The sequence below is a fragment of the Ammospiza caudacuta genome, chromosome 4 (genome assembly GCF_027887145.1).
Source record: "Ammospiza caudacuta isolate bAmmCau1 chromosome 4, bAmmCau1.pri, whole genome shotgun sequence".
NCBI lineage: Eukaryota > Metazoa > Chordata > Aves > Passeriformes > Passerellidae > Ammospiza > Ammospiza caudacuta.
The window spans coordinates 22,673,917-22,962,274 of NC_080596.1; the positions used below are offsets into that span (position 1 = coordinate 22,673,917).

At 41.1% G+C, this 288,358-nt stretch overlaps 2 protein-coding genes across 4 annotated transcripts; one reads left to right on the plus strand and one right to left on the minus strand.

The window, feature by feature from the left end:
- Window positions 1-234: 234 nt before the first annotated feature.
- NR3C2 (nuclear receptor subfamily 3 group C member 2) lies at window positions 235-190,247 on the minus strand. Of its 3 annotated transcripts, XM_058802915.1 has the most exons (9): window positions 190,167-190,247; window positions 183,595-185,362; window positions 80,186-80,325; window positions 50,624-50,740; window positions 32,250-32,588; window positions 31,693-31,837; window positions 15,986-16,116; window positions 12,261-12,418; window positions 235-3,984 (listed from the first exon to the last, which is right to left on the minus strand). In XM_058802915.1, exons 2-9 carry the CDS (start codon window positions 185,358-185,360, stop codon window positions 3,829-3,831), a joined length of 2,952 nt encoding a protein of 983 aa, XP_058658898.1. In that variant the 5' UTR covers window positions 185,361-185,362; window positions 190,167-190,247; the 3' UTR covers window positions 235-3,828. The 3 variants fall into 3 exon arrangements, with proteins under 3 accessions (XP_058658898.1, XP_058658897.1, XP_058658899.1); XM_058802914.1 differs by lacking the exon at window positions 190,167-190,247 and having other exon boundaries at window positions 183,595-185,375; XM_058802916.1 differs by lacking the exons at window positions 183,595-185,362; window positions 190,167-190,247 and adding an exon at window positions 152,566-152,755.
- On the plus strand, window positions 188,399-191,348 carry LOC131557244 (nascent polypeptide-associated complex subunit alpha, muscle-specific form-like). The gene is made up of 3 exons (XM_058804313.1): window positions 188,399-188,932; window positions 189,653-190,421; window positions 190,639-191,348. The coding sequence occupies exons 1-3, from the start codon at window positions 188,399-188,401 to the stop codon at window positions 191,346-191,348; spliced, it is 2,013 nt and encodes a 670-aa protein (XP_058660296.1).
- The last annotated feature ends 97,010 nt before the right edge of the window (window positions 191,349-288,358 follow it).

A 288,358-nucleotide genomic window follows, 5' to 3' on the forward strand; every position in this document is an offset into this window, starting at 1 on the left:
GGGCTCTGGGCACCTGGTCTAGGGGAAGGTGTCCCTGCCCAAGGCTGGAGGTTGGAACTGGATGATCTTTAAGGTCCCTTCCAACCCAACCCACTCTTTGGTTGTGCACTGTTCCTGCACGAGCAGAAGGCTTGCCTCTAGGGATATCACTGCACCAGCAGCTAGCTGAGATTAAAATGCAAGAAATACTTGCAATCAAACCAGTTTAATTCATGTATATTTGTACAATTTGTATAAAAAAAAGGAAAAAAAAAGAAAAATAGGTACTTGCAGACATTAACATAAAGACCAAACAATATTTTCTATTTATTTAAAAAGCTTTAAACATACAGAAGCAAACCCCTAATTATAAATGCATCATTATGCATAGATTTTACTGTTTACACCATACTGCTGGCTGCTTTTTTCATCCAGGAATCTATTTAAACTCCAAGAATTCTTAAACATTCCTCTGAGCTTCCTGGCCTCAGAACTGCTGTCTGTCTTATCAAGTCATTGACCTCCAGCTGAAAACATTGCTCTAAAAAAAGTCAAATCTTTAATAAACAATTAAAAGTGCATTAACTGTAGAATTTTTTAATTTCATAAATGTTTAAACAAGTCAGTGAAAAACACCACCCTGTGAATTAGCTTTTTGCATGATTGATTGTAAAGTATCTTTTTAATAAGATTTTGATATTGCAAACTTAAGTCTTTTCTATTTTAGTCCGTGAAACTGCTCAGTGGCACGATGTGTAGTATTCCTGAAATACCCACTGCAGTACATTACACTATTTTACATTTTAACCGTGTATACAATGCTCTTGCTGCATATCCCTGTTCCTTCTTACAACAAAATAATTTAGCTCGATGAACAAAAGCCCACTTTCTAAAAGCTGTTATAGTTTGTCTTGTATTTTGCAGGAGACAAATGCCTATTTCATTCTAAACAAATTCAAAAGAACTTCCCGGTAGCTAAAAACTAGGGCTGGGTTTTGTGGTTTCTTTTTCTTTTTTCTGTACACAGGTTTAGATAAAAAAAGTGATGGCTATTCTGCTTAAGTGTCCTTGATAAGAGAATACTGCCTCTTACAACATCTATATCCAATTGTATCTATTACTTCAATGATGTCTAGCAAAAAAATAATAATCAATGAATGGTTTCATAAACAACAGGTGATTAAAGTAAAGGATTTATTATAATCTGCTTACAGTTGTTTGCAAAGACAGACATACGTTTTTGCATAAAGATATAAATTGCTTTTTAAAACTAATTTAGTGTGTTTAATTATATGAAGTTTCTGTGAATTATGAATTGTACCAAACCAAGATTAAAAGTAATAAGGTACAAAAATAGGAGCAAACAGACAACAATTTGGACTGGGACAGGCATTTAACAGTGAAGTGTAGAATATGGCTTTGCTATTTTAGTCAAGCAAAGTTACTCTGAGACAGAAAAGGAGGCAGTAACTTTGTTAATATAAAAAGCTGCTGCAGACTGTATTCACCCAGAACCTGGCTTTGAAATCTTCTATTTTAGACTTTAAAAAAAAAACTAAATGAATAGATGGATGTATGACTGTGTCTTTACTGTAAACAACCAGTCTGCATGCTGTATATCTCATGTTGGAAGTTTGGCTTTCATATTGCTGTGCAGGTCAGTATTTAAAGATCTGCCTATGAATTAGACTTCCAAAATGCAAATAATATATGTATGTATATATTTATATATAAAAAACCTCTCTGAATACAGTCTTTACAGATTTACCATTGCATAAGGCAGGTGTCATTTAAAAAGACAAGTAGCGTTGACTGTCTTCAGTGCACCACAGTGCACCTCCAAATTTGAGTTCAGAAAGGGTGTAGAATTCTTAATTCGACCACCATTGACAAGAAATGCTACATTCCAACCGGCCAAGGGACACACTATAGCTCAAAAATACCAGTGGCACCCAGAGAGAACACTACAGATTAGGACTCTGAAAAACTATTCTATTTAAACATGAGCATATGGTAGCAACAGTTGAGCCTCAGAAAAGTTCACCTGTCCTCTATTCTACTCCAAAATCTTGTAGTTGCTTATAAATTGTGAAATAGTGAAAATCACCTCAAAAATTCTCTTCTTTGCAGTCTTATTCTAGAGAAAACATTTTTGAGACAAAATCAGACCAACTGAGTTGAACTTGTAGTGTGAACATTTGTCTTCTTGGATGTATCCCGATTATTACAAAAATGCTTACAAAATTACAGACACTTTTAGTTTATCACTAAAAATTCTACTCAGCTTATCTGCCCTTATCATCCCTCACCATCCCTCTCACCAGTACAAATCTCCTTGATATACTTACTGTAATGATCTGCATGTTCCCTTCAGCATAACCAGAGATCAATCTCCCCCATCTGAAATAATAATCTGACCTTTTAAGATGTTTTATAGATCCAGTATTCAAAGGAAAAAAACAAAACCAAACAATCTGGGAAACCTTAGTAAAAAAAGAAAAATCATTCAACGTGTTGCTTGCCCCTGTTCCCCTGAGAGAGAAAGGGAATAGAGGGCAAGAACTCACTAGATCATTAGGCTGGCAAAAGCTTTGGAGAGAGACCATAATTTGTCTTGTTAAATGAAACCTTGGTAAAGTGGCAAAACAAACTGTGTAGTTTCCTACAGATATATGAAGCAGGAGTTCTAAGATGTGCTCAAGTCACATATGCTTGCAAGAGAGACAAAAGGGGAGGAAAATAGAGAGAGAAATAGAAAGGCTTAAAACACAACTGAAAAGGTTAAGCGTGGTTATTTACAACAGATACTGTAGGATGGTAAATTAGATATGATGCTAAAAAAGGCACAGCTTTCCCTTTCTTAAATACACTGTAAACGGTTCATTATGCATGCAGAACATTTCACTTTACAAAAAAATTACCTTGTTTGTTTAGACAAAGATAGTACTTAAATAGTCTCCAGCAAAATAGAGTTCTTTCAAAAATACTTTCCCATTCATCCTATTAACCATTAAAGATTTTTTTTGTCTCATTTACAAAAGTTCCTTACACCTTATTTCAGGTCCTTCACAATTTATACATACAGCAATGTACAGTACAGCAAAAGACTGCAAAAAATTATTTGTAAAGCCAGCACAATAGATACTATAAATTGATACCAGGGCATTTGTTTTTCACATCTTATCCTTTTGAATTAAATAGTAAATGGACACTTAACACAGTGTATATCATCTATGATGGGATAACATGGGATAACAAATGCCACAGGTGGGGATAACAGTATTCCACACCAAATGTTCTGTTATTACTTTACACGTTAGGGTTTGTGTTTGTGTATATATGTGTGTGTATATATATAGCTTTTGTTTGTAATTTTTTTTGGGTTTTTTTTGTTTTTTTTTTTTTTTACAAGAAAAGAATATTAATGCCCCATATTGACTTTACGTTTTATGTGCAAACCAAGGGTAAGCTTTAAAAAGTTCTCATTAGTTCTCGAACCCTTTTAAAACAAGCAAACAATACCAGAAACTACATGGCATATTTAAAACTCCATCTGTTAAAATATCAAAATCAAAGAGTTATTGACTAGATATGGCTTTTCATCCAGAGGAACAGGAACATTTTCTAAGTGTTTTAGGGTTATGGGGTAATTTCCAAACATCTAGGTCTTGCCAAATCCGAGTCAACTGCTTTCCATTCCCCCAAACCCTTCGTATGATTTTAGACTATTCAGAGACTGTTGAACAAGTGTAAAGAGCATGTTTAAAATATGGTTTCTTGGGTCCTTCATGGGTGTGGAATAACACAGGGAAACTTAAGGCAAAGTTCTTCCATTTAAGACATTTTCTATCACTTCCTGTGAAAGTACAGGGGCTTGGCATTCCCAGATTCCACCTTTGGTAGCTGGTCACTGATGATTTCCACCAGCATGGCTGGAAACTCTACTTTCAGTGCCTGAGACTCTCGGAAGGTGTAGAAGCAGAATTCCAATAAGTCACTAACAAGCTGAAATACAGAAAGAAACACTTTTTAGGAAAAACACCAATATTTTTGCACACAACAACAGCTTACTGATAATTGATTATTTCCAAGAAATACCATCTTACTCTGACCTGTCAGTCCATTTACAGGGGTTATAAAGCAAACAAAAGAACCCAAATGCCAAAGGGCTACTTGACTCATTAAAAATCAGCAAACTAGGGAAACCCAAGAGACCACAGATTTGATTTTTCAGCCTAGCTGCACTTTTCCTTTCACTAACAGCAACTGGCCACCACGAAAACTCCAGGTCTACAGAAATAAAGGCTTCTGCCCAGGGGGAAAAAATCAGCCATAAACTATTGTATCTCTCAGCTTCAGCCGGATACACATTCATTAAATCAGATTATTTGGTTAACTTCAGTGCATTCTCCAGGGCCCACAGCCTACAACTGCCAGAGCAGCTGATGTTTGCAGCTCAACAACACAACTGCTGCGTGACACGGTGGCATTTCAGGTTTTGCAGAGACACAGTCTACAGGTTTTTGGTGGCTGTGACCTAAACGCATCTCCTAAAGCCTTACAGTATGTTGGACCTTCCCAATCTTTAAGACATGTGAAGGAATGAAGTACATCCAGGTTTCAGTGAGTGTGTGAACTTCCAGTGCAGTTCACACACTGTTTTGTGATTGAAGGAAAGAGCCTCTGCTATTTGAAAATCTAAGTGTTAAATTAATTGTGATGCTTCATGTCCTTGCAGAGGACTTGAAACACTTCTGCTTGTGTAGTTTATCAAACATAAGTTTGTCATTTCAATTCTTACCATGCAGAATTGCAGTTTGCCATAAAGCCCCTGTTAAAGATAGAGCAAATAAAGGTGGACTTCTGGAAGGCAGAAAAGGAAATGAATAAAAAAATATGGGCAGCAACATTTCCATCCTGGAACACCATATCTTATTGCTCATTTTCAGGACTTTGACAGCTGCTCTTGCAAACATGTAAGCAGTTTATGAACAGCCCAGAGAAGTGCTGAGATCACTCAAACACATGACTTGCTGCTATTGAGCCCTACATGAGTCTGCTTGCTGGGGCTTAGGTCACTGCTGATGATCTGGCATGTCACGAAGCAACACTAATTAATTAAACAGATGCATGCTAAATAAGTAGCATAGACATAATCTGGTTTTCAAGGAAAAAATGCTGATGTTCAACGGTTCACTTTACCCATGAGGAGGAGGTTGTTACTGCATATCTCCTGTCCCAAAAATACTCTAAACAGCACAAAATCAAAGTGAAGGAAACTGTGTCTTGGTGTGATTGGCACTCCATCCTCCCTGCCTCTGGCATCAAACACCAGCCCTAAGCAAAGTAAGCCTTGACAATGACCCTGTGAATGTGCTCCTTTTCCTAAACTTTGTTCACATCACTGAATGTGAGAGGGGGTTGGGATCACTTCTGTCCCACTGCCTTCTGTGCAGCTTGAATTCCTACCTCATCACGTCTGTGTGGAGCCTCTGGATTCAGTGAGACAGGTCACAGGAAATCCTACCTAGAAACTACTAATGCTGACTTCTTTGCAACCTTTTAGTAGTACCGAGTACACATTTATGTCTGGTGAATATGCAGACAGGGAAAATGAAAAATAACACTAATGAAGGAAGCGTAATCGACTCTATTCCATAAAAAAGTCAGCAGTCCAGTGGGTGAAAACCAGCATGTGATCACAGGTACAATCGTAGCACAGCACTCTAAGAATCTCACCACAGAGGAGAATGGTTAAGTTTGCACAACAGTTTAAAAGAAAATCCCTAGAACCCTCCCCTCATGTCATACTTGGGTTGAAGCCCTAAGGATAATATATTTTCTATACCTAAGGATAATATATATTCTACACCTAAGGATAATGTATTTTCTACACCTATTTAGTCTGCTAAAAGTTTTGTTCCACTTTCTTAAGCTATCAGCTTTAACACACTTGACAAGAATCATCCACGTAAAGAAAAAGGGAGGACAGGGAAGCACGTGTGTCACACCTGTGACCCCACGTGTCACCAGGACCACGGGATTGCAGTCAGCATTCTTTTAAACTCCAGCCTTGAAAGCTGCGTGGCTTTTTGGCACTGGGAAAGCATTAATTTAAACTAAAGAGGAAAAATGTGGCAGAATTGAAAGCCAGCTCAGAAGTACGAAAATATAAACACTGTGCTAAGGTCAGACAGATAAAGCTGTGAGACCAAGAGCTGAGCCATGAGCAGGTTATTTTCTGCAGGTATGTTCCTGTGCATTTTCAAAAGCACCAGCCCCCTGCCAGCTCAGCAGCCTTGGCATGTGGATGCACTGAAAGGATGAAAAGCTCAAGTCCCACAGGCAATGTTAATTTTGAAATGTAAGTACTTGCTTCTGCATCCCAAACAACATTTATCTGATGGAGTTTTGATTTGTAACAGGTAAATAATTTAGATGGTCTTCTCCTTTAAAAGAGAATTTCCCTCTTCAGTAAGGATATCAAAAAGTTTGTTTTCTCTTGGAACACACAAGCTCTGTCTTTGCAGTGACTGTCACTGCAGGTGACAAGCAAGGTAACACGAGCTATCCAGGACCTCTGAACGTGCCTTATGAATTTCCTAGATCAAATATACTCCTGGTTGTTCTTTAAAGCCTTGTAAAATCCCTGCGCTCTCAGAACTCCTGACTACACTTTAGCTGACCACTCCTACCCTCCACTTCTGGTGGTTTATAGTGGAAAAGCTGGTGGAAAAGCTGGGAGCTCCCCCACTCCAGCAGTGTGACAGACAACTCCAATTTAGCAGTGAGAGTGAAAGCTCTGCTGTTTGCACAAGCAGTACAATGGTGACTAGAAACATCCTGGCTTCTACAATCTCAATTATTTCAGCTACTGAAGCACACTTCTGAAGACTTACAGCTTGGCAGTGCAGTTAAGGTCACAACTAAAACAATTCCCAATTCTCTCATCACCACCCCTGCAGTGCGCTGCGCTTCAAACATTTCCAGGGCTACAGCAGTCTTAGCAATTCTGATATTCTTACCTAATCAATTTTTGCATTTGCATGCTGTATTGAGCACCTCTGAGAAATAGGAGTATTAATCAAATGTAATTTTCTGTTATTAGGGTGGGGTGTGTATAAAATGGACTTTTTCATGCATACTGTTCTTCATAATTAAAAAAAATGAATCCTTTAATGAAGTCCCTGAAGTTAATACAGTTAAAGTGACCTTTGAGCACTTGCCCCATTTTTACAGCAAAAAGAATTTATTTTAGTTTGGAAATCTCACCATGATGCCTTTGCATTTCCAGAAATGGTAAGAACATTGGATTTGCAAGGGTGCACATTCCTGTGCTTCTTTTTCTCCAAATTCTCTCAGAATCTCTGAGTGTGGTATGAAAGCCCTCAGTCACTTCTCTATCAGGAGCATCTCTGTGATTAAGCCTACTGAGACAGCAATTAAGACAGCAGTAGGGTAACAACACAATGCTGAGTAATTTCTTCCTATTATTAGCTACAGCTATTACTGTCAGAAACTTCAATGTTCTCCTATATTAAAAAAAAAAAAAAAAGAAAAAAAAAAAGAAGACACTCCAAATTGCCTGTTTCTGTCCCTTTCACAAATGGGTCTCTGCCCACCTAGCTCCTTCCTCACCCAGCAGAGCCCTCGGTGAATTTAGGACTACTGTCCCTTCCTGCTTTTTCCACTTCATGCAGTGGATACAAAACTCCTGCTCCAACAACCAGGAAGGCTAAGGAAAACCACTGCCAAGCAGGTCTTGATTATTCCATTGCCACTACACTTGTTTTTACTCCCAGTCCTATGAAAATCCCATGATGTAAAATAATTATTACTCCAAGGGCTCAGGAAGGAAGTTATTCCCTCTGGGATGGCTTACAGGCTGATTCTTGGAGATCCATATGTCCTTTGGTTACTCACAGTGGCCAGTTCCTAGCTGCCTAGGAAATCCTGAACTCTGACCCAAGAGTAAAGCCTTGTAAAGCCTTCCACCATCACAAGGAGTACAAGGGAAGACCACGGGACAAAGCCTCTGGTTATACTTATGCAGAGAATTTGCCTCATGCTAGAAAGGAGTAAAAGGTGGATAAAATACATATGGATTAGGCACTAACAGTATCTGACAGAGCAAACATGGACCCTGGTTCTGCCTATTTATCTGACTGAAGAACTGCACTCACTTCTTCACGTTTCCTTTATAACCATGTGCACACACAAACCGCAGCACCTGACACCTGGACGTGCCACAGAAGAGCCTGAGTTCAACTCGTGTTCTGTGCCTGGAGGATGCACCCACAGCATCACACAGCAATGAAACATCCTCATCCCTTGGCCAGCACAAACTTTGAGCCAAGTGTCCCTTGCTCTTCAACAGTAGCGGGGTTCTTCCCCAACAAACACCAACAAATGTGAAGGAAGAGGGATCCAACCATCACCAACTGAGCAAGACAACTCTCAGAGTAGCTTCTGTCTACATTAGGGAGCTGGGAATCAATTTCTCACTTGACAGATGCATATTAGCTGCCACAACACACACCTGGCACACTCCCACATGGCTGCTGCTCTGGGAGTAGAGGCTGGATCTATCCTCTCACTAAAGAGAGAAAATGCTCACCCAGAGAATTCAGGCACTGGGACTGGAACGAGGCTCCAAACTGCTCATCATCTGTGGGACACAACTTGGGCACATCAGTAGCAGAAATAAGTGTACCCAAAGGTGTTGGTGACAGCTTTGTATCTGTGGGGTTAGGAACCTGCAGAGGCACATCTGCATCCAGCACACCATCCCGTGCAGCCCTGCCCCCGGAGGATCCGTGCCCTTATTCTCACTGTCAGCTCTTTCAGCGAGTGAAATCCTGGCGCTCTCAGCCTATGGAAAGATCCACCTCAGCTATAAAGTATTCCCTTCAGGAACCATAAAAAATTAATTATTCAGCAGCATGAGCCTTAAAGAATTTATTTTTCTTTGGCAGAAAATGTCAACAAGCAAATGACAGCGCAGGGCGCTGCCTTGCCAAGGGGAAGGTTCACATTAGGGTTTAATGTCATGGCATCGAAACAAAAGCCCTCTTCACTCAAAGCCTGTTTAGTATCAGCCAGATTGAAACCAAATTCAGCTTTTGTTCTACAAACTGCCTAACCATACACTACACAGTCTCTATATGAAACGAGGCCTGCCATGCAAGACACAGCCCTTCCTGCCAAAGCCAACAGGAGATGCTGAGGAGGATCCAGATGAAGTTTTTGATACCATGTGCAGGACATCTGTTTCTAATGTTCCTGAGGGTGTTTGTCAGGCACTTCACCTCCATCCAAGTGCTGCATGTGCATCTCTCCCTGAAATGCCCACGGCCATTCACAGGCACAAGACCAAAACTTTTGGAGTCTAGGTAGAGAGGAGCGCTGTCCTTGCTACACTGTGGTTCTTCAGGACATGATGCACATGAGACCCCCAAAATAAGAGAAATACAATCTCTACAAGAAGGAAATACAGGATCATAGGATCATTAAGTTTGGAAAAGACCTCTGAGATCACAGAGTCCAGCTGTTATCCCAGCACTGCCATGTTCACCACTAACCCACGGCTTCCCCACGGCACCATGCAGACAGAGCGTGGCAGGCAGGCTCCAGAGCCCAGCACAGGTGTGCACATGCACAAAACCCTCTTCATCTTGTCTGCCCGGGATGGCTTTCCATCTCTTATTTTTAAGGTGCTTTGAGGCTTTATGGATCATTAAATAAAGTTGCTGATGTTTTCAAATACTTAAGTGCCTGCCTGGCCTTCTTGAAAATTTCTTATTTCCTCAGCTTGGCACTTTTCTACCTGCACATATGTTTGCTGTGTGGATGAATGATTTAGCATACTGAGCAATGTAAAACCATCTTGTTTGGGTTTTCTTTTTCTTCCTCATATTATATAAGCCAAGCATACTGTAATTTGATATTTCCACACACTGTATTTCATATATTCCTCAGATAGATGTCTTTATAAATGAGGTTGATAAAAGCAAGTCTGGAGGTGCAAAGGAGCAGGGTTCTTTATTGCTTGCCCCCACACTCAGGTAAAGTGAATTCCATGAGTGATGAGATGCTGCTCTGCTCAGATGGACAAGCTGGATGCAGCAGGAGGGCTGAACAAGCATGGATTGTGCACCAGCCCCTTCAGGCTTGCACTGACAATGCCAATGCTGAGACTACAGCAGCATGTAAACATGGGGCCTCAGTTCCAGTTAGACTGCCCAGCACCAAATACATTCTGACCCTCTGAAATTATAATGGAATAAGTTAAAAATACACAGGTGACAGGTGAGGAAGCGTTCCTCCTAGACTAAGGAACCAAGCAGAAAATTTGCATTCACGTCGTTTGAACAGAGAAATTCTGCACTAACAGGCAGTGGGGAGAGAATATTAATTCTCACTTCTCATTAATATTATCACCAGTCTAAATTTATTCTGATGGATTTCAATAACCAAAAAGCAAAAAAAACCCCAAAAAAACGTTTTAAAGAGAAAAAATAAACAAGTGCCCTTGTTGAACAAGTCTCCAGCATCATCTCTGAAAGGAAGCACTGTTTGGAGACAATCGGCCTTTCTAACAGAGACTGCTGACAATGGGATTTTCTTTAAAAAGTCCTTTGACTATTAAAACAAAAGTAATGCAAAAATAGCTTAATTAAAAATTAAATAAAATGCAAGAGCAGCCTGCTTCCTCTGGTTAGTTCAGCTCCCAATGGTTAATGCTGTGTTTTGGAAAATGTCTGTAGGACATGGGAGTGCTCTCAGTAAGCACGAGCCTGTCATCCAGTCACCTTAACCACACAAACACTCCAATTTCAGCAACAAATCACATACTGCCTATCCTGAAGAGGATTGGAAAACTTCATAAATGCAGGGGTTTGTTATGCTGCCTCGAGGTTCAGATGTGAATTCTTGCAAATGATTTTATCACCCATCCCTTTTTTTTTTTTCCACTAAAACACTACAACTTCCTTTGCTGGCACTGAGCAAGTGAAACCTGATCTCTGAAAAATGAGCTATTACTGCAGTACTAATAATACTCCCCCTGCCTCCCACTAAGGTTTGCAATGTTTTAATGAACAACAGAACAATATTTGAAAAATAATTCCATATGTACATTCTGTAAACAGACCTGAGGTTCTTACACCGATATGACCTGAAGTGCACTGTACTGTACTGTCTCTGCAAAATGAAATTTGAGCACAAAGATGTGCATTTGTATGCAGGCTCTGAAAGCAAGCGCTGTAGCTTCTTCATGCAGCAAAGATCCTTCCCTAACCCCATCCCAGCCAGGATGGAGCAGGGCAGTTTTCTCCTTTGCCGCAGTTTGCCAGATTTTACTGGGAGGGTGGATGAACATGCTGAGAGCTCTCGTCTCATGCACCCAAACACAGCTAAAGGTCACTCTCACTGTCCCCAGGAGTCTCCCATCACTTGCTGCTCCATGGCACAGCTCTGGAGAGGATGGGTGCCAGCCTTGCTGGCCCAGGCAATGGGCTGGTCCCCAGGGAAATCTCAGGGGGCACTAGGAAAACCCTCAGCTTGAGGAGACCTTACCAGCTGGGTCACTTGTTTCCTCTGTAGAGGCTGCAGGCTCCCTCAGAGCAAGTTAAAGGAGATACAGCCCTGCTGCTGCAGAGGTAAATTTGGCACTTACCATTTACACTGGCTAGAACCAGGTCACTCTCAGCTAAATAGCTCAACATTATGGACACCCCCTCTGGAATCTACCACACCTACCACAAGCACTCTGTCACTGTGGGCAGAGGATCAGCAGCCCAGGTGCTTTGAGACCAAACCTTTAGTTTCCTGTGTCATTCATCACCCCTCACACCTGAGACATGTAAAACACCTTGTGCTGGAATAAGGCAGGGTGGCAGAAATAACCCAACAAGGAATCTTCCACTTGAAATTTCAAATAAAGCTTCAAACACCCAGGATGGTGTCAAGGACTCTGCATCTTTTAAAGTCATGATTACAAACCCAGCTGTACAAGATCAGCACATGAATTCCGTGTTTATTGGCACGTCAGGCACGTTGGATGTGTAACACACTAAACCTGAACCCTTCACCTTTATGACTTCTACTTTCTTATTTTAACTTCTTAAGTTCGTCTAACAACTTCTCTCAAATGTCCCTTTAAAAAGAATATGGCTGTTTTTTGTCTCCCTGTCAGTTAACACAATTAAAGACTATTTTTTTACCTTAAAGGAGAGATTTTTTGCTTAACTTTTCTGCGCTCCCTGAGGAGTTATACTTACATCATGCATGGAGTCAAGAAGTTTAGTCAGTTGGTAGAATCTCTGCCAGCTTTGCCCAGAGTTACTTGGACATTTAGTTACCATCTTCTTTAGTTCTTTAATGTAATTTGCCCTCATTTCTTCAAATGCAGCTTGGCTTTTGAGACCATCCTTGGGAACTGTCATTGAAAAGACAGTCTTAAATTAGTATTAACTGCATTGCTTATTCTTTTGATGTGCATACTTAAACAGTTACAGCAGTCAGCGGATGAAGGAATGAAACCTTTAAGCAAAGTCCGTAATTTTACAGACATTGGTGAGGGATCAACAACATCACACAGATTCTCAAGCGATTCAGGCATCCTCTCCAGATGTGTGATTGCAGGAGCTGTGGCAGAGGACAAGATAACATCTCAGAAATAGACACATGCTAGCCTCATGTCCAAACTGCTTTCAATACAATCCAACCACATAAAAACCAAGCAGATGGATCAAGGGTATTTTGTTAGAAGCTGAAAACGTGATTTATCATTCTTGAATGATTCCCCACACTTGGCAGAGGAGGAGAAGGTACAGAATCACAGCTGTTATCTGCAGAAATGCTAGACCAAGTGACACATTTTTATGCCATCAAGTAAGATCTAAAATTTCTTTGAATGTTAGCAAGCATCTGCATAGCATCTAGAACAAAACAGAGCCATTTTTCTGCACAGAACAGAAGTCTGTTTTCCAAACAGGCATCCTGACCCAGTGCTTGACCATGACAGACACTTGCAAGAATTTCTAGTGTCCTGTTGAAGTTTCTATCTGCCAAACAGAGACAGAATCATGATCATGGAATCATCATTTTATAAATGGGTCAGAAGTACAGTTTTCTGATACTTTTTATTGTGACCAATATCAGCAGGGCTGATTACAAAAGCAATACCCCGTTTCTTAATGGATTGCAAACACTCCTGCAGGTTCTGCCCCAAACAGGAATGGCTTATTAGGATCAGATGATGAAAACTCCAAAGGGATTATTAACAACATTACTCAAAATATTCTGAGGTTTAATATCCAAATTCATGAACACTGTTTAACCATCAAATGCGATTTTTTTCCTCTGTATCTCTTAGGCATAGTCCATAGAAGGAAAATAAAATATGGTCAGTACATGAGCGACTTTATTTCCTAGGTAAGTCAATAAACTATGTCAGATTAAGCTAAATGGGAAGTTACCTACTAAAATGAGAAAGGAGAAAATCATGATCTTCCCATTCAGCTTACCCTGACTTAACCTCTTGACAGAAACTCTTGTTCATACACTCCCTTCTCTTCTAAATCCTCTCAACTGCCCCCCACCCCACTGAAATCACATCAGAAGCATGTAACAACTGCCCTAAATAGCTCCAGAGTAGAAGCTTTAAGAAAAAGCATCAGTATCTACAAGGGCAATTTAGCAATGAGGAACAAGGAGGAGCTGTACCACCAAGGACTTGAGGCCACCAAGTGCTGGAAGGGGACACAAGGAAGAATCTTTAGAAAAAGCCTAGGAGGTTACACACCAGCCTGCCTGCTGTTTGGTAAATATTATATATTTATAGCACACAATCACAATATAAATATCATATGTTCATTTAATTTTCGAATTCTAGATGCAAACCCTCTCAGTCAGCTGACAGATAAAAGAAACTGTCTGGAACAAATCTACAAATTCAGTTCAAGGTGAATGAACACAGAGGCACCAATCAAGATAAGTAAAGCCATCAGAGCATGCTGTGGCCCTCACACAAAATGCACAGGCTTTACAGCTCCTTTAATATATACAGTGCTTACAGGCTGTTAGAGTCACTCTTTCTTTGTCTACTACTATGTATTTTACTGTTCTGTCTGAAAATTATTATACTATCACCCCAGCCAGATAATTAAGGAAGAAAGAAAGACCACAAATAAAGAGAACTCAAGCAAAACATGAAATTCTGGAGGTTTGCCCAGTGTTTCTGATTTTACTTATTAAATGCAGCAATACTGTTGGCAAGCTCCCAAAATCTATGGTCTGTGGAAAGCAAGAAAACAACTCAGTTGTAATGTGTGGTTTCTTCCACATGTAAATGGAGTGAAACTTCCTTGATGTGGTCGCCATGAAAGTTTCAGAATAACTTGTACTCTTTTCATCACATGATTCAATAAAAGAATTCAAATGAAAACAAACCTGGAGTTTTCTGTCATAAGACTGTAGCAAGGTGCAAGCACTCAAAACCAGGTTTGCTGCCCTTCACTTGACACTTTCTGGGTTTTATCATCACCTCCATTTCCATTTTGCTCTCCTTTTTCTCTCTCTCTAATGTAAATATCCCGATTTTCCCAAAACAAACAATTTTTAGCAGGTTTTCTAGTGACCATGATGTGCATTTGAAAGAGACCCAGCTCACTGAAATTAATTGGCCAGACTGATCTCACCTAACAGATTCTTGCAATAGCTCATTAGTTTACACTCTAGAGAGGGTAGAATAATAAATATTTGGCTTAAAGACATTTTGCTGCATTTTTAGAATGCCTTCAGGTTATTTTCCTAAAGATTCTTCCCCTTTAAGGCTGATTAAAATGCTGCAGAGGCAGATCTCCAATCCAGACACTCTCTCAAGAACATTTTGGGAGCCAAACCCTCCCTGAGCACATTGCTTCTGGAAACAGGAGGAGTGACAACCTTCAAAAAAAAGCCATTTACCCCTCAGGGCAAGCCTGGAGCACAGCCCCTCCCCACTGTTCCCGGTCCACTGGCTGACCATCTCCAGCCCTTGGTGGAGTGGGACCTGGGGTCAGACTCTGCAGGCCAGGACACAAAAGGATCCCCAAAAAGTGGTGTCTCTCCCAATCCCAGCAAGCTGGAACAGCTTCAGTTGGAAGAGGGAAGGGACGGAGATGGCTGAGCCCAAAAACTCACAGCCCCATGAGGTTTCTGTTAGAGGATCCAAATGCCCTCCAGCTCTGGCAGGAACTGCAGCCCCATGTCCCCCCTCAAAGGCAGGCACTTTAACCACAGAGCTGGCTTGTCATGGTGTCACCGAGCTGTTCCCCACAAAAAAGGAACAGGATTCCACAGAATAACATTTGCTTACAGGTTTACAGGCTGTTACTGATGGAAAAGTAATGTACAAACTGCCTGTGTGTTTATACAATTGCACTGGGACAGGTGGTTTTCAATACTTTCAGTAAGATAAGATCAAGAGATCTGCTAATTACTACACAGTGCTGTAACAAGCACCAAGATGTAATTTTGCGTCTTAAAACTCAAAGCATGATGCTCAAGAGAAAAAAAGGAAGCATGCACTGTCATTTATTAAACTTTCAGAAGCCTGTGGAAGTCACTTGGCATTACAACATCAACCTGCTCTGCAGAACAGGCAGTGCACATCTTTTCATTTTGAAGGTCACGTTGAGTCAGCCAAACCCTGGTGGCTTTGAATGCTTAGCAGAGATTTTCCCTCAATCCCCACAGCTGTGGCACTTGTCTGGCATGTCTGAGGTCCCTCTATGGAAAGGGGGGGGCCAAAGTCCTGTACCTGGCCACTCCTGTCCCTCCAGTGCTCATAACACACTCCAATTGCAAAGACACTTCCCATGCTAACTGCAGATAAACCCAGGCTTATTCCTGCGGCCCAGCTGGAAACAGTTTGGCTTTTTCCAAGTTGGTTAAACCACTGCATCTCTTTGTGAGCTGGAACATTTTCAAGCATTCCCACATAACCACGGACCCAACTCACCTGTGCTCAGGAGCAGCAGCACTTTCATGATGGTGTACTCCTCGAAGCTGAGCTGCAGGCGCACGAACTGCAGGCTGATCTGGTGCATGCCCTGGCACAGCTCGAACATCGCCGACTGGCGCATCCGCTCCCTGCGGAGACAGGGGAACAACACCCAGGGCCTGAGTACACACCAGGGAGAGCACAGCCTGCAGGGGCACCAATACACACCAGGGAGAGCACAGCCTGCAGGGGCATCACCCAGCACCACCCTGCAGGGATGGCTGAGCTCACCTCGCTACCCCGCAGACCACGGAAAAGGAACAGCAACGAAATCATTTGAGTTTTGTCACTGATGGGATTAGTGAAGCGGCAAAAGCGTTTTAAAATGTATTTGAATCGTCAGTGTTTGCTCAGCTCTGCCCTGGCTGATGGAAGCGTGCCTGCTGAAGAGGTCAGAGCTGGTGCAACAGGGGAACGAGCCTACACCCACTGAATGCATGCTCTAGGTGATACACTCCCCCATCAGGTGACATCTCCTGTTCAAACACTGAAATATTCAAAAAACGTGGTTTTTTTTTCCCAAACTAGTAATCTAAAAAAATCTGGAATAAAGGAATATGTAAAAAAAATGAACTTGTTCATTAATACAGACTTCCGCTTGTTAAATCGTAAAATAATTAGGATACGTGACTTGTATCTTTAAATATACTTTCATAAATTTCACTTCAGACCTTGTCTCTCTTCTCTGAAGAGAGAAGCTAACCTATCTTGCTCAAGTTCCAGGCAGAATTAGTTATAATTTTGCTAAATTTTTGAAGCTGCCATCTCAAATCACAACAGCTAAAGAAAAGTGTCATTGAGAGTTGGTTGTCTCAGCAAAAACTGTGATATATATATATATATATATATATATGTGTGTGTGTGTGTGTGTGTGTGTGTGTCTGCAGGTATGGAGACAAGGCCCTATAATTGTTCCATGGACACTACTCCTCTTTTTTTCAGTTGCTCAAAACCAATTGTCTGTATTTCTTCTAACAAATTTTTGTATAATTGGGGAATTGGATGAAGTTCAGCTCATTATTTTAACCAAGCAAATGCTTTTTCAAATATACAAATTGGCTGGTGAAAGAGAAGAATCATACTGTGTGCAAACAAAGACTGACATAATCTTCCTGGTGTTTTATTGCACTGCTGCCAGAGCAATTTCATTTTCCTCTTTAATACTAATAAAGCGGACTCCCCATTGTTAGATGGGCTCTGCACTTTTCCCCTGCTCCACCCTCTTTTCTTGTGACTAAGAACTTCCAGCTTCTTTTTTTTTTTCTAATTACATTTAATAGTAGGAGTAATGCCATACGTATTTGTTTTTATTATGCATCATGGACTGCTCCCAGGAGGCTCTGAGGGATACACACCAAACTCAAAAGGCAAATGATTAATAAAGGACATTTGTATTTTAAATTCTACATGTTGAAGTGTATCTCAGCTGGCCAGAGACAGCAGCACTCCAAGTAAGAGCCATCTATGACATCCATCATTACTTTTGCAGGACACCAAGGTTTGTTCCTGTTCCTCCAGACTGAGAATATAAAAGCCACTGCCACCATCCCTGTGTTTGACCTCTACAGAGAGAAGTGACAGATTTTTCATCAGATACCAGAAGCCACACAGCAAGAAAAGTAAAACATTATAATGTTTTGTCTCAGGTTTCTTATGCCTTTTTTTTAGTGACAAAACACTCTTTGTGTGAATTAACTGTAAAAGTGTTGATTCAAAAACTCGATTTTTTACATTACATTGCCCTTTTTCTGACATCCAAATTTTTCTGCCTTTTGCTTTTCTTTGTACTTGTTTTGCTTATATGAGATTGCCTAAATAGAAGAATTTCAGTTATAATCAGGGTTTTTTTTTGTTAGTTATTTCTTTCTGTCTTTTAAATATTCATTTTGTTATCTACTTACAAATATTGATCTGTAGGCTTACCCTCATGGAAAACCTGATGGCATTGTTTGTAGCGAGATAAAAAGATGCACAGAATGAGTTACTAAGTGATTTTTTTAATATACAGCAAACACATTATTTGAAATCAGTCTGCCACCTGAAAAATCAATTAAGTTGATTTATTACTTATTTACAAAATATTACCAACTAAAAATTATGTTAGTTAATTCATGACTCTGTTTAATGAAAGATAAGCACTTTGTGGGAGTTTTGGTAGTCAACTTTGTATTTGGTTTTCAACCCCACACTGGGTAGAACAAGAGGGTACAGAGCTTTTGAAAAATTCGGATGCTGACATTATAGATATCCAATACCTTGAGAGCAGCAACAAAATAAAGCAACAGAAATATGATAAAAGTGAAGAGGCACAGAGAAATTAAGGCATGTCAGCATAACATGAGCAAAGTAATTTTTTTCCTCACCAAACACATCAGCTAAGAATAAATGCCATCAAGTAATCACAAATGCCTTTACTATCACAAGGAAAAATTAAAATGTAAAAAAAAGGAGGGATAAAAAAAAGGCAAATCCCATCCAGCCAAACCCACCTCTGACACAGCTCCTGAAGCTCTCAACATGAAAAATGGAGGATATGAAGATCAGGAATATAAGGGCACATATCTTCATGGGGACATTTAAGAAGGTAAGTACATTTAAGTAACAAAAAGCGTGGAGCCAAAGCTCTGAATCCGCTGTTTGGATTCGCATTCAGATACATTCATTCATTCGCATTAGCTCAGTTCAGCTTAATCCTCCTTCATAATAATGCGCTTTAAACTTTACACCTTAAGTTAATCCATCTTAAGTTCCCCGAGTGTCTCCTTACAGGCTTAAAGTAATGCCCAGCTCACATTTTGTCTGACCTTTCCTGCAGCCCTGTGGATGGCCAGGGAGTCCAGACATTCCCACTGCTGCCACCAGCCATTCCCACTGCCACCAGCCATTCCCACCATTATCAGCCATTCCCACTGCTGCCACCAGCCATTCCCACCACTGCCACCAGCCATTCCCACTTCTGCCACCAGCCATTCCCACCATTATCAGCCATTCCCACCACTGCCACCAGCCATTCCCACATTAATCAGCCATTCCTACTTCTGCCACCAGCCATTCCCACCATTATCAGCCATTCCCACTTCTGCCACCAGCCATTCCCACCATTATCAGCCATTCCCACCACTGCCACCAGCCATTCCCACATTAATCAGCCATTCCTACTTCTGCCACCAGCCATTCCCACCGTTATCAGCCATTCCCACTGCTGCCACCAGCCAATCCCACCACTGCCAGCTAATCCCACTGCTTCCACCAGCCATTCCCACCATTATCAGCCATTCCCACCACTGCCACCAGCCATTCCCACATTAATCAGCCATTCCTACTTCTGCCACCAGCCATTCCCATTGTTACCAGCCATTCCCACTGCTGCCACCAGCCTGTTTCCACTGCTCTGCCCAATTGCCACTGGAGCCACGCAGCTACAACAGATATGTAGGATTTGACCAGTCCCCCAGGAGAGCAGGGATGGTTTGAGACATTTAAGACAAGGGATCCTAAATACCAAACCAGCCATATATCTCATAATACTCTTATGTGATCTCCACAGAAACCAGGCAGCCACATCAGAACCTGTGAAACTGCAGGCAGGCTGAAGAGAAACAGCTTGTTATGAATAAGTAACTCATCATTTATTAAGTCATCATGAGGCCCAGTATCATAAATCTCCTCGCTGAGGATGGAAACTGCAACTCAACTGACCATAACCAAAAAGAGGAACCCATGCGGCAAGAAATATTCACTGACAGGCGAAGCTCAGCCCCAAACCAAACCTGATACCAGGTTTTATTTACTTTCTCATGGGTACTATTCAAAGCTGCTGCATAAGGCATCTTCCCAAATTAGACAGAGAAGTGAATAAAGGGAAGGCTATGGTGGGTGTGTTGAGGTTTCATCAGGACTTAAGTGACTTGCTGATAATCCCAAGAAAATATTGGCCAAGGCATCATCCCCTTTCACAACACCTCAGAGGAACAAATATGTACCTGAGTTAGTCCCTAGGCCTCTGCAGCCCAGAAAATACTTAGGAAAAGACCAATAAATATTTGCAGCAAACTCTGATGTCAAAGATAGTTGTTGTGTCTTCTGATTTCATGCTTTTTACCACTGTAAGAACTATTTCCAACTTTACAACCAAGAGCCTTTCCCTTGCTAGACTAAAACCTGTATCCATTTGAAGTTTGCCCACCAATAAAACTGATTTTAGGCACCTTCAGAAAGCACTTCTCACTGTAACAAAACCAAAACAAACAACCAATCAAACAAATGCAGCCCAACAAGAAAACCTGCCAAAGGCCTGAAAGTCAAAACCTGTTTGGAAGCCTCCAAAACCAAGGCATGCTTTCCCTCATGCCAAAAGAAGTCAGTTTGAACTTGACAGAAGAGAGGAGTAAAAACATCACCAGACACCTTGAGGGCAAGGCAGAGCTACTGAGAATAAAGAGGGGAAAAGACTAGGACATGGCATTACAGAAACCCCTGCTCAGTGGCTCAAACCCTCTAATCATAAAAAGCCCTTGGCCTGGATTATTTTACCTGCCTTAGGAAGGCATTCTGACTGGAAGAAGTTTTGAGGTTCTTGGGAAAAGAAAAAAACAAACATACTATTGTCACAACTCTTAATTGTCTCTTGAGGGAGTATTCTGCTCCAACAGTGGTGACAGAATGCCACGACCTGAATAAATTCTTCCATGCAAAGGGGCAGGAAACACTGAGCATCCCTCTGGCTCAATGGACTGCACCCAGACACCTGTGTCCCATCTTGAAGCCATTAAAAATGCCACTGAAGTCACCCGTACTGGAGCAGCCTCATTAAATTAACACACTGATCAAAATCCAAGCCAAAATGCAAGCAGGATTCAGGCAAAATTCAATTATGACTTTTCATTCAGTACTTATTTTTTATTCAGCACTTTCTAATCTCTGCTTAGTCTGCAAGCCACAGCAGAAAGATACAAAACCTCTTTCCTCCAACACTTTGACTCCTAAAGCAAAGCTTTAGAATCATCTCCTTCCAGGGAGCCAAATTGCCTATTACTTTGCACCAATTTGGGCACTGCCAAACCCAGGACAAAATAATGACTGGACCCAGGACCACCAGCATGAACACTGATAATCAGACAAGGAAGATAGTTTCACATTAAAACAGATCTAGAGACATTAAGCTGCTATTTTTTGGCCTTTAGCCACCCAGGCAATTGGTAATTTTTAAATTCAACTTGCCAATTTTAAACTGAACTTATAGAAGTCAAGTCTGAAAATTAGTTTTCTCACAAGAAAATCATCATGGTGACCCTAGAGAATACCATCCCGGATAAGCGATACTAAGGAATTCAGAGCTGCTTTAAAGTTCCAGCCAAGTGTCCTCCTGTTATATGCCTATCAACGAAGGAATTGGCAACAGCCCATGGATAATGATTGCCAAAGGAGAGTTTCAGCTCTCAATCACTAGCAGAGAACTTGTGATAAAATCCAACTTAATAATCACCCAGTTATGTAACCCTAAAATCCCAAGCACATCAATAGCAAAAAACCCCAAGTATATGCTGGTATTAACAGTTAATTATGCACTTAGGAGAATGCTGATACCAAATACTCTCTTTCGGTTAGCATTTGCATTTCAAAAGAGACAAATCACAGTTTTAAATGAGAAAATACATAATTATGCCTTTACCAAAATGCTTTTTCAATAACACATTCAATAAGTGATGATAATGTACACATGGCAATAAATACCCCATTTCAAAGTTCATCAGAGAAAGGTACTGAGAGCCAGAAAAGGTGCCCATTAGGTATTGTTTTATACATCCATTCCGCCAGGGCTCATTGTCACTTGCAGTGGTTCATCAACAAAATTACTGCTATATTCCACATGCAGCAGCAATTCTCCTTTTATGCCAACAATGCCTCAAAAATTAAGACTTTGCTCATGCTGTCACGCAAAGCCTGGCATTTTCTGGAAGTCGACTGAGGCACATCTTCCTCTCATGCCAGTTTAGAAAAAAGACTTCCTAATTTTTCTTTCGCTCATATTTAACTCTAGAGGGGAAGTAGCAGAAGCAAGCACTGTGCATGTGAGAGGCATTTGGAGATGCCAGCAAACAGCTCATTGTGTGCAGGAAGATTAAAGCAGCACCACATTCAGACACAACTGCAAGGAACAAATCTCTGTTCTAAGACATTGACAGAAGTAAAAAGAAACCCTCCCAAAAAGCTTGTGGATGTCCCAAAATCATGCTGGGACAATACCAGGAGAGCATAATTATGGTCTATGCTAAATGTAAAGTCCTTGGACAAGTCTTTGTACTAAAGTTGTAAAAACTAACACTCAGATTCTTTTGAAATGATCACAAGCTGGCAATCTGCCAGAATATCCACTGGGCCAACTGATGAGCAAGATGAAAGTGAAGCATTTGAGAAAGATCAGTAAAGTTAAATAAAATCTTTGCATCAGTGCTCTCTGTAGAGGAGCCCAGTAAGGGCTCTCCCTTTTCAGTAAGCAAGTGTGAGAAATAGTTTCAGATTCAAGCGCAAGTGGAAGAGGGTTTATGAGGAAAAAAAAAAATACAGTAAAATGAATAGTAATAAATCACCAAGACCAGATGGCATCCATCCACGAGCTGTAAAGTAACTTAAATATGGAATTGCTGAACTACTAACTGTGCTGTACAGCTTATTGCTTAAATTGCCCTTATAAAAGTCGTGGAAGGCGACAAACGTGACTGATTTCTTAAAATGGGTCTGAGGGTGGGAAGGGAGCACTGGAGACCAGAGGCTAGTAAGCTCCAGTTCTATATCGAGCAAAACCATTGAAAGAGGAGCATGAATTGATAAACAAACATGCTGTAAGGGAAGAAAGCACAACTCTGGTGGAGAGGTCACGTCTCACGAATCTGAGAGGGCACTCTGGTGATAGCACGAGGACACTCTGGTGGATCTGCACGATGGAAATGCTTTGCACATGCCAGGTCTAGCTGCATCCCACAGCCATATGGGGTGAGACCTAAGCAAACACCAACCCTCTCCTCCTCCTCCTCCTCCTCTCCCCTGCCCTGGTTTCCACACAAAGGAAACTGGGGCATGCAGCTTGGGTACGGGCGCTAATAAATTCTGTCAGCGAGCCAGCGTGGGTAATTACTGGTCTAGGACCTGCACACAGCCTTGCATCAGGAGGTATGGAAAGATGCAATCACGGCAGGGTTGGATTTTAAAGCTATTAAAAAGATCTCCTGGAAGCTCTTAAAGAGAGCTTGGGGATAAGGAGGTCGTCTCTTTGTGGATTATTAGCAGCTTAAAAATAAGAGACCAAGGGTCATAACAAATGGACATCTCTCACAAGTAATGGAGGTTACCAGGGAAGTCTCACAGAGCTGGGGCCTGGGCACTGAACTGTGCTCATACATCATATGAGAAAAATCAGACCTCTGGAGCTGACAGAGCTTGCTGATGGCTCCAGATGATGAAATCAAGAGCTGCCTGTGAAAGACTGCTGAAAAGTCCTGCAAGTCTGTGGGGCTGGCTGGCAAAATGGAAGGGGAAAGTCACTGATTGGACAATGCAGACAGTATAATTGTCTCCCACCACACATACAAAATAACAAACATTACACAATAAAGAGTCCTAGGCATAACTTAGGACAGGTTTTTGGGCTTCTGCCTTTTGAAAATGCTTGCTCAATGTTCATTAAAAAAAAGCAAAAATGTGAGAGAAGAGTTGAGAGCAAGACAGAAATTGTAATTTTGCTGCTACATCCACTGTGCTCTAAATCTAACGTGTCAGTCTGGTCTCCTCCCAAAATTAATACAAAGCATGAGAGGAGGAGCTGAGGATGGCCAGGGACAGCAGACAACTAGCAGATCTATACAAGGGGAGGTCAAACTGACTCACTGATTCTTCAGCTCACAGAAGAAACAACAGAACTTGGTGGAGAACTAAATGATAAATGGCATGCATGGGATGAGAAGGATTATATCCACTATTACTGCAAACACAGGAATGAAGTGGCACTCCATTAAATTATCAGCCACCTGCTTTAGAAACACCTCCAACAAACATATATGCATAATGAAATTGCAGAAGCAACTGCCACAGAACATTTTAGATTTCAAGATTATAAATGTATTCAAAGGGGTAACAGGCAAATTCACAGAGAAAGACACAGAGGGGTTATTAAGCACAAGTGTCCAAATGCAATCTCACATTCAGAAAGTACCTAAGTAATTGCTAGAATGGGCAAATTAAGAAGAAAGTCCCTTGTCCTGATCTTAAACTTTCTCTGGCCAATTTAAAGGATGACAAACTCTGCTAGAGGGACAGTTTCTGACATTTCCCCATTCTCACAGATCTCCATAAAACTACACTATCTCCCGTTTACCTTTAAAGCTTCACAATTTGAAGCAAAACACTTCAGAAATTTAAGAAGTGTTTAGAGATAGAGGCATTAAAAGGCAGAGCCTTTAGAAATTTAAGCAAAGAAACCGAATCTATTGCTTTACCCAACCAATGACCTGCTTACAAAGAAAAGAAGCCCAAAACTAAAGACTTGGAAAATCTAGCTGAAGCATGTATTATGTATACATCTATTAGGTACAGGTATGACAGCAGTTTTCCAAAATTTCTTTTTTTTGTCTGCACTACTGTTGGGTGGGTATGTAACAAAATCCCTTTATGCACTTCTCTGGACGGGAACTGAATCACACTTTATGAAAAAGTAAATAGTAGTAACAATGTATATAAAAAATTTACTGAGAAGATATTCACTTTTCACTGCAATGACACTTCGCATGAATTAAGTATTCCTCACTAAAATAATACATGCAAGCAAAAACCGTGCAGGGAGGATCACCAAGGAGTGCTTGCTGAACTTTTAACAAGACCAGTGACTGCACAAACAATTTATCGGCAAATATGAGCACTGACAACTCTTACCAAATCTGGTTGTGGCAATAATAATTGAAAATGAGGGATTTGGAGGCTGCCTGATGACAGAGATTACAAAAATGTACCCAAAATTAGAAACTACAGGATTAGCAGATTGCAAGGGAAGACAAAAGGGTTAACAGCCATCACCCTGCCAAACATAAAAGCAAAAAAGTAATCATTGGAACAATGAGTGAAGTTTCTTATTGGCTTTATCACCATTCACAGATGATCTAACTAATCATCCCCCCCAAGCCCTGAGGTATATGAGCTTAAATAAATAAATTAAAAAAAAAAAAGGTGATAATAAATATTCAGCTTATTTTATTACATTTATCTTCCTGCTGCTACCATAGAAATCAGAACACCAGGAAGGCTTACAGGCTTCAGCACTGAGAGGGCACAGAGAAGCTGCTGCATCCCTGCACTGCCTTACACAACACCAAATCCTAATGTTCCCAGCTTCCACTGGCACATCATGAGGGAGTTTAGGAATGTAATGAAAATGTTATTTACCAAGAAAATGTACTTAATTATTAAATGAAGATTTTTTAAAACAATCTAAGCTGTTTCACTTGAGCTACATAGCAATCCTTAATTTAATTTTACGGCTTTCCTCAATGTTACAAAATCCTCTGCCCATCCACATCCCATGACAGTGCTAGCACAGAAACTTCCTAGAAATCCCCTTGTACGGCTGTTTTTCCTGCTCCTCTCTACCTCATTTGCTCTACCTCAACTGTCTCTTTGAAAATTGTACTCTCTATTGTTCATCTACTGCCAGCATCAACCTCGGTCTCCTCCTAAATTTAAAAACTCCACGCTTGGGGCAATTACCAAAGGCATAGCATGGGAGGTGCTTGCAATACTTCCTTTTTATTTTACTGGGAGCAAAATCTTAAGCTTTAAAGGATCTGTTTATATCAATTTGTAGTAAACTTTGTTAATTACATACATAGTACATATTTTTAAAAAATTAAAATAAATATATATCCATCATTACATTCTGCTCTTAATATTTTGTACATAATATTAAGTAAAGTGCAGTCTCTATTGAAATGTTTTTACTGTAAGGACTGAGCTGCATATGATCTAATACAATAATTTCAGAGATGGAAAAACAACATAACGTATCCAAATGATTGTGAAAGCTGGCTCTGGTTTTGAACTCAGTTTTTCAAGTTCAATAATTTTCGCTACCTTATACAATGCCTAGTGCTGGTTTTCATTAGGCAAACCCTCAAGTCCTTGACTAGGGTAAAAAACCAACGACAGCATCTAGTACAGTGGCCAGGAAATTCAGAACCTGCACACTTCTGCACCTGTGATTTATTCTTTCTGCTGCGGATGACAAACTGAGGAAAATCAAAGGAGCAAGAAAACACACAGCACATTAGTCATGCAGTGCATTTGCAAAATACTGTTGAAATATTGATGCTGTACTTTAAGGTACTAAAGTGTCTCCACACAGTGTGTCTCAGCATCACTGAACTGTCTCAGTATCCCACATCACTGCTATTTTGCAACCAGGTAAGGCTGGAATGGTAAATAAGATAATTTGGGTAGATTTGTTAAAAATAGGAAATGATTTTGAAATTTCGGTCTTTTCATAAGTAGCTGCAGATTCAGAAATCTACAGAGAGACAATGTTAAACCTAAAAGCAAAAAATAAATCAAGACCTGTGGGGGAATTCCAGGGTTGGGTTGTCTCTCTGGGGCCTTTATGCCAGCACAAACCAATATCTAGAGGAGGAGCACGGCTTGCGTTTTAATATTCATCATCAATTCCATCAGCTGTGTTTTTGCCTTAAGGAGAAGTAAGAAGCCACCATGCATCTTCCTCAGGGGAAGGAACGGATAAGCAGTACAGCTTGCCACGAGGGATGCAGTTCTGGCTTCCAGCTGGGAGGAGGAGATGTGCTGGGAGCACGAGCCATGGCCCCAAAGGCAGCCCGTGTCCCACCGCTCCCACTGGTTTCCCACGTTGTGCGAGTGAGGATCCCTGCCATTCCGTGTCTTGGCTCCTGCCGGGTTTCTGTTGGCAGTACTGAACTTGTAAATGCTTTTTATTCCTTCCTGAGCCTCTGAAAGTTTGCCAGCCAATGCCCTGACTTAATGTATGGGTGGAAGCAGATACCTGGGATGTTGTCACCAGTAGCCGGCGGACAGCAACTGCCTGAGCCCGTTAAAACCTGAGCAAAAAGGAGCATCCCTTGCCTTCCTCTGGAATTCAGGCATCTGACTTCTGCACTGCAAAGACAGAAAAACTCCTGCTTTTGAAAGGCTGGGCTCACTTCTTGTAGACATGAACTGTCACGGCACCGCTTTTCAAAAATGTTGAGGATTTTTCCCTCAAAAGGGCACAGCCAGGGAAAGAGTCATGGTAGCCTTTAGTTCTATGATTAATTCATCCAGTAAGGGAAAAAGCAATGGAAATTGCAACTAACTGCCCTACCTTCCGGAACCATGCCTTAGAAATCCTGTTTAAGGCTGCTCCCTGCAGTAAAGAGTATTTTGCAGAGTTTCAGCCAGAATCCCTGAAAATAAGCTGGTGTTACAAACCATGGGGATTCGTACATCCCTTGTTTTGTTCTTGCACCCATTCCAGCCAGCACTACTTCGTTTTCTGCTTTCAATTGTGTATGATTTTACCCATTTAATGCTCTGGACTTGGATTATCCACACATGTGCCTGCCTCAGGTTGAATTAGATTAGAAAATTTTAGCTTAAGTCTTTGGTTAAATCTTGAAGAGGAATTTTCTCCCTCCCTTGAGTTAAATAACCTTTTTTTTTGTTTTTTTCTTTTCTTTCAGGATTTCTGTTACTTTTGCAGAAGGAATCTGAAAAGTCTCAGAGCTTAGGGTTTGAATTAGGGACAGTCTTTTCCCACGTCTTAAGAAAATCTTCCCCATTAATATCTCTGTTCTCCCAAATCCCTAGATCCATTCAAGGTAAGGCTTCCTCAGTGACAACAAATGAAGAAAAACCTCCTAGAGTCTCTTACTACATAATCCTTACATCTCATCCAACCTGATCAAAGGAATCACATGGGAAAAATATTATGGGATAGTATAACTTAAGGGTTTTGTTAAGGATACAGTCTTCAAAGCATGCACCTGAAGGGCTTAGACTGTGATTTTGCAGACCACCTTAATTTTGGAATTTTGCAACTTCTTGAGTTTCAGTTTGCACAGCCTACAAACGTAACTGCAACACTTTTTGAATGTTATGCCATATGCAGCAGTCATTGTTTAAGAGTGTTTACCCTCAATACAAGCTATGTGGTGCAACGTGTACCACGGTCTTCTAAAGATTTACTGTGGATTAAAACCAAAGCTGTATCTACAGAATATTAATTTTGATCACAGCCACTACATTACAAAAAGAGATGGATTAAAAAACTGCACATGCCACAACTTAAACAAACACAACACAAAACACCCTATTTTATGCCTCTTTTCAGGCTGTTTTTTAGGCATTTCAGTGACAGGCTGAGCAGCCATTTCCTTATCCCTCAGTTAAAATCTTCGTGTTCAGCTAAGCCCAATTAAATCAATGGAATATATACTTGAATCATAAAGACAAACAGTACACTTAATTAGATAGGTAGCATGACTAAATGAAGGCAGACAAATATTTCCAGCCTTCCACAAGCCTAACAGGAAATCAAACCACATATGAGTAGGGAGGCATTTTGCACTATATTTATACAATCAAAACTACATTTAACAGCTATTAACAATACAGATCCTCATTTGTTATTGGCCTTGTTTACAGGCCTTCAGAACAAGAAAGAAAACAAGATCATATATCACGGCCCTCCAGAAACATTACAACTTCCTTTTATTCACAGTAGTTAAGAGTAAACGGAAAATTCATTTAACATAAAACAAAGCCACATAATTCCACTAATGCCAACCTCTACTTTCACTTACTTTCATTGAGGAAAATGCTGAACCCTCTGGGGCACCAAGGGCCTGGTCAAGGACATTGCTTATTTTTTCTTGTAGGAGAAACAGGAAATGACCTCTCCAGACACAATATGAAAAAATACCAAGAAAATCTTAGCCAGATGATAACAGAAATGAAACTCTCTCAAACCAGTAAAAGGAAAGGCATTGTAAAGCATCTCCTTTCATTCTGCATCAATTTATAAATGTCCTAAAATGCCAAGGGCAGTAAAACACTCAAAGTTTCACCAAGTAAACCTCAAGGAGGTCTAATAAACTCCATGGCACAGAAACAAAGGCCAGTGCTTATAATTACACAGCACATTTCCAAGTTCAAGGTACTCAAAAAGTAAAGGTAAGACCAGCCTTCAGGAATTTCAGAGCAAAGTTTCAAAGCACTTCACGAACAGCAATATGTATTGTATTTTGTATTACAGGAATGGCTTCTACATTGAACTGTATTGTACAATTCCAGTAAGTAATCTCTGGCCTTACCCCAAAACTGGGAAAAGCACTGCATCTCTTAACTTAGAATCACAAAACAGAAGCTTGGGAGGGACCCTGGAGGTCTCAAGTCCAGCCCCCTGTTCTCTGCAGAGCTAATTTTGTCATTGGAGCAGGCTGCTTGGGGCTCTGCCCAGTGAAGGCTTGGACATCATCCGGCACTGAGACTCCAGGGCCTCTCTGGGCACCTGCTCGGCCGATTCGCCATCTCATTAGGAAATGTCTTCTCCTGCTGACCAGGAGGCACTGTCTTGTTCCAAGCTTGGGATCTCAAACTCTCATTCTTCCCCTGAACACCTCCATGAAAAGCAACACTTCATCTTTTCTACCACTCATAAGGAAGCTGAAGGGTGCAATTAAATCCACATTGCACCATCAGGTCCCTCACTGTCCCAGTCAGCCCTGACCACCTCGGCCATCCTCCACTGGCTCTCTGCCAGCTTCTCAACAACTTTGCTTTGCCAGAGAGCCCTAAACTCAGACTCCAAATGCAGCCTCAACCACCATTCTGAGTGGCAATGTGAGAGACTGGGAACAAATGCCTGCTGTGATGCCCAGTGAGTATGAAACAAGCCAAGTGTGTGTGAAAGAAAACCCTTCACGTTCCAGAGATGTGTCCATCACTGTTTCAGAGTGAACACCAAATGTCCTACTCTTTCACCTCCAGCGAAATTTCTGCCCTGATTAACTACTTCAAAAGGCCCTGTACCCCTCTTACATCTCCTGGCATTTTTTTTTTTTTCTCTATTTATGAGCAATTGCCTTCTCTCTGCAATGAGCATATTGCCAAATTCACAGGAGACCAGACCACTATCTCAATTACATATCTGGTTTGGGATGTTTTAATTTTGCACTCCTTTTTGCAACTGGATCCCTACCTCAACCTCAATATAATTCTACAGGCACTTATCTTCAAGGCTTGCAGCATAAAACTCTCAATTGATCTCAAATTCTCAAAGTAGCTTCTAGCTGCAGTAGAACAAGAGCAAGCAATGCACACACTTTTATTTGCAAGCAGGATTGATTTCTCTGTCCAATAAATTCTGACCCCCTGACTGACTTTCCTGAGATGAGGGAAAGCTGCTTTTGTGTTTGAACTGTTAGTCTACATTCCCCCAAGAGACCTAAACTCTTCAAAGTTCACATTTTCACTTACTTCTAGCTACAAATACCTTTTTTTTTTTTCCTGTGACAATTCTCTAATGTTCAAGTCATAATGGAGGTGCTTTCAACATGGAAAATGGCTGACACTACATTTTCGGCCACATGAAGTAAATCACCAGTCCTCCCTCTTAAAAAAAAAAAACGAAACCAAACAATCCTTGTTTGATATTGCTCACTGCTTTGGGACCCATCTCATACTCATTAATTATTTAGGGATTCCTAAATCAAAGACAGACTATTAAGATAGACAGTGACAAAGCATCTTTTCCAAGAAAAAGATTTCAGAATGCATCAGGAGATTAAGTGGTAAGTTATTTTTTTGTTAATTCTATTCCTGTTTTGTGTTTTGTTTTTTTTTTCCCCAAGTGCACCCATATCCTATTGATTATGTCTCCTTTTTACCTCTAAAGAAACCCCCTCAACTTTCTGGGATAAGCAAATGATGCAAGTCCCTGTTTGACTGCCTGTGCATTCACTTAGATTTTTGACTTTACTGTCTTGTAATAAACACTAGGAGAATGGAACAGAAATTAAATTATAGTCATCAAAAGCAAAGCACTAAACACACACAAACATAAAATATGAAGGAACACATACTCAGACAGAATGGTTGATCCTTCTTTTTGTCTGAATGCATCATAAAAGAAGTTATGTTTCATTACTGAAAAAACATTTTGGCTTCTTTCACGGTTGCAAAGAAGGGTAATTAAGACTGTCAAGAAAACACATTGAACAGCTGTATATTGTTAACAAAAGCACCATTATATGACTGCTCTGAAAAACCCCAGTAATTTAAACATTCACATTTCCTAGAAGTTGGATATTTTTCCAAGCTCCAGTAGATACCAAAAAATGTTCTTTTCTATAAATTGTGGTTGTGTATCAGTCACATTTCAAACCAGTGGGATGGTCCCAGTTTGAGAACACATCCCCATACATAAGGAGAAGTGGACAGCAGTAATCAAAGCTTTGGCAATTGAAATGTGAGTCACTGAAAAAAATTAAAACTTCAGCTGCTTTTTAAGCCACAATTAGCTGAAATTTTCTTAGACTATGAGTATGCCTGAAAAACCAAACAAAGACAGCAATCCTTCCAGCCTGCACTGAAAAGGGCCATTAAGGAATACTTACTCATCGAAGATCAGGTCTGGAGCAAAATAGAGGAACTGGCTGTTTGTATGTTTGTATGACCTCCAACTCAAGGCAAACGATGACAGACACATCCATGAATACTGAATTAAAGTAATTTGGTCCTCGAGAGGCAAGTTTCTAAATCCTAGAGATCAAACCAGAAAATATCCATGAACTACAAGGGCTGGTCAAACCATCACCAAACACATAGCTTAGTACTCTTCCAGTATTCACAAACAAGAGCAACACTCCCAATTCGGAAAAAATAAAACCACAATTTTTCATTCCAGTGACAAAACATGTTTTCTTCCTAAGAGGCTGTTACTGAAGATGAAAGCTTTTTAAACATCAATCACAGACATTTGAAACAAACTTTACATAAAATAAGAAAAATCCCAACTATTTTCTCTCACAGGTTCATCTCTCACACCCCCCAGTTGCCGGTTTTCTCAACACAGTCCATGGATTAACAATGCAATTTGCTTAACAAAGCAAATGCTTCTCTGAACTACAAGAAACAGTGAAGTGACATCTCAGCAGATGAGTCACGGTCCTACCTGGAAGTATCTTCGCCCACTTCACCACCTGAATCATCTGCTTGCCGGCCAGGCGGTTTAGGGTGGAGAGCAGGTACTCCGCTGTGTCCGGCTTGGAGCTGTCGTATCCTGCGTACACGATCTCTGGCTCAATGCTTTCAAGGATCTTCACAGGAGAGGGAGTAAGTGCTGGTGAGATAGCAGACATGTGGGGGACAAGTGCAGTGTTGACAGAGGGCTCGGTCACGGGCGCGATGTACGTCGTCCCTTCCTCGGGGCTCTGCGGGGGCGGCTGCTGCCGCTGCTGGGGCTGCTCCTCGTGCATCCCTTTCAATTTCCCCAACTTTTTGGACTTCCGGGCTGTGAACGTGAGCAATGAGAAAACCAAATCAGTACAGAAAGGCAGCAAAACCCTGGGCTTCTGGGCTTTATACAGGAAATGAAAGCCAAAGTATAATCTTTAAGCTTTTCAGTGAAACAGACGCAGGACCTTAAGAAATACCTCACTGCTGGCAGCATTGTCACACTGGAAAAAGGACCAAAAGACACCTCTGAGCTCATTTTCACTGCTTTACTGGATGTTTTTATACATGACAGAATGTCCAGTATCTGCCTCCATACAGACATGCATATAACATCCTAGTTACTGTGGTCAGTGCCAACTAAACATTTCAGAGCTGTAATCACTTATCACCTACAAGACTGCAATTCATGATCTGCATTGCATTGGTCATCAAAAGAAATCTGCACAATATTAGCAGACCCAGAGCCCTCCTAAGCTTTTGCCTCAACTTGAAATGTAGTCAATCCATTTTGAACAGCTCAAGTTAGTCAAGTCCCCTTTCCTTTTGCTGCTTTGATATGTCCATAACAGCTTTACCCATTTCTCTTGAATATTTAAAGCTTAAATATTTATCCACTTAAAGAAGAAAAACTGAACTTCGTGTAACACCTTTCTCACTGCTACCAACATGCCTCTGGTGATTTGCCTTTCCTTTTCTTTTAATTTCCTTTTTTTTCCTTAATTCTACCCACCCTACTTTTCTTTACTAAGTACTCTTAGAAGCCAGCAATACTGCAGTGCTTTGACTCCTTGAAGAGAGGCCAGCCATTCCCTGTGGGTTGCATTCCCAACTTTGCATAGCATGAGGAAAGAACTGGAATTAAAAATCAAGACAATTCTGTTTAAAAACCACACACAAAGAACCAAACCAAAAACCCATCATCACCCTTTCTGCAATAGGGAAACGGAACAACAACAACAAATAATCTTTAAAATCAATAAATAATGAACTACGTTTAAGTGTTTGCAGATCTTTCAGGGTAACTTCTCTCAAATGAAATCTTTGTTATTTATCTGGACACAGGTAAAACCCTTGTCTGGACTTTTATCTTCCTGTCTCTTGATTCTTACAACATTCCTTTTACTAGCATCAGTAAATACAAGCCTATCTCTCTCATACTTGGAATACTATTGCAAATAGCCCCTTCCTAGTCCATATCCTTTCCCAAGTTTACCTCCTCAAGTTTCTTCCCATCATCAATTCCCCTACCCTACCTTTCCTTAAATATAACCCCTTTTCTTCAGTTCCAGGATCCTTTCTGGACAACTTCCACCTCTCCAAAATGTTCACTTCCACTCTAGCTCAGCATGCCATGCCACCTCCTCCTGGGATGCTTTCAAAGCTTGCTCTATGCGCTTGTTCCTGCTCCTCTTATTTACGGTGCAGGAATCTCCCCAGTGAGACCCCCAGAACCACCTCATTACTCTGCCACAAACCAATGTTTTAAGAACCCCCCTTCAGAGCAGAGCTGCTGCTGCCCTCAGACCATTTCTGGTGACAGCAGCATGAATGTGCCGCTGTTTCCTGGACACTGGGGCTGCTTGCCCAGAGCCAGTGGCTGGGAATGAGCGATGCAGGATACAGACGCCCAGAGGCCAGGACAATGCACACCCAAGTGCAACAATAGCCCCTTGTTTTCAACACTTCCTTGCTGGGATAGTACCTTGAACTCAGAGGAGATGGTTCATCCCAAGATTCAACATAAAAAATTATTTATTAGGGTAAACATGAGGCACTGCTACAGAAAACAGTGATGTTACTACTCAAATGTAAGATCTTGAAGGTGCCCAAAGAGATGCTCCTTGACTAAGGTGTTCAAAAGTTAAAAATAAAATTCCCTGCTACTGCAGCACATCCTGCATGGAGCAAGGAGTCCAAAATCCCAACATCAGTTTGTAGTCATTTCCATCACACCATGAAGGATCTTCCTGGCTGATCTCAGCGCAAACAACCCTCAGAGAGCCTACAGAGAACTTCAGAGATCTTTGTTTAACTTTTATCACTTTCGCTTCTGAGAGCTGGAGGAAATTAGGCGAAGGAAATTAATTTTATTGATTCATTTCAGGATGTATGTCTCTGCTTTTGAGAATTCCTTATTTCCTCCATGCCTGCAGACGTACAGACCAAGTGAGGCAAGTTGAATTTTTTAATAAAAGAATTGAATATGCAAATAAAAATGTACTGCTCCTAATAAAATTTAAAGTTCTTTTGTTGAGCTAATCACATCTATGCAAAAACCTCCTAATGACCAAAAGCATTAGCACAGGCTACACAGGAATAGCTGTCCATTTGAAGTTATAAGGAAGAGGTGAGACAAGTATCTGTCAGCAAAGGTTTCACTGCAGCTTAATCTGTCTCAAGACACAAGAATTGTGAGAAGATCCTTCTATAAGTCTGTTCAAATCCCATTTCTTACTTTGCTATTACAAAATTCTTAAAAGAACTCATTCAAACAAGGAAGAACAACCGAAGGATTTTTTTATCCTCTGGTGCATCAAGCTACATGGATGCAACATCCATTCTTCAAGATGTCGTTTTCAACTCTAGTACCCAAAAATCCATTTTACAAAGCAGCAGCTGATCATTTTGTTAAACAAGCATTTTCCTCACTCTGCAAAATAAAACAGAGGGAGTTATAGGCAAAGCAGGCAACCCTGGAAAGTTCAGCCCAGAAAAGGAAATGAAAATGCAGTTGTTCCCCATGTGGTGCAGTTGCACCTACATGAGGATGTCCTGGTTTGTATTTATCTCAGAAAGACAAAGTTGGACTTACAGATTTTTCAACAAAATAAATCCCAAAAGCAAAGCACCGATGAGCAAGCTCAGCTGAATGTCTGATAATGAGTTAACAGAGCCACTGGACACTGAAAACAGAGTTTAAAAATAAGCCTGAAGAGACAGAGATTAGTGCTTGCTGCTACTATTCATTAAGTTTTTCAGGCACTATGTTTTTTTCTGTTATCACAACAGGACTAAAAAAAAGAGAACTCTACACATTTTTCATGTTTACAGAGGCAAAAAAATGCATTTGCACCATAACTACACCTGAGTAAAAAAAAGTGTTGGTTTACCAACTCCATCAAGTATCTTGCAGCACAGATGACTGATAACATACTTAAGACATAAGTTTGTATGTTCTATTCTCCAATACTTTTTTTTATTAAAAGAAAAAAAGAAATTCTTCCACGTATGAAACTGGCATAAAAATGTGTTTTAGTTTCATTTTCTTCCATTATAATGCCTTTAAAATGAAGCTGAGAAAAACATTACTGCTTGACAGTCATGTTTACAGTGAAGAAAACTGTATTTTTCATTTGGCTCCATGCCAGCACTGTAGCTCAACGGGTTTGGTAACTCCCACAGAAACCAACAAGTAAAGATTAAATACAAACTGAGCAGTACACACTCCAAGGCGCTCTTTAAAAGCTGTTTTTCACATCTGCTCTCTCACTCCAATACCAGCTACAAAACCAACTAAGCCACCTCTGAAATGCAGAGTAAAAGCCACACTCATCAGGATTACTCCCTGAAAACGCTCAAGAAATCCCTGGCTCTGCACACTGACCAGGGGATGGAGCCAGCATGGGGCATTTCCAGCGACAGAGCTGAAGCCTGAAGCCTGCCTGGGGTTAGGACAAGGGTTTCATCCAAATGGCTGTGTAGCAGTGACTGCAGGACTTCTTGCCTTCCTGTTCAGCGCTACTGCAGCCAGAATATCGTATTATAATTCTCCTGTTTTTCAATCACCTCAGACAGAGCAATAGGTGAAGAAAAACAAACAATAGAGAAAGACACTGCAGATATACCAGAGGTTAAAATCTCAAATATCTGTCATGACTTTTGTTGAGTATTTTAGGTGGTCCTTATGCTCCAATTAAAAGAAATGAGGTGTAACATTTGAAAAAGTCTGTAACATTTGAAAAAGTCACAAACCTGGAATTTAAAAAGGCACTTCCAACAGCCATTCTCTGTAGCTCTAACAATAAATAGTGGAACAAATAAGATTCAAGTCAGTTGGACAGCTGGTTCCTTACTATTGAACCCTCACATGGAAGTCTCCTTTCTTGAAGATGAAACAGGGGTCCTGCCATCTCAGGATGGGAATTTTTGTGCCATCTGTGAAATGCTGAGTAGGTTTCTAGTCATCTGCAACAGGGAATGCTACTCTAGGTCCAATAACAGGACATTTATCTGGATGTGGCCCTATTGTAAAGCGGCTTTGGAATACAAATTAGCATGAACATCAGCTACAAATTATAGCATCCCTTATTTTTAAGGGTAAAGCTTGAGGGTTTAGGGTAGCCATAAGGTAGGTAAACTACCACACTATCTTTTCAAAAATATCATAGTAAATTTACACAAGTTGGGTCTAGAGGGAGATAATACATGTAGATTATACATTATGTACTTCCTTTGTGCCCAGGGAATATACACAAATTAAGTTATGAACTCCAACACCCAATCACTATTTTTCATAGGCTCAAAATTAGTAATTTGCATCACATTACTGTTAAAAAAAGGGGATCCAGAAACATCGAAGAACAAAATGTTTTTAATAGTAGATAAGCCCCTATAAATATTATTATTTAATTCAGTAGATTTCTAAGAGAGTAGTATCTTGTTTGTAGAATTGTACTAGTGTTCAAATTTAGAAGATGAACAATTTTAAAAGCTCTGCAGATTCACTCATTTCCAGTACTCTGAAAGTAAAAAAAGTAAGCCAAGTCTGAAGTTTAGAAAATAAGCCGTAGTTCTATGTAGGGTGAATCACAAGACTTGCAAGGACAATCCCCTGGAATCTAAATTTATTTTTCCTTAAAGGTGGTATTCAGAGCTTGCCTTGATGTCCATCAGAAAATCATTTACTGTTTGTATACCTAAAGTCACAATTCAGAGGACTAAGACTTTTATTTAATCACATCTGTAAAGCTCTGCCAGAGCCAGGACCAAGCTGATCCTGACCCAAGAGATCTTTATGATATTCTATGCATGTTTGAACCCACAGGGGATATCAAAAACACATTTTAAAAACATATGCTACCTCTAGTAAAGCCTCTCAGTGGACAGAGAGGGGAAATCAGAATGGACACAGCAGAGGACACAAAAAGTGGTGGATGTTTAAAAAAGATAGAGAAGAGAAAGCAGCAATTAGAGTAAATACACAAAATATAAAAGACAAGGCAGGGGAGGTGCAAATCACTATAAGCACTTCAGACAAGGTATAATTTGGGATTATTTCTAAGCGTGTGCTGTACCACTAGCAGTCTAGGCAGCCTGAGGGTAGACAATATGCTGCAAAACAAACTCACTGTGGCCACCTGTACCTCTGTACCCCAGCCAGTGCACACCTGCATTTCCAACACTTGGGCTCCTCCACTGAGCTCCAGTGCCCGAGCTGCACACCTGAGCTCCAACCACCCCCTCCAGCCCAGCCTCCACAGCTGCCAGCGTTCCCCCTCCCAGCCCATGCCAAATGCTTCAGCATTTCCCGCACACCCTGCCACTGCCACCTCCCTCTGCTCTCCACAAACAACCTCCAGCACCTTGCTGCACCACAGTTACCAAAGGCGCCAGTTCTCCCCTCCAGGCAGCTCTGACTCAAGGCAGATTCTTCTCTAGGCCCTCGCTCAGCACCTCCACCTTTGTACAGATAAATGCTCCATCAAAATGCCACTCTTCTCTCCTCTGAATCTTTTCATCATGTTTGCCTGGTGACTTTGCCTCACTTACTTCAATGAGCTGACATCTGTTCTCATTAGCTATTTTACTGCTACCACAAATAGTGTTTTCCCTTCCCCCAAATCTGTTGTATCTTGACATGAAAATGTTGAGCTATCTTGGTACAGACGTTTTTTCGCTTAGCTGTCTAGCACAATGGGAATGAGATTTTGCTGAGAATTTTCTAGACAATAATACAGACTTCATATATACACAGAGACATATGCCTGGGAATGCATGGAATAAAGTGAAAAGCAGTAATACAAATGAGATCCTACAGCATTATACAATTTTCCCTACAAAGTGCACTCTAGCACACTTATTTTCTTCCAGAAACACAGAAGGAACAACCGAGATAGAACCCTAAAGCTTCCATAAAACCCACTGCCCACTTTGGGAAGCAAACTACTGATTTTCAGGTAGCTCCAGAAGACAAAGAACCTCTAAATGTGACCCCAAGTGTTAGAATCACAGAATATCCTGAGCTGGAAGGAGACCACAAGGATCCACGAGTCCAACTCCTGTTGTGCCATGTGTGAGAGGAAGGATCAGGTACAAATCTGGAGGCCCACAGGCAAGCAGATGAGTCACTGCTTTAACTGGAGAGACCAAGGGGAGGAAGCAAACGAAAAGCAACTACTGAAGCAGGGACAACTTGTACAGGGACTTAAAAGGAGAGCACAAAATTACTTTATCACGTAAGACACATTGCCAAAAGGACTCGACCCTTGCAGAGCAGAGGCCTTTCAAGGGTGATTTCTGCAGTAGTGTTTGGGATATGCTGAAGAGACCCAGTAGTCTGCCTAAATATGCAAAGAAAGCAAGACTGCAGCTGGTAAGGAAGAAAACAAAGGTCCTGGCTTCACATGGCAAAATAAATTTTAAAATCTGTTTCTGACAACTGTGACCCAGAGGAGAAAGTGACAGAGAACTTGCTGTTGAGCAAGGAATCAGCAGTCTAATTAACAAAGCGAAGAAAATTTCCAAATTTCTTATCCTCCACTGGAAGAAGGAAGCTTTTACTGGATGAGTAGCTCCAATCCAATGATTGAATTCAGTGGAATGAAATGGAAGGCATAACTGAAACAATGACATAGTCTGACATACTGTTTAATGATTAATAAATAACACTTTAATCTGACAGGATTGGACAGCTTAAAGACAAGGAGTAAACATGCATGAAATCTGATCTATGGAAATGTCACATTTTATTTGCCTTTAGCCAGACCCTGCAAAGAGCCAGGACCATCCATAAATACAATTCTTATTCTTGGTTTACATCTGGATACCAAAAAGGGAGGTAAAACACAGATAGAAGAAAGAGCTTCTGATGCATATTTTAATGGTTATTGTGGACTATTTTCATTATGTTCACCTGGATGTGTTTTGGTTCATTATTCTGGTTGGATTTAAACTCCTCATAAAACAGACTGCACCTAGGTAAATATTACTTTGGCTACTTATAGAACAACCTCAGAAATGTCTGCATTTTGCTTTGTTTGGAACAGATTCTAATAAATGATGCAGTGCAATGCTGCTGGAGCACAGGCCTGTAAAGCACAGAAACAATATATCTGAAGCAGTTTATCCAATTGCCTTGAGCAGGATCAACTGAACTTTGCCCAACTCAGTATGTTATTAATCTCCAATAAAGAGAATTCCACAATATCCCACCACTATCTAACCCCTCAGTGTTTTCCCAGCATCTGCAACATTGCATCAATTTTGTCTGCAGTAAAGTTGATTTCTCCCCATCATTCCCCCAGTGGCCAAAAAGAACAACTTATCATTCCTGTCCTCTTTTACACCACTTTTTGAATTGAAAGACTTAAAGCCTCTCCCTTCTACACTAACAAGAAATGAGTTTTTTGACTTTTTTTTTCTTTTCCTAAGCATGTTATTATTCTTGTTCTTCCCTGGACAGTCTCTAATCTGTACACACTTTTCTTCAGATACATGATATGAAATTTCAGGAAGATTCAGTTTAGATCTTAAAGAAACCTTTCTAAATTTGAAGACCTGATGCGAAAAAACAGAACAGGTTAAAAAGGGACCTACAGGACATTCACACTGGACAGGTCCCAGAAGACATGAGAGGCACATCCTTCACAAAGGTACCACAGGTACTGCAATCCCACCAACAGCCACAGGAACATACGTGACAATTTTGCAAGGCTGCCCCATCCCCACCACCCTGCCCAGAAGTGCTGAAACCAGACACAATCATCAGGCCCACACTTGCCAGCTCTGACAAGAAACAGAGTGATTCCTTGGCATCACACAAGACTTTGCCTATTTTTGCAACAATTTCACCTCGCTGACTTTAACTCATGATCATTACCCAATTGTTCTCTCCTTTCTTCCCTGCCATCCCTCAAGCAGCTGCTCTCAGGTATCCCATTTCCCCACGCCTCAACTTGCACTTCTCAACATCCTAGTCTGTACCAAAAATGCCATCACATTGGTTTCCAACAATGAAACTAAAGATGCTTTTGAGTTCTGATCCAAATTGTAGATTTACATATTTACTCCCTACTTTGTTATGCACGTAATCATTACAATTACCACTGGATCCTCAACAGGACCCTTCTCTAGATGTCCTTTCAGTATAACAAGGAACCACTCTGGAAGAACACTATTCTGAGTAATTACATGCCCACTTCATGAGAAATCTTAGATGTTTTAATGAAAAAAACCACATTTTCTTCTGATTACACTTAGGCCTGGAGTCATTGAGCAGTGAAATGCAAACAGCTGCAGGGAGGTGGCACCTCACACCAATGTTTGCACGCAGCAGTTGTCTCAAAAATCTTCAGGTGAAAGCCCAGATCAAATCTTGTGTATATTGAGGCCTGCCCCAAGGGTGAAGCTCAGGTTACCCCCCCGTCTATCACGTGGGACAGGGATGAGCACTGGGGAGTGTTTGGGTAAGAGACAGAGGAATTAATCCCTTTTTTAAGTTGAGTTTCAGGCTAAGCATTCATGAAGAGAGAGCGGATAGAAGTGACAAAAGAAAGCCAAGATCCAAAGTGCATTTTACAGGAATATTTAGGTTGTCAGGGAAAATGTCTAACACATTTGCTTGTTTCTCAGCAATCCTCAAAGTGATAATTAAATGAAAAATAACAGTTTCATAGGGGTACTCCTCCCTGTGTGGGAACAACTTTCACCAAATGCCAATTAGCGGTTTCCTGTTAAAATCAAATCAAGCTGGTTCTGATAAAGCTTTTTAATGAGAAATGGCTAAAGTATGAAAATTTCCCCCCATATATATTGCATATTAAATCCCAAAATCACATAACACAATCTCACATCTAACATTTTTGGTATATAAAACTCTCTCTTGTACTTCTTCATTAATTTCAAAAGAAATGTATTTACTAAATATTTAAATCATCCTATAAACAAAGCCTTAAAAAAAAGCTTACAAAAGTAAATTATAATGTTGATGAAAGCCAATCTTAATCAGTCCTTTTCAGATGCTCCCAAAACTCATTTTTTACTGATTATTTATTCATTCTTCAAGCGTATGGCAAATTCAATAATTCTTGAGCTAAGAGTTATCTACTAAATGCATCACTGGTTTTGATTATTCTATTTGACATCAAATAAAGACAAGCAGTAAAACGTCAACAACAAATGCAAAGATGAGATCACCTGCAACTCCAACACACCTGTTGGAATGAAACATCAGCAGCTTGAACTGTGAGCATTGGTAATAATTTGATTAAAAAGAAAGTTAAGGATACTTTGGAGAAGAGATTTTGACTGCACCAGACTGAGCACTCTTGGCTATGGTCACTGGGTTCTGCCTTATGCCAAGCAACAACGTTCCTCCCAACACACCCATTCCCATCCAGCCTTCTGCAAGGCACTCCTCATCCAAGTCTTCCCTCTTGCTTTTATTTGGGTTGATACCCAATGTTCCATGTCTGTTACATGATTTATGTGCCCTCCATCCTGATTACAACACGATAAAACCCTGACAGACACTTACCATGTACAAAACTTCATATTTACATTGGAGACAAAGGCTCTCCCAACAAGTGTTTCAGAGTCCTTCAAAACCAAACTCTGCCATAACTCTCATTCTGTATCTTGAGTGCCCAGACTTCCACTTCATGCTAAAGAGTGTTTCATTCTTGTTCTTGCTAGAACTAAGCTTTGTAAGTGCTGCCCTTCCCTCTGTGGTCTTTCTGGGTATGTCATTACCACACTCCCACTTGATTTTTTTTTCCCCCAAGCAACAAAAATTGTGAGATCCTTTGTCTCCTCATCTGTATGACTTTCATATCCCCAGTTATTATCAACTCAGATTTCTGTCAAATGTTCTTACTCCTAATACACTGAATGCTGCTGGTCTGTCCCTCATCTTCTAGAAATTATCTCCCCCACTTCCCAGAACAGCAAAGCTACCTGTGAAATATGACCAGGCTGTTTATCTTCTGCAGCCATCTTGGCCATATTTTTCACCATCTAGTTCATGATTAGTCATTAAAAAAGAAAAAAGAGTATAGCCCTGTTAATCTCCTGCTTCGATAAATTACCCTGAACATTAGTAAAAACACTCTGTAGGTAATACCAACCATTCTCCAGGGTAATGGCAAATCTCTGCCATCACCCATTTGTATGATCTGGGAAAGCTGATGGCAGAGAACCACAAAAGCACACAAATCACCAGCCCCAGTGTGCATGAAGATGTGTACTGGGTGGTTTAGAAACACTCCATCCAGTGCCTTCACCTTGCCTCTCTCTTTGTTAAACACCAGCTTCCTGCTGCTGTGTACTCCTAAGGCTTAAATGTGCCCAATGTTCCCTTCATAACCTGCTGGCATTGGGCTCCAAGAGCTGCTTTTTGAGCCAGGTATTCCTGCCACACCTCACACTTATTTAAGCAAAACGCAGATACAAAAAATGGAAAGCCATGCAATTGGGAATTGGTGGGGAGAAAAAAGCAGGAAATAAGATGAATAACAAAACCCACAATTTTGCATTGTGAGCCCACCCTGCTTTGGCCAAGGTTGTTGCAAGCACGGCAAGTTAAATCTTCATGCCCTGTTATTCAGGTGGAAATTCTCTGAAGCAATGCTCGGTGAAAAGGACAAGTTCCTCCTGCTCCTACAGCTTCTCTCGTGATGGGGAAGTGAGTAATGGAAACACATCATCACAAACCACAGGAGCAGGTTTCTAAAGGGTTCTGGTGACAACCAGCAGCTCTGGAAAAAGAGGAACAGGAGACACAGGCAGGTTTTCACCACAAAGACTACGCTTTTACTGTGAGGAAGAGTAAAAAGGATATGGAGTTACAGCACTGTGGAAGGAAATTGTAATAATAATATCACTGTGGAAGTGATAATTTGGTGATTCAGGAAAAAACAAAGCATCACCAGGAGCTGCGCATAACAACTTTTGAGAAATGCTGAAAATCTTCCTCTTAGAAAACTGTGATCACCCATCTTGTGTTTTGAACCAAAGCAAGGCACTGTGTACAGCATGTGAAGCTCTGGGGAAAGAGCAGGCTCTGAGCCTGCACAGGGAGTGCTGCACAGCCAAAATCACCCCCAGAGCCTGCGTGCACAGCAGCACTGCAGGACAGCAGGCAGGCTGGGACACACTGCCAGCAGGAGCCCAGCCTGGATACCACAGTTCCTTTGCAGGGCTGGCAACCAAGGGTGCTGTGCCTTGAGTGGCACAGTGCAGAGTCCAGAGGATAGAAGGGGAAGTCTGGAGCCCAGCAGCCCCACACCAAAAGCCTGAAAGGCTGCTTCTGGAGGCAAGACAAATGTTGCTGGCAGCTGGGCTCTTGCAGAAGGGAGAGCTGGAATCAGGAAAACATGAAAAAACAAAGCATGAACACGATTAGAGTTTGATCAGGGACTGCTGGATGTGAGGTGTGGGCTCTTGAACTCCTACAGTGCATCTTCTCCACTGCCTTTGCAAACAGAATAAAATCATCAGCAAAATGCCAAGGACACACTTTCAATATTGCTTTTAATTGATGCCCGAGAGATTACTCTGACATTACCAGTCCTCTTCAAAATTCTGCATTTTTAACTGTCATTCACAAATAATTTCTTAATAGTTGCTGCATGTGACTGTTCTCATAGTTATCTACAATATTCAAGAATCACAGAATCATTTAGGTGGGAAAAGACCTTTAAAATCATTGAGTCCAACCATTAACCCAACACTGCCAAGTTCACCAAACCATGTCCCTAAGCAGCAGATCTACATGGTTTCTGAAGGAAAACATCTTCCCTGGGAAGCCTCTTCCAATGCTTGACAGCCCTTTCAGTGGAGAAACTTTTCCTAACATCCAATCTAAACATTCCATTCATGAGGATTATGAAAGTTGGAAAGTTAGAGGGTCACACCACAAGCAGGGCAAGAGCACTACACGTGGAGTTAGATGGACACAAAAGCAGGAAAAGTTAACTGCTGAACAAATTGGCTCCTACAACATCTTCAATGGCAGGTTTATAAGCAACAGGCAAATTATCTATTACTTATAATTATCTATTACTTATTTATTACTTACTTAAATATTATTTATTTGTTTGTTTCTTATTACTTAAATAGTATTGTTTATTACTTAAAGGTCCTTTCCAGCCTGCTGGTGTTTTTAATGGTCTGTTGAAACAACTGCTAAAAACCCAGCTGAATGTTCAAGCTAAAAAATTATTGACTGGATTCCCTCAGAAGAAAATGCTACATAATAAATGCAAATAAAAATGCATTAAAGTTAATGGCATTTCAAAATACTTTGCAGTTAAAGTTTAAATGAAAAATAAAATTTAACCATATGTATACCTCAAATTGCTTGTGCCTTACACAAAGGGGTTTATTTTCCTTTAAAATTTATGAAATCACAGTTCGTAGAAAATTCTACAGAAAAATAAGAGGATACACTTTTGCTGTATTTATGTTTTCTCCGGGTTTTCAGATTTTTTTCTTTTTTTTTCTCAAAAAGATAGGAACAATGATAATATAAACCATATAAGCTCCAGTAACTGAAAATAATAGTGCAATTTAAAACCCTACTAGTATGAGTTCTTAAGCAGAAAATAGAAAGCTGAGCAGAAAGCTGAACTACTATATCTTATTACTGGTCATCTTAATTAACCTATTTTTCAGATTATTGAAATATTTCAATGTATAAAAAATAAGGGTATCTGCCAGTGAAGCCTACAAATCACACCCAGCATCTTGTGCACCAAGTGTCTTACATATGTAAATGTATGCGGACCCAAGACTCGGATTTCACAGGCAGCCTCTGCAGACAGAATGATGAACTGTGCAATTTGCAAGGTGAAATCTATTTTATGTCCCTTCCAGATCCAAAGGGTCCCTCAGCAAGCTGCTCCTCACTGCTGTGGGATACCAATGCTGGGAAGTCTTGGCAGTGTTTCACAGGGGAGCTAAGGCAGGGAAGGATTCCAGCCCTGCATGGTGCTGATCTTTCCACACATTATTGTCCCCTCTGCACATATGGCACATCCCATGGCAGAAGAGGAACCTTCTCTGAACTTGCAGAACGGGGAGGGATGCCTGGCCACTAGGTCCCACCCGAGGTGTGAGGATCAATCTGCCCACGAAAGTGGGGTGGTGGTCACCTCAAGTGACACCACATAAAACATTCCCACTCTCCAGGCTCCAGCACACGGCAGTGACACCAGAAGGCTCTGTGGGACACATCCCAGGGGCTGCTGCCTTACAGGATGCAGCTGGTGGTGGCACAAGACCCCATGCCAAGATGTGGGACCACGGGGACAGACGCAACTGAGGAACAGCAGCACGAGGCGGGAGCCAAAGGAAAACGTCTCGTGCGAAAGCAAGAGCCTGGCCAAATCCAATCACAGCACATGCTGGAAGAAACTTCCCAAATCCGTGAAATTGTTCTGGTCCGTAATTAACTGAAAATTAATTACAGAATCTTGAAAAGAGCATAAACCAAAAATGGGCCAGCATACCTTCATAGTGCAGTTGCTCACTCTGAATCTCTTCCAACAATTAAGCCTAGCATATGTCACTGGAGTTAAAAAAAAAGATAACAAAACAACAAAATATGATTCCCAAAAAAGTTTTGGAGTCCTACTTGCCAAATGGGATATAGCTGTCTGCAGAGCGCACACATACCTTCTAGAGATGAGAAGGATGATTTAATGTGATACTTGGCAACTTCAGCTTTGCAGAAATTACAGGTTGCAATGCTTCTTATAAAATCAAAACAAAAATCGAGACAATAACATAATTAGGTAAATTATTTGCTGACTTGATGAATAATTTTCTAAAGATTATTAAAGGATGTAAGAGCTTAGAAAATGCTTCAATTTTTCAACAAACAAAACGAGGAGGTAAACAATAAAACTGCCAAATTATTTTGGCTGAGCATTCACAAAAAGGTGCATTTTGTATCACTGAATTACATGTATTTTTTACAAGGTGCCTCATCATGGCATGCTGCCACCAGCTAAATTTTTTTTTTAATTTAGAAAAAAAAAATTAGCATGCTGGAAAGTAGAAGTTATGCCATCAAAACAAAACAGAAAGACTGACAGAGTACAAAAGCACTCTATTTTACTATTTGAAAAATACTGAGAAAGAATATTACCAAAAGAGAAAAAAAAAACTCTTAGAAAAAAGATCAGTAGATTAATCAGAGATTGTGCAAAAACGTGCTGCAGGAAACATGGAACACTATTTCTGATTTCCAGTTTTCCATTATAGAGATTAGTATCTTCAGTAAGAGCAGGAAGACAATCTCAAACTGTGAAATTACAAAATTTTCTTCATAACCCCCCGATTTCAGTAGGTGGGAGGAGCTGGATGGGGGCAGCCTGGGGTCCTTCACTCCCATCTTTACATGGGGAGGAGGCAAAGGAGAGTCCTTTCCTGCCCATGGGAAACACGACCTTGTTCCCTAATGCAACATTTCTTCTAGATCCACTGGAAGTTTGGTATTTTGTTTTTTTTTTTCTTTAAATGAGGGGATAAAACATCATCGTTTTGCACAAGTAGAAAATAAATGCCCATGGTTTCAGCAACTTGCAGACTTTCCAACCCTGAGCTATGCTGATGACCATTTTGCATATCATCTTACTCTATTTCTCACAAACCAAGCACATCAGCACCTCTGATACAATTTGGGATTTGCTTTTACATTTGCTTTTCTTTGGAGGGTGAGAGCTGAGCTTGGCACTACTCCACCAAGAGCACAGCACAGTGCAGTGTGTCACAGGCACAGAGAGTACTCTGCTGCAAAGAGAACTTTAGGTTGCATTTATAGATTCATTTTTCTCCAGTTCCTTACTGTTCATAATACCTAACAACATACTTGCCCATTTTGCCTGTAAGTCCAAGCCAGAAACAGGTAAAAGCCCATTTTTACTGGAGTAATGTATATGCTTGGCAAAACAGACTGACTGCATGAAACTACAACCCACAATGAGTCTTCATAATATGACCTTACTCATTCTCTTCAAGCTAAATATGAAAAAAATGTTTAGTACCAAACCTTGGCATTTCATATGAAAGCACAATTTTCAAATATGAATTAATATATATTTTTGCCATTTCCACCTCCATTTTTTGTGATGATCTCCAACATATCAGAAATGCCCTGCAACAGCACACAGAAGATCCCAAAATTGAGATGCTGTGTTGCTCCTCTGTAGATGTCTAATGCAGAGCTCACCACTGGAGACAGATGGCCTAAGGAGAGAAAAATCCTTAAGCTCCCATCATTTCCTGCCCGAGCTGGGCTGGCTCAAAGGCTGGAAGGTCCATCAGCAGGATTTGAGAGCCCTTGAGGATCTCTAAACAGCAATGCTGCCTCTAGGCTGAGGGTGCTTTACCTGTCTCTGGCAGCCCTCCCCTCTCCCTCCAGCCTGCCCTTCCCTCTCTGACCAAGCAGAAGGCACTGCAGAGCATGGAAATCCAGAACTGTTCCTCTGCCATCTCATTCATGGCAGTGATGGAAAGACCTCCTTTGTCACATTTTGGCTTCTTTACGTGGCATAAGGAGATCAAATCAGGAGTGAGAATTTCCCCTGAAGTTTCTCTCTGTGATGAAAATCACTGAAACAGCTGAACTGCAAATCTGAACTGCGTGCCAGCTGCACACTGCAGTCAGATTTGGCCTTCCAGGTCAAAGAGTCACAGACATTAAAGTTGGGGAAAGAGCTCTAAGAACATAGAGTCCAACTGCTAACCCAGCACTGCCAAGTCCACCACCAAGCCTTGTCCCCAAGTGCCACATCTGCACGTTTTTTGAACACTTCCAGGAATGGTAATTCTACCCTGGCCAGACCACTTCTGTGTCTGACCAACCTTTCAGTGAAGATATTTCTCCTAAAATCCAATCTAAACCTCACTTAAGGCCATTTTCTTTCATCCTTTAGCTTGTTTCATGTGAGGAGAGACCAACTAGTCACCATCTTGCTATACCCCCCCTTCAGGCAGTTGTAGAGAGTGATTAGGCCTCCCCTGAGCCTCCTTTCCTAAGGAGCCAAACAACCCCAGCTCCCTCAGCCACTCCTCATCAGACCTGTGCTTCAGACCTTCACTGCCCTCCTCTTGACTCACTCCAGCACCTCAATGTCTTTCCTGTAGTGAGGGACCCAAAGCTGCAACAGACACAGGTCACAAACCATGATTTCCAGCAGTCTACCAAGCTCCAACGAAAGAGAGGATTTTTCAATGCATTCCTCATTTACAGCATTCCCAGTCAATATAAAAAAAAAAAAAAAAAAAAAAAAAAAAAAAAAAAAAAAAAAAAAAAAAAAAGGGGAGGAAAAAAAAAAAAAAGGCAGTTTCCCTCCTGCCTTGCTTTTCTGCAGAGGACATCACGGGAACAGATCCTTTGAAACCCACCTGGACATCACAGGGATGAACTCATGACATTGCAGATAAATGTCCCCTGCTGCTGTTTCCAAAGGTTCTCAAGCCCTGGGTTTGCTGGAGCTCCACTGGCACTGCACATCCAGGGGGGTGCCAGCAGGATGCAGCAACATTCCCAGCACTGCAGAGAGCTGACCTCCCTGCTCCAAAATGATTTCCAGCACTAGTTTTCTGGGATGAAGGAGCTGCTGCCATGGAGCTCCTGCTTCATCAAACAAAGGCATTTTGTTTCCCTTGCTAGGTTGAACAGTGCAGATCAAAACCAAGGGAAAGCTGTCACCTCCCCAGCATGCCACGATCTGACCTTGTTTTCCCTTGGGAAAAGGAAATAAGGGGCCTAGGGTGCAATGTAGTATCTCAAAATTGGGAAGGGGGTTGAAAGAGAGCCTAACAGGGCTACTCTCTCTGAAAAAGTAAGATGTGGCTTGTTTGAGTATTTCTGCCAGGAGACAAGACAGAAAAAAGAAGTCTGGGAGGTAGGAAAAGGCAGCAGGCAGGAACCAGGATTTTGCACACAACCGATGAAAGACAAAGCAGCTCAGTCTGTAGAAATAAACTCAGCTGCCAGGAGAATAGGTCCAGGACGACAAAAAGTGAATTTTGAGATAGGGAGGAATTAATGTGACCGTGTTGTAATTTTCTGTACAGTGAAAACACTCTAAGGGAAGAATAACCCTGTACATCAGGGAAAGGACCTGCAGCAGTATCCCAATCCCTGTTCACAGACAGCATCATAAACACAGGAGTGGTGGCAAAAAGGCATTTGTAATAGCATTTGCTCAGATGATGGCTTGAGATAGGAAATCCATTGAAGTACAGAAATAAACACATAGCCATTACCAAAGTAGGATTAAAACAACAGAAAAAAACTCATATAAATTTTGTTATCACACTGTTTTCAGTATGCTTTAGACAATTAGTAAGAAAACATTTTTCCTTGTTGTTGCTGGTATATGAACAATGCAGTAACATCATCAAAATTATTGCACATCCTTACAGTCACAGAAAATAATCAACAAAAATGCTGAATAAGCACCAAAGAAGTTCAGAGGTTTCACTATGTGTGAATTTGTTTTCACGATGGTGTAACACGTTTTCCAGTATTCAGGAGAATGCTCATCAAAAAAAAACCCAACAAAACCCAAAAAAACTATGCAATAGTTGAAACCTTAACATTTTTAGCTTATGGTATGCTACTAAAATTACTGTCATCATAAAACACCCACTTTTCTTTTTTCTGTGCCATAAAAAAGGCACATCCAAACCCCAATTTAGAATGACAATAGAGTTTATCAGCTATTAAGCACTTCTTCAGGATAATCCCACCTTAAAACTTTTGAGATTATGCAGCTGCCAGAACTATAAAAAGGCTGCACATTTCCAATGTTTTCACCTAATCAAATTAAGAGACTGAACTATTAATATTCTGCTTACCTCCTAAATTCATTCCAGCTTGCAGACATTTCTGTAATCGACAGGCTGGGCAGTTCTTCCTCCGAATCTTATCAATTATACAGTCGTTCCTTCCCGCACAGAGGTAATTGTGCTGGCCTGAATGAACCAAAAATACAATGCATTATTAGAGCCTGTATTTACATAATTCCAATTTGTTCTTCTCTGCTATTTTGCACTCATTTTGAGATTCTTATTATTGAAGACACTTCAAATTCCATTCTTTACCCTTTCCAAATGATCTTGGTGAGTTGTCATGGGTGTTTATTATGAGCATCTCTTCTTTTTAATTTGGGAAGGAGTTTTGGTGTCACCCTCAAGAGAGATCACATTACTTTTTTTTTTTTTTTCCAAACAGGATTGGAATTTTTCTTCCAGTGAAAAGCAAACAATTGGTTTAAGATTTTTCAGATCTTCTTAGGTGTTCTGTATCACAGAGCAATCTAACAGCTCTAAGTTGGAGTACATTCTCATGCTCAAGAAGTTCAGGATATACAGCAGAAATGCACAGCTGAGGTTAACTTTCCCCATATACTTCACTCTCTTCAACCAGGCTTAAATCACAACAGTATAATTTAATTTCTGTAAAGCTCCACAGAAGCTCCACTCCTGAAGAGGCAGCAGGTATTTAATGCAGAAGGGAACTCCAGGGCAACCAGGGAAACAGGCTGGCATTTTCAGAACTTGGACTCAAAAGGCATTTTGCTCCATGGGAGGAACACAGGGGGAACAAACCAGTGCAGTGTCTCACACACGGGCACCATCACACGGCCTTTTCAAAGCCTGGTGCTTGAATGTAATGTGGAAGAATGAAGGAAACTGCGAGGGCTGGTGTAGCGTGACAGCTGAAGTGAGAGGAAATTGTTTTAGCTGCCTTGATCCAGAGGTGGCACACAGGGATCTGGCGGGAGGGCAGAACAAATGTGCAGAAACCCAAGAGATGAGCAAATAAAGCTGCAGCCAATGACCAAAGCAAAGAGCAGCTGTAGGAGAGGAGAGGAAGCCCTGGAAGAAGTCAGGAGCAGAGCTGCACTGGAATGGGCAGGGGCTGACGTGCAGGGTGAGGGAATGAGGATGCAGATCCACAAGGGGACAGAGCTGATGTAGGACAAGAGGCATAAAATATATCTGCCAAGCTATTTTCCACAACACTCATGCTTCCTTGGGAAAGATAAAGAGAATATTGATGGGACACAGGAGACTTGGCTTCTGCTTTGGGATCTTCAGGAATTTGCCTTAAAAGTTCAGCTAAGTCATTTCCTATCTCTGCACCTGTCTTCCTTTCAGCCTTACAATGTTATCTAGACAGTGAACTGAAACTTGGGATGTTTCTGATATCTCTTCTGAGCATCTCACACAAAGAAAAACGATCTCATTTGAGTGAGTGAAGTGCTACAGTAGTATCACAAAGGTATCACCATTTAGATAATGCTTTAGACATTTAAAGAACAAGCAGATGGGCAAATAAAGGTTTTATTAAGGGACTTTACCTAGTACTGTGACACAGATGAAAAAGAAGAAAACTTCAAAATAATTGAAGAATAAGTAACATAAGGCACAAAATCAAGTTGTAAAATATGGTGACAGCACCAGGATCTATCGGCTGGCCTTTAAGTAGGCCTGCTAAACAAGAAAAAGAAAACATTCTCAGCTAATCACAAAATGAAAACCTGGGTATCACACAATGCTCATTTTGTGATGTGATCTATACAAAAACGGACGCGCAAGAAAAGAGTCAACTTAATTCCTCTTTATATTTTTGCTCTGAACTGACTTGAGCATATCTCGTAAAGAACTACCACACAGACGGCATGAAAGTAACACAAAAGGAGAAAACAAAAGCATTTAAAATTATTATATACAGCATAAAGATGGTTTATATGTCCTTAAAAATACTGGCATATACTCCTTTCTCTGGAAGGAGAAGGGAAAAATGGTTATTTTCTGCCAGGAATGCAGGTGCACTTGCTCAGTACTCGTACAATGTCCTTTGTACATCAGATACTGCAATACCATTTTTAGGCTTCCATAGGCGGGTGCAGGCTATTAATAAGACAAGTCAGCTCCAACACTGCAAAATGAACCCCTTTGCAGAGCTACCCTGAAGGCAGTTAGTGCTAAAAAAAATGTATACCTGGTAAGTCAATATTTTTCACTACTGCTTTAAAAATCTAATGGGTTTAATACAAAAGTTCCCATTTCCGCACTCCAGGATAATTGCTTGGATTGCATTTTTAAATGTTGTGGTAATGTTTGATTCCAACACTGTCACAATGGGACTTCCTAAGAAATATTCCCACAACAGCAGAATATTCCATAAATCACCCTTCAAATTTTTTCAGTAGTCTGCAATTATTGCTCTGTGACCTATCTACTCTAGATCAAATACTTTCAGAAAGACATAACTTAGTAAAGGTCCACCAATTTCTGAATCATGCACCTCTGAGTAGTAATGTATGGTACAAAATCTATAACTAGCTTTTCTATTAAGCAAGGCAAACAGCAAACAAAATCTTCACAATTTTTTTAATTTCTAGATACTCCTTAAAAACCACAGCCATCATAAAGTTTACATTAATGAAAGTGACTTGAAAACGCTTTAAAAAAACAGAATAGATCAACATTCCAACAAACCTTCTATGCAGAGTACAGCTATAAAATAATGAACAGTTTTTCATTTAACATCTACAATGAAAAAAAAAAAGGCTTCATTCTTCCATGCAATCAAATATGGTTCATTTCAAATAAACCAATTTTTTGAAGTAAGTCAGCAAAGCAAAGACACCCATAACAAATCAGTACGTCCCATCTGTGCACCACTAAGGCCCCTCAACTTCGGGATCAAACCAAAATCTGACATATCTGAAATTGATGCAGTGCTCTCAGGACCTCCAGGGCTCTTCAGGACCTCAATGGGGTGGAGGAGCCACCCTGAAGAGAGGCTTGATGTTTTTGTGCTGCGAGATCTCCAACTCTTTCAAGAGATTTATTGATCTGCCTTGTGCAGTTTGTGTTTAGCTTAATCCAGCTGTTCTTTTTATCCCGTTCAATCACCCACAAGTGGGCTGCAAAGTGACAGAGCAGATATTGAATTCTCATCTCCCATGTGCTAAATGCATTAAGATGAAAGTAATTTTTACTTATGCTATCATTAAGAGCACTTAAAGCAGCTAATTCCTGTTCCATCTGAAATACAAAGATACCAAAGATACGAGGAAAATTTTCCTGTTCTAAATAAATAAGGAATGGGTAACACACAGTTACACAGTAAGAAAAAAGTAAGATCTTTTCTCTTAGCAGTGGAGATAGAGGAATATTAAAGTTTGCATTTTCCAGGTTATTGTGCCATACCACAGAATGACACAACCAAATGTACACACAAAAAGATTTGAATGTTTCCAACCCTCTCACCTCCAAAGATTCTATAATTCCCTGCTTTTACAGGCTTGCAAAAGAAAACAAAAGAAGTATTCATGAAATTCAGTCTTCCCTCTTACTGAGTTTTCCTGAATAAGCAAAATTCAGCAGTAAAGAAGGGGAGGAGAAAAAGCTGTTCTTATTTGGCCTAGGAATTACTGCCAAAATGAGGCTACAGCAGAAGTTGTGCCTTTCCCCATTTTAAAACTCCACTACAGTGATTGAGTCACCAGTCCCCAAAACTGACTTGCTAAGATGAACTTATGTATGTGTGCAAGAGCCCTGCTGCACTCCAAGGGCTGCCATGCTTCCCAATAGGTAAGGCTGCAAAAGGAACAAGAAGTAGATATTTCTTGTCAGTATTATTTCTGTTCCTGTCTAGGGCAAAATTAGAAAATCACAAATTTCTGAAACATTCCACATATTTTATCTTCCTCCTAAAAAAAAAAAAGAAATTCCCTCCAGTTTTTTGAAGTCTAAGTCAGGAATTGCAAGTCATTAATGAGTATTCTACATTTTTGTTCTCTTGTTAAAATAGCAACTACTATGATCAAATGTTAAATTTTGTAAGGAGAAAAGCGTAGTGCTGGAAGAGGACCCAAAGACTGCTTAATTCAAGCCCACTCATGGAAGCATGATAAGACTAGCTTAACACTTCAGGCAGGTTTTTAGTTTTCTTTCTATTTGTATTAAAATCTCCTGAGGAAAGGTATTCTGCAACTTCCCTACAACCTACAAGGTCTGTCTGATTAGGCACCCCGAAGTTGTGGTTTTTCCCTTTACATTTCCCCCAAATGGGAATATTTTGTGACAGGAAGAGATAATCATAGTCCCCCCTTAGACATTCAGAGCAATAGATCACCACCTTCTCACAACAATCTCTTGCCTATCAAAAGATTTATGTTCTCCATCTCTTTGCTGGGCTAAACAAATCCAGTTCTCTCAATCTCTCCTCGCAGGTCATGTTTCCTGAATCTGTCGTCAATTCCTCCTATTCTCCTCCAGCCTCTTTCCTAAAACAGGGCACATTTTTCTTGCTGAGTTTCACCATCACTAAGGCCAATAAAATGGTTATTTCCTGCATCTTGCACACACAGCAGCCCTGTTAATGCAATCCTGGACCAGAGCTGGCTTTTGGCAATGGCATTAGGTTGTTGACTCACGCTCACTTGTGTGTCACTAACGACCACCTCCTCTCCTGGGGCACTGCTGCCTTCCACATGTTCTTTCCTGCTTTTACCTGGCCAGGCAGCTCTCTTTATTCTCTCCTAGATCCACACACACATTCACTGAGAGAGGCAAAGAAAAGTCCAAAATCCACTCGGGGTCTGACGTCTGAAACAGGAATGTGCCTTGGGTCCCAAGACTGAGGAAGCCTCACAAAGGGACAGCAAAGTGAGAAACCAGGAGCAGCAGCTGAGGACCAAATGAAGCAGAAGTAGCTTGAGAAGCTCAGCTTCTAAGATAGTGTCTTACTGAGGCACATCAAAATGCATATAAAATGTCCCAATTTCCCTTCTTCCTCCACAATGAGAATTAATACTTTGACTCAGAAAATTGCAGGCAGAGTTGTCTTCTCCCTGCAGGCAGCCAGAAAGCCAAGCCTTCTTCCAGGGTTTGAGGAGAGAGGAGCTGGAAGCCACCTCCAGCCTTGCCTTGCAGATCTGCATGCTAAGAGCTAGGATCCCTTTTGCAGCTTCTGGGCTGGAATAAGTGCTTAGTTTCTGGAATATTTCCCAACTGGGAAGATGATCTCCCCAGCAGCAATACATATAAAAGCCTTATGGAATAAATAGCATTTATTTCTTAACACCGTCCTTTCCCTTTACCCACCAGCCTGTCAGACTGCACAAGCTCAGCCTGTGCATCCCTTCCAACCTGAGCCACAGACCTTCCCTGCTAAAGAGAAAGCAAATATGCTGCAGAAAATAATCAGGATTTTCTAAAGGAAGTCTCTCATCTCAGGAATATCTGGTCAGCAAACAGAACTTAACACCAGGTTTTTCTGCTTTCTGGGATAGCCCTAATAAAGGGCTTTGCCTCCTACACCAAGGAATCACAAAATGTGCACATCCCAGCCTCTCATTTGTGTTCACTGAGCTATGTGATCTGCTCCTTTAAACCAGCTCTGAAATCCCCCCAGGTTTTGCCTCTGTATCCATATAAGCTCCTTCAATTACTAAAAATGAACTATTTCTACCTTTTTATGGCCGGTATACAAATAAAATTGCTGTGAAGACTTGCCACAATGGTTTTCCACATCCAGAAAAGGATTTCCTGTTTGACAGGAGTCGTATCACACTATCAAGGGACAAACTGCATATACCTGAGGTTTTCACTTCACCATCTGCAGCAGGCAGGTACTCTCAAATATATCAACATAAGTATGACGATGAATCTCTTTTCAAATTTCAGTTATCACAATGTCCCCATTTCTTGCAACAAAAAAAACAAACCTGCTATTCAATGGAAATGAGAGCTGCATTTTCCTTTCAATGTCCATTTGTTACACAGTTGAGGGCGCTTTTTTTTGTTTTGGGTTGGTTTTTCTTTTTTTTTTTTTTTGCGCCTTTTTTTTTTTTTAAAGCAGTTGACAACTGCCCAGCAACAGCAGCCTATGTTTGCAGTCACTATTTTAGGCTACATCACATGTCAATTACATAACCTTGTTTTACTGCTCTTGAACTGGTTTGAACAACCTGGGAAAGAGATTACAGCAGTCCCTCCCAGCCGGCCATCCATCCCCACACTCAGGCAGGACCTGTCCCCCCAGCACAGCCCCAGTGCCTCTCTCCAGGGCTAGTTACTCATTGCCAGACCCACCTGAGACACTGGATAATTAACTTCCTCAGCTCTGTTTGAACCAGTCCAGTCTGACCACGGTAAACTAATAAACTTGATTCCTCATGCTGAGATTTATGTGTAGCAGAATAAGCTTATAAATGCCACAGCCATGGTACAGGACTTATATATAAATATTGCCCCTTCATTTTACATAGAGAGTACTCTGGTTTTGCATTTTAGATATTGAATCTCAGGGTTTCCCAAAATTCAGGGTTTATCTCCCTTATTACTCCACAGACTCTATCATTCCCAGACAACGTGCTTTTTGACTGCAGACCAAGTCAGTATCTGACAAGATGACAATATTGGTCAATTATAAACATTATTACAGCATGCTTATAGCCTAGGTATAATCTAAATCCTTCCCTGAAAAAAGAATTTAGAGCTTTCCCTCCTTTATAATAAATTAGAAGCTTAATTAAAATTTGTTTTGACTTTGGCAAAATATTCATCACATCTGGGATATTTCCTGCCTGCTTCTCATTCCAAATTACCTTCTGCTACTTCTAGGTCCCAAGATATCTTTCACTTTCTTTACTCTTTTATATTACTGGATTCTTTATTATCTGCCATTTTAATGATATTTTTCTAAAGTCTCCTTACTTTCTACTCCCCCCTCCTTTTTCTTTCCTTCAATAAAATTTGTTTTCCAACCATTTTTTTAACTTACTTTCATCCTCAAGACTTTTACCCCTTTCTTGTTCTGTAACACTTTCTTCAGCCTTCTCATTTACTTTCTAATTGAATTTTTTCCTCTGTTCAGCCAATAAATGTGATTTCACAGGGCACATAACTCCAGTTAAAGGTACGGCTACGACAGATTGAATATACTGAAGCAAAGTATATTAAAATTACTAATAGCAAGGGACAAAAACAACGTTTCAACAGAACCATTTCCTGCAGGGTCCACAAAATCCAGCAAGGGCTTTTTGAAAAGCAGGGCACACCCACTGGTGCTCACAGATGAGCTACCAGAGCTTCCTCCAACGGTGACCACACATACAAAGCTGATTCCCCTTTTTTCCTTGAAGTGGAGCAAGGACGGTTGTGTCTCCAGATGCTGGAGACATATATGCAAAAATGCAAAACTTTTATAAAAAATGCAAACTTTATATGCAAAACTTTTCGAGTTGTCATTTACACGCTCCCTACAAACACACCTAAGAGCACAGACTCCAGTGCTCTGCCAATCTTAGCATGGAGACTGTCTTCTGCTCCTTCATGTTCTCTGGAAGCTGGCTTTCACACTGGGCTCAGACCAGGCTAACAACAGCAATTGGAATGGTCTGGTGACCCTGGCAAAGGAGAGGAGAAGTTATAAAAATGATTCTCACTCACTATTTTAAGCAGACTGAAAGGGCAACGATGAGAGGGATGAAGGAGAGAGGAAATTTGGCAAGGCAGCATGGGATGTAACCCAAAAGAGGCTCCTATTTTCTGCAGGAGAAACCATCCAGCAGGGATGAAACCTGCTAATGGCAGCGAGACAAGCGAGCGCAGGAATATTTGTGAGCACCTCACATTTAAGGTCCATGTGCACATTTTCTAATGCCATGCTCAAAAAACACTGCAGAATTTTAATGGCCCCTCCAAGCCTGTGTGTGGTGCTCCAGCCATCCTGTCATTCAGACAGGCTGAGCCATCAACACAAGATATGCCCAAAAGTGGTGCTGAGACCATCCCCAGGACCATCTTTCAGTTCAGCTTGCTGGGAACCTGAAGACAGCCACATGTCAGACTACAAGATAATTCCCTTTTCAGGTGGTCAAAGAGATGCTGCATGACGTTAGCGCAGAAGAGGAACAGAAAAACCTGATCTTTGCAAAGCATTTCTGATTCAGTGAAATCACACAGCACTGGAAATCTCTTTTGGATGAAAACCAAGGAAAAATATCTACAAATACTAAAAAAATCCTGTTATTGAGTGAAATAATTTTGTTTCTGTTTTGAAACTAGTTTTCAGCTCAATTACTTTTCATTTTAGATTATAATGGATACAGTGATACAGAGAGTGGAATTAGAGCTTTAGAGGATGTTTTGACAAAATCACATATCTAATACTTTACAGCATTTTCTCTCGCAGTGAGTTTCCAAATTTTCAGTTTGGTTTAATTTTAACTGAATATTTTTGAAGTCTCTAGATGCTGCTATCTTCAGAAGCAGATTTACAAGAGATCATGTTGCATGCATGATGGCTAATACTGCTTTCCCATGCTACAAATCTGATAAGGGATTCTTGACATACCACAAATTTCCAGGCACTTTAATGGAAAATCTCAACGTACAAGAAATGGTCTAAAAGGTATGAAAAATACTTTTTTAAATGAGTGTAATGCAAAAATCTTAAATTGCAACTGAAACGCCCTTCCATTTTTTGCTGACATAAAGTGGTCAGCCAATCTGCTCCACTGATACACGCTGTAGTATCCTGCTCTACAAATAGCTCACTGCTTCAACTGGATTTCAGGAAGCACTCGGTGTAAAATAACATTTGTGTGAAATATCAAGTTCACTTGAGGGAATGTTTGAGAGTGAGGTGTGGGGGGAGCATTCTGGAATATGGAGCACTAGTTGGTAATGTGAGGATTTCTGAATGACTCTGTGGCTCCCTGAGTCAGACTCCCTCAGTAAACACTGTACTGAAACTATTCACCTCTACAATAATATTTGTATTTGCAAGTACCTGAAGCCCGGTACACTTCATTTATTCCTCCAAACTTCTGTGTCTGCCCCACCATCCTGCTGATATATTAATGTAACAAATTGTCTCTGCAGTAATAACCAAGAGATAACTTCTCATAGGATAAACAGAAAAATCAAGATGCACAGCATTAATTCTGTGATTTGCACCTCCATTTTAAAATCTGCAATTCCAGGCTGACTCCTTCAATAAGATGCATGCTACTTATAAAAGATATTACTAGAAAAATAGACTGTTTGTTTCACAAAGTTAAACTTTCCCCAACTCTTGATCTCAGTGAAAATGTTCTGTTAATTTTTTGTTTTTAAAACTAGCTGCCCTTTGGTTTTTGCAAACATTTTGATGTTCAAGTCTGCTGTGTTCTTGCATTTAGCATGCTCAGCAGATCACAAATTTTATTCTGTGTGAATGACACATTATCTTCAAAGCATATTTTTCTCTTGCATTTTTCATGTACAGTTTACTACAGCTCAGTCTGGAAATATGCTAAATTTATAATAATGAATATTATTATGTATAATAGCAACAATTTAAAATATTGCTAGCACATACGTTGAGAAATATTTTCCACTAGAACCCTGGTCAATAATAATTTTCTTTTAAAGGCTGCAAGCAAAACCATCACAAGAGAGCCTTTTAGCAGGGTCTCTTGAGATCCCAAACACAGAAACGTTGACCAAAGTAATATCAGATGCTCACCAAAGTGAACTTAAAAATTCTCTGCATTTGTTTGCTGACTTTTTGAGAAGGAGTCTGATTTACCCTTTGAACTATGTACTTGTCTCCCTATTTATTTTCTTCTTTTTCTCTCTCCATTTGTTTATTTTTAACAGAAACCTCAGCTCTCTGTCACCTACATAAATCTGAAGAAAGGGGATTAGGGGGCTGTAGAAAAAAGATCTGACAATTATAATGAAATTTCACAGTATGTTTACTGTTAAAATACTATAACAACATAAACCAAAAAGTGTAAATTCAGATATTACACTAATTACAATCACAATTTCCATTTTTAATTGATGAGCACATATTTCCAAGTACGGTTCCCCAAAGTGGGTGCAGAATTTCTTGGCTGCAGAGCCACAGGTCTCAGTCTCCTCCAACCCTTGCTCCAAAAACCCCTAAACAGCACCAGAAAACAAACACTTCACCCTTTGCTTGCTCATCAAACCTCAAAAGGCTGAGCAAAGCATCACACAGCAGCATCTTGCTGATGAAGAACCAAAGCTTTGCCTAATTACCCCAAATTTTACTGGAGCTCATCTGACAAGTAAAACCCCCATGGCTCCCCTCACCCAGGCATGGTGGCTCTGACACCCCAACTGTGGCACAAGAATAACCTCTAAGAGATAAAAAAAGAGATTAATAAATCTGCCATGGTGACAGCCACCATGCTGGGTGCTGGATCCATGCCCTCATTTCTGCACCTTTTCCATAGGAATTGCAAGTTGCTTTGCCACAGAAATATACACAGGGGTGACCTTTCACACTGGAATCATCCTAGGTCTTGAACAACTAAAGCCACGGATGACTTGCTCTGCATCTGACATTTCCAACATACAAAGTTGCCACTAGGAGTTAAAAGCAAACAAGCCAGACATCTTTTAAAGCACACAAAACTTCTCAGACATACAATTCATATGCCAGAGTGACATCTTGAAGGGATCAGACCTTCCTTTTTCTGCAAGGGAATGGATATTCAGGTAAAACTGAATGTGTCAAATTTCAGCCCCAATAATGGTGGCCACTGAGAACAAAAATGAAAAAGGAGGCATAAGACAATAGAAAAATAATTATCTTGGGACATAAGGACATCATAACTCAGGCATAAATATAATTACTTTCAAAGAGCATTTTGCCTAATTGCGATAATTGTTATTTCAAAATTTTTTTTGCTCAACGAAAACTAAAGGCGAATTAATATATAATTTATATCCAGAATTCCCCCCTGGATTAGGGTTGCAGCTCCTCCCTGGTATATATCCTCACCCTCTGCATTCAACTAATTTAAAAAGAACAAAATCAGAAAGTACTCAGTTTATTCCCATTTAACTTCACAAGGGGCAGGTCTGGACACAGATTTCTTTTTTTTTTTTTGAGTTCATTTTTCATAATTAGAATTCCGGTAGTACTAAGCAGATTGAATTCATTTTAGTTTCCTGCAAGCAGCTATTTAATACAAACTGATGTGAAATGAAATGTCATTGCTTACAAGAAATGTATCAACAGCACAAAAATACTTTGGACCAATCTTCATAAAATAGAGCAATTTGCTCATTAAAGTGATAGAAATCAGCCAGGGACAGAGTCCAATCTCCTCAGGAGCAGCTGCTGGAGCTGAGGCTTGCAGGAGAGGTCAAGGATGGAAAGAGATGATGAGGGTGGTGGTCCCCTAGTGCAAAGCCATGGTAGGAGCTTAACTGCAGCTCCTGGAAAAGGTGAGTTTCACTACTGGCATCAAAAGGAATTGTTTTATCACGGGAAAATGAGAGTGACTAAAGGCAAAGACCACTTTGTAAGTAAAAAGGACAAAATCTGCATTAAGAAAATGTAAATTTTAAAAAGGTCACTAACATAAAGAAACAAAATCTGCCCTCTGCTTATGCCAGATTTCCTTGTGATGTGTTGCACCCCAGTTTATAATTGTGAGAGTATAACCCAATCCTGTGCTTCCCCTTATACATCCCAAATTGGTAGGCTGTTTTGCCATCCTCAGAAGTAACTTTGAAACTGCCAGGCACCAGCATTAAAAGCCTCCCTGAAAATGTGCACTTGTGTCTGAAAATACACAAAGAAAAGATCAAAATGAAAATTAAAAGCAGATGCACTTTATGTACTAAAAGGTTTTTCCACTTTGATAAGTGGATTATAATGAAGTGTGGCACCATGTTTCATACAATTTATTAATCCAGTCCCACTTATTTACACTCTGAAACAGCATAATGATTTCAATGTTGGAGCACAGCCAAAACTCACATGCAGAAATAATTAAAAAGTTATGTGGAAAGATTGGTGGTTGCTGGTTTTTGAGGGACTTCCAAAGAGACAGACGGACTTTTAGTTAATCAGAAGACCTAAGTTGAAGTAGACAAGATAAAGTGTGGAAGTGATCTAATTTTTGAAGGGGAATAGAGACCTACAAAAAGATAACCAGAGCCTGACTTGCTCTGCCATTACAGCCCCTCCAAGCCTGGAGAAGCTGGTACAGGCAGAAGACCTCTCTATATTAGTGCTGCTGCAACCAGGGAAACTCCATTTACCCAAGTTCAGATGTCTACACTGAGTAAAAGGGAAAATCAGGCCATCAGTAAAAGAAATCCATATTCCTCTGCAGAAAAAAAGTGTTGGTTGGCAGTTCCCTCCTGGGCACAGCACACTTCTCCTGCCTCCAGGAGCACCCTTACTCCTTACAGTTCCAAGGTAATGGTCCCTGAAGATGCTGAGCCACCCAGCAGGTCAGAAATACTTCCTTTAAAGTGAAGACACCAATGGGAGATGCACTCATGCAGAAAATTTATTTTATTTATTAATTGATGCACAGTGCCCAGTTCATTTTATCCACTACATTTCTGTTATTATCTGGCAAGATATACATGATGAAAAGATCCTATACCAATTCTAAGTATTCATTAAGTATTCTAAGTATTCATTAAGTATTCATTAAGTATTTCTACAGCAAATTCCTACTGAGGATAAGTGACTGCCAAAATCAGAGTTTATCACACTGTGAAGATATCCTGTGAACTATCAGAGGGACGTCATTGAAGTAGGAAGAAAAGAGGAGGAGCTGCCAGCACAAGTTTGGACAGAAAAATAATACAAAGAGGTGTAGCAAAATTGGAAGCAGAGATAGGAAACAAGCAGTAAAATTGCGGTTAGAAAAAATGCTACGGCATGTATCAAGGGAGAAATCCAAAATAAAGAGTTAACAAGGCACAGGAACAAAGCAAAATTTGGAAAGCATCACCACTGAAAGAGACCTAGGAACATGAGCATAATCTGAATGTAAGAAGCAATGTGTCAGAGGAGAATCAAGTGCCACTGAGACCCCTGGCTTGTTCTGTAGAAGCATTGCACAGTGGGGCAGGATGGCACAGCAGTGCTCTCTTCACGCATTTCTTTTGCAGCCACACCTGGAATACTGTATGCCGTTCAGGCACTTCATTACTGGAAGATATAAACAAACTGGAGGAAGTCCAGAGAAGTGGAACGGAAATGATTAGAAGCAGAGGGACAGATTTACCAAGAAAATTTAAAGTAGCCCTTTACCTGCCTGTAACTCCTCTGATAATTAGAGATGGGAAATGATAACAGCGGAGTTCAAGTCCCCTGTCACGTGCCTTCAGCCCTTTTGCCTTGGGCACCTGAGCATGTGCCTAGCCTTAAGAATACCGAGTAGCCAAAGATTTTTGACCTGATGAAGAGAGTAAGATCAAGGGAAGGAAAAAAATTTAGGCTACATGCCATCAAAATCCTCCCAGGAATTAATTATGTCTAAACGAGCTACCATAAAAGATAGAGATTGCATTGCTTGAAATTTCACATTTTACTGCTGATAATGAAAAGGGTTATTCACATCTCAAGTTTATCATCTGCAAAACAACAGGACTGTTCAATAAAAGCAGTTTTGCCCACACAAGTCTTTGCCACAAACATATATAGCACCAAGTTATCCTGTCCAGGTAAAGAGACACGGCTAAGCAAACATTTTTACCCCAGTCTGTGTAAGCCAGGTGGAACAGCTCTGCAAAATGACAAATTATATCCCAGCAGGAAAGTAACTGGATTAGCTTAGCTCCTCACACACTGACATTGCTGTGAAGTGATTTTTAGGAAGGCAGCATTTTATGTAACTGTTGAGCTGTCAGCAGGGCTCTACTGAAAGACACTTTAAAAGTCATGTAGAGGCTGCCAGAGCCTGATCCAGGGAACGGGTGATTACCATTCACATAGGTTTTGCATGTGATCTGGGAAAAAAACCCTCCAAGCAACCAAGCACCAAAAAACTAGCCAAAAAAACCAGCAAAGCCCAGCTGCAGGCAGCCTGCAAACAAGCCTGCTGGGATGCAGCTTGCTCTATAATCTCTAAGCAACATTCCAGGCCAGCAGCCATGTTTGGGGACACAAAATTCTCAAGCCCCTGTACCAGCAGGTGAGGCCACCCAGAAATGTTATCCTAAAGGTAACCCTGTGCCCCCACACCTCCCCCTGAAACCCCTTCGCCTGGCTTGGGCTTGCTTAAAACCACTTCTTGATGCTCCAAATAAGCAAAGTTCATAGTTCTGCTCTGGAAAAATACCCTGGACAGATCCTTAGTCCATAAATGAGAGAAAAAATAGAAGTCTGCAGTGTTTACTGGAAAGTCAGCATTTGTTACTAAAACTGTGCTGGCTATGCATACCTGAATAGCATGCTAGCTGAGGCTTTTGTTTATGCAAGCAATGCAAGCTTTAAGCTACAACTTTTGCAATATTTTTATTAACTCAACATTTTTCTGCTAACTACATTTAGACTCATGGAATGAAATAAGAACAGCATGAAGTCAACAGGTCTCAGCTTCAGTGCATTGGTTCCTTGATTTTACCTTATGATTTTTTTTTTTTTTAATGGATGCTATGCAGCACAGTTTTGAAGGTTTGGCAGAAGGTAAAATGACTGTGTGGTTGATCACTGCTTTGACTACTTACAAAATCATACCTATAAGCCTGAGAGTCCTACTCCAGGGACGACTTCCTCCCCTTTCTCTGTATAGTATATGTCAAAATGAATCTGCAAATTGGTTGGAATCTGTCAAAAACCAAATTATCATCATTGAATACGGTAGGTCTACATATAGTTAAGGTTGCCTGACACTTCTCATTTTAAGACCTCATTTTCTATTGCTTATAACTTTACCACACATTAGCAGTTAGGGCTGAAATTTTCCATGCTGTGTGTCAGCCTGAGGCTGAATATTATTTTGTGAGAGTAAGAATGTATCAGCTAGAAGCACGAAGCTTAGTGCAAAGTAAGTTTGTGAATAAGGGTAGGGAGGAACATGTTGGTTTTCTCCCGTGTTACATTTTTCACAGACATATTTGAGAAGCTCAAGAGCCTTCACACTTTGAGACAGACCCTTTGAAGCATCACTGCTCTGATACCACAGATGTGCCTTTTGCCATCTCATACATTATCACTTAAAATTATAACGGATCACAGCATAAAACACTGAAAAGTTGCAGTTTGTACGTGATATGATTTGCAAAGGTTTTGGTGGAGGTTGGCTGCCAACCTCCAGAGCTCCCTTCTGCAAAGAGCATGGACCAGGGCAGAGGGTCTGAGCTGAGCTTGTGCTCCAGCCATCTCTTCCATGTGCCAGGCAATGCTTTGGCACAGGGACTACGTGCAGAAAATCCCCATCACACTCTTGAGATGCAGCAAGGGAACAGCTTGGAGGAAAGAGGAATGAGGCACAGGTTGGAAAATCAAAGGCAAGCAAAGAGTAAGGCAAAAAATAAATGTCTATTCATGCACTGAGCCTGACCTGTCACTCCCATAGCTTGATTTTCTGACTGTTGAGCATTTTAAAAAGAGACTGCTTTCCAAGGAGGCAGACATGCAGCTGGTTGGGGTACAGGTCCCCATGTGAGGCAACTGGAACAGGTACCCATGGCTCCCAGCTCAGCCTACAAGCTTTCATGGTCCCTGGGACTTGACTTGCTGAGTTTATCTCAGGGGTGAGCCCAAAACAGACTGATGCCACCCTCTGCTGCTCTCCGTAAGCACAGGGTATTAAAATAGCTAGTGGTAGCCATAAAAACTTATGGATGCAAAATGTGCCCAAAAACCTGTCCCCAGTAGCCTTTTTGTCCCCCAGGTTACTGCTAGCAGACACCTACGTGGCCTCACAGGGCTCTGTCGTGCTGCTGTGACAGAGGAGTGCTGCCCCAAGGGATGGATGTCCCACACACATCCCATTTCACCTCTCCCCCTCTGGCAACAAACCTTAGGAAACTATGACAACCCCTGGCTTGTAACTTACATTCTCTGCTTTTCTAAAATTTTCTGCAAAGAGGGAATGGGGCTTTCAGACCCTTACCACTGAGCAGAGGAGCATATCCCACACCCTACAACCCTGCAGTGCAGGCTGAGAGGCAGAGCAAGCACGCCCATAGCTGAAGGGAGAAAGACAAATGAATGCTCCCAGGACATATTCCCTGCTCAAACACCTCCTGCACAGGTAGTGGGCAACTTCTGCACACGTTGCCATGGGTGCCACTGGCCAGCAAAGCCACCCAGCCCTGCAGCTGGCCTGACATCCCACATGTGTGAGGCCTGCACAAACCACAAGCAGCAGTAAAACCACGGACTTGAGAAAAATAAAACTCAGTGTGAATTTGTGACCCAGCATCCATCAGTACCTGCAAGTGAGGTTACCCTGGCAGCTGCTGTATCTGCACACAGAAATTAAACTCCAGTGCTTGGGAGGGACACGGATTACTGAGCCATCATCAAAAGGTTTGGCCTGGGGAGCTCCAGTGCCGCATCCACGCTGCGGCTGCAAGAACACCCTCCCAAAGCAGGCTCTGCCAGAGAGAGCCATGTTGTCCTGCAAATACGATTACCCTGACTTTAATTAGGTAACTGGCTCAGTGGTTTTGATTGTTTCAATTGGGTAAGCATGTGACAGGGATTGATGTATAATTAAGATGAATTTTAAAGATAAGTGCCCATGCTGAAGTGGTGGAGCGGACAGATTTGTCGCTGCCCGAGGACGAAAGAGGAGAAGCACAAGTGGGAAGAGCTCCTCTCTCCGCTCAGCCAGTGATTGCTGACCTCTGTTTTTCATTATTCCTAGGAAGTGGTCAGTTAACCCTCATCACAGAGCAATAAACCGTGACAGAGAGTGCTGATTAATGCGCTGCTCCCCACCAGGGTCAGGCACGAGGAGGAACCCACGGCGGGCTCCTGGCAGTTTAAAATGGCCATTAGTTATAGTTGTGCAAAATGGAATTAACCCAGCTAACCGAGCACTGAGCAGCCATGCTTCTGCTGAGGTCAAGGGTTCCCAGGAAACCAAAGGTACACTATGTTTACATACAGGGAAAAATACCTAAAAGACTCCCTAAAACACCCCAAACCCTGACAGGCTGATTAATAAAAATGAATACTTACAATAAATTTGACTAAATAGTGAATAAACATAATACCTGCACTGTACATATTAACCGAGGGAAAGTCCCAGAGTAAAGGACAAAAGAAAAGCAACAGATTGCCTTCAGCAGCCTACTAAAACATGCCCCAGGAGAGCTGCTGCACTGCAGCAGGTGGCCCTGTTTAGATCTCTGTCCCCAAAATCCTTCCTGACTGCCCTCCCTTCTAAACAGGTTTGCTATTCTGCCCCTTCACAGGCTCAGCCACATGGCCCCTGTGTCCCTCATGCCTGGGCTGTCACACATATTCCTCACATTCCCAAATTTGGTGTTTGTAAACCCTTTTCCCATGAGACCCAGAGAGCTGAGGAAGCGGAGAGCAAAAGGTAAAGCCTAGCAGAAGGACACAAGCCAAACATGCACATGCCAGCTCAGTCTGTGACAAAGACATGACGGGCCTGAGCACCAGGGCTTTTTTCTGAACAAGAATCTTCCTCTCACTTTAAATTTAATCTTCCTTTATTGGTATTGGCAAGTGCCACTGTAAGGCGTGACCTCCATGTCTGGAACAGAACTGTTTTTGCTGTTGCCTGCTCTGTGCCCCTCACTGGATGCCAGAGGCCCTTCTCCCCTCTTTCCCTAAACCTTTGTTTCTGATTCCAGCTGAAATCATACATTTGTCCCACAACTGGATGGAAATATTTAATTCTAAGGTTTTCCCTCATTTTTTCAGTTGACAACCTTTGTTCAAAGTGAAGCCTCCAAGAAATTCCCAGGCATACTGATTTTAGGATTAAGGATTGCATAATCCCCATAATGCACTTGGCATATGGACTTTGGATTAGTCCCACTTGCAGTATATGGCAACACATCAAATCCACCTTTCCCTGTGGAATGTGAGTGGGCACCTTGGGCTATAGAAGCACACACAGCATTTCCCACCTTATTCCTTGTGGGAAACAGGTGTTCTTGCATCGTGAGTTTGTTATTGAAGGCTTCAAGGACACAAAGAATGGTGACAGTAACAAGGACCTTCTCACTTTCTTTGTGGAATGGTAATAGAAAATACAGAGAGTGCGAGAATGGCAATAGGAAGGGCTGAAATGAATTTCAGAAAGATGATACTGTCCTTCAGTTTTCTATTTCTGGAACTTTTTCTAACTCAATGGAAAAAGGGATGCTCAAGTAAGCAAATTTACCCAAATGCTGTTCAAAACCCCTCTGCTGCTCAGCCTCTTTTGTCTCATCACAGAGCTTTTAGCATGTACTAATACATATGTTTTGCTTGTGCTTTTATGTCCTTCATTTTTTCATAAGCTTTCCTTGAAGGATCTTTTATTATTAAACAGTCAGTGAAAGAGCTCATCCTTGCCATATTTCCTCTTCCTACTTTGAAATGAATAATTTACATGGAATAATTGCTAGGTATTCTTTCTAAATTTCTTGCATGGAAGTGGATTCCTTCATGAAATAGAAGGGAAGCAAGAAAAGATGAAGCTCAGTGTAAACCACTGTGTCCGAGTGCCTGCACTATTTTCTAGCACCATAATTTATTTTATAAAGCTGCATGCAATGTTGCTGTATTAAAATATAGTCTACTTGACAGATTGCCTGCTGCCCTACATTCAGCACAGAGTTACCTGCACGATGACAGTGCAGAAGTATGGAATATGAAATACTACTCGTAGTTCTCAGGGCTCTATAAACCACTTGAACATCTGGAATTCAACAGTCTGGCTGTTTACACCTTGCAGATGAAGCCATTAACAACCACCCTCACCCAAAATAGTGCACAACCTGATAGTTTCAGGAATATGGTGCTATCACTGTAGGAATACTCTCATCCTGTTATCACTAAAAAGACTGCAAGTGAAAGGCATCATTTTTTAAGTAGGCTAGTGTCTTTTCATTCTCCTTTTTTAATTTTATGAATAGTTTAGTATGCCAGTGCACACAACCTAAGAAGTACTTATTATTATTTTTTCCCAATAGCCCATCATTATCATTCTGTTGTATCAGAGAAAATTAGCACCTATCGCTTACATAATTTCAAGCACTATTGTTAAGAGTGGAATTTGCATGCATGATATGGTGTATAGGCTAACACAAGTCCATTTGCTAAGTCCACGTGGTAAAATGGATGAATAAATAATTGAATGCTTTGCTCCAAATATATAATTATTCTTAGAAAAAAAATTAGAGCACGAGTCTGTGAAATACATATAATAGTACTCATCTACAGCTAAGCACCCAAGACAAAAAATGTCCTTTCAGAAATGGAATGGTATAGTTAGATTCCTAAAATGCTTATAAGAAACTTGCATAAATGCCCAAGTTTTGAAAGTATAGAACTACTGCACTTCTTCGCCACAGGCATTAGCTTTAAATTAAAAAAGCTGTTCCAGCCTAATCAAGAAGAGGCTTATCAGAGAACTTGTGCAGAGCATGCAAAAGGTTTGTAAACCCTCAAACCGCAGTTTGGGTTGTTCCTGTTCAAAACCCTTCCAGCTCGGTTCCCCAGCCTTGCTCCCACACACGGCATCGCTCAGTCGTCCCTGGGAAAGCAAAGTTACCTTTTTTACCAGCACCCTCACCCTGCTCTGCAATCAGCCTGGCTGCTGTGACCGTGTGGGAATTGTTTGCCATATGTCCCTTCCACCACACAGGATCACATCAGTTTTATGCTATGTGAGGGAGAAGGTGTTACAACAGCGAGTTCTAAACATCAGGTCCAGTCCTCTGTCCTGGAGAGCACCACAAACTGATTGCCAGAGGAAGTAAAATAAACAGGCAGGGTACAAATGAGGGAAATATGCTCTAGTTCTTCTGCCTGGTAGCCCAAAATGAATGCAAATTCACCATGAATGGCAAATGAGTAGGGAAAATGTCACTATTCTGGGTATGGTTTTCCACAAGAATCGAGAATTAAAGGCAAATGAAATGAGATGTAAGGATCTGATACAAATGCCCTAAAAGTAATTACACCTTTTCTGAAAAAAGTGTGAAATGTTAAATTACACGAATAAAAAAATATTCAAAATATTTACCAGAATATTCAAGTAACATGCAAATGGGAAAGCCTTTTGTTGGCATCTTGCATGAACAGCCTGAAAGTTTCAAAGAAGCAATTTTCTTCAAAATCACCATTACACTCTTTTTCTGTAATATGGACATCACATTATGTTTTAAAATAATGTCTCTGTCTTTCTATTGCAGAAACTATTCCCATTTTGGCATTTTTTCTCACCCTGTGACTTGTCAGCCTACGTTCTGAATCTCTAGAATAAATTTCTAAACCATAACCTTTCCACGTTTATTTTCTGAGGCATTTATGTAGCCTATTTGAGTTTCTTCAGACATTCTTTTCCAGGCGGGAGGCACTGAGTAGTTTCATTAAACAGAAAAACCTACTGCCTAAAGCAGTAATTCCATTACAGCTTTTTGCCCTTATTACTGGTCCTCTGGCATTACCATTGAAGAAAATCTGTAGATGGACCTTTTAAAAAGTTATGATTTAATAAATCAGGAAAGAAAAATCTGTTAGGAAGACTAGAAGGATGCAGGTGTCACTTCTGTCTTTAGGAGGAGCAAGAATACATTTATTTTAAAATGGAGAGGATGGTCAAACAGGTTGCCCTGAGGAGTTCCCACTAATGGAAGTACCAGCGTGTACTAGAGAAGCTGCATTACAGCCTTCCCAAATGCACTCCAGTCAAATGGTTTAGGCACCTATTGAGCTCCAAGCAAGCACCACCATTATCCATGTGTTCTGCACGTGACTGCATCCTAGGAACCTTGCTCTGACTGCTGCTGCTGAACAAGTGAGAATCTTAGACTTCCCAACACCTCACAACCTGAATTCTGATCTAACTCTCCATGTCTCTTACTACATTATGTCTTACTTCTACACCCTTGGCCTTGCCTTGCCAGACCTCTAGCTTCTCCTGGGGACAATGAGGATGGTGATTTAGGATGAATCAGGACTGCAGTCAAAAGGACTCTTGTCCTTGAAGTCCGCATTCATGTGCTACTGAGAGCAAAGTACACAAACATTACAGAGATTTAAAGAAGAAAGAGAGAAAGGGAGAAGAGAGAAAGTCAAGAAGGCATGAAGGAGGTGCCCTGTAGAACTGGCATCTCCTTTGCCATGGGCTTACTTTATCATAATAAGCAAGAAAAAATACTAATTATCCTCCTGTTTCCTGAATATCCAACTTGTGATCCAGAGTCTGATTTGCAGTGGTTTAAGTGACCATAGCTGTAAGTAAAATCAATGGAAACTGCACTTTGGACATACTAAGAGCTATAAAATGCCAAGTACTTAGACCCTGAGGTCCTAAATATCATAAATCATGAAACCCAAATCAGTGGGTATGTCTGAGCTTAATCTGTGCCTTATCTCCTCAACTGTAAAATAGGGGTAATAACCACTCATCTTATAGATTAAACAATGCTTGTGAAGCACTTAGATATTAGTGAAATCACCACAAAAAAAGCTTTATAAGAAATGAGTAATTATGTATTCTGAGCAAGAGATGAATAGTAATCAGCAGTGAAGGCACAGGACCATACATGGGGCTACGAAAAGAATATAAGACATTGAATAGCTGCTCATTAATTGAACACCATCCAATCTCTTCAATGAACAAGGCAGAGGTGTAATGGAAAAAACTGTATGGGACTGTGTTATTAAGGCTGAATTAGGAATCATTACATGCAGTGCAGATGAACAAAGACGCAGGCCACTAACGTTCATTACTTTCATACTTAGTGACGATTTTGGAAACTTGATTTTTTTTCCCCTATCCAAAATATTTTATAAAAGCAAACTTTAAAAAAATGAACCAGCTCAAACCCCCTGAAACCCACTATTGCACCTAATACAAGAAACCACCGAGGAGCAGTAACTCCAAACTGCTTTTTTCTAATGGCTCTTAGCATAGACAAGGTACATGCAGAAGCCAAACATCATCATCACTCTTGAAATAGGTGGGAATGGACTGATTAACTCATGTTCCCTATTTTAGGGCCCTGGATTTGGCAACTCAACAGTGAGAAATGGCACCAAATAATTTTGTAGGTTAAAAATAGGTAATATATTTTTGGTCTAACAAAATTTTTTCTCTGTAAACAATAAAAGACCTGTGGACTTCAGTGCTGACCATTGGGCCATTATTATTTCTAAAAACCCTGACAAAACTGCCTCTGTCAAAGTCTAGACTTCAAACCTAACAGAGACACTCACAAACTTCAACAACCTAAAACTGTGTTCCAAAAAAAGGATGAAATCCTGGCTTCATTTAAGGCAATGGGAGATTTGCCATTACCTTTCCCACTCTATTTATATCCGAGATGCTAGCAGATGCCTTGTTCCCTCTGTCTACAACAGACAGATATGTATGTACATTTTCTCTCTCTTTTTTATTCTTTTTTTTTTTTGTCTGAAGACTGTTTTCCCACCCCTTATTTAAAATGGGATTAGGAGGCACAAAAAGATGCTTTGTTTCTAGCCTGATATATTTATTTTCCAGTTTTATCTGTTAAGAATTTCTTTTGGCCACAACACTGCAAAATTCCTTATCTCTAACACTGGAGTGCTGAAGGCCCCTTGCAGGATTATCCCCTTTTGACTTTTAACTACTTATCCTGAAACTGGAAGAGCTTTTCAGGTTTGAAAAATTTTCAGGAACTTAAGGGTTGTAGAAGGGAAGTGCTATTTGGTCCTAAAAGTGAAAATTATAACATTGCTTCTAGAGGCTGCCAAGGCAGGCAGTTAAAGGCATTTTATAAAGTAATATGTGTCTTAAGAAGCACTACCATAGCTGTAAGGAGCTAAAGCATCTGATTAAGGATGCTTTATGATATTTTATATGTTTTATACTGTTAAGATACAGATCTTGTCAATGTATTTCTGTCCAATTGCAAATTCCAATTTAAATGTCCGCTCATGCTTTATTTATCCCTTTGGTTATATTGTATCAGGTATTACACAACATAACAAAAAAACCTAATCAACAAAAACCTGATGGGGCCTGGGGGGGTACCTACAGAGCCTTAGCTGGGTAGGATGGAGTTCTTTCAAAAGTACTTCACTCTCCTGAGCTTCTTTTGAACTCAATGAGAAAAGTCATTGCAGGAGACAAACATTAATCAGCTAGCACAAATACAAAGCAATTCTGCCTTATGCAAGATACTTTACATCCATCTTACATCCATTTACATCCATTTCTAAAAACTGAAGTTCTGTACTCCTGTGAAGATCTAGTCATTCACCATCATTACAAATGGAATATTCTAAAAATGTTATTAGTTAGTCCACCCTCTCTATTACTCACACTTCCTCCATTTTCAGAGTCAGCTGAAGTCTCCAGCCTCACCAGGATACAGCATTAACCAAAAGAGACCTCTTTGGCTTATCCTTTACTACCACAGAGAACTAAATTATATCATTGGCTACTTCTCTTAAGAGCAGTTCCAAAGTAGGCACTTAAATCCTTCATACTCTTTTTAGGAAAGTGCCCCCACAAAAGTCTCTCTTTTTTGGTGGTTTACAGCATTCTTAAAATAGCAAACTAACTAATGGGATTTTTACCCATTTACTCTTATTTCAGTCAGTTCTTAGTTCAAAATAAATTCTCCTCCCTCTCGGTTGTCTATTCCTCAACTGCAATATTTATAGACAGTAATCATGCCCCAACTTAGATTCTTTTTGGGTAAGCTAAAAAGAGCTAAAAGCATTCAATCACCTGACATAAGATAAATTTTTATTTCCCAGATAATTTCAAAAGCTCTCCTCATGTGTTTACCTGACTTTGAATCAAGCTGTCTTTAACATGCTGGTGACCAGAAGTATACTCAACACTCCACATAAGCATTCCCAGCATTACTTATACCATGACAGTGTGAATACGTCCCTGATGGCTTGAAATACTTGGTGCATCTGAATTTTACACATCCATTTTGTGCAATTCTGCAAGTGGCTCAGCCAACTTGGAACTACCACCTAGAAGACAAATTTCCCAGGAAGCACCCTGTCTATCTTTTCTCTAGGAAAAGAGATCCATTCCTTTTTAAGGAAAAGGCAGTTGACATACTCAAGAAAACACTGAACTAATAGCTGTAGCATTGGAACATCTGTTAGCCAAATATTTGTGGCTACTTTAAATCAGCATGCACTGACAGAGCCACCCCCTCTAGGACGACTCTGACCTGCTGGGATGCTACCCTGTGATGTGTTAAAAAAGAAAACAACAACAATAACAAATTACTGGAACCGAGTTCCCCGTCACATCATATGAACGCCAAAATTTGCCTGCTCTTAACAGAATGTAGAAGGTAAGTCTGTATGGTGCTTGAATTTGGTGCTTGAATTTGTGGCTTCTGCAAAGTGGAAGGCTTCTGCCCAAGATAAACCAACCTTACCACTGCATCCATGCTCCATTTACTGGGTATCTGTGCTTGTGCAGGCTGGCTATCACCTACTGAGCATATTATTTTACAGACCAAGCAGGCTAGAAATTAACATTCATAAAACAAAGAAGAAAAGACAAATGACAGAGTGCAGGGGAAGAATAGTTGCACGCAGCCCTGTGCGTGCGTTTTTCAAGGCTAGACAGCTGCCCGTATTTAAATTCTCATACTCATCTATCCCTCTCCACAGCAACACCAGCTCACACAGTAAATAAGTTACCCTCAAAAAAAACTGCAAATGTTGAGAAGTCTTGGGGGAGGGAAGAAATTATTAATGCTTTTGGAAAGGAATGAATGCAGATTTTCAGCTTCCTTGATATAAAATATTTTTTGTATCATTTTCACAGCTATTAACCAACTTATGTTCTTTGTGGCACTGCAGCTGCTAAGCCCACTCATTCTGTGCTTGTTTTCAAAGCAAGGCACTCCGTCACCTTGGTGGTTCCCAAATCTCCCCCCTCCATCTGAAACGCCACCACATTCTGCCTGCTCCCTGGTGCTCCACTTCACATTCACCTGAATGCATCCAGCGTTTTTTACTGAACACTGGACAGTGTTTTCCATGCAGCTCACGTATTCCAAAGACCCAAAAGGAAAGATTTCCCTCACGTTTCGCCTCTCCCCAACTTTAAAATATTCTGTTGCAATATATGTTAGATTCTTTAGTCTTTCCTTTTTTTCTTATGTCTCAGCTCTTGCTGCTTGGGGATTTTTTTTATTCCTTTTTGGGGGTCCCATTGCAAATTTTTTTAGCACCTTCCTCCTACCAGTCTCCTCAACTCTGAGCCCTTAGTAACTAAAGCCAGCCTGGAGAAGGAACCAAGACTTAATTTCACAGAGCAATACTGCCTGCCAGAGCTAAACCCAGGAAAAGTCCTTATCATATATCCATGAAAGCATGGAAGGCTGGTGGCAGCTTCAAACCTACAATGACTTAATTATTTAAATTTTATTTTACACCTATTAACCATAGCATATCAAGTAAGAGTAGCAGCTGCTACATGAATTTGACCAGCTCACTTGCCCTCAGCAGATCACCCATCTGCTTGCTCTTCACCTAATATTTCTGTTTGATAGGTTGTAAAACAGATTCTTGCAACAGGTCAGGAACAGAGTCAACTTCAAATCCCACATAAAAATTTCTATGAAAACATATGGACATCTATACTGAGTGATGTCAAATTTAGAGAGGCCACGGACCTTAGGAAAGTGGATAAAAGGAAAATTGCATCCTGTTATGGAAAAACACTGACTCCATTACAGTGAATGAACAGAAGAGTGGAGAGTGAAGAACTGTATGTATAATTAATTATAGTAATACAGACCTACAAAATTCATGGCTGTACACACTGCAAAATGGTGTGCAAAACGCCTGTTATGTGTCAACTTCAGCTTCATATAGCATAAAAAGTATTGCTTTATAAAATGATCAATACAGTGAACTTACCTGCTCACCAGTGGCTTTCTACAAAAAGTTATGCTAATTAGACAAATTATTTAAGGGCTATGTATGCTAGCATTCCTGATACCTTGATAAGTTTTCCACTTCAACTGAAATGAAAACAAAACAAATAAACAAGGGAGGCACACAGAGAGAGGCTTTTGTTTATCTTCTACTAGGGCCTATAAAGCCTTGGGAAGTTCTTCAACTTGAAGTGCATAGGAAAAGCACCTGTTTCTGAAAAACAGGCAGGATTTCTTTGTTCTTACGCTGCTCACTTAGGGGCACAGCAACATCCAGGAGGCATCAAATCAGACTGAAAAGTTTTCTTCAGTCAAATTATCCCTCCACTCTAAACTGACAAAAGTTTAGGTGAGGAAAAAAAACCCCCACAACCCTAGAAACTTCCGTTGTTGTGCCTGTGTTTTTACTTCAGAGCTTATTTTCTTAACTTAAAATCGAAAAACTAGCTGTGAGGTTAACCTTCTGCTACAGAAATCAAGAGCAGAATCTGACCTCTACTGAATTATCCCATCTTTGTATTTAAAAAAAAGGACAAGCTTCCTTATAACTGATCCAATATAATTTTCAATGCTCCCATTTTAAGAAGCTAAAAATTTCCAAGTAAATATGCAAAATAACTTGAAGAAAATGGTCATTTTTGCTGTAGTCTTTAGCAGCATATGAAGATGAAAAAAATGCCTTCCTTTCTTCTTGCTCCCAAGCCAAAGGAAGAATAAAAGATTAGCAACTTACAAAACAATATACATTTTGATTTAGGAGAGATTACCTCATACTTGTCTGGAACTTGAACAAAATGAAGACTGAAAATGCAAAGCATAGGCAAGAACAGCTGTGATTTCTGACTTCAAGCCTGCTACTCTCCTTAGAGAAAGCTGCTTCAGTGGAAAAAGAGAAGACAAGCCTGGCCAGGTGCTTTAGGTTCCCTCACAGTACAGTGTATTCTCAGCATATGACTCTATATTGATCACAAATTCAAGTTTAAATCACTTTAGGGATGGCCATATCTGTAATTGAGAAAAAAACCCATAGAATAAAATTAACCTATGTAAAAATGTATTCTAAATGTACATACCTTAACTTTTGCAGTGACACCATTTACCAACACTTTTACAGCCCAAAGATTTTTAATGCTTACAAGGCAGATCAAATTTATGTTAATGACAAAATCATGTTTCTTCATACCACTCTCCTGTTCATCAGTCAGTCATCAAAAAGCCTGTACCTACTTGATACTAAAACTAGTACTTGAATAATTTATAGCCTTGGATTTAATGCCACTTGAAATTACTTTTGAAATTTTACCATTAAACCCATTTTAGTACTCCTTTTGGTCTGCACCTCTCCTTCTGCTAAATCCATTAGACATTTCCTGAAACTTCCAAGACACAATTAACTGGGAATACAACTACCGGATTTATAATTTGAAATGCAAACTTTAGTCACTTTGTTCTTCTTAGTTTCTTGGGTTTAAATTCCAATACAGTTCTTATTTTCTGTTATAATCTCTCTGGGTTTGTAGGATTTCAGAGGAGCCTGAAGGAATTGGCAGTCAATGGCTGTTCATGGTGTGTTGACAATGTTAACCATTCCAGCTGAGACCCAAAAAGCTGGGTAGTGTGCAGAGTTCTCTCTCTCCAAATCCCTCTTTTCTCTGTTTCCATGCTTTTTGACCCAATTTGTCTCCCCACTTCATAGAGGGGCTGAGTTGGAGGAGACCTTTAAAGGTCCTTACAAAAAGAAGGATGTTCATCAACTGAGGAACATTTAGTGGATCATGAAAGAAATGTGTGCGTCCCTGTGCTACAAATATTTAATTGTTTCAATTATTTCAAATAGGAAACCTCAGGAAGGGGTTTTTATTGGTCCTCAACTGAAAAATTTATGATTGCTCTACAAGAAACCTCTTGTTACAAAATTACCTACAAAAACTTTTATTTATATGGATTGTGCCAGGATGTTTGAAGCCAATATGTGTGTTATGTTTTTGCTATGCCCTTTTGGGGCCAACACTCTACAATATATAAAAAAAAATGCAAGCCAAGACAAAATTTCTGCCTAGCAGAAATGTGTGTCTGCCTAGCAACAATGCTACTGGTAGCATCAAGAACTCAGTCATGTGCATACCAAGAAATCTAGACAGTGTTCACATACCACTGGTAGGTACATGTATCTTACTATAATGACTCTTAAAAATGTATTTTAAACTAATTCAAAGCACATCAAATTTTTAGGGATGACAGGGTAGCTTTCTCTTTCATTTTAAAATTTTTTTTGCATAACTTGCAAACTTTCGGTAATTACTGATCAGTTTTATTTACATTTAAAAAACGTCTTTCTATGCCTGATCAGAGAGTAATCCTTTCCTAATAATTTTGTCTTCTGAAGCTTGAAAACTGCTTGCTGCTCTGTTAACTCCTAAAGGGATTCCTTAGTAATTTTTCATAAATTCCTGTAAATCTGGATGAGAATATCCATCATGCTATGTTGGAATGGTCAGCAAAAGAGATCATTGGGCAAATAGTACCTTGAAATTACAGTGATTCAAGACTGGAGAGGAAGCTTTCCTGGGAGGCAGGAAAGGAGGCAGGAAGACAATAGAAGGTGCTGTCACTTCACACAGTGTGTGCATGTATATGGAAAGCTTCACCATCACCACCACCTAACCAAAAATTATCTTCTCATGATTCAGGGGTCAACTTAGATGTGAGTGCCTGAAGAGCCATCCAGGATGTGGTGTGGAAGTTCATGGAGGAAATCACTCAGCCAGAAAAAAGAAGGTTTTCAAGTTCATGTGCTATATCAAGCAACTAAATGCTCAAGAAGAAGAAGTTGGGGAATGAAGACATCAAGGTCAGCTACTACACAACTTTAAGAGAAGATGTTTTCAGCAAGGGGAAACCTTTTCGTGTCCTTATAACTTTGGGAAGTTAATTTCAATTAGATTGACACTTCTGATGATGGATAGATAAATAGATTGATAGACATTACACGAAGCCTTGACTTCAGTGACGCACAAGCCCTCCAGGTCTATTTAACAGAGAGCTAAATCCTTATTGCCATCAGAAGTAGATTTAATGATCACAGAAGAAATTAATCACACCTCACACTGCCTCACTCAGTGCACAAGCTGGACACCATATTAAGAACCTATTTTTTTCCTTCTAGGGTTTTTTCATGAAGATAAATCAGTGAGTAGCTATCTCCTACTTCATCTGTGGTAGTAAGAACATTTACTCATCAGGAAAGACTTCCAAAAACCTATACGGTATTTATGCCCTTCGCATGCCATGAACTCTTATTATCAGATATTAAAAACCTTTTATCCACTTGATGAAGTTGCTTACAAAGTCTGTAAAGGTCACTCAACATGGTTTTTTTTCATATTAACAACATAGAATTTTACCAACAGCAGAAAACACATACGAAAATTTATATGTCTATATATATATATTTCTTTTATAAAACAAAAAAAAAATATTTTGTCTTTTGTGTTGATATTTTTTGTGTTTTCTTACCTTCTACTGCTCTCTTGAAGAAAACTTTACAGCTGCCACATGTAACCACCCCATAATGACATCCAGATGCTTCATCTCCACACACCAAACACACTTTGGAAGGTCTTGAAGATCCAGTTGATACACTTCTCAATGAAGAGCTGGAGTGAAAACAATCAAACAAAACAAAGCAGATATGAATATTTCAATTCACACCAGCCATAATACAAAGTTCAATTAAGAATTAATAACAGGTATATTGCTCAAGGCACCTAACAATTAGTAAACCACAACTCTTTCTGGCAGTGCCTAGCTGAATACACAAATTGCTTTAATTAGTAAGTGCAATATTTTTATTGTCTGTTTTAAAACACCCATAATATATCAATGTTAATGTGAGAAGTTACCACAAGGGCAGTGGAATTTATTGGTAGCAGATGATTAAAACTGAAAATGAAAAACTAACTAACAAACAAACCATTCTGGCAGCAACCTGGCAGCTATAAATTTTCTTTCTGTTTCTTTATTTGTTTGAAGCCTTCACAGCTAAGGAGTACCTGTAAGCAAAGCTCTAAGGCCTTGCGATGAAGTAGTGCAGCAAGGTGGTATGTACTCCCCTGTCTGTGCTCCTGCTTAGCCCTGCAGTAGTTAATGAGCTTATTTCTGATATTCCTGCAATTTAGCACCTTACTTCTCATGTAGTTTTGAAGCCTTTGTACATTCTGCAAGTGCAGAAGATTTTCCCATGTGCCTGTACGTGCCAGAAAAGTGCCAGAAAAGCAGCACTGGAGGTTCAGACTATCCTCAAGTTTGGTACAGAGATGCACCTTACAAGCCTGATTCAATCACCTACCTCTGTCTCAAACTGCAGGGCACCATTAGGAAACATTTTCCACTCTCAAGGACAATGCTTTTCATAAACAAGTCACATTTCCTGATCCTGTGAGTATCCTTCCCCCAGGAACTAGAAATGCCACCCTAATGCAATGGGCATGCTTGGAGAAACATGCCAGATCCTGAAGGAGATGAAAGTTTTGCATCCCTCCATGTCTCTATGGGGCTGGAGAGAGAGTCTCCTTCCACACAGCCTCTCTTCTCCAGGTAAACATGACCTCTTGCATTTCTTACACGTTATCTCCCTGAACGCTGCCAAACAACTACAAAAACAACCCTGAAAGACTTCCCACCAGCAGGGAAATTATCAGGCAGGTCAAACTGCAGGTCCTAGGCTGTTTGTCCATCAGCCGCTGGGAAACAAAGTCCACAGGTAGTCTTAATTCAAATATAAGATAATGAGCTTGTTAAAGAACTCTCAAGTATGAACCCTTTGCCTTTTTCCAAATTTCTAACTTCCTTTAAAGAGGGATGCAGAGGCCAAGTGATTTATCCACAGGGCACAGCTCAAATGTCACTCCAAATGAGGGACCGCAGCTCCCCTACCCTACAGCTTCAGTGCAACATCAAATCTAAATGTCTGCTTAAATGACAGCGCTCAGATGTTAATCAAAAAGTTCCAAATAGTATTCATTCCTGCTCTTGTCTCCTCACTAGTCTGTTAGATTTACTAGTTTTAGTCCCTGTGCTATTTATACTCTCATTACATAACATCAAACTACTCGATAATTGCTAGGTGATGGCATTAGCTCATCTGTTAAGAGAGAAAGCCTCACCAAATCCATGTTAAAATAAGTTCTGTGTGCTCCAGTCAGTCATACCTGCACACACTGCATTAATTTACCCCCAGGAAAAGTAACTTTTCCAGGATTTGCCAAGGCTGTGCTGGTATTCAGCTCTGATGTGTTAGGACAAAGTAAAACACTTTCTCCCTCCAGCACATTCCATGCTGCGTGAAAAAATTAGACCTCCCATTAAACAAAAATCTTAAAAAGGTGTCTACTTTCTACAGAAAATGCCAGTAACCTGGAAAACTCACCTTGAAAATTCTCCTTCTTTCACTGCAAACATCAGTATTTTGCCTGAGATGGGAAACATTTCAATTCTGATGTAAGACCAAAATGTCTCAGGGGATTTTTAATTTTGATGCTGCATGTTCCCATTTCTTCATAAGACTGGCAAAAACTTTCCTGGTCTTTCTACCCTGAAAGAGGTCAGTGTATTTTTTTTATATCTAAAAAAGACGTAATTTTATTAGAGAGCTTTTCCTGTAGAGAAATGGAGGTTTCCAGGGTATCACAGCAGTGTGCATGATTTTTATTTTTATATATATACGCATGCACATGCTTCTCTCTATATATATACTGCATATATATATGTAATTATGTATTATTTTTAGTTGAAAATAAATTGTCATGTAGGATTTGCAGAAGGTGGGAGAACCTTTTTTTAGACACAAGCTACCCTACAAAATTGCACTTTCACAGAATTATTAGGTTAAAAAAAAGTCAGCAAAGACAAATTAAGACACCAGTTGATCCATGACTATTATTAAATGCCTGCCTAAGACGCAATCTGTAGCATATTTTATACAGTGCTCCTCTCCACTGAAGACTTGAGTACAGCTGGAAGGTATAGCCTGAATACAAAGTATGTATTCAGCTACTCAGCCACAGCATCACAGGTGGAAGCTTAACATTGTGCAATTAAATCAAATTAACTCATTCTTTTATTCAGTTTAAAAGTGGAATACATGAAAACATAGATGAGGCATTTTCATTCTTAACAGGAATATCAAACAAGAATTGTTCTCAAATACCTTACTGCAAAGAAACATTGATATTTGCTGTTGGTACTTCAGTCTCCTCCAACTTGTGCCAGCTCTGGCTATGATTGCCTTCAATGAACAATTTTTAAAAAAAATCTCTTATTTTCTCTTTCACCCATGCAATACCAGAGTATTTGCTAATTCAAAACGCTGCTGTAATACCTCACACAAAGGTAAAGTGGCGCAAATAATAAAAGGCTGAGCACAAAAAAATGCTCAAATCACAAGCTAAACCTCAGGATAACTCGTTCTCTCCATGGAAGCTTTTCTTTCCAAACAAGGCACACACAGATGGTTGTACCTTTTCCTCCTAAATCTCTCTCTTTTCAAGCTGTCATGCCTCCCCTTAGTCACCATTGTGGAAAAATATCTGACTGATTAGGAACCTACCCCTTGGCCTTTATTTCAAGGCCAGACATCCAGTGTGGATGACATAAGAAGATATTTCATTTATTCATCACTTTCATTAAAATCAATTCTTCTTATTAATCATCATAGCCCTTTATTCTATAATATGCATAGGCAGAAAAACTACACTAAACCCTCCACATTGAAATTACTTCTCATGCATGCTCCAAGTTAAATATTTCCCTTTGCATTAATTTTCCACATCAGCATGCTGTAAATTTTTGGCCTGTAAAAATGCCTAATGTAAACTGACATGTGGGAAAAGTTATAGGCAGGTAACACTTAATAAGCAAAATATCAGTGTTAAATTCAGTTTATTATAACAGAGATATCTACATTAATTTAATTTTTGCTCCTTTTTTTTGGAGATAAGTTTGATTATTTGCTCCAGATGAGAAGTTTAGTTACAATACTACAAGTTACTTAAGCAACAAGTCATTCTCTCTTCTGGAATATCCAAGAGTTGATCCATGTAAGAATGAATACCATAAAAAATATTAGAAACTTTACAATTGACTCCCTGGAAGATAACTAGCCTAGTGCCAAATATCTGTTAGAATGACATGCTAAATCTAATGGCATATGTGGGCCACAGCAGGTTTCAATCTTAAAATTCAGATTGAGTGAAAACACCGTATTTACCCAAAACCAAATCAGAGCATATACCCTATTGCTCTGATATTTACCATGTTTTTTAAAAAAAACTTTTACACAACAGGCTGTTGTTGAGCCAAGACATTCCTTGTGGGTGGCAAGCTAGTTTCAATATAAACTCACAACTGAAAACACCAGAAATGTGAAAGCTGGCTACTCATTCCCATTTTCAGAAGCCAGTGGTTCCCACAGGTAGATTGGGTGTTGTTGCTTTCATGCTTCTCTCATTATTTCTAATACAACAACAAGAATAGGCAAACACAGTCCCACACCCCTCCCATAAAACTCCACAGGATCCAAACAGAGGAGATCCACCAGAGCATGCATATTTTATCCCAATGCTGCTACAGCCAAGGGCAGCACAGGGGTTTAACAATGCCAAATGTATCTCCTAAATGATTGCGAAAACCGTTGCTTCAATGGCTCCAGTAACATTTGTCACGTTGCAGGGTATGTGATTAAAAATAAGCCTGATTTATTATCCCTAACAGTGCAAATGCTGGCAGTTAAATGCTGACCTTGACTAGCCATTGCCATCAAGCTCATTTGTGTCTCTCAGAGTTCGCTTTAGTAATAATTATATGGAGAATTAATTAGAAATAACAGATTTTGTAAAGAAGAGTCAATAAACCCACAGATAATCCAGCATTTTAAAAGCTGATTATATAGGTTATTATGCTTTCCAAACCAGATGTCATACAGGAGCACAGTTAAAACAAATGATGCCTCTCTGATGATAAAATGAAGCACTCCAAAGAAGCATAAGCCACAATATGTATTCCAAAGTCATTTGTTCCAAGCGCTTTTATTATTATGAGATCTAGATGAGTCCTTTTTAATTCCACATCATTGACTTTTCTTTTTAATACTGAAATTTTCTGGCAGTAAAACAAACAGAAGGAACTCAGGTACACCTCAATAAATAAAGGTATGCAAAAACAAAGGTAAAAAGAACTTGAGATTATAGAATCATATTTTTACCACAAGAACAAAAGAAAGTAACTGTAAGAGGAAGAATAATCAGGATAATCAAGATGCAGAGGCTGCCAGCAGTTTATTTCTACCCTCTCATCTCATTTCTGAAGGAGTATAACCTCCCTGGAGTCATCTTCTGCTGGGAACTAGCACCTAAAAACATGGTAGTAAACTCTGCACTGTAAATACTGCAGTTAACCTACCTGTGGCCCAAAACAAGAGCATTTTACTTCTCTTAGCAGCTCTCCCAGCACCTTCTTTTCTCTAACTCATTGTTCCCTCAGCCATCATAGTAGACAGCATAGAAACCATTTCCTTTTCACATTACTTCCATTATTTTTGTGCATGTCCACATAATATTTTCACTGTCCAAGATAATTCTATTACTCCTTTAGAAAGTGACATACTAGTCAGAACTTGTCCAGTAGATTATTTCTTAAACCAATTCACTCCACAATGATGGTAGTCACAACCTCCCCCAGTGCCATGTATCTATCATCTCCCAGATTCTGCTCCATGCTGCCTGCTTTAATTGTCAATATTGATGTTTGACCAGCATCAGTTTTTGTTGTATAACCTGAATTTTTAAACAGCTTCACTGCAGGAAAGAACCCTGTCTCTCTCCTATAACTACTTGAATAAAGCATATTAGCAGGCTGGAAAATAGTGTTTCTTAAATGTCAGAGTATATAAACCAATCTTCTTGTCAGCAGACCAAGAAAGCAGAGAGGAGTGAAGAGGTGCAGAGATGAAATGATCAGAATTTTGGAGGAGAAGGCAGTCACGTGGGACCTCGGGAATGTTGAGCTGAGGAAGACTGCTGGAACCCAACCACCCCTGAGCCTCAGCAACAACACTCCCAGAGTAGGCAGAGCAACATTTACCCTCTTTGAGAGCATATTTTAAAGAAAAACAAGCAAGCAACAAATAGAATTCAGTAGCTGTAATATTACATTTAAATTAGTGGTCAGCCTCAATTAGTTCTTTAGGGTTTCTTGGGTTTTTTTTTTTTTTAAAGCACAGAGCTTTTGTATTCCAAGAGAGAAAACCTTCAATTCTTTGAACTTCCAACACTACAACCTTTTTTAATCTAAAGAAATGCTCAGTATGATGGAACATGAAGGAATTGGAAAGGAAGTGCATTTAGTTAAGAAAAAGCAAGCTGAGAACCTGGATGGTATTTTTCCTCGGCAGCTCCAGCTTTCACTTGAAGTTACTTTATTTAGCAATGCCTAAGGGTCACACATCACACTTTCATACCTGGATCTTAATTTTGATAACAAGCAAACTCTGACATGCACTAATAGAAAAGGCTCCAACCTTTTTTCCAAGCCCCACCAAATCTAAAAATATGCACTCAGGATTTAAAAAAAGCATTTAAGTTCCAATGTTTATTCGGCAAATAGAATCTGATGCGTTCTGTGCCGCAGTCAAAGTGAACAGGTTCCTGTATTTAGCTTAACCTTAAGGCATATGTTGATTTTACAAAATGAAGCAAGTGTGCTATGCTCCTTCAGTTCCCATTTACCTTAGTGGATGCTGACAGGACTCAGCACTTTCCTCCATCCAGCTGTAAACCTTGACTTTTCCTTGACCTTCTCTACTGAAATATTTTGGTAGCAACTACAGTTGGCAATCCAAATTTTACCTCCAAATAATCGACTGACTACAGAAAAATATAAACTTAAGCATCAATGAAAGCGTGTTCTGATGGACTGAAACTGAGGAGCACTTATTTCCTAGGGAAATAAAACTAATTTTTACCCAGTGATTTAGTGATCAGAGAAGTATAACATCCTCCTACTTTTCTTCTGCAAGGCACTTTTCTCCTCTAACTGCTGTCACAACCTACCAAGACACAACTGCCCCAGGGAAATAAAATTTCCTTGCTCTGCAGGTTTTTCAGTGTATAGATAGAGTTATCAATTGAAATGGAATGGTTAACCTAAAAGGGGAGTCTCCTATCAGCATAAAGCCTTTGGCTTTGGAAGGCAGAGAACTCCAGTAAGCCTTACAGTGCATTTGCTCTAACTTTTCATATTTGGCCCACTTATAGAATTAGTGCAGTTTAAATGCATGCAATGCTGGTGTTTGTGCTGCTGATTATAAATTGCTATGTATAGCAAGATAAGGCAGGAACAGTTTATCTGGAAAATTATCTGGTTAATTATTGAAAGTCTGCTTGAGGGGGCAGGGAGTACATTTAACCCTTTCTTTTCCTGCACCTGCTCACCTGCCCTAACTAGGAGGAGACACACAGCTTGGAAGATCCAATTTTTCACAGCACCATCTCATTTTCCACTACTGAAAACGATGCAAGCCATTATGCACCCTGGTAACTCTCCTACCAGGGCACAGCAGTGTTTACCTGGTGAGGCCCTGCTGCCTTCTCAGTCAGAAACATTTTAAAGCTGCATAAAATGCCATGATTCAAGTGAGGCTCACTTGTTGATGGGGGCACCAGTGGGAAATCATAACCATGAGGAATTTCAGGCAAGACAAGACTGCACAAGTACATTGCTCTGCTACTGAAGGATTCCGAGACAAAGAAAACTGAATAAGCAAGGGAGAAAAATGCACAAAGAAGGCAAATGCAGGGAGATGCTACCAGTAATAAAAGCATCTCTTTAAAAAGCCTCCTCCTTTTAAAAGCAGGCTCTCAACTTTAGTTGAAGTTCTTCCCTCAGAGTCTAAACAAGCAACTCCTAAAAACCACCTTCCTTTGTTTGAAAGTTTATTTTATGAAACCCTTATTACATCAACCTGAAATGACATTGATGACCAGAATATTGACTGTTAATGACCTTAAGAAACGTCATTCCGTTGCAGACAAAAATCTACCTGATATGTCTGGCAACAGCTTGGCCCCAAAGTACTAAAAGAATAACTGTATTAAAACTATTAGTTTACAACAGAAGCAGCTTGGTCCAGTTGGACGTACTTTCCTATTACCAACTGTTTGCTTTGACTTCTGAGTGCATGACATGCTTACAGAGAAAGCTACCACACCATTAATACCCTAACCACAACATAAAAAGTTTACAAGAGTTCCATAATCAAATAAACTTTTTTCAAAATTAAATTATTTCATAACAGCAAAAAGTAAACTGAACTGCCATCCACTGTCTACTGGGGATTAAAATACCACAATAGAAAAACCTCCAGAGCAACCATAAAACCACAGAGGAAAAATGCACCAAAGCACAAAAAAAAGGTTACCATGGGAACAAAGGCTATTTTCCAACTTGTCACATAATAGCCCCAGTATGGCAGACCTTTACTCATAAGAGCAATCCCACAGGCTTAGGAAGGCAACATGTATAATTACTGCTTGATCTGAAAAAATCTAAGGGGAAAATGGAGTGGTGGGTTTGGTCTTTTAACGCCCTTATGCCCCCCTCCCCTCCCATCCACCAAGACAAAATTATGGTGGATGTTGAAAGGGTATTGGAATTACAGCAGTAGTGTTTGCTATATTAAAACGCCACACAGGAACAGAAAAGAGAAGTAGGAAGGTCTGCACACCAATCTAAACTTCATAAACAGGACTTTGGGGAAAATGGAAAGCAACAGGCAGCTCGCAGTATCACTTGGCATGAAGTACCAACACAACTCACTGCTGAGACTCCAGCCCATAGGTCTTATCAGAGAAATTCCTGACAATAACAGACTTGAGTATCTTGCAAGATGCAGGGAGCACTGTGAACACTTGTAAAAAGTAGTCTGTAAAAAATAAATAAACCCCCTAAAATGATCTCACTAATCAAAAAGCAATAATCCTTAATAAGATTAGGGACAGGTATTTATATTTTACTGAAAGTTTTCAGCTTGGCACTGGCTTCAGATGATACAGTGAGAACCAAACTCCAACTTTACCATCATCTCTGATTAACAGAATTTTAAAAGACTAATAGTCACATTATTTTGAAACATCTGTCAACTTCTAAAACCACTATTTGAAATAATGATGGCTTTCTTTTCACTAACATTTTCCCATTTTTAGGAAATTTAACCTGTTCTTTGTGTTTTAATGCATGTCACTATTACTTGATACATGAAACAGGATGACTCTTGCAGCTCTAGGTATACAGATATGGAGGTAGTTTGTAAATTTGTTTTTTTTCCCATCCTGGTCTCATGGCCCAAACCAAACACCTTCCTAAAAGTAGAAGGGTTTCCACATCTATCTTTACTACTCCTGTCTTGCCTAAAGAATCCCAGTCTCTCTGCCTCTCAGGATGCTTACCAACAGTTTGCAATTGGATCCCCTCCAGCAATCATGATTCCAGTCCCACCTGTGAATTTTGTCACAGGTGAAACAGCCTTCTCTGGCTTCATATATGCTTTTAAAAACTGTGATGATTAGCAGAGCACACAAGCAAGCAGCAGCTCCAGTTCAGACAGGGACATCACTTCCCACTTGTCCCACCTCCACGTACAGTGACAATTTGCAGAGAGCCTTACCCTTGTATTTACCCCAAGGTAAGTTCACTCCCGTTGGTGGTGATACTGTTGGCTGCCACATTTACTTGTACACTTCAAGTTCTTATGTTTTCCTTGCCTGTTGTTTATGTGGAGGGTCAGGCAGCGTGAGCCAAAAGAGAGATACATAAATGAGTATTCAACAGCCCAATTTCCCATCCTACTCCTATGGAAGGAATGCATATATTCTTTCCATACTTCTTCCTAATTTAGAAAGTCAGGTAAGTTGACAATGGGCAAGGTGAAGAGAAATGCAAATCACTCGTCTTTGTAGTGCCTTCTCTCTTCATTTGCTTCCAAAAGGGCTTGTCTTGAAATGGACACAGAGAAAAAGAGGGTTTAAACTCATCATCACCAGTTATAAAGCCACTGCATACTTGCACCCATGAGAGAAATCAGGAAGACAGGATTGCCAGAGCAGCTGATGCCATACTCCAGCATATGCATAACTTGCATGTATGTAAATGCACCAACCACACTCATACTGTACAGCCTTCAGAGTGACTTACAATTTTCAATTTCACATAACCCTTGGATTTATGTATAATAATGCCTATTTTGGGCACCTGGAAACCATGAGAGAGGAGTGGTTTAGGTGACAAAACAGAACAGCATCAGATCCAAAATGCAGTCATTCAAAGTTCGGCATAAAAGCAAAGACTTTTGAGCAGAAGCACTATTGAATCTTGGAAGAAACAATTTTAGAAACTAGATGCACAGTTAACATTCCAAAATCTCTTTTAAAATCAACAATAATTACATAATAGAAAACCTCTGCTCCTATTAACTAAATAAAAACTCTATTGATAGCTCCTCAAAGTGGAAGGTAGAATCAATGGCATGTGTTTTAAAAATATTCCAAACCCCAAGTCCTTTCAACTCCCCTTTCTCTATTTTCACAGCAAGTGTAACCGCTGACATATAATACAGCTATACTGTATTAAGTAACCATAAATTTTAACTTTTAAATCAATTAAAATACTCCTCCATTATAAGTCAGAGTGACAAGTAATAGCCTGCTGAGTGCTATGGAAAATTTTGGTCAAATAGCAGATGAGGGCTGCAATCACTGACTGATACCTAGAGCAAAGGCTTTTGGTAATTCTCCCACAAGAAATCACAATTGCTGACAAAGTTCAAATTTGTCTTGACAGGATTGTCAAGGCAAACTAGAAACGTTCACAATTGCAAGTCAAAGAATTCATTTTTATTCAGCTGAAATTCACTCTACTGCTCACATACTAATGATGCACAGGACTGTACCTACCACGCTCTCTGGCTGAGGAGCTGAAACCCAGACAGCAAAGACCAAAGGAAAATGGGAGCACTAAGCAAAGCACAGACCAGGAGAGTTATGTTCAACAACCAACACAGCTCATCTCCTAAATCCTCTGCTACATCCTGCCAGAACTCTCTTGCAATGTATAGCAGGCCTTGATTTTGGAAGGCAGCTTGCATTTAACTTCAGTGGGAATAAGAGCTGGTACAGTAAGTAAAAATACCTGCATCCCTCCCATGTCAGGAAAAAAATGTTTAACTGTTTATGCACAAAAGCACACTACTGTAGAGGCAGACAGAGAGTTTATGAGTGTGCGTAACAAAGTGCTTATGCATAAATTTATACAAGTTACACAGAAATCAAGGTGTATAGCAGTGAGCAAACATTATTACTTGCTAATCCATCACCCCCTCCCCTAGAACTCACTTATGCAGTCTGTTTGTGGCACAGACTTTCAATTTCCTTTAGCAAGGACTGCAATATTTGCATTCATTGTTATACCACAAATATTATTACTCACTGACAAAACGGGTCCCACACAAAGCCAATTAAAACCAAAGAACCTGGTGACACATTCTTTGCTTCATTAAGCAGTATCATCAAATCACTGAAAGGACTGGGTTGGAAGGGACATTGGGACTCATCTAGTGCCAACCTCCTGCCATGGGCAAGGGCACTTTCCACTTGACCATGTTGCTGAAACCCCATTTAACCTGGCTTTGAATTTCTGCCTATTCTAAAACAATCTGCTTTGCCTCTCCCCCACCCCGCCCTGCCTCCTGTAGCCACCAAAATTATTTCTGCTCAAAACAGGTGTGCAATATGCAGAATAAGCATTTGGGGAAGAAAGAAGATGACTCAACAAAGAGTAAGCTTTGAGCAGCCATGGATTCAAAAGTTGCAGCAAACAGAGTGTAACTCAGTTTCATCACACAGCTGGAGGATCCAAGAAGGCCCCATCTGCATACACCTTCAGGCTTCAGACCACTTCACCCCATGCAGCTCCTGGTGTGGGAGATCACTGCTGTCACAAAGACAGAAGAAACCTGGAGCTTCCTACTTCTATATTGATTTTTCATGTTCCTAAAGAATATATAAAAAATAAAGAGTAGAGCTCTAAAGTTTATGAAAATGCTTTGCTATTTAAAAAAATTATTGTCATTCAAGAGCAAGAATAATGAAGCCTTGTTTCCTGGGTCTTTCTCCTTCCTGCTTGCAACATTTAACAGGCAAAAAAATGTGAACTAGCCCCTTTCCTCTAGTGGGGGCACTAATTGGGCGCCTTTCCTCCTTCCAGTCACTTCTTTTAATGGAACTGGTAAGAGATAACAGCTAAAATGGAATAGCTGTAATAGCTACCCACTGTCAAATTTAGTTGGAGTTGGCTGACATTCAAAACTTATTAGGTGGGAACACACAGACAGCTCAGTTACATAAAGATCTCCTTAAGCTCTGTCTAGGGGTCTGCTTGACTTGCTACTGTAAACCAGGGACTTTTTGCAGCATGTTATCTGTTATCAGATACTCATCTGATTCACTTATTCCTGTTTGTTTTCCCCGAATAAAGTGTTCCACTTCTGCACTTGTCTATAGATGTCTAGTTATTGAATTTGCAAAAGCTTGACCACACTGGAGAGAGCTGTTGTCTTTTTTGTGGTTTTGGACTCCAAATGTGGACTTTCCTTGAAGACACTCTTGCAATATTTCCTGGACTTTCCTCAGAGCCATTCTGATTTTAATGAGCCCAAACAAAGCCGCTTCAGGCAATACTGTCCATACCTTCCCTTGAAAATCTGTATTTGTGCTCCTATATCTACAAAAACAGTGTTTCTAAGCTGCTTAAACACACTTGCAAGAACTTGCCAAAACCTTTCCCAGTCTTTTTACACCAGCAAGCACTCAAAGACAGATCAAGAGGAACTCACTAATGCTTGGGAGAAGCGAGGCTGTTATCCAAATTTCAGAGTCATACAGAGGAATTTTAATAAAAGTAAATGCATACCAAGCACTTGTTTGAAGTTCAGCACTTCTTTCATTCCAGAAACACTGCTTTAATCTCACAAATGCTGCTCTGCCTTTTGTTACCCTTGCTGGTGACTGTGCTGTCAAGTGCAGCAGCGCTCGGGCAACTTGCTGCAGGAGCGGCACAAATTGCCTACAAATGTCAAGCCCATGAATGTCTCCCAGCAGAGTGAAAATGAAGCAGCACCTCAAGTTTGCCTCACACAAGTGTTCAGGCCAAGCTGCTTGGCAGAATAACGTGGGGAGTCAGTCCCTCCTGCTCTCAGCCCTCCAGGAACCAGCTGCAGAGGCTGGCAGAGAGCGGCAGGCTGCAGGTTATCGGCTGCATGACCTTGGACTTGAGGCAAAGAGTTCAATTCCCCCAACCTTGTGACACAGGGTGCAGTTTCCCCTAGCACAGACACCAAACTGGTCAAGAAGCAGCCCTGCCTACAAGATATCAAGGTGGATCAGGGCAGGGATGAAGCCTCGTGCCCATCTCAAGGAGGAAAGCTGTGATGCTTTGCCCCAGCTGAAAGCACGCACCAGAGCTGCCAACTCAACTTCTTCCCAAACAGCTGAGTTTTGCTGAAGCCTGAAGAAACCCTTGAGATTAATGGTATTACAGGCTTTGGTTTACTTGACAAAGAAAATATACAGGCCTTTAGTCTCAGCTTTTCTGAGATTTCCTTGGCTGAAAAACTGCATTAACTGTTCCTCAACCAAGCTAAACCTGCAGTCAGATGACCATTACTCCAGCAAAGGTAGAAGTTTCTTTTTCCTGCAAGAAGTGAATGAATACACCATTTTCCAAGGCATGAGCTCTACTCTTTTTGTAGAGTTGAATGTCTGCATGCTTGAATTCCTGAGGAATCATCTACTTGTCCCTGATGCCTGCAAACAGTCCTGCCTTTATCAGGCCAGTTGGGGCTATCTGACCAGAAGAAGAAGTGCCTTCTGCTCTTCTCTCTAGTATTTACAAGACAGTCAGAGGAGCTTGTGCTGTTTTGCTGCCTGCTGGTCTTGGCTGGATAGGTCAGAAACCTTAATTTAATGCCTCATTAAAGATGATACATAGAAATTTTTATAAAGTGGTGAAGTGTTCACTCCATTGATTTAGCTTTTCCTTGCAGCTGGTTCTCAGCATTTGACCATCTTCCCAATGAATTGATGCAACAGCACTGAACTTACAGCCACAGACCTTCATATCTGTACTTAGCCTTTACTGCCATTATGATTTCAGCTTAAACCAATGGCAACCCCCCTACTGCCTCTAATTTTTGCTGGAACTGCGCCTCCAGCTACAACAAATTCAAGTTCACGGCGGCCACAGTGCAAGCAGAGCTGGCCAACATCACTGTGACAGGTCCTTAGAAACACTGGTCCCACCTGGCAGCAGAAGGTATAACAACTGCACAAAAATTCAGGGAAAGAACAGTGGCTTTCATAAATATTGTAGATACTGCTTAAAGCACAATCTACAAATAATGCAACTGCCCATGCTCCTTAAGGCATTTAGCATCTATTTTAAAGTTACTATGGTTGCATGAAAAGAAAAAAAAAAAACCCACCCAACAAACTATGATATGAAGAGAGTCTAAGTCCATGAATGAATATTGATAAACTGCTGATCGTGATGCACCATAATTATTCTTAGAGCATGAGGTCACAATCCTAAATTATGAAACTGCTGAAATAATATTTTTAAAGTTTCATCTTTCCCTTATGCATAAAAATCTCTGCTAAGCCTGCAAAATCTTGACCTCAAATGTAAGGACATTATGCTACTTTAATAAATTATATAGAAGGCTTGACTTGTGATCAAGAAAATATTAAGGCTTGGGTTATTATATTTTACATTATTTCTTTGCTCATTAAACCTGAAGAGCTTTCATTAAGAATAGAGAGTAATTCAATTCACTGACACATTATTAACAAAACATGATATGAATATTTAAATTCCAATGCTGTGAAAGAGATGACAGGGATAAACTGGACAGCTGAAATCCAGATGATACAGAAGGAAACCAGGACCTTGTATAAAAAGAAAAGGCTTTTACATTTTAACTTACTCCAAATTTATTCCAATGGGCATTATGCCTTGAAAAATGAAGTTCACAGAAAAAAATACAGATTACTTTGGATACTGCTGTCTTGAGCAAATGAACTTCAAGTCTATACTTAATTAGAAGTAGATGGCAAGTTTTGTTGGTGTCTCCTATTCCTGTAGAAAATCTGACATCCTGCTCCTGTTGCTGATAAGGCTGCAGTGGCCTGTCTGCACGACTGAGAAGTTCCTCACCAAGGCTGTTACTCAAGTGCACAAGTACAGCCATGGCTCCAATTAACTATTTATGAGCTGTTCCACTGCTCTAGAAAAACTGCACTATCAGAAAAAACCTGCTCATTAGAAAGCAGCCTGTTAAGGTATTTTTAAATATAACAGTGCAATTTCAGTAGACACATGCACATTATTTTTTAAGGAGAAAAGGAACCAAAGCATTTTCCTCTGGAGCTGAGTGGTTTAAAATTTTAATGAAGAAAGGATTTAGGATTGTATTGTAAGAAACAAGGTCTCGTTGACAGAAATGTAGTTAAGATAATCCTGCAAATCTTTCCCATTATATTATTTCTGTGCTCTTTTACCCTAGGCATGCATATGCTTCCAATAAGTCTGAAGACTGGCAGGGAAAAAAGGGACTGGGTGCTGCTTCCAGGTGACTCCTCCTGTAAGGAATCTCTGCCACAGCTTCCCTTTATATCCCCAACACTACCGGAAATAACCGCACTCCAAAGCTGAAATTCCTCTCTCAAATGGGGCAAAATTTCAATCATTTAAGCAAATAAGTAGCAAAATTATTCTCTTCTGATTATGCTAAGCAGATGGGGAGATGTGGGGGAGAATATGGCAAACCTGTCCCAGTCAATCAACTCTATCAACAGCTCTAAACTCGAGAGTGCTCTGGGGTGCTCTGGCTATTACTGATAGCACAGAAAGATTATATCCAGTGCTTCTGTGTTCTACACTCCTCAAGTCTTTCAAGAAATTCACACGGGTAAAACAGTCACTACTACCTGAAGCTGTGTCCTTCATTCCCACCCTTCTGCAATATTCTTATACAAAGCACCCCAGAAGCCATCTTACCTAACACTCTATCAGGCAGAGATATTTTGGACAAACCACAAAAAATATTTTGTAACTAAATTATCAGATTGATGGGTGACACCAAAGCACGACCTGTCAAACTGAACTTAACCGTCTAAATTACTGTCTACCCAGTTGTTTCAAAAGCATGTCACTTTGTTAGTCCAAATGATCTTGTAGCTTAAAATACTCCTGCATCCCACACATTTGTTCCTGGAAGGTAACGTGATGGAGCCCATCTGAAATTCCGTCTGGCATGTTTACCTGTCTCAAGCCCTCCCTTTACTTTGCAGCATCTTCCCCCCCTTGCTCCCTTGCTGTGAGTCCATCAGAACAACATTTTCCTGCAACAGAGCACGTGAATATCCATCACCTGCACGAGGAGGACATGTTAGGCAGAGAAATTAGCAAGTGGAAAACCGTGTTGGAAATTGCTGACACCTCGATGCTAACTTACTGCTCACACTTGATCTTAACATTCACCCACCCACATGGCCAGATCTCCAAGGATGACTCGAGGGATCCAACACCTCACCACTTCACTTCTGTATATTAATGTTGACAGCCCAGCAGCCCTCCTTTCCCTCTCCCTCTCACCTCTCTTCTCTATGTCCTCACAAACAATGCCACCTAAAAATAAAATGCTATGTGAGAACAACAAAGGGCAATAGTGAGACTTAGTCCAGCAGCAGCAGAGCCAAAGTATGACATTTTCAGCTGCTGCATGCTGCTAACTCCAATCCTGTTAGGGCCAACTTCAAAACTGTCTCAGATTAGATACAGAAACACAATTCTGAACTGGTCCAGAGCTCTGGTTTAGTTCGCTGCCAGCCTGCCGAGGGGAGCTAACGGAGCAGAGGACAAATGACATGCATGAAAAATAATGATCCTCTCTCACCACAAACCTCCTGAATTCTCTGCAAAGGATGTATATGAAATACAGGAGAGGTCATATAGGTACCCACTGAAAAAAAAAAATAGACTATAACAGTAATAATAATAATAATAATAACAACAGCAACAACAACAATAATTTGGTCTTGTTTTTCCTAATAATACAAAATCAGTGTTGAGCTGTCTGATCAGCATCTTAGCATACTACCATTGATATAGTTTTTCTTTTCCTATATTTTCTAATAATCTTCCAGCCTTTTGCCTTTCAGCTGAAGGCAATCTCTTCACACTTTATGCATCATGGAGCCAAAGTGGGTACAACAATGTTTAACAATGAGTCCCTGAAATTTCTTGGGAGAGGGAAAAGATAAGAAGAAAGAAATTAAGGAGTAAATTTAATTCTATCTCTTACCATTTTACCATAATATTGTGGGAGGGGGAAGAAAAGGAGAAAGTCTAATTTAGTGGTCTGAATGATATTTTGGAAGCTCTGCATGCTTCCAAGGCTACTTCTAAAGAAAGTTTTATGCATATGCAAGTCTGTTCATGGAAAGGTACCATATGCTTATAATCATTTATCCTTTATACAATGCATACTTCATGAAATTTGTATGGTCTTCTTTTTTTTTTCCCTCCCTCCCCTAACAGTGAAATTCACAGATCTGGAAGGATGTTAAACACAAAATCTGCAAAAGTTCATGACAGTCTATGGCAAAACTCCATTTTACTTTGGATTAAACATATTTGGTGATGTTCCAAACAAGCCCGTCACTGGTGCACAAATGGGACATTACTGGCTCCCCAGGAGAGAGATATCACTTGCTGGCTCTGTGTGTGCTCCCTGAAGACATTTGTGTAAGAATTGACAGGGATGTTATCTTGATACACAGAATCTGCAAGTGCTAGAAGTTGAATGTGCTCAACTGAGACAGGGATTGAATGTCCCATTCAAGAGTTACGAGCACTGCCTGCAGTGTTGCGCAAGTTCTGCTGCAAATTCATCTATGAATTGGAACAGGCAAAAAAGCCACTCCCTTCACTGGATGTTTACTTACATTTTTAGCTAATATTCTAACTATGTGAGGAGACTTTACAAATTGCAAACAATTCTTAACTCTCTTTCCATCTCCCTGTTATGACTGGGGATGAATACAGTAGAGCTTTTAAGACTTTTCCTCAGTTTTTGGTCAGTATCTGTTAATTACTTCAGCTTGAACTGCCCCTTCTGTAGTGTTACAGCATAATTGAAGCATTAAACTTCAATATGTTAAGGAGACCAGAGAAGTTACATATACTTCTCACTTCTAAGCTTTCACTTCAAGAGTTTTTCTCTTGTGACTGCCTTAGTTTGTATTCCCTTCCTTATTTCCTCAAGCTTTTCTCTCAAGATTCAGACATTTTCTTCCACTCTTTGCATGCTAAACACATCTTCAGGCAGGACTTAAAGGGCTCAGATGTCAGGTATGTAAACTATTTTCCTTTAAGAACAGAATTGGCACATTAGGCCATTTCAAAGCTAAGTGCATTTGAGGCTGAAACTTGCCTTTGAGTTTTATTCTCATTTATCAACAATGACATCTTGATAATCTTGGCTTTGGTGAAATAAGAAATGCTGAATGCATTCATTTACTAATTTTTTTTTTGTTCAAGTATGTCATCATGGAATTTGAATTTACTGTGTATATTCACATTATATGTTCATATATTTTTCAATACAATTTCCCAGGTTTCTTCTAGTCTTTTTTTCATCTAAATACAAAACTTGGAGCTTGTTTAATCTCCTCCCAATTCAGTCAGAAATTACATATGCAATGCCTGCACTAAAGTAAAAACACTGTCTTTGGCATTTGTGGTTGTCTGCTGAAGCTGACTCCTGTGTATAACCCAACCCAGTTTTTCCCAGACCTTTATTCAGACTAAAGTGACTGTGTAATCATCCATAATTCAGAGGCAGCACCTGTTGGGTTTGTACTAACAGCTCGAAACTTAAGTAAACTCTTCGAAGCTGGAGCCAGCAAAAATACCCTGCACTAGCAGATTTTACACTGATGGAAGTGAGATTGGTTTCAGTAAATTATGCCAGTATTTTACTTCCAAAAAAAATATAATGAACAGGATAATTTCCAGACAAGATGTTCAAAATTTGTCAAAAAAACCCAAATATCAAAAGATACACTTAGAAAAGTTAAGATACCAGTTTTGTTAAAACAAGAAAGACAACTCCCCAACTCCCATCCCACCATGATTTTTACCTCTTCCTAAATGTTTCCTCAATTCCCAACAGAGTACATCCAGGACTAACACCTAGTCACTGTGGTGGGATTGCTTTTCAGGCAGCCATGCAGAAAGAAGTTATGCAATATTTGAATAAATATGCAACATTCAACACAGTGCCAGTTCTTCACCATTGCCATTTTTAAATGATAAATGCAAAGACACTGCACAGACCAACACATGCATATCTCAGAAATCCACCTTGGATAGCCAAGAGACAATTTTGGCAATGAAGACTAGCAGCTCAGCTTTCTGACACAAATCAAGGTCGAAATTCTGCAAACTTGCTTACTACAGAGCAGGAATTGAAGGTTCATAAAGGCAGAAAAACCAGTTTTGGTTCTATCCCAACAACTCTGTAGGCAGCCATGGTAACACAGGAGCACTGCCCCCATGAGCTCTAGGAATGCCTTGTGGGCAGTCAGAGCACCAAGGAGGCTGGTGAGCCAAATGTTCCCAGTGACTTGTGTATTCGGTGAGGGAGCCAAGGTTTTTAGCATCATCTCTAATCACAAGTGAAAGTCACCTCAAGCCTGGTGCAGCTTATAACAAGTTAAAAGGCCAGGCCAGAAGCTGAGGACACCAGGCTGGATGGAAGGAATCCCACAGGGATGCTTTGGCACCAGAGGCCACAAGGGCCCTGGATGTTGGGTCTACATGACCAAGCTGTCACATGCACAACAAAGGCTGCTTTGCCTTAGGGTCATGGGTTCAGTGATCATGGCCAGACCCTCATAAGTACAAATTTATATAATTAAAACCCTTATTATAACAACAAACATAAGTATGTACATATGACATACAGTACCATACTTTGTTGGTTGGGTGTTTTACATAGCACCACTTTACTTCTAGGTCTTGGAATTGGGAAAATATAAAATATTAAAAGAAGTAATTATGGACACAGGGGGACACAGCAATATTTCCATTCTGGTATTGGTTTCCTTGAAGATTAATACTGGACACAAGCCTTTAAATCAACTCAACTTTATGCTACTTATAAATTTAATGTTGCCTTCTTACTGCATAAATAATGATCTGATTAAGTGGCTATAAAATATGGAGCCTGTTTTCTTCTATTTTTTTTTTTTCCTGAAACAGACCACTGAGACATCAAACAGAGAGACAGCAATGACATGTCACAAGGAACTTCTACTGACACAAAAACCCATACATCCAACAGAATCAGAATCCGTCTTCCTAAGGTCTGTGAGAGCTATCAGATACCCTGACAGTGACATGCTTCCACTTCACCAGATATTAACTAAATAATACTTTAAAAAAGAGAAATTTAAAAGAAAATAATAACCTTTAAGCATACTGGAAAGGGTCCCAGGCTGGCCATTTCAAGGAAGATGGCACAAAAACAAAAATCAACCTACCAATATGTTCCTGGGGAAACACAAAGCAAGACCAGAAAGTCAAACAAACTACGTGACAGAACTCTTTCCCTCTGTGAAGCACTTCTAAATTCCAAAGAACCAACATTCCCCTGTGTCAAAAGGACATGATTTCTTTCTGTTATCAGTACTTTGAGACGGCATAAGCCATTGGTATAGTTAAGAATAGGCACAGAATCCAAGCCATCCATTCTACAGCAGTATTAGAAATCTTTTGCAAGGATTCTTATTTCTATTCATCAGCTAAAGAAATTGACAGATAAATCTTGAGCTCTTTTTAATAAAATCTCCAGGGACATTTCCATTTCTGGTTTATGGTGATGTGAATTTGCCCTGCCTCTAACTTAGGGTACTCTGGTTTCTGAGCCTCGAAATTAAAAAGCTATTGATTATAGCCAAATTGAATATTCAATTTGAACATGGAAAATTTTACTTTTACAGGGACTGCCAGCACAATCAAACCCAAATCTCTGCCTCTGCAGCTGCTCTCTGCTATGGGGCCAACCATTGCTTCCAGGAGAGTGGTCCAGCCATGGCATCACTGAGGTGAGCAGTGTAAATAATTGTTATAATCTCAGATTACAAAATCCAGTAGCTGGATGGGCAGGAAAGTTCTGGCTTCGTAGCCCTAAAGACCTCACCTAAGAGTCTCACCAAGAGCCATGATAAAATTTCTGACAAAAATCAAGGTGGGCCAGAAATTCACCTCATGACTGACAGAGCATCCCAGAGCAGCTACTGGGCAGCACCACTTCCCTTAAACCAGCTCCCAGCCACAAAGCCAGAGCAAGAACATGAGCAATGATCAAGCCAGGAGGCACACACACTTCTGACAGAAATGTTATCCTCAAAAAAGAACATTTGTTTGCAATTTGGCAAAAAATAAGCTTAAATATATTAAATACTAGCAAATTGCACTAAGTCCCACTCTCCTTCCCCCACCTCCCAAAACCTATGATCAAGGGAGGTGGGGGAAGGAGAGTGGGACTACGTGCAATTTTAAATTTCAGTTATATTCCCCCATTCATACTGCAATGTTTTCTGGTTCAGAGTTAGAAAATGAAAACAAACAAACAAACAAAAGCATCACAAAAACCAAAAGCAGAAACTGAAACCTGAAATTGCTTTCATGATACAGGTTTCTTAAAGCAGACAGTGTTGGCTGAAGCTAGGGAATAGTTAAGCACTAATTATAATTTACAGTATGCAAAAAGGAACTGTAATAACTGTACATCTGGGCAGTGGGCTGAAGTGGCAGAGATGATGCTTTATTCCCTTTCTTCCACACTCAAGGACATGGTAGTAGGCATTTAAGAGCATGCAGAAAGGTAAGCACTTGCAGTGTGACAAAGCTTACATGTGGACTACATCCAAGTTTTTTTAAAATTATATGTATATGTGTATGTGTATACGTATATATACACACACCATATACAGAAAAATCACCCAATAAATTATCTGCAAAGTGTACTTCTCCACAGAAGCTGAATGCCATGAAGATGCAAACTGCAGTACAACTGGCCAAGAGGCAGGAGCTTCATGAAGGCCCCCTGCACCTGAACTGTCCAATGCTGGTACACAGCACTCCATAAGATTATTGAATTAATGAGTTACCCTTACTGACATCCCTGTCCAGCCACCTGCCCTGCTATGGACAGCAGATGATACAGCTGAAAGAATTTGAAAGAAAGAACAAAATTCCCAAAAACCTCATGAAAACTAACATCTGATAAGTGCTCAGGTTGACTATAGGTTCTAGAGTTACAACTGCAAAACACCATAAAATGTTAAACAATATATTAACTATTCCTACCACCCTTTTTGCATTAAACTTTGCAGCAAATCAACACCAGTGGAACAGCAGCTACAACTAAAGTTGCCAAACAACTCTCCTTTTACTGATACAAAAAATTTTCTCTACTTTGCTGGAAACTAAGCATTAACATTTTACAACATGGGTGTGTTTCAGGCCAAAAGAATCCGTGTTTTAAGAAAAATGCCATGGATGTTTCTGAAAAAGCAAAGTGAAGGGAGAACACTGTTTGGACAGTATTCATATTCCCTACAATTGATCCTTTGAGAACCAGTATTTCCATGTTTTAGTGTACAGACTTTGAATTAACCTTGGAGCCAGAGGTGGTGCTTTTTCCAGCGGAGGGAAAATCCACTCAAACCCACCTAAAAGCAGTGTTTGCATGCACTCAGGAGTGGTTTGCAGTACTTGGCAGCAGCACTCCCTCCATTTTAGCTGCGCTGAGCAAGCTGCAGACGAGGGCTGAGCAAAGTTCACTCTCCTCCCTCCCTCCCTTTGCATGGATCTCATTCTTCCTGTGGCCAGCTGCACCTGAACTGAGGTGAAGGACACCTGAACCCCACCTCACCTCTGCAAACACCTTGCTACAAATACAGACTGTGAAGGAAGGGAAGGTCCCAACCCGAACCAAAGGGACCAGGACAGGTAGCACAATTCTCTTTACTTGAGGCTGCTGAGATGCAACAAGTGGTTGTAGAGAGGATTACAAGGAGAAGGGTGAGGTGGAAATGTGCCAGCAGCAGAAAAAAGGAGGAGACCAACTGGTGGGAAGAGCAGCAGAAGAGCTCTGCAGCAATGTGGGTGAAAATATGGGGTTATTTAGAACAGAGTATGAGATGAGGGAGAGCGGTGAAGACTCCAGGACATCATAAACATCTCCCTGTGCCTCACTGCTACTTATGGCCTCTTTCTACAGCAAGTCTGTCAGCAGAAGCAGCAAGGTTCATTTTTAAGGGTCAGTGAGCTACATGGGTGGTAACACTCTTCCATGAAATGGAATTCACTCCACCTGCTTTCTTAAGAGGTCTCAGAAGTCCGTGTGACTGTAAACCTTTGTGACCCTATACAATCTTACCTATTAGAACCCTGCTTTGTGCACAGGCTGAACAGCCTATTACCTGGAGAGAAAATTTGGAAAAGAAAATTCAAGTACATTCTGTAACTGGAAAAAAAAATAAAAATCTATCATTAGGAAGGAGACTGTGCCTCCTTCATTTCAGAAACCCAAACGAGGCTGGAAAGTTTTGGCAGAAAATGACCAATCCGTCTAAGAAAGTACAATATCACCAGGAAGAATTGAATTTATCATAACTTTTCCACATGCTACATAATAATACTTTTCATGCAAACATATGCTTTTGCCAAAGACTTCTCTCACTTTTATCTTTGAATTGTGAAAAGACTCCAAAAAGCTGTGCGAGCCAATAGCCCACATTTAAGGCAATTTGCAAACTGCACACCGAGTCCATTAATACTGACAATCCAGCAAACAACATAGCCTTTGAATGGCCACGTTGATCCAAACTTTCAGCAATTAAACTCCATTTGCATCCTTCCAAAACGCTTACAGGAAACAGCGCTTACACCTTCACACATGTGGAGTCACTGTGAGCGCAGAGTGCAGGGGAATTCATGGCTTGCTCACAGCCCCCCGAGCTGCTGGGATTACTTTGGATGTTTTCTCTCTGGCTGTGCTGTGTGAAAGGAGAGGCAGGGAGAGAGCAGGCCAGAGCAAACACGGTGTGCTCCATGCAGGCAGCACCAGGAACGGGGAGCGCGTGGTTCCCGAACATCACAGCGCACAAACAATTCCCATCCCGGGATGGTAATGGTGCCGTAGAGGTGGCAACACTCACGAGGAACAGCCAAAGGGGAGGGTGGCAGGAGCTGGAAGAGGAGAACCACTGTCTCCTTGCCCGCTTCCCCTCTCCGCCTCAAAGCTTGAAAAGGCTGCCTCGTCCTCACAAGGCGCGATCTGTTAGATCCATCGATGAAGATCGCAGAAAAAAGGCATCAAACCAATTAATACTCTGATTTCTAAGTAGGACTTTAAATATCTTTTAAACATTTAGCATGACTTGATTCTCCATAGGACTTTTGTAACTATACCTTAAGTATTATGAAATATAAATTAAGTTCACCATCTAGTATTTTTGCCATGGGAATGGTTCTCAAGTTCCTAGGCTTAGCAGATGGTCGATAACAGATTTCACTATTTCCTGTTTTTCCCCCATTTTCTTGGATTTCAGCAACAGAATAGATCTTTTCCTGAGCAATCTGTTCAGTTTGATTGCGTGTCTTTTCTGAATTATATCCAGTACTTATTTTTCTTTTGTAGTATCTCCCCCTCCACCATGTCCCTTCTCTGAAAGCTGGAAGTTCTCTCTTTGGTTCTTAGCTGCTGGACAAGAATAAAAGCAAACCGCAGATGAAGCAGACAAAACGTATGCTGACTTCCACACGGCTTTTCTCAAGTTGTTTCTATTATGCAAATTATTCCCAATGAGCCACACACACGCAACCACAATTCCTAACCTGCAAGTTTGTTTTTGCAGAATCAGAACTCACTTCTGTCTCTGCTCCAACACATTTCCAACTTTCAGGATTCCTCTGCAGAGTTACTACTAGTTATCTCCATACACACATTACAGATAAGTGCACAATTCCTACGTAACCAATTAAAAAATTCTCTAATTCAGAACAAATCTACCTCCTGCCTTGAATCTATCTCTGCCCCCAGAGAGAGGACAGGGATGCTTTCCCTGCCTTCCCAGGTGCTCCCTCCACATCAAGGTACATCTGCACCCCAAGGCTCACTCTCCCAAAAGCGGCTGTTCCCCTCTCTGCAATCGAGATGTGATGGAGAGGAACACATTCAGCAGATTTATAAAAAGTTTGAATCACTCTTGAGAACAGTTATCCACTGGCCTCCCTGCTGCCATAAAGGGAAATGCTCCCAGCGCCACGACAAGAGAGGAAAATCCCAGGTTCCCTAGCTCTTTAAGCCAATGCAATAAATCAGGAGTTACATAACTTCTTTTCTTCCCCCTCCTAAAAATACATTCCTAGCCTGAAACATAATTATTAAGTCTGAAAAAATAAAATGATGTTTCCATGGTTTTTACTAGCTCTCAGGCTGAAACATGGAGGCCTTGGGAAGAAGCCCTGCTGTGGGGAAGCAGAAAGGTTCCAGAGGCAGCAGCATTCCACCAGGATGGAGGAAGATGCACAGCACCCAGAGCTGAGCATCATGCAAAGATGAGTGCCGGCTTTTATCTGAAATGCTGCTGTCCCATTGCACCCCTATAGTCTGGGGGACCAGCAAACATGCTCACAGTCTTCTCCGTGCCTGGCTGGGCTACAGAGGAGACAATCCACCCTGGACCAAGCGCTCACTCTGATCACCAGGGGCAGAGGATGTGGCCCGAGGGCCCCAGGGGTGGGTGCTGTACCCACAGCAGACAGCTCCCTCCTGGCCCTGGAGGGGCCCTCGGGTCTCCACAGGTACGTGCAAGCCGCAAACAAGGTCATCTCCAGCAGCTCCTGCTGTCTGAGCACAGATGGAGGCACTCCAAGAGCACAGCACTATTTCTGGCTGGCCAGCTCGGGCTGCAGTTGCCTGTCCCAGCCGAGATGAGTCTCAGGCCTTTGCTGCCAGCCCTGGAACAGGTGCTGCTCCTAAGGAGAACCAGCAGCAACCCTGGCTGCCAGCACCGAGGGGCTCTGTGGGAAGGACAAACTTCAGCAGCACAACTCTGGACCTCCTTCATCTAGGGAACATCAGAAACCTGGAGGGTCTGTTTCTTGGATCAGAGGAGCTGTAATCTTTTTATAACTAGTTAAATGATGTCATATGCTCATTAGCTTTACAGGCTCTATTTGGAAGGCAATTTTTTTTTAATTCTCTTGTTCCCTTTTTTTTCCTTGACTGCTTAGTTTCTATTCAGCACGAGTGCTCTGCTTTGAAAATTCTGCCAAAGGTTTTCCACATTCTCTGCACAACCCTCTAACTGCATTGCAGAAAAATAAGACTCATATATACACATTCAACCTTGCTCCTCAAACATCTGTAAAAGTTTTGCCTTTTCATACCGAGTTCCTACTGGAAAAAAATAAGTTGATAATCAACCCAGAAATACAATTCTGCATGTTCCTGCACCAAGCCAAAACCACACAATTTACTACCACAGAAAACACAAAAGTAAAATGAATGAAATTAATCTATCAGGGTTTTTTTTTTTTTTTTTCCCTCCCATCTCTGCTAGGTCATTGCAGTAACCCAGAAAAAGAAATCTCCTGAAATCAAAACTGAAGCACTAGATTCAGGTACACCGGTTCAATGCATAACAGAAACCTGTTCACACTTTACAGCCTCTGTAAAATTAGGAACAATTATGAAATGATACAGGAATTACCTTGCTCAGTCTGGGATTAAAAATATAAATCTTGGGTAGGATGTTAGAAAAAATAGTAATACAACAATCACCGAACTATTCTGAAATTCTATGCAAAATTAGCTCAAAATACTCTGTGATCCTGTGAGATGGCTATCGAGTTGTCCAGTATGACTGCCTGAACTGTTCCATTATGTGGTTTGCAAGTTGTATTTAGACAAAAGAGAATACAAATGGACCCCAACATGTCTGACCATAACTAAATTCTCCAAACTGTGCTAGAGTAGACTTTTTCTGGGGTATTTTCTTAATAAGTGAAACAGGTATTTGTCTTACTGAATTGTAATGAATGACAAAGCTGAATTTCATCTTTTCCCTGTTTGTGTCAGAATGGAAGAAACCAGCAGACAGACTATCTTCTAGCTGTAGCACAGTTGTTGCATGCTTAGAACTCTGATTATGAAACTGGATGAGACTCTGTGGGTCGTGCCATCCTCCATCTCACAAGGTAGCCACTTTCATAAATTCCCAAGCTTTATTTCAGAACTAATCAAATGTTTTGATCTTATGATACCACTTCAAAAAGCTGTTTCTGAGCATTGCCTTTCCAATGACAAGACTTTTAATCTACAGGGGTTAAATGCACCCAGCCCAAGCTATATGAGCTCACTCTTGTCCCAGCAGTGTTAATCTCCACCTTAAAAAAGCAACCTCAAAACTTTAAAAATCAGTTCTACTCCCTCCAAAACTTTATTTAAAAACAAAACCCACCCCCTATACATTCTATAAGCTTTCCTTTTCCCAGACAGATATCCCTTGCTTTACTACTCTCAAGGCAGAAGAGAACTGATTCTCTCCTGAGTTTGCAAGTAAACCTTGTACAACCCCTACAGCATAGCTAAACTTATTTATTTTCAGAACATTACTTGTATGTGGTCTAATGGTGCCCCAAGTCTTTCTTCTTTATATTTTCATAAAACTAGGACTGTCCTACTAAAAAGATCCCTTAGCACACTGTTGAGGATTATCATCATCCCACCAAAGGATCAGTCTCATGGACAGGCACTGGATACCCCATTAAAGAAGTGGGACAAAGCTCAAATGAAGGAAATGCACAACCATGCATTTAGTTACTATTGACTCTCAGCTGTTGCCATAAGCAGAAGAAAATGACAGAAGACAAAGACCAGTGGTTATCTACTAATAAGCATTCTCTGGCACAAGCCATTTGTGTCTCCCCATGAGACAATCTTAATCCAACACCTCTCTCTTTTTGATTAAGTCCTCTCCACTTTGAAATTATATATTTTTCATCTGCCACTCTACCAAAGGCTCCATTGAAATTTTATCTTAATCTGGTAGGATTACTTCTGGCAAATACTTTATCTCATTTACTTTGTATCTAACCTGTTTCTCCAACAAATGTGGTTCTAGTGCTTTGCATATGAGAGACTTCAGGTTTGTAGGCTTGCAGTTCCATGGACTACTGTATTTCATTTCTCAGAGTTCAGTATTCCATGGTAAAGGTTTCACATATTTTCTAATGAAATAAGCCTTGAGAGGAATGTGAAATCTCCTCCTCCAGTCTGAGCTGAATCAAAAAAGGAACAGGTCCATTGATTTTGATCAAATACTAAGGACTCTGCCAGCAAAACTCCCTAAAACATTGTCAGAACACATATGGAAGATTAGTCCTTGGAAAAGCCACAACTATATTTTATTACTTCCTCAAAGATAAACTTCACTCTGAGGAACTTTTACTTCCAAAAACTTGGTAATAAAGATCTTCTTTGGAGGTTGCCTAAATCCATACATATACAAGAGTTTGACTTGCAAGCTACAAAAGCAAGAAACACAACATTCCATTAATTCTGTTCCCTAATGAAGGAAGGTATGCGATTCACACAGGAATTATTTCCAAAGGCAGACACATCCTTTTTTTCTCTGTCTCTCCCCCACCATAGATACAAATATGTAATATACTAGGGCTTGAAATCAGAATGGAAAGCCATTGCAGGAAGCAAATTTTCAGACAGAGAATTCTGAACAATTGTCTTCTAAGTCATACAAATACCTCGTATGTCTTTAAGAGATCTGCATGTTATGGTCAGGAAAAGATGAAGTAAAAGATCCTACCATTTGACTGACTAAATAAACTCATGCCCAAGATTTGTTTACAAATACTCTTAAACAATATTAGTAATTGAAATTCAGGAATGGAAGTACAAGAGTTGCAGTGCACAAATAGCAAAATGATAATTTTTTTTTAGTTTCCTGTGTGGGATAGAAACCAAATCACTGGGAACACCATTTTTGCTTCAAATGAAAGCATTCTTACTTCTTCCGTGGCACAGGATTTTCTTCTTCATACGCTAAAAGGTTTAAGTTATAAAGCTACTTTAAATTAGATAATGCCACAGCAAAAATGAAACAGGAATAAAACAAATGACGAGGAAGAGAGACGCTAATATGCTGCCAAACTTCCCCAAAGTCATTAATGTCTCTATCAAACCCGAGAAAACTCATAGATTCATTGTGTATAAAAAGCTGCATTACCTCACCCAGAAGCAATGAAAGCAAGAATAAATTTGAGAGAAAGCAGCCTTCTAAGCACAGCCAACTTGGTGAACTTCAGCCCTGGATTTTCATCATTGTTTCAAGGACAGAAACCAGCCACGTCTGGCCGCGTAACACATACTCCAAACAGCACAGGACACCAACTGCCCCATCTTTATGGCTGCTTTTAAACGTGGGACATGAAGGAAGCTCATTCCCAAGGAAGGGAAAGGACAAGAGCCCATGGTTAATTACAAGGCAACCAAAAAAACCCATAAAGATGAGATTTTATATAAATGCCCTCTGTACCTTGAAGGTGTTGAGGGGTTTATTGCACTCAGACCAGCAGGAATATGTTACAGCCCACGTTCCACAAAACAGGAGCTACTTTTTGACCTATTCAAAGCAAATGCTTATTTCTTCTTGGGAAAGTTTTTGCAGTCATCAGGAAAGGAAAAAGAGGCAAATCAAAACTGAATTCATGAATCCAAAGCAATTCCTGGAGAGGCATGCTCTCCTCCCCCAACTATTTTTTTTTTACAAACAAATTTCTACTGAGGCTATTTGGCATTTTTTAGTCTGAAATATCATCAGTTCCTCCCTCTGTCGTACACCACTGTCACCCTGATGTATTTTTCTCACAGAACCATCACTTTTGGGACTACTCTATCATAAGAGCCACCACATTACATTTGACAATCTGCACCAGATAAAATGAAGGGCATCCAAACAGACACAAGGTCATTCAGACTTGAATCTTTATGGAGAGCATTTAAATTGTGCATTTAGTATAAAAAGTGTACTGAAAAAAATCAAGATTGCATGAAAAGTGCTTTAAGTTGATATGATTTGGGATAAAATTAGCAAGAATAGTCTCTCTGCCAAGTGCTATAAAATGATGATGCAATAATATTACCCTTTTAAATTAGCACATGTATGGAAGTGATTAAAATGTTTCCTTTTCAAAATTAAAAAGGAAAACTGCAACAGAGAATATTAAACCACTCCTTGAAGTTTAGGCATGCAAAGGAACAGCACAAATCCAACCACTTGGATTTCACAGACTAAGGTCTGTTGTTTTTTTTTTTTTCTTCATTTAAATCCACAGTCAAGTGTTTCACACCAAAAATGAGTATGGCATGAGATGAGATGCATTTTCTGGTTTTCTGGTTGCATCTCCACTATTCCTAAACTCTCCAGCTGAGGATTAAGTTGACCAGCCATGAGGACGCCAGACTGAAGGCAGAGTTAGAGCACAAAAACTATGCAGCACACAAAGCAATACTGCCAAAAACATTCACATTCTCCCCATGTTTTCCCCAATTGCTTACACAAATGCCAGGTGTTTGGCCAAAAGGGAAAACCAAGTGAAAAATCTTCCTTTAGAGAAGCAGTGACACAAAGAGGGTGAGAAAAACAGTGCCATAAATCACGTCCTCCAAATATTAAATCTACAGGTTCCAACCTTCCTGAAAAGGTTATGAGATACATAGGATGTTTCATGTGAAAGCTCTTTTTCTGTTTTGCATATGGGGATGACTCAGTTGCTTACTTGGTCTTGCACTGGGATAGATCTGCAGGAAGACTCTGAAGCACAGGGGCGCCAAGGGGAGTCTGTGATCCAACTGTGCTGGAGAATGGATGTCATCAGCTAAGCAGCTCACAAATAAATGAGGAGAATTATGCTCCAGAAACGGAAGTCCTCAGCTTTGAAGAGACGTGCTCTAGACCTCCCACAGCCTGCAACAAGTCATCTGAATTTCTAAATGCATGGCTCACCTTCCGATGCAGAAATAAGCAACTGAGGTACTGCATTAGTAACCAGCAACCAAATATAGGGAATCCAACTGGGAATCCCAAATGCTTCCTGCAGGGTCATGCCCAGACCTGGCAAGAATTAACTTAGTAAGCTTAGCATTGGCATTGCCAGTGGTCAAGCCATGAGACAGGGGGAACCAGCTCTGAATTAGCCAGACAGGGACTCCAATCCACAGCTCTGCTTTGCAAAATAACAACCCAGAATTTGAGTAAAAGCCTATGCCAGTTTGGTAACAAATGAGAGGCTGCACCATAAAATAAAGAATACCAAGTAACAAGCAACAGAACAAAAAAAGAATAGGAAATTCATTAGGAAAAAATAAAGACGTTGGCCAATTTTCCCCAAATGACATGGTTTCTGAACAAAACTGACAATAAGAATAGAAAGCCCAGGAAAACCCTGAAAGAACAGACCCCTTGCTAAGTTGTCAGCAACTGGGTGCATAGGACATGCACACTGAACAGAAAGCAGCAGATTACTCAGCTCCAGAATGAGAGGCTTGTATCATGGGAGGGCAATAAATAATTTCCAGCCCATTGGTTGTTTAAGCATCCTCCTAATTTACGACTATTAGGGATATGCATATTGAGATTAGCAAGCCTGACTAGGCTGTAACAAGCCTGTATTCAGGAGTTTGAATGAGAGATCTGCCCCAAAGAATATAGTTTTAAAAGCAGTTTTGGGGAAAGCCAAGAAAAGAAAAGCAATGCAATGAAAAGCTTCCAGGCTCTTAGAAGACAAGCCTCAAATCACAGGCACAGAGCCCATTAGTGATGGAGGCTGAGCCTAACTTTACCTGTAAGTACAGATTCAAGGTTTCTGAAAAATTAATTCTTATATTCTTTAGGATACTTTAACTTAGATTATCCGTGTACCAACCAGAGAAAGTACTCATTACACAACAGACTAATCCACAGGCAGCTACAGTTGAGGGACACACTGCTCGCTGCCACATCTGGCTCTCAAATCACAAATATTCCTCAGGATATTTGATTAAAAATGAAGTTAAAGACTGGAAGAGGACACAGCATTAATATAGCAGTGCTCTGGACTGGTAAACCCAACCAACAAACACTTTTTCTTGATACCCACCTGGAAAGGAGTGCCACCCATGAAAGTGCACCCCCATTCCTTTTCTGCTGTCTTTCTTTAGGGTGGCTAAAATGGGCAAGAGCCACCCCAGAGGAGCTCACCATGACCTCCTGGAGTAAACCAGATACTACTAATCTTTAGATATATCTGTTTAGAGGGGTCAGATATGAAATGATTGAATGCAAACTAACATGCAATACACAATACAAACTTCCACAATTTGTGGGAGAGTTGCAAAGAAGAACTCTTTGAGCATTGAAGATAACAGAAAATTCAAAAATAGGTCACTTCACTTTTTTTAGGAGAAACTGCATACTAAAATGACTTTTAAAGGGCTGCTAAACAAGTATCTGTAAGCAAATTAGGAGAAAAGCTTTTAACAAGCAGGGTAATAAACCACAGAAACAAGCCAAGAAGGGAAGCTGTAGATCCTCCATTTTTTATTATACTCTAAAAAAGACATATGATCTCACTTGGAAGACACCTCAGCTAAAGAAGTTGTGCTTTTGTTCATCATGCAGTGTTGAGCTCAGTGCTGCACAGTGGTGGGCTCAGGAGCCAGGATTCAGCAGAATTCAGCAGCCACTGGGCTCCCAAGCAGCTTCTGCCAAGAGCCCAGGCTCTGAGCTGCCCAGCTCCCCTTAGAAAGTTGATTTCTCCAGTTCTCACAGCCTTGTTTAAATGTTAGAATACCATCTCAGTTATTTCACCATCATCAGCTAATGCCATAGAAGCAACAGGTTTTTTCTGGTTGAAGCTATACGCATTGACTAATTTTTTTTTCTTTTTTTTTTTTTTTCAAAAGAATAAAAAGATTACTCCCAATTTATTATTTGCTTCATTTCTATCCACAAGATGAATAAAGCCAAATGAATACTATTTCCACAGCCTGAAGAAAGCATATTACAGAATCACATTGAATGGTAATTTAATATTCATAAAACTGATACTTTCTAAGTTAGAGAACATATTTAAACAGAGAAATAATGTTTTTTGCTAAACTTCCATTATTTCTCAGTTTTTCAGAGACAGCATTAGGAGACTTGCTAGAAATGAGCTTATTTCACCATGCTAAAGAGCAACTGAAGTGTATACCATGTGTTCACCACTATTCTGAGTAGGGTTAAATCCTCATTATTGGCAAATTCTGCATTCAAAGCAAGAGAAAAAGTTCTTGTAATCATTTTAAATGGATATGATTATTTTGCTGTCCAGTTACACTTGGCCATCGCAAGCATAATTTACAACAGAAATGTACTATAAAAGCTTCAAGTTCAATTTCCTCAAGAAATAATTTCTTCTTGGATTTGTAAATACCTTATCAAAGTTTCACCATGTCTCCCCTGTCTAACGTTTAAAATATAGTCTAAATATTCAGATGTCAATATTAAAAAAATATTACACTCTGTAAACACCTTTTCAGTGTATGGGATCAATATACAAAGCTTAACCCACCATTAAGATCCACCCACAGTGACAGATCTCCAAGTAAGAGTCCACAATCTTTTCACAAAAACTGATGTCCCTTTGCCTGCCAGCAGCTCGTGTAAGCTACAAGTAGTTAAAATCTTGCTCTCTATGGCTGAGATTATTTGCTGATGCTCTAACACCAACCAAAACTTGCAGCCAGTGCGTATTTGCTGCCATAGAATGAATACTTAACTGCTAATACTTAATTTAAAACTAACACTTCCTTAAAATAAAACACATCTATATGCATTAAGTCCATATGCATTAACTATAGCACAGTCTCCAAGCTGTCATTTAGGAAAAAATTCTCAAACCTTGAACCCAACAATTTGGCTTCATGTGGGCACCACAAAGATTACTCACCAGTAGATAAAAAAGAAATAAATCAAAATTAACCCCAGAAACATCTTATAATTTATTTGTGCAAGCCAATGCCACTCCAGAACAAATGCAATACTGTTTTTCACAGGAAGAAATCTGTTTGAATGCATCTACATTGAAGTCAACAGGGTTGCACAGTGGGTCAGCACAGTCTGCAGACCAGAGAGCTGCCCAGAGTGGGCCTGGGACAAGACTCATCTAAAGAATTTGTATTTCTGATGAAGAAGCACTGGCTGAAGGAAGGAAACCTGACTGTCTGACCTCAGAATCAGATTGCAGCAAGATAAAACATCACCCAACCAGCTGAAGAGAGATGTCAAATGGAAGGAATTGCCAACATTACATTGGGTTTATGAACCTTTGTCACTGAAACTATATTCAATTTTCAGTGTTGGCATGTATTTCTAAAGCGAGTCTGAAAAAACTCTTAAGATTAAGTATTAAAGATAGCCTAAAACTTGACAGCAAAGCATCTTGAGCACACAGAGTGCGCTCTACAGCTTGAGCTTGCTCTGCCTCCTTCACCAGACTCATCCCCACCTCAGACTGCTCAACACTGGAATCAGTGCAAAGCCTCAGCTCCATGTGGCACAGGTGGGAATCCGAGAAGTATTTGATGAAATTAGGAGAGAAGAGGTGCTTGTGCACACCCACCTCCTGCAACGTGCTCCTGCCCCTCAGCAGAGATGGCCCACACCACTGAAAAGCACCTTGGCTGCGCTGGTATTCCATACAGGAGCCATTGCAGTATTCAGCTTTTCATTTTAAAAAATGAATAACAGCCCAACACTAAAGAAAAATGACAGATTGCATCTTTTTATTGGCTTTCTTCAGCCCTTACATTAGGTAAGAGAGAGAAATACAGGTCAGTTCCATATACTTCAATGGCTTACTGTAAAGAAAGATCAGAATTATGAGAAAGAGCCTCTTTGAAATATAAGAGTATTTAAGGTGATAAATCATTAAAGGAGAGAGAATTATTATTTTGAAATATACTATAAATAACTTAGTCAAATCCTCCTGTTGTGACCTAGACAAAAAATGAATGCTGCCTCAACAGGAACTATTCCCTACTGCAAAATATGAGCAGCCTTGAACATTTACCGTGGATGTTCACATGCATATTTATGAGAAATATCACTTCCAGCTAGTTTGCCTATTGACTGGCATCAGTCAATCACAGGCAGAAAATGAAAGAAGAAGGTGAGCAGTGGCCACATGACATATTTCTACAAAAGCCTTGGGAAGTTGAGACAGGACAGCAGCAACTGCCTCTTCAGAGCTAAAAACATCTTTAAGCAGCACAAGTGTGTTGCTGTGTCAGCAAATACGCTTTAGAGATGCGAGTTTAGCAGATCCAGACATATCCCAACACACTACCCTGAAACTGCAGGGGTAAGAGCTGCCCAATGTTTATTTTCTGCACATGCTCAGGCTTGGCAGGGAGGTTACATAGCTTCAGTATCAGTCAGAGGAAACAGGTCCATGCTGTCAACAGTGTTAACTAATATATTCTCTAAAACATATTCTCCCTTAGCTTTAATCAGTGCTCCAACCCTCCCCCAAAACACCTGGTCCTTGAAAAGTCCTTCAACTGCAGTGGTACAGCACGAAATACAGTCAAGCAGGTATTTTATATGTAAAAATGTAGTTTAGATTTCAGAAACGAGACCTTGCAAATAATGGATGAGGAAGCAGAACGCTGTACAAATGTCAGCTTTTGCTCTGCAGCACCCTCCTAGGTTTCTGTTACAGTCATACAGGCAGAATTGCAGCAGTTCATCAGGGTTTGTCAAAATCTGGACTGTGGTCTTATTCTGCTAAGGATGGTACTCAACATATGCAGAAAAACATTTCTATGCCTCTGTGGAATTAACTCATCCACTAGCTAAACCTCATCAAAAAATAAAACAAATAAAATAAGACAATACATTTTTGGCTTTTTCCAAAGTTTTGCTTTGCTCATGGTATAAAACTTCTAAGGTGTTGAATACTATTTGGAGTGTTTAAGTGCCTCTTTCCACACACAAATAAATAATAACCTCTGTAAAAATATTTTATATTTTTTCAATGAAAAAATCCATCCACATAAAGCTTGTAGAAAAAAAAAAAAAGAAAGAAAAAACAACCAAAAGTTCTTCCTGACCAGGAGACCAAGCCAGATGCCATCATCCTCAGTCTGAATCCCAATCTTTTCTTCAGCATTATCTCCTTGCTCTCAATACAAACACCTAATTATTACCACGGAAAAGGGCACAAGGAAACTGCTGGAAAGTCCCCTTAAATTGCAAAGAAAAGCACAACTGGAATGGTAAGGCTGAATGGCTGCAGACTGCTTAGGAGATGATGCACAGAAAAGCAGGAGACAGTGTGGGGCCTTTAAAGGATTTCATTTCTTTGCTGGAGCTAAGCAGTCCAGACAAACATTAGCTGCATTTGATAAAGATCAAACACCCTCCACACCCATCCTTCCCAAAATACACAATAACAGTCCAGCATGACCATCTCCCTCAGACTCAGGTTGTCAGAGCAAAGGCCAAGACACTGCTTTAACCTTTTACACAGTCACCCGTTAATTGGAATTTAAGTGCTACAAGCAATTGCACTGCTCAACATCCCTGTATATTTGGGCATCCATTTTCTACTTCAACAAAGAGAACAGGATCAGAGGATGGTTTGGGTTGGAAGCAACCTTAATGATCTATATGCAGAAAATGTATTGCAGCCTCCCACCCTGGCTAAGACACCAATTCTCAGAGTGTAACAATTAGTGGTCCACGCACAAGCAAGTAAAATAAATCCAATCCTGCAATCCATACACAGCACTTTATCACATGCACTTCTGTAAAACTGAGAACAGCTCTGAGACAAAACCACTGAGGACATAATTAGAGATGCAAATGGTAACTAGGAACTTTTAATACTAAACATTGCATTGCAAAATTAGCAAGACAAACTGAGTTAAGTGCAGCAGAAAAAGCAGCTCCCAGCTACGCTTCTCACCCTGGTATACATGTGAAAAGAATGGAAGCCAACAGAAATTTTATTAATTAGAAGTGTTAAAATACAAGAAAGGCGAAGTACAAACCATCATTAACATGAATTAAAAAAAAACTCCAATCTCATTTAACTTCACTGAAACAAACAAAAAAAGGTACCAATAGGTACCATATTAAAATTGTGGAACTCCTGCTAGAAGTGAAATGAAAAAAAAAGGCAAAAGCAGTAAAATTAAAAAAAATAGGCAAAAAAAAGTAGACATACAAGAGATATGTTTTTGTTTAGTGATCAGTCAGTATTGGACAGTGGCTCTAAACATTTAACTCTTTCAGATGGTTAGGTCCAAGTAACTCACAACAAAAAACACTCAAGTGATTTTATCTGAGTTATTAACACCCCTGTTCAGAAAGTCCTAGAATACCAGGGAAATTCCAAAAGCCTGGAAGAAAACTAGGATTGCTGCAATGCTTGAAACGATAATTGCAGAAAATAACTTTATGATAGCCTGTCATCTGAATACTGAGCCCATCAAAATAGTGAGAAGTTTGATTTAGGATTTTATTAATAAGACTTTAATTAATAAGCATCGAGTAATTAAAGCAATTAATATCAAACAAGTTCATGAAAAGTAAGTCCTGTCAAACTAATTAATTTTTTTGACAGAACTTCAGTTTTTTACTTGTTTTTAGCTGCAAACAAAATCATTGATGAGATATGCTACTCCCGCACAGAACCTGACTCAGTTCCACACATTTTGACTAAGGAAAGGGGAAGACTGCTAGTTTTTTGAGGCACTGTGCAAGAGCAAAGCATTTGTCTAGAAAACTCAATTAAAAAAAAAACCACAAACAACAAACCTGGAAATGAAAACAAAAGCTGAGGACAATTCTCTTTTGCTTGTGCAACCACATGTAATTGCCATTCTAATTTTCACAAGATGCTCTTAACATAACTCAAAAGACAATTTTGACTGAATTAAGTGTTAAATACCCATGCAACTCATCAGACTAAAAAGCCTGGAAGCTTCCATCTTTGTGAAACCTGTCCTGCACTATTTCCACATGATGTGAGGAAACGGCCTCGAATTGCAACAGGGAAGGTTTAGACTGGACACTGGGAAAAATGTCCTAAGGGAAGGGGTTGCCAGACAACAACAGGCTGCCCAAGGAAGTGCAGGAATCACCATCCCTGGAAGGGGTCAAAAGAATGGCACTTGGGGCATGGCTTAGTGGTGGCAGAGCTGGGTTAACTGTTGGACCCACATCTTTTCCAACCTTAACCATTCTGTAATTCTGTGGTTCTAGCTTCCAACTGGCCTGTGCTTTTCAAGTGGCAAAATGGTGACTTTTAAGCCAGAAGATTAAAGACTCAAAACCAAAACAGTCAGAAGAGAAGCCAAAAGAAACTGAAAAACCAAACAGTCAGAAATAAGGCAGAAACAGCACTGCAAAATTCCAAAATTCAAAAAAGCTTGAGGAACCCTTTATATGAAATTACTGCATAGGGGCTAAAACAAAGGAAATGAGACCCTCTGCAACTGCTTGAATATTCTGGTTTTCCAACTCTAAGCTTGGTACCTGGTGGATAAGTATATGTCTGTCTTTTTCCTGCATTTTTTGAGTTCCAGAAGTGTGACTAAATACCAACATAAATAGTACCAAATTATACATTGTCACAGCGTCTAAGCTGTATAATAGAACCCCTGCCAAAGCACAACCTCATCAGACTTTTATGCTATTATGGTTCTTCAGTACACACATTTTTGAAGTTAAAGATCTCTGGAAATAGCAGAGCTGCTCTTAATACATATCAAACACACATTTAAGATATATGAGTAGCAGGTAAAGCAATAGAAAGGCTGCTATTCCCCAGACTGAATTTCACCAGGTCCACACAGGCTCACCTCTCCAGTTCCCTCTGGATGGCATCCCTTCCCTCCAGCACTCCGCTCCACCACACAGCTGGATATCAACTTAATTACTTTCTTTTTCTTACAGTGAACAGTATACAGCAAAGCCTACTCAACCTTTTCAGGGTTTTATTTCAAGGTGGAAGTGAAACTAAATTAGAATTCCAAAAATAATTACAATTTCACAGACCTTTGCCTAATGCATGGGTGCTACAGAAACCTATTGATATTACTACTTCAACAAAAGACTTTTCTGATATATTCTTAGAACATAACAAAAACACTAAGGATTCCTGTGGGAAATTCAACATGATGGACAAGAAAAAGAGATTTTTGGAGCTCTGATGTCAAAGCATATTAGTTGCTCCATCAAATAAAAAATTAACAATTCCTACAACGTTATAGGGAAGAAAAAGCCAAATAATCCCCCTCTTTCTGTATCTCAAAGCAATCAAAGATTTTTTTCCCTGGTTGTTTGTTTATTGGATGGCTATAATCTTGATCCAAACTAGATCTAGAGTAGAAAACAGTTCAAGAACTGTTTAGGTTTTAACAACAGCAAAAAAAAAATTCACTGCAGTTCTAAAAACAGTTAAAAAACAAATTATGTGATATATGTTGAAGACATTTATGAAAAAATTGCCATTCTACTTGTGAATTTTAATGCATAGCAACAGTGGATAGATCCATGAGGAGATCCATGCAAGAATATTTCACAAAAACATCACGAAAACTGAATGGATAAGAAAAAAAATCTTTAAATATACAGCTTTAGCAACTCTGAAAATACAAACCCTATTCTAAACCATACCACTTAAAAAAAAAAAAAGAAAAGAAAAAAGAAAACTGAAGTATGACCTAAATTTACTGTATTCAGGACTTACAACATTCTCTGTAAACATTCTTTAGCTAGAGGTTGACTGCAAACGAGCCCCTAGAAATTAGGACAGAATCAGAATAATACATTCTGCTACCAAAATATTTTATTAACACAAAACAAGCAGATGTCTTATTTAGACTGAGTCAGGAGATAAAATTCCAGCAATAGCAGAAATACAATCCCTCCTTCTGACTAGGTAAAAGCTTCCTATATGGAATAGTCTTTAAAAACCATAACAAACCAAAAGTGCCTGAAGCCAGGTCTCTCCACATCCATCTTTTTATCATCATAATACTGAAATTAAAGAAGATGAAGACCACTTCTTACTACCTTTGAAAGGATCCTAGAGTCTCCACCCTTCCTTGGGTTGCTGGGCCTTTTTAAGGTCTCTCTATCCGCACCTTCCCTTAATTTGCAAAATGAAACTGTAAAATGCACTATGCAAAAGCAAGAGCTCAGAAACAGAACCAAATTAACTCACATATACAACAAGAATATGGACATCAACAGCTGAAAGAATAAATGCAGGAGTAACGAGTCCAAGGAGGAAAAATTCTCTAAAGATGCAAAAATTAACAGTGATTAATTAATGAATGACCCAGCACAGATTCGAGGTAAGCTGTGAAGTGAATATTTGTTCATAAAAATAATGGGTTTTTCTTTGCTTTTTAATTTTGGATTAATAGGAACTAGTCTCTCTCAGACAAAAAAAAAAAAAAAAAAAAAAAAAACCCCAACAACAACCTGTAACACCCAAAAAAGACCAAAATCCAAACCAAAACACTCCACCCAGCTGCCCCTTCAGAAGCTCAAACCTCCCAGGTTTTCCTTCAGGATGAGGCAGGAAAAAGCCACCCTTCTTCATAGCTTTTTGCTGAATAGATCTCACCCCTAACAGGAGGTAAAGCCTTGGGAAAAGCAAATTGTCAGACCAAGAGGGAGCCACATGGACACGGAGTATTTTTATAAATCCCACTTTCATCTATTATAGCATCTTATTGCTATACTTTAAAAAGCTTGCTTAGGTCACTTATGAAGTAAGTAATGTTTGTTCTATAAGTAACAAACACTGATATGAATACTAATGCTAATACTGATATACTTTTAGCATGGTATCACCACAGTATTTTTAATAAACCAATCTAATCCTCTAGCACATCCTATTTCATAGCTTTCTATCCAACTCAACGGAGCTGCTACAAAATACCAATGATTTCAGAGATGTCACAACAAAACAACTTTCACCAGAACAAGAAATGTAATTACATAAGTTTTTTAGTTTTTAATCCTCCTCTTTGCTTTGGCTTCAATGAAGACTGCTGATGGCCTGTCAAATTGAAAATAGAAGAAAAAAAAATCAATGGTGAATTTTCTACTAAATTTTCAATTTATGGGGCTTTAGCTTCCTTGGTGATATGCCTTCTACATGGCCCAAAAGCACAGTGCCATGCCTGCCTCTTGACCCAAGCACTATATAAGCATCCTTTCATGCCTCATGCCAGAATTCCTGCCTATACTTTCACTCCAGTCCCCCTAAGCATGGCAGAGAGAGTCAGACAAGGACTCAGGCTTTCACACAACTTTTTGCAAATAATGAATCAGGAACAGAATTAACTGCCCTTAGCAGAAAGGGCACAGCAAACAAATTTAATTTGCTTTTACTGTAGCTGCTTTTCCCACTGTTTTTGAAGTTGTGTTTAAAACATAAAGAATCCCAGAAGCCCCAAATTCAACATCCTGAACCATTCAGAGATATTTCTTCAGATAGAAACTGAAAGGCTCCTCTATTTTCCAAAAGAAAATGATAAAGGGGGCTTTTAATCCAGAAACACACACAATAAAGCTGGCCTCATCCCAGATGGTTTCCCAGGATGAAGCGGGCAACATCCTGCTCTCCCACCCTCCCAACAGACACAGGCCCCATCTGTGGAAACGCAGTCCCTGAATGCCACAAGCAGCACTTCCATGTCCAAGGGCCACTGCCAACAGTCCCAATCCAGATGCAGCAATCCAATCTCATTTAGCCAAGTTTTCACTTTGTTGGCAACGACATGGACTTTCCTGCTAGAAATCATTTTGGAGGCAGTGCCCAGCAGGGTGGGAAGGCTGCAATTCCCATCCCTGTGGAGGGGAAGCACTCAGTGCAGCACTCACCATGGGCCATGTCTACAAAGCCTTTATTTAAATATACCACCACCTTTGCTCAAAGTTGGGAAAGACCAAAAATCTCAATTAAATACCGTGTGATAACAAGTTACTGTGAATCAAGGCCAAACACAGTAACTGCACATGCTGGCTCTTTAACTCAAGTGACCCTGCTTTTGCCAGGGGCGAATAATGCACATGCAATTACCATAAATAGCTGATGAACTGTAACTTGTTTGTGCATCTGGAATGGTGGGTGTTTCTGGAAATCCTATCATGTGCAGACTTACATACTCGGGCACCTTAATTACTTTTTCAACCCTCCCTTGTAATGCCCACTTGTTTTTTTCCCCAGTCTTGGGCAGCAGCAGTAAGGTCCTGTGACCTGTATTATGCCCATGAGCTCTACCACTCAGAGAAAAGCCCAGAAGCCCTACAAGGTGTCACAGCAGATGTGCATTGCCCTCAGCATGCTGCATAAGCCAAGCAGCCCAAAACTGCACTTATCCTGGAAAAGTTGTGTGAATGAGGGACATACTTCTGAAAGCAGAAGCTGAAACAGTAAGATACTACAAGTTTTATATGCCAACAGTCCCCAAAGTACTCCTATGCATTTACACGTGGTTTTTCCACTACCAATGCTACAAAAACCTGCAATAAGAGGAAAAACTTGAGCTGTTTAAAGAACTGACCTCCAGCCAGGAGGACAGGACTAAACACTCACCCAGACACAAGGCACATCACGTACAGCAACAGCAGCCATGGCCAACTTGCCTTTAGATGTATTTGCAGTGATTTTAAACTCTGAATAGGTGTCACATACATTTAAGCCTGTCAGAATAAACGGTGTCAAGAGGCAAATGTCGCTTCAGGATTCCAGCCCTGGACTGTGTACAGGAAGCCTGGGCAGCAGCCGTGCTGGCACATCAGCCTTTCCCAGACGGACTCACAGGGAGCGCCTGGATGGGCTGACTCACCCGCTCAGCTGCCTGGTATCATGAGCCAGCTGCAATTCACCGGACAGATCACAAGTTGTAGGGAAACTAACAGATCAGGACTTTGCACCTTTGAGAAATGCTCTTCCAACAACAAAAAAAGGCCCATCAGTGAAGTTGCCAGTGCTGAGGTGTTTTACACCAGCAGAAGAGCACTGGCACTGCGTGCATGTGAAACCATTAACACGTAACATTCCAAACTGGGAGCATTATTAAGTGCAGCGACGTGCCCAAAAACTGCAGATGCCAACTGTTCGCACATTTTTGGCTTAGGGAGGACTTCTCAGATCCTCTGCAACGTAATATAAATCATATTTACAAACCAAAAGACGTGAGTAGTCTCATATGTCAAGCCACAGTGATTTACAGGCACTTACGTATTCTCACTTTTCAAAGTATGTCATCAGATGCCTCAGCACCGAATTAGACATACAAAGAGAGGCAGATAACATCCCAAACAACTTATTTCTATTTGCTTCCGTTTTAAGTTCTGGACATGCAGAGCAGATATTTTCATTCATCTACACTTTAGCACCTTTCTCTGGGTTTTCAATCTCTCCTCTTTCAACATGTTAGGGTGCAGGAAAATAATTAACAGATATAAATTACAGCTGCCTCAGGGATAGAAGTGATAATGTAGAAGAGAAGCTAAACATAGATGATACAAGCAGATTGAGCAATGTGAGCAATGTACTGAGATGCATTTCCATGTGTTTTTTGATTCACATCTTCTTGCATGAGCACACATGCAAAGAGCACGATTCAGAAAACACAGGAAGCTATCAAGCAGCATCCCCAAACTGGCTCCACTGAAAGAAATGATACTTCCTGAAATAAGGAAAGAGAAGCAAGGGCTGTTTTGCAAACCAACAACACTATAGTGGACTCAGTAAAAAACCAACTTGAAGAAGAATTTGCAGTCACTGGAGATACTGCCCTGAGGCTGCCTGCCCTCCTCAGGCAGCTCAGTTTGCAGCAACCTCCTCTAAATGAAACCATTTCAGACTCTTTTTGCTGAAACACCAGATCCCTATGGTAGATTCAGCCACGGCACAGGCTTTTTGCAGCAAGGCACCGTAACCAAGCTGAACACCATGAGCACATTTTTCTTTCAGAAAAAGGGAACAAAGTCCAGTGGGTGAGGGGAGACACTATTCTGGCACCACGACTGTATTTAATCAATGCACCTATTGGAACATTATTTAAATTTAATCAAAACGCCCAAGAAATATTATCACAGGTACAGGAAAAAAGGGCAGCAGTCTGTTGGTGGCTGCACGCAAGTGCAAAGGGGTAAAAAGAAAACAGAGGAAACACCTCACATCTACAGAGAAGTCACATCTACACAAAAAGGAGTGGTGTAAGTTTGTTCTGGTTTACAAGGAGCGTCAGACCAAGACTTGCTGCAAATCTCTACAGTAAGGTGACACTGGCACGACTCCGCGGGATTGCCAGCAATGGCCAAGGCTGGCAGCCAAGACACGTCCCCAACACCCTGGAGCACCCTAGGTGCCAGCCTGATACTCCCATGTCCCTGCATACTGGCTATTTCTGCTATTCAGGACAGCTAAACTGAGCTAGCACAGGGTTGCACCCACGTGCCATAACAAAATACCGCCCTTTGCTGCTTAAATAAACATGTACGTTAGGGCAGCAGGAATAAAAGCAGAGATGAGACAGCAACAACAGCACAGGTGCTTACAAAGGCTGTGGGTAACCTGGTGTTAATCAGGCACGAAACCACAAAAAGCCAAAAAGGTAAGGTCAGTAACAATGACCTCCCAGGCCATTTCCCTCCATTCTGACTGGGAGATGAAGCAGCAGTGGCATTAAAACAGAACAGGATACAGGGTAACATTTAACAATCTACCCGCTCAAAGGCATGGCTCTGCAGGTAATTTAATCAGAGTCCAAAAACCCTGAAGTGGTTTGGTGAAGCTTTTAATGGACAAAGTATCTCTATCACAGAGGAGCAGGCAAATCAGGTGGGCTTAACTCCAGCTTTCAGCAGGTTAACAGAAAACCTCTAAACCAAACTACAAGTCTGCCAGTGGAAAGGCTGGTAAAGAACCATCAAGGTTTTTTGTCAGGCTACCAGAATGCACTGACTTTCAACCATTATTCGGAATACAGTAGAGCCTGAAGCCCCCAGAACTATATTATGTCACATCTCATTTTGGACTTCTGTCTAAGAGCTTATTAAAAAAACCTAAACAAACAATAAAAAGAAAGGAAGAAAACCCAATAAAAACCACCACAACAATAAAAAATCTCGCAGATTCTCTGTCTTAAGCTTCCAACCAATATATGATGTTCATGTAAGAGAGGGTAAAGAAACAGAACACCGCTTGGCATGGCTGCACAAGAGCCATCCTCATACCATGATCCAGTCCTACCATCCCAGGGGTCACTTCTTATCACCTTTACCTTCCTGGCACCACTTGCCAAGTCAATCAATACATCAGTATTTTTACCTTTTTTTAACTGCTGAAAGAACCTGGAAACGGGGAAGTTTCACTCTGCTGTATGAGGAGGGGAGCCCCCAGGGCAGCCCAGCCAGCTTAGGGAAGACACCAGTCCCAGGCTGCTCCCCTGGCTCAGGAGCTGCTCTCCCATACAGGGACATGGCACTGCAGCCACCAAACCTCCACCATCCTCCTGACCTTCTTCTCACCAGAGGAATTGAGAGGGGAGAGTGACAGGAACAGACCCCCAGAGGCTGAAAGCCCAGAAGCTGCACACTCTGTGACCACGTCTGCAGCCCCCCAAATCTAAAGCACCATGCTTTGCACCAAGACTGGCATGGGGCATTCACCACTTGGTCAAATCAGCTCTCGCTAACCTGACCCAGCCCAGAGAGACCCAGTCGGCTGCCGAACAACATTTTCAGGTCTTCCCACGGAGAGATTACTAAGCGGCCCATCCATCAGAGCTCAGGATAAGCAGCAGCACTGCCGCTGCCCCCGGCCCCGCAGGCTCCGTGGGGCGGAGGCTGCAGATCCGGAGGCCGCAGATCCAGGGGCTGCAGATCCAGGGGCCGCAGATCCAGGGGCTGCAGATCCAGGGGCCGCAGATTCCCCCAGCCGGTCCTGTGCCGCTCAGCCCCGTCCTTGCCCATCTCCCGGTTCCCATGCAGAGCAGGGCGGCCGGCAGAGCCAGCCCACCCCGAGAGAGGGCAGCTCACTCCGTGCAAAGCAGCCTCGCAGCTGCCGAGCATCGCGAAAACTATCTGCGGTACCACCAGCTACAAGGAAAAGTTTTTCTGGGAAAATTCATGCCAGCTGCGGAGAGCAAGCAAGGGAGCGTGAGACACCTGTGAGTTTGATCTTGGAGGGGAAAAAAAAAACAACAACAGTGATTTGAAGAACACAGGTTGCAATTACAAAATGTTAGAGATAAGTGATTTCATTTTTTGCACAATTTTCTGTGGAGATGAAAAAGTCAGTAAGGCACTGCTAAGTGCCTTGACTAGGTTTAAATTCAATTATGAGTATGTTTTTACCACCTGAAAATTAGATTGGTACATTTTTCAACCAGCAGTAATCAGCTATTCTACACCTTTTTTTTTTCTCCAGTCAATAGATACAAGACATTGTCTGTCCAAGATTTGAAATGCAATTTGTCCTAATAAACTTATCTAGGGATTTAAAACACATTCACATTATGGAATCTGAATGACAGTTTTTTAAAATGAATTAATAGACTTTGAGATAACACATTTAACTTAACAAATACATTGAAAATACATTAGTGAATATGCAGATCTAAGAAAAAAAAACTTCCAACAAACACAAATCTCTTCAGGTTTCATTGTAGAAAAAAGCTTGAAAGTTTATTTTAGATTTTTTTCAAATTACTCTAAATTTAAAACTAACTAAATAGAACTGGGTTTATTTACTTAATTCATTAGCAACTTGCTCCACCTACATCACCACTTGTGATCTTGTTATTTCCTGCCTCCATTCATATTATTTATTTCTTTTATCTTTGTCCTTCAGCCCCCATAAACTGGAACCTTAAGGACTGAATTTGTGTCCTTCCAGACCAAAACAATGTAACTGCTGTAATTATATCACAGTGACACAGTTAATGTCTGAATCCCATTTATATTTAGTATCCTGGGTTTTTTTCAAAACCTCTTTTTGGCCCCCCTCCATCCTGCCTCTCCAATATTGTGTCCATCATCCCAATACTGCCCACTCATGCATTCCTCCCTGTCCCATCCTCATGACCGTGCAGCTGGGGTTGCCCTTCAGCCTGTGTTGCCTCATCTGTCTGGAATTCCCTTTCTCCAGACTGATTCTTCTCCTTGGGTCTTACCTTTATGTGTGTACTCACACATTCATTTACAGTCATCCACTAAATCCCACGTGGTTTTTACTCTGCCCTCACCAAGGTCAGAGCATACAACAAAAATACTCTGACCTTTCCTGCTTTTGCACTTCAGATGTATTTTCTTTTATTCCATTCATAATGTGTTTCATTCCCTTTTTGCCTGCAAAGTAGCCCATGTGCACATCTCTGTAGCTTTACAGGTACATTCTACCCACATCCATATTTTGCCAGCACACATAAATGTATGCCTGCACCCTGCAGGAAAGAATTCTACACCATATACAGTAGTTCTGACACTGAGTCAGGCACTGACACTGTATCACAGTACAGGCAGGACAGTAATGTCTTTAATGATGACACTGATTGCTTCCTCTCACTCTCATTCTTTTGCAGTCCAACTGAAATCGGGAACAAATTGAACATCACCAAATTTCTCTTTGGAGAAATCACCTTCACACACCTCTTTTTTTTTTTTGGTTTTTTTTTTGTGGTTTTTTTTTGTTTGTTTTTGTTTGTTTGTTTGTTTGTTTTTTTTGTCCCAAGAAAAAAATTACTTTAAATTTTGACCCAGGTTAGAAAGAAAAAAAGAAAGAGGTACTTTTTTGTTAAACGTTTCCTCCTTATGCTAAACTTGCTCATCATGTAACACTTACAGCCTTTTCCAGAGCGCCTGTGTTAAGAGGTGAACCTTACCTGGCCACTTCTATGCTTATTATGAATTCTTTCTACATACAGCTTGTTGGACAGCATACTGAAAAACAAGGAACATCTCTGGAAAACTGTGCATTTAGCAGTCTTGCCTCCTGTTTTATATAAACCAAGTCTGATGCCTTTTAAGTGTCCCTTCTAATATTAGTAGAATATATCTGGATTTGCTTATTACCTTTTAAAATCAAACAGCCCTTCATCAGCATGTATTTCACTGACACTTTAGAGTATAAAATTAATAAACTTCACATGTATTTATTCAGGCATACCTCCTAAATCTTTAGCATGCAAAGATGGCTATGTGCTTTTTTGGTCACTTTCCTCTCTTTTCTATTCTAGGTGACTCATGTAGCTGTGAACTTAATTGGCATCACTTAAAGTAGTCTGGGAAATTTCATACTTCTGAATGTGAATGTGTTACTATGTATCTGACTGAGATCTAAATAAATTCCACATTTGGCCCAAGGAAATAAGACACACAAGATTTCAACCTGTTCTTAGAGAGTAAGAAAAATGGTATTCTAGACTTCACTAAAGCACAAACAGATTCCCTTCCCTGCAACCCCTCCTTGCTGTAACTCTAGTAATACTGACACAACAGTAACTTCTGCCCAGTTAGCCACAAGATAACTAAATTCTCCTTCTCCATGAAATATTCTACTCATTAAGAAGATGTATAAGAGAACTGGAATTATGCGCCATGCCGTTACTAAAGCAGAAAAGCATGGCTGTGAATTAAAATCAGCAACCTGTCATTTCATTTTTTTTCTTTAGCATTTGCCTTTGTCTGGAACTCACAATGCAAAGAAAACAGAAAACATTGTTGGCCTTCCTCACGTGAAAACATTGTTACAGGGATGCATGGAAAGTGTCTTCACAATTTCACAGACAACATTTCTGCAAATATGAACTCATACAACCTGGGACGTGATCCTAGGAGTATGCTGGGTGCTTCATGTGTGTATCTACTGCTTTGTGTGCACTAAATCCACAACAAGAGAAAGCATTCAGACCTTTCAAAAGCCATTTGATATGATTTGGGGCAAATACACAATACAGAGATGAGGGCGGGGGGGGGACACTTAGGTACTGATGGCACACTTCACAAGCCAGCACTTCCTCTGCTGGAGGACTTGACAGAGGAACCACAGAAAACAAACTACCAGCATCCATCTCTAAGGTGTAATTGTTGTATTTTAATCAAACAGGTAACATTAACCTTTCAAGTGCTGCATATCATTTTCATTACTGCATTATTACCAATGGCAGGGAAGCCACAAAATTACAGAATGAGTATTATGAATTTAAAACATTAAATAACCACACTGTTAGTTTAGACCTCAAAAGTGTGTTTTAAATACAAACATATTGTTGTCAGCAACAGATTCATCTTAATATTAAAATCAAAGATGTTCCATACACTTAGAGTGCCCTTATTTGTTCCTTTTATTACAAGAAATAACACTCACACACAGAAAATGCAGCACTGTCTGTTTATCAAAGTCCCAAAACTGTTCAAGCTAATCTCCATTTGTGTTCGTGATTTTCAACCTGTAACGTGTGAGCAAATTGGAACCCGCCTAGGAATAACCTGATCTACCTTATTTGCATGGGCACTTTCTTGTGCCAGTGGAAAACTGTACAAAAGACCTTGATCCCTCTCATTTGCATTCAAGTAACTAGCCAAGTTTTCAAAACATGCTTCTAAATATTTAAAGTTATGACACAGAGCTCATTGCAGGAAAAACCATAAGGCTTTATGGCTATAAGAAGAAAAAAAATGACTTAACACCTTGCAACACAGTTTGCATGGCTTGAATTTCTCAACTCCATGATAACATTTCTTTTTGCATACATCTACCCACAGTGCATAGCAGGGGCACACAAGATCTAGTGAGGCTTTGTGGGTGCATATCAGGATAGAACTGGTCCAAAATATTTTAAATGGCTGCTATTATTATTGTTAATATTTGCATTTACTTGTTTTATAGTATGGAGTTTTAGCTGGGCTGTAAGGTTGTAGAAGCATGATTCATCTCCTATCCTAGCCAGTCCTCCTTAAATAATTTATTCAATGCCCCTGATGTTAGCAATTCTTTACATGTACTTGAGCTCTGACAATTAGACAAGAAATGTTAGATTAGGGACACAACTAAGGAAAAGCTATTAAACAAGCCTTTGTTTTAAGACAGAGAAGGTAAAAGCATTCCTCGATGCAATAAAAAGTGAGTATTTACATGCTATGCCCTAATTAAGATTTTTTTTCTGTAATTCTACTGGCTGTCCTGGAAGAGCCATAAACATTTAGTAAAACAATCTCAATTTATACTGCTTTGTTCTATGCCTTCAAGTACCGTACATGGCTGTACTCCAGATCAAGTAGTTGTCCTCAAATGCCTTCCAACAAGCCCTGCCAGATTCTGTGGTTCAGAAGTAATTTAAAGGCAGAAAGCTGTAGCAAATGAGACCTAGTGGAAAACAGAGAATGCTTTAGTTCATCCTAACTGTTTGCAGAACAGAAACGGAAAACCACAAAGAAAGAAAGGAAAAAGACAAGGAAGTGCCAAAATGTCGTGTTTCTCTCTGAAGACAAAGTTAATGACTCACCAACATCATGACATGGCATGTGCAAGTGCCTTTTAACATTTGAGAAATTTATAATTAAAAAAAAAAACAAAAAAAACCCAGAAAAATACTGTCCTTGTGGAACCACAATTCTGTTTTAAAACAGCTTTTATCCACTTTTCATTTTTCCCTTTCTTATTTCTGGTGCATTGTTCTACACTTTCAATCACCTGCACTGAACAAACTAATTCCTCCTCGTTAGGGCAGGGACCATCAACCACTGGCCATTAAACACAGCCAACTATTCATAACTCCAGCAGATGGTTCTCTTCTGCTGCACAACAGGAACTTTATGGTCCTTTTCCTGATTTCTCTCAAGAGAGACTGAAATTCTTTATTTAGAAAGCAATCACTCCTGCAATATAATCTTGTCCCCTATGCAGCCTATTTCAGTTAGCCACACTGCTCTTCCACCCCTCCTCCCAAGAACACTGGAAGCACCAAACAGAAATGAGCTGACAGCAGAGCTGAGCTGAAGCCATCAGATGCCACAGGTTGTCCTCACATCTGTGTGTTTATCCTGGGCTTCTCTGCTTAAGCTTGATCAACAGCACAGGCAGCCCATGGTGTGTATTCCCACACCGGTTCTGGTGGCACCAGTGGGGTGCCCAGGGGTGCATGAAGGACATCAGTGTCCAGAGGAACCCTGAGAGGGGAAATTCCCATGGAAATTTAAATCAATTTCCTGACTGCAGAGCGTCTTAAAAGAGCGGCCTCAGAAAACATCCAAAAAACTTTAAAAAGGAGAAGAAAATCAAGGAACGCAAAGGCAACTGCTATAGATTTAATTATTCATGACCACAGGACTGCTAGATTTTCCTTGGATTCTTAGAAGGTTTTTCCTACACAAGGATGTATGGCAGCACACAAAAGAAGAAATCCTTGTGATGAGGAAGTCTCCCCTCACAACTCACAGCCCAGAAGACGGTGCCATACGTCCATTCATGTTAAGTCCATGCCACACAAAATCCTTTTGTCAGTCCTGGCCCGTTCTTAGGACTAGAGATCAAGATTGCTGTGGTGAGAGTTTATCCTACAAGTTTATCCTTCTACCTGGACCAAAGCTCTGTCACACCCACAGCTGTGCTTCATCCCATGTCCTCCCACTCCAGGAGGGTCAGAGACTTTGTTCTTTTAATCCTTGAAACTTTCAATTACAACCATTAAGAACTCAAACTGATTTTTTTTTTTTTTTCACAGAATGCTTAAACACATTTTTCTAAACTTTCCCAAAATAATTCCTTTCTTGGGATGAATGCAAGCATAACAGTTTTCAAACTAAAAAGAATTCATATGGCAAAGTAGAGAGAAAAACAGTTACAAAGCTATTAAAAATACAGTTGAACTACAGCATATGCTACAAACACACCACACATACATTTTAGACAGAACTTAGAAACAAATTTTATTCTAGCAGAGCTATTTCTGCTTGCCAAATGAAACTTTAGTAGGATACTTTTTTACAACTTCTCATGACACAGTTTTTTGAGGATAGCTGTGAATCACTGCTTAGTGAAAGTTCTGGTGTAACATGCCCAGTTTGTGAGAATGTACTGTTTTGTTTTTAATACAAAACAGTTTTACATATCACAATTTAAACTATAGACATAAACTCTTCAAAACAGTAACTTTATGTTCAAATAAAACAGGTGCACCAAAGTGTAATGTTTCCAGTTATTTATTTCACTGTTGAATTTTTGGTAGTTTGCTACACCTTCTGTAAGCTTTCAGGCAATTAAGTATCTGTTAGATGATTTCTATCTGCTCATTCATGGAAGAAGCTTGCAATCTCTCTGGAGGGGGTAACCAAAATGCTTACAGAATCATTTTCTACGGCATGACAAAGATGCTGGATCTGGGGTCTAATGACTGAAAGATTCCAGCAGGCAAGACCAGTAGGCTAATGAACTCAAAACAGCTGAAAATTCTAGGATTCAAACCAACTTTCAAAGCTGGTGCTGGCTGTTTCAGTAATTCTCAGTCCTGGACTCAGGATTTAACCCTGCTGCTCCTTCACATACACAGAGGCTTCTGTCCAGGAGAAAGGTGTGCCCTACTTTCAACATGCTCAGTCTTCAAAAAGACAGCTACCAAAGCCATACACTTGGTTACCACAAATCCAAGAGGCTGAGAGGTAGAAGAAATGTATTTTGAAGAAAGCATGGAAAGAAAAGTTCAGCTCACTGAGCTCCTTCTCAACCTTATTGTGAGCCCAGTTTTCAGACCTGATGGGGGTAAGGCAGGAAAGCCCAGGCTCCCTCTGTGAAATTGGGGTTCTTCTGTCCCACCTTCTGCCTGAAAGGTTTTTAAAGAAGAGGGAAGGCAAAAACATTTGCACAACAGTCAGCTACAATTCAGTAGCCTGAAACACAAGGGTGTGTGGAAGGAGGAAAGATCTACAGCTTAACTGAGCTAACAAGGGGGCTATGAGAGAAGCAAGTTACTGAGATGTTCAACAGTGCAGAAAGAACTAAAATACCTAAAGACACAACTCAAATTTGCCTAGGAATTACACAATCATGTATTTCCAAGAGTGAGTGCCAAAGAAGTGCTTTATTTAACTATGATTCTTTTCCATATTACCATATGAAAGCAATTGGTACTTCTAAACTACGTGACAGAGATCATAATTCAACAGACGACCACAGGAAATACAGTGTAGGCAGCAAACATGATTAGTCTGTAGACTGAGACCAAACTCCACTGTTAAGACATTTTATTTCTGTATTCCAATGTTATACAGACAGTCCTCTCACAAGCCCACAAAGAAGACTTCTGAGAAAAGGAACATGTGTCTGCTCATCCTTGTATAAAACACACCACAGAAATACATTCATTTTTCTATCTAAAATAAAATGAAATAAACCAGTCTTCCTGCAAACCCCACAAAATTTCTTAATTGGACAGCTCTTATTAGAATATTTCTCAAAGGGAGAAGCCCACTAAACAGTACAAGTCTTTAGTGTTTTAATCTTGCCACAGTCATTTTCTCTTTAAAGGGCTTATTTTTAAACTATCCATCAACTGCATCAATAGACTTCTAGTAATAGAGAAAAAATCCAAAGGAAATGCAGAAACACCACTGTAACTGTTATAACTGTTTATGAAATCCATCAAGTTTTTGGATCATGTGCTGCTGTGTTATAGGCAATTATTTCTGGCCATTTGTGACTTTATTGGCAGAGAGACTAATGGAGGGGTGCAGGTCCCCTTGTCTTAGTGCTGCCAAAACACACAGCTGGCAACAGCTGCACAGTACTCTCCTGGGGTCCACCCTCCTGGGGTACTTTCACCCCATGCATCAAAACAAGAAAACCTTCATGTCATAAGGATTTTGTTAAATGCAACCTTTTGAAAGAAATACCCTTTCCTACATAAAGCACAAGTAGCATAAATTACCATTTTCTCCACTGAATACCTTTGCTTTATTTAAAAATGTCAGCAAGGTGGGTCTTTAACACACCCAAAAGTGGTGAAGAAAACCAGGAAAATGTCTAATAATATCTGGTCGATTCTGACAGCTTTTACATTTAATTTTATTCAGTTAAGCACTTTTCTTAATGCACTGCAAATGTTGTGAACGCAATGCCACTCTGCAAAACAATGGTGTGGAAATCCTGCATTCCACCCAGTGTGTGTGATTTTCAGTACTCTGTCATTCTTGAATTCACTTGTGGCTGAAGTACACACGCACTTAAAATGTTTATGAAGTTAATCACTCCAAGCCTAACTTACCCAGTCAGGTAGCACTGCTAAGTAAAAACATCACAGTGACACACAAACAACCTCTTTGAAGTGTGACAGCAGTTATATTTGCATGCTACAAATACACACAGACAACAGGCACCTTATTCATCAGTGGGCATGAACACAAAAAAGCCAACCCCAAAACAACAACAAAAAAAGGCCACTTCTTTACACTGTGGCTTATCAAACAAAAAGCGAATAGAGCAAGTATTGTTTCTGTGTGGTGAGATCTTCCACACTGCCACCATGTGCAGGGAAATTCCATTAGAGCAGTTTGCCACAAACTCCCTGACACACCAGGAAAACTGTATCAGCAGCAAAAATACAGCTTTGAGAGACGTCAACAGCATCAAATGCAGCTGGTTGAAATGGTGGAAGGTCGTCATCTATCTGCTAATTAATTAATAATGTACTCTTCCTTGCTCTTCAAAAATATCATTATCACTTAATAAATGCAGAAGCTCTAGCTAAGCAACATGGGGGTGTTTACCTGGAATATTATCTTAATAATAACAATAATAATACTGTTAATAATAACAAAAAACAACAACAAAACCAATAATATTAATAGCAATAACAACAGGCATAAGCAGTAATATCATATTCTCACATTTAATATTACTGAACTCTCATTAATAGCTTAACCACCCGATTCCCTAAATTTTAAAATGTATTTATCAAATTCATTGACACAAATGTAAATAATACTTGTCTCAAGGGCCCCTAATGTGGTAATTCTTCCAATCACTCAGTGGAAATGCTAACAATAAAATTTGAATGGATTAGCACATCAGTACAAAACTCTACAAGGCTTTTTCAAACGCTGTTGCCACTTTGATTTCATTGTGCGATTGATAAAACATTGCTATCTGTACAGCACATCTCCTTTGAAATCCAACAAAAATAATGTTGCAGTTTTGGTAAGCTGCTTTTGAAGTTCACTCAGATTAATAATATTACAAGTTAACACCGCATGTTTATTTATATTTCTATGCTGCCAGGGAAGTATATTTAAATATTGCCTCAGAAACAGCTTACAATATGCAGTGCCTGCTGCAAACCAAACTCATTTGCAGAGCATTGATGTGGCAGACTGGAAACCACAAAACCGCATTCGTTATTACTTACCAGTGCTGTTTTTCCAACTCTCTGTATAAACCAATAGGTGAAAGACTTCAGAAAAGCTACAGAAAACTGGCATTTATCTTTTCCTGTAACAATAATATTAATTCTCAGGTGCTACAATAGTCTAACGTTTCTAGTTAGGGCAGGGATGAACTCTGGCACTCCGTAAAGCACACCCTTTAAATGAAGGTCCTAATCCCACAGTCTGTTTCAGGCAGGCAGAATCATGCACTCAGAGCTGCACTGAGAGCCATTAATTTAATTAGAACTATTCATATGCTTTAAGTTAAAGATGTGTTTAATTACATGCTGAATTAAGCCCAGACTGGGGTAAACTATGCCTCAAATCCTACAACAACTTGTGCTTTCCCAAGTAAATTCACCTTGTTGTTATAAAAATACATATCACATGGAGAGAGACTAATCTAGCCCATCTCCCAAAGCAAGACCAAACAGTTCAGAGGGTACAAAGACACTGCTCCCTGCTAAAAGTAAAATACGTAACAAATATTGGTTCAAAAGTTTAATGTGCTTCTATGTGGCCTCTAGGGCTGGATTTTCAAGTTTTTTCAGTACCTTAAAATGCATATATAGGGAATGAAAAAGTGTAAGTGGGCTAGAGACCTAACCACTCATAAGCCCATCCACTCTGTTTATGTACCTTAAAAAATTTGACCAGGACTGTTGTCATCTGCAAGTGTCTGGCTACCTTGGAAATCTAGATCCTAAGAGTCTATCCTTGGACTTTATCAACTGACTGTTGCTGTGTCAACAAAAAAGTGAAGACCTACCTGAGGTATGAGAACAACATAATCCTAAAACCATTAATGAATATAGGCTAGCATTAAGTTCATCGTTTTTTTCATTAATTCTCCTGAGACATATGTGAAGAATGATTTTTTCACATGTTAACACTAGTAATACCTGCATAAGGCCATGAATATTTAGTTTCTAATACATACTTTAAAACTATCTAATCAATACTTTGTAATGCCTGGACAGAAGAGGGAACTGTCCTACCTGAGATGAGCTCATCAGACAAGCTCAGTAAAATAAATCTGTGTGCAGAACTGATCATCTGCTCTTTCCATGAACACTGGGCTCCTCCTGCACCTTGGGCTCCTGCTGCATCTTGGGCTCTTGCAACAGGACCCTGCTGGGACAGAAAGACCCCTTCTCCTTTGTAAGTTTTGGTTTTGGTTTGTAGAATTAGGAATGGCTACTAATTCCCTCGGATGGAGCTGCTCCATACACAAACAGTCCACTTGTGCAACAAATATATACTAGGGGATTATTTAACTTCTTGCTTTGGTACAGCTCTCTGTGTTTTATTACATTGCATTACCTTTGCTGGCTCCAGAATGAGAATTCTGACTTTCAGGTAAGTGAGATCACAACATCTCTGGGAGCTCCCTCTCTGGCACAACAGCTGGGAGGCTCCTACTGAATGTGGTGTGGCAGCTGCTAACACACATTAAATGTGGGAGAACTTCTTTTGGTGGCTTGATTTTCTGTGCTCCCTACAGCTGCTAAGCTACAGACACAGAGTGTAATGAATTACTATGTCCAGAAATTAAATGCAAAGAAAAAAAGGAAAAATAACCCTTGTTTCAATACATAGTATAAGTATCAGGGCTTCAAGAGCACTACTCTGAACACACATTTTGCAGCTTTTGCAATGACAGTACTTTTTTGTCTAAATAGAAAAGACCTAATCTGAAAGTCAACAACTCAACCTACTGCAATACAGCCTCCTTCTCATTATTATTAGTCCAACATATTACTGTAAAACCCAGAATTAAGATATTTCAAAAGAAATTTTATAAAATTACTTTATTAATCAACCATTTGTTCTATTATCTCCTTTAAGCACTGAAAATAAATTTAGGAATGTGATTTTTGTATCCAAACCAGATCTTTATCCCTGAGGTCTGTGCTTCACAAAGTGACAAGGGGGCTCTTTTGCGTGTTCTCCTCTATCTGCTATTAAAGGCACTGGTATTATGTTCTGCCACTAAACCACAAATGTAATTATGAGGTGGAATTTCTTGGCCCAAGTTCCAACATTTAAACACATAGTTAACAATGCTTAAGGAAATGCAACTAACTCCCACCTACCTACCCCCCCCCAAAGCCTACAAAAACAAACAAACTTTACTAGCGGTTCTACATCACATCCCATGGGATCAGACACAGGAAACAGCATGAAAAATGAAAATACTCCAGTATTTATATTCCATTTTGAAAAGCACATTAGAAATACTACCAGCAAAACAGCAGTATCTGTATGCCTACATACATGTGGGGACCAAATGACGTGAAAACATTACTCTCAGTTGGTATTTTATCTCTGTGGCTTTTTGCAAGTGAAGTATTTAATGTAGCCATAAAATACAATTACTGGCTTTCTACATCTTTATACTGCCACGTAAGTTTTAAGAGGAGCTCCTAAGAAGCCAATCCTCTAAAAAATGTGTGTCTACTTCAAAAGGTTAAAAGACAAGTAACTAATCAGCTCACTTATGGGTTAGCTGTATTTTGAAAACTGACCTCCATTTTTTTCCTCCAAAGAGTTTAGATACGACTTAACAGCTGGGGCTCAGACTCTGGCCAAAGACTTCTCTAATTTTGCCAGCAAGTGTGGAAGCATATTGAGCTTTTATGTGTTTCATCAGTCAGTCAGTAAGAGCGAATATGACTTAGAAGAGACAAGACTTGGCTACGGCAAAACCTGAAATCAAAACAAAACAATATACCCTGAAACATCTCATACAGAACCCAAGAATGTTTGTTGGTCATCATTTTTTCAAACATGTATTTCAACTTTAGCTTTTGCCATGAAAAATTAATTCAGTCTCCAAGTATATCCTAAGCTCCCTTTGCTAGGGGAAGGAAAAAAAAAGAAGTTGGATTCTGTTAAAAAGCTTTTACCGAAGTGATAAGGAGCAAAGCTGCATTTTTATTCAGATGAAGTTCAAGATTAATCTTCAGTTATTTTTTTCTCATATCAAAGGGTATCTTTTTTCATATCAAAGGGTATCTTTATTATATAAAGAGCATTATGAACTAACATTTTATCCATAATCTCATTAACCCTTATGTGATACTCTTTTATTGGTAAAAACTTTCATAGTTCCTGCATTCACTGTTAAGCACTTTAATGAAAAATATTATATTAGCAACTGCAGTACAATGACTCAGATAGTATGTTTTCATCTTTTTGGGTAAAAGGGTGATGTTTGGCAAGTGGAGAATGCAAATATTTTCTTAGTTTACCCAAATAGAAATATTTCCTACCGTTTTGACAGTGTGCTTTCTTAATACATTTGCATTTTATACTTTTAAATATAATATTTAGTGGAATAGAGAATGGGTATTACAAACCACACAAATGCATTCCATTTCAAGATCAATATTTCAGTAAGTACTATGAGCTTTTCTTTGTAAAACTTATTTGACATTCTACTTAAATCAAAACATTGCAAATGCGACTTGGAAATTTTAAGATATCTTTTACATACACAGCAGTATCACATCATATATTCTCCCTTTACTTGACAAATACAACTGTTTATTCACTACTCTTAAATGTATTACTGTTTTAAATAATTTGAATTTTTATTTAATTTTAAATGTGTCTTTATCTTTTATTTATGAAATTATCTAAATTACAATAAAATATATATGAATGTATAAGGATACACATAACAAAAACAAACAAAGTGGCACCTAGGAGCACTCAAAATATTTTATTTTTTTATTTCAAGACAAAATTCAGCTCCTAATTGATCCCTGTATATGAAATAAGGAGTGAATGTGTGAGCTATAATAAACTGATTAATAAAATCAAAGCCCCTTAAGGTCAGTAACAAAGCTTCCATTTGTGGGGTATATCACTATTATAGCAGAAGCACCATTTTTTCCCCATTGAGATTTATATCTGAATTAAGCACAGCAAACCTAAAAACACTTCTAAGGAACTTTCAATGACCTATAAGAGAAGAAAATCCAGGAGCAAATACAAATCCTTGGAAAATAAATAAGATAGAATAGTTTATGTTAAAAGTCTCAAACTCTATGTTATTTAAATAAGGTGCAGAAAAGCTTTATTTCTACTGGCTATTAGCTGGCTCAGATATTATTTAGCACTTCAGTGCTCCTTCTCTGCACTGGCAAATCTTTCTTGACTGAGTATTTATTGGGACTGTGAGTTACAGACTAATGTAAGTAGATTATGTGGATAATTAAATGGCAAATGACCTTTACAAATATTTGGAAAAATAATTTTCCCCCATAAAACCATGAAAATTATTTTATTATATCAAGTGTATATTAATATTGAGCAGACAGGGAATTGTGGAAAAACTTCAATTTTTTTTCTGCAAAAGAAGAACCCGCTTTCAGAGGCCCTCTCTGTTGACAACACAAACCTTCCTCACACAGGCAGGTCAGCTTTCTCCTCTAGCCAGAAACAGAAAATAAAAGACTGGGAGAGACCTTTCAAGCAACCAAGCCCAGTTCCCTGCTACCAGAGGTAACCCTGTCCTGCCACCCCTTTTATAAAATCTGATAAAGATCCATTGTCAAAATTATAAAGCTTTCTGTTCCTCTGCCTATCAAAGGGCTACATGAAAACCTCATCAGCTGCAAGGCAAGAGGCAAACTTTTGCACTTCCATTATGGCATAATCATTTCCACCCCTGGTACTGAGATCTAGGAAGAGAAATCACAGTTCTTCATGCAAGAGCTGAATAATTTCCTTATGGCTGGTTCCTGTGCCTGATGCACTGACTGTATTACGAGAGATGAGGCCTCTCACACTGCTCAATTTTCACATAATTGTAAATAATTACAGAAATGTAATCACTCAGAAGCACAAGCAGTGTAAGGAGAGAATTACTCCACCCTTGCATCTCTCAATTAATTGGGAGTATGTCTAGGTGGGGGGTGACTTCAAAGGGCAGGCTAAACTCATCTGTTAATTTAGCTAAAACAAATATAAGTAGTGTATGGGTAACAAGGTAAAAACAGGCAATCTGCTGTATCCCAACAGTCCAGCACTTGGTTTCCAATGAAGGACTGAAGCAGCATTGAGGATGTAGTGCCTGATATGGACCAACAACTCAGTTCTCAAACAATCTTTCTGTGTTCTGTCGCCCTGCTGTTCCAACAGCACCTTAAACCATATCATGTCCTCCACAGTTGGATCTAAAAGCCCCACGGGCCGCCACCAGACTTGACACTTGATGACAGCAAGGCTATTTGCAAACTCCTTCAATGTATTTTCAATATTCCTTTTTAGAAAGAGCGGCAAAGTTCAAGAAGTCCAGTCCCTCTACAATGTTACGTGGCCCGGTTTGTAGAGCATGCTGCAAACAAAGCAATCAGCAACATACAATTAGTAGAGACATCTTTCCTGAATATTACAATTTCAGAACTAATGCAAGGGTAAAATTGCTTGGAAGTTAACACCTCTCTCTATATTGGCACCTTCTGGGAGTTTGTATTCTATCAGTGTTTAAATTTCCAAGTGCCATATGCTACTGAAATTATTTATTGATGATAAAAAGCCACCTAATTGCCCTTCCAAACCTCTGTATGGATGAAGTCTGCACAGTCAGAAAGTGGTTTGCAATCAAATTTTTCCATCAGTAGCCAGAAAGCAGGGAAAGAAAAACTTCACAAAGTGTATTTGCTAGCACATCTGAATCTACTTCACATCTTGAGTGAAGGAGCTTTGTGTGGAAACAAATTTGGCACTTAGTTTTCAAGGAGCAACAGCAGAATTCAAGACTCAGTTCATTAGTACATGACAGAGATGCAAAAATGAAGCTCTGCTGGTTGTAGATACAAAACAGAGCAAGATGCCAACCTGACAGTCATATTATCAAAGCTCTAACAAGAAAAAACAACAGTATGAGAACAGCATCCTACACAGACTAGGCTGTGACTGAGCAAGCCTCTCTGGAGGTAGGATGCCAAACCCCACTGCTGAAAAGATGACAGCACTTCAGAATTAGAAAAGAAGGGAAGATATTTGCTCTCCTCTTCATTATCTGTGCACTGAGAACAGAAACAAAGGCACCTGCAAATCACCCTCTGGCAGCACCCCCTGCTTCTATGGATTACAGATGCAGACCACAGCAGCTGCATTGTGAACTTTGATGCCTCAGTCAAAAATCCACCCCAGTATGAATGCAGACCTTTAATATACCTAAAAGTCCACATATCACATGCAGAGTTAAATCAATTTGATCCAACCAACTCCAGAAAAATAAACATGAGCAAAAAAAAAAAAAAAAAAAAAAAAAAAAAAAAAAAAAAAAAAAAGTACCTGAAAACTCTGGTTTTATAAACATTCATTTCAAAAATCCGTGTACTGTGGCTCCCACCCAAGGAGGAACGTCCGTGTTTTGCAGCAATGATGAAAAGCAATGTCATATGAGATCCTTCTTTACTAAAATATCAGTTTTATGAAACATGCCATACAGCACTTTTAGTGCACTCAGAGGCTCTGCATATTCAGATGTAAACTCTGCTCAGAAAAAATCCTTTTTTTACCTCATCAAACACTATGTCTGGTCTTCACTGCTCAAGAATTCTCTAAAGCCATGTAGGGAACAAGGGAGGTATATCAGTACCGTAGAAATCAGAAAAATAATCTACCTTAAAAAGGTACAAGAAAATTCTTTCAAATAATATAAAGTCCCATTTGATTCATTATTAAATTCACCCCATGCTTGATATGAAAACTTTTGAAGTATCAAGAAATACTCTAGGTAAGTGAGTATTCATTATGAGCAGTGATTAGCAAAAAAATGTAGAGTCTGACAGGCTGAAAGATGAGATCATCAGCTCAAGTCCTTCAGCTCATTATCTCAGCCACTAGCCAAACAATTACATCACAACTGGAAATATATACCATTCATTATATAAAGGAGTGACACTTGAGGTTACTTGAAAATGACAGACAACAGAAAAGGAATGGCTCTGTGGAACATACACTCACAGCTGAGTTACAACTATGGGACAACTAAAAATGAAACAAAAATCCCACAGTGACTTGAATGTTCTGGCCACGACAGAACCACATGCAGTATTAAAAATATATTAAAGCAGAAAAGCAATTCTGACTTCAGCTCAGCATTACAGCCAACACCAACCAGATCATGCCATGGACCAGGCGCAATCTCCTTTTGCTCTCCTAATGAAACGTGCAAATAATTAACCATTGACACTGACACAGTGCAGAAATTACCCATTAACTAAACCAAAATTAAAATGTTAAATTGATTTCTGAGATTTCAAATAGCCATGCACATCTGCAAGCACCTCCTGAAGGACCTGCACTTCTCTTGTCTAGGCTGATAAGTGCATTCATGCCTCATGCCAACTGCACAAATACCTTCCTCATAAGTACCTGCCAAGATCCTTGGTCTGCAACCTGCAACTCCACTTTCTCCAACTGTTGCCTTGTGTCCAATCCTCATAAATTCTAGTAGTCTTGATGAAGTTAACCTTAGTTCTTGCACAGCCTCTGACCTTCAAAGATTTCAGTCTCAAAGCCAGTCTTCAACTGATCCTCTGCCTCATTCTTCAGCTATAGGTTTGTCACAAACCTCTCCACTTCCAGGTTCTTCTGCCCTGTCAGCTGTGTTAGTGAAGAGCAATACAACTCAAATTCCCATCATGTAGATTCCCAATAAGCCTCCTCTAAATGAACCAGCTGAAAACAAAACCAAAAATGCGCTTCAAACCTATTTATTTGCCCTCCCTTTGTGTTCATGCCTATTGTTTTAACACACAGAGCACATTAAGGGATCTCATATCCTACTTTCCTGCAGTGTATGATCTCTAACTTATTAGCATAGTTTGAAATGACCTTGTGTATAACAGAGCAGCACATTTTCACCTGGTCCCCTTGACAAAGCTCCACAGTTACATGTAAGTCACCTGCTGTCTCCCCAGAGACAATTTTGACCTCTCTCAAGACATGCCCACACCCTTGTCTTCCAGAGAATTTGAAGTACCCACCCTTTCCTCAACCTTCAGGACTTCTTGGACAATTATTCATAATCCAAACACCTTTATTCTCCTCTTCATTCTCCCTTGCTTATAGGGAGTTTTTTTACAGAGAATCTCAGCAAAGTCACTAAATATTACTGGAAACAAAATCAAGCATGTTAACCTTGGGGTAGGACTCAGAAGTCTGCATTCACTCCCATGTTCCATAAGCTTCATACACAAAATACAGTAAATCACTTAAACTTCTTGCACTAAATTCTTAACCAAAAAATTTATGTTCCCCACAACTTCCCAGGAGCATCATTAGGATAAAAATGATCAGGTTTTGCCAGACTCTTAGTTTTTAATGTAGATCACACAGTACGTAAATAAGAATTGATTATGAAAGGCAGGAAGTTAAAACAGTCCATATGTGGCCAATATTGCTACTGAAACTTAAACTTCTGCATTTCCTGCCATTGTGACTTTAATTATGAAATCATAAAGTTGCACTAAGATTACTGACATGTTTAGTTTCCTAGCTGTCTTTAGGGGAAATATTAAAGAGAATTAAAACAAAACAAAGCCAAGAAAACTACCCCAAAAAAACACAAAAAAAAACCCCCCAAAAAAAAACCCCAAACAACTCATTCAAAACAGCAATGAATAACAAAAAAATGCCCACACAACTCAAAAGTTTATCAAGTTTCTCCAAGTCACCAGTGCATCACTGAAGGAGGTTCACTCAGGGACTTAGGCTTGAGTTCTGCACTGGTCCCTTCTTGCTGCCTGGAGTTAAAGGGAACAGAAAGCTAATGGATTGTCCCAGTGAAAAGAGTATCCCTTCTGTCCCTGGGTAATGTAACCTATCTCTGTCTGAAAAGAAACCCTGGCGCAGATCTGCCTATAAATCTACATAGAGCTAAATAGGCTGAAGAAGAAATAGGATTAAACCAAATGAAGAAAACCACAAACAACAACAAAACTAAAAGATGTCTTCCCTCTGTGCTTGCTATGGAAGAAGTTAGGTAGACGATCCCCTGACTGGAGTAGGGTTTTTTGTCTCTGGGTTGAGAATCAGCCTGAAATTTAAGCATCAGTGATAGAGGTCAGCAGAGAAATACAGCCAAACCAAATGGTAACAGAGCACAAGTGTGAGATGGTGCTCCCTCAACTTCAGCAGGAACTCACGTACACACAGCTGAGCTATTAGTGCTCATGTTAATCTTATTTAGACCCATCTCTGTACCAGAGAAGTGTGAGATAGCAAACACATTGCCAAGTTCCTAACAGGCCTCTCAGGAGGATCCAGAAAACTACAAAATAATTAATTTGACATCGCATTGAGCAAACTGATAGGAACTGTTACAAAGAACAGAGAGCTAGCTACCACGTGCTGGGGAAGAGTCCACATGGCATTTGAACAATTGCCTCATAAATCCACCAGCATTGCTGGAGAATCCTTGTATGTGAGGACAAACATGACCAGATCACTCCATTCATTTGATCTCCAAAGACATAAGTTGTTAAAGGATGGGAAAGAAAAGATGGCATTAAACATTCAGTTTCTCTATGAAAACAGGTCGCTATCAGTGTTCCACAGGAGTTTTGTAGGACACAGCTGGATAAAAGTGTTGAAGAAGAGGGAAGAATGGTGTGCAGAAAGAGTACCCTACCGATACCAAGTTGCTCACAGCAATACAAATGGAGGCTTACTGAGAGAACTGCAACTGATCTCACATAGCAAAAGACTAAATTGTAAAATGGAAGACAAAACTCAGTGTTGGCAGGTATAAAGAATTGTAGGGAGTGGTGGGGAGTAAAACAACCCCAACCCGATGAGTACAGTATGGGCTCTGGGTTAGCTGTTACCACTGCAGGGAAAGATCTTGTGTTCAACAAGGACATTTAAAAACACTGATGGATTACTTTCAGCAGTCCAATAAAAAAGCAAATACTGTTAAAAATTATGGGAAATGTAGACCACCACAGAACACACCCTCAAGCCAGCATTTAAACAACAGACACTGCACAATGAATACATTTTCTAGCTTGCATGCAGTCCTCCAGTCTCAGAAACACAAAACAGAGCAAGGAAAGGCAGAGAGGAGAACAAGGATGATCAAAGGTATCAAATGGGTTCTGATCAAGGAACTAAATAGACATGGGTTTTTCCAGCCTGGAAGACAAACAATCAAGGTAGTATCAAAGAGATCCGTGATAAATGGAGCACCATAAAGGCAGTGGATAAGGAATCATTTGTCTCTTACAAGATAAGAACAAAGGAGCATCAAATGAAATGTTCAGGTAATAAATTCAAAATAAACAAAAAGAAGGTACTTCTCAACACATACATTGTTCTACCTTAGGACTCATTGCACAGGATATTGTGGATGATAAAAACGCACACGGTTTACAAAACAATAAGACAAACTAATGGAAGAAAAATCTATCACAGGCTATTAAACCAAAGATACCATCTCTGCTTCAGGAAGTTTGTGAGATTCAGATTGCTGAAAGCTGGGAAAATATATTGGGAAAGCACTACTCTGTGCTTGCACTTTTACTGTTTTCCCTAGGCACCTGCTGTTAGTCCCTGGCCGAGACAGGGACAGTGACAGCAGTCGGGCTGTGACAACAGCCAGTAGCACGGCTCCTCAGGGCTTGATCTCGAGGACAAGTGTCCACACTTCCATCAGATGGTTTCACTTTGAGCTAGAACCAGACTGGCCCTGCTGACTGAGTGGGTATTCCCAGGTGGGAACATCTTCTGGCTTAGCAGCACCCAAAATGAAACCCGCCCACGCGCTCCGCTCGGCGAGGCGCGCACGTCGGCAGGAAGCGGGGACAATGAGCGGACTTGCTTCAGGAGAACACTCCTAACCCACACCAGAACGCTCATGCAGATACACCTGTGCCCCATGGAACACACCCTTGCCCGGCAAGTCTGACCACTCTCCTGAACCAGTGACCCTCCTGCAGGCAGCAGCCACCCTTGAGGACATGCCATGCCCAAAGGGTGACCGAGACTGAGCCGGGTGTTGCTACAGGATCGCTCCGCAAGCAGCTTCTCAGCTACATCCCACTCTGCTCAGTGCTCTCTGGGCACAACTACAGAATTAGGCCTTTAGACATTAGGCTGTAGACATGAGGAAACTGTCACCTGCACATTTCTAAGGAATTTTTAAATCTTGGTTATTTTTCATGCAACAAACAGCTACTTTATACATATATATATGTTGATCTGTGATGACCAATATACCAGCTTTTAACCATCTCTACACTAAGAAAACACAGCTGGTACCATTGTTATAATGAGAAACCTATAATTATATTCGTTTTTTGAAAATTATTAAAGACACAGTTCTAAGCCTAATTTCAAGAAGACAACCAGTATTTAATTCCAACTGACAAATGCCAAATAAGGTTATAGACTTGCAAAATAAATTTTAATATTAGAAACTTTATTGAAATTTTCTCATCACAACAGCTTGGCTCTTACAAAGTAGTTAAAAATACCATGACATTGCATTTCTCTTTATGCAAAACACTATTTTAATGATATTATATTGTCCTTAGTACAAAGGCACCTTTTAAGTAAGATGAGAAGTTGATTTTCCAGTTTACAAGACAGATGCAATATTTACCTGAAGCATATTCTCCTCGGAAGAGGAATACACTTTAAAAACAAACAAACCTTCAAAATGTTTCTGATCTTGACTTCTGTTACTTAATTTTGCATTTGCCTTATCATGAAAAGGAGAAAGCAGCTTAGTATTAAATGGAATGTCTTCACATTTACAAAAAGCCTTTTGATTTATCTTGAATTTCTGATACTACCAATTTAATCTTTTGTATAGGACTCTTCCAAAGGAGACTACTGCTTCCTTAAACAAAAAAAAGGTTATGAGATAATTTTTGAAGAACAGTGATACTTTTGACCTTGACATAAAGTATACAATTGATGGGAAAAGTCACTGAAGAAACTTCCACCGCTAACATGACTAAGCTGAACCTTTATCTGCAACCTAATTAAAAAGGAAGGTTCCCACCCCAAAAAGTCTTGACAAGGGTGCTTGTCATGAAGAATTACAGAGTTCTGCATAAGAGGGCTCAAGGGCATTCAAAATTACTGAAAAAAAAAAATTTCCTTATTCAAAATTAACAATACAGAATCTTCTCTTCAGAAAGCCAAAGAAAAATTGCTAAGGCATTTTTAAAGATCTGTAAGTACAGATCAGTCTTCTTTCATTTACACCGAACCTGGGAAAGCAAGAGAGAGAAATACAATTTTTTTTTCTTGTCTTGGTCTGTCTTGTACAGACTAAAATAAAATCAATTGCCCTGTGGAAAAGCCTTGTAAAGAAAACTCATAAATCCTATTTATTTATCTATTTTTTCATCATGTAGAGCAACATAAGATTGGGTATTCTTGTCACAGAGCCAGATGGTAAAAGAACCATAACAATCGCTGTTCATCAACCCCAGGGACCACAGTCACTGTTCTAAAGATAAAATGATACTTAACAATTCACAAAATTATTTGACCCTTTGATTATCTCAGTTAAACAGCATTAAATTCCATCAACAGGCATTCACAGACAAAAAATTATGCACTTTTTTTTTTTTTATTCTTCCTAAGCAACATACAAGGAGAACAGAAACTTCAGGGCAAGACCCCTCCCAAAACTGTCAAGCTAACTGGAAAGCTTTTTACATTTGCTATAAGAAAAAAAAAAAAGCTGGAAACAGGTCTTAAATCCTTCCCATATCTGGCAATTAAAGGTTATCTTAGCAGTACATCCTTTCACTTAAGGTTCACATTTTATCCAATAGCTAATGCATGTCGAGTCTATGAACGCCTTAAAGCAAAGGCAGCGGCTGGACCTCAGACCTCAGTGATGGGCAGCAGGTATTACTGCAGCACATCCATCTATCCAAAACATTGATATTCCTTCCTCTGATCATTTTTCCAAAGATATCAAAAGGCTCTCCTGTATATTTGTTTAGAATCCAATAGCACAGGCATGATGATATATTAGGAAAAAAATCTTTGCGCTGAGTATGGTGAGGCACTGGCACAGGTTGCCCAGAGAGTTGTGAATGCCCAATCCATGCAGTGTTCATGGCCAGGTTGGATGGGGCTTTGAGCAACCTGGTCAGTGAAAAGTGTCCCTGCCCATGGCAGGGGACTAGATGACCTTTAAAGTTGACTCCAACACAAACCATTCTATGTGTGACTCCATGACTGAGCAATTCTTCCCCCAAAAGTACCCCGCAGTCAGAGCTAAAACAGGGATATTCACACCAAAAGACACAGACCACATCACTTCTATTTACTGTCATCTGGAATTTGGCAAGAGGCAACCTGCTGGTCTAAACTAGCAGGTCTCACTTTTCTACTTGTACAGGCAAATCTTACTCGTACCTCACCTAAAAATCCTATTTTGTTTACTATTTTCCCAAGCTAGGCTTAGCTCTTCCAACTTTTCCAATGACATTTCAGCAGAGCTCCATTTAGGATCTGAAGGATGGTAAAATATTTTCTTTTCTTCAATTTGAATATGGCCCAGCTGAAGGTGGCTCACGTGCAACAGGTACTCAAAGCTCAAGCAGTATCAGTGTGCCACAGATGAGACATTTTATACAGATATTTAAATCAGGCCATGCCTCTAATAAAGACAATAATTAACTATCCTCCCTGGCACCAAGGTGTTGCACAGTGAACTTCACATCAAAGAAAAGAGCCTTTAAGTTATTTAAAGATTTTGAAGTGTTGTGACGAGATGCTGCTCATTCGCGTAGGGAAAGAATTTGTTAACTGGTCTGCACTGCAGACAAATATCAACAAACTTTGATAGATTTCCTTTGCCTGTGTGTCTGCCAACATTTATTTTTTTAATAGATTTTGTGGTTGTCCTCCAGAAGTTGAAATGTTATTTTGCACTAAGCACACCAAAACATTTTTTATGAACATTATTACCACAAGCATAAAACTTCTGTTTCTGTGTGAAAGTTTGTTAAAAAGGGTTTCACAACCATAAGGAAACTCAATTAATTGTATTTCTGAATTTCCCACTGCCAGATGGGATGTTACTCAAGACTGGCATAATGATTCAAATACCAGCAGTAGGTCCAGCCACCTAGAATTAAGAAGATGGGCCCATGGGTAGAGAGAACAGTTTCCCTCAAAATGGCTCTAATGAAGATGAATTTGCTCAAACTAAAACAAATTCTACACAGCCATGGCAGGATTTGCTGAGACACTGGGTCACAGGAGGCTAATGGCACTGTGACACACCTACTAAATCTTCTCTCTGCAAGCTTAATGCAATAAAGAAAATCCCTTTGCGGCCGATACTGCCGCAGGTGCCGCAGCGGAGATGAGACGGCCATGGAGGTCACGGGGCTGCAAGTGTCGCTCTGCCCAGCAGCCCCCAGCTCTGGAAAGGGAATGAGGAGCTGGCCAGGACTGGGGCTCTTCTAAGCCCTGCTCAAGAGGAGAAAATCAAACGTGACCTGGCAAAGGAAAGAGTGAATGCAGCAAGTGGTATATGGCCTCATGAGAGGGATAAAACAGGGAGCAGCTTATGCCGTGACCTGCTGAGAGACGATCAGTGGGACACCCTTCCTCCGGTTTAAGGAGCTGGGGAAAAAAACATGGACAAACACGAAGTTACTGAAGTGAAGGAGGAAGACACACTTTTTCCTCCTCCTCAAACTTATTCTCTTGGTTTTACTTGGACAAATCCAAAGTGGTCTGGTTAGGATGAAAGAAAGAGCGAGACGCAAGCAGCTTATTTTTGTCCAGGAGCGTCAGACATTTAAATTACCAGTCTTGCTACTGATTTTGGACACCAGCCATGGCTAGGGATTTTACCCGTAATTCTCACTGACATTAATTCACAGACTGGCTCCCTGACCAGAAAAGGTCTTGCTCTGGCCTGACCCATAACAAGGAACCTGGAGTGGAGGGTTCATCTGACTCATGGTAATTGCCTTACCAGCATATCGGATAAAAGACAGTTTCTGAGGTATCAAGTCTATGGACAGACACAGGATCTGCAATCTCCTGGCACACACTGCAACAGCCAAGGAAAATTGTTACTCTAAGAACCGAGTATGTCAGTAGGAAGCAAGTGATAAAACAATTTTCTGGTTCTTCCAAATATATAGTTAAAGGAGCACAAACCCCGAGCTTTTGAGATCCACAAGAGAACTATCCAAACATGGCAAGAGTAACTCTGAAAGGCTACTGCAGTGCACTGGTTTTTATTAAATAAAGTCATTTAATAGTTACCTCAAGCACTTAATCCTGCATTTTAAAAAATATACAGAAATCTGCTAGTTATTGAAGACAATCTGTTCCCAGTATCAAAGGAGAATTATGTATTAGTAGACTCCTCTCAAGTCACACGGCCACATTATAACTCCAAAAGTATCTGTGAAGATACTTTTTTATTTTCCCTCAATATGGATAACAAAACGGGGATAAACTAATGCCACTTACACTTAAAATAAACAACCCTGTTTATAAAAAAAAAGACTGCAAAACGTAAGTGAAAGTAGAGTTGTTACCTATTTACTTCTCCCTTTAAGGTCGAGGATCCTTGAAGATTGAATTTGTATTTTCCCTGTAGCTTGCTACACTGAAAAGGCAGCAAAACCGAAACTATACTCAAGATAATTATGCATCTTATCCAACACCCCTAAAATAGTAACAAGTTTGTGATAGTTCTACCTGTCATTTTGCAAGAAAACTTTCCTACATGTCTTGAACGAGCTCAAAATATAGATTCAAAAGAAAAAGGAGAATGGAGGGGAGATTTCTGATGGCTATAACTGAGACGGGATATTTTCTGATCTGTGCTTTTGCAGGAGCGAGTTGGGTTTTTTAAATAATTGCTTGGAAAAATTGCTCTCATTTCTTTGGATCATCTCTCATACTGAATCATCCTTAAATAGTTTATTTACTCATTAATTTTTGTGTCAGATCACCTGCAAAAATATCCACAAAAATATGCCTATTCCTTTTATATTCAAATATAATTTACTTCAGAAATCCAGACTTTTCCAGCAGAGTCTGAAAAAAAATTTCTTTCTAGCTAAAGGAAGGAAGGAACCAAAGGAAGGAAACTTGTAAACTACTAAATTTCCTGAATAAATATTTCTTGTGTCCCTCGTTTGGGCACTGCAGATTGGAAACTAAGCCTCTGCCTCTGGGACAGCAGACTCCCAAGTTTCAAGTTAATGCAGTTTTTCAATCATTCTTTAACATGAATCATTAATGTGAATACTTATGCTGAGCCCATTAAGTGTTACTGCTTTGTCCCACAAACATTCATTAATTTAGCCATAGCATACTGCCATCTGGTAAGGGAACAGGATTATCTCCATTTTACAGATGAAGAATTCAGAGGGAAAAGAAACCAACCAAACAAAAGAAAACCCCCCAAAACAATTAATGACTTAAGCAAGTTATTTCAAGAAATCTGCCAGATCAAGTCCAGATTTCTTCAGTCACAGTCCACTGCTTTTAAAGCAGAACTATTCCTTATCACTTCCAGAAACCTTAATTTCCAATTAGCTATGAAGTATAAAAAGAAACAAAACATGAATCCATGTTTTCTTTCAACAATGCCTTTAATAAAGCTGTGCATACGTGACCTATATAGCAGGTTCATCAAGTCAGCAACAGATATACATTGATATTATTAAATGTTTAATATGTTTTAAGCAAGATTGACCTCTGAATGAACCACAGTATGCTTTGGGATTTAAAACAATCTGTTGTAGGCTAATTTTTCACATTAGGTCTGTATTTAACAGCAACAGTAATTTTTAAATTTAATTTGGCCTCCTGCATCATGCACATAGAAATACATTTCTCTCAAGATAAATCACTCAAATGTGCCCAATATCAATACCAACATTATATTTTTTGCTTGGGGATTATTTTGCCAATAATTTAGCGACACAACCATGAGGAAAGCAGCACTGCCGATTCCGTTTCTAGCGTGAAAGCAAAGTAGCTTGCAAGGCATGCCTTGGATTTGAGAAGCAGCAGAAGGAACTCCACACCCCTCTACCACTTTTAAATATAACAGCAAAACAAAAAACTCAGCAGCTATTTCAGGAAGCTTAGTTGTTCAAATAAGAAAATACTTACAAGCAGAGGCTGGGGGCAGACTCTACAAAAAAGCCTTTTCTAGAGACAGAGTACTCATTATTAACACAAGTTTTGAAGAAAATCGGGAGGAAGTACATCTAAGGATCAAATCAGAAGCAGTCTTGCAGATTATTTTAAACTATGCATGATGGATGCATTCTGCTCTGTCCTCATTTCAAACTGCACAGACTTTTCCCTGTGATAATCTATTCCAGATGAAGCAACTGATATTTCCAGTTTCAACCAAAGAGAAATGGAAAAAAGGGGGCAAATCCCCCCCCCCGAACTGATAACTCTTTGCTATTTAATGATTAATCAGTATGAAACCTTCACTCAACATTTAACTTTCTCTTATTTACTGAGCTCTTTAATACAGAAGGGAAAGTAAATAAAAGGAAGAACGGCAATTCTTGATTTCTTGCCAGTTTACAGTATTAAAAAAAGAATCTGCGCCACGGGTTGGCAGGCAGCCACACTTACAGTAAGCTATCTACTGTTTCACCCCGCAGGAAGGACAAAGGATTCAGTGTGGGGCTGCTGGGTTTCTCTCTGTCAAATGCACCCTTCAAAACAGATCCCAGGAATATTAAAAACTGTGTGCAATTAAGAGAATGTTTTTCGTGATCTTTCCTGCTTTTGGGAGATGTTTTTAAAAACCCTGGAGCGTCGTTGCTGTCGAGAAGGCAGGGAAAGGAAATAGCAGTGCTACAGCCACAGCACTGACATTTTAACTTACTAAATCAAGTTACTCCAGCAGAAGTATAAGGTGCTGGGTTAAGCAGTTTGGTTCATGTTTCTGTTTCCTCATGACACAAGTGTACATTACTGCTTCATTCCCTCTCCAGCTGCACAGCACCCGCTTCCTGAAGGGCTTCCACAGGATTGTGACACAGGGAAGCCCATCTTCTAAGGGCTTATTCCTAAGGCTTCCTGGTGTACAGAGGTAGGTATTTGCCAGCAGTGGGGAAATCTAAAGAAGCACTGACTTCTGGGGATAACTGCTCCATTCCACATGCATCATGCGATATTCCCACATCTTGGTCACTCAAAACCATCTGAACCGTTGGCAGGAGGCAGGAAGGAAGGAGGAACAGAATGATGGGAGGAATTAAGGGCTGGGGAGAAAAGGAAAGACAGGGTAAAAAGCAGCAACAAGCGGGAATTAGAACAGGCTAGAGTTAAAAGAAAGAGCCAAAAGGAAGTGAATGAAAGCATGACTGAAGAGGAAACAAGTTGTTAAAGGACAAAGAAAATCGCTAGTCCGCATTATGAGGGAGAGCACATGTGTAAATACAGAGAATATGGATGAGAGTTAAGCATCAACGATTATAAATAAGCACAGCCTGAGTGCTCCTTCCACTCTTAAAACAGAAATAAAAGGAGCACTGGTTCCACCTATGAGAAGTGAACATCCATGTGACCTGCCTTTGTTTCATTATGTAGCTTTTAAACTTTCAGCGAATTTCCAACTATTCCACGGCTACCCTACCCATATTATGTCTGGAGATATTCTAAATATCCCCATAAGCATTAGTACATTTTCCAAAAATTCCTGCTTTCAGAATAGTGTTCTCTTCTCCCAACTTCAGCAGTTTTAGCTGATTCTCATACTTCTGTGCCCGATTCCCAAAAATTGTTTTATTTTTTTTAATATCTGAATTTAATGGTATTCAATCTTTAAACTTTGGTATCATGATCTCTCTAGCCTAAAAATGAATTTGCAACTTAAGCAGGAGAGAATGGAAGAATTTTTAGAGTACAAAAAAGAGACAGCTTTTGCTTGCAGTCCTGGAAGGGCTGGAAAGAGTGATTTTCAAATCCTTGACAGTCTTCCCCATCATCATCCCCACCCCAGCCCTCCTAGCTAAGAATGTAAAATTGCTCAGAGTACTGCAAGTCAGCAACAGCCCTGTTTAAATGAGCTTTGCGTCTCACTAAATGTCTCAGGTTAGATCCCAGTTCTGAAAGATACCAGCAAAGATCTGAAAATCACTGTCTGACGTGCATCTTGCTGTGACAAGTATTAGATTTTTGGCAAGTTCAGGACAAGTACTAACTTACTTTTCACACCAAAAATCAGGGATGCTGATAGCAGAAGTGCAGACACAGAGATACAATCTGACAGATAGATACAGAGCTGGCAATCCCCTTTCTGTCTCCAGCCTGCAGGTCACCCCTGGATGGTTTTAGGAAAACCACTTCCCTGTGTCTCCATTTCTGCATTCACAGAACTGATTTGCTTTTGCTCCTTTGCTCTCACGGACTTTTCCACGCAGGTCTCATAGGAGGCAGCCATCACTATTTTGTTTCCAGGCTGGTTTTGCTTTCACAGACACAGTATCTACTACACATACATTAGAGCTGCTGCAGCTCCCCGGCAGCAAGAGCACCACACAGAGTGTCAAACAAAGTGGAAATCTGGTTAGCATGGAAACAAAACTGAAGCAGCTTCCACAGCAGCAAAAATACTTGCTCTTGTACCAAATTCAAGGAAACCATTTTTGCTGGAAGTAGCATGCTTTTCAGAAGTTCCATAATGGTTGTGAAGCACAACTCTAGAAGGTTTTCAGCTCTCTAATCTTCATCTACATCATAACCTACAGCACAAATTTTGATGTGTTTACCTGCTCTTTTTATCTTTGGAAGAACTAAGAAGAATGACCAGCTTTAAAGAACAACTTATCCTCCCAAATGAAGTTATTGACAAGAAAACAGTAACTTTACATATAAAAAATCTTAGTTTAAAGGTAGTAATTGGCAAAAAAATTCAATCACTACAGCTAGTTAATGCTTTCCTACTGTACCACACAAATATTTTAACTTTAGGTATAAAATGAAGCAAGTGCTGGTGAGTTTCATAACAACATAGTCGAGGAATAAAAAAACCCGAAATTAAACCAAGAAAAATCTCTATGCATTAAAAAACATTTACTAATTTATTGATTTTTAAGCTTGATGGAAATGTTTTTGTATTTCAGTTTGAAAAGAGATAGTGGAGAGTAGGAGAGAAAGACAAAAGAAGAAATAAATTATACCCTCAAGATCAACACTTCCTACTTAAAAAAATATTTTAAACATAAATGAATCCTTTGATTAAAAGTTTTGATTATTCTTAAAAAAATCCTCAAAAACTCAAACTTGCTTACATAAAGCTGAGAACTTGCAAATACTAGCTCCAATTCTGCAAAACACAAAAACTCCCACTGACTTCAAGGAATGCAGACTTAGACTCACTATTTGCAAAAACACATTAACTTCAGCATTGGAACTACTTAGCCTCCCTAATCTGATTCCCCTCCCCAACAATTACAGAGCAATTACATGAGATAAGAACACATTTCTCGGCACCATTTTTACATATTTTGATAACCATGTCCAATTACAAATCTCCCTCAATGCCTAAATTAAAAAAAAAATTTTTGAAAATATTTTTTTTCTTTTTGGAATTATTCTGACACATTGCTGAAGTGTCTCCTCTAAGGAACAAAGGAATTCACCTGAGTTCAGCTCCAAAACAGACTGAAAGTTATCAGCCTACTTTCAGTTGACTTCAGCCCACCTCCCATCAGGCTGCCTGAGAACTGACCTGGGTAGAACTGACCTTTGAGAAAGGAACTGCACTTCAATCCATGGAAATGCATGAAATCCATGATTTTTTTACTCTTGTTGGTCTTCTCAAGGTTTAAGACTCTTTGAAATGCCATCAGCTATAGCAACAGATTCTTGTTTATACAAACAAATGACCCACAAAGTACACACTTAATCTTACCAGCATGCAATTTTCATTCTCCTGTACCTCTCTTTCACCCCAGTCCTTTGTCAACTGCATAAAAGTGAAACATTTTTTTAAACAAACAAGAATGTTTCTGTTCTGTCAAATTTCAAGTTGTCAGCGTTCCCCCACGAACCCAGCTTTTATTCCTTAAAGAAATCCCACTTATACTGTGCCTAAAACATGGAAATTTTTATTTGTATTTCTTGTATTTGCAAAATTTTGTGGGGAAAAAAAAGATTTTTTTAAAATCCAGTAATCACTTTTTCAGTTTTCAGAATTCCCTACAGATAGAAATGTTACAATTAATGAAAAAAAATACGAGCTGGAAAAACTGGAAAAACCTAAATAATTCTGCATTATTATTTTAGACAATTAGGCAATAACATGTATTTTGCTATTAAAGAATAGTTGTAGTAATAGTCTACAGAAATAATTATGAAACATGAGAAATGTTTTTGAAAATATTGACACTTCTAACTACGCTACTAATTATTTCAATTAGATATTTTATGAAATGCCATTGATTTCACCCCAGGCAATGAATGAGTAAAAATGTTCACATCTTTAGTTAAAAAATGCTCACTAGGTTCTGTCCCTCATTTGTTCTGTCATATGCATGACTATGTTGCACAGAGGCTGCAGCAGCTTTCCCTGCTTTCCCTAATTTTTTTAAATTTTAAAAATATTTAAAACCTATTAAAAATCAGTAGGTTATCACCATTTTAAAGCAATAACTTATTAATACCTGATTGACCCACTTTTTTTTTTTCAGCACTAAAACCATAAATTCGATGACCTGCTCCTTTACAACTGAAAGGTGAAACTCAGACAGCAATAATTAGGGGTTGGATGATCATGCCCCTGGCAGCAAGAAATGAGTGCAGAAGAGGGAAGCTGCACAAACCTCTGGATCTGCTGCAGCAGAAGACCCTACTGCCTTCCCAGGAACCCCAGCTCCTGGCAGCCCTGCCTTCTCTGCTCTCACCTGAATCCTGCTTCCTGCCAGCATCCACATGCAGAAGCAGAAAATAAGAAAGGGAAAAAAGAAAGACAAAAAAGAAGAAAAAAAAAAAAGGAAAATCAGCATTGAAAGCATCAACTTCCAGCAACATTTTCAAAGCTTGCAGAGGAAGGGTGCCAAGCGCACAGGCCAGACACTCAGCTCTATTGCTGGCAGGGGGAACCTTGAAAACTGTTTGCAGCCACTTATTGACACTAATCCTTGCTTCTTCTCCTTTCTGCCTCAGCACAACTTCCAGAGCAGCATCTCCCTGGGCCTTCCACAGCTCCCTGCAGCTGCGGGGCTCACAGGGGCTGCACAGCTCCCCGGGCCTGCAGCCATGTGCTGCATTTCTCTGGAAGGGCCCCTAAGAAAACACTGACCTGAGCCACACTCCTGCCTGACTGTCTTTGGCACAGAGAGCAAAGCGTGCTATAAATGCATTCCTGCCCGTGCCCAGGCCAAGTGGCCGCTGTCCTGAGGAGGCTGAGCCGCTCTGACAGCTGCTGCCTGTCACTGACACCGGCAGGGACACAGGTGACAGCCAGACAGCACAGTGCCACGGGGGGACAGCTCCTCCCGGATGCCAAGCGGGCCAGGCACCACAAACCCAGTGGGCACCATTTTCAGTCAGCACAGCAGAGAAGGGGGGGACAACAGCTCCGTCCTTCACTGGGACGTGGTGCTCTGTGCCAAGGGATGGTGGGCTCTCCTCAGGTGCACAGGCCATCTCCCAAGGGCAGGACAATGGCAGACACACGAGAACTCTGCCCACGGCCTGAAGCTTCTCCTGCTCCAGGAGGGCCCTGCTGGCCCAGCACGGACTGCCCAGCACCCAGCAAAGGAGGTCAGCTGAGGTACGGATGGGACTAAGCAAGTGAAAAAAAAATAAGTTATCCAGTATCACAGGGCTGCCTCAAGCACCCCTGCTGCCAAGAGAGATGTATTTCATCTTGGCCTTAAGCCAGCCTTGAGACATCCCGTTTCAGTTCCTGATACTTCAGGCATTTGCTCTCCCTACACCCACTTTACAGATATAAACACAGGCAGGGAAGGAAAAAAAAAGGCATTCAGCTTGTGCAAACACCCAAAGCTCAAAATAAGAGAAATGCAAGAAATTGCTTCAGCTGGGAACCAGGGACGACGTGAAGCCTTTGCTGCACAGGCCACTCAGATGCTGAAGGAATTCAAGCACATGCACTACACACTCCAAAGGGACAGCAGCTCCTCCCTTGCCACACAGCATTTTGTCTCTGATTTAATAGAAGAAAGAGCTATTGGATCACACGAACTGGGGGCTAATATATGTAATTCAAGCTGTTGAAAAAAAGTTTTGAATGCTGCAGTATACATACATGCATCTATCCTCACACAGAGACACTGGATAGATACATATGGATATGTATGTGTTTATGTAAATACTAGGATAGCTCATTTCACTTTATAAACACAAATAGTAAACTACTTGCCAAAAGAATAAAAGGTGATCATCATTACATCCTTCAATACATTTCTAGTCCCTCATTAGACTGTAGGTACAAGTTAAGTTGGCCCATCATTAAATGAACAGGGGGGGTAAAGAGGGAGGCCCCAAGGTTGCAAGACAAATACAAGTGATAACTCCCCTACAACACCATAGGCAGAGTAAATCGTATTTAGCAAACCAGACACTATTTAACAGGTCCAGTAAACACACAATTGGCAAATTTCTTCCCTTCCTCTGAAAGGCATAATGCAAATTAATTGCAGCATGCAAAATCACAGTTCTAATTTAGCAGCATTCTTTGCAGTGCTTGAGAAATAAATGCAAAAAACAGTAGGGATTGTCAGTGGGCTAACTGAACAATTTCACAAGTAAAGGGAATATTTTACATGTCAATGGGACACTTTTACAGCTGCTGACTGTTTCCTGAAGGAGTCTCAGATCTTGTGTGTCATTTATGGCATTTTGAGTTTGATTTTTTAAAGTGATTTTTAGTTTCACCTGTGAATAAATTCAGCAACAACACAGAAGTTCATTGCTATGAACTGTGCTTCAAGTTAAGCAACAAATACAGGCATCTTAATTCTCTACCACATAAGAATCTATGTCAAATAATTGTCTTCATGCTCCTGGATTTTTGCAGTGTATTTCCTGCAAGTAATAAAATGCCTATGAGTGTTTTTGAATTCCCCATTCAAGTGCAAGTTGATTAACAGTGCTTCCTCTTAAGGAGTTAACACTATTTTTAATCCAGTGATAGATTTGATAATAATTTCCATTACTTCTAATCTGCTGTTTTGCAGGGTGTATAACATGGTTAAATGATGCCTAATTTTGCTCAGGCTCTGAGACTGCATTCCTGATAGCTCCTTCGGTTCCTCACCATTATGCATGCTGCACCAAGCAGCCCTTTCCCTCGCTGACTTGAGAAAGCATGTCTCCAGAATATGTTATTCAAATCCTGAATCATTTGGGTTCAAAATCACAACTTTCTCCAAAGTCAGCATTTGGCTTCTTTTGAGGTGATTGTTCCAAACAGAACGTTTTGGGATGGCCTCAGACATTCTTGTTTGAACTTAATAACGCATATCAGATTTATATCAGGAATGCAAACCTGCTGAAGACAAAAAAAAGAAAACCCTTGGAAGGTATGACAAGTAACATATACCAACAAACAGCAATGTAAGTCTTCAGGGCATTCCCAGTTCTTACTTTTGTCCTCTGCTACAGCCACTTGCTAAGTCAAAAATGCATGAGAGCAGATGGAGGGTCTGCTGAACACCCTGCAGCCCCAAGCCACAGCCAGCTATTAATGCTACTTCACCACCATTTTACATCTCTGCTTTTTCACCAGTGCTACAGTGCCAATGGGGCTAGAAAACATTCAGTAAGGACTAGTTATTGCACTCCAACACAACCCTTTGTGGTGGTTTCCTCTCCAGCCAACCTTGAGGGAAGGGGTCTGGAGTCCACAGCCAGCTCCATCACCCAGCTTTTCCTATCTCCAGCCTCTGTGGAAATGGGACATCCTGAGAAGAGCAGGGAGGCTGCACAGCCTCCACTGTGCACCATGTTCATCACTCCTTTCTCAGCAGAGACTGGCACTGTTGCAGGCATTAATGCCTCCCTTGCCAGAGATCTGTAACAGACAAGGCTCATTTTCAATAGCAGTACCTCCCCTTCTAATGTTGTCAGTAACTTTGACAAACCTACAGCTTCTAGTCTTTATTCTCATCAGTAACGAGATAGATAAATATCTATTTAATCTTTCTGAGTTACATTTAAGTGGGAAATCTCTGAAAATAAACCAAAGGTACCCAAACACCACCATTTATATGTTCATATCAACTTACTTCACTGCTGCACACCTCTGAGCACTGAAAAACTCTACTTTCATTTAATGTGCAGCTGAATAAGGGGCAACACCAGGAAAAACAGAAATAGGGATATGTGCTCATTCTGGGGCCCCTCCTTGATTTAGAAGGACCCAACCCTGAAAGCTGGCACAGGCGTGCCAAAACTCAAACTGTGGAGGTGCATTTCCTGCAGGGAAACCAGAGCACACCGTGCCTGAGGCTGGAACAACCCGAGCACACAGCTGGGACCCCTCTTCCCTCCATTTCTGGTAGAGAGGAAAGCCAGCCACTGCAACACCCTCTTCCCAGAGAGCCCCTGGAACAGGGCAGGGACAGGGATGGGGCTGAGGAGGAGCAGGCTCCATTCCTGCCATTCATCCCTTATACTGCCCAGACATCTCAGGACAACCTGCCCCACTGCAGAGGGACCCCATTTGGCCAGAGCCTCTCAGCTGGCCTCTCAAACCCAACACTGCTCCCATGCTCTCCCCACAGTACAGAGAGCTGGCCCTGGCCACCCTTAACTATCCATCCAAGCGTGGGCTCTGCTGGCAGCCCTTCCTCCCCTCCTGCCAGCTCTTCCTCAGGAACAGGCAGGCTGGACTCAAGCATCCTTGCTGCAGGCAGCTGCCTGCAGATGGATGACCTGCAAGCCAGAGTCCTCTGCCCCAGTCCCACGTATCATCAGGCTTTCCCCTTTAGATTCTAAGCAGTACCAAGGTAAATTTTATGCTAAGAATTATTTATAGACTTCCTGCAAGTGACTGCCCACAGCTTTGATGAACACAAGACAATAGCTCTGTTCATCTTCCATCCGTAACTGTGCAAGCAATAAATGTTTCTATCAACAAACATTTGAGCAAACAACTGATTCAGTTTGTTCCAAGCACCTCAGGCTAGAAAAATAATATTGAAAAGAGTTTATATGCTAGCTTGCTCCTCCCCACTGCCGTTTCCCTCTGAGCAAGCATTTCTGACGAAAAAAAAAAAAATTAAAGATTTACTTGTAGAGAATTTAAACTAAAATTTGTCAACATAAATCCAAGACCATTTGGTGTTTGCACAATACATATTTTTAGTGCTTACCTATGCAAACATTGAAATAGTAAAAACAGAGTTACAGTATAAAACTAGCAAAATTTGGTAACACTTAATTCCTTGCACATGGGCCCTGGAGCCTCAGATGCCAGAGAGGTTTGCTTCAGCATGGGAAAAACCTGCAGGCTGCTATGTGGATGCTTTCATGAACCCAGCAAAGGAGAAGAGTTGCTATTTGTTTTTGGAATATACAAATATCATTAAGAGCCAAAAAACCATGCTGATACTTTAGAGTAATATCTTTTTATTACAACTTAAAAGCCGTCACAAAAATCTTGCCAGAGAAACTGGTGGTGTTTGCTTTCATCCTACCTAGGATCACCGTCCTGCACGGTTACAGTAAAACTGCTCTTTTAAGATATGATCCCAAATATCACTAAATATGGAGAACAAATTCCTGAGAAAACAAACCCTTACCACATCAGCATTCTATAATATTAGGAAACTATTTGCATCATGCGGCTTGTGCTAAAATACTTAATGATCTCATCCTTACCATAACAAATTATCTGCCAGAAAAAGACCTTGAAGGTCAACACTGGCAACAATTAAAAAGTAATGAAAAACATTCATCCCTTAGGCAGAGTTACAATTTCTGAGTTTGAAGCAATGTGCTGTATATTTTATTAGCTATCACTTGTTTAATTATTCATTGGAGCTCCTCTTATGCTCCATAGAGCAACCTCACATTGCTAAGATTTCCATTTGAATGCTATTACCAATTCAAGGGCAAATCTCGTTTAAACTTTAGCTTTTGTTTTTATTTTCCAAAACATACATTATGTTCAAAAATTAATGGGTCTGTCATACTTGCTATTTTTAATTCTGTTCACATTAGCTTCAACCTCGGACTCTACACATCATCTCTCCAACGACGGTATTTTGAGTGTCCGCATTCATCTGCTCCAGTATTCCTACAAAACCACACAAGTTTTCAACCAACTGCATCCCTTCCTTGGCCAGCAGGAGTAATTTTTATTCCTGTCTCATTTGCAGCAGCAGCTCATTCAAGCACAGTATTTCAGTATTTTCTTAAAGAAACTCCCCGAGTTCAAGCAAGGCGATAGCGCCATGAAATAACTTCTGTGCTTTAATTGCCATTTAATTACACTTCCTGGACTTCCTAGCAAGTAAATAAAATCTTTCTCAAGGTCTACCGGAGAAATAAGGAGCTGTACAAACAGGGCAGACTAAGATTGGTATTATCTGCAGTTCTTAATTTATCCTTCATTGTGGCCATACACATTTATGCCCTGCTGGGGATTCACAACACACACAAAGGAAATTAGCTAGAAGAGTTTTCTGAATAAGGGAGGAAAAGGCCCTTCAGTGTTCTGTGATCAGCAACTTCAGATACATTCCCCATTTAAAATTTCATTAGTAGAAATATGTACGTGTACTGTACTGAAATGGTGAAAGGAAAAAGGCAATAAAGTAGAACAGAACAACAGACCTGCAATAGTTTGATACGTGCTTTATATAAAATCATTCTGCTAGAATAATGAAATGAAAATTGATCTTAACCCTTTTTTGCCTCTCCCCTTCTTCTTACAAAAATATACCCACTTCATGAGCTGAATTTACAAATAATACCATGGTTTATAAAAATTGAAAAAGGGCTGCCATTATGGGGGAGAAGGAGCAATAATACAATAAAGAAAAGGCTAAGTACTAAAATACATACTCATCTTAAACTACTTCAAATTCCACATAAATAAAAATAACAGTGAGAATGTACTTCCATACAGTGAATAGTCAAACTTTATCTAATGCTCTAAAAAAGTATCTGTTTGTTTAAATAATTCAATTTGGTATAATTAAACCAAAAAAGACAACACTGCTCTCTAATACTCCTTGGTAAGAGTATACTTTGAGCAGCAAAAAGAACTGAAATTTGTTGTGCAAGACAAACTTTCCCCTACCCCCTCAGGCTTGGTTTCATGACACTGTCAGTATCACCAGGAAAGTGAGTTGTTTACATAATGGGGAAAGTTATTTACAAGCATTACTACATTCGTATTATATAAATAAAGGTGGCAGCAAAACCCACCTTAACCCACTCCAAGCCAATTCCCAAAACCAGATAAATTTTAATGTTATGAAATCGTAAAATTTGTCTTAGATGGAAAACAGAAGTTGCACTTAAAACTTCATTTGCTGAGTTCAGGGGAGTGACGCGGCAGGAAGGAGGTGCACTGCCCCTGAGCCCTTGTGAGGAATGGGCCACATAGAGGCTGCAACCTCATCTCACTCCTGCCAGGAAGACAGACAGAAATATTTTTTAAACATACACACACACCTCAACATAGAATCTCACATGTAAATAATCACATTTTTCTATCCAAAATTTCCTCTTGATTACAAAGACAGAGAAACTTCTGACCTATGATCAGCAGGAAACTTCTGTACATATATTTTGCTTTATCAGAGGGGAATATACTTCTGCAGTGTGTTTCAGATCCAGGTCAAGTGGAAATTCTGCAGAGAAAGTCTCTTAAAGCCTTTCTGATGAGACCAGAAAATCTGGACAGACCAGTTCCTTGTTGGTCTAATTAAAAGGCCATTAGGACGTTGATCCAGAAGTGAAGTCTGAAGGAACACACAGAGTCTTAACTGAAGGTGACAATAAGGGACACCATTCACCAAGGTCATATTTGCCCAAGAGTCCTCTTACATTCCTCCCTCATATGGTGCAGGATACAGGCTCCTCCTGAGGGCAACTCTCAGCCACCAGTGAACAGGAAAAAGGAGAAAGACTGAAATCCATAGACAGGGACAGGAACAAAAGGAAAATTTCTGGGAAACAGAACACAAAATAAATATGGATTCCACTTCAGCATCCTTTATCCTGAGCTACCTGGAGTCCTTAGCAACCTCCTATATCTCTTTTGCCCAGTTCAATCAAACCATGCTTGACTCCATCATAAAAAAGGAACATGGACCTTTATTCAGACATAAACAACACCTCACATGCCCAAACCACACACCCCTTCTTTGTCTCTAGAACTTCCACCTCTTCCAGAAGTGAGCAACAGAAATACCTCCAGCCTTTTCAGACATTTTCAAGCACCTCCCACACATCTGCAGAAGTCAGTAATGCCCAAGAGCAACATCTGCTCCACGAACCCAAGCCCACCAGCAGGGCTGATGTCCCCATGGGCAGCAAGGATAAAGGAGGGTTGGTCATGACTGCTGCCCAAACACCTTCAGCATGTCATTGGGAATTCCCAGTACCAACCTGCTACCAAGAAAATAAAACAATTCACTTCTAGACTTCCCTACAACAATGTTAAGCAGAGCCAGATGAAAATGGAAGCAGGAAACTGCTATCCATTATGACACATTTCTAACACGTCTGCCTTCTTTCTCTAAACAGATCCATCAGATATATAGAACCCTAGAATGTTAAGGGTGGGAATGGACCTTAAAGATCATCTAGTACCAACCCCCCATGCCATGGGACACCTCCCACTACACCAGGCTGCTCAAAGCCTTATCCAATCTGGCTTTGAACAATGCCAGGGTTGGAGGTACCCACAATGTTCCTGGGCAACCTGTTCCAGCACCTCATCAGCCTCAGAGTGAAGAATTTCTTCATAACACCTAACCTAAATTTCTCCTCTTTCAGTTTGTACCCATTACTCCTCATGCTATCACTATGGTTCCTGACAAAAATTCCTCTTTGGAACACATGCTAAGGATGCTATCTCAAGCTCCTGGGATAAAGCATCATTTGACAGCAGCCAAAACTTCCTTTTTTTCATCCAATCTGCCTAATTTTCCTAATATGTCAGTGTGAGCCATTTAACACTCCAAGGCTGGTCATCAAACCAAGGAAAATACCTACCAGCTCAGGTGCACAGGAACACTAATGCCAAGAAGGCTACCGACAATAAACATATTTCTGTTTTTAAGCAACTTATAAACAATACACTTTTAATTTCTTGTCAGGCTTAGCTGCTGAGTATTTAAGTTACATTTGCATGCCAGGCAATAGTACTTTGTGAGAAAGAGACATGTTCTATGAGTCTGTGTATTAACCACAGTTCTAAACAAACTCTGAAAAATGACAGACTAGATATGTAGAATATGTCCATCTTAAAACTGCTTTAAAATTTATAAAGGAGATTCCACAAAACTGTACGAACATGGAGAAAACCCGCTGTCACCTGCATAAGCCAGTAGTAAGAGCTTTTCATAATGAGACTTTCAGAAATGAAGTGAGGAGTTGATTTTATCTGGTACACCACAGTAATTTGCTGTGCAGCTTCATGAAACTGCTACAAATAGCATTACAGCCAAAACCCAATTGTTGCTGAAATGCATTCAGTAAAATGGAAAATACAGAGAAATACAACACAGTAATTGTCTCTCAACCCACATTACATATTGTGTTTCTAAATTATATAGTATTATATTTTCAAGTTTTTAATATAGTTTCCCACTGAGGAATTGATAACACAGGAGACATTCTTTGACCTTTTCCCTCTGAATATCCAAATAATATACCACATAGGTTTATAAACCAAATAACTCTCCAGCCTTTTATTAGATCCCAAGGGATAAAATCTGTTTTAAAAAAACACCACATGTAGCAATGCACAAAAGAGCTAATGCAAAGCGTTCTCCTTGCTGTGCTGTTTCTCACCTGCATCACAATTTCTCCTGTACAGTAGCTATTGCAGCTTATTAGTTTACATGTATTAGAAAGACAAAAAATGGACTTCTAGCACTTGGAAATCTGCACTGAACACCCAAATGCAATCACAAACCATGATCCTGCTCACCCACCAATTCCTGCTTAATGGATTCAACACAGCAATGCCATCTCTTTCAAGGCTTGACCCAAGCAATGGACGAAATAACTTATCAAGCTTTTCTATTCCCCAGATATTGCAGAAAGTATTTAATGGATGTGTTCCAAATTTAGCAGGATGTTAGAAACCACACAGCCACCAGATAAGTAATTTGTGGGGCAGCTCAATCAAAAAGCTAGGCTGATCCTTTAAAAGAGGCCTTTCGGGTATTTTGATTTGATAATGTTTGCATCTCTACAATTAATCACAAAATAATGAAGGATTCAAGCCATCACAGTCAGGCATTGGGAGTGTGAAAAGATGTATGCTGTGCATGACAAGAACCAAAGTGCCAGAACAACTCAGGAAAAAAGCATAATCTAAAACAGTTGATGTAAGTTAGAGACACTGGAATCTTTCAACCTGCAGCAGCCTTTTTTATGTGGCCAGTTCCACTGATTTTAATGGGGCCACTGCTGCAAGCAAAAAAGTTCCATGCAGGAGCCCGTCTGCCAGACCATGCATCAAGCAACGTGTCAGGAGAAGCTGTCAGGACTCTAACTGATGCGAGATCAAATCCTTCCTCTAAAGACACAATTCTGCCTGCTTCTGAAACTTTGAGCAGATGCTATTTCAGAAAATATGAATTCTAATTCCCCATTAAATCCAGAGTTGTTTTGACTTTTGGAGGGGTCTTGGGGCTTCGTTTGGGTTTTGGTTGGGTTTTTTCTGTATGCGATATACATCTTAAAGGTACTGCTCTGGGAAGAGGCAAAACATCTGCTGATCTATTTACAAGCATAATTTTAGAACTCTATTCCAGTTTCATTCCAGATCAGTTTATCACACTGGTTTGCAAAATCCAAATTAACAAGTGGCACAATGAACAGTTAATGTCAATTCTGAGCTGCTTCTTCTAACAAGACCAATATTTCAATGAAGTTTCCAAACACATGACAGAACTTTATCCCAAAAAGAAATAAAATATTAATGTGTTGTTTATCTTCTGTTTCCAATTTCTCAGTTTTTGAAAAATGGAGTTGCAAGCTGAAATATTCCTGGAGCCTGTCCAACACAGATAGCTGATACTGTTAGGTCTTCACAAATTTAGTGCATTATTGCAAATTAAATCTACCTTGGCCATACACAGAATGATTTTCCCCTCCTCCCTCCACAGACAAGTTGTTTCTCAGCATTTCTTCAAGGCAAAATTCATGGTCACAATGAATTAGGAGTTTTAATTCCCACAGCCATCATCTGGTATAGTACTGGCCCTATGGAAAGTGAGTGGGAATGGTCATCAACTCTCACAAGGGCAGGTTTCAACCTCCTGATAGATTTTCCTCCCTGTAATTCAAATGGTAAGAAGTTCTTTGTTTTTTTTTTTTTTAAGGAGCTGTTTTCCCACATGCCAATGAGATAAAAAATATAGTTCTTTACCTTTTTACCCAATCATCTTCAAGAACTATCAAAATCAAAGTATTTATCAACAACCTTTCCTCAACAACAAAATACCTTATTCTGTTTGTCCAATGAAACTTTTACCTATACATGTCCATTTAACTCAACAACATCTAAAATGGTTCTACTGCTATTATCATTTAAATAATCAAAAAGGCTTAGTAAGAGAGCTCAAAAAGTCATTAAGTGCAAGATTTTATTCCAGAAAACACAGAGAAACTGAGGCACCTACTGATGCAGAGCCAAAATTGCTTTATTATAAGTTTTATGATTTATTACAAACACAAAGATGAAAAAAAATGCATTCATTAAAAAATTAAAAAAAAAAAAAAAAAGAAACCAAGTTAAATATGGGTAGGACCTTCTTATCTAGTATTGAAGAAAATCTGGAAGCAGCAAACATCTAACTGGAACATGACATGAATGGACATCAAGGGAGCATGCACCTATGGGGAAACACTGACACTGCTCTATCCCTTCTCCTCCTGCCATAAACATTAAACACAACCCCTTTCTCCAATTCCTGAAAAATGACAAAGGAAAAAATGAGTTGCCAGCAAAGCCTGAGCAGCAAAATCGTTGTCATGAACATTTTTACTTTCAATGTGAGCACAGACTTTTCTGGGATTAATTCAGCACTGGAAAAGCTCATTTACTGCTCAGATAATTTCAGCTCCTATGAACCCTGACATGTGAATAAACGCTCCCCTGAGAACTCTGGTTCAGCTTACCTACATAATGCTGTTTATTTGACCAAAGCTACTTTTTCCTCTTACAATATGAACCATCTTCTCTGGTTACAGGGCTGGGGGCAGGGAGGGTAGAGGGACTTTTGCTAGAAGGTTATCTATTACTGTTACTAAAGCACTTTCTAAAAATACTGTATTTTTAACATTTACTAGCTATTTATACTCTAGCTGTACATTGTGTTTGAATCTCGATTCAGAATATTTTTCAAGTGTGTCATTTACATTTCCTAGAAAGCATATCAACCGTTTGTAAAGCTCATCATGGCTCCCTTAAATGTCTATTTCTGGTATCATAACATACTTCAACTACTTTGCACTCTACAGTATCAGCGACACCTTTCTACGTCTATTTGAAAAAGTCACAGTTTACAAAGTAACTTAATTTTATTAGCTGAAAATTCAACTTTTGGTTTCATTTCTCCATTTTCCTTTACATAATGCATCTAACCCAGAGAGAGGGCAGGCTGCTCAGGCTCACCACTGCAGCATGGAATGAGGATAATATGCTGCTTCCTTGTACTTCCGTGCTAATTCCTGCTATTGGGCTTTAGCCCTGGCTTCTGAACTATGAACCCTGGTAGGTTGGACCAGCCTGCTGGGCTTGGCTAACTCAGAAACTCACAGCAGCACACAGAGAGAGCCACTCTGCAGAGCATCCAGCACTGAGAGAAGCTGCAGAAAAATAAACTGAAGCCCAAATACAGCATCTTCCAATTTCTCAATTTCATTGGTGTCTGTTGGTAGATTTTCAATAGGCTTCCTATCATCCTTTTTTTTTTTTCCTTCCCCTCCTCATTCTGGGATCACAGCCAATCCCCAGCACAGCAGCTGACTTTCCCCAGAACTAACTAGAAATATTCCAATAGACTCTATTTATAGACTCAAAAACTTAGGACTGGAAGCAGCCAACCAAATTTTTCCACTCCTTATTCCCCTCCATTATCTATCTGTCTATCTATCTACCCTGGGCTAACCTAAATTCCAGCTTCCTGTGTTTCTCAAGGGGGAACTATCCCACCCCCAACAGGTATACCACAGGCACATCCACCTCTTACACATCCCAAGGCACCTATAGAGAGAGCATGCATTTACTGAGCAGACTAAAATAACAGGAAAACTCAACTTCTATGTCACTCTACAAAGTATTTGGGCTGATCTGCTCTCCTGTCACCAGCACTAGAAATCAAAGCTGAAGAAAAATCGAGATTTCTGCAAGAGATTCTACTGCCTGTACCTCAGACCTGTGCAAACTCATGAGACCAATTGGGACACACATGACTCCTTGGTTTACTATTAAAAAAAAACAATAAATAAGAACATTTTTTTAGCAGACATAAACATTGCCTTTATTATTGTATTTTTAAAACACACATACACATATCTATAGCTAATACTTGCAGAAGCCAAGTAAGATTAGTCTTCATTAGTGTAAGTACAATAAAAATACACAGCAAAAGAAAACCTGCATCCCTAAGTGGGAAAAATGTTGCAGCTGGACATATTGGACATATGATTCTGCAAAATTATCTATTTACAATAATATCAGATCCTGTTCAGCATTTCATACTGCAGATAATGTACTGAAAGTGTAAGTGTTGAAATAGAAAGGCTAGTGTGCTCTGGAAGCAACACCTGGCAAGTTTGATTTTTACTTAACCTTACAAATGTTGCTAGGAAACCCTACTCAATATTTACTTCAAGTCTTTAAAGAAACAGACTCATTCATACTGAGCTACTGGTGGGAGCATTGGGGACTTGGCGGAGAAGTCCCACTCTAAATTTACCCTTGACATCTCACTTTCCTAATCCACAGACCTGATGCAATACAGAAATATAATTAAGAGCTGGGTACGTAGTTACCTTATGAGACCCGTAACAGCATTGGTATTTCAGACACTGCACGTAGTGCAACAAAGTTATTTTCCTTGGTTTTATGCAAAATTAAATTCTAAAAAAGCTACAATGTTAAAGCAGAGTCTTCTAAAAACCGCATATTATTTTTACATTTTCGTGAACACTGGATAATTTAACAATTTTCACCATCAGTTCTCATGTCTAGTACAGAGATATATGGTACTTTCATCTGCCCATATGAAACATCACAAAAAGCGTAGATTGTATCAAAACCAACACATGGGAAACTTGTGTATTTACTGCTGCCTTTCAAACTGATTCCATGAAATATATCTGTGTAAATCAGTCAAAGCTATTTCTTTTAATCCTAAGTGATAAGATGCTGAATATTCTTAATTTTTAATCATGTCAGACAAAAGCACAAGCTTTCCTAGTACCTGGGGCACTACACTGAGCTTCTATCCTCTCACATCAATACCTGCTATTTTCCTTGTTCCTATTCCTGTTCCTCATCTTCTTCTTTCCCATTAGATCATATTTCTTATTGCCCTGCATTCCTGATCCCAAGCTCAGTCCTATTTGGTCCTGATTTTTTTTTTTTCACTGAGCATGAAAATTGCATTCCCTTGTATTAAATTACTGATTTAAGTCACGCCAACATCAATATCACCTCTGAGTTTGGGGCACGCCACGTGATGGAAAAAAGCCAAAACATATCCCAACCAGTAGCAACTCTCCCTATGGAGTCAGACCCAAGCTCCAAGCCTCAAATACCTCAGGCAAAATGTGGAAAGAACTGTAAATGTCCATGCTGCTGGCACTGGGGCAAAGAAGCCCCCATGAACACCTACTGACCCCTGCAGCTGCCAAAGCCATGGCTGGGGCTGCCACCCCCTTGTGCCTTGAAGCATTCCAGCTTGGAACAGCAGCTTGGCAGAGGGAGGAACCGGCTTCTGTGCAGCAACATGGACCTTGCTACAACCTTCGTAGGACTTTCTTTTAATAAGCACAATATCAGGTGTTTGTGCTGAAGCAAGCAGAACCTGAAGCATCTTGAGATCATGGAAAGGGCTAATACAGATGGAAGGACATGGAACAATTAGTGGAGGACTGGAGTATCTTGTTTATCACAGTATGGAGGGTATGAAGATAAGAAAAGCATGAAGCTCCTCTTGTGAGTTCAGAAATCATCTGGATCTGGTATTACAATGCGGATTTATTAGAAATTAAGAGAGGTTTCTAACTCTTTTTTTTTCCCATGGCTACTTTATAAATAGACTTAATGACTCAAAGTCATTTACAACCACTGATACATCACCTAGTCAACTCAGTTAGCCTCATATTAAAATTAATTTACCAGACATACACAATATCCAATTAGCTGCAAATCAATAGGTTTACTTTACAAGAATTTATTGATCCACAAAGTAGGTTTTTTTCCTGAAATGAAAATTGTAACTCCTTAAATTAGTTTGTCTAAGTTACAGCTGCTTGTAAATACTTAAGGCAGCTGCCTATAATCAAAACATTTCTGTTTGCCTTTACAGATTAGTATTATAATAAATATCAGAATATTCCTATCTAGCTGAAAAGAAGTGAAATTCACTTAATAAAAAAAAAAAAAAAAAAAAAAAAGATACAGCCTATTTATCACTTCAGTTTCATTTCCTATTTCCAGGATTTAATTCAGCTTTTTTTTTAGGATTTCTAGATTGTGGTGAAGGGTGAGTAACTAGGTACTTTTCTCATTCTGGTCACAACTTATGAACAAACACATCTGCTGAAAACAGTGCCTCTGATTCTTCTGCGCAACAATTTCCTCTGCCTGTAACTCTGAATCTTTTCTCAATTACAGATGCCTGAGCTCACAGATGAAAATCCAATTACACACCAGCAGCATTTACATTACAGGCATAAAAGGGATCTATGGAGAGGAGTGGTCAGTCCTGAGGATCCAGTTATAGATGTCACAAGGGTAGTGCTTCAGGCTAGCTCCAGTGGGGTCCCATGGACAGAAGTTGAGGCTGGAATGCTCTGGGTACCCCTTGGAGTGCTTTTTTCATTCCCTTCTGGCTCAGAAATAACTGATTGCTCCCCCTCAGCTGCCCAGTGATGTGAACCACAGGGCAGAAGATGGTGGCAACTGGAAGATTTGCTTCAAAAGCACATTTTTGATCCAAATAAAAATGTAAACACAACCTACAAACTCTGTTATTAGCCTTCTGCACCCAGTTAACTCCTGTTTATGTTAGAAAAGAAATGCAGGACAATTTGCAGACCCATAATAGATACATTTCGATTCCAGAAATTTAAAAAAAAAAGTAAATCAGCAACTCACTTTTTAAATTTCTATTTCTATACTCATTAGCTCCTCTGAATTTTCTCCCTTTTTAAAATAACATGTCCATCCAAAGGACACTCATCCTCTTTGCTTCTTCCACCAAATGGGTTTAATGTGAAGTGAGTAACCATTCTTTATCTCATTATCTGCATGTGCAGTTTGAAGTTGTCATTACTGCATATTTAATCACTCAAAGTTTTCAATGCCCAATCTCCTTTTATTTACTGTCACATCTCCAGAAACATAAATTCCAAGCAGTCCCAAGCATCGGAAAGGTTAGTTGGGAAACAAATGCAAATCAAATGCATTGTTTCACTGCAACATTATCTTATGTCATTTGTTGGCAGCAGCCATAAAGCTCTGGACCACTTCCAACATCTACTTCCATACACTGAGCAGAAGCTGACATGTCTAACCCCCCACACTTTGTTCATCTTCCAGCTACTTTATATGGATCCAGATTAAAAATAAGGATTTAAAAATCCTAATTGTATCAACTGGAATTATTCTCTTTTACCACTGTGTATCTGAAGGAAGAGTAGGGTAAAGCAGGGTTTGTAGAGGTAATTCTGCAGCAATGTGGGTTTATTTGATGGATTTTCCAGCAGGGCAGTCTGCAACAAAGGTTCAATGCCGAACTTCAACAAGCCAGTCATGTTTAGTAACTTTTTCTAATCCTTAAAGATATTTATTGACCAATATTTGTTTTTAATTATTAATGTTAGAAAGCCTTAGTGCCTAAAAGTGAACAAATCTAAAATGGAAATAACAAAACAAACCCATGGTGTACACTAAATCCAAGCAAGTGGGCTACGAGCTGGGGGGCAATCCTTAGGAAATGGGGGAAAATGACCTCTACTGCAGCATCCCTGAGTATTCTCTCCCTGCTGGGCTCAGGGTGCTCAGGGAGCTGCAGGAGTGCAGTGGTCCAGAAGCATGCATCCTCTGGCCAGAAACAACAATGTGTTCAATTTCTACCAAACTATAAAAAAATAACAGACCTTGATCCTTAGAAACACCAAACATTAAATGATATTGTCTTCAAATGGAATTCCTGAGTTTTAACAGGGACTTTTCCCATAGAGCAGGATCCACACCTGTGCAAGATAGTTGTTTTGTATTATTTTAATTTATCCACGTGAGTTTGGAAGTTAACACAGTTATACCTAGCAAAGTAGCTCTGAAGCTACCATTAGAGGAAGAGCTTTCTAACCGCTCCAGCATACTGCACTCTCTAGCACAAATCTAATTTAGTTCAAAATAATGAAGCTGACAGCTCAGATAGTCTGCCTGGAAACTGTGCAAATTTCCCACCCACCTTCATTTGCAAGGTCCCTGGCACTCCAGTCTTCAAAAACGCTGAAGTGCATGACAGGTTTCTAGAGACAAGTCTTCAGCAATGCTAAAAGTGAGATCTCCGACCTTTTGGAGAAGCTCATATTTGAACTCATGCCTCCTGAGGGAATAGAAAAGTTGCTCTCATGATGCTTCCACCTTAAGGCACTTCCAGAAGTAATCCCTTTCCCAGTCTGAGGGCAGTGACTTTGATGAAACTTGACTATGAGACCACGTCCCACCTCCAGCACTGCTCCTGTCAGACGAGAGGCACTGTTTGAGTGGGGAAAGCAGTGAATCACCTGCAAAAGCTGGAAAGGGACTTTTTACAAGGGCACACGGCAATAGGACAATGGGTAATGGCTGTAACTGAAGGAGTTATATTAGGAACACCTAATTTAGATTAGGTATTTGGAAAAATTCTCTACTTCGAAGGGTGGTGAGGCACTGGCACAGGTTGCCCAGAGCAGCTGTGGATGCCCCAACCCTGGAAGCATTTAAGACCAGGCTGGATGGGGCTCTCGGCAGCCTTGTCTAGCTGAAGGTGGGGTTGGAACCTGACGATCTCGGATGTTGCTTCCCAAGCCAACTCACTCTATAACAGCAAGCAGAGTCCCTTCCCCACTCTCTTCCCTGCAGCAGCACTATGGGAGAGCTAAAGACACAAACACAATTGATTTTCCAAGGTGAGACGCTGCCAGAGTAAACCGGGGCTGGCTGGTTGTGAAACCACACTGGCACAGGGCTGGGGGAGCACGGCTCTGGCCGGGGACAGGGCGGGTGAGGTGACGCGCTCCCTCCCGGGGCACTCGCACTCGGCTCCTTGCGCAAGCCGCCCGCGGGGTGCGGGACAGGGGCGCGGGATGTGGGATGCAGGGAGCGGGCACCCCGCGCCCTGCTCCCACCAGCCACACTCAGCACCTGCCCCTTCCCTGCAGCTCCCAGAGAGAGGCAGAGCTCGAGTTAAAGTGCATGCAGCAGAGCACTGCCTTGCTCAGGACCGCTCCCATCTCCACGGGGCACTCCCAAGCCAAGACTGGGACAGCTCCCGTGCGCCATCCTGACCCTCCGAGCCAGGTACAGGAAAGGAGCTGGTGGGCAAAAGAAAGTCACTATAAAGGGATTTCAAACCCTGAAAACAAAGGGTTTTGCAGGACTGTACAACGATCGTAGTACAACACAGGATTCAGAAAAGCATTGCCAAAAATGCTGGCAAGACCCTACAGCTCTCAGCAAAATCCTGGTCAGGACAAACTACTGAATTCCCCATTCTGCCCTCTGATTAAAAGTTCTCAGACCACTGATAGATTACACTACCCAAAATAAACCTCTAAAATACTGCCTTGTTTTGGAGACTTAAGACTGAACATGCACCCAAAAGGGTCATACACACACAAAAATAAGGAATTAAGATATTCTCACAAATCCAAAAGATTCAGAAAGCATTACTAAAGCTGATATGAAGATTTTTATTTCTTTTTTGTTTGTTTGTTTTTTTTCCAAAGATCTAACTGCTATGGAATAAGTTTATAAAGCTGCCACTCTTTGGGGTAACACCTCTCAAGGGCAGATATGCAATGAAAAGCACAATAGAAATGAGTCATGTACTCAGCAGAAATTTTAGCCTGAAAGCTCATTCAAAAAAAGTTATTTCACCTCCAGATGCAAGTAGAAAGTACCGTTTAGGAGAGAGGATGGAAATGAGCAAAGTGATAGAAAAATTGTCAGAAACATTCAGCAATTAGTCTGAAATTTGCTTTTTAACCTTAGGGCTGTAACTCTTTGATCTATTATTATCACTAACCACAATCAGCAGCATTTTCATGCATCTCAGAAGGAACATACAAATTCCTATAAGCCATTATCCACAAATACTGGATTTTGTTCCTGCTCAGAGATTCTAACCAAAATCTACTTTTATTTTTCTCCTTTTCAAAAAATAGCATTACATATTAACTCCAACTAACCCTACCTCCAAATATGAAATTTAAGCTATCAGCTTGTTCATGAAGCCAATATGCAGCTTAGAGATCACAGATTTGGAGAAATTTAATTTAGCAACCAACTAATAAGAAACTGTAATGTAATTGCAGGTGCTTAATTCACTGTTTAAGATAAAAAATAAAATTCTAGTTATTTCATGATCTACCACAGCAGTGTGGGAACTTCTGCAATAACAGAACTCAGTAAAGAAATGGCATCTTGCAAAAATACTTATTCACATACAAACAGTGTTACTTATACCTTTCAGAATCCAGAATGAACAGCAGGGATTTGGTTTTCTGCACTTTTTTTGTTGTTTTGGGAGAGGGTTTCAGGAGATTGGGGTGGGATTGGGGGACGGGGGGGGCAGCATTGTTTGATGTGTTTTGAACCTTTCAGCACTGATTTCAGCAAAATAGGGAAAGAGAACCCCCCTAAATCACCTCCTTTCAGAAAACACACTGTTAAGCTCTGATAAACCACATTAATAAACCGCACTGCAAAACAAAACAAAAACAAACCAAAAAAACCCCAACTCCAAACAAGGTCACAAAGTCTCCCATTTAAAGAGACCGTTTATTTGAAAATTTTGCCCTGAAAGCAAACCAGCCCTCAAGGTTTTTGTAAAATCCCCGGGTCCCTGAAGGGAAAGCCATGTATGCACAGAAATCCCATCTCCAAGTCCGAGGAGGGAGTGCCTCCTCCCACACAAGCCCTGCAGAGAGGGGGAGATGCTGCCGCTCCTCTTGCCGGCAGCGGTACCGGAGCAGGGAGCTGCACTGGGAACTGCGGCCATGGATAAACAGGCACTTCCTGACCTGGGAGCCCTTCCCCTGCAGCCCAAGCCAAAAACGTGCGCCTCCCTCCAAGGGCAGCAAAGCCGAGGTGGCTGCAGCAGGAGAGGCTGTGGGAGAGCCCCCCAGCCGGTGACCTTGAGCTGCGGGTGACACAGGCAGGGCAGCGAGCAGCCACACCGTGCCATGGTCTATTTAGGGTGCATTCAGACGTGCCCAATAACGCGGCGAGAACCTGGTCCACTGCACCCAATGGAAACACTGCTGCTTTTTTCTTCCTCTCCACAGATCTCTCACTCGGAGGAGACTGCAACCGAAGTAATTCATATGCTGAGCACCAGGCACTGTGTAGCAACCAGCTGCATGTGAAAACTGATAAAAGTACTAAACTTAGATGGATTTAATACCTGTTTTTCACACACTCTTTTTAGTTTCCTCGTTGGACCATTTTTATCGCTCTTAGCCATATTTTAAGACACATTTGCCAGAGAACAAGTTATGGTTCTATATTCATCCTTAACTGTGGTATTTTCTGACCTCTGAGATCTTAAATCTCAAATCACAGCAATCCATTGTTCTCCAAGAAGTTTTGGTGAAAACAAGTCCATTATTAATTCCATCTCCTACAAGTCTGTTCAAAGACTCAATACATACAATTAAAATAGAGAAAACACCTTAAAACTACGTCCTGAAAATACAAGTGTTGGGATTATGGCTGGACAATACATTAACTTTTAGCAGAAAGGTGCACTTGGGATATTTCACAGGCTCCATTCCCTTTCCATCCCTTCAGTTTGTTCTCATGTCCATATCACATCACACTGCCCACCAAGTTTCACCGTCCTGTCAGTTCTTTGGAGCTTCAGAGTGGACCAGATCAGGAACGCAATCTTGCTCTTACATACAACAAGCCCAACCAGAGGGCAAAGCCAGAATCAGAGCAGACAAGGCATGGCCCAACAGAGTATTTCCCCCACTGCAAATAATATATTGTTCTGCTACAAGTGACACCCAACGGCAGCCAGTGCTCCAGCCTGGGATCAACAGAGCACCAATAAGTACCTGGAAATCTGATTCAGCCAGGCAGAGCACTCCACAGCAGGTTGTAGCTCCATTAATGTTAAGTGCTGGTTGAGTAAGGCCAGGTTATTGAACCACAACTTAACAATTTACTCCCTCTGCAGACAACAAGAGTACTGCACGAGCACTGAATCTGCTGCAGCAGTCTCTGTGCTTGCCTGCCTTGCTGCAACACACATCACCTAAAACAGGACAGGAACATTTTTTATACAGTTCATAATTTTCTGTCTTCCAGTTCTCATGAAAATGGACGGATCCATACTGTCAGAAAATGCACCATCAAAATTTCTTCTGCTTGTTATAAAATCTGTGCATTGAAGGTGACCCTACCTTCCTGTTTTTCAGAAAACCATCAAAATAGGATTACCATAGTGAGATTCCACATCACCAAAAGTGATACAAAAACTAGGCAACAACTATTAGCTACTATCAGAATTAAACATGGCAAACTGATTTCCAACAGCCAAGTACTGGAAAGTTTAGTGGTATCAATCTGAAACATTCTGGAAATGCACAACTATATTTACTGCTGCACAAAGCAACAACCAAGCCCTAGCTCCTGGCACCCAGCTTGACAACAGAGCTCTTATTTCCCCAGATGGGGAAGATCCACCCAGCTCTGGAACACAATTTTCCATTAATGTGGACTTCCCTACGCCACAGCACAGGAGGCAATGGATATATATAATTTTAAGGGAAAATAAGCCATTATTTGCATACATACTTTAAGGGAAAATACTTTATACAGACTTTGAACTTCTCAATAAAGAGCGATACAAAAACCCAGCACTCTCACCAAAATAACAACAAAGAAAGCTGTAGAAAGTAAAAAGCTGTTCAATGCATGCTGGTATGCCCAAGGGAACCTTTCAGCCTCCTGGGCTGACATATTAATACAGACTTCTAATTTCTTTAGCGAGAAATAAAGAATATGCAGAGGTCTCAGCTTTGTCAAGACTATACCCAAAGCTGCATTAAAAACCGATACAAAATTATACAAGAACTACAAAAACAAGTATACATTCTCAAACTGAAATAAAGGAAAAATATAGATTTGAGGCTATTTCAGAATCATTTCTGAAAAAGGTTTGCACAGTAAATTTTTGGGAAGATAAAAGGGAACACAGTCCTGCCAAGCATGGAGAATATTTTAACAGCAAAGTCCTTTTCTCATAAAGTCCATCAGCAAACAGAGGTCAAGGCCATTCATAAATTCTAAAAATAATATTTACCAGACCTTTATCTTTCTGGCAGGTATAATTCTGATAAGTGACTATTCTAGATAATATTTAACATAAAAGTTTATTTACAAAAATACTTGCAATAGCCTGAAATCAGATTTTAACCAGAATCAATTCAAGCCAGTAATGGCTACAGATAAATCAGGATCATGCTGTTGGGTTGCCTTCTGGTTTTAGGGTGGGTGGGATGACTTTTTTTGGGGGGCTTTTTCAAGTAGTGTCTAAGAAATAAATCCTGACACATGTGAATGGCTCAGGAACAGACAGGTATAATGCATCCCTAAAATACTATCAATGTCTGATCAAAAATTTATTGAAACACTATTATAGATAAACATATGCAATTCATATTAAAACACTAAACTTTCTGAATAGCACATCAAACTTTGTGAATTCCTCCCACACTGGACTATGCCAGTGGAATTGCCAGGAAGAAATGACAGTAGGAGGGAGTATCAGCCCTCTGTTTCCACCACAAGCACTGAGAAAAGCAATTACATGTGTGTACATACATGAGTTAATATGGAAATTAGAGGGAAAAGGCACATTTGCACAACAAGCTTTAGGTAAGAGCTAATGCAGCAGAAAGGCCATTCTCCTCAAATTTTACTGTTGTTTTAAGCAGCCATGACATTTTCGTAGGCCATTTTGAAAATCACAAAATTGGCACAATCATGGGGCTTAGGGTAGCACCCTGATTCAGACAAGCACTGATCACCCTATAGTGAAATCTTATCTGGATTCTTTGTGCAAGTTTTCATCAATGACATCACACAATTGCACATACCTTCTTTTTCAAGCCCACTTAGTTATTATTTAGTTTAGAAACCAGTATTTCTTAGAAATGCCTTTTGTGGAAGGAGGAATCTATACATGCAGCTAGACAAGTATGATTCACCCTTTATTAAAAATTACAAATGTAAAATCTTTCAAAAACAAAGACATGTTCTGCATGCATATTAGCAGAAGAAAAATATTTAAAAGAGAATAAGGCAATTTGGTTTTCCTTAAGAGGCTCTCATTCCCCAAACACCACAATCTGCAATGTTATAAAAAAGTTACTATCAACTAACTTAAAAAGAACCACAACTGTGCACATCTAATAAAAGTAACTGGAAGAAAAAAAGAGAAATGTTCTAGCTGGCAGTGGGTGATTGGCGCAGTCAACAAGGTAGGCAAGGCATTTTAAATGCCTCAACTATGGTTATTAGGCACTACCACTGATTCAAGAAAGGGAACACTCTAATATGATTTTTTTTTTAACAGCAATATTCTTAAGATTCATTATAAATATGAAAAGTCAAAGTCATGTTCTTTTGGCCATCCACTCCCTTTCACCATGTAAGCTGCAAGTCTGAGGCAGTTCAGAAAGGGTATGACATCAGGGTTCAGAAAATAATGCTGCTAAAACAAGACATATTCCATGCTGGTCATCTACTGGCTTTAGAGAACCATGCAGCCTATTTTTTCCTTCACCTTATTCTTTGCTTGCAGCCCTTTATATTGCAAGCCAAAAAAAAAACCCGCCAAGACTTAGACTACCAGAAACTTCAAAATATCGCAAACTTTGAAGGGTTAATCACGTGCTGTAAAAGTCTGCAAAATGTGTGATGCCTGATATGACTGACACATCAGAAAAAAATCTGGAAATAGCAAGGATCTGGTTTAGATGTCGAGGATAGAGGTGTGATGCTGCTGTTCTGATGACACGAAAGAAGAGGCATTTTGCAATCCCCATGCCACATGGATATGGGACAGCTGAAACCAACCCTGCTTGGGATGTTGGGTCTGGCATGGTTTTAAGCTATGCATGTTTTATTACAACACCTCAGAGCACCAACTAATCTGAGCATGATTTCCTCTGTTCTAGCTGCAAGACAGCACAGAAACTAAGAGAAAAATAAAGATCAGTCTGAGGTTCAATAGCAAGGCTGAGCTTTTACATGTGTGACATCTTATATGGAGGCTTTATGACTTGTCTCACCAGCAGACAAATATCTCAGCAGGCACTTCTGCACTCAAATCTGCACTGCCAAAAAGATCTCTGCACGAATTTACCTTGAAAATTTTAAGGGCTTTGCACAGGTCCCTGGCTGCACTGTTGGCATAGAGCCATCACCAGCCAGATTAAGAGCAACATTTGGTTAAATAATGGGGTTGGTTCTGAGATTTGAAATGATGACACATGTCTAATCTGGAGTACAGATCAGGATGCCTGGAGTGTCGCAACCCCGCAGATCTCCATCACCTGAACAAAATTCCACACGTAACAGCTCTGAGCACTAAACATTTCAGAATTCCAATCCTGCAGAGTGGCAGCTACACTCACCTGCAAATCCTACAGAGATACAGCTTGGATAAACAAAGACAGGAAAGTGCACCAAGCCTCTGTCATCATCAAACCTGATTACACGTACTGATCTAGAGCTACACTGGACTAATGTCAGACCAGGAGACTCCTTTAAAAGCCTTATAAGAAACTGTCGCTCCAAACACAACTATTGATGGCAACCTTGTTCCTTCCTGCATTATTTCCTTGTTTATTGTCCTTGCAATGGATGACAGCCTTGACTCAGTGCAAGCATTAAGTCACACCAGAGTTCTCACAGCTGGTAGGAGCTACCTGTCCAAGCAACAGTGCTCAACCACAAAGGCAGTAAAATATTGGGTCTTTGTATTCAGCCATTCCATCAGTCTTCTGGTGAACTTTTCTCACTATATAAATAATGCAATTTATGAAAATTTCATCAGGTAAAATAACTAAGGAACAGTGACTCCATCTTCCTTAATCTAAGAAAGTACATTTAAGCCAAGACTGGATGGTAACAAATATCCAGCCACATGCAAAGTTCAGCATGATGGTAGGACACAGCCCTTTCAAGCTGAGTATATTAAAAAGTGCATTCTTTTTCGAAACCATATTAGAAATGGCCAAAGAAAAAGTGAAGTATGGCCTACAAAATGATAGAGAGATTGCAGCACTGCTGGACAGAACTGACAGTAAAATGAAAACAGGTTTGGTTTTTTTTCCCTCCTTATAGGTAGATGGACTGATTTCCCTCCTGAAAAGCACCAGTATTTTAGATATTATATTTTTCACTGCAACACTATTTTCAGAAATCTGTAGTATCATACAAATATGGCAAACACCACGCATCCTCCTAACCCCACGCCAAGAATAAGGCAGATGCTTCATTCACTGAGGGCAGCTGCATAGCTCGTGATGAGCAAGAAAAACCACTTGAGAAAGGTAAATGCCAATCTGTCACTGGCTATTTGAGCTTTGGCACAAGCCTTGGGTCAGCCTGCTGGGTACATGGGTGTGCTGTGCAACCATTTGAACTCAGGCATGCTGTCAGAGGCGCTTCAGAACATGCACTATTGACTCTGCAACTAGGTGGTTTAGGAAAGTAGGCATCCCTCACACAACTCAAGGACACCTGCTAGAAGAATGACATGCTGCCACAGATCAGCCAAGAAAGCCAAATTCAGATGACACTTGCTCATTTCTCTTCCACCAAAAGTGAGGGGATCAGTTTATCCATTTCTCCCTTTCAAATGCATCAAGTTTTAACAGCTCTCCTCCTTCTGGAGGCATTTTTCTATATATATAAACCAAATGTTCCTACAGTTAAAATACAGAAATAATATGTTGCCACAGGCTTGCAAAGTTGTTTTTTAAACTTAACCAGTTAAAGTCCACTGCAAACACAGAACCATGCTTCTTCACAAAAACAGATTCCTGACACTACCATTTTCTTATCCTCATCTCAGCATTTCATCTGAGGTACAACACATTCAAGCACTAGCTAAGAAAAAAATAACCATTATTGGACACAAGAGAGCAATTTTACTAAGCTCTCATTATAGGAAAAACAACATTTGTAGTAGTAAGAGCTCATAAACATACTAAAGCCATACCTTCAAACCTAATAACAACAGAATACAATATGTTCTTCTTAAATATTAAAGCCAGCACTTCGCTTTCATTAAAGGCAGAGTAAAATACAGCAAGATAGCCACAAATCTAATAATAATGGAAACTCAAACAAAGAATTATGCATCAGACTGAGGAATACCAGCCTGGTCCTCATTATAATTCACGCGTTGTTTGTTTAATGCAGGGGAAGAAAGAAAAAAATAAGGAGATTTAAAAAAAAAAAGTGGCAATTTGCCAGCTCACCTGGACACATTTTCTGGAATGTACTCTAGAACTGGATACCCATCACCTCTTCTGGATGCCAACTCCGAATGCGACTTCCAGGTCTCCACGAGCGTGCTGACAGCAGGGAAGGAGCTCAAGTGCTGAAATGTCTGCTCTCGAGCCACCGGCCGCGACAAGGATATCGTGCCCTGGGCACCGATCCTGTAGTGAAATGACTGTCCACCTGAATTTACCCCCACAATGGCAGAGGATGGTATACTGTTCTCTTGGTAATAGCTGCCATCGTCAGGCTCCTGCTTAATCCCCACACGTAGGCCTGGATTTGGAAAACCACTACCTTCACAATTTCCATCAAATGAGGAAACAGGTGGTCCTAAAATCCCAGAAAGAGAGTAATAGTCTTTGTCATCCATAAAAGAAAAATACGAGCCATCTGTAAATGGGAAAGGATTTACTGTTTGATTCCCTTTAAAGGAGGTACCAGAACAAGGATGTTTGGCCGACTCTTGCTTCACTGGTACTGGAAAGGGGGAATCTGAGTTTATTTTGCTGCTGCCGCTGTCACCAATGCAGGCGCTGCCAAAGGACCCGTCTGGCTCGGGCTTTATGAACTGAACAAGGTTCATCTGGCTGTTGTTGGAGATGGCGTTCTCCATTTCCTCCATCTTAGGAAACGTGAGTTCTTGAGCACCCTTGTCTTTTGTTTCTGGACTGGGAACGGTGTCTTGGCTTCTGCTAGGCCCCACTGGCGTGCCGGAAGGCGGGAACCCTATGGAGTTGTTAACGGGGCTACAGATGGATGATCCCACAGTGCTAACCGCTGGACTAGAACGCGTGGACCTGTTATTGGCATTGGAAGGGCTGGCAATGGAGCTCCTGGAGTTCAGGTTTGCAGGACTGGACACAGAAGATCGCATAGTGATATTGTTGGGACTCGAGACGGGAGATTTCACGCTGCAGTGGCTGGGAGGGCTGGAGATCGGCGACTTCATGCTACTGATAGGGCTGGAAAGCGGAGAGCCGACGTTGCTGACGTGCGCGGGGCTGTGCAGCATGGAGCCGCGGCTCTCAACGTTGGGCGAGCGCGACAGAGGGGTGCCCTGCCCCATGGGGCTGTGCATGGCAAAGTTCCCAAAGCCAGCGGTGGTTGAGGACATGGAGTTAACTCCCGCAGGACTACACACCGAAGAGGCCATGTTCTGAGGGCTGCAGCCTGAGGGGCTTTTCTCTTGACACATGATGGGGCTTTTGACAATCGTGTGCATGGCACCGCCGTTCACAGCGCTCCCAGAGTCCGACATCAGAGACCTCAAGGGCCTGCTGATGCTGTGGAGGGGAGAGGAGCAATGGCCATTCTCCTTGTAGAGCTTCACCAGCTGCTCCACGTTCTGGTATATCTTTCCTGGGCTCCCCTGGTTCTGCTGATCGTAGTGGTAATCGGCGTCTCGTATCGAATCCATGTACAAACCCATGGATTCGGCCACCGTTGCCGACAGCTCCTTGGACTCTGTTTCGGTTTTGATGTCAGAGCGCAGGAGGCCAGGCTGGCTGTTGTCTTGCTGCAGGCAGGAGAGTAGCTCAGGTTTTTCTTTGCCGTTTCCTTGAGCGCTGCTGTTTGCGAAAGTGCCAGCGGCGCAGCTGACATTTACAATCTCCATGTAGTTACTATCATCAGTCTGCTCTCCAGCACCTATGGAAGAATACTCCACAGACTGAGAAACTTGACCCCACCGTCTCTCCATATCTAAGCCTTCTGGGTAGCTGTGGTATCCTTTTGTCTCCATAACTAGCAAAGACATATATAAAAAAGTAAAATTAATGACAGGACAGTGTGACTTCCTAAGGAAATTTCCTAATTTCCTAAGGAAACAAGGCGTATCCGCTTTCTCTGTCTATCCTCCTCTCTCGCTCTGCCTGCCAGTCCCATTTCCCTGCCCCATCCATCATCTCTCAACCATTTGTCCAATTTCAATCAAACCGAGAGAAAGGTCTCATGGATATGACAGCCCTATGGGCTCAGGGAGAAAACAGCTCAGCAGTTGGGGAACACCCAAATTATTGCTCCCAGCCCTGCCCCAAAAGGAATGGCTTGGCAATGTCAGCAAACCGCCCACCCTCGCTGGCCATAGCCCCACGGACAGGGCCAGCTGTACCAGGGGCTGTCCCTCACCTAAAAAAGAGAAAGGGGAGTAAGGAAGGAGGGGATCCAGAGAGGTCCTGAAAGGACATGCTGGTGGCAGGCAGGATGAAAACTCAGTGGAAATTGCTCATTACAGAGCTTGGAGGAGCTCTGCTCCTCCGAGGACCTTCCACTGCCATGTTACAGGGACAACAAAGCAAGGGAGACTGCTGTTTTAAAGAGATTTCATCATCCTCACTATTCAGCCTAACCCAGGATGCTTTAGAAGGAAGCAGTGGTTCTGAGGGGCTGGGAGCTGACTCGCCCCTTCCCAGCCACACAAACTTCTCGTACAACCTCCCAAGGAGACATGAAGGTGTGGAGAGACAAGGAGGACAGCAGATCAGTAGGAAACATTCCTGCCACAGAGGAAGGGGATCAGACTAGGTGGGAATGCATGGCTGTTAAATGGATCCATAACTCTGCCAATTCTGCAAACTTCCATGGCAGCCAGCAAGAGGAATATATAAAGCAAAGTAAACCTTGTTCTAAAATGGACCCTAAAAAAACCCCTCCCATCCCACATGCCACTTTCACAATGTAAGGAGCATAATCATGACCCTGTCTCTAACAATCTGAAAACCAACATATAAGTAACAACAATTATTTTTTAAGGATTTGGCTCATAGTATCATTAGAACTGCAGAAACTCAAGTGCCAACAGTTACAGTATCAATATTATCCAAATATTTTTTTCTTTTCAGAATGTATTCATTTTCCAATATTTAATTTAGTGTTCTACCCCTTTACTTAACACTTCTTAACTAAGCTATTTTGAGCAAAATAACAAAAACAGAACAAAAAAAAAAACGCAAACTGAATGACTTGACTACTTCTTTGCCCTTACTTAACTGGAACTATAGCCCAATGCTTACATTTCCCTCAAGCACAAATTTTATTAGAACCCAGAATTATGTCTCACATCATCATGTACATTAAATCACATTTCTATAGTATAAAATTTTCAGACAGAAGTGCCTAATTCCACATAAAGTCACCCCCAGATAATCACCTACCCTTGATTTAAGTGCTGAGCAAGCCTAAATCCTAGAGAAATCAATTGCAGCTGTGAGTGACCCGCATTTCTGAAAACCAGGAAACTTAGTTAAGGCTTAAAATTAGGATGTAAGTTAATTTTAACTCTCAGAAATACCAGCAGAACCACTGCATGCCAGGAAATCTCTGTTGCAGGCCTAACATTACAACAGTGTTTGAGCATTGTAGGGACTTCTCCCACAGCAGTAAAATCCAAACTTCATGTACAATCAATAGCCGAGCATACTCTGAAACTTCAGCAAATAAAAATCTGAGTCACACAAAGGAAAAGAAAGTAGAAAATGCCCTGATCCTGCACTTGCAAAGGCTGGTAAATATATCTGAGAGGATCAAAAAGCAGCAGAGATTATCTGTGGCCTAATACAAGTTCAGTTTAAAACGAGAGCTATAAACTAGGGAGAGTGCAGTAGCAAACAGAATTTCTGCAAGTGACGGTTTCTGTCACCTCCAAGTGCCTCGGTGGATACCAGAACCAAATTAATAATCTCAGGGGTTACTGGTAGCATTAGGGTTTGGTTTTGTTCTTTTGGGCAGAACTTATTACAACTTGACTAGCACATCTATCCACGGAATCCACACTTCACCGACTGCACACACATGCCTTTTTACTAACTTTCACTAAACAAATCTGACTGGGGGCTACAACATCCACGGACACCCACAACTAAAGCTCAGCACAGTTACATACAGGAACCAAGATCACCTCTACCTGACACTTTACAAAAGCAAGAGACATTGTGAACACAGTAGCATATCCAGACTCCCTCTCTGGAGAACTACCGAGACATTGCTAGTTGTATATTTCACCCCAAACATACCTAGTTGTATATTTCACCCCAACATACCTAGTTGTATATTTCACCCCAAACACATCTAGTTGTACATTTCACCCCAAACATATCAACAAACGCAGCCCTCCGCAGCACAAATCTCCGATCAATTAGGCATGAAACTAGTCTCGCAGCAACAGCCAAATAAAAAATCAAATGGTACCTGGTATCCCTGCAACCAAAAGGTCACCTAGATACGGGGAAATCTGAAGTAAGCCCAGCTTCACAAAAAAAAATAAACTGGTGGTTCAAGCAGCCACCCACTTCTTAATTCTCGGTGTTTGTAAACCAAATTTCCTTAAAGTTTCACTGTCTGACAGCCACCCCGCTGACACAAGACTGCCCGGGGGACCTGAGTTTCGCGGCTGGCCTGTGGTTTCCCCCCTTTCTCCCGGGTACGGGAGCGGCGCGGGGAGCCCCGGCACGGCCGCCCCCGGACCCAGCGGAGCCGAGCGCGGGTCCCCCTCGTCCCCGCGCGTTAACATCCGCGCAGGCAGCGCTGATTTCCCCATTCACCCTCCGCTGCGAGGAGCATCCCCGCAGCTCCCAGCGAGCAGCCACCGCTCTGCATCCCTGTCCCCCCCGCCAGCCTAGCCAGCCTTCCCACAGGTGCAACCCGGGCTGTCACGCGTGGGGGGGCCCGGCAGTGTCCGGAAGCTCGCTCCCTCCCTTCCCTCCCTCCCAGGAGCCCGCGGGGGAGGGGGATCCACAGCCCAAACCCGCTTTCGGCCCCCTCCTGCCGCCCGCCCCCCGAGCGATGCAGAACAGCGCTTCCTCCCGTGCAGACGCCGCTCCCCGCCCTTCACGGCGGCAGGGTCCGGGCCCCGCTGCCGAGCCCCCCGGCTCACCCGGCCAGCAGCACCTCCCGCCGCGGTGCGGGGCGCGGAGCGGTGTCCCGGCCGGCCCGGCCCCGGTACCTGTTGCGGCGGGGCGAGCCCGGGGCGCGGGGCGCGGAGCGGAGCGCAGGGCGGTGCGGAGCGCAGGGCGGGCGGCGCGGCTCCCCCGCCCCTCCCCCGCCTGCCCGCCCGCCCGAGGCGCGCCGCGCCGCCCGGTGACACGGAGCGGCACCCGGGAGGGGACGGCAAAAGGTGCCAAGTCCTTTAAAAACATGTCACATGCCCACATAAAGTTCAAGTTTACGTCCCGCCCGCCGCCCGCCGCGATTGGCGGGCGCGGCCCGGAGCGCGGCGCGGTCGGGGCCAGGCGGGCGCGCCATTGGCTGCGCGGCGCCGTCACTCACCCGCCGGGCGACATGACTGATACAAAGTTGCTGCGACACAGCCTGGGAAACGCATCTCCTTAAAGCCGCAGGGACCGGCGGCCCCGCACTCCGCCCGCGGCTCCCCGCGCACCGCCCCGCGCCCCCGGCCGGACGGCGGCCCCGGCACCGTGCGCACAGGTGAGGTGCGCGGGGCGCGGCCGCCCCCGCCCGGTGCCCGCGCCGCGCCGGCGGCAGGGCCGGGCATCGCCTCTCCGCCGGCCCGGGGTTTCCGCCTGTCAGCGGCGCATGAATGCGCACCGTGCCGATGCAGCGGCGATTTAACCAGGGAAATTTTAAAAAATTAATGTAATTAGGTGGAAGGGGGAAAAAGAAAGAAGAAAAACGTACGAGGGTAAAAAAAAAAAAGGAGCGGAGGAGCGACGGCGGCGGAGCGCAGGAGGGTTCAAGGACTCGTCCTCCGCTCCCCGCCGGGCTGGCTCCGCTCCGCGGCAGCCGCGCATCCCGCCGGGCGCCCCGCCCGCTGCCTCCCGCCAGCCAGAGGAGCCGCCGGAACGACCCCTGGCCCCGGGGTTGCTGCCACCTCCTATTCCCCAGTGTCCCCCTGGGTGCCTGCGTCCCGGCTGCAGGAATACCCCTTTCCCAGACAAGCCTTTAAAAAAAAAAAAAAAAAGAAAGAAAGGGAAAAAAGCCGCCGAGAAAACTTTCAGGCGATGCGCTCCCAACTCGCTCGCTAAATACCGCCCCCAGCCCCCGGTCAGCGGCCCCTGAGAGCCCCGCTCCCGGCCCCAGGTGCGCCCCACGGCCCGGCGGGGACAGCTCCCGGCCCCGCGGGGTGACAGCGGTGCCCCGGGAGCGGGGCCGGAGGCTGAGCCCGCCGGGCAGCGGCAGCGCCGGGCACCGCGCACCTTCTCCCGCAATCGCCCGTGCGCGCCCGCAGGGACCCCGCGTGTGCTGCTGCGGGTTGGTATTCCAGAGTCACGGCGAAAGCGCCAACATCCCCAGGATTTGGGCTGTCACGTGCCCCTCTCGTTTTCCTATTCTGCCAAATATCGACCCACACTCACGGGCCGAGGCGGCGGCTCCCAGCGCCCGCGGCGCGACCCGCGGAGGAGCAGCCGCCACCCCCGCCGCGCTTCCCCGCGGGCGCTGGCGAGCAATGGACGTGTCCTTCCCGCGAAGTTTTCACGGATGGGGACGGGACTAGCCGTGACCTGGATACGCCGGCCGGTGTGTCGGACACCCGCCCCGCTGCCCCCCGCGCCGCTGCTCGCCCCGCGCAAGGCTCCGCGCTGCACTCACTCACCTCCCCTAGGACATGGTGGCGCGGCGGGGGGAGGAGACGCGGCCCCCGGCTACTGGCAGCGAACCATCCGGGAGCCCGCACCGCCACCCAGGGTAGAGAGGAAAAAAAAAAAAAAAAAGTACGCGGAGGAAGCACCGGGAGCGCGGCCGGGCGGCGGGAGGGAGGGAGCTGCGGCGGCAGGCGGCGGGGTGCCCGCGGCGCGGCTCGGCTCGGCTCGGCTCGGCTCGGCGGACAGCTCCCACCATGGACGCCTAGGTGGGTGGGTGTTCCCGCGGGTCACACCCTCGCCCGCCGGCGGAGGGGAACGGGGGGTGGATCCAGCACCGGTGGAGGAGGAAGGGGTTTTTTGGGGGTGGGGGGGAAAAGAAGAGGGGGCGGAGAGGGAAGGAGGGAGAGAGACACCCTCCAAAAAAAAAAAAAAAACCAACAAAAAACAAACCCGAAAAAAAAAATCAAACTTATGTCATTCCAGGTAAAACTCCCATCTGCGCCACCAAGGAAGAGGAGGGAGGAGAGTGGCGAGGGTGTAAACTTTTTCCTCCCCCCCGCCCCCTCCGGTGCCGCCCGGCCCCTCGCAGCGCCCGGCGGCCGCGGCGCCCCCGCCGCCCCTCCCGCGCCGCCCGCCGCGGCGGCTCCCGGCGGCTCCCGGCGCCGCGGGGTTTCTCACGCACGGAGCCCGCCGCCGCCGCGGTTCCTGGTTCGCGGAGCCGCCGGAGGAAGGGAAGGAGGGCGGGCGGCGGGGGAGGAGGAGTGTCTCCCCGTGCCCTTCCCCAGGCGGAGCGTCTCTCCCGGCCCTGGCGGCGGCGGAACACCCCTCCCCTCCGCTCCGCTCCGCGCTCCGACCGCCCCGCTCGGCCCCCGGGCGGGCTGCAGGGAACGGAGCGCCCCTGGACGGGATGGCGGGAGGAGGCTGCGCTCCCCCCCGCCGGGCCTGCGCCTTCCATCCCCCCGTCCCCGCCGCTGCCGGGCGGGGGGAGCCGGTCCCCGCTGCCCCCCTGCGTGCCCTTGTGTCCCGGGATACGGGCAAGCCGCGGGTGCATCCGCGCCGCACTCGCGGGGCTGCGCTGGCGCAAACCCGCCCCGGTTCCGCACACTAACGGGAAAATCGGTGCTAACAGCGATGCTGGTTTTGAAATAATATTTCACTTGTGGCTAAGGTCTTTTAGAACTGATTATGTTTGAGTTCGGGGCATTAAATGTCTCTTCATTTAAACATCTTAGGGGAAAAAAACCTAGGTATTGGAGGAAGGAAAGTCTTGGCCCTATTTTAGTAGTCTCCATGCAAGTCTTTAAACGTGGGAAAGGGCTGCTCGCCGGGAATTTTACCTGTGCCGAAGTCTGTAGGATCGGGGCCTTGGAAAGGGCAATATTTTATCAGCTGTTGTTTGCATCCGTCAAAGTTTGTGGGTAACTTGATAAATGTTAAACAGGGAAGCAGAAAGTGCTGGTGAGGCCAGACTCGGAGATAACAGCACATTCAATAGCTTAATTTCACAATTAGTTTACTGTATTATTGGAAGCAAATCATATTTCACTGTGCCTACACTAGTGCTCTATTTTTAGCCATAATCTAGCTAAAAAGGAGGAACCTACTGAGATGTATTATAACATCGAATGTGAACAATTCTCTTCTCTCTCTTTTTACTCATTTTGTGTCATACATCTGGTTTGGAATACAGCTCATTTATTAATTGAACAGAACTACCGTGGATGGGCTGGAGGCTGCAATTCCAAAGCAAAGTTCCACGCAACTCTGCAAGGAACCCGGCGAGTCACAGCCATGCAAAAAGCATCCAAGCACACTGTCAGCTCTCCCAATAACTGGCATAGCCAGAACAAATATTTTTTATTAATTAAGAATTACAGCGTATTTGGCTCTTTGATTGCACTTTTTTTGTTTTACTTTTCTTGATTTTTTTTGGGGTGGGGGCAAAGTTGTAAATGAAAAAGGCATTTTAAATGTTTGGATGTAGCCTCAGTCTTTGTGTTGCATCATTTTTTTTATTGTATTTTTAAGAGCAAAATGGAGATAGAAAATAAAATTGAGGGACTATACCAATCTACTGTCTTAGTACCAAATATTTGATCCCCTCCCTTTCCCCTGTGATGCAGACAGAGATGGCTGCTGGAAGAATAAAGTACCTTTCACGGTATGTGCAAGATGCTCACAGTTTTTCCACAAATTCAGTAGAAACCTCATTTGTTTTCTGTTTGTGGTTCACAGGAGCACTTAGCTTTTTAGTGGTTGACACTATATCTATTTTTAGCAGCATTTTAACAGCTGTCACTAACAAATACGATCCCATCTTGAACGAGAAGGGGAGTTTATCTGTTTTATTTTAAAAAATCAGACTACATAGTTGTCAGATTACAAAATGCAATTTGGATCTTTATCTGCGAAGAGAAAAGGCTATATTTTCTCATTATGCCAATTCCATGGGGGAAAGAAAAAGGGGCATGTGTAGGGGGCTTGATAAAGTAACAGGGCTTTGGAAGTAATGTTATTCAAATGCATACAAATGTATATATAGCACATTTCAGATCTGGTTAAAAGTGGTCCTGTTTTGCTGCCTTCTGCAGCTGTGTGCAATGGGGGAAGCCGCAAAGAGTCGAGTCATAGTTTTCCAAGTAGGTCAAGAGGAGCAGCACGGACACCTCCAATGAGCGGTTCTCTTCCCTGCTATTAGATTTTCTGTGAGGTTAACTCATGTCACACACATGACACTGAAAGCAGCAGACAGACAAGTGTTAGGGCACTCTTGCAGCAGATGTCATCTCTGTTCCTAAAGATAGGGGCAAATTTGCTATGGATAATGCATTACAAAACAAGATAACGCTGGGACTCGGCAAGTGTCAAATTGTACCTCCTCCAGTGCTTGGAGAAGTGAGTGAATTGGTATTAGGGGCTGCAGGAGCAGCGATGTGGTGTAAAAGCAGCCTACTGTACTGTCTCACTTAGAGGTCATGTGCCGTATTTTGAGAACTGAACCAAAGCGGATGAAGTTTTGAGCCGGTTCCAACTAAGGCAGCTGGGCATTTCCCACTTCTCTCCAGCTCCAGCCCAGGAATGCAGGCAATCACATGGTCACACATATTATTCCTTTACCCAACATTACACACCGTAGATTTAATTTTTGTGCCATTTGGCTCATGTGGGTTTGATTACTGGAGATTTGCAGCTGGTCAGAAGTAGTTTGGGAAGACACTGGGAAAACATTGGGGATGACAGGTGAGAGTTTACTTTCCCTGACCAACAGACGTGAGTCTTCCAAGAGAGGAGTCCACAGTCTTCTCTGACTTGCCAGTTAATTGTGTTAAAGCTAGTTTCCCAAGCCATGCTGAAAATTTTTAGAAGTTTTTACAAGACTGTAAGTAAGCATGTTTTCTGTATGGTATGTTTATGTTCTCCAAGATATCAATATTTTACCTCTTTAGTCTAATTTTGAACAATTTTGTTTTCTAATTATAGAGAAAACCTTTAGCTGAGCAACAGAACATGTTCCCTTTTAACCTGTATTTTTTCTTTTCTACCTTTTTTCCCCCCTTTTTTTTAATGCTCTTTAATGGCCCTGTTGTTACTGTGGTTGAACCACATCTAAGTATAGTACAAGTGCATTTCTAATGCACATTGGCATTAGCAACCACTTGCTTGTGCAAAGGGCCAAGACGTGCATTTAAAAACGTCTATTTCCAATACATTTCAAATCACAGTTTTTATTGACTATTAGCACCAATAGTTTCAAAATAAAATTGCTTCAAAATAAAAACAGCACCAATAAAATAAAATAAAAATAGCACCAATTGCTTCAAAATAAAAACATCCCACAGGGAGTTGCTTGCTGTGGATAATAGGTCTTGTAGACAGTGGCAGGACAAAGAAAGCATAAAGAATAACACATGGGCAGTACTTTGTATTTTTTGGAGCTTTAATATTGCCATGTGCTTACATTGCTTATAGTCAGCTTCTCTCTTGCACTATTTCTTGTAAGACTATGTAACTTTTAAAAATAATTGTCATTGCCACAGAAAGGAGCCTTATCTCAATATTAATGAATTCCCAAGCAATAAAAGGTCATGGCAGCTAATTGTGTCTTAATATTTATCTACTACCTACTGGCATTTTTGCAGTATCAAATGGTAACTCATACCGTAATCTGATAAAAATTTTGTAGGAACCATAATAGTACTGCACCTGTGCCAAAAACCCAGACACAGTGTTTAACAGCAGTAAAAAGAGCAAATAGCACCCTCCAGCACTTAATAAACATATCAAATGCAAATTGGAGGAAATTATTTAATCAGTCTATAGGCTAGTTAATTTTGATGATTATTCACAGTTCTAGTAGCAATACTTAAAGTGTGGAATAAGTTAGTACCAAAATTGTCGTGACACCAAGGTCATAAGCAGAATTTGAATCTCGCTGCATAGAGGAAATTATCTTCCTGATTGAATGAAGGTGTGGCTTTAAAGCTCCCACAGCAAAAGGAGAATTCTTATGTAATTTTCCAGATTTTTCTATAATCCTGAAATTGCCTGCTCTCAGATATTATGCAATGTTAGATTGTTTGATATCAACCTGCATGATCAAATTTATATTGAGACTTGAAAAACCTTTGTTGTCTGCATTTCTTAAAATCTTTATTTCCTGGAGAAGAGAGATTTTGGCTGGACTCTTCCCAAAGCGTACAGTGAAGAAAAGACTGAGAAGAGCAATGCTGTGAAGCTAAGAGAATGAGGAAGAAACATGTGCAAGACAGAAAAGGGGAAAAAATCTATTGATTTAGGTGGAAGATGCACAGCTTTCCTAAAGCTTCCCTGGATGTATTTTGTTGGTTTTGTTCATATATTGAACTGTCTCTTCCTTTGTAGGCTATGATCCAGCTCCAGGAGCTCATTCAGTGTGTCCCCTGGGCCCACCTGGCCCGTTGATCTTGCACAACATGGAGAGTTGCTCCTTGCCAGATGCATGCTGATTTACACAGGTTTGGTTAAAAAAGGAACCATAAGTCAGTGTTCTGAGAACTTGTCCTGGCTTTGGAGATCAAGGTCACACCAGAATTTTTCTGCCCTAGACTAAATATCTGGTAATGAAAAGTCATGCATTCCAGCATTTTCCCACTGAACTCACCAGCACTTGGCTCACAAGCCAGGAGAGACAGAAATTTTGGCACATTGGGTTGGTTTGTCCCTAGTAACTCACAGGTGAGAGCTGTATTCTCGTCAACCCCATTGTCCGGCTGTGGTTCATTCTCTTCTGGTTTAAACCAACTCAGCTTGGTTTCCACAAAGGCTGCTCTCTCTATCAGTGCTTGTGCAATCCTGGCACCTGCAGCATCCAAGTACCACACGGACCCGTTTCTTCTGAGTTCTAGAAAGAAGAGCAGCATTATCAGCATTTTATAGGCAGGGAGTGGAGGAACAAAGAGATTGCAGGGATTATCTCAGGCCAGCAAGAGGGTTACAAAGTACAAAGATTGTTACTTCCCAAATCACAGATCACCGCCTTCCATTGCAGGACCAGGGTTCCTTTTCAGCCAGGGCCTTCCCAGGAATGCTGCCTGAGCATGAGTGATGTAGAGTTACAACACTTTTGGTTGTTGTCTGGGAAGGAAAACGCTCCATGCTCTGTTTGAATGGATTCATTATTGGAATGAGTTTAGAAACCCCATACTGTTGGGGCTTTTACCTTATGGATTAGCAGCAGCCACTGAAGATTGACGTTACCTTCCCTGCCTGCTCGAACCTGGTCAGAAGAGTCACATTCCATGAATGTGCAAGAATTTCTGGCATGAGTTCTTGTAACATGCATATTTTCATTTTGGCTTCTGTGCATGCCCTCACCACTTTGAACTCTGCTTTTCATGAGGAATTCTGACCAAAAAAAAAATCCTTCCTTCATATAGATATATGTAAAGCAAACATGTAAGAGGCTAAATGAAGGTAATTTCATAATTTTTTTTTTGTTATTTATTCATTTTGTATTCTATTCTCAGCCCTGGCTAGACACTCATGGAGTAGAAATTATGTACCTCCTCAAGATTTTCAAAGGAAAATCATCCAGGACTCAAAGGAAATCTTGTTTCAGAGTCAAAGTTGTTCCAGGACAGGACTTATAGAGGGTTTAGCAAACAAGAATGTCTCTTGACATGGTTCATTTATGTCCTCTACACGTGACTTAAAATTGAAAACATGAGCCTATCAGAAATCTTTTGTGTCCAACAGCTGCATGGAAGACATGACAACTTCCAAATGTAAGAGCAGGTACTGATCCTTTTAATCTGATTGCTTTAGTCCTGCTCTAGGCAGAAGACACCTGTCACTGTGGTGCTAGTCTTGCAGGACTTTTCAAGTCCTAACCATTACTCTTTTCTGTATAAGAAGAATGAAAAGGACAACTGAAAGGAAACACAGAACAGTTAAGGAACTGGAGGTGCTGGGCTGTATTTGCATTATTTATACTACTTTTATATAACCACAACAATAGTGATTGTAACATGTTCTACACTATCAGGAGAGAAAGAATTAGACCTTCTTTTAGTGGGTATCATTGAAAAAATGAATACATGAAGTAGGCAGTACACTCTTCCTGCACATTTTTATTTCAGAGCTTGAACTGAAGGGTGTCTAAGCAAGTGCTTCCTTGTAAATCCATTGCGGAGAGCAAATGAATCCCAGGGACTGTCGCTCCTTGTTGATCATCAGCGGGCGTAGATGCAGTAGATGTAAAGGTCTATGACTCACTGAGCTAGCTAAGGTGAAACCAGATGAGAGGAGATAATTGCACCATTATAAAAAGAATTATCATAGTTTGATTACAGAAAAAAAAAAAAATCTTCTAATGGCTCCGTAACTCTTGGGAACTAAAATATGAGATGGGACTGAAAAGTGAGGAGTTCATGTCAAGGAATAGCAAAATGTCCTTTTTAATTGATCCATTTTAATCAGACATGCCAAAAAGATGATTTCAAGGATTGAAGGTATAATTGGTCAAAACAGCCTAAGGTGCTTCCCCATGCCAGTTCTGATTACAATAAAAAAGAAGACTAATCAAAGAGACAAATTGACAAGGGCAAGAAATTTATGAATCCAGAGATTACTGGAATACTTCATGAAAGAGAAGATGCAACCTCCTGCCTTGTGTATGAAAATAGATACTGTGCTAAAAAATTTCCCATCTAGTCTGATGATCCATAAATTGAAGAGTGAAAGGGAAAGTTTGCAGGTAATCCAGACTGATCTGAGAAATTGTAATACTTACAGCAATAGGGAGAATGCATTTCCTTTTGACAGACAGTGAAGATTTGGTGTCACAAAGTCCAGAAAGCATGTATATAAAATGCACAAAGTATTTGGGCAATTAAGAACAAAAGGGAAATGTGGTGTAAATTAATGGGCATCTTTATAGAGTACATGGAACACTTGTCAGGATGGTTTTCATACCAGTAATGACATTATAAGCTGACTACAATTTAACCTGAAAAAGCAGAATGAAGAAGACAATAAACATTTGAAGCACCCAAACAAAAGCCTGTTATTTTCTCTTTCCATCTGTGTCTGGGTGGAGGTTTTAGTAGTGGTGTATGCTAAGGTGAATATACTTGGGGAAGTACCAAGATTTGAAGCATCCCTTTGATAATTTCCTTCTAGCTCGGTCTGAGTCCTCAGCTTCAGGGGTGCAGATTGGCAGGAGGAAACTGGAAGCAGTTTTTCAGTATCACCTAACAGAGGGGAAACAGTCACAACTGTTATCCCAAAAGTTTATTTCCATTAAGGTGATTCAGAATTGGCAAAGACATATCAGTTCTCAGGTGGGAGGTAATCTATTGGCTCACGTGAAGTGAGAAAGGTGTTTCTTATAAGGTTCCTTCACAGCCAACATTTGCTTTGAGGCTCTCCAACACTATGTCCCCACAGCCTTGGTGAAGAATAAGACATGGTGCTTCACTGTTGTTATGAATCAGTAGGGAGAGCAGTTCAAAGAATCCTCAGTTGGAGGTGACAGATAAGAGAGTCCATCAAATTCAGTCCATCCTCCTGTGCCTCTGCTTCCCAGCTCCCTGCACCTCTGTAAGAGCTGAAAGGAAGAGGGAGACTCAGACTTGCATGTTGCAAATCTTATCCAAAGCACATCTGTAAATGACAGCCTCTGCCTTCAAGTGTGTTACTCCTTGTTCACTGCAGCATTAGCCATACAATGATGTTTCTTCAGGGCTTGGTAGAACGTAATATTAAATATGATTCCAGATATTGATGTGCACCCTCACTATTTTTATTTGTTGGATTTAAAGTTAATAATATTCTGGCATAGCCCTGGTTCAGGCGAATGAATATCTTTTTTTTATGAGTTTTCCATAAGAAAACAACCAGGAGATTTTTCCCACAGAGCTAATGCTCACAGATGGACATAAGCACTGTTCAAAATGCTGCTCACCACAGGAAAGCATTGATAAGGCATTGATAGAGGCAATCAAATGCATCACAGAAGTTTCTGTCAGGCAACAACACATTCTCACAGAGCAAGGAATTTTGTGCATTGATCCCATTAGGGGCTTTCTGCTTTCAGGGCAGTGCCACATCTGGAAACAAGGAGCTGCACTTCTTTAGGATGATGAAAAAGGGGAATTTTGGGATTGTGAGAAGTCTGATGGGGTTTTAGTTAGATTTAAGCTATAAGGTAAATCCCAATGTTTTGGTGGGATAGCTTTCAGGGTGCATTAGGAGGACAGGGAGTGACCAGACAAATGGGTGGCCCAGAGGATTAGGAGACAGCACTTCTCTGGGTTTTCCCCTTAATATCAGTGTTAGTCCATTTGCATTCACTGTGAGTACTCATTTCTGAGCAGCCTATGCACAGTCGTGTTGTGGATCCTCAACTTTGATTTGGGGATGATGCATTTCAGTGTCTCACTCTCACCCTCCGTGGTGTGACTGATAAGTTCTGTCTGCTGAAGTGCTCCAGCCAAAAGCCATGGCCCTAGGAAGGGGGCTGCAGTGGTTTTAGCCCTTCCCCACGTTACCATGGGTTAAGAGCTTCTCTGGCATGGCATGAAGAGGTTTCACTCAGCTCTCAGGTTGCTGGTGGCTCTGGGTGTTCGGTGGCAGGCTGGCAGGATTTCCTGAGCTGTGCAGGGGATTTCTGCTTTACAGAATGTTTGGCTGATGATGTGTTTGCAGCTTCTTTGGGAATGTCCCCTCGTGTGAGTGTCTCAGGCCCAAGAGGCTGCAAATCTTGCCCTAGCTCAGTGCTTGGCAGGTTTTCTTTGTGGTTTTCTGCCTTGTCTTTAATAATACAGTCAAGTGAAACAACCATGCACAAATATGTATATAAATATATATGTATACTTTATGCACATCTGGACTGTAGCCACTCTAAAAGCAAGTAAAACAAGTTAGAGTACATACATTACAGAAATGCATATCAGTTTATTTTGCAGGCTATGTTAACTCCTGAGGAACCACACATTGGTCCTTCTCCTGGAGGAAACTTGTCTCTACATTGCTCTTTTTCATGTAACATGCATATGCAAAATTTGCTGTCTTTGTTGTAAGGATATTCTGTTAGGATCAAGAAGAGCAAAAAAGGGTTTGAAAGACTGCTGTCATTTGCAATGTAGGCAGGGAAATAGTTTTAAGCCAACAATTAACACAGATGCAATACCTGACCCAGGGCTGCATAATGTGCATTGTTTCTGAAATAAAGCCCAAAGTTCCCCAGAAGAAACCAAAGAACTATACAGAAATCTCCTGGGTTTTCCCACAGCTCTAAAAAGCTGAAATAGGTGATAAATAATGATTTGTTAAGAGCTTCAGATTGCAAGATAGAGAAATCTCTCAAAAACCAAACCCTGACATCCTATGAACCTACAGGGACAGAAGGATGTAGGCTCTAATTTTTCCATCAGTTATATGTCTGATCAGTAAGCAAAAAACTATACATACATAGCTAAGCAGAAAGTACACATGCAGACATGTCTAGGTGCTTACTTTACTGAAATCATTGTACAGATATGTAGTGCCATGCAGACATGCAACAAAGTATGTGGAGTTAAGAGTGGGGACAGAAAATCTAACCCAGAGTATGTGTTTGTTTTAGATAAACAATTTTTTTTGCTTTGGGTTCCATATTCTAACAATCATGGTAGTGCTTTGACATGTCATAGCATAGATTAGTAATTGAAAAAAATAGTTATTTTGTAAATCATTAGAATTTTCCTTTTCTCCTGCTGATTTTAGCCTTTATTTTTTTTTTTTTTTGCACATCATTCTATGTTTGGTAAAAGTTTAGGATATCTGTATAAATACAGATATATATAAGGTAAATACTAATTTTTAAATTAGTATTACATAAATATAATCTATATATATCTGTGTAAATATCTTAAATAAATATAAGATATATATCTGTATAAATACAGATATATACAGATAAATACTAATTTTTAGTACTTTGAATAATACATTTTGTCAAGGTTCCCTCTTTAGAAGAAGAATTTGTTTCTTTGAGAGGCAGTGCCAATAGCATGTGGCAGATTATTTTAATAAAACAAAGTGATATCAATATTATGGAGGCAGGATTAAATAACTTTAAGAAGATGCTCGCATCATAACCCTTTGTATGTGGCTTCATATTTTGAAGTGGAGAGATAAATAAAGGAGAATCACAGAATATGATTCCCCTATTCACTTGTATCCAGGGAGGTAAAGATTGCTTGAAGTATGTCTGATGAAGGTGGGTTTTTCATAAAATAAAGTAGAAGAGATTATTCAGTGAGGCCAAGAAAGCAGTCTTCCTGAAGGAGACAACCAAGAGGCTGCAGGTGAGGTAAACAGATTATATTTCTTGGAGATTAAAGTGAGGTTTCTGACATTTGAGAGACTCTATTAAAAAATGCACTGTGCTCACTGTCATCTGTGGACAGTATTGATTGCTGAGCTGTTTACTTGTAAAAGGAATTCTTTCTGGTCAAGTGATGCAGTTTTAGGAAAGGAATGACCTCTGCAGGACGAGGGGGTGCACAATTATAAATCATACCAAATGCGATTGAAACTCTCCCACTGGCAAGAGAGAAAATCAAATTAAAGCAAATATTGTATTAAAGGAGTTTCAGTGGATGCCTTGGAGAGCTCTGACTTTCATGTAAATGTTCATTTAGACTGAAGTTTACTGCCTCCTCACAATAATGGTGAAGAAAAGAAAAGCATATTTAATTGGAAAGGAAGGGAATGCCAAGGAAACAGATGAATTGCAACTCCCTTTCTAGATCTTTTCCTGCAGATCTAGTGGTTATGATAGCTCAGTGTCTTAAATTGTTCAAAGGAAAACAGTAATTGAACTTCAATCCATATAATTTGGGAAATCTTTCTTTTCTTTCTTTTTTTTTTTTTTTAATTTTTTTTAAATATTTTTCACGTCTTCTAGATTATTGCAGCTTTAACTAATTTTCCTGTCAGGTCCTTTTGCATGTCCTTGTGGGAATTGCCGAGTGATTGACAGCTTTGATCTGGAAATTGTTGCAGCTAAACTGCTACAATTCGTATGGAGAGAACTGCCAAATAATTTGACAGATAGGTGCCAAGAAATGACGTATGAGGATCTGTCAGACAAAGTTTTTTAGAGGAACCATCCTTTGAGTTTTGCTTGTGGTGGACTACAAAGAGCTGGCAGCACCCTGTTCTGCAGAGGCAGAGTGCTGGGATGGGCTATGGCTGCTGTTAGTAAATCCCTACAAAATCATCATCAGAAATCAGGAATTAAGGATTTTTCAGTGATGGCACCAGCTCACAGGCTAACACTTTTGCGCCTGAAAGAGTGTGAACTTGATGTAAAATATTTCCTGAAATGGAATGTTCAATAAGAAATCCAGGAGTAAATAGGGTTGTTTTATCTGAACACTGTCCAAATCTAAGAAAAATCAAACATACTCTATTTCTGCTTTCTTTTTCTTTCTTTTTTTTTTTTTTTTGGTATTTGGGAAAAAAAAAAAAAAAAAAAACAGCCTAAAAGTTATAGAGATGTACCCTAACTGTAAGAATCAACACAAGTATAAATGTCATGGTAGGCTATCAGGCAACTGAGGCAACACATGTTCAAACCTAACTGAGTAAACATATTTTATTTGAATTCAAGCTAATGCCTTGAAACTGGAGTTAACCTTGTAGTGCTGAACGCAGGGCAGGTGCAAGGCTGTTTCCCTAATCCAACAAATTGAGATGTCAACAGTGTGGCCTGAACTATTCCATTCCTAAACCTTTGTTGCTTTTCTCTGTGTACATGGAGGTTTAACACAGCAGGGTATTGAAAATCTCATCAAGTTCAACAGAATAAAAGGGCTTTTCATCATTAAACATTTCCATACTTTGTAATATGCAAGGTAACGTGATAATACTTTGAGGAGGATTTAAGCAGGAGAAAGCGTCCTGGTGCCTGAAGCTGGCAGTGTGCTAATTAAAGCTGCACAGAAGCAAGTTTAAGGGAGTAGGATTTGGGAGGCAGGGAAGGAAGGAGGCCATCCCTTACGGAGAGATGTGACGCTCCAGTGCCGAGCCCAGTCGCCGCGGAGCAGGAGTGCATAAACAGGAAGAGGCAGGAGAGAAGAAGTAATTGTGGGCTAGGGAAGAAAAACGTCTCCCAGGAGGTTTGTTCTGGATGGATTATGGGAGCAGGAAGATGTCACTGAGAGCTCTCTGGGTTGTGCCTGTCCTGGAGTAAGTTAGAGGCACCACTCAGACCGAAGGGTGGGATGGTGTAGCAGCAAGGGAGACTAAGCACATTCATCAACATTTTAATAACATTTCCTGCAGTGTTATCCTCTCATAACTTTTTCAATTATCCTCCCATATCCTCCCAAATTTCTTCTTCTAAGCCAGCCCACAATAGATTTTTCTAGGGTGCCCAGCTGAAACTGGAGGCATATTTGAAAGTCTGGAGCACAAGGAGCCTCAGCTGAGCTGTGGGATCTGGTTCTGGTCTGGCTCTGCCAAAGAGTCCCATTAGGACATCGCATAGTTGCTTAAACCAATTTTTTCACAGGTTATCCTTAATTTAGTCTTTTACAGACATTTGGCCATGAATTCTGGTTTTCAGACATATGAGCAGCTACATCTGTAATGAACTCTGAATGCCTGAAACATTATGTAGTGGTAAATGCTCTGAGAAAAACAAATAATGACTCAGAACAGACACCAAGAATAGTAGAAACTTTGGAACTATTCCCCACGTTTTAGATTTTTTTTTCAAAATGTTGTTAATAGTGTCACCTCAGTTTCCAGCATGCTGTGAAAATGAAATCATTGATGCTTGCAAAGCACTCAGAACTGGTAGTGGTGAGCGCCATTAGCAAATTTCTCTGCCTGCTTTGTCTTTTCCACCTCATTCCTGTCCTCATGTTTCATCTCTTGCTGTTGGCCCCTTGCACTCTGCCCACCTGGCTGGTCCAAGGCTTGGAACCAAGGGACTTGGGAGCAGGGACTGGTGGAGGGTCACCTCCTGTCTTGCTCGTGCCCAAATGCCATCCTGATGCACAGCTGGCTTCTGCTCTCCTGAAAAGCAGAGAGCTTCAGACGTGCTCCATGCAGTGTCTGTTCAAGGCTATAGCAAGTCCACACTGAGTGGATTCCATCACAATTTTTACAAAGCTCATCCTTTGACCAAATGTGGGTGGACCTGCACAGAAAGTGCACAGAGAAGCTGTTCTTTGAAGAGCTTCTTGTCCTTGCCCTGAAGTTATGGGAGGGTACTGGGTTTTTCAGCAGGAATCTTGTTCCTGCGTCTGCTGCTTAGAAACAGCTCAGCTAATTCAGCTGAAATTTGTATTTTAAAGTGAAAGCAAAGAGAAGAATAGACTCACTGTGGAGATGTTTTGTAGTGTTTGGAAATGTCACACACAATTGGAAGTGGGCTCTTCAAAGAGGTTGGCAGCCCTATTAATATGTAAAACTACTGCTGTGCTGATATTAGCAGTGCAGGTAGGAGTGACACATCTAACTGCACCCAAACTGGGTTCTTCTGGATATATGCTGAACAGAGAGATGCATTTTACCTCTGGGAGGTTTGGAGAGCAGGGGAAGAAAGCAAAATTTGCTTACTTGAGATCCTGAGGTGCCTGACTAGACCTTAAGGTTAGTCCTGCCTTGAGGAGGAGATCAGTTCCTGAAGTCCCTTCCAGCCAAAAGTTTTCCATCATATTTTCATAATCTAAACTTCTGAGTGTTTAATATTCTAGTTGTCAGGATGGTTATATTTCCAGTAATGGACCACTGCTGTCTATCTAAAATGTTGCTTTTGAAGACCAGCTATGACACATATTTTTAATTGATTGATCTTGGATAGGAGAGTTGAGAAACTCAAGGTAAGTTTCTTAAAGTGTACTACATGGAAGAGGGGTTATTTGTGGGCTATCTTTGCCTCAAAATTGTTTAGCCATGCTGTGCATTCTTCCCGTGATTTAAACTGCTCTGTATGAAGTTTGGATACATCATGATTCTAGCAATAAGAGCAATCACAATAGTAATAGTCTGCCATTTCTAAAAACTACAGAGTAAACCCTAATAAATAACAGGCTAGGTCTCAAAGCAATAAACATACCATGGTATGAAAATCATCTCTTTTTTCATAGATATAAAAGTTAAGTGTGATTTAACGTTTCATACCTTCATTGTATCAGTACCATCCTCCCAGCAATCATCCATGATAAATTGTTACACTATTTCAAACTTTGTATAATATTTAGTGTTCAGGAAGCAATGCATTTGAGAACAGTCAGGCTGAAAATCTGTTCACAACAAGATTTTTCAAGTATCTGTATTCCTTGTATGTGTGTATATATATTTACATATGTGTGTGTATGTGCGTATATATTGATTTTTGTTTCAAATTTAGAACCACTTGGGTTCTAAAGACGTCAAGTACCAACGTGTCCTCAGCTCTGGTGGCAAAACACTGAGAAAATGGAGGTCACAGGTATGTTGTGAGTCCTGCATACGAAGAATGTGGTAAAAGTAAGAGAATGCAGACTGTGAGGGCCTGCTGCAAGTCTCTGAATACACCCTGAAAAACTAAAGCACGCCAGAAATGTCTGGTTGCTGGTACAACTGGTTGCACAACATTGACTCCCCTTTGGTCTGGCAGAGCTGTTGACCTGGACAATCTCTTTTAGTCTGAGCAGAGAAGTTACAAAAAGGACCTTTTAAGTAAAAGCCTGAGAATAGGGAGAGGTTTTCTTAGTGTGCTTCTTCATAATTTTATAAATTTGTGTCTGTGCTGTAAAAAAAATCCTGCAAAAAATTATGCAGAGTAGTCCTTTGGGAATGTATGTTGGTCTGAGCAAAGGGGCTTGTCCCCAGCATTCAGATGATCCCAAGAACCTGAACCCCAAACCAGCCTTTCTGATTTTCTTGGTGACAAACACATTCCCTTTCTTCCCCTTTCCTTCTGCACACTTGGGGTGGGGGGATATGGTGCCAAAGACTTTGTACCACAGAATTAGCACCTCCGGAGCAGAATCAGTGACAACAAAAATGTACGCGGTATTTCCTAACTACCTTCCCAACCAGCTGTAATGAGGCTTCTTAGTGAGCAGCAATTAGGTCTGATTGTGTTGGGAATCAGAACAGATAAGTTATTAGCAAAACAGTTATACTAGGAGAATCAAATGATTTTTTTAATCACAATAGTCTGTTTTCCCAGGCAGGATTTTTTTTCTGTCTCTTCGTAGGCAGTGGATAAAGAAGCAACATGGTTTCCTGTGTGCTCATTAAGATATACTATGGGGTAATAAACCTGAATAATATTCATTTCCATTTGTTATAATGATTGTAATAAATCTACAAGGCACAGATGAAAGCAGTTGTACTAGCCTTACATCTCACAGAAGATAAAAAAGCTTCTCAAAAGGACAGAATGGAGTGTTTATTATGCCTTCTTAATTTTAAGTACATTTAAAAGAATTGCCATTTCCTTCTGTTGCCTCATTTACAAGCACCAAGTTAGGTAGTAATTATAAGATAATTCAGTAACACTCTAAAATAATGATTCAGCTAATTAATGCTGAATTACAGAGGCAGTCCTACACAGATACTTATAACACCCCCATTAACACTGACAGAGTTCATCATGATTATTCCAGCAAGCACTGAAGGAACTGAATGTGATTAGACCTTATCTTGAAAGCATTTTTTTTTCTTTTTAATAAAACTGTGGCCTTTTATAGAGTTCTCGCTGGCACAGGTGTCTTAGGGAGGAAATGGGGCAAAGCAACCTTCCTCCTACATGCATCAGTCACCTCCTGCAATCTTCATGAGGTCTGTAGAGCCTAAACGGAAATACCAGTGGAACCATGGCCACAAAAGGGTGTAGCCTTTTGGCCACAAGCTGTGGACAAGAGTAATTTTGTCATCTGTGGTATCTTTGAATTTGACTGAGGTTGGTGTAGGGCAGAAGACAGGAAGGACTTCTGACCAAGGTCAGGTTTTGTTGCTACTCACTTATGGTCAGCCTCAGAATCACAGGGCTCAGCATCCTTCTCTTTTATTTTCTCCATTTTCTTTGGAGAGTCAGTAATTCTGGATCACTGTCTTATGTTTGCTGGAGCTTTGTGTTTTGTAAATGCTGTCATGTTTGTATATGCTGCATTTGTGCCTCTCTGTGGGAAATGGAAAGGAGGCTATATGAAGGCTCTTAAAATAGACTCCTCACTTTTTTTTTTTTTTTTTTTTAATGGGCAAGAATGTTATATATACAAAAAGTAGGTTTAGTAATTTTATTTGCATGGAGAGAAGCACAGGTCAGGGTAACACAATGTATCACAAGGATTTCAAGACAACATGTTCAAATGTCATAGAGTCATGAAAGAGTGGGTTGGAAGGGATGTTTAAGACCATCTTGTTTCAATGCCCCTGGGTAGGAATGGGTAGGAATACTTTCCACTAGCCCAGCTTCTTCAAAGTCCCATCCAGCCTGGCCTTGAACACTTCCAGGGCAGTTCCAAGCAAATTTTGTTGGTTTTACTGCCTGCAAGTTGATGCTGACTTTTTGAATGGAGCATAACTCATTGCTGGCAGAGAGGACTCTGGAAATGACAGGAACCTACCCCTTTATGCCAGCTGCCTGGACATCAACTCCCCCGCGTGCTCTCTTTGACAGGCAATATTTACAAGACTTTTATAAAGTCACAGCGCTATTCTGCCATACGGATCCGCACCCCCAAATGTTCTATGTGGGCTCGAGAAGAAAGAAGCTAGAAATTGCACCTAAATATACTGCTGGGAAATCGAATAGAAGCTCTTCCAATTACGGGGTCTTGGCGAATACTTTTTGCCCCAAAGTTGTGATTTTTTTGTTTCTAAGTGGGAGTTGTGCAGAGGCTAATGTGTGAAAACTCCCGCGGCGGGGCCCTGCTTCCGCTCCCGCCAGCGGAGAGCAGGCTCTCAGCGGAGGCAGGCCGGGAGAAGCACAGCGTGAGGTGGCAGCAGAGCTGCTTCAGCCTCCTGCTTCTGGCTGCAAGATGGGAATAGTCTGGCGATAGTCCTCGCTTCCCCACGGGGGGCAGTGGGTGATGGATCCGCGTGCTGGCGTCGCGTCCGCAGCCCAATGATCTCCAGCTGGCCGAGATGGCAGCTGGCTGCGCTGCAGCCAGCTCTGAGCTGGCCTTCATGGTTTCTTTGGGTTACCAAAACCCCTTTCATGCTGGCCTGAGGATCTTAAAAAATGCAGCGCTATGGATACAGAGGCAAATTCAGGCTTGGCAGAAGAGAGTTGCTTTCACTTATGTAAGGGCTGAATCTGCCTCCCGTTGTTTTAGTGGCCGCTTACTTCCCCTCTCTTCAGTGTGAAAGTATTGCTGTCTCAGGCAGATAGAGGTATAAAGGCTAGAGCACATTCATCCAGCCCTTTGGAATCAGTAAAAGCTGGAATGGGTTCAGGTGGAAAATTACAGGATCAAAATCAAGATCGAGGATCAGGGTACCAAACTTGAGGCACTGAGGCTCTGCTTGTGACTGTGCTGCAATCTGTGAGGCAATAACCTAATTTTCCCAATTTCTCTCTTGTCCATCTGCCAAAAGGGATGATAATATTTTGTTTATCTATTTTACCTATTAGTATAGAATATACACTAAAATGTAAGTAACAATAACAGAAAATTAAGCAAAAGGGCCTGAGAATTTAGACATTACAGAGATGAGTAGAAAGAATCAAACCAAGTATCTTGAGAAAGAGAGTAGAAATTCCAAATGCAGTTTTCCAAACTGCAGTGAAAGTCCTTGCTTAGAGACATAGCTGAGGGCAGGTTTTGGGTAGCACTTTCCTTTTCCTTGCCTATAAAAGCAAGGGGGAGATTGGGGAAGAGCTGACTCCTGTCCAAGAGCTAGAGGTACAGAGCTTTTGTGTGCTGTTGGTGGCAGATGTTTTGCTAAAAGGGGAAACCCTGCATGCACACAGGGTAGGGTTGCTGTGACACCTGGAAATCCAAGGTAGCTGAGGTATTAGAAATGCCTTTGGAAATTCAGTGAGTGGTAACTAATTTCCCAAAAAAGGGATAAATTTATTCCCCCATGAATGAACCATGGTCAGCCAAAGGAGAATTTTAGAGATCGTGTATCTGTTGCAGAGACTAGTGAAAGATGGAAGAAATGGGCCAATCTGGCCCATGTAAAGATAAACAGTGATTAGAGAAAGGAAACAATCCAAGGAACAAGCTGGATTTGGCAAGAATACATCAACACTATGTTTTCCAACTCTGCAAGTTTACAGCCCTTAGGCAAGACCAACTCCAGTGGAAAGCTTCAGCCAGCAAACTGCAAGCACTTTAAAAAACTGATGATAGGCTCTTTGGGAGCCTCTTTGGGAGGAAGATTCTTGTCTGGCAAAATGACTTGCATACTTCTGGCACTCAACAAACCATGTCTAACTATGGTGCTTCTGTGGTCACTCATTGCCACACTATTTTTGTGCCTCTCTGCCCCAATCCGCACTAAGCACGCAGGCCCCATGGCAGAGCAGGCAGCTCTCCCCTGCTTGCCCACAGAAGGCAGAACTTTAAATCTGGGCTCGAGGAAGGATTCTTGATGAAATCCAGAATCACAAACCAAAGCCCTCTCTTGAAATTAGCTGTACGAGTCAGCAGGGAAGACTTTTATGTCAGTGATGCTGCCCAGCATCACTGCTGCAGCAAGGGATGAACATGATTTTGGGACATGGCAGCAGTCTGTGACACAGGAGCAGCTCCCCGTGTTCCCAGAACCCCCAAATGCAGCAGCCACTGCTTCCCCCACCCACACTGGCTGTGCCCATCAATCACTGAAGGCAGCAGCCAACCCTGCTTGTCTTCCAGCACTCCTCTGCCACCAGCCACAATTGGCCAAGCAGCCAGCCCCTGCCCCCTGGCACCCCTTTGTCACCCAGCCCCATGCAGACAGAAGTCCCAGCTCCTGCTCCTCACCTGGAGGTCAGCTCTTCCCTTTTCGGTGTCTTTGGGTGCCCCTCTTCCTTTATGAGTAAGGTTTGGCCTCCCATGAGCCAATGCTTTATGGGGCTGGAATCTCCAGCCTTGGAAAGATGGAGAAGGATTTTTCACAGGAGCGTGTAGTGATAGAATGAGGGGGAATGGCTTTAAACTGGAAGAAAGTAGGTTTAGATTAGATATTTGGGAAAAATTCTTTACTGTGAGGATGGTGAGGCGCTGGCAACCGTTGCCCAAAGAAACTTTGGATGCCCCATCCCTGGAAATGTTCAAGGCCAGGTTGGATGGGGCTTTGAGCAACCTGGCCTAGTGGAAGGTGTCCCTGCCCATGGCAGGGGGTTGAAACTAGATGATCCTTAAGGTCTCTTCCAACCCAAACCCTTGTATGGATCTGTGGATCTCTAGGGTGTGGGGAAGGTTGTATTCCCCATGGCCTTTGCTGAAGGAATGAAGTGCAGAGACAATAATATTCAATGTCAGTGAGGCTGGCTCTGAAGTCTGCTGTTTATGGCATCCCTGGGTGGGAAGGAAATTGTCATTTTGCTTGATCTCTCTTTTCAGAGAACTATTAAAATGTGAAATGTATCTAATTGGGTTGTCAGAGGAGCTGAGCTTGTGCGACACGTAAGAGTAAGATATCAGCACTGCTGCAAGAGTCTGCGATGGCACAGAAATCGTGCCTAAAGGACAGTGAGGCAGGGTTTCAGGGATACAGGCATCTGGGACAGTCCTGCTCCCTGGTTCTGTGAGGCAGGGGTGTCATTTGCTTGAGAATTCATAGGCAGTCTGTGAGGAAGGTAATGCATCAGGTTTGAAGTTTGTTTCACTGGTACCTCCCAGATTATAATATTTGTGTCACAGTGTCCACTATACATCTCTTGTGTTTGCCCTGAATACAATGTGATTTCTACCTTTGGATATGCACACATTAATTATAGAAATAAAAAAAAATCCATCCTTCCTCTTTCCAATGTGGCAAGGAGGAGTGACTTCCTGGGGACCACAGGTGCCAGCAGAGAGAGGTGGAGGCAGGAGAAGCATGGGATGGGATCAGTGCCTACCATGACTTCTGTGAAATGAAACCTACCCTTCAAGCAGCTCTATGGATTCCCATTGTGAAATAATTAGATTTTTTTTCCCCTCTCCACATTAGACTCCCATTGTACACCAACTTTTTGCTGAGCAACTCATACGGAGCTTGAGCCAGGTCTGGGTCCTCACTGTGTGTGTTTGGAACCCACTAAATATGTGACCATCTTACCAAATCAACCCTTGTGTGGTTTCTGAACACCTCCTTAGGCCAACACACAGGCAGTGCCTGCTTTTGTCATGTGTACAGATTTTGTGCCTCTGTGTTGCCACATGCTTTTTACAGATTCACTGGGAACTCCAAAGTGGCGACTTGTAGCTCGGTGTGATTTACCCCGTTGTTTTCTGCTGTGCAAAACTGTTTGTCAGTGGAGCTGCGATTTCAGGAGGATGTTTGCACAGAAATATAATGAGGCTTGGCTAGTCCTTGGGAGCAGGAGTGATTTTGAATGGCTGCTGACCTCGCGGGGAATCTGGGCTGCACTCAGGCAGAAACCACTGAGCTGGAAACAAAAACCTGGGGAAACTAATGCAGCCTCTCCATCTTCTGCTATGAGTTAGTAAAGAGATAGTTTGTCCAAAAGTCAGCAGCAAATGCTAGAAGATGCATTCATAGTTCTACCTTTGAAAATTATTTTCAGTTGTAATACCACGTTTTGAAATGGGTCTGCACTTCTCGGTGTTTGTGTAACCTGTTCACTTGCAAATGAGCTGGCCTTCTCTTCGGGTCTGTTCTGATGGCTAGCTTTGAGTTTGCTCTTTCTCCTTGGTGTGGGTTGGACCCCTGCACAGGCTCTGCAAAGCAGAGGGTACTTTAACACTCCTGGAACTAGAGAGAGAAAGATTTATTTTCTTTATAGTCAGGTTTATTAGCTCCCATTTTGTTATTGACTAATAGCAATGACTTTCTGATTTTCACTTTCACACAATACATACAACTACAGGAAAAATATATGTAGGAATTGTTTTTGAATCAGAAGCATGATAAAACTTGTGGTTTTGTCCAATTGTACTTTTTCTGGCCTTTTTTAGCAGTTAGCTATCCTGTTTTGCATTATGAGGATACAAAGGCTTGAACAAAAAGGCTATGGGTTACAGAATTGTTCCTCACAGGGTTTCTCTGCCCTCTTTCCAACACGTTCCCTCTTGAAAATGAAGGGTTTACTTACACTTGAAAAAAAAAGAAAAAAAAGGGTTGCCTTTGGCCAGAGATCAATCATGGAAAATTTCAGCCCCATCAGAGAATGTTTTGGAAACAGAGAGGCTGTAAGCAGATGATGTGATCCTGATGCCACTTAGCTCACAGCTGTTTGGTCCTGCAGCAGCAGCAGCAGTGAGTGCCGTGGGTTTAACCATGGTTTGCCCCCACGAGCTGGATCGAGCTTGGGCTGTGGGTGCTCAGCAGCCTCGGCACTGGCATGCTGAAAGAGACAGTGGAAGGTGCTGTCACAGCCCTTGCTCTGCTGGGCAGCTGTGCTGAATGGGACTATTCATGTGCTCAAGACCAGGACCCACCTAGCTGTGCTATAAATAGTGAGCTGCAGACCTCAGAAGATAAAGTGCTTTAATTCAGGTGGAAATTCTAGCTTTCAGGTGCTTATCTTCACCAGCTGTATTTGGCCTGCCAAATGCATTTTGGTTTGGTGTTTTAGCACTTCAGGCACTGGGCTGAACTGCTATGAAGGGCAAATATTGATTAAAATGATATTTATCTGCTCTGTCTAAATCAGCCATCCCTTCTTACATGCATAAGGTTTTCCTAAGGATTGAAGGCTCTTTTAGAAGCTGGTGTTTGGAATATGTTGACCATTGGCACAAGTCTTCTGTCCAACTCACCAACACTCCCAAGAACTGTCCAGTTTTTGGCTGTCCAGTGGTTTCGTGCCTCTGTGCCTGCTGCTGGCACCAGGAGTAGCAGCGCCTTGCGCTCTCTGCAGTTTTATTTCCTGTCCAAAACAGCCTGGAGAATCATTCTTTCAAGGAGAGAGGAGAAACTGCCTCATCATACTGTCATTATCTTATGCCCTGGAAGTGAATAAAATATGATAAATGGTTTGGTGAAGCTGTTTTTTTAAAAAATATCATGTGACCCTTTCAACCTCTAACAATACATCTATACTTACTTTAAATTTCTTGGGGTACAGCATTGAAAATGTCGTGTCTTGTGTATTTCTCATGAATGTTCCTGAGAAAAAGAGGATCCCTAAACTTGCTGCTCCAATACTTATGGAAATTCAGGAGCTAGTCTTATCAGCCAAGCTAGCACATCTTTATTCTGGAGCTGTTGCTTGTCCTGCACTTCCATGGGCACTCCTAGAGCAGCTGTCAGTGGCAGGACATTGGGTGAAACAGCCTTGGTCTCACCTGCTGAAAATGCTTGTATGCCCCAGTTTTTATAGGTGCAGTACCCAGCACAGATATCCAATATAATCTTTTCCCTTTCTCGGCCAACCTGTGCCATACAATACTTTCATGTCATTTGAACTACAAAATTAAATTCCAGTCTTGGATTTCATATACTCTGAAAAGAGCACCCTGTCAACAACTCTGGTGCACTTGTGCTGCAATTTGGGCAGATACTGGCTCCACCTGTTGTTTCATTTCCCCCATTAGTTATTTAGATGCCAGCACCCTTGGAGACACCTCCTTCTGTTATAAATAAAACTTGAAATGAAAGACTATTGTGAAACTGTAGAAGACACCCAATTCATGCCAGGTCTTGGTGACCCAGCTTGGAAGGCTGCATGGGTGGCTTCCAATATGCTCAAGATGTTACTTTCATCATGTAAATAGATGTGTCTGGAAATGTTTGTTGAAAAAATTTTGTTAAAGCATGGCAAAAAAAGTTGCTGGTATCTAAGGAAGGAGGACTATTTAGCTATTGTTCCTAGTCACAGGGTATACTCAGTTTTCCTTCAAAAATTATCCACCTGCCAGGAGGCATTTGCCTTTTTTATTATTAATTTTGCCAATGTGCTGCTTGAAGCAGGTGTCTGATCTGATTTTCAGTTGTCAAAACAAACACCAATGGGAAAATGGGAAAAGTGCAGGCCCTGATGGAAATGAAAATGTAGAACTTCTTAAGATTTTATTGCTGATAAATGTTGTCCAAAAGCATTAATCATCTTAATTTTTTTAATGATTAGCAATGAAGCCCCAAGCCCTAGCAGAGCTGTCAGTGCCCTGCTGTGTGTGAAAAGCTGTGCATCACTTGTTGTTGCTGGTGATCCAAACCTTCACAATTCCTGTACAGATGTTGTATGTAGGAAACACTTGGTGACATGTCAAAGGAGGGCTTTTTTCTGGTTATTTTCCTGCAAAATCCTTCAAAGAGGGCATCCCTGGATCTGGCAGACTGCAGATCCTGAGTGACAACTGCATTCCCGAGGATGGATTTGGAGCATGTGCAGATCCCTGCAGATTCATCCCAGTCAAGGAGCAGCACTTCTTTTCAATGACATCCTGGGGCCAGGACTTCCATCCATTAATTATGTGAAAGAGGACCTCCTTTGGTCAAACCTGCCAATTTTTAATGTAATTGAATGTCACCTTATCCTCGTATGACTAGGGAAGAAAAGCAGAAGCTCTTGCTCAACATCCATTTGTTTTATGCCCTTACATATTTTTTGTGCCATTTGAGGCTTTGTGTGTCTGATAAAAGCAGGGAAAGGCTGTATTTACCAGAATTTGAGCTAGAGGTACCAGGAACTAAATTGAAGAATAAGTGTCCTGCATTTTTTGGCTGACAGAAGGGCTGCAAGTGGTGTTCCCTCAGGTAAAGGACAGGTTGTAGGCATAAGGACGTGCCAGGACTCTCTGGGGTCTCTCTGCTCATTATCATCAGGCATGAGACCCCTTGTTTTGCACCACCTCACAGCTTTTTTCTGTGCTGGCCAGACTTATCCTCACAGATAAGTGAATCAGGACCATCCTTGTTAATAATATTTAGTGTATAACCTTGATTCTGTGAGAATTTTTTTTAAAAGGCTTTATAAAAATAAGAAAACATGGCATGAGAAATATTTCTTTTGTTTTATTATATTTGAATAATTTTCTTCTTTCCTTTGAGAAATAAAGTGATTGGAAGCAACTTTTAGGAAGCATGCAAAATAAGCTTACATTGGTAAGCAAACACAAAGTAAACATGTGTTGCTTTGGGCCAGTTTTAAAAGCTGAATATGACAGTTTCAATTCAATAAATATTGATAAGCACACTTTTCTTTCAAAGTCCAAGCACTGAATTCAGGTGTTACCTTTTTGATGGTACCTGGCAATTAAACATATCCCTTCATAACCTCATAGAGGAAGTTGGCTGCAAATAGGGTGAGTCAAACTCATCAAGCTGCCTTATGAATTCTTCTTTTTTGTGTTTAGAATAACTCCTTCTTACAAGATGATGAACTGCCAGTCACACAGGAAGAGAAAAGCAGACACTTCTTTTCTGGATAGATTAAACTCTCCAGAGGATGGTGAAAGCGAAGCAAATCAAGTACATCATCTTTCATACTCACATCAACCCATCTATTGTGGAAAACATCAGAAGTCAGCGTTTTCTCACTCAGCTGAAATATTATTCCTGTGCTATTTCTACACCGAAGAGACAAATATTGGAGAAGTGAACACTTAATAGCCCCCCAAAGGAAAGAGAAAAACACCGAAAAAGACAGAGCACAAAGTTCCCCTGTGTGCCAGCCAGTGCTGCTGCATTAGGGAGAGACTCTGGGAAGAGCAAGTGCTGCTTCCTGGGACTTGGGGAGCTGGGAGCTTCCACCAGTAGCTGTGTTTTTCTCTCTCTCAAGAATTTTTGTTTGTCATTCCTGCTTCTTTTATGAGAACATGGCTGTGGAGAAGGACTGGACAGAGGCAGGGACTGGGTGCAAGGAGGTCAAACTATATTGGTCTTGTGCTATTTAATGAAAAGCGGACCAGGCACCAGATAAACACAGGTGAGAGAGCAGGTGACAGATTGCCTGTGCTGGCAGGCAGGAGGTGACTGCCAGTGTGTGATCCTGTGGTCTGAAGGCTTTCCCAGAACTGGCTTTCTTTTGGTGTGCCCCACACCCTTTTCCCCAGTGGAGTGCCAGGGGACCCGAGCCCACACTGAGACTGGAGCAGCAGTTCAAAGCAGCATGCACAGCTGAAATGAGGTGTAAAATGTTTTTGCTTAGTCATTAAATCTTTGCCTGTACCCAGAGATGATTTAATGACTCCTGGGTAAACACTGGTACTTCAAAGAATGTGCTAATTTGGCTTTGGAAATGAGAAGGCAGGTAAGATGCATGACCTCTGCTGAGCTATCTTTTGATATCCCACATTAATACTGGGGTTTGATGGTTGTTCATTTTTACATCTCAAAGGGAATCTTCAGTAATGGCTTATTCTGCCTGCCTGCAGGCTTGGTTTCTCACTTGGGCTGCTGGTTGTGAAGTATACATTGCATACATTAGGGAGTAAAGCTGAGCCACTTTTTGTAATGCCACGAGTGGGACAGAGTAAAACGTAGAAGAGAAATCAGTCCTATATTTCCAAGTATCAGATGTGCTTGAAATGTGAGCACATCTTTCAGGAAGTTTAAGTTAATATTCCTGGGATGACACTCCCACGTCTCTTCTGTGCTCATCCACATTTATCAATGGAGTACGTGCCTGTGGTGCAAAGCACCTATAGATGAGGATCCATGAGTCTCAGACCCCTTGGTCTTCTCTAGCCATCCCTGGTGGTATCCCAGGAAGATTTTTAGATTTTTCTGTCATTAGCATGTAGTGAAATACTGTTTGGGAAGTATGCAAAGACTTCTCTTTGTGGCAAGCCAGCTGGTAATGAGGCACGGCACAGCCACTGCAGTGCACCCATCCCATGCATGAATCATTGCCTATTTTTCCTGTTAATGACTCAGCAACTCAAGCAGTGGGAGTGACCACTTGTTGTGGTCCTGCTCTGCCTAATGGCATCAGCCAAAAGCCACTCTTGTGCGAGGCACTTGGCCAAAGTGGGCTTGCTGATGACAGGAGGTCAGAGGTGTAGCTGGATGGCCCAGGGAATGCCTCATCAGCATGGCACATCTGCAGGAGGAGGACTGCAAACCTGCTGCTTGCATTCAAACCTGGTGGTTACACTCAAACCTGGTGGTTACACTCAAACCTGGTGGCTACATTCAAACCTGGTGGTCACCTTCTGATGCAAGAGCCCCTGTAGGTGGTCGATTGTGGCTGCGGTGTTCATGTGACACCTTTTTTTGGCCATTTTCCTGTACAAAGCACAGAAGTATGTAGGGTGTGCCAGTCATTCATTTCTGTACAGCACATGACTCTGAGGTGCCATGGGAAACTGGGATGTGCTTTTCTCACCGGAGCTGCTCATCCTTCAGCTTTCCAGCTTCTTGCTGAAGCACGGATATCCTCACACTGACTCGTCAGTAGCTGTTAAAAAACACGGATTTTCCATGAGCTTTTTTACTGCAGCTCGGTCCCTGCTGCAAATCGAACAGCTTGGATCAATCAAAAAGTTGTCAGGAAATTTACAGCTTTGGTGACTGTGCCCCTGTTAAATTAATGTTAAGCAAGTTAAAACATAATTTAACATGCTCACATCCACAGCAATCTTTGATGGTCTACCTGTCATCAGGCATGATGGTTGGTGTACCCATATAAAAAAGATACTAGGTTATAAAGATTTTTTTTTCCCTATGGGATTCTAAAATTCATATTAACTAACTGCTACCCTTGGAAAGACTTTTGAAGTAACGAGTAGCTACATAAGGGGAATAAGAGAGATGCTCAGTAAGATGTGTTTAGAAGGTTCATGTCAGAAAAAGGATTTTAGAAATGGAAAATCTTTCATTAGATCCATTAATGTTATAATTCCACCAAGCTTTGCACTGAAGCAATTAAAGACGTTACTCTGGAAATCAAGACCAAAGAAAACAGTTGGTGAACATGGCGTATGTAAGTACTTTGTGTTCTGATAAGAGAATGCCTAATGTTATTTTTTCAGTGAGGAGAGGTCATAGTTCACATGTCAGTGTCCCTGTGCTTGGAAATACACAACAGGACTTCAGCAGTCTGGATTCCATGAAACATTTTCATTCTTTGCTTTGCTTGAGACATCCTACCTGCCTCAGGGAAGGCATTTAGCTGCTGTCTACCCCTATTTCCCTTCTGTAAAACAGAGGTAGCATTTCCACTCTTCTCAAGGTCATTATTAAAAAAAATAAAACCAAAACCAAACCCAAACATACCATAAAGCCTGAGACATGCAGATATCCCAATGGTAGGACCTCAGATAATGTACACTGTTTGCTTGAATCTTCTAAAAATCTGTATAAAATTTGCAAGGATGTAAAAAGGTATGCCCACAAATTCAAATGTGGTCAGTTTTAGGAATATGAAACAGTCACACTGATATTATTATCACTGGGATTATGATGATTCAGAGCGCTATGCTGACACCAACACTACCTGAGCAGGATGAGGAGAAATTAAGTCCCAGTCTCTGTGTGAAGATTAAAGAGCCAATCCAGACAAACAATACGAGAGTAAGACTAAGCAAGTCAAAGATGAGAGTGCTAGTGCATATATGTGATGTATGTTTCCCTCCTTCCTTCCCTTCCTTCCCTGCCTCATTTCCCACCTCTCTCCCTGCAGAGGGACTTGGCCCTTCCTCTCCCTGTCTGCAGTCCCTGGGAGTGTGCCTGCCTTCTGCCCTGCCGCGGCTCTTGGAGGAGAACCTGCACTGCAGGTTTCAGCTCAAAACAAATATTCATGGCTGAGTTATGAACCCCCAGAGGGATAGATGGTGAAGTGGATTAAAGCACTAACTCTCTGCCTTTGGCTCGAAGCCACATTAGGACAAAAGTTAGAGAGAGTTTCAGGGTTAACTTTCATTTACTGGTATGGCTTGGGTTGGGACGTGGCAAAAAGCACCAGGAATGAAAGGACACTGGGTGAGAGACACGTTGGTGAGGTTTCAGGAGGAGCCTACACAGTGCTCCAGCCAGTCTGACCTAGTTACTGATGACAAGTTTTGACATTTCAGGAAATGTTTCAACTACGGAAGCAAAGACCAACACCCGTGGACAGACAGCCCTGTGGAACAAGGGCCTGTGGGAAGAGGAGACACCCAGAATGGTGCTGCTGGGAGGCTGCCCTGCTTGGGAAGGGCCTCCCAGGGAAATGCTTCCAGCCATCCCACACTGTCCCATCTGTGGTGGTGGTGGTGTGAGGATGCCTGGGGACATCCTTGGCCTCTGCAGTGGCTGTGAGTGGCTGCTTGCTGCACTGTGTCCTCCTGCTCTGGGTTCCTCTGGGAGCTGCTTTGCAGCCACACTCTGGAGCTGAGCTACGTCTCTTGCACCTCATGGACACGATGGGAAATGTCTAGAAAAGTGTGTGTTCTGGAAATAAGTTTTTGGGTTTTTTTCCATTCATCCTCTCAGATGAACCAAACCTTCACTGTGAGTTTAGAGCTGCATGGAAAGCTTCTGCTCTCCTCACAGCTCCCTTAGGGAATGAGTAGCAATGCTCAAAAGCTTTTGTATAAATCATCCAGGCATACTGAGGCTGAATAACAGAAGGCTGTTTTTGTTAAACTAGGAGTCGGATCCTTAAGAAGTGTGTATGTACATGTCAGTGTTTGCTCTTCCTCTCCCACATCAACAGTTGTCTGAGAGTCTAATTCAATTTGCTGTTTGTAAGGTGGGAAACAGAAGAATAAAAACATTAGGGAAGGCTTGTCTGAATAATAGTCTTTCCCTCAGGATAAAGAAAACTCTTTTCAGTGTATGGTTGCCACCACATTTGAGAACATTTATAACCATTCATTCATGTAAGGAACCCAAAGCTTCTGTGGAGGCTCTCCAGCCCTTGGCTTGAGGTGTGGGAGGGGTTGGGAAGGAATGTGTCTGGGCAGGGAGGAGGAGTGGCTGAAAAGGAGATGAGGCAGTGAGCTGGAGAGAGACCCAGGGAGGGAGGCTCTCTCTGAATAACAGATCAGCTAGAGAGATTTCTAATTTTTCTGATATTCTCAGCCACAGGATGCACAGGTATCCATGCTGGATGGCAGAGGTGCTACAGTTGTCCTGCATGGGACTGATGTTCACTGTCCTCTGGCAGTCTGCCTGCAGCATCCCTGGTCCTGCACACTCAGTGGCAGCTGAAATGCTCCCTTTCAGGAAGCAATGTAGGACAAGTGTTCAGTGCTGCTTTCTGGAGCCAAAGCAGCTCCTTCCAAATAAAAAAACTCTCTTTCTATATAAAGAGATGCTACACCTTTGAAGGGAGCCCTTTCAATGGAGGGTTGTGACTCAGAATACTTAGAAAGGGTTTTTACCCCTCTGATCAGGAATGCTCTCAAACCCAGGTTGAGAGGGGAAAAGGAGGATGGTGACTGATTTCACTGATCACCTCTGTCAGAGCATTCAGGCTCCTGATGGATAAACAGCTGGCTGATGGCTTGAAGAGCTCCAAATAAAGCACTGTGACCCCTTTCTTGTTTCTTAAACTGAAAAGAAAGCCAGTAAAAGGAAAGGGAGCTGGGATTGAAACCATTTTAGGTCCATTCCTTTCCTCATTCACCTGCAGAGGCTGCACTCAGGTATCCTCTGCACACTCTAAATTTCTTCCTTCTCTCTTCTTCCAGTCCATTCCCTTCTCCTTTAGGCCAACATGATGGGCACTATTTCTCACTGATAGTTTTATAAAATTTGATCTACTGGAGAGAAGAAAACACAAAAGAAAGGACACGCCACTTTTTTGTTTGGTTTTCCATTTTGGTTTGGTTATGGTTTTTGGGGTTTTGTTTGTTTTTTGTTTTTGGTTTTTTCTTCGGTTTTATTTTTGTTATTGTTGTTCAATGTACATAGTCAGTTTGTTCCTAACTTTGGTAAGGCTTCTGGAAACATGTAACAGATGTTAAAGTTAGAGGGTCACAAAAATCTCACAGTCACACCAGTTGTTGCACCATGTTAACTGCTTCTGCAGGTGTATATGGAGTCACATGCCACTGAGTCAAAAAATAGCTAACCTTAATCCTGCCTACACCTGTAGTCATGTGTACCTGCCCTGGGAGATTAGTGCAGGTAGGCATTTCTACAGGGTGAATTTCTGACTCAACACCTGGAAACAGGGCAGGCACAGCTTCTGCCAATCACACAAATCAATACACAAATTGGGATGGGGCTGTTCACAGTGCTGAAAAACACCAAGTGAACAGAGCCATTGTGATGAGTACATACATGTTGCATGTAGAAAGACAAAGTGAACCAAAAAGTTACCACTTAAATTTTGGTTGAATGGGTTTGTTTGTTTTTTGAGAACAGGCAAAAAGCAAACTGTATAGTAGGTTGGTGTAATAAGCTGTTGGTGTATGCCTCAGGACCACTGAAAGAAAAGTTAATGAGCTGCATTGCATTTCTGCTTTAAGCTCTTAAAATGCATCATGAATAAATGTGTCTGCAGGTTCATCGAGATTTATATCACTGAATTTTCATGTGTTAGCCTCTGCAGAGAATTGACTATAGAAAAAGAGAAAAATGGGTATAGTTATTTTTAACAGTTCATAAACACCATGAAATTAATTGTTTCCTAATGTGAAAAAACCCCACCACAAACAAAAAAAGACATGGATGTCTCTGGATTTGTATCAGAAACCAGTTTGTCTCCCACAATGAGCAAAGGCTCATAATGGTAGAGTACTCTGTGTGAAAAGCAGCAACACGTTTTTAGTGTTCCTGTACTGACAGAGGTGAGTTGTGCAGCAATATCTCCCACACTTGCGTTTAAAACGTGGCAGAAGAAGAACAAACACCTGATCCTGCACAGCCTGGCACACACAGGGGAAAAGCTGTTGCCTGGCATGCCATTGATGCTGAAGACATGTTTGTCACAAGCCTTGCAACCTCTACTGCTTTGTTGTAGAAAGCAAACTCTGGAAGGAAATAGCCATAACTCCCGATTCCAGCCAGCTGGGAATTTTGCAGGGAAACCGCTTTCCAATGGAAATTAGGCATGTTTGTCAAAACAGAGATGGGCTGGGAAGCAGGGAGGTTAAACCCTTGCTAGAAACCACCCCCCCTCTTCCCTCTGAGATTTTCTTTTCAAAGCCTCATCTACAGGATATGTATTTTTCCTACTGTTGAGAAAAACATCTTTGCCAAACTACCCCAAATTTCTCAATGTTTCACGCTGATATGTGTAAGTTACAATATGTATTAAAAATAATTATTGTGAAATTCTTCTCTATCTCAGATAAAAATATAACATTACTTTATGTATCAAAGTGATATACACACTATAATTTGGTAAAATAACTCAGCATATGATTTATTTATTTCTGGAAAATGACAGCCCTGTGCACCCTGAGTTCATTATTTGCACATGCATTCACAGCCACCAATCATCCCATCTCCAGTGGATTTCTAACAAAACATAACCATTTGTATTAGTGGAACACTGACCATGTCTTTTCAGCAGTACAAATATTAAAATTATTTCATGTGCCACAGTGAAACACTGAGCTATGATTCTTCTATGAAATAATGTAGTAAAAGCTGTGACAGTTTCAGTGGGTTTAGAAGGCTTCATTGAAGTAGCTGTTATAAGCAAGCAGTGCTCACAGAAAAACAGCATAGATTTAATAATTCAGGATTTTTTTTTGCATTGCATATTGAATATCTATTTTCAACTTTATGTATTTTGAGGATATGCAGCACTCAAAATGCCTGACTTCTTTTTCTGATACCATGTTTGTTACCCTACAGTATACCATGGTGTTTTTTAAGTGCTTGTAAGTCCCTGTTTTGTGTGCTTACTACAATTTTTCTTTGTGCTTGAGTATTTTTTCCCTGACATAATCCCTCAGACTTGTTATTTTTTAACTTTTTCTCAAGCTATATTGGTTTTTTTTAATAGGGTGGACAGGGATACCTGCATAATTCTGCAAACATGTTCATAAGAGAAAAATCTATTCGCACCAAACTTTTTTTTTTTTTATTGTAGATGTTTCTATGGAATCACCTCATTTATAATTCAGTGCACATTTAAATGCACTGTGTGAATGTGTTTCTCACAGCTTTATTATATTTCTCTCTTTGCACTCAGCATTATTCCTTTCTGGAGTTGCTTAAATTATGCTGTTATTGGGGAAAACACCAGCTAAAGCCACCTGTTGATCATAGTTCTTATTTGTTATAAAGCCAGCCTGAAAAGACTTTCCCCGTGCCAAGTGCTGCGCTGATGTTTTGTGGACATCAGTATCTGCACATTAGCAGAGAGGACTTGCTCAGCATAACCCTTCCCCATTGCTAAGGAAAGCCAGCAGATAGCTGTGTGCTCTGAGAAATTGTTTGAGGATGCAGCTGGGAAGGAGGAGGTTAGAGGCAGCAGACGTGCCGAAGAAAACTGGAGGAACAAGAACATGCCTTGTGTGAGCATTCCACAGGGTGTCAGTTCACTCTGCTCGAAATATCCCTCGAAAGGCACAGTTGCAAAGGTTAAGATTCTCATATGATTGAAATAATTCCCATTTATGTGTTACTTGCTGACAAAACTGTTGACTTGTTTTCTGCTATGTATTCCAAGACTAGAATTTGCCTCTGTCAAAACCCTGAAGTGAAACATTCTGAAGACATTTACTGTTCAGCTTGTAAGAAACAGTTTTGTTTGAATTGATTGCTTTGATTTGTTCTCGCTCTCCTTTTCACTTCCTATTTTCTCATCTGTGGAGTTCAACCATTACGAGTTTTGGAGCTAGTATGAGGGCTTAAAAAATCAAGATATGGATAGTTTGGTGACTCAGATGCAGCAAGTTATGGTAAAGCCAATTATTATTGACTGCTATGAACTAGGGATTGTAATTAAAACTACAAGGAGATCCTTATAATACCATTACTTTAGTATTTAATTACTTCTGTCTTTGGAAATTTCTCTCAACACTTTCTCTTCAGGCATTGTGGGTTTCTAGATGTGACTTTTCTAATTTCTAATTTGATCACTGATATGGGGCTGACATGAGCAGAGATTTCTAGCAGAACCCTAGAACTGGGTGATCTTTAAGGTCCCTTTTAATCCAAACCATTTTATGATTCTATGGTAACAGGAAAAGAATGCTTAATCCTTCAATTTTTCATTTTATTAAGGCAAATATTTTTTAAGCACATGATGCAGACAGCACTACTTTTCCATTCCTATTCCTCTGCATTGCGTTATGCTGCTGGTTCTTGTCACAACAGTCAGGGGCTAAAGAAAGCACTGAACCTCTTTTTATTTTTCTCCTCATACCTCCAGTGCATGAGAGTGTCTGGCAGTATTGATAGCCTCTCGCTTCACTAGCTCTTCTTTGTAGGGACATTAAAATTGATTTTCTGCATCTTGGCATATGAAGACTCAAAAGTGTGTTACATGCCCTATTGCCCAAAAATGTGCAGCCTCAGAGCAAAGGTTGCAGTGACAGTGACTTTTATGGCACCAGGAGGCAGAGAGAGGGACAGGCCTATTTATAGTGCTTCTGAAGAATTAGCCTGCCTTTGAACCTGCTGCACAGATACCCTGACTGAAAAATCTGCTCTCTTGACAGGGGGGAAGGCAGGGGTAGGAAGTGGAGGCAAAGTTTCAAGACACACCTGGTGATGTAGGGGAGAAGGCATTGTCCCTCAGAGCAGTGCCTTGCCACGGGGGCTGCTGGAGACATATTTACAGCTCTGAGGTAATAAAGGTGTAACTTAATGCTGGGAATGGAATTTCTAAGAGAAAGCATGCAAGGAGAAATTCAGAAATAATGCATCACCAGAAGCTGAGAGAAGCATTCTGAGCATGAAGCAGATAAATGACTGCCACAGCTTCCTCGTGCCCAATTAAATCAGCTTCTTTTGCTAATAAAAGTCCCTATGGACAGTCTAAGTATTAAGAGTAAGCATGACTTTAGGCAAAAGAAGCCTGGCTGAAAATAAAGATCTAAGACAACATTTTAAAAGACCAAGAAGAAGATTATACTGTAGAGAAAAATCTGTCATGATCACCTCAAAGAAAAAATAGTCCCATCTGGAGTGCCATGACAAAAGGACCAGTCTGTTTGCAGGTAATCTGTCAGTGAATACCCTGGACTTATTCACAGGGATGGAGAAAATGTCCAGTCTCCTGGGGACTGAGGCAACCAGTGTGCTGTCATGGGAGCTGATGACTCTGCTACTGGCTCTTAGAGAGACCTGGAGAGACAGCCTGACCACACTGAAGGCAATGGCATGGATCTTGTTAACTCTGCAAAATCCAAGTTTGGCTGTCTCTTACATTTATGGATTGGGCTTTACCTGGTGTGATACTATGTTCAGTTGGATCACTGCAATAATGTGTTTTCCCACTTCTGTTTTTCCACGTTTAGACAGTAGGAAAGCCAACACCTGGCTCATTTCCAAGTTAAGGGAAACCTTCTTCATGTGAAAAAGATATTTTGGATTAAGGTCTTTAATGAGCAGAGTTAGCTTAGAGTTAATAGGAAAGGGAAGAGGAGGAGAGGAGAAGAGAAAAGGAAGAGAAGAGAAGAGAAGAGGAGAGGAGAGGAGAGGAGAGGAGAGGAGAGGAGAGGAGAGGAGAGGAGAGGAGAGGAGAGGAGAGGAGAGGAGAGGAGAGGAGAGGAGAGGAGAGGAGAGGAGAGGAGAGGAGAGGAGAGGAGAGGAGAGGAGAGGAGAGGAGAGGAGAGGAGAGGAGAGGAGAGGAGAGGAGAGGAGAGGAGAGGAGAGGAGAGGAGAGGAGAGGAGAGGAGAGGAGAGGAGAGGAGAGGAGAGGAGAGGAGAGGAGAGGAGAGGAGAGGAGAGGAGAGGAGAGGAGAGGAGAGGAGAGGAGAGGAGAGGAGAGGAGAGGAGAGGAGAGGAGAGGAGAGGAGAGGAGTGTTTTTCAGTCACTCTAACTACCTGCTCTTGCTACCACATGCATTTCTGATCTTTTCCTCATTAAAAAATAAGCAGAAGGGGATGAGAAATAGAGAACAACAGAGATAAAAAAAAAAAAAAAAAAAAAAAGAAAAAAGCATGGGATAGATCCTATAAGAAATAACTCAGTAGAATAAGACCTAAAGAAAAATACAGTAGAAGTCTATGGAGTTAATTGTGGCAATAGAAAAAGTGAATTAGGAACAACTGATCATTGTTCTGCATGTGATTAGGGTTGGCTAGATAAGATTATCATCCAGCAAACTCTTAACAAACAGGAGGAAGAATTTTGCCCTGCTGGCGTGTGCAGGTCATAGAATGCTGCTGATGCTCAAATTTTCATTGTTCTTAAGAAGTGATTTGACAAATTCATGGAAGACCTACAGGTGCAGGGACATTGTACATGGCTTAGGATGGGCTGAGATACCTGGAACTGTGGAAATAGCACATAGCCATCATATGTTCCTCTGCTCTGCTGCTCTTTATTTTACTTACATTCCTTGTCAGCTAGTGTTGGAAACATGGGACCTTTGGTCCAGTACAGCCAAGATGCAAAGGTATTGAAACAACATTAAATTTCTTTCTCAGCCTCACTCAGTCCAGACAACTTTCCTTGGGCACAGTCAGGATATAATCAACAGCAGTTAGGCTTCTGGGGAGGAGGAGGAGGTGGTGGTAGGAATGGCTATTACAAATCAGTTCCTAGAGGATCTGTTTCTAACATATGCGCCCGAGCGCACAGATTTGGAGGTCTAGTTAGATTTTCAGTTAAATAGATATGGTACCAAAGATATTTATTTCTGACCTTGCCTATAGCTAGAGAAACAACATTTTACACAGACTCAGCTTAAGTATTCAGTGGTTGCACCATCTGAGCAACAGACCTGGCTAAACACAGAAACGACAGAAGGATTTTTTGTTAAAAGTGAGGAGGCTTAATGCAGATGAAGTGGCCATATGGAGTGAAAAAACATAGTCATTAAGAAGATGGAAAGATACTATTAGAACAAGGATTCCCAAAGTTTGTTTATGGAAAGCTGGCACAACAAGCAGGGTGTCAAGCAGCAGGACCCAAAATAATTAACCTGTAACAGAAACCCCAAAACTTTTGGTGCCCCCTTTTCTATGACTCTTGAAATCAGGAGAATGAGCCACAGTACCATGCTGCCTTTCAGGGAAGAGAGGAGTGAAGTCAGTGAGTGACACACTCAGCTCTCCAGACTCTTGGGGTCCTCAAACACTCAGGAAACACTTGGAATGTGTGTTGTTGACTTTGCAGCTGGAACAGCCTCAAACAACACCTGAAATCATGAGGGTGGCCATGGCCTTGTGTCTTATCCAAAGGTGTCTCAGACTGCCATCTGGGAGCACATCAACAGAAGAGTTGTACAGCAAAAGGCACCAGGATGAGTCTTGGCGTCCAGAAGTCAAAAAGTGGCTGAAACTCTAGTTGGGTAACTTAAAAACAACGATCCCTCAAAAAAACCTCCTGTATATAAAATACTCCTGTATATATAAAATAACTTGCATGAGCACCTCAGGACTCCATTCACAGCGTAGGGAAGTTATGGGTGAGAGTGCCCCACCTATTGCAGGAGGTCCTGTATAACACTCTATAGCAGGTATGACCTTATGCAGAAGATATTCCTAGCCGGATAAGAGACTTTTTCATGAATTACAGTAATCTTCACATCAGATACAGCATTGCAGGTAGTTAAAGTGCTCTGATTGGTTGCTGTCAAAGTGTTTTGGACCAAAAGAGAGACAAGCTTGAATGGCCCCTGAAAACTATATATATGCACTCCAATAGCTGTGTGGACAAACACAGTGGTAAATTCACAGCATGGATAACAGTCCTCAGAGCCAGAACCTCAGAAACAAATGAACCTTTTGGCATAAGCTCACAATATGAAATCACTTTAAATAAAAATCACGAAAAACATTAAGCCTTCTGGTCATTTATTTTGTGTTATGCTTTGGTACTGATTCTGCAGCCTAGAGGTGATTAGCACAAAATACCACTCTACCTGGTACAGAGAAAAACCCTTAAAAATCCTCTTAATTATCTGTCTGTGCCAGAAAACACAGTCAAGTTTTTCTATATTTTTAATCAGTGTTGTTACAGTTTAAGTCTCCTCATGTTTATTTTTTGTGATTTAAGTACAAAGATTTTGTTGAAATAATGCTCTTTGATACAAATAATTTAGAGTGAAGAATGTGTGCCAGCAAAGCTTAGTTAATTATTTTGTCTGAATGCTTGGCAGATGAAAATGATGATAGAACTGGGACATGTCTACACTGGGCAGGAAGGTGTGGTGCAGAAATCCCCAGACGAACACTGAACGATCTAGCTCCAGACCTTGAACCAAAACAGCCATGCTTGCATGGAACAAGCTTCAGTGAGCTCAGGACCAGCCCTGGGACAATGCTGCTGGATCACCAGCTTCCCAGCTGGCCACCATGCAGTGCTGTGGTGGTTGGATGATGCTGGGATTCAAGGATTCAAGTCAACCAGCAGCACAGATCATAAGAAACTGATGAAGACAAACTGTGAGAAGAAGGTGCTTTTGCCCTAGTGGCAGCTGACTCTGGTTGGACATCAAAAATTGGCTGACTTGTGTGCTTCCTTAATTTTTTTCCCCTCATGTTTGATATTTTCAGCCTATGTGACAAAGAAGAACAAGGCATGTCTGAGTCATGTTAATGCCCACTACACATCCTTGGTGTTCCACAGCAAGAGGCACAGAAAAGCTGGTTGGACTTCATTCCTCTAATCAAATGTCAGAAATGTTGTTAAATGGAAGGTTAGTTAATCATTTCACATTCTATTTATCTTATCACATACATTTACATAAAGGTAATTATTTATATGGTACACTAATTTGTTTGTATTCCCTATGGGAAAAATCCTGGTTTATAGGAAGGAAACCAGCAGTCACCTAAAACATGCAAAAACACTCCAGTGCCACCTTGTGCTACAGCCTCCACCAGGATAAGGTGGATGTGAACCAAGTGGTTCCTGTCCTCTTGGGGGAGTTGGATTGGCAAGGGAGAAGGGAAAAAGAAAGAGAATGATGGAGAGGGAGGGTGCATTCACAATCATCTTCAAGATGTAGTCCTTAAAAAATGGAGCTCAGTCTCTTTGTAAGTTTTTTGCTGCAGAGACCACCACTGAGCTGTTTTTCCTGTTTTTGATGGAAGGCCTAATTCTCCTAAATTACATTACAAACTGACCTGTCCAGCTGGAGAAGAAACAATGGAGATTTTTTTTTTCCAGACAATTAGTAGGTAATTAAAAATAATTAAAAAAAAAAAAAGGCCACACAAAAACTTCCTCCATCCCGTGCTGCAGAAGTATCCTGGTCTGCACTGGGCAGGCCAGGTGAGCAGCAAACCTGCTGGGGCTGTGATTGCTCACAAGCAAGACCTCACTCCCATGGAATCACATCATGCTCCCATGGGTGTGGTGAGGAGACTTTTACAGCTTCATAAATATTTGAACTATTGTTATAAGTAGCTATTTATACAATTCTATGACATTATACAGTTATATAATACAGTCTGCAAGGCACCACTAGGGATTCGGTCACCAATGTTTTGGGTAGGGTGTAAAATGAAGTCATGGACTCTGGCCACACCTGTGAAGGGATGTGGGACCTGCTGAACCTCTGCTGAGGAGCCTTGGGTAGGTGCAACCAGTATGTCTAGGAAGCGTCAAGGAATATGATTAGTCTCATCAATGTAGGCATCTGAAGCTGCTTAGTCATCCATCTGTTTGGCAGGAATTTATCTTCGTGATTTCTCTCGCTTCCATAGTCACCATGGGCCCAAGGCTAGATGTCTAAATAAATATCAAATTACATCTGAAGCAGAGCAGCACCCCAACATTGAAACATGCAGAGGAACCTAAGTGCCTTTCTCCCACTCGTGTCAAGCAGCCAAGGCTGCTTAATCACTGCTGCACAGCCAAGTCCTAAGGCAATGCACCTCCAGTTTCTGAGCCTCCAGATTCCTCGTTTGCAATCCATTCATGATTACCCATGCAAGGCCTGAGCTGATCCCAGCTGGGCAACTCTGATGGGGCTCTGGAGTTGTCCCTCTGGGATGCGGCAGTGAGCAGCTGCAGTGGTGGCTGGCTGTACCATTGTCTTCGCCTTTCTTCTTGGTGAGACCATGTGAATCTTGTGTTTCAGAGAGGAGCTGAGGTTTTCTGGTGTCTACCTGCATGTGGGAGGGGGTGAACAGGGCCCCATGAGCCTGTTTATGCCAGGGCAGATGCTCAGGTGTTTGTGTTTCAGCTGTAGCTTCACAATATGCAGTGGGTATGTAGGAGGCAGCTCACACAGCAGAATGGAAAACCAATTGCTTTTGCTCCTGATTACCTCTTTTCAACAGAGGAGCAAATCCCAACGTGCCTCTGCCTCCCAAACTCCTTAGACCAGTCCTGCCACACTGCTGGAAAGTTGGTTCAGGTCCTAGGGATGCCTCCTCCTTCCTAATGGCTCTGCTGGGCACGTGACAGCCTGCAGGAAACTCCACCAGCCTGGAGGAGCAGCCACAAGGAGTGGGTGTGAAACCGGCCCTGGAGGAATCGTCGGTTCTGAAGAGCTCCTGGCTCCTGTAAAGAGATGAAAAGCAGTTGGCTGGGAAGGATGGGTCCAAAGTCCTGCTGGCTCTGGCAGCGCAGAGCAGGAAAGGCAGGCCATTCCTCCATGCAGGCCCTCACCATGGAAGGTTCTCCATGTGGCTGGGGAGAGGCTGACATTAGCAAGAGATGGCCAAAGCCAGAGGGCAAAGGCAGAGCTCTGCCATGCCTGCCCAGTCACCGATTAGCTGGGAAAGGATGCAAATACAGAGATCTGTGATGCTGTGATCTCTCCTCCAAGATCTTTTCCTTGACATGCCGTTGTCAGAAGAGGTGTAAGCACATGTGATTACATAACCAAATAAAATTAGGAGCCTCTGTTATGACAAATATCCTGGGGCGCTCAGGTAGAAATGCAGCTGGGCAGCTCAAGAACATCCCGAACAGCTCAAAAATCAAGCAAAGGTGCTGGCCCCTGTGCTGCAAGGATGGCTCAGAATACAGCTCATGTTGGGGAAGCACAGGTAACTTTAACATCCACATGTTCCTGTTTCCAGCCTCTCCTCCCTGGTGCAGGTCCAGGCTATCAGCTAACTGGTGACAGATATGAACAATCTCGGCAGGCAGAGGTTGGACAAGGCTGTAATGTACTACCCTTAATGAGGTACTTTGATCTTACTCCTCCCTTTTTTTGTTTGTTTTACAGCGCTTTCCCTCACTTTCATCCCTAGCAGACAGCCCTCGAACTGCAGAGACCCTCCCGTCACAAATAAGTTTACAAGGAAGGAACCTGTGAAGTGAGGCTGCATTTCAGGAAACTTAAACCTATGTAAGAAAATATCTTTGAAAAATTATCTCTAACAATTCATAGGATTCCTGGGAAGCCATTGAGGCATGAAAGTGCTGTGAATAGTATTAAAACAATCCTGCTAACTAAGGAAAACAATGTGGGTTTTTTTTTCCCCAGTCTTTCTAGTTAACTGTAATATATAGTCATAATTTTATGAGTTCAACAGTTTCCAATTTCAGTGGTAGATTCACCATGCACTAAAGACTGAATTTAACCCACTACCTTCCCTATTTATCACAGAAGTTATTGATATTCAATACCAATATCATGAAGAATCTGGCTGTCCTTTAGCAATTTCCATTAAAATGAATCTCTGTCATGGGAGCCATAGAAAAATCTCTGATACTGGATATTTATGTATCTTAATATCCCTTTTCTACACCTACATCTACATGTGCTTATTTACACCTTTATGCTAAATAAATAATTTTAAGATTGGGACTAAGACATCTTCTTGGACATCAGCAAGTCTCCAATAGGAGCATTTGCACTCGCCATATTGCTGGAACAGATTCTATATCTTCAGAAATTGTTAAAAAAAAAAATTTAAAAAGGGTAATCTAAATAATTAATTAAATAAAAGCCAGATCTTGTGAAAAAGACCTCATCAGCTACTTAACAGCTCTAGCAGATGCAAAGGCATTGGGCAGTTGCCTATAGCAATTTCATACACGTAGAAGTTTGGGAAAATGGAAATGAGACAAAAATGCTAACTTATCGTCTTATCAAGGCGGGGGGGGCGGGAGGGTGGCTGTGACTCCGAGTATCACTTCTCTTCCCAGACATCTCAAAATCACGGCTGTGTAAAAGATGCAGTTTGGTGCCCATGCGCCCTCCCCCAAACACTGGTGGTGCATCCATCCAGGTGTCTGCCACCAGCCCCAATAAACGCCCACCGGGCTGTCAGCACTGGGGCACACGTGCGCCTCCTCCCTGATCCGGGTTTGTTTTTTAGTCATACCTAACTGAGCAGCCACATGAGAGCCGTGGCCCGTGAGTCACTGTCAGACATCAGATATCACATGTGGGAGAATCGCAAAGGATGACAGATACTGCTACCATTATGTAAACTTCCTGTCATCATCGCTCTCGGATGTTCATATTCATGAGTTACCCTCGGCGTGCCTCGAGCTGGGGCTTTGCTTTCTATGTAGGCACAGGCAAACCCAGTTGTTGCTGGCTGTGAGATGGAGCTTCTTTTGTTCTCCTGTTTAGACTCTCAGTTCAGTGTCTTTACCAAGGCAGCAACACTTTGCTATGTGAACATTCAGTTTCTGCTGCTAGGACTGTCAAAAGTCTTAATCATTAATTTGCACCTGCTAATAGGGAGACTACATATGCAGACCACATATTGAAACTTAAAATCAATTTGATAAATAAATAGTTGGAGGTGCTGTCCTAAGTTTCCTGGTATTTTCTGACTTTATCATATTGTGTAATTCCACCCTCCCGCCCCCACCTGAATGAACAGATCTTTAATGCCCCTTGGCACTATTATTTTCTCACATTAATAAGGAGAGCATCTGTGTGTCTTGACTCAGAAGATAATCTGTAACACTTACAGCCTGGTAAACAACAACAACAGCAAAAAAAAGTGAGAAACGTGTGTTTATCTGAAAAGCTGTGTTTTATAAGCAGCATAGACTCAGAACCTGAAATGATATAATGAGGCAGCTGATGGTTGAACTGTGCCGTGTGCTGAAGGCACCTAGGATGGGAAAAAAGATATCCTGATGTTCCTGGATGCCCATCCACCCTTAGCCGGCCTCTGGACAGCCATGTATTACACACCAGCTTCAAAATTCAGAGGCGGTAACTTGGAGTGAGTTGTATAACCTGGCAGCTGATGGTTTTGCTGTGTTTTAAAAGGTTTTGTGTTCCTCAAAATTAAAGTGAAAGGTGTTACCCGATGCCTCGAAATGGCACAGAGAATGGCAAAAGCACCTTTGTTCCCTCAGACTGTCTGAACAATGTGTTAATCCTTACCTTGAGAGATCACCTCTAGAAAACAGAGGAGAGTTCCAACCCTTCTGTCAGAGTGAGCCAGTTTTTCTACTGTTGCAGCCAAAAGAAGGTGCCAAGTGACGGCAAAGTAGGTGCAGTTTTGTAATGAATAGGTCTGAGCAAACCTTGGCTTTGTGCATCTCCCCAGCACCTGGGAGATGGAAAAAGGGCTGAGTTGTTTAAAAAAAGGTCCAGGAAAAATGCACGTGGAAATGAAGTATTATTTTTATTATTGAGCACCTGTTAGAGAATGGTGTCCCCACTCAGCTCTACCTGGGCTGATGGTGCAGAAGGTGACAGTGCGGCAACAGCTCTGTGTCAGCAGCTGTTCTGGTGCAGGCAAGGCACAGTTGCCTTGGAAAGCCAAACAGAGCTGGGAGAGATGAGGTCTGCAAGGCTGAGGAGGGTGAAATCTGCCCAGCAGGGATGGAAGTGGGTTGGGTAGCTGGGGAGGTGGGCGGGTATCACCTTTGCTCTTCTCCCACACCCAGGAACTCAACAGGCACCTCACACTCCTCTCATGAAAAATGGAAACCTGTAGTCCTGAAGTGCTCTCAGTTTTATTCAGAAGTTCATTTCCCTAGGGAGGTTGTTGGAGGAGAATGGTCTTTTTTTTACATCTGAATGTTTTGCAACAGAAAAAAAAATCTTTTTGAAATGTTTCAGTCCCATTTAAATATAAGTGTTAAAAAGTCTGCTGTTAATTATCCATCCAGGATGATGGCATCTGTTATTTCTTTTTAAATGCTCCATTTACTTTAACTTTATAATGAAGTGCAGTAAATCTATTTGCAGTGGTTGTTAACTCTTTGAATTAGTTTCAATTTTTTTTTATTATAGTGGGTGTTTTTAGACTTTTGCCACACATTGTCCTCTTGAGGGGCTGAAGAGAAAGCTAACATATACTTTTGAGGGAGGTTTAATTCTGATCTGTTATGAAACATCTCCTGATACTTCATAAAAAAATAAGAACTTTAGAAATTTTGAAGGAAATAAATGATGTCATTTCTCTCAACATTTTTTTTTTGGAATTGCCAACATTTCATACAGATTTGCACTCTCAAATCTTTCTGCTGGAAGCTATTTACATCAGAAAGGAAGAATTGTGAAGCTGGGGGCTGAAAAACAGAATTTACACTTTTTTTTCCACAGCATTTCACATATATTTAATGTTCCTTTTTTTTTTTCTTTTCCTCAGGTCTTTGTAACACGCTGTGTTCCAGATCTCAAACTGGATAGATTAAGTGGCATGTACTCTATTTGACATGTCAAATTTCAGTTGCTGCTGCCTTCAATACATGGGAGCAAATGTCACTTGTATTTTTTGAACATATGCACAAATTTCAACCTAGAAGTCAGCCCATGAGAGTCTGGGTTTTTTTCCCTCACTCTCTTTTTTTTTTCCCTCTTATAATGCCAAAAGGCTTTAGAACTAACCTAAAAGTAGCTGACATCAGCTCTGTGGCTCCTCACCCAGAACAGCCTAATGGGGGACTCTAGTAAAAATGGGAATTTTCCCTCTAGGATGATTCTCCAAGGATCTGCTGCCCTGGAGAGCTAAGAATCCTGGAGGACTCAGTATTTTCTCAGTTTTGTTTGAGGTAGACAGACGAAAATGGAGAACATTGACTTTTGTCCTAAGAGTGTGCAATTTCAGCTCAGAATTAGGTGTCAGCCCTGCAAGCCAGGAGCTGGTGGGAGCAGCAGGAGCTGACCTGCAGGTGCCCTGCTCCCGCTGATGTGGGGCTGTGCAGCGAGCAGTAGGGCTGGGCAGGGGGGTTAACCTGCAATGATCCCCCCTGGAGACAACCCAAGGCTGTGCCAAAGCTTCTGCTGGTGCCACTTTAGGAGGGATGAGCCCTGAGTATATGCCTTGGAAACTCCTCTTGACCTAACTTTGCTTGCTCCTTTCCTGCAAGAGCTTATGCTGTATTTTTATTTAACAGGATTGCTCTAAAAAAACATGCTGGAGATGTGATTCCTACTGCAAAATCTCGCATTCCATTTAAATTGCTACTGAAATTTATTTCCGTCTCAAAGCCTGTTGTTGTATGCAATCTACAATTAGTCAAGGAAATGGGTTATCCTTTCTAATTCCAAATCGGTTTAAACACCTTTCTCATGTGTTTGGAAAAAGATATTACATAATATCTGTTATATCAATCTACTATAAAATATCAGTCTACTATAAAATATCAGTCTACTATTAACCCTAATAGTACAGCAATACTTGTAACCATGATGTACTGAGAAGGTTGCTATGATGGTCTCTTAAAAGTTCAAAACATACAAAAATGAAAAATTATCCTATACAGAAAGAGAACTAACTCCAAGTAATACTTAAGTGATTTTTTTCTTGTGAAAATATTTTAATTGACAGTAAACAATTAGTTGAAACATGAAACCCAACTGACATCTCTTGCAAAACAAGGCATTTTTTGTAGTAGTGTAAATTTGCCAAAATAAAGAGAGAAAATCAGTCCACACCAAAGATAATTTTGTGTAAGTCAAGACAATACTTATGTGCAGTTTCAAAAATTATTTGGAGGCTGCTTATTCACTATGAAAAAGTCTTTTCTCTGGAAATACTTAATAGACATAGAGATACTTGTGAAAATCTTCTCTCTTCCAAAAATAAACAGAACTTGCATTTATTTCAACTGGATGACCACTCCCTCCAAAATTTCCTCCAGGGCTGTGGAGCCCTATGAGATATTCTCCCAGTTTTGCTGCTTGGCTTCCAGATCTGTTGGAGGACAGAGACTTCATTTTCTCCCTTCATTACCAGTTTCCTCCTCCCCAAACTCCTGTTACTCAAAAACTGCAAAGCTGTGGAGGTTTTTTATTTAAATATTAGAGTTAATCCTACTCGAAGTGGCATTAACTGCTGTGAATGCCCCTGATTAGCAGCCTGGTGTCTGTGTGAGGACAGGAAAATCTCTGATAATTAAAAAAAAAAACCAAATCCACTTTATTTCCAAAACTCTGTCTCTCTTAGCTGAAAGTAATAGAATTTTTCTTTATCTTTTAGCGTTTTGAACTATGCTTTAAAGCTTTCTCTTTTTAATTCTCTAGCCCTCTTCCACCCCTCCCTAGACCAAAAAAGGAATCCCCTCCCTCCAAATGAAATGGAAAATAAAGCACTCTCTTTAGCAGATATGAAAATTGTGCTGCACATAATTTGAACCACAGTTTTCATCTGAGGAACTCTTGCCTCCCCAGACCCCTTGTGAGCTGCCTGCCCGTGCTCCTGCTACCCTTGGCTCTCTGCCCAAAGCTGAAGTACATGTTTAGTATCTCTTTAATATTTCATGTGTCTCCCATCTGGTGGGCCATGTTCTGGTGTCACAGGAGATGGACTTAATGATCTGAAGTTAGGTGGCCATTTCTCACTACATAAGGGGTTATAAGGCAGTCTGAAAATATACTATAATATATAGTAATACCTACCCAGCTCTTTTGGGGTTTTTTTTCCAGGATCCTGTAAGATTGCTCCACTAAACGCCGCAACCCACGTCTGGATTATTTCTCTTAACGATCATTATTCTATATTTATCCATACTGAGGTGTATTTTTAGCCCATGTCTTTCATCAGTGAGAGGATCTGTGTCCCTTTAGACCCATTTCATTCTTCCCTGCCATTTGCCACATATAGCTGACTGGCATTGCCATGTTGCCACTTATCCTTCTGGGGATTATTGTGCTGCTGCAAAGGTTCTGCTGATGAACTGTGGCATAAATTTTCTTGACTGTTAATTAATACCAAGAATTACATTTTACGGGTGGTTCAGGATGAAATAGGATTTCACCTTCCTACAAGACACATCAAGGATATATGGATTTTACAAATTAGAGACAGGCATGCATGCACTCTGCATAAAAAATATATTCCCAGGAACCAATTTCCTGGTGGCAAATTATTGGCTGAATATATCAGTACAGATGGCTGTCTAAAATGCAATAATGCTAGGCATGTGTCACCATGATGTGGGAACTCATTCAGAAATGGAATACTGCAGCATTGGAATAAATAGATATGTAGCTGAAATTACAGATTGTGGAATACAGGATGGGTGCAGGCTGCTGCTGCTGCTTGGTGCCGAGGCTCTAAGTTCCCTTCCTAGGAAGCAGAGATTTCCATAGGCATTTTGTCATCTACTTGGTGCAATTTCAGCTCTTAATTGTCTATTACAGAATGGAGAAGAAGTTATATTTAAAATAAAAAGGTCAGAATTTGGCATAGCCACCAGCTGTTGCTTGAGGTCCATCACCATCACTACAAGCAATAAGGAACCAAGCCAGATGGCTTGGTCTGCCTGAGGTCAGGAGCTAACCTAAGAGTTGTGGATATCCCAGATTTTGAAGAGATTTCTTTCAGTAATTAGATTGAGACTTTTTGATTTATGAGTGTAATCTTTGCAAAGGCTAGAGAGAAGTGAAAACACAAAACCACTGAAGCTCTTTAAATGGAAGAGGAAAAGCAATGTTTTTCTCAATCTCCATATGTTTATATTTTGAATATGAGTTGTAGTTTTATGTTAGTAGGGGAAAAGATCCAGTTTTCACTTCATATTTTTGCTTCTTAACACAGCATTTTAGCTGTTTATAAATGCTGTGAACTCCATAAATGCAGCAATAGTTCATGGTTCTGAAGCAACTGTTTGAAATCCTGAAAGGCCTCCTTCAAGGACCACATGACAAATTTTGAATTTACAAGAAGCCCTCTTGGATTTTCAGTAAAAATGAATAATAGGGCACTTCCAGCTTTTAGACTTGACTGCACTTCATGCTCTTCGGTGACACCACACAATTGTTCGTGATTTGCTGTAAGAAATGTAATGATTTTCCTTTAATTCTCCTCTATTGAATTTTTGGACTCTTCCTGTGCTACAATAGAATTAAAAAGGGGAAGAGAGATGAGACCTTGACAGTTGTGGCATTATGGTACATGCATAAAATTTCTTAACTTTTCACCCTTTCAAGATATGTAAAAATCTTCTTGTCTTTACCATATCTCCTAAAAACACATGCCATGTTCATTGCCACTATGGCGGTGTATATGGCAAAGCACTTAGCTTGTCTATGAAACAGGTACTAAGCCTAAAACCCCTGAAGATTGTGGGTTTGCTTTGATTTAGTCTGAGTAGTGATCAAAGAGCAAATCAATTGTGTTTCTTTGTATGGATGCATAAACCACTAATATCCTTATGCCAAGGTGTCTTCCTCAAGACTGTTTAAATGCAAAAGCTCCCTAAAGATCAGATTATTCTCTCTGTAGCAGACTAATTAGAAATCTTATTTGTAGGCCTGTCAATAGATGCTGAAAATACAGATATTTGGCATTAAATTCCACTTTCAGTGACAGATTCACACAATTCGTGGGCATCCAAAGTGTTGTACTGAGAGTAGAATTTCGCTATCCAGCTTTGCCTAGAATAAAACTTGCTCTTTGGATTAATATAATTTTTGAAAGATCACAAAAGGTTTCAGTACACTAAAGATGTTTTAAATTTTGTTTTAACATTTAACCAAGCTAAGAGTCCTATCAGAAGCTGAAATTTCTCTCTTACCTCCACTCCCTAAGACCTGCAAAATTTTCTTCTTGGAATGTAAAAGGATAAGATGAAAACCTGAGAATTCATTATATATTTGGAGAATAGCAATTATAATTGCTTTTCTCACTCTCTCTTCTTGTATGGGCTTACTTGTGTGTGTGCCTGCTAAATCTGGTACATGTATTTCACTCAGCTTCGAAAGCAAGCTGACCTTCATAACCATGTGTACTTGTGCTGTGCCTAAGGATAAATACATTTTAGTGGAACACTCTTCTATTCAGTTAGGTAAAGAGGCTTCATGCCGTAAGAAACATGCAATTTTATTTTCACATGGAATATTTTTTCATGAGAAGGGAAGGGAGATTAATCAGTTCAAGAAATCTGCAGTTACTTGTTCATCTTAAATATAGAAGTTATTCAGTATGACAGTTTTTTCCTTAATTTTGGAAGTTAATACTACTTGTAAGTGTTGAACAATAGCAGAAGAAATGTCACTCTCATTTCCTATGTTTTCAAAAAGATGCTTTGTTATGTTTTATTTTCTAATTCAGTTTTTAACTCTAAGAGTGGGGTTTACACTGAGTTGACAGAGGCATTGATAAAGTATAAATGGGTCAAAAAATATTTACTACTGCTACTAAATCACCACTATTACTATTTATCTAAATACATTCCTGATTTATAAGAGCTGCCCAGAACAATTTCTTAGTTGATCTCATAGTTGGATTAAATCTTACTAGATGATTGATTATGTGTTAACTGAGAGGTGGTTAAATCTCTTTTATGAGGCATGGACACATTAAAGGTTATTTTCTCACTTTTTCGGAGACATTTTCTCAAATGTCTCTCAAAAAATGTAGGACTTTAAAGAGAGCTTTGAAAGAGCTTACACTTTAGGATTCTTATTCCAATACACGGTGGCTGAACTGCGAAACTGCTATTTATAAACAAATGGAGAGGAGCAGGAATCTGTGGTGGCGCGTGCATTCCCCTCCCCAGCACGTGCTCGTGCCCACACACAGCACAAACTGCCGGTGCATCCTCACCTGGGATAAACCTCCACAGTGTGCAAAGCCACTCACAATGCCTTGATTCATCTGCGATGCCAGCTTGAAAAAGCTTAATGATACCCTTGCTATACAACAGCATGAGCAAGGAAGGAATTTAAAGTTGCTGCATTTGCCCTGAAGCAGAGTTCCTTTGCTTCTTTAATTCTAGAATCAGAAGTTTATCACTTGGATGCAGCCCCATACTTCCATTAGAAGTGACCATGTCAAATTAGGAAGTATGTGTTTCCATTTAAAGGCAAATTTGTAGGAAGAAGGAAAGACCCTGCCTGCATTATTTAAAGCTTGGCTGAGGTATTTGTAGATTTATTAGGGAAAAAAGTACAAACTATGTGTCCCTCCTCATTCTCAAGGGCTCCACGCTTTCCTCTTGACTTTCGCCTGCACTTTGCCTCACTGCAGGGTAGGGCTCTGAGGTCTCTAGAGCAGAATGAAGGCTAATTCAATTGCTGCATGTTGAGACACTATGGACTGCAGTCCAAAACCCTTCTGAATCATTTCCTACATTGCTGATTTATTTTCAGCACTGTAATACAGCATTCTGCTGTATTCTACCCCACTGTTCCAGTGTCTCAGGATCCATCACATCCAACGTTAATTTTAACAAATTATTGCAGTCATTTAGGTTGGTGGGTTTTCTAAAATTGTTTTGTTGTCCCATTTTGGGGAAAAGAGAGAAATCCTTAGACTGTATATTATTGGTGTCTCCTGAGGTCTTGGCTAGGAAGCAAAAGATCTGAACAACTTAAGATGAAAAGAATTTCCATGTCTCAAAATATGTAATCTAAAAAAGCTAATAATCACAAAAGATAAACCTTTTTGTGCTCATTTGATAGCAATTACATGTTTTATACCATAACCAACCCACAAGAATTTTATTTTCATAGGTGAAGACAATGTGAACCTCTCATGTCTCTCAGTAATTTTACAGCGATTTCCTCTGTAGGAATCTTAATGTCACACACCAGTGACTAGTCCAATCACTTGTCTCCACTGATATTCATGGGTCTTCCATCAGAAGGTAAAATTACTCTACAGTGCCTTTTTTGGACAACACTTTGCAAAGCTTTCATCCTCAGGGAATCTTTTTCTGACTTTATTTTATGCTTTAAAGTTCAGGGATTGACACTTGTCATTTCAATGTAGCAGATAGAAATGAAAAACTTTTAATCCATACCACAGTACAACCTTTACCTGAAAATGCTTTTTATGCCAGTAGTGAGCTTTGCTTGGTTATCCAATGCAGGAAAACCTTTTTCAGATTCATGTATTTCTCACCTTTTCAAAAGCAGTGGGACACAGCTGGGTCAGATCAGACTGGTTATTTCCCAGTTTAGGCTCTGATTTGGCTGCCTGATCTCAGTATTCCTTGCATCATGCTCTAAAGATGGTTCACAGAAGGCATTCACAGAAGCCCAGAGGCTGGGTGTGCACACAATGAGAATCTGTCCCTCTGAAATCCAACAGGAGCTGCTCCCAGCTTGGCTCATGAGCAGATCACCTGTTTAACTCTGGAGAAGGTGAGGTTGCCACAAAAGTTTTGGGGGAAATTGCATTAACTAGCACAAGTTGGAAATCAATGCTTGTGATTTCTCTGACTGACTGTGGCTGGGATGCAAGTCTGATTTAATGGAGAAGAAAAGAAGAAATTGGTTGAACAGACCTGACATGAATTTCCAAAATAGCTCTTAGCCAATGGCGTGTTGTTGAGGCAGCATAACAACAGTCACAATATTTTTCAGAATGAGAAAAAAGAGCACTTTTTCCGTAAGACAGAAATTACTGGTGTGAAACAGAAAGGTGGATGACGTAAAATCCCAGAAACTGAGGTGTATCTGACAGCACAAGACTTGTTGAGGCCCAGTCTCATTCAGAAACCGTAATTTGCTAATTCATACGCCGCAGGAAAATGAATCTGTCATGCATGCTAGCGTGCCAGCAGCGTTCTGGCTTGTGATTCCCTTCTGCCAGCGGGAGCTGTGGTGTGAGGTGCGGGATCTTCCCAGCACTGGAATGTGCTCCTGGCCCTGGTTCATGTCGGGATTGACCTGCACTGCCAGTGCGCCAAGGTGAGAATTCAGCCTGAAATAAACTGAATGGGAAAACTGGGCAAAACTCCATGGCGGGACGAGCAAGGAAATGGATTTTTGGTTTAGAATACAGAAGAATAAAATATTTCAGTTTGTAGAAGCTTGCAGTGACCATCAAGCCTGACTGATCAGTAATCAGCCCAACTGCCTGATTACTTCAGGGTTGTCCATGTTACATTGTCCATGTTATATTTCTTGGGTGAAGTTTGGGCTAGGATGGTCTCAGCTCTCTGATGTGGGAAGCAAGTAGGACAGTTGGCAAAGGCAGTGCGTGTGAAGTTCCCCCTCCAGGCTCCACTGAGGCTTTTATCAGAGTGCTGTATGCATGTCTAGCTTTAGTTACTGGATGGCATACAGAGACAAGACAGGTGTGCGACATTTATTTTTAGATAGCTTCTGAGAAAAGGGGAGGAAAGCTGCATGCAGCAAAATTTTACTCTGGCAGCACAACATAAAAATAATTTGCTTTCTGTCTGCAAACAAATTTAAATCCTTATTTTGCCGTATTAAAAACAATGTAAAATGAACAGTTAGCATAAATAAGTCTCACTGCTCAGTGGACTCTCAGCTACATGTGATAAAGAACGTAAATGCCCATATGTTTAGATGCTGCAAATTGAATATTTAGCCAACTGGTCCCTGGAATGGAAGCAAAAATATCAAGTTAAGTGCTTGGACCCTTTGAACAGCACACAGGCACATTGAAAGGGCTTGTTGAAAAAAACCAAATCCCTCACAGCTAAGTGGAGACATGCCAACTTGAAATCAGTAAGCAAAGGGGCATGGGCCTAATTTTGACCATCTCACAAGACCTGGGGCCCATGGAGGTGGCCATTTGCTTGGGGTCTGAATCCAGGCTGGCTCCATTGGGAGCAGGGATGATGTGGGCACCAGGCAGCACTGCCAGAGGTGCAGGGAGGGGAGAGAGTGCTGCTCTTGCTGTGTGAGGAGTGACTCACGCGTTCACGTTGCAGCACAAGTGAACGCAGAAATCTCCCATGGGAAAAATGCACTTTGTGCCTCTGGGAGCTGCGGGAGGCAGAAGAGGAGAAGAAAACTGGGTGCTTTGGATGTGTGAGCAATGATGTGGGACAGCCTTCCCAAGGATCCTGCACCTCCAGACTCTCAGTACATCCCTCTGCTGCAGTTTTACTGCCTTTGGGCCTTCCTCAGCTTCTCACTGCCTTGATCTATCCTCAGCCTCTCACTGTGGTGGATATCACAGAAGGATGGAGCCACAGTGGAAATTTCTTAATTGCCTTTCTTCTGTGGTCACAGTTTGCTGAAATACTCCTCCAGATTATGGGAGCTGTGGCAGTCAGATTTGGAAAGGAGTTCTGTGTGGTTTTGCAGAAATTTGCAGCTAATAAAATGATAATAGGGAAATTTAGAGAGAAAGATGACTACAGATCTGACAATTTGATGATTAATCTGGCCAGTGTGGGGAGGCATGTTCTGTGGATTAAAGTCAGTGGTGATCTCTGGTTATTAAAACTGAAAAGCAAAGCTAAATTGCCTGTATTTTCAGAATGAGAAAGAGGAAACTTTGATGGGGGCATTCAAGAGTCACAAAATATCCCTATGATATAAAAGTATATTAATAAAATGCGGGCTGTACTGCAACTGCCATGTTCAGGTAATGCACTTGTGGCTCTGGGAGAGGGGAGTGTAGAGTCCAGACCTTGGCACAATTGTCAGGAACCACAGAAAACAGATATTTAGCATGTATGAGACAACAGTGGCATCCAGCTCCAGTCAACATCTTGACTCCAATAATTGTTCTCAACTACAACTGCTTGTGTTGCTGAATTCCCTGTTTCTAGTCAATATGGAACAAATTGTGTTTGGAATCAAGGTATCATTAAACAGTTCTATAGGTTAGAATGTAACTCTCCCAGTGAAAAACTTGAATTTTTTTTGGTTTTTTTTTTTTTTTTTTTGTTTTTTTGGTTTTTTTTGTTTTTGTTTTTTTTTTTTTTACTGAAAGAAGGCCTTGGAACAGTAAGGTATTTCTGAAAAGCCAAACTGATCTCAAGAAATCCCCAAGATATGATCAATTTACACTGAACTCTGATGCCATATCAGGCATTGCACTGCTTGCTTCCAACCAGAGATTATTCCAGAGAGCATTGAAACTAGATTTTTGAAGTTGTTTAGATATTTACTTCCCACTGATTTCATAAGAAACATCTGTAATTCTTGATTTCATCACCCACCTGCTTCAGCCAGTGGGGTTCTAAATACCCTGCACATAAAAGCTGTGGCAGGATTGAGAAACAAACCTGCACTCCAACTGCTCTGCAAAATCCTTTCGAAACATTCATTTTAGGTCTTTTAATAAATAATTACAGAGAAGTAGCATGCCAGAACCTGATAACCTGCAAGTGTGATGGTATCTGAAGCAACCTGCTGAATCTCCAGGCTTTTCCACATATTTGAACAGCATATCCTCCCCAGCTTGATACCTATTTCCCTGTAATTCATTTTTTTCAGACTGAGGAGAAGGTTTCTTAACAGAAATTATTTGCTTGCAATTGTGAACAAATCTTGAGAATTGATTCTTGTTACTGTAGTTTCCATGAAGGCATAACATCACTGTTTGCCACTCATCTGTTAATGGTTACTGGATTGTGCCATAAAAAAATTAAAATTAAATGGTAACCTTATAGATTTGCCCTTTTGATGAGGGAAATATTGCCAAACCTTGTTTCTGTTTCTCTCTTCAGTTAGACTAGTTTTGAGTTCTAGGGAAGTTCAACTGATTGCAATCAAACATATATGAGCAATTTGCAACATGTATGTCTACAAATCAGGAGAAAATCTTCAGTTACTGCATATTCAAGATGTTGTAAGCCAAAATATGTTAGAGCAAAAAAGAAATTTGCAGGACTCACAAAACTATTCCAGGCACTTGATAAATAGATTTACAGTCCCAGACACAAAGGGGAATGATAAGACATAAGAATTTTGAAGTCATTCTAGGGGGTCAACGTCCTATTACTTAGATGCATGTATGAAACAGACTTGCAATACACTGATACATCAAAGAAAAATGTTATGCTACAACTTTTCTTTTAAATTAAATTAATAGAAAAAATAAATTAACAGAAAAATAGTTATGTGAGCCTCTGCAGGGATCTTTTTTCCTTTTTTTTTTTTTTTTTTTTTTGGTAAAATATTGAGAAATCGGTTTGTTTAAACGTTAAGCTGTTCATAGGAAAGTAAGACCCTGGAGGTTAGAGAAAGTGTTGTCACTCAAATCTGTTCTCCCAAAGAGCAATTACTGCAGTCATTAATGTGCCTTGTTCCAAAATCTAGTCTGACATTAAATACTGCTTGAAATGTTCAGAAGACAGTTAAAAGGTAGGAATGGATCATTTTCTCATGCAACATGTGCTGAAAAGCTTCCCCGTGCATTCAATCATCTGGCTTCACAAATCCTAGTGGTGCTCTACTGAAGCTGTTATGGAACATATTGGTTGCATATTTCATTTGTTTCTGGCAAGAATAATTAGATGAATGTTTAATTAGAAGTGATTTTCTTTCATGAATCATGGCCAGCTGACTGAAGGGTTGATGACAGTCCATATTAACCAATAATACATACATCAGAATAACTCTGACTTGCTAGTATAACAAAATTATAGGTAGTTTAGAAATGCCCCAGCAGAAGGATAAATCCCCAGTCAGTATAAATCAAAGATTCACTGAAGTTGACAGGACTATTTTATTAGAAACCTCCTAAGAATCTGGGAAAATTTACTGCAATGTTCTTCAGAAAGATTCCTGCTTTGCTGTGCTCTCTGTCTAGGATTCAAACCCCTGTGAGGCAAAACACGATTCCCCTCACGCCTCTCCCTGCACACCGCTTTGTCCACATGCTCCCATTCCTTCAGTCCTGTTCATCTCTCCCATCTTGGGATGCAGGTCCTCCTTCCACCTGCACCCCTCACACACAGAAAAAACAGCAGCTCCTTTATCCCCTACAGGTGAATATGACTGCGCAGCAGCATGGCCAAGACAAACTGCCTCCCCACTCCCGCCTGCTCTCACCTTGCCATATCATCGTGGGGCTGCTGGGATGCAGGGCACGACAATGAAGCAGAGGATCTTCAGGAGAAGGACCCTGAAGCTGCCTGTGGTGAGGGCAAGCAGGATCTGCAGGCAGCTGAACCTCGTGGCCCCTGGGCAGGGTTGCTCCCAGGGTTTTCCCCACAGCTGTGTGTTGAAAAAGGCCGACTCCTTGGCAAAGCTGGTTCAGATGGCTCTGGATGCATTTCTGTGGTGATTCAGGGGTCTTTCATGACCTGTTCTTTATATAAACACCAAGCAAAACATATCTATTTTTTCAGTATGCTGGAACATCATCTCCTTTTGTGAAGAAAATTCACTTGTTTTGCATCCCACACTTATCCCAGTTTTTCCAATTAACCTTACAAGCTATAGTTAGCAGGACCATACGTACACATTCATTCCCAATTGTTACCAATTACTTTGGACCATTTGCTTGCTCTGGGGTGCCAGCAAGGAAACAGTAATTAACTGAGATAGTTGCTGCTTTCCCTTGAAAGCTAAAGAATGGGATTATGCTCTCGATAAACTAATAGGCTTAAATCAATTCAATGTAGCTAATAGGAACCCTTGATAACAGAAGACACCTCAAAGCCTTCACTGTGAACTTTTCCCATTACTTCAAAACTGCAGACAATCAAGATAAATGAAATTTCAATTCTGCAGTTGTAATAGAAAGGGTAGAGGATAAAGTATGCTGAGAATCAAAACCTAAGTTGAATGATCATATTCTAATTAATGATTGTTATAAATCTTCTGACATCCGCAGAGCCCTCTGCAAACTTGAGCTTTCCTGTGAGTTAGGCAAGTGCAGCCCATGCTGAACTTGAACCTGCTCTTTTCCTCAGAGTCTTTTTGCCTTTTTCCTCCTGAAAGGTTTGATATCAGATTTAATGAAAGCAGGAACAGTGGTGAAGGCAGGGCACTGCTCTCCTTTGCATGATTTGTTAAAGAAATGCATCACATAGTTTGTGATGCAGCTTCAAGGGCTTGTCAAAGATACATCTTGGTCAATTACATGGTGCCCACAGGAGGATTTAAATGGATTTTGAATCCTTGTGTCAAAAAGACCCAAACTTTATTTTCCAATGTCCAATTCCAATTCCCAGAGAAGGAATTCAACACCTTCTCTGCGTGTGTTGAAGGGATAGGCACCTCACAAAGAAAACAGCTGAAGCTGCTGTGTTTTAAATTGCTGCTGCTGCTGCCCTCCCTATCCTCTTTAACAAGTCACCCAGCTGATGAGACCTGTGGGTTCAGCACCTTTCAGCAGGGGAACATGCTTCACTCTGTCTCCAGCAGCTGGGACCAGGAGACGTTGGGTGACTCACTGGCTCATCCTTTCTTATAAAACGAGGATTTCCAGGGTAATCCAGCTGGATAGCATAAAGGCAGACAGGAACTGACACTACATGACTAAGGCATTAGTAGTGAATACCTGAGATATAATCCATGATTTTAAAGTCTTATATTGTCCTTCAAACAATGTAAAATGGAAAAAAAAAAATGTTCTTACAGGTACCAGAGTCCATGTGTCCACTGGTCTGTGGGTTTCAGTAGAAGAAAAATGACTCAAGCCTCACCTGAGGTGACTGAGACCTTGGCAGACAGTGGTCCCCCTCTCACATCTCAGTTTCTTTTCTGTCCCTATCCAAAGTGACATCTGTTTAGGATCCTACTCAGAGCTTCTCAAGGGTCCGAGCACTTCACCTGGGGCTGCATTTTGCTTAGTCCTTTCTCTTTTGTATTTATTTGTTGACTGTGAACCTCTTGCAGGACCATTAGCTCCTGTAGGAGCCTGAAGTTGAACTCACATCCCTGATCTGGGATGAGTAGCCTGGTATTAAAAAAAATACTGTCTGCCCATCTCACTCTTTATAGAACTTCTTATCTTTTCAATAGCTGTTTATTACCATGTCTACTTTTACAGAAACACATTTCCCCCTCCTTCCTTTGAGTTGCCTACTGACTGTTTGGGTTTCAGTCTTTCTAACTGTTGTTCAGATACTGTCTGTTTGAACAAAATCCCTTTATTTGGTACCCAGTTCCAGAGAAATCAGGAAATTTCCCCAGTAATACTAAATACAAACCCTGCTTCCATTCTTGTGAAATCAGACAAGGAACACTTTGCTACTCCACAGAAATTTTGGGAAAGTTAATTAATAAATACTGGGAAAAACTCAAAGTTGGTGGGATAATACTAAGTAAATAACTCTGAAATGATTAAAAGCTTATACACCTGTCTGAAGGCTGAAACAAGTGCAGGGAGAAAGAGTGTTGTGACAAGGCTACAGCATAAAGCAGAAGGGCAGCTGGGTTGAATACAGAAGCATATTGAATTATTTTTGGAAGGGTATCTCGTCCCATGAATTAAAGTAAGCATTGCCATGTGAAAATCAACAAGGTTTTGCTTCTTGTCAGCTGGAAGAGGGATGAGGTAGGGAAGCTCCATGCAGTGATTTACTGCTTCTGCCTAATTTTGTTTTTCATAGATGGTGGGGAGGGAGGAGGGAGGGCTAAAATGGAGGGCAGTGATCTAAAATACAAACAACCAGCACAATTAGCCAGCTTTATAAGGTTACCCTTGCTCTGCCTTCAGACAGAAGGGAGGCAAAACAGCTTTATTGCCTTAGATTGCCTCTGTCTATAAATCTTAAGCACATTTAACTCCACCCTGTCTTCTAGGCAATAGGTAAATGTATTAAGTACATTCATTTAAAGCTTAAGGTAGGCCCAGAAACCACCCACTGGTTAATTGCTCCTGTGAGCTAATAGGAAGAGGACTTGCTCCTAGAAAACCTTAAGGTCTTGTTTTTCAGGGATTTGGGGTGGGGAGTGGTTTTAGTTTTGGTTTGTATGTACTTTTTGCACACTCTAACCTGACAAGGAGCATGTCTCAATAGTGAGGTTAAACAGGTACAGCTGCCACACCAACAAAAGAGCTGCTGGTGCTTCTTCAAGCTGCTGCTGAAATAGTGTTTTAAATTCTCTGAAAGATACTTTACCTTACTGGGTCCAAATAAACTAATATTTTTATGGCCAACATTTCCCCATGCCAGTAGAAATACAAATATATCTGAATAAAGATGTCTTGAGTAGAAAGGCATGGTTGCTAGGTAGCCACTGTCATGATAGTGAAGGTACCAGTGAAGCACAGAGAGGTGAGTCCCTTGTAATTGCTGAGATCCATTTTTCATTCTCCTTGAAAATGAGTCTTTTTTTTTTTTCCTGTACAGATGACAAGATCACCAGCTCAGCAGGAACAAGTCTGCAGAGAAACAAAAGCATGAGGCTGTACCGTGTCTGCCTGTGGAGACACGAGGATTTTTCAGATGTATCCTAGAAGTTGGGGGACATGGGTGAAGGAGCCCATGCACTTTAGTTATGGGGAATGGTTGGATGTGATAACAGGCAGCAAACAAGCACTGGTTCTAACTTCCAGTGCTTCATGATTGCCAGCACAAACTGATAGAGCAAGGATAGGGAGTCACCAGAGCAGAGATCTGGCTGCTGTTGTTTCAAGAGCTGTGGAAGCAGCTGTGGCCTGGGGCCCTCGTGTTAATCCTGGCTCCTGAGGTTCCCCTTTGCTCCTCTGGGCAGTGACAGGGTTCAAAGAGGGCGGCGTACCTGGCTGTGAGAAGAAATGCTGCTAATCAAGTCACACCTTAGCTTAAGCCCTTTCTGTCATCTTTGGTGTAACTGGGTAACAGCTAAGCCATAGGTTGGCTAGAAATTAATTCCCTTTTTAAAAATCACATTAAGCCCGTGGGGCTGGGAATATGTGAAATCACTGCAAGCTATTTACTTTGATCCTGCTAAAAGCCTCCTTGGGGCAGGGGGTAAGGGCTTGGGTGTGCTGGGGCTCTGCCAGGCTGCAGAACTCATCCTCTGGACAGCGGAGATAACTTTGCTCATTGCACTAAAAGGGAAATGAGATACAGGGAAGATTAATTGGTTTGCTCATAGATGCGCAGAAAGTTTGCAACTATTTGAGGAACTGAAACCAACCCCAGATGGATCTTGTAGCACAAGCAATTATTTCTATTTATTTACAGTTTGTGTGCAAGTCACATTTTATGGTATGGTCTTAAGAGACGGCTGCTTTTTTAAACATTTACCAACTGAAACAATAAACCATAATTGCTCTGGTACAGAACTCCTTACTTTGCAACTCAGTTTAAAAAAATCCTACCGTGTCTCCTGGGGTGTGAAAGATTCAGTAAGATTTCCCCCACAGGAAAGATTAAAACAATGTATGAATAACAAGTGCAAGGAGTCAGGGATCCCTTTGCAGAGTGTGTTTTGCACAGGCACACTGTAAATGTTGTGATGTAGTCCAAGGACAAGTTGTTGATGGATAGGATGGAGCAATCAAATATTCTTTCTGTGCACCTGATGACTTACTACAAGCAAGATTGCTGTAATACATACAAGGTGGATTCTTGGCTTCCTAAATCTGCTGGTGAGGAGAAAAAGGGCCATATTTTAAACAGCAAAAGTTGCACTTTTGCAGGTTTGGGGCCCTGTGTGGGACTCTGGATGAGCAGTTGGAGAAACTGAGACTTGTTATTCATCACCATCCAAGCTTCAGCAGATTATATGGCAAAGACTGAATATTTTGCAGGGGAGACCCTTCAATCTTGGGATTCAACTGGATTTTCAAAGCACTGTAGTACTGTTTTGTTGGATTTTTTATGTTATCCTGGCATTATGCCTCCATCCTACCTGAAAAGACACTCTTGGGTCAGAGGAGTGTGTCCACTCAGCCCATGGTTTTCTGAAAAGACAGCAAACAAGCCTGACAATTAAATCTGAGTCAACCATAGGTCAACCTCTAACCCACCCAAACTTAAAAGGTTAATGGGATTTGCTTGAGAGCAAATGGGTTTCAAGAAGGTTCTTTGAGGTTCTTTGGGAAGCAGTGTCTCCATGCCATTAGTGTAGTGGCTGCGTGCAACATCTGGAGGAGACAAAAGGCAGAAGTGACACATTTTCATTCTGGGCACATCCAGAAAAGTATTGAGGATTTGCACAACTCCTCTGGGTGAAGATAACTGTGTCCTGACCACCGTGGTGCTCCATCCATGTTGTGGTTGAACTGTGTTTTTCTTGCTGTGAAGGAGAAAAGAGGAGACAAGAAAACAAAGAAGAAAGTGGACTCAGAATGGTTGTTCAAATGGCCAAAGGGATCTTCACTACAGCTGTGGTGAAGGTTGGCTGCAGATGCCTATAGAGCTAGTTGAAACAGATGAATGTCAGTAAGCTGACACAGTGGGACATTTACTCAAACACTTGGGAACAGCTGCCCAGCATTTCAGGGGGCCTTAATTGCTCCTCAGCTTGTTAAACTCCCTGGTTGACTGGCATGTTGGGAGTTAATGAAGTTACTGCTCAGTTAGCTTAGTAGCTTTATCAGCTTAGTGTCAATCTTTAGTTGAGACAATGGTTAACCACTTATCTCACTAGAAGTGTGAGGCGTGGCCTCACAGGCAGTTATTTTCACAGGAAATAGTATCCAGAGCAAATACATTGATTATGCAGCTCCAGCAGATGATTCAGCAAATACAGATAAGCCTCTTGCTCTGGTGAAGGCATGATGGAGAGGAGAGCTCACAGTTCTCCCTGGTGTGTGCTGGTCCAACCTATGACTTAATGGGCAGGCAACCCCAGTTTATCAGTGTCGTTGATCTCTAGCACAGCATTAAAGCAGTAATTCAGGGAATGCTGAGTTTTCAAAGCACTGTAACACACTCATAAAATAATGCTCACAACATGACTAAGAGCTAAATATGCCCTATCAGTATTTTATGGCTGGTGAAAATAAGCATAAGAGGAAGAGAATAATGCAGCTCAACACCTTGGGACCAGGAAAGAGGAGGTCTCCAGTCCCACCCAGCTCAGTGCTCACCACGTCTGGAATGTCCTGCCAGTGTGGGACTGACCTCTGCCCTTTGCCTCTTGGTTGTGGGCCTCAGATAAAAAGAAATAAATAGACAAAAATAAATAAATGGACTCAAACGTGTCAGTGACACTTTGGATGAGTCCTGCTGTGGAGGCCAGGCACCCTCCTTTCCTCTCTGAACCAAGGGCACTGCCTTCATCCCAGGGCTTGCTTCTAATAGCATGGTACCCCCATGGCCTGATGGTGCCATGTGTGGAAATTCACACTTCTGGTGATGCAAAAGCTGACTGGAATGAATCTCAGTGGGACCACAGCTTTTTTCCTTCATTCTGATGCTCCCAGCAGATCAATCTCATTTCCAGACCTCTGTGAAGTACAATATCAGCATCTGAGGAAAAGGCAAGCAGATGCTGATAGCTGAGGATCACACATGTGGTGGCTTTGTGGTCTTCTCACGGGTAGGAGAAGCCGTGATTTCCTATGGGATCACCTCCTGCACAGCAGTGCTGAGCACTTCCAGAAGGAGATGCCCCAGCTGCAGAGTAGCCAGAACCCTGGCTGTCTCACATTCCCCCTCCAGGGGAGCCAATTGATCGCCCTGTGATCCATTGGGCATCTGGGAAACTCTCTCCACCCAAACCCGCATTTTGAGGAAAGTCTCCTTCTGATCAAACAGTGCCTCCTCAGATTACTGTCAATCAGAATGAGCTTTCTCTGAACGAGCCTGACGCTGCCTGACAGAGAGCGATCAGATTCCTCCCAAACCACTTGGACAAAGTGGGAAAGCATTGTGGGATTTGACAGCAGCCTCAGCAACAAACAGCTCATTTTATAGGGACTTGTTAACCACGAGAAATCTTTGCTGAGCACAGGCACAGGTGACCAGATGCTTGCAGGCTCTCAGTGGAGTAATTTTAGGTGAAGTATGGAGATTTCTGCTTAAGAAACAATATATATTATAGGTATTTTGCATGTTTTATCCTCAGAAACAATTATAAAATGTAACAGCCATATTTGTCAGGACTTGCTAATAAATAAAGTAGGATAAATTCTGTGAGTCTGAGTTCATAAGAAAGATTATAGAAAAAAACTGCTGCTAGTTAAGATGAAAAATCTGTCCTCAGCAACCAAGACATTAGTGATTACTATGGCTGAAATCTGAAATCAATGCAATGTCTCTTAAAGGAGTGTCTCTAGCTAGAGGTATTTATTTTCTATTTACCTGCTTCCATCACAGCCTTTCACAACACTGCTAAATCCACCTCCAAGGCAAAACTTTCAACCAAAACAGGAGATCTGTGAACACTAGGGATGGAACTTTCTCAGCAGCAAGATGCAGACCATGAAACTCACCTCACAGCAGGTAACAGCAATTGTTAAACTCACCATACTTAGAATTAATAAGCATCTTCTCGCTCTGATTTAACTTTTAATATAAAAAGTTGTTCACAGGCACAAATAAGAAAGACAAAAGACAGCTAGTAATTATTATCAACACAAGAAATGTTTGCATTTAGCTAGGGAGAAGGGAAGAGATTCTCATTGATACTTCCATATAATTCTGGCAATTAGACATCATGTCACTAATTACCTACCTTTATAGGATTTTAGAACAATTTTCTAATCTCTCCCCATCCCACATCTTAATTAGCTCCTACTTTCCTGTCATTGACTCCCAGCTGTAAGAAGCAGCTTAGGTGAGGATAGCCAAATTCCAGGCTGCTTCCTCTAGCAGCTTGTCATAAAGCCTTGTATTAATGTCACCTTTTACTGCATCCATCAGCATTAAGCAGATGCCAGCCACCAGGTACTAGCCAGCTCTCCACACCACCAAGTGTCCTGACACTGGTTCTAGGCCACATTTACATTTTCCTCTGCCATCATAGTGTAACAAAGGGTAATTTCAAAATTAAATCCTTCCCACAGGAAACTTCTTGTCAGACAACCCTGGATGAAAAAATTAATGAAATTTGAGATTTTCAAACCTTCCACAAATGGTGAGCAGGGATGGTCATAATCCTGCAGTTATAAAGCTTGTTGATTTTCTTGTAGAAAACACTCATGCCTCACTTTTAAAAGGAGGCAACCAGCAATGACTGAGGGTGAGAGAGTTTGTTGGAATGCCCACCAAAACCTTTTTTTTTTGATCGTTGATGCATCACTTTGAAATAAATGTTAGTTAAAAAAGAGTCACAGGTTTTGGAAATGAGTTGCTGGGGTTTGCTTAAATTACAATAAAAAGAAAACGAAAAAGAAGGCCTCAGCAGAATTTTCTGCCCCCAGTATACTAATTTAGCATTATTATATGAGTGAACTGTGAAGGTCACGGATGCAAGACAAGGCACTGAGTGAGTAGAGTGGGCGAGTTGTACCTCCCAGTAGAGAGGAAGCCCGAGTCAGACAGCAAGTGATTATGCAAGTGTCTAATACACTCTACAAACCAAACACAGAATAAACCAAATGCACAAGAACGACTCGAGTACTTTCAGTATTAGCTGTATACTCTTAGATGTGATTGCGAAAATGAGTCATCGTGCTTGAACATCTTTCCCCCTCTTAAAGCAATTTACATACATTGATAAAAGATGCCTATTTTTAATAGCAGAAACTCAGATACTATTTTTTTTTTTTGTATAGGTGGGGCAATTCCAGTGTGTGAGCTTGATGGTGCAAGTGGCAGTCCTGCACCCTCCCAGTGCACTCGTGGCCTCCGGGAGCTTCTCCCTGACTCCTCCACAGCTCTCCTTGCAGCATCTCCCCACTGCAGCAGCACAGTGATGGCGTTTGCTCTTGGACATATTTGGGCTGTCTTAGCTGCCTGCTGTGGGATTCAGTGACACACGTCTCTTCGCAAAGGTGCTCACCAGTAGCTCAGCTAAGCAATCCTGGCTTCCCTCTGTAGTGCCTTTGGCAGGAGAGAAGTGCCTTACGTAGGAATGCTGCACGGTGCCCCAGTCAAATGGTGATGCTCCTCCTGTCATTGCAGGCTCCCTTTTTTAGCTTGAAACTTCCTAAGGAGACAGATGGAGGTTGCCTGTCACATTTTGGACAAGGTGCACATGCACACAGAAAAGCCAGGTCCCAGTCACACTTGGATCACCACGATTTTGATGGTGGTTCCAAGACTGAACTACTGTGACTAAGAGGAGATCCTGGTGCCCAATTGCACTGCCCCAGTGTTTGGAAGCCTGCCTTTAGTTTCAGTGTGGTTTTTGCTGTTTCACCCACTTTGCCTTTCCCTGATGCCCTAGAGAATCTGGTGCATAGCATGAAGTATAGCAGGCCTTTGCCAATGGCCCTAGGTAGGCCAAGCAAGTCCACTCTGCTGTACCAAGGTCCCTGACAAAGGCATCAGGAGCAGGCATGTGGGACACCCTTCCGTGGTACTGTTCCATGGATCAGGTTGCCCAAAGAAGTTGTAAATGCCTTATCCCTGGAAATCTTTAATTGGATTGAAGTGGGCTCTGAGTGGTAGTGGGCAGCAACCCTACCCCTGCTGGGGGATCTATCCAGACAGTCTTTAAGGTCCCTTCCAACCCAAAGCATTCTAGGATTCAGTGATCCTGTGCTTGTGGGGCTCAGGTACACGTGAGAAGCTGGAGTTCCAGAATTTCTTCAGCACTGAGAGCCAGGGCCAGATATTCAAACAAGTTCAGTTGCTTGCAAATTTTCTTTTGCAAGTAAGAATAAAAAAAAAGAGTCTGACTAGGACCACAATGGGAATTACATGTTGAGGGCTTTACAGAGAATTGCCCACTTAGTGCCTCAGCAAGAGGTGGGCTCATCTGAAAATTCAGCTCCAGATGTTGGGCTGAATACTTGAAAATTTAACCCGGATCTCCTTTGAAAATCTGGTTCTGTGTGAGAACATCTGTCACTGAAATGGTAATCAGACTATTATCCATGTACAATTTTACCATTTACATATTTTAATGACTCTTGACTCTTTCAAGCAACTTTGAGAACCGTTTTTCTCCAAGTGCAAGGGATATATTTTCAAAGGCAAACACAGCTCAAATGTTAAAGTTTGTAAAATCTGTCCTCTGGACCACTGCAATCCGGCCATGAGCTGTTACCTGGGGGCCCCTCTTCCCTTGTGAGTGGGGATGGTGGAAGTGGGAGGGACATCAGGAATGTCTCTGGTGAGGAAGCTCCCAGACTCCCGACCACCCAGCCAGCTGACTCGCTTACCCTGTGGGGACCAGGGGCAGGGCTGCTGCCAGAGCCTGCAGGGGTCATCCCTCGTGGGAAGGTGCTGGTGCCTGCTGTGCCAGGGAGGAGGCCATCTACCTCTCCAGTGACTGCAGAGGGCGTGGAGGAGATTAGCCTTACTCTTCAGGTGTTTGTGGATCCCTCCCCACTTGCAACATCTGGCAGAATATCAGGCAACAAAGAGAATAAACTAATTCCTGGAAACTCCTCCCTGCGCGTTTTCTCTGAATGGGGCTTCATATGGCCAGGGGCAGGCTGAGCCTTGTTCTGGTAATAAAGGAGGGAAGCCACCACAGTGCCTTCCCAAGATACTGACTGTCAGCAAAAGGCAGGATTCTGCAAACTGCTGGCAAATACAAAGGCATTTTGCTGCATGAGAAGGATTTACATACATGTTTATTTGTATGGCTGACATCTCCTTTGTTTGCACAAAACAAAATTTGCATATTCAAGTCCCTCATTAAACACACACCTTTATCCAAAAATGGCATGCAAATTGTAGCATAGCAGGCACTGAAGATCTACCACATAACTTTTATTATTGAACAGATCAGACACGGAGATGCCCAGACCTCAGAGGCCAGCTTGTGCTTGCTGAGCTGACAGTTCAGAAGGAGAGTAATTTTATTTATAAACGGTACAGAGTTTTATACCTGGAAGTAAATGAAATATAAAGTTTAAGCAGTCTAATACCATTTTTACAGTCAATTTTAACCACAGTTTAGATGAAATAATAGGCCTTGCCTTGCTAAGCTATAAAATAAAAACCAAATAGGAACATATGCCAATTGTACAAGCTTCCTATTACCCTACTTAGTTGCTGCATTAATACTCCTTTAAGCATGCCATTTCACTCATTTTATTGCTTCTTTTACAGTTTATGGTCAAATAAACACCACAATTCACATAAACCTTAGTTTGTCTCATGTATTTACACACATTTACTTGCATTTGACCTTGACCTGACAATCAGGTGCACAAATCTTCATCTCAGCACTCATATGAAGCTTGGTTGCCTCCAGTGGTGTGCTGTCCAGCACATCAGCATCTCCTCATGCAAATCCACATCTTTCCAGTTTAGAGACAAGGATGCTGTGTGGGACAGTGTCAAACGCTTTGCACAAGTCCAGGTAGACAACAATAATCACTCTTAACTCCTCCATCAATGCTGTAGCCCCATTATACAAGGCCACCAAATTTGTCAGGCATGATTTGCCTTGATGAAGCCATGTTTGCTGTCAGCAATGACCTCCTTATTTTCCATGTGTTTCATGATCTTGCCAGGCACAGAGGTGAGTCTGGCCAGCCTGTTGTCACCCAGGCTTTCCTTTTTTTTCCTTTTATAAAAATGGGGTCTTTTCCAGTCAGTGGGAACTTCACTGGACTGCCACATCTTCTCAGCCATGATGGACAGTGGCTTTCCCATCTCCAACCCAGGTGGTGTGGCTGGGGCACTTGCAGGTAAAAGCTGAGACAGGAACATTGTGGAGTACGTCAGCCTTCTCCATGCCCTAAGTAACCAGGTCACCTCTTTCCTTCCAGAGGGGGCTCACATTTTCCTCAGTCTTCCTTTTGTCACCAGGGTCACACAGGCACTTGGGATTGTGGCAGATAGCAAAGCACCTGACATCAACATTATGTTGCAGCACCAATCTCCTCCATCACTTAAGCCTAAAATCTGTTTTTTTCTCCTGTGCACCACAGCTTATTTAAAAATGACTTCTGAATGTGCTTGAATTTACAATAAATGAGTTTGTCAGTATGCTTATTAAACTCTCAGCTGAAAATTAAAAAAAGGTAAAAATAACAGTATACTTGTGTGGTATGATGAAAAAAAATGGTACAGGATAACTGAAACACAGCTCTATATAGGGAGTAAAAAAGCAAAAGGCATTTATACGCAGTCTTCAAAGTGCATTAATAGCGAGCATCTCATAGATTACAAGTTTTCACAGGTCCAAATATCTCAAAGATGGCATTCAGGTTTGTATTGAAGCACTGTTACCATCCAGTGATGTCTACTATTAGCAAACAAGCCAGCCCTGACATTAGACACAGAATCAGCGTGTGGCTACTTTAGACACAAAAGTCTGCCAGGTAGACTGCTTGCAAAAATCAGGCCCTGTGCCTTTTCTCCTCGGAGTGAGGAGCCCTAGCATCACATTTTGTTTTGGTGTGACACGACCTACCGCTCTGCTTGCTGCTTCCACCTGAGCAGTGATCGCCATGTGGCTTGAATAATGCAGCTCGCTCAGTTCTGCTGACAGCATGTCAGAGAATATTGGAAAAAGTGATGCCTTTTGATAACATTTTATAGAGGGGCCTGGCCAACACAGACACTGAGGATGAAGCAATATTTTGAAGTTAATGAGACAGCACAAGAGAAAAGAGTTACAGTTCAATTGCAGATTTCAGGAGGAAACTCAGCCTGGAGTTTGCTGGGTGGTTTGAAGGCTCCCTAGGGCCCAGCTAATACAAGATTTGCACAGATTATAATGTTTGTATAAACTTCAACCCCTAGTTACTGATGAGGAATTCAGACTTCAGAAAAGAAAGCAGCACAAAGTTGAAGCCATTAAGAAAGATGACAGCATGCCAGTGGTTTTAAAACAATACAGGTTAGCTTGGAGATTCTGGGCTGAAAACCTGGTGGAAGTAAACACGTGGGGCAGGACTTACATTTAAGTGAAATCTTGGAATTCCTTTCTGTAGGTGTGATTGCAGCTGTAACAGATGCAGTAAAATCAGAGAGAATGAGGCATAAAAATTATGTGACCAGCAATGCTAGAGGCAGGACTCCAAGCTGGGAGACACACACTGATGAAAAGAAAATTATCCATACTTTTTCTGGATGCAAATTTAGAGACAATTAAGATAGAAAGTGAAGAAAGAAAATCTATGAAACTGCTTTTTAAGGAAAGGAATGAGCCGAAGAAGTGAGTACACTCAAGAGGATGATTACAGAAAAAGAAGATAGAACTGATACTTGAGTTGGCTGAAAACTTTTCAGTCAGCCATTAAAAAAAAAAACCAGAAGAAATAAAAGTATTTTTCTAATTATGTTAAATATTATATTATGTACATTTTCCTAGAAAAGTTTATTTTAATAACAGTTCCTTAATTAAGAACATGCTCTGTCTTCTCCCAGCCAAAATGAAAAACATTTTTTAGAAGCTAATTATTCCTTTGAGGTGGAGTGAAAAGGAATGGGGAAAGTCTGTAAGGAGCATGGCATGATAGGAAATACCTTTGCAGAAGCTTTTTTTTTTACGTTGTTGATCATCCCTGGTAAAAACCAAAAATCCAAAAAACCAAGAAAAACCCCATGAAATCAGAACTTATTTTGCATTTTTTAGCTGTTTTTGGACTGAAGGAAATAAATTAAGCAAAAAAATTAATTATTGAAGCTCTTCAAAGGCAGAATTTTTTGTGAGTTGCTAACACAGAGTAACATGTTTTCTGTGCTACGCACATGTGCCTTTGCATTACAACATACAGAGTGGGTGAGAGCTCTTTTACATTCACTTTTCATAGGTTTAAGTACATGGACTAGAGGAAAAAAGAGGAGGATCAGACTCAAGTGTTCCCCACATTTATTGTTCTCATTTAGGTCAGTGAGGCAATTCCGATGCACGTTCCCTACTGCTAAAGTCGTGTAATGGCAAAATGATTTCTGTTTGGCTGGTGATGGAGAACACCACAATAACTTATTTATCTGCTCTGCACACAAGTGGGAACCAAAGCGTTGCTATCTGAGGCCATAAAGGGTTCTCAGACTTGAGCAAATTTGGCACTCGGTGACGGTGCTTCAGTGGCTCTTGCGGCTCAATAGCTGCACAAATAGCCCGAATGCAAACACGTTACCTAATCAGGTATCTGTGTACTCAGAGATATCACAGCCTACAAATATATGCTTTGATAAAGGAGAGGTCATGGTCCAGATATTCATTCTTATAGAAATGGATTACATAAAGTTGAAAACGAGGAAATAAGGACGTGACCGTGCAGCATGTCAGCAAATTGCTGCAAACAAACGTGGTCTTGAAGGTACAAAGATGTGCAGACATGCATTTCTTCCCCAAAGAGTTTCTGTCCATGGACAGAGCCCAAAGAAGGCAACAAAGAAATCTTCAGAGATACACAAATGGGTTTTTACACCACCAAAATATTTGTACAGATGTAGAAGCATAGCTGAAATGATGGGGTCACATATATTCTGGAGGAAAAACCCAAAAAACAATAAAAAAAAAAAAAAAAAAAATCAAAATTTTACTGGAGATCTGGTACTGTGAGCCACAGAGCAGCTTCTGCTACTTTACAAAGCTCTGTTTATGACACTTTCTGGTAAATTAGTGGCAAATCTGTCTTTATTAATCTTTTGCTATCTTCAGCTGAAATTTAAACAAAAGTGGAGGCCTATATTATACTGCTTTTCCAACAAATAAATGATTACACTTGCAGAAATGCACAATCTCAGCGCCTACTTTTGAATAACCAAATAGGCATAATGCTTTTCCCTCCATCCTTAGGTATCAATATTATTCACATCAGATTGTTAAAGTGTCTCCTACAGATAAGCAGATTTAGAGTATTAAAAATGTGGAATTTAAATACAGACATAAATAAAGAGAATGCCTGCATACACGCACTCATTTCAAAGGTGAATTTTCTAAGAAGTGAGGATCATGGGCATTTTATCGATACTCCAGAAACATGGAGATTGCAAGAGGAACAGAGAAGCTACTTAGACTGCATCCATTAGCACTTGCAACACTGCAGCTGAAATCAGGTTTTGGGCAGTTTGGTGGTTCCTGCATAACACGGCCATGATACAGTCAGCCTTTACCCAAATACTGCATGTCAGAAAATGACAAGTGGCAAAGTAACCTGAAAGAACTGTTTCTCCAGCACCAGCCTGTAACAGGTGGCTGAAGCAGTGTCCCCACTCCTCCAGATTCCTCTTCTGTTAAAAGATACAGAAATCTGTATGGCTATTTCCTTCCCGAACTGGCATATTTGACAACATAAAATAAGCATGAATGATATATTTTTTTTCTTTCACACATTCAAAAACCCCTTCCTCAGTTCACTGTAACTCATAATTCTTCTCTCTGGAATAGCAGTGAGCTGAAGAAACCAAGGCAGTGTACTTTACCCCCTTGTTTCTGCCTGGCTTTTCTTTGGACCCAGTAAATCCATTATTTAATCCTTTTCTGGGCTCAGAGGCCTCTTCGGCTTTTTTTATCTGGGCTTCTGACTCCAAGACAATTCGCCTCAGGGTCTTGGAGGAGGTTTTTTCCACATTGCACGGCCCTTTGCTTGCTCTTCTTTGCAACCAGCAGCTCTGTGATTTCGGGGGAGTGTTGCCAGCTCAGAGGCTCACCCCACCCAGCACAAGCTGTCCGTGAGCCACCTCCAACCCGGAGCCATCCCCAGCACTGTCGGACAGCAGGAGCTGCCGGCAGGGAAGCCACTGAGCATCCCGGGTGACGTGGCAGCTCTGGTCCCGGGGATCTGGCCAGCACATGCCCATCCTCTTGCCCTGCTGGGTGCAGGCTGCTCTCTCCCAAGGAGAACGCTGCAAAGAGGGTCAGACACTTGTAGCAGCTCGGGGCCAGAGCGGTGCCTGGGCCAGTCTTTTCCAGGCTTCTGACAGAGAAGTTATCCAAGGACCTGACTGGAGTCGTGTCTGGATATGCACCCTCACTGAGGATGCACTCATGGCAGGGTACCACGATCCCCTTGAAAGGCTCCATGGATAAAAGGCATGGCCAGCATCCTGCCCTGCTTTTCTGCCTGGTTTGGTCACTGCTTCTGAAGTCCTTGTTGCCAGTGAAGAAAAAGTCCTCTGATCCTGCTGCTGCCGCTCTTCTAGCTTTTTTTGTTTTTTTAGTTTTCAGTCTACTTTAATTTTTTTAAATGAGCGGTTAAATGTTGACTGGAAGATTGAAAGCATTTTATTTACATTTAATTCTCAAATATTACAATTTTAGAAGTTAGTACCCCGAGGATAAATTAGCTGATTGCAAACTTTGTTGACGTGGATGCGGGCTGATCTAGTCAGCCTCTGACACGAGATGAGTTTTAACGAAAAGTAAAAAAAATCAATGTTAAATAAGTTCTACACTTGTCTAAATATTTATTTTTCATAAAGTATTTGTAATGCTACTGGGACATTTTTAGATATGGCAGATTAAATATATTGGACGCTTGCAAACTCTGTTAAAGCACAAATTAAGGGCAGGATCCTGAAAGATCCTGGAAGACTTAGTCTTGCTGGCTTCAGTGGGGATTCTTTCTATGAATAAGAAGTTCATGAGAGCAAGCACAGTTTTAAAACACCATTGGGAGAATACAGTCACCTTCTCTTTCCTGAGCCTGTTACACAGGAACAATTGCACCATATTTGTACAGACAAAACAATTTTTTACATACATCTGTTTTATTTTCTAAACTACACGTGTGTTTTGGATTTGCCCAATGACTATATATACATACAAATGCATAATAATGGGCCAACTGTCCACTTTATTTACATTTTTGATACTGTGAAAAATGCCTTTCAGCTGGTTGATTTTACTAGTCAGCTTTATTTTGAAAGAGCATTGTTGGATTCTGGCTTGGAGCACTGAAATATTCTTGCTGCAAATAATCTTTTCAGTGAACTCTGCTGTTCCTGCCAAACTGGCAAGTTAAGGGTGGGCCAAACTCCAGTGGCTGGTACCAAAGGAAGGCATGGAAAATCAGGCAACCTTGCCTTACCAAGCACCAGGAGCTTCACCACCATGGGTTTTCCAGGCATTAAGCAGTGCCAGGTGTTAGGCAGGGGATGAGGGGAGCAGAGGTGCAGAGCCATGCTGCAGCTGATGGAATGCTCCTGGCAAAGAAATCTTTCTTTCTCCTGCCCCAGGTCTGCCCTCAGGGAGGACAAAGATTCTCTGCATAGTGAGACTCTGGAGTTGTCCTGGGCTAGGATGTAAGTCTGTTTTTATTTGGTTTTGCATCCTCTTTCACGTTTATGATATTTCAAGGGCATCTGGTCAAAACACCTAAAAATGCTGAATCTGCATCTTCACACCACAAGTCTGGTTAATTTCCCCCATTTTCAGAAGAACAGCCTTTTAATTATAGAACTGCATAGGACAGTTTGGTCAAACTGTTAATGCAACAGCATCCAGGTGGAGTTGCCATCATGGCATTTTCTGGTAAATAGAGTATGTGTTTACAAGTGGCTACCTGAAAACATGATATAATCTACTGCAGCAGCTGCTCCTATGTCTGAGTCCACAGGAGGCTGGTGTTCTCTCTGTGAGACTCTGTCCTGGAATATCTGTATTTACTCTTTCTAGGACACGGCAGCTCAGTAAGGGTTGGGTGCAGCAAGGCTCATTTGTGATAAAAGAAGCTGTGAGAACAGGAAATCCCCCATGTGGGCATGCGGGAGAGGAGAGACACACATCACCTGTCTCAGATACACAGCATTTGCAAATACCTTCTCTTAAAAGAGAGCAGTGTGCCCTGTCATTCTAATTACAAGTCAATGGGAACTTCATGGTTACCTTCCCTAAGGTAGGAAGAGTCTTTATGTAACATGCAGCTTCATCCTGAATAATCCTGTGGCCCTTTGATTCAAAAAGACATCTCCTCTTTTTAGGCAAACTCCTCACTTGAAAACAATTAGAATATTGCTGGAAAGTAGAAGAGAGAAGTTATTTTTATGTTTGTGTGTTTACACATGACAAACCTCAGAGCTGATACAACATAAATGTAATTAGGCCCAGGCAAGTTCTGAAAATATTATTAGGGTGCTTTTAAAGGTAAGCTAAACTCAAATCAAGTTCCATACTGCCATTAAGGCTTTAATTAATTACTTTGGAAACATACCTGGGCTTATATGCCAGAGTGGAGGTGTCTGCCTTTTCAAGGGTGGTGTTTCAAGACTCTGGCCAATATTTTCACAGGAGAGGGGGGAGACCAGCATCCATGTATATTTTCAATGATGGAGGTGTTGCCTCCTGTCAAATGACATTTGTTGCTAATAGTTATCAGTGTATCTAATATCTACTCGAATGGATAATATTATTAGTTTTGAATAACTAATTAAGGTTCAGCCGGTTTCTATGATTTTTTTAAAAGTTTCTATATATATTTTACTCACTCACCCTTTTCATCTGTCAGGGTCATATGCCAAAACATGACATAAATAATTAATCCTAAGTTTCTATTAATCTATTATTTATTCACTTAAGTGGGGCTATAATGTAGCAATTTCCTTTGTTATGTTTATGGGAGGGGACCTCTCTTAGGTCTTATTGCAAATAGTCAAAAAAATTTGAAGGACTCGCCATAAAAAAAAAAATTCTCAGACGTGCCACTAGTTCTTGGCTCTGCTGCTGTGGGGAAGGGAGTGCATGTAATAGCCGAAGTAAGCAATTCATTTCATATCCTCTTCTAAAAGGAGTAAGATTGTGTCAGCCCTTTTTGAGGAACCCTTTTGAAATCCTTCACAATATTACACAGATGTTGTTTCCATACTTAATTCCTGTAAGCAGCAAGGGAACTTAAAGAATTAAGAAAAAGGTCTTAATATATTTTCCAGATTCTATACTAATTTTTTTTTTTCTAAAAACCCTTCTCTGTGACAAATTCTTTGGTGGATATTTGAATACTCAAACAAGATGTTAAATTAGGCAAATTACATAAATGTAATTACGCAAGTTCTGTAGGGTACCTGTGATGGGGACAAATCAGCGTGTCAAAAAAAGGGCAGTTGTGGTTGCACATGGTTTCAGTGCCCTTAGCTTTAGCAGTGCTTTCTCTTACTGTGAATGTTGATCAGAGAGGCACATGTGGTAATCCAGCCCTTTACCTGTCTGGAAAATCCCTCAGCTCCTCTTGAAACAAAGGTAAAGTGACCTTTATTAGCAGCATGCTCTGTTTTCTCAGAGAACAGTTAAATACCTCAGCTCGTTGGCACATCCAGAAACAAATTGACTTGTCTTTTGGATGGAATTCAAAAAATGACCAATGTCAGCTTCTGTCAGTTTTAAGCAAAGTAAAGACCGGGGCAATGTGCTATCCCCAAGCCCTCAGCCATGCCCTGGGCTTGGTGTGTAACCAGTGATTTAGTGGAAATAAGTGCAGCTGTCTCTGAAGACTGAACTCAGCCCTAGTTGAAGTCACTTCTCACCGAGACTGGATTTGTACTGGGGCAGAGTTGCAGGGAAAAGAAGAAGTGATCAATCATATTTTCAGCATGAATGTTACTCGCCTGCTTCTGGCGATTCTTTCACGCTAACACTGCCCTGCTGGCAGCTGTTGAGCTGCTCTTTGTAGTTTCACCCCCATAAAAATGTTATCAAGATGGAGTTTTGGCTGCAGCCTCTCACAATGCCTCCTTCAACTTGTACCTCCTGGGATGTGTGACAATAAAACCCCAAACAAACATTAGAACACTCCATGAAGTTCTCCCCGCAAACCGCAGGGTTACGGAGAGCGGCAGCATGACGCGGGGCTGAGCAGGTTCTCGTTTTCACTCACCAGGCAGGGGCAAAAGCCATGGGTTACAGCCTCAGGTGTTCTGAGAGTAGCTTAGTGTCTACAGGGTCCTTCAGAAAAGCTGCTGTGTGCCATCGAGCTCTGGCTGTGCAGCTGGAGCCCGGGAGAGGCAGCGTGCTGACTACAGTGTGGCCAGTGAGAAATGCTCAGAAACCAGGCAGAGAAGTTAATGCACCTCCTTCTTATTCCTGTTTGTTTGTTTGTTTGTTTGTTTTCTAATAAGGAAAGTAAGACCTAAACATGCTGCTTTGGATCTGTTTTGCATCCAGCACTAGTTAGCTCCACTCAAACAGGCTAAACCCTGAGTTTGGGGGGATGAGTCCCACACTGACACTTTTTGTCCTTGCTTCAAGCTTCCTGCAAATCTGGAGGTGAGTGCACCTTGACCTTTCATTTCTTTCTGCACTGCAGTTAAATTTGGGATAAAATGCATTGCATGGGATAATGTATATTGAATACCTCCAGGAAATACCCCTAAAAGTGAACTCCACTCTTTAATTACCTTCCTATTTTCCTGACACAAGGCAAAGACAAGACTGTGGCAAGCTACAAAATAACAGATGAGGCATTGTGTGCTGTGTTTCTTCTCCAGCTTATTGTCAGGAATAACAACAGGCTTTATGAGCATTTGTAGAAACACCAGCATGATGCTGCAGGAGGGAGATTTTATTTGCTGCCAACGCAGCCAAACTGGGGATTGTGAGGAGACTCAGGGAAATTACTAGAAGTGAGGAACCAAGGCTGCAGTCAGGAAAGCTGGTGCTCAGCCTCCTGGTCAGAGCAGGGCACTAACAAGGCTCCTGCAATTTCAGAGCCCACTTCCAAAAGCCAGCCTAGCAGCCAGAAGAGGACAGAAGGCAGCCACCTCCTGGTACTGTGTGAAAGGCAAATCAGGGGAAGATAAAATTTCCATCCTGAGCCTGCAAAATGCTGTGATTCTGTGAAAATGTTTGGGTCTACTGCCAGCAGCACTGGAAATGCTCAGACGGGCCATTCTTCAAGCAGAGGCAAATGAACGTGCAGATCAGCAACTGGAAGAGGAGCAAGTGCAAAAATGTTCTTCCTGGCAGACACATCCACTGCATAAACACTGACCTCCCACAGGAAGAAAATAAGAGTGTGGTATGGTCTTAGATCTGTGAAAAGTGGCGTTTTCTGATTCTAAGAAGTGGTTATATTTTTGAGCTCTTCACATATTTCTGTGCTGTTCCACAGTTGCTTGTACCCAAATCTCTGCTGATGGCTTTTGGGGAAAAACATCAGAGCTCTTTTTCTCTGGAGTGTGATCATGCACACATGGTGCAAGGTGATCATGCTCCTCCAAGGTGCTTGCCATCGACAAAGGAGGAGGAACAGGGCTTTGGTGCTGTTTTGTGTTTGGCTTACCTTCATCCTTTCAGAAATGAATATCATTGTGCCTTTCTGCTCTGTGTAAATGGGAAAACATAAACACTTGCTTTCAAAATTACAGAAGAAAACATATTCTGCCTTTAATACACAGAAGACTTCTAGTGTAAGATATCGATTTCTATTTCATGTTTTGAGTCTATAGAAAAAGCATTTAAATCCATACTTGGATTACACTATCTGTTGCAGTCTAAAAAGAGAAACTTCACGAAGAGTCCAGCTGTGTTATTTTAGAATAAAAGTGCAGTAAGTCACAGGAGAATCAAGTCTGATGGAATACAAGTAACTCTTTACCACCCTTCCTTACTGCATTAGCAGCACGAGAGTCAGGCTGGTTCTGATTATTTTGCTTCTCATATTGATCAGCCCTTCTTCTTTTAAAGTTTCTTGGAAAAAAAATACTCAAAGCTTTGTTCCATTTCCAATACTGTGATGAGAGGCTGGACTGAAAATTTTAAACTGTGCTGGTGTCACAGATACTGATGTCTGTGGCTGAAAAGCGGATGACAATTATTCTGTTTCAGAGAGGAGAACTATGACCCCAAATAATTTTGGGTTTGTGCCTGTTCTTCTGTTAGGTAATGCATTTCAAACCCAAGAATAACAGTGCTGCATTACCTGAGTATGTTTCTGGTCCATGATTTGGTGTTATGGCTTTCTGCCTCAGCTGAGCAGCCCATGCTCTGACTGCTGCAGAGGAGAGAGAGCACTGAGGGCTTGGGAAATGCTGCACATCTCCAGCAGTGCTCCCCTGCCATGAAAGCTCACATGTCCCACTGACTTAACTGGAGTCAGAAATAGGGTATAAGTGTGAAATCCAGGAGTCTGGGCCTCTGGGCCTGCTGAGTTTCTCCAGGGCTTGCTGTTGCAAAACTGAATAGCACATCACTAAATTATGCCTTGGAAATACAGTAACCTAGAATCATGGTTTCATGAATTGATTAGTTTCTTCCTGTAAATAAAAATATCCACTGGTATACAACAAAGAAAGAAGAAGAAAATTGAAAGAAGATTTGTTTTGAACCAAAGATGTGCTACACATGCACAAATATAGGATAAATCTTTTGTTCCATCACATGCTAATTATTCGCATTTAAATAGATGAAGAAAAAGTTCACATGGGTTTTGCTGACAAGAATTTAGAAAGAATATATTTAATTACAGATACACAGAAAATTCTATGGATATTTTGTTACATTTTTGGAAGAAACTGACAATTTGCACATTGGAAAGGAATTAGCATAATGACCTCAGCTTGAGGAACCTGAGTGACCGTGGATCAGACCCTCTGACATGAGAAGGTGAATTATCATCCCAAAAGAGTGTGTGGTCCCTTCAATGCAGTGAAATATTATTGATGAGATGTAAGGTCAGTGCAGCTGGAATGCACTTTTCTAGACAAAGCCCATGCAAGCCATGAGGAAAGAGCCAATCCAATCTATACAGCTTGTTGGTTCATAAACAGAGTCTAAAATGTGTGAAGCTGGGTTTTCATAAGTGTGAGGGATCTTTTTTTATTTTATCTGATTGCATCCATGAAAATATTTAGTCTGAAATATATATATGCAGGCATATCTAATATTTCAGGAATCTTTTGGATCATCTCGCATTATCTTGGCTGTTCACAGCTGAACTGAGATTGCCAGAAATCCGTCTGGCCTTGATATGGCTTGGAAAGAAACTGACCCTTTAGTAAAGTCAGAAATTCAGACACAGATAACTTTTTTCCTCTCTGTTTTATGATTTTTCTTTGACAAAAAAAAAAAAAAATAAAGAAAGAATTAAAAAGCCATACAAAATGTAAAGCTAAAAAGAATAGAGAACAAGTAGACATTAAACTTAACCTCTTACCTTAAAATGATGCAGATCTTGATTGAGTTTGACATCCTCACTTTCGGGTGATTAAAATGTTTTACAGAGCAGTGTACTTGAGATGTGTATACACGCACATAAAGTTAAACCATGGCATGTGTGTAAAAAAGCTTGGAGAAAAATATCTATTTTTGTTAAACTTCACAAAAAATTTATGGGGGCACATGCATTTCTGCCTGGTCTGTGTTCTGGTTTTTTTTGTCCTTGTAAATACATTTATGGGTTATAAACCTACTAGTCTATACTAGGAGAGAATCCAGGCTGTTTATGGTAGAATTGCCAGGCGAATGATATGTTTTAGTTCCACTGTAAATTAGCTTGATGGAGCAGTAATTGCTTGCATCAGTTAGGAACGTGGGTTTATATGTTTTATGGTATATTAAGACACAGACTGCACTTGTGCAATGCAATATGAAATCTTCCCTCAGATGAAGTCTGCCTGGCCTTTTCTGTGCTTGCTGTTGTCTATAACTAAACCATCATTTCTAAGGATTTCATGTCACTCAGGTCCCATGTGAGGAAAACTTGGCTCAAATAGCTTTCATATGTCACGTATTTCATACATCCATATTTCATATTTACCATTTAGCTCTGAAAGCCCTCAGCACTGGAAGCTACATGGCTTGCCAGGCGAGGAACACCAGTGGCAGAAATCCCTTTAGCTGTGAGGAGTTGAGGGTCGTTCTGCTCATCTCGGGGTTTTTCCAACCCACCACAAAATGTGGAAGCAAATCCTTTGTGCTGCTCACAGTGGGCAGCGTGCTCTGTGTTGTGTCCCAGGTGGTGCCTTGTGCTCTACCAGGGGCACAGAACACTGGAAACAGGTTTTCTTCTGCTCCATCCCAACACTGTGCTGTGGAGCAAAGGGAGGGGCGCTCAGTGCAGCTGAAAAATACTTGGTCACAGCCTAAGCAGGCTGCTGGGAGGCTGCCCCTCATTCAGGACATCCCGTTTGCTCTGTGCCTCCCTCATTACTGTACCAGGTTGACTGGTATCACAACAGAAACCAGAATGCAGCTCAGTCAGTTATCTCACACCTTCCCATTCCTGACTTTCTTCCATTACATGCCAGTTCCATATCAGGAGAACACACAACCTTTCGATTTTTGTCTCATCTGACCGCTGCTAGCGCACGTGGTTGTGAAAATTCAGTCTTGCAGTTCATATACATCCCTCTCCAGAGTGGCTGAGGATACCTTTTGGAATGAAATTCTTGTGCTGGCAACTATATTTCCAAATGAAAAATTCATTACCCATATATATTCTCTAATACTTGCTTAAAATTTGCTGTTTCTACAAGCGTTCTTGCCAGTAAATGCAATAGCTAGAACATGCACAGTAAGCAAACACAAAGAGGGCATTGAAACCGTTGAAGAGAATATGTTTATAAACTGAAATGAATATTCATTGGAAACTTTTTTAACAGTGCTCACCAGTTCTATATTGGAATACTGTGTAAAGTTTACACTCCATATAAAGAGTTACACTGTTCCCTTGTGAAATCCGTCTTCTCCACTACCTCCATATTGGATATTTGCATTTTTAGAAATACCATCTGCCAAACCCCACACAGACTGTAAGTGATTTCCTGGTTATATATTTTGGATATTCTGTGGTTAGAAAACTATGGAGCCATATTACATGTCCTAGCCTCCAGAACATCTGTGAGACTGAAACCACATGAATATAAGCAAGTCAGCAGGATAAAAATGGAGATTTTTAGTTATATTGTATAGGCACGCTTGCAAAATTTTTTCAGTTTTATAAATTTATCTCTGTATATATGTTATTTTCTTATTGTCTTTACAAATAACTTCTGAATATTACTTTCTGCATTGGATTAAATCAGCTTCAAACTCTTCTCACCCAAAAATCTACACTGTGTCTTTTCCCTCTGCATCCCAGGCACTTTTGGCAGCATCCATCTAAGGAAGGCACCCAAAATTTAGTAGCTGGACTATTCATTAAGCAAAAATGGGTTTGACTTTCACTTCTGTGTTTCTTTTCTCCACTTGCAATCAAAAAGTGACAGGCATAAGGGTGACTGAAACCCTGCTTTTGGCAGATCTGGTTTACTATGGAAGGTGATCAAGGCATATAAATACATTAAATATAACAGGTATATTGGCATATAAATATATAACTTTAAACAAAGCTTTAATTGAATGGGGTAAGCAGCTGAATGCTGTCTGTGGAGAGCTACTGGGATACCCACAGTTCTTGTGGTCTGGTAAAAGGTGGGGCTGACTACAATGCCCAGTTTTCCTCCCTGAAAAATGGAGATTTGGGACCTAGCTTCAGTTCTGTTGTGGCATTGCCAGGTATTCATAGAATCACAGAATGATTTGGGTTCAAAGGAACCTTGAAGATCATTGAGTTCTAATGCCCTGCCAAGGACAGGGAGGTCTTGCACTGGACCAGGCTGCCCAGAGCCCCATCCAAAATGGCTTTAACACTTCCAGGAATGGGGCAGACCACAACTGCTCTGGACAATCTGTGCCAGTGCCCCATCACATTCACAGTGAAGAATTTCTTCCTAGTGTCTAATATAAACCTACCCTCCTTAACTCTGAATCCATAACTCCTTGTCCTTGCCCTTGTAAAACGTCCCTCTCCAGTTCTCTTGTACCAGTTCTCTTCTCCAGTAACACTTTGGGTACTGGACAGTGCTCTCCCTGGACTTGCTCCATCCATTCCATGTTTTTCCTGTGCTGGGGCCCAGGGCTGAGCAAAATACTCAAGGTGGGGTCTCATGGCAATGGAACAGAGAATGGGAATCACCACCTCCACCCTGCTGGCCATGCTGCTTTTGATTTGCCCTTAGTGAAGCCTTGTTGTCTGTCTCCAGTCTCCTCATCATTTTCCACGTGCCTTGGCATGGTTTCCAGGAGGATCAGCTCCATGATCTTACTGGGCACTGAGGTAAGGCTGACCAGCCTGTAGTTCCCTGGGCGTTCCTCATTTCCCTTTTTAAATGAGGGTTATCTTTGCCCTATTCCAGTCAGCAGGAACTTCACTGTGCTGCCATAACTTCTCAAACACGATGGATTGTAGTTCAGCCACTTCTTCAGTTAGTTCCTTCAGGACCTCTGGGTGCTTCCCATCAGGTCTCATGAACTTGTGAACCTTCAGGTTACTTAAATGATCTCAAACCTGAACTTCTCCTACAGTGAGCAGTTCTTCATTCTCCCAGTGCTCTCTGGTGAATACTAAAGCAAAAATATTGAGATCATGGTTTTCTCCATATCCCAGATAACCAGGTGTCCTGCTTCCTAGTGGAGAAGGCTCACATTTTCACTGGGAATATTTAATTCTACCAGGCTTTAGCTTTCCTAACCTGATCCCTGGCTGCTCTGATAATGTCTTTGTACTCCAATCAGACTACCTGCCCCGTTTGCACCCTCTGTAGGTTCCTTTCTGTGTTTGAGTTTGCCCAGGATCTCTGTTCATCCATGCAGTCCTCCTGGCATTTTTTCCTGACATTCTCTTGGCTAAGGAGCATCACTCCTGATCTTAGAGGTGGTGATCCTTGACTATCAACCAGCTTTTTTGGGACCTTCTTTCCTCCAGGGCTTTGTCCCCTGGTGTTGTACCAAGCAGACCCCTGGAGAAGCCAAAGCCAAAGCCTGCTCTCCTGATACCCCTCCTTGCTGCCCTGAGGATCCTGCACTTCACTTGTCAAGTATTCGCTGCTTTGACTTCCTCATTTATGAGGCTTGGATAATATTTATCTGCCTTGCAAATCTGCTGGGCTCAGTCACATTTTATGTCTTAGGAACTGTTGGGGAAATGGTTGTTATGCTGCTGTGTCAGTGGATCATGTTATTCACTGCTTTGGTGATTACAAATTGGTAAGACAACTGAACACCTTAACAAAGGTAAGTGCATGTAAGGAGCCCCATCCTGCTACATAACTTAGAGCAAAATCACTATAAAAATTGCTTATAGTGGGAATGCTGTAGCATAGAAGATGAAGCTTAGTTTAGCTAAGAAATTATGTACCTCCACTATATATAGAGGTTTCAAAACCAAATTATTTCTATTAGTTTGTTGCCTTTATCAAAAAGAAGTGTGTGAAATATGGCCCTACTAAAGTCCATGGCAAATCTCCCACTGTCTTCAAAGGGATCTGTATTTCACCCTGTGTATTTTCTCAAAGAGAGCTGCCAATAACATCTGCCAGCTGGAGATCCAGCTAGATGTGGGTTAAGACAAAAGAAATGTGTGTCAGCATTTCATTGCATGACAAAGGGTGAAGGTTTTGGAAGTCTGCTGTGGCAGACTAGCACACAAAATGTACTTTTTCCTTTAAAACAAAACAGGAGAAAACATTTGCCTGATATTTCTGTTTTGGTGCATCGTTGTAGGCATGGCCACTTAAGGCACAGCTGTGAAGTGAGGGTCCCTCACCTCAGGTGCCAGGTTTAAGATTGTTTGTGGTCCCGTTCCCCTTGAAATCCCAGCCCTGTCCCCTCTGGAGATTGTGTGCCTACTTTTCTGTTTTGTACTCTCTAATATTCCAGGATATGGTCCAGCTTCCTTCAGCTTTATACGTGGATCATCACTGAGTGAGGGGGTGTGTGGTCCACAACCTCTTCAAAACCACTCCATGGACATGTAGAAAATCAGCCTTACCTAGGAGAAGTCTCTCTCCTGGCTCTATTGGAAGTGCTGTTATTTCACCTATCTCCAACATTACTCTTTAAGAGAAGAAAATAACATATAACCTTAAGTTGGAGAAGCTGGCACTGCAGTAAATGTGCTCTATCTAGAAAGGGCAACTTGTGACACCCAGGTTGGACGTCTGGATTTGCAAGGTCCCTCCTCTGTGTTCATGGACAATGCTGGTGTTGGCCTCTGTATATTTTCACTTCAGCGTCTTTAAAATTCTACACATAGATAATAATAGCTTTATAATATTATTTTTCTGATTAGCAGGCAGCACATGGGTAGGAAATATTGGAAAGTGTAAAGTCTGTATTCCTATGGGCCATGAATTAAAAATGAAAACCACAGGTGGTTTAGGTTTTCTGCTTCTAAATCAAAACATGATGATTGAGGCTTAGCCAAAACCAAAGTATGGCTGCCCATGGCAATTTTTTAATAAAAGTTCCTCAGATTTGTTATACATTCCACTGAAAATCTTTATTGTTAGCATGTTAGTCACCACAAGCACTTTGCCCAGAATGAAGTTTCTCATTTTTCTGGTTTTAAACTTTTTTTTTGCTTAATATTCCTAGCATTTTTAAAACACAGTACTTTCTTTTTCAATATGATATATCTCTGAGATTTTCTTCTGTATTACATCCCAAAACTCCTTTAAGAGAGAAATCTTTGTTTTGGCTTCTAATAAACATTATATTATGATAGCCTAAGAACCTTGAAGTCATGCAGCTAAAGCATTACAATGATAAGAATGCATCCTTTTTATCTTCTCTTTATGCTATCAAAAGATGTTTTGCTTAGTTCATTCTGTCAAACATTAAATAAGATTAATCATTTTCTGACCCTGGAAACTCAAGCACTTCAGTGCATTGAAAAAATGATCAGGCATATAAATGGAAAAGATTTACATTGTTTTTCATGTCCAAGAAAATAGACTTTTATGCAGCCACAAATATTCAAGCTATTGCTCATCATTATGAATAGTAGACTGTAGGTCTTAGAGGGTCAGACAACAGCAAGTGTTGACTTATTTAATCATATTCCAACATAAAAAGTAATCAGGAATTAACTAAGTAATAATCCTGCTTAAGCTAGTTTAAAAAACCTAAAATTGCTAAGCCTATTGGAACAATTCCCTGCAGGAAAAAAGCTTTGCACATATTCCCCCCTTCCACTTCATAATTTCCACTTATTTATTTTATTAACACATTATTTAAAAACTTCTAGGAACAGGCTTATAGAGGACTTTGGAAGTTTCTTTTTGAAGTTTTCTCAAAAATCGTTAAGTTTCTAAAAATTGCCCAAGAAAGTAAACGACATCCAAACCATAAATGAACGAGAAGCCTGGAAGTTGGAAACTAGCAGCATTTACAAGATGACTGCCTTTTTTACCTCTATTCAGTAATAGAAAATGAGTAAGAAAAATATAAGCATCTTTCTTCAGAGAAGTGCCAAACATCCACCCCTCAGAGCAGTGAAGATGATACTTGTAAGTGCTCAGGGTATTTATCCCTTGGTCACAAACGTGGGCCTTTGACACCAGACACACAGACTTGCTTTATTTTGGTTATAATATTATTTACCTAAATGCTGTAAGGAGGCTGTCATTTTCCTAGATGCTAAATTCCTAAAGAGCAAGTTTTACCCGGAGAATTCAAAACTATTTGGATCCCTGTGTCTGTTTCAATGTTTGAGGCTCTCCAAAGCTTCCCCTACTGCTCTCACGTCCCCGCTGATTGCACTGCATTTTCCAGCAGTTCTAATTACTGGTGGATCAACCAGTCTAAGACAACCTCAGGTATATCAATAATACAAAAAGACTTCTGCATGCCATAACTTCTATTTTCCAACCACCTTCTCCACCTTGGTGATCAGTGGCAGGGCTGCCAATCCAACCAATTGCCAAAAATATTCCTGTAGCTTTGGCTTAAACTCCGAACAGAGCCAGTTCAAAAGCATGAGCTATATATCAAGGTTGTTTCAATGTCTGACAACAAATTAAAAAAAAAAAAATCAGTGTCTGCTATTTTTGTAGTGAGTGTAAGACCTGTTTTTTATACATAGGGGCTGCTTTGGAGCTTCTTAGATGTTTTATAGGAGAGAGGAAGTCAGGGAGAATTTCTAATTGCTCATTGTTACACCTTCCTTCAGCAACGCAAAAGAGGTGTTGGCCTTCTGCAAGTGCTTTGCTTGCATTGAGAACCCTGACCTTAGCCATCAGTGAGGAAGTTTCAAGACTTGTAGATAGAAAGGAAACATTTCACCTGTGGTGGAGGCAATGACAAAATATTTTTTAAAATTCTTTTCAGGGTTTAAAATCAATAAGTTCTGCCAAACATGAGCCTTCAAGTCTCCTTTGCTTTTTAAAAATTAAAGGAGCTTCCAGCAGGAAAAGGTAGGCTTAGAAAACTGACTTTATTTTCTAATAAATAATTTAAAAAATCAGCTAAAATACCCCAACATTTTTTAAATTTTATTTTAAACCACAATAATTTGCAAGGAAATGTGTCTGAAAAAAAAAAAAAGAATCAGCAGATCCATGTGGATTAATGATATACTTCACTGTTAGAGTAAGGAGTGAGATTTTCAAAATCCTGAGTTGAGTTCTTTTTATTTATTTCTGGTAATTGAATGCTTAGGTATCAAAACGGACATCAACTGTTTCTCTCTAGGAAAAAGACAAAAGCCCTTGTTTTTAAAAAGTTGGAGTTTCATGAGCTGAGACTTTAGATACCATCAACTAATGAAAATCACTGACATCATGGGAAGTGGCAACACCGTACACTTTGATCTAAAACATCCTGTCACTTAGGAATGTAATGAAACCTTCAAGATATTTAAAAGTTCTCTAACCTTTTGCCTTGTGTCTGTTAGAGAATAAGAAATTTTTTTATATCGGATTTGATTGACTGAGTGTGTTGATAGATGATGTTGTTGGAGGTTTATGTGACTATATGTGGATTGTATAATTTTGTGTTTTAACTATACTGTATATCTACTAACATATGTATTTTTATGTAGTGAGTAATACTGTAACATATGTTCATGTTTTAGTACTTTGGAGACAGTTCAAGTGAAAAGGAAACGGGATTTTATATATCCTGGATGTTTATTTTGACCTTTACATGTTCTTCAACAAACCTGAGAGGTTGCAGCTAGCGGGCAGAAGCAGTTGTGTGAGTGATGAACTGTCTTGTTTCCATATCTTACAATAATCAGAATTTGGTTTCCAGTGTATTGGTGTTATAGGCAATTATCCCGAGATCCTGTACTTGCTGATGTTGGCTGGACTTGTTTAAAGCCTGGCACACAGCCATTCCCACACTGCCCTTGGCTACAGAGCAGGGCCAGGGACTCGCTCCTGGGGCAGGACCAGCAGGGCACCAGTCTGCCTGTCGTGAATAACAGGCCAAGAGGTTTTTCCTCTCCATCCTCAGGGTGTCAGACAAGAGACCCAGTCTTCTGTTTCTCATCTGAGCTCCCAAGACCCCCAGCTCTAGGAGCTTGTCATCTCTGGTATTTCAATAGAGGAAACACAGATCAAGTGGGCTATGACAGCAGTAAACCTCTTTTCCTAGGTATTTTTTAATGGCAGTGATAAGGGTAAAGGGAGACCTCGACAAGAAAGTCACTTGCTCACTGAGACACATTAAAAGTATAAAACCACGGCAATCTTTGCTCCATATAAACCCTCAGGTTTTCCTTGCAGTCAGCAGTGCAACAGTTCCACTTTAGGGAAATTCTCTTGGAAATGGAATTTCTCTCTTGGAAATAAAGGAAGAAATGTCATTTCAATGCTTTCTCTGACTGCTGCCAGCTCCCTCTCTTGTCTTATACCCAGCATCTCAAAGCTTGTAGTTGTGCACAGAAATGTTTGATGCTATCAAGTCAACATCGCCAGGACGGGGGGTACACTAAAGTTATTGTTCTTCCTTATCCTTTATGAATAATCCATGATATCCTCCACCATGGTCCCTTAAATTTGTCATAAATTTCCTTTCCTTTTAGGCCTCCCCTTTTGATTTAACCCAATGCAGCATGTGCATGTGCACATACCTGTTTTGAGACAATGCAGGTTGAATAAATGGGTTAAATTCAGGTGTATGTAATGTTTGTTTTTTATATATGTAGATTCCATTGACTCCCTGAAGCCTTCAGAGTGGAATTTGATTGACGTTCCCTTTTACAGTCAATTGAGCTGTACTGGTATCCATTTGCAAAGTAAACAGCTGCTATTGTTATCTAGTTCAGGCTTTGGACAAACATTCTAGCACATAAATAATTTTTGATTAATTTTTTACTTTAGCTTTAACTTTTAATTAATGTCATCACATATTTTACAAGAAAGACAATGGCCTTAAAAAAACCCAAACCCAATAACAACATAATGAAACACTCAGTTATTGAACAAATTTCTATAAATGTTCAACTCAAACAAGTGTGATTTTTGACTCTCTTGTTCTGATTATTAATGACATTGCTAATGTTCTCCTGATACAGTATATTTTTGATTCTTCTAGCATGAAGGGAATATACAAGGCGATGTCTTGGCTAGCACAATGAGAAAGGGTTTATCACAAGAAAACAGGAGACCTGCTGTTCCTTCAAAGTTCAGATCAATCTGTTTAATCATTTGCTATACAGTGGAAGCTGTGATGCCGATTAATCAATTACTCATTGCACATATTCCTACCTGACATGGATATTCCTACCTGACTTGGATTTCCACAGCTGAATTCCCTAGAATAACTAAGGTTGGCACCACTTGGGGGACCATTCTCCTCCTGTGGAAATCATCTTCTCACATGCATTAGGAGCCGCAATTGAATAAGCACAGGAACATTTTTGCTTTTGGCCTAGAATTCTCTGTATTTCTACCACATATTAAAGAAGGATTAAAGCACTTCTTTACATCCTATAATTAAAATTAAGCTTGTTGACTGGTTTTCACTTAGTTTTGTGAGGCTTTTTTGCTTCATGCTGGTGTGCTTCATAGAAAAGGATTACAAATAGCAATGGAACTGTATATACAGCCCCCCCAGGAGGAGGGGCTGAGTGATGTACCTGTGTCTGAAAAAACCCTTCTGCTTCTGAATTTCTTGTAGGAAAGTTGCACTTCAACAGCTGGTTATTATATTTTTCAGGGTGGGTAGGAAGAAGCTGTCCCTACAAACATTAATTATATCATTGCAAATGGTATCCACCTTGTATCATATAGTAATGTAATCCCAAATGTTCTATTCTCAACCTGGCCTTAGGGAAACACAGAAAGCAGATGAGAAGTTGAAAAGTATTTTTTGTGACACAGTAGAAAAATTAAGGGAATAGATATCTGAAGTAATCCTTATTTCAATTGTCCTGTCCCCACCAACTGCATTTAATCTTTGATTATTTTGATTACTCCTTACCACTATGAGCAATCCAACTCTTCTTCTTTTGTTGAAGTTCTGCGTCTGCTTTGTGATCTGGAAGCTGTGCAAGTTGTTCTCTGCCAAAATACAGGAAACAAAAAACTGGATGAGGAAAGAAAGCAAATGCAGGCTTTCTTCTGACACTCTGCTCAAAATGGTACAGTACTATAGGCTTCTGTTCATGATAACAAATACAGAATTAGCAGAAATCAATGGAATTTATGATATTTGTTAATTATTTCCTTCTTCCATCCAAGGGGACTTCCTTTACAGATCTCAGTATCTAGTGTCATGAGAAAATCAAATATTTTCTTTCCCTATGCTACATTAAGGACTGCAATTCAAGCAGTACAAACCAAGAAAAAAACTCCCTTTCAGAGAACTTATCTGTAAAAGATTTCTTGAAGATACCAGCCTTTGGGGAGACTTGCTTTATCAGGTGCAGGTTATGATGCTCAGGAGCCATGATCCCTGGGCCCTGTGGGAAGGTGGGAAGCCCTCTCTACCTTTCTCAAAGGTTGTCCTTGACTGCTTTTTGGGCTTGCAGTCATGCTGTCCTCACGTCCTACTCACTGTGAGGAGAAAAGCTTCACAGTCTGCATTAAAAAAATGTGGTGCCCTATTAGTGTTACTATTTTCCCACCCATGCATCTCTTGTTTAATTTGCTGCAGGTAATCCAAAGATAATCCTGGGCTCGTGACAGCTCTTGTCTTCACCTGTCCAACCCCAGCCTCTTCTCTGAAACACATTCTGGACTCTGGTCTCAGTTTCCAGGGCAACCACAAAATCCTCTGTCTATCCTTCAGATCCATCATCTAGGTTCACATTGCTTCCAGGATCCCTTTGGGGAAGGACTTAAGGTCTGGTAAGTCCCCTGTGCTGCCTGGTCCTTGCAGTCTATGGGAAAGAGGATCATTCCTCAAAGCCTTGGGAAGCACCACTGCTGTGACAGAGGAATCTCTCACTGTGCCTGAGCACCAATGCACCATGATTTTTGTCACTAAGAAAGCAGAATCACCCATGGACTAAGCACAGAGATGACCCCAGTGACACCCCTGCAGTGTCAGTATTTGCTAAACCAAATCTGGCACTGTCGTCATGAAATACTCTTAAAGGACAAGAGAAAGCACAGCTAGCACTAAACCAGCAGTATGATATGCAGTATTATAAGGCTGAACAGCAAATACATCACTGAAGTCTTCCAGAGGTTCACAGCATTTTCAGCTTTTCTTTCTTTAATTCTTGTCTTTCCTAGCATGGGCGTGTTTTGCACTTGGGTCAAATTGATCCTGCCTGGAGGCTGGGCAGAACTCACTCACTCTGCCTGGGAGATGATGCTACAGTAGTAGAGAAATGAACAATTTCTTTGCTCCCTACCAGAGGGAAATACATATTTTCTCATGTGTTAATGTGCAACACATATTCTTAACCCAGAGAACATGGGTTAAGAATTGGACAGCTCTGGGAGAGTAATTTTGTGGAGAAACACTTCATCATAAATGTCAAAAATACTCTTACAGGAAGATAGCACAAAAAACCTCAATTAAAAAAATGCGTTGTCTCACAGGAGATGCTGAACAAGGAACTGGGATTACTATCAGTGAATATCCCCATCAGGACTTGCTCAGGTGGGTGGGTGTGAGAGCTGGTGGTCCCTGTTTCTGTTGCCTCATCCCCACTGGAAAGAATGTCAGCATGTCATGGCCAAGACCAGGACCATCCATGACTGCCTGTCATCATGTTGTCTTGCACACTGTCCACAGTTCTGATGTAGGGGAGAAAAAAAGCCCAGAATTTTTTTCATGAAGATATGAGTTGTTCTCAATACCAGAGCTATATGAGGTTTTTCATAAAGTAGAAGTGTGTAAGAGTAAAAATAAAACTAAAGGTTCCTGACTGAAAGCATCAGTGATGTGAGGTCCAGTCTTGCACTGGAAGGCAGGCTCCATGCTTGAGGTGCCCACCCATCCCCTCTATAGGAGTCAGCTTTGGCAGATGGGTAACCAAGAAACCAAAACAACACTCAAAGCATGCACCAAAGCTTGTAAGAAGTTACTTTGAAGCAGAAGTAATCGGGGACACTGTTAGAAAACAGGCAAGATTTGTTTTCCTCTGCAGGAGATGGCAGAAACAGCAGAGCTGTGTGATTTCCCAGTGCTCTCCCTGAGTGACAGCAACTGCAATTAATGGGCAGGATGCCTGTGTGGGTGACAGTGCTGTAGGGCTGGGGAGGAGGATGCTCCCACCTTTCAAACAATTCTTTGTAGGAACGGAGAGCGATTAAGTGTCTCACAGTGAAGGGAGCTAAGTGACGACAATGAGTATAGCTAGGAAGTTGTTTTTTCCAAAAAGAAAAGCAAGTTTTTACAACCAGTGACCTGGCATCAGGATTTTGAACTCTCTGCCTCTACGACCAATGACCTTTCCAAGATGATCATGGAGAAGAACATAGTAGTAGAGCTGGAGCTGAGGGCAGGTGGAGCATCCTTGGAGGTGAAAGGCACTGCCTGCAGGGGCTGGGGGAGGCTGTGGCACTGCACCACTCCCCTGCCACCACAGCAGGCTCTTCAAAAGCATCCGAGGTGGCTGAGACAGCTCTGCAGCCCTGGGTGATCTCAGAGTACAACCCACTCTTGAGGGCTACATTCACAGTCAGCCTCAGATGTGAATCTGTTTCAAAAGGATTAAAGATGTTAATTAATGTAATTATCCCTTTTAATGTAGGCAGACATAGATACAGACTCCTCTGAGCCAGAAATACTGTCATGGAAGGCGTATCTGTGCTCAGTGGTGGATTTTTGATGTAACATTCATGAACTTTCCCTTCCCAGCAACAAGACTCTCAGCGTGGTGACCACGCTCTCCACACCACAGGGCTCAGTGGTGAAAAGGCAGCAGGAATGTCTGAGACTCATCTCCTGGATATTATCATAAGCAAATGGCTTCTTTTGCCACTTCCTGGTGAAAACAATCCGTCCAGCAGATGTTAGGTGGAAGCTCTAGCAAGGAGACTGAAGGAAGAAAAACCTATTTTCTGCATTGGTCTCTCTAAACTTGTGTAGCTGGAGTATGTAGGTCACCAGAAGCTGAGCTTCCATAAAAGGAACAAAGCATTAGATAGAAGTATATAATTTTAAGGAAAAAAAATACTTATAAGTAGGTAGACCATAAGATCCTCCATCCTGGCTCAAAGCAAAGGTCAATCTATCTCCAGTCTTGTAGGGAATGTTGGCACACACAGAGGTTGCTTTAAGTGATAATTTCCACACTATGGCTTGCAATTTAGTTGAATTTGTCCTTCAGCTTTTTCAGGATGAGTACCATTTTTCTTAATAGAACACTTTTCATTTCCTCAAAATTAAAAAAAAAAAAAAAAAAAAAAGCTTCTCCTACAGATCCAGTTGGAGTCAGGTCCTTCAATTCATTTCTTCCAGAGTTCAGCTTTGGTTTGGGAGCCTGCGTGACTGACTCTACAAAGACAAGTTTCAAATAAAAATAATTCATGTAACATTTCTGAGAGTTTTATTGTCACCAAGAACTTTTCTTCTCTCAGATCTGGTATTCACCCCACTGACTTTCTGACAGACTTCCTGCTCCTGAAACATTTGAAAAAGGTTTTATCATTAACTTTTATTCCTTTAATGAGTTCCTTTAATAAGTTTCTCCTTACTAAATTGGCAGGCCTTCCTGAGGTTTAACATTTAACCTGTCAGGATTTATGTGCCTCTCCTTTTTGGGATGGGATTTGTCTTTACTGAGACCATTTTTACCCGTAGTGACCTTTCCTCTTCCAGTGGCAGACTGTGTACACCAACACCAGGTATAACATCCTCACCAGGGTGCCGTTCCCTCACCTCACCTGAAATTCTTCTCATCCCATGTGTCATTCAGAAAACTGAAAAACAGCCAAACACGTCTAGATTTTTTAAATTTAGTTTTATAATAATATAATAATGATAAAAAAATGCTCCAGGTTGGGATGTTGCATTCTGAGTTTCAGTGTAGAGGGAGTTTTTATGACTGAGCCCCCTAAAATATGATTTTATAATGGAAATGCTGACACAACCTTTATACAGCCCCAGCCATAATTTTAGATGATGGAAAATACCTTATTATAGAAAGCCAAGATAAGTAGATTTCTGCTATAAAGAGTGAGGAGAAGATGAGAAGTACACCTTTTAGCTAAGTGTTTTCATTCTTTGTTTTAATTTTGACCAAAGAACAAATCATATATCTAGAAGAGCAGGGTTTTATAGTCATACTTCATGTTTGTATAAAACTAAATTATGTTTTTAATCTTTCTAGCTACCTAAAGTAATTCTTCCAGGAATATCACTGTTTCCCAAGGCAAAAATCAGACTTATGCCTGCCATTGATAAATAGGCATTTTCAAAGGAATTTTATTAAAAAACTGGAGGATATCACTGGAAATACAAAGGAGTGTTTTCAAATAACACAGCACTCAGAGGAAAGTGTGTTAGAAGTAACAGACTGGATATAATTGAAACTGACCTCATAAAATCTACAATGTATTTTTGTGATGCTTCCCTTCAAGGTCATTTCAGGACAACTGAGGGTCTGGGAAGTAATGATACTTATCACCAAACAACACTCAGAGTTTATTTCAGCTATAGATCCAAAACTCTGGATATTTAGTTAATGGTTATGTGCAATATCAGAATCCCTTCAGTTGGAAAATCACCATAACAACAGAAAATATTAGAACAGGCTACTCTAGTGATTTTCTGTACTTCATTCTTATTTCAAAGTAGATTTTTTTTCTAAAAGCAATGTTTCAGTTAAATATTTCAGTTTATTTTCTTCTTTGTGTAATCTTTTATTTAAATTCATGAGGATAGGAGAGGCAAAAGGGAAATTTTTAGGCTTTTTACTAATGTAATGTACAAATTCAATTTCAGACCTTGGATTGCACGGTACTTCTACATTTACCAATATCTCAGTTTTGGGGTCTGTTCAAGAACACATTGAAAAAAATATCTCTTTTCACTTAAAACTATTCAGCTTTAAATGTATAAAATATTTTAATAGCAACCTATAAATTGATTTACTTGGTCAGATTTGTGCCTCAGTGACCTTTCCAAGACTGCAGCTTTTCATTGATATTTGAGAGCAGAACCAGCTGTGAAATATTGACTGTCCTTATCTTCCTGACACCACAGTTTCTGCCATCAGCTGGGTGGAATTCAAATCCTCTGCATCACAGAAGAGTCTGTGCTGCTGACCCAGCCTCCCCAGGCCGGGAGGTTTGCAGAGCATTTTGCCCTCTGCCTCCAAGGGTCTTGCTGAAATAAAGGAGGGACTTCCAACTTGAGGCAGCTGAGCATTGCTTGCCTTGGCCTGAGCAGGTCTTCCTCAAGTGCAGTGATAAGAAAACAGGCAGGCTTCAGAGAGGAAGAAATGGAGGCACAGAGAGGTTATGTCACTGCCACCAGACTGTGGTGCAGGAAATCTGTGGTGGGGCCAAGAATCGGAGTGAGGTGCTCGCCTTCTGCATCTCAACCACAAGACCTTTACTTTTTTCCTCACATTGATGTCACTGCCACAGCGGCTGGGGAAGAAAGAGTTGCACTGTGGCAATCAGCTGCTCTCTGGTGCACACTGCAGACCAAATACTTCTCCACAAATGTTCATCCTACCACTGAAAATTTAATTGAGGGCTGCGTGTGTTGACTGCAGCCATGATTATTTGCTTAAAGAAAGATACATAAAAGAAAATGTTTATTCAAATTAGAACAAACTATTTTCTTCTTTACATGAAATTTCATTTCTTAGGTGTTGAAGCAAACAGATAATAATACAAAACTAGGGTTTTTTTCTTGGTTTCAGCATACACTTTTCTTGTGGGTTGACACAAGCCCTTAAAAGGCTGGCACAACAAGCCCTTAAAAACATCTTCCCCACACTCCTCCCTCCTTCCCAGCTCTACCTCCAGGAGGCAGGGAATGGAGGTCATGATCTGGTTGTGGTCTGGGGAAACCTGAGGCTTTTCTCACTGCTCAGGGATAGGAATCCTTCCCCTGCTGCACCATGGGGTCCCTTTCAGGGGAGACAGTGCTCCATGAACTTCTCCAGTGAGAGTCCATCTCACAAGAAACAGCTCTCTGCAAATGGCTGCAACTTGGGTCCCTCCCACAGACAACAGTCCGCCCAAAACTGCTTAGCCATGTGTCATTCTTCCACGAGATGCAATCCTCCAAGGACAGGCTGCTCCAGCCTGGGAGCAGGGCCCTCTCTACCACCAGACACAGCCTCCTCCAAGCTCTCCCACTCTGGTGTGGGCACCTCCCCCACGAGATCCTCAACATTCCCTGTGGATCCCCCTGGGCTGCAGGGGCACAGCTGCCTCACCATGGTCTCACCATGGCCTGCAGGGGAATCTTGCAGGTGCCCAGAGCACCTCCTGCCCTTCCTTCTCCCCTGACCTTGGTGTCTCCTTGTTCTCAGCCCACTCTTCTCTGACTGGAGTTACAACTGCCCCATGACCTTTCTTTTGAATTCTTCTTAAAAGAGTTATCACAGAGGTGTTACCACCACCTCTAATTTGCCCAGCCTTGGCCAGCAGCATGCCATCTTCAGAGTAATCAGGGACTGACTCTGCTGGACATGCTGGAAGCTTCTGGCAACTTCTCACAGAAGCCATGTCTTACAGTACCAAAAACCAGGCCATGCAAAGCTAATACAACATTCAAATGCTAATTTATTGTCTCTCTGATTTTTGAGTTAATCATAAAACATTCTCACAAGGAGCAAATGCTCCTGTACAGAAGGATGCTGCAGTTACAGCGGAGCCCATGCCCAGGGCTGGTGGTGCTGAAGATGCACACCTGACTCTGGTCCCCCCTGAGAGTGTGGCACCATCAGCACTCCCTGGCTGCTCTGCTGCCTGCCAGCACTCCTGTGGGGCTGGGAGAGCAGCACTGGGGCAAGCTGGAGTCTGTGACAATGACTGAAACCTGCAAGGGCCATCAGAGGTGAAATTACTTTGAAGCAGTGTAAGTTGGGGTGAAGCTCTAAAGCTGATGAATTCCTTTTGGGCAGCTCTGCGTGAAATTCTGTGTGAGGTCATGAAAACTGACTATACATTTTTATTCAGCTGAAACAGAGAGAGCTGTCAGGTTGCTGCTCCTGAAACATCCAGGTGTGAAGGGAGAGCTGCTGCCAAAGTGTTTACAAAGAGCACCAAAAAAAGGAGTAATTATGAAAAGCAGTTAAAAATCCTTTGAGGGTTGCACCCCTCATGAAAAAAGTAAGAACCTAGGTTCATATGAACACTGAAACATTTGCTTATACTTTGAGATTCTAAAAAAAATGTACAGTTGGCTGACACTGCATATCCAAGGAAGTGTTATCCAAAACAAATTACGGAGAAAGGTGAAACTGTTAAAAGCTGGGTATGTGCTAATTGTGCCGGTTTTGCAGAATGCAGTCTATCGATATTTCTGATAAAACTAGATTACTTTTCTACCAATGAACAGGCATTTATTTGCTGAACCAACAGACCAAGGAATTATAGTGGCCTGTTAGACACAGCCCCGCTCCGCTGAGGCTGCGCGCTCCTCTGGATAGTTAGGGTTGGGGTTGGGGTTAGGGTTAGGTTAGCATGTCACTCTGCTTTTAGGAGAGAAACTCACCTTTCTCTGACACTCACAGAGAGGAGTGAATAGAATGGGTTCTAGTAAAACTACTGCCTCCTGTCTGAGTCAAATGTGGTGGTCAGCTTGCTCTGGACGAGGTATAGACTTTCTCTAAGTAACGTCACAGAGGCACTTGTCACATTGAGCAGGGCCAGTGGAAGAAAACAATGTTTTCCCTTTTGCATCTTCATATATTCTCACATTTCATGACAAAATACAATGATTTTTATTGTAGGAGATGGAATCAACTTCAGAAAGATTTGGACTCTAATGGTGCCTATCGTGAAATTCAAGAAGCTGTTTTAGTTTTAAATTGAATGATAATTTTTATTAATTGTATTGATGTTTTGAAAAAATTGCTTAAGCAATCCTTCCAATTCTAAAAAAGTGTGCAAAAGTCTTTTCTAGTTTTGCAGAAATGAAGTATACTTCATGACTGTCCTCCTAGAAGCAGTATGGAAAGTTTCCAAACTTTTGAGTTGCATTAGGTTAAGGTTATTTACTTGGGGCAAAGAACTATGTATGGCCTCCATGTAAACTGCATAGCTGTGCTGCTCAAATATTCAATCATCTTTATTGTCCATAATGTACATAGTTATTAAAATTAATTTTTTTTAAGAACAGAGGCTTTTTTTCAGTCTGGAAGATTTTGATTCTGAAGGAATTGTGGTGAATGTAGTACAGGATGAAAGCCTGTACAAACTTCTTGTGTTGCTTAAACTTTTTCTAAGTAAGAAAACAAGAAACTTTAGGCAGAAATGGTTACAAATAATGCAGTTAACCTCTGGTCAACAGTATTTCAGTCCCTTGAAATGTGATCATAACAGTGGCATATTTTCTTTCTGTGTTACACAAAACTGCAGGTTAAATTATCCTTAAAACCATTAATAACATACATATAATTATTTTTTCTTAAGAAAAACAAAATAAAAGTTTTGTTCAGAGATGGGATAAAATGAAAATTTTATAGTCTTGGTGCTCTGCAAAACACAGCTAGGATTTGGGGCAGATTCTTGGATGCTGATGAGTGTATTCCAGGGCTGAAGTAGAAATTAGGCATTCAGTAGCTCCCAAGAACAGACTTGATCCTGAAGTCACTATTTATGCATCACTCTTATTCCAATCTGTGGGAGTTTTGCATGACTTAAGTGTCAGTCACTTTGACATTTAGCCCAGCTGGTTGAATGATCTACCATGACTATATGGCACATTTTAATCTGATTTTTCTTCTCCATACAGTATTTAATATTTTGCTTTTTTACCTGTCCTCTAGGTAGTTCGTGAATGCCAAAGGCATAATTTGACGCATCTGGATTAGAAAACAGCCTTGGAAGGAGTTTGCTGGCAAGGAATGGCTGGTAGGTGGGTAACAGCTGGAGGGGAATTCAGCTGGAAAAAGAGCCAGGGATTTCAGCTTTACCTCTGAGGTACATGTGAGCGCACCCAAGCTTGGCACCATTCAGCTCCCTGGCAGCACAAACAAGGACCAATACAGTGGGGTTTACCTTTGCTCAGAGAAATGTGTGGGCTCAACTGGAATACCCAGAACAAACCACATCAGTAGCACAAACTATAAGCTGAAGGAAGTGTTTCCTGTGAAATGCTGCTTGACAAATCCATACAGCTTCCTTTCTGAGAGGTGAACATAGCTTGCAAATCACAAGTGTGTTTACTATAAAATTTGTGATTTGCCTCATTACTTATCCTTTGGAGTTTTTTGTGTAGTTTTTTTGTTGTCGTTGTTGTTGTTGTATTTTTTGGTGGGGTTTTTTTTTTTGTTTTTTGTTTTTTTTTTTTGTTTTGTTTTGTTTGTTTTTGGGGTT

Excerpts from the sequence above, each read along its gene's own strand:
- NR3C2 (XM_058802914.1), bottom strand. The coding sequence starts at position 185,375 with ATGTCTTTGCTAGTTATGGAGACAAAAGGATACCACAGCTACCCAGAA. Across the intron at positions 31,838-32,249 it reads GTGGGCGAAGATACTTCCAG|GATTTAGAAACTTGCCTCTC; the intron begins GTAGGACCGTGA and ends TTTGATCTCTAG. Across the intron at positions 16,117-31,692 it reads CCAGACCTGATCTTCGATGA|GGAGCGGATGCGCCAGTCGG; the intron begins GTAAGTATTCCT and ends CTGTCTCCGCAG.
- LOC131557244 (XM_058804313.1), top strand. The coding sequence starts at position 188,399 with ATGCAGAACAGCGCTTCCTCCCGTGCAGACGCCGCTCCCCGCCCTTCA. Across the intron at positions 188,933-189,652 it reads TGCGACACAGCCTGGGAAAC|GTGCGCCCCACGGCCCGGCG; the intron begins GCATCTCCTTAA and ends TCCCGGCCCCAG. Across the intron at positions 190,422-190,638 it reads CTCCCACCATGGACGCCTAG|GTAAAACTCCCATCTGCGCC; the intron begins GTGGGTGGGTGT and ends ATGTCATTCCAG.